The sequence below is a fragment of the Hypanus sabinus genome, chromosome 3 (genome assembly GCF_030144855.1).
Source record: "Hypanus sabinus isolate sHypSab1 chromosome 3, sHypSab1.hap1, whole genome shotgun sequence".
In the NCBI taxonomy this organism is placed as follows: domain Eukaryota; kingdom Metazoa; phylum Chordata; class Chondrichthyes; order Myliobatiformes; family Dasyatidae; genus Hypanus; species Hypanus sabinus.
The window spans coordinates 95253709-95542066 of record NC_082708.1 but is presented as its reverse complement, the minus strand read 5'-3'; the positions used below and the strand labels follow the sequence as shown (position 1 = coordinate 95542066).

General features: G+C 42.2%; 2 protein-coding genes and 1 pseudogene across 7 annotated transcripts in view; 2 read left to right on the top strand and 1 right to left on the bottom strand.

The window, feature by feature from the left end:
• Positions 1-20069, bottom strand: part of slc2a9l2 (solute carrier family 2 member 9, like 2) — a 408559-nt gene extending 388490 nt beyond the window's left edge. Inside the window, exons 1-2 of the mRNA XM_059964824.1 lie at positions 19807-20069; positions 14609-14700 (exon numbers count right to left, since the gene is read on the bottom strand). Coding sequence (XP_059820807.1) covers positions 14609-14680 — 72 coding nt within the window. The 5' untranslated portion in view covers positions 14681-14700; positions 19807-20069. The remainder of the gene's footprint in view (positions 1-14608; positions 14701-19806) is intronic.
• Positions 20070-22200: 2131 nt separating this feature from the next.
• Positions 22201-43310, top strand: LOC132390920 (uncharacterized protein K02A2.6-like; annotated as a pseudogene).
• A 40547-nt stretch (positions 43311-83857) lies between these two features.
• On the top strand, positions 83858-266454 carry LOC132391522 (protein transport protein Sec24B-like). Of its 6 annotated transcripts, none has more exons than XM_059964821.1 (25): positions 83858-84013; positions 90150-90238; positions 107317-108045; positions 112606-112776; positions 145710-145805; positions 157637-157723; positions 165310-165488; positions 166402-166532; positions 169305-169407; positions 171172-171298; positions 174157-174266; positions 176090-176202; positions 176589-176707; positions 184651-184706; positions 199333-199539; positions 217703-217826; positions 223690-223848; positions 228833-229006; positions 242395-242505; positions 243838-244013; positions 244915-245052; positions 253439-253543; positions 257269-257361; positions 259906-260012; positions 264121-266454. In XM_059964821.1, exons 3-25 carry the CDS (start codon positions 107340-107342, stop codon positions 264233-264235), a joined length of 3507 nt encoding a protein of 1168 aa, XP_059820804.1. In that variant the 5' UTR covers positions 83858-84013; positions 90150-90238; positions 107317-107339; the 3' UTR covers positions 264236-266454. The 6 variants fall into 6 exon arrangements, with proteins under 6 accessions (XP_059820804.1, XP_059820803.1, XP_059820800.1 ...); XM_059964820.1 differs by having other exon boundaries at positions 166348-166532; positions 259909-260012; XM_059964817.1 differs by having other exon boundaries at positions 166348-166532; positions 264121-266453.
• Positions 266455-288358: the final 21904 nt, after the last annotated feature.

The window sequence follows — 288358 nt, the reverse complement described above, 5'->3', positions numbered from 1 at the left end:
CCTGTACCCGAGGTGACACCGCGCACACCGAGCCCTACACAGACTCCTCACGACACTCCTATACTGGGCATTTCGCACACGCATATACCAGGCGCCTCGCACATGCATGAGGGATCACTGACACCTAGCGGGCTGACACCTCATGTCAGGCCGGAACCAGCACAACCACCATCTCCGGTGCAATCACAGCCGGTGCTACGTAGATCACAGCGACAGATTCAACCACCTGATAGACTTAACCTGTAAATATACTTGTCAGAAACTTCGCCCCATGGGGACTCTCTTTTAAAACAAAGGGAGGGTGAATGTGGTGAACTACATATACCTGTCTGGACACCCCCCCCCCCCCCCCCGCTGACTGCTCCTGTGGCTCCTCCCACAGACTCCAGTATAAAGGCGATTGGGGCCTGAGCCCTGCCTCTTAGTCTCCAGGATGTAGCATGGTGGTCAATTGCTGCTTGTTCTTTCTTCCAGTCAATAAAAGCCGATATCTCGCCTCACATCTCAGAGAGTTATTGATGGTGCATCAAGGTGCAAGGACTGCAGACCTACCTAGCCATCGCAGTATTCACATTGTTTGGGTACTGGCACACCAGCTGCTCAGTTCCCTCCCAAATCATTACTCAAACTGCACTTTTTAAGAGTTCCTTCTTGATGGAATAAGCAAGCAGGTATTATTGATTTCTGAATCATACAGGGAAACAGACCATTTGGCCCAAATCATCTATGCTAACGAGGCAATCCTGAGCTGGTCCCATTTGCCCACATATTTCACTAAACCTTTCCTATCCATGTATTTGTCCAAATCTCCCTTAGATGCTGTAATTCTAATCACTTCAAGGAGCATTTTGCATCCGTCACTGGTGTAATTGTTTGTAACTCCAGGAACTAATTGAGAGAAAACAAACAGGAGCTGGGGTTACCTGTCTATGTAGTTCACCACCCCCTCTTTTTCACTGAGGCACTCACATGAGAGAGGGAGAGAGAGAATGTGAACAGGCTTTTCTGACTGAGGTTGGGTGGAAATACAACTAAAGGTCATAGGTTAAGGGTGAAAGGTGAAAAGTTTAAGGGGAACATGAGGGGAAAGTTCTTCACAGGTTATTGACTGCAAGCTTGATTTCAACACTTAAAACAAATTTGGATAGGCATATGGATGGTAGGAATATGGAGGGCTATGGGACTAGGCAGTTTATCTGGTTCTGGCAAGGACTAGATGGGCCAAAAGGCCTGTTTCTGTGCTGTATTTCTCTATGACTCTATAGTACAACTACTACGTAGATATCCACAGCATAGTAAATTTTATCTTGTTCCATTCATACCGAAAGATTTAACCGCTGAGGAGGACTTTTTACTCGAGTGGGATAATGTCTTTCCTGACAAGGTAGGGGCAGTCTGCCTGGCAGATGAGACTTGTGGCTGTGAAAATCCTCTGTGGTGGTAGTAGGAGTTGACACTGAAACTGCAGGAAATAGTTCCGACAGCTCAGGACAATTGTTTTTTTCTTTAACAAATGGCTCTGCTCTCCTCAACTGATCAATGTATCATCTCTAGATGACAGCAGATGCAATCTGCACTGTGTAGGAGAGTGGTCCAGTTCTAACCTTAATCTTTCCAAGTATCCACTTTTTATCATCTATGCAGCCCCTCGCTAGGACTGCTTGTTCAGGAGTGAAATAGCACACCTCCTTGTTTGAGAAATCCTCAATTTGACTCCCCTGTTGATCCTGTAAACTCTTTCTGAGATTGGATTTGAAGAAATCCAGGTGTGAGTGCAAGGGACGAGCCCGGAACAGCATGGCTGGTCAGTTGTAGGTTGTGGAGTGTGGGGCATTGCGATATGCAAGGAGGAAATTGGCAAGTTCCTGATTCAGTGTCGGTGTGGTGTGTTCTGCTGACATTTCTCAGTGTGTTCTTCAGACTCCGGACAAACTTTCCACCAAGACATTTGGAGCTGGGTGGTACAGTGCAGATGTAAAATGTCTTATCCCATTCATTTTCAGGAATGAGTGAAACTGTTCCACCACAAACTGTGGCCTATTGTCACTGATCAAGTGTCTGGAACACCAGTCCCTGAGAAGGGGCTTCTCAACACATTAATAGTGAGCGACAGAGGTTGTAGTGGAGGCTATTGGGAACATTTCTGGCCACTTTCTAGCTGCATCCGCTACAACCAAGCAACTTGTGCCCATGACTAGATGGGCAAAATCCAAATGAATCCTCTGCCAGTGCAATGCAGACCATCGCCAGGGATGAAAAGGTGTGGCCTGGCATTTTCTGGATATGTTGGCATCCCCAACAGGGCATAGCAAGCTACTCAATCTACTGGTCTATCACCGGCCACCAGACAAATCTTTGAACCAATGCTTTCATTGTGACCACACCTAGATGACCAACCTGTAGCTCTTAGCTTGGATGGTACAACAGTTCTCAAACACCACATAAGACAACCCTTGTCAAGGACAAGTTCATTCTGGCACTTCTAAAACTGGGGTAATTAGAATCTCTGCTGCACTATTGAGCCATTTTATGTAGCCACGTAGTCCTGAGGAAGTGTAGAGACTTTCTTTTGTTTTGCCTTTCGATCATCTCTGTCGTAATAGGGATACTTTCAATTTACATTAGGGAGAATACATCAAGATGAATGTCCTCTTTTGTAAATTTTTCAGGTGTTTCCTCTTCTAAGGAGAAACAGGGCAATTTATGATTCATTGTCCTCTTGCATTCCATCTTGTAATTGTGCCCCTCTGGCTTGCACATAGTAGACTTGTGTACTTTGTAGCTGCCTCTACTACAACCAAGCAATTTGTGCCCCTGAAGGGACTTTTTCAAGCTGGAGGTTTGGGATTAGTGGTGTTCCACAGGTACTGGGACATCTGCAGTTTGTGATGTATATAGATGACCTGGATGAAAATGTAGATGGGTGGGTTAGTAAATTTGTGCATGATAGCAAGACTGGTGGAGTTGCAGATAGAGTAGAAGACTGGCAAAGTATACAGCATGATATAAAAAAATTGTAGATAGAGGCTGAGAAGTGGCAGATGGAGCTTAACCCAGATAAATGTGAGGTGTAGCACCTTGGTAGGGAAAATGCAAGGAGACAGCACTCTGTTAAGGACAAGATCCTGAACAGTGTTGCTGAGCAGAGAGATCTTGGGGTGCAAGTTCATAGCTCCTTGAAAGTGGTGTAACCACCATGGCTCCTAATAAACCAGGCTTATTAGCTAACAGTCTAACAGCTGAGTGACCGAGCATAATGTGGGTCACGGTGAGAAGGCCACCTTTAATAATCAACACAGGGCCCATTACTGTTAAACCAGTCTAAATGTGCAGATAAACATCGGAGCCCATTTCAGGAGTATTGGCTGTATCAATTTACTTACACTGCTGGACCCACATCACCAGCCACAGTTCAAACTTCCCTCGAAGAATGTTACAAATAAACTGGCTAACTCAAAAGTATTAGCATTTCCTCCTTAAAACCATTCGTCTGCATAAAGTACTCCTTACAATGGGGTATCTCCTCTGGGTGGGATTCTGCATCATCCCTTGTGCTCCATCCACACCCCTTACCAACAGAGATCCCAGACCCAGACCACTGTCCCTCAGAAATCTAATCCTACCTATCTCTCTTGAATGTCCCACTGGACAGAATGTTACCAAGGCAAACTCGATTGACTGTCACAACATTCCTCAGCTGAGCAAAAGCTCCCTATCTCAGCAGAAGCCATAGCACTAGTCTATGAAGCTCAACTAACATAACACAGAAAGATGATTTATTAACCTGTTTAAGAATTTTATTCCATCTATCATCAGAAATCTGACAATTTAGGTCATCCTCCCAAGCTTTTTTTATTTGATCTAAAAAGTCTTGTCTAGATTCAATCAACAAGTTATAGATACCAGTAATAGAACCATTAACAAAGGGTTTTAAATTTAAAAGATCGTCCAGTAAATTTTTATCAGGACCTATAGGAAAAGTAGTTAATTGGAAACGTAAGAAATCTCTAATTTGAAGGTATCTGTAAAAATGTGTTTTTGGGAGTGCAAATTTAGTTGACAATTGGTCAAATGAAGCAAGAGATCCTGAGATAAACAGGTCCCAAAAACACTTAATACCTAGTTCATCCCAATCTTTAAAGACTTTATCAGTCATGGAAGGGATAAAAAAAAAATTAAGGAGAATGGGAGATGATAATGAAAAATTCACTAAACCAAAAGATTTCCTAAATTGAGACCAAATCCTTTAAAGTTTGTTTAACAATTATGTTATCTTTATTTTATTTGCTGAAAAAGAAGAATATGATCCAAGAAGAGAGACAATAGAGGAATTTTTTACAGAATTAACTGTAAAAGAGCATCTTTCTGTGCTCGTCATTCTCTCCTACAATTTAAAGTGGTTCATAGAGCTTACATTTCTAAACACAAGTTGTCCAGTTTTTATCCAAATGTTTCTCCACTTTGTAATAAATGCAACTCTGCTGATGCCTCTTTAATTCATATGTTTTGGTTTTGCCCTAAAATTGAAAAGTTTTGGTGGGAAATATTCCATACCTTCTCACAACTTTTTAGGGTCCAACTTGACCCAAATCCCCTTACTGCCTTGTTTGGTATTATTGCAGATGAAGATATAACTTTAAATACTTCTAACCTACAGGTTTTAGTTTTTACCTCTCTTTTAGCAAGGAGAACAATCTTGCTTAAATGGAAGGAGTCTACCCCTCCTACACATCTTCAATGGCTACGTGATATGTCTTATTTAAATTTAGAAAAGATCCGCTGCTCAGTCTTAAATTCAAAACAATCTTTTTATGGTATCTGGGGACCTTTCCTAAATTACTTTTCCAATTTATAAAGTTTAACAGTGCACAGACTTTTATGTATATTTTTATCTTCTCTTCTTAAGCGAATAGGTTTTCTTTTCTAATTATCCATTATCATCCATCAGCTTTTTTTCTTTGGTAGTTGGTAGGGGGTTGACTTTTTTTTATGTAAAAAAAATTTTAATGATCTATGATCTATCTTTAAATTTTTGATTATAGATTGGTATACCTTTATGCAATAACATTCTGATCAATTTTATCACAATATATGAATGTACACAAGTTATGTTGAGATGTATCTATGAGTTGCACTCTGTAAATCTTGTTAAGAAAATTATTTTTAAAAAGAACATAACACACCGCTTTTTGCAGAAAAGATGCTAAAATAAAATACTCAACAGTTGAAATACTGTAAAACATATTCTTAACTAGATTTACTAGAATGTTACCTGGGTTTCAGCACCTAAGTTACAGAGAAAGCTTGAACAAGTTAGGTCTTTATTCTTTGGAGCATAGAAGGTTGAGGGGGGACTTGATAGAGGTATTTAAAATTATAAGGGGGATAGATAGAGTTGATGTGGATAGGCTTTTTCCATTGAAAGTAGAGGAGATTCAGCAGTAGTTATGGGTGATTTCAACATGCAGGTGAACTGGGAGAATCAGGTTGGTGCTGGACCCCAGGATAGGGAGTTTGTAGAGTGCCTACGGGATGAATTCTTGGAACAGCTTGTACAAGAGCCGACCAGGGACAAGGCTGTTCTGGATTTAGTGTTCTGTAATGAACAGGATTTGATAAGCGATCTCGCAGTAAAGGAGCCATTAGGAGGTAGTGACCATAATATGATAAGTTTTTATCTGCAATTTGAGGGGGGTAAGGGCAGATCGGAGGTGTCAGTGTTGCAGTTGAACAAAGGAGACTATGAAGCCATGAGGGAGGAGCTGGCCAAAGTTAAATGGACTGATATCCTAGCAGAAAAGACAGTGGAACAGCAATGGCAGGTATTCTTGGGAATAATGCACAAGGTGCAAAATCAGTTCATCCCTCAGAGAAGGAAGGATTCAAAGGGGGGAAAGGGGCCACAGTGGTTGACAAAGGAAGTCAGAGATTGCATAGCATTAAAAAAAAAGTATTACAGAGCTAAGGTGAGTGGGAAGACAGATAATTGGGAAAATTTTAAGGAACAACAGAACTTAACTAAAAAGGCAATACGGGGAGAAAAAATGAGGTATGAACGCAAGCTAGCCAGGAATATAAAGGAGGGTAGCAAAAGCTTTTTTTTTTTTTTTTGGTATGTGAAGAGAAAGAAGATAGTTAAGAACAATGTTGGGCCCTTGAAGAATGAATTGGGTGAAATTGTTATGGGAAACAGAGAAATGGCAGAAGAATTTAATAAGTACTTTAGATCTGTCTTCACTAGGGAAGACACAAGCAATCTCCCAGATGTATTGATGGGCCAAGGACATAGGGTAACAGAGGAACTGAAACAGATTGACATTAGGAAGGAAACAGTGATGAGTAGACTAATGGGACTGAAGGCTAACAAGTCCCCAGGTCCAGATGGTCTGCATCCTAGGGTACTAAAGGAGGTGGCCCTGGAAATTGCGGATGCATTGGTAATCATTTTCCAATGTTCCTTATATTCAGGATCAGTTCCTGAGGATTGGAGAATGGCTAATGTTATCCCACTTTTTAAGAAAGAAGGGAGGAGAAAACAGAGAACTATTGCCCTGTTAGCCTAACATCAGTAGTGGGGAAGATGCTAGAGTCCATTATTAAAGATGAAATTGTGGCATATCAAGATAACAGTGACAGGATTGGGCCAAGCCAGCATGGATTTACCAAGGGCAAATCATGCTTGACTAATTTATTGGAGTTTTTCGAGGATGTAACCAGGAAGTTAGACAAGGGAGATCCAGTGGATGTAGTGTACCTCGATTTTCAGAAGGCATTTGATAAGGTCCCACATAGGAGATTGCTGGGTAAAATCAGAGCTCATGGCATTGGGGGAAGATATTGATATGGATAGAAAACTGATTGGCAGATAGAAAGCAAAGGGTAGCGGTGAATGGGTGTTTCTCGGAATGGCAGGTGGTGACTAATGGGGTGCCACAGGGCTCGGTATTGGGACCACAGCTGTTTATGATTTACATCAACAATTTAGATGAAGGCATTGAGAATAACATCAGCAAGTTTGCTGATGATTCTAAGCTGGGTGGCAGTGTGACATATGATGAGGATGTTAGGAGAATTCAGGGTGACTTGGATAGGCTGGGTGAGTGGGCAGATACATGGCAGATGACGTTTAATGTGAATAAGTGTGAGGTTATCCACTTTGGGAGCAAGAACAGGAAGGCAGATTATTCTCTGAATGGTGTAGAGTTAGGTAAGGGAGAAATACAAAGAGATCTAGGAGTCCTTGTTCATCAGTCACTGAAGGTGAATGAGCAAGTGCTGCAGGCAGTGAAGAAGGCTAATGGAATGTTGGCCTTTATTACAAAGGGAATTGAGTACAAGAGCAAGAAAATCCTTTTGCATTTGTACAGGGCCCTGGTGAGTATTGTGTACAGTTTTGGTCTCCAGGGTTAAGGAAGGACATCCTAGCTGTAGAGGAAGTGCAGCGTAGATTCACAAGGTTAATTCCTGGGATGTCCGGACTGTCTTATGCAGAGAGGTTAGAGAGACTGGGCTTGTACACGCTGGAATTAAGGAGGTTGAGAGGGGATCTGATTGCAACATAAGATTATTAAGGGAGTGGACAAGATAAAGGCAGGAAGTATGTTCCAGATGCTCAGAGAGTCCAGAGGGCATGGTTTAAGAATAAGGGGTAGGTCATTTAGGACGTAGTTAAGGAAAAACTTCTTCTCCCAGAGAGTTGTGGAGACGTGGAATGCACTGCCTCAGAAGGCAGTGGAGGCCAATTCTCTGGATGCTTTCAAGAAAGAGCTAGATAGGTATCTTATGGATAGGGGAATCAAGGGGTATGGGGACAAGGCAGGAACCAGGTATTGATAGTAGATGATCAGCAATGATCTCAGAATGGCGGTGCAGGTGTGAAGGGCCGAATGGTCTACTTCTGCACTATTTGTCTATTGTCAATTGACTGTGTGGGTTTCCTTCAGGTGCTCCTGTTTCCTACCACATCCCAAAGACAAGCATGTTGGTAAATTGAATCCCACCCTCTCTGTGTGGAGATGAATGGTAGAATCAGGATGGAGCTGAAGAGAATAGAGGGGGAATAAAATTGGGATTAATATAAATGGGAGCTTGATGTTTGCTCTGAGATCAGAGGGCCTAAATCCTTGCTGTATGCCTATAAAGACCAGTGGAGACTGTTTATTAACTGTCATGCACAGATTCTGAGTGAATGGACATTGGATTGTGCTGATTTTTTATCAGACCTATAAAGAGTGACAATTAGATGAATTTTCTATTTGGCTCCCAACCCAATCTCCTACTCATCTCCCAAACTGAGCCAGAGATGCCATTCCATTCCAGAGGTCTCACGCAGTCTGATGTCACTTACGATTCAGCCAACAAGGTGCACTGAAACATCTCAGTGGACCATGAATCATACTCCAACACAAATGCCAGCATATCCTTCACTGCTGTGGTCTGGGAACAAAAGGGCCAGGGACTGGTGAACATCAGAAGATCACACAAGTCCACCAGTCTCACCACATTTTAAGCTTGAAAGAGAAATGATATGCATCCTGCGGAACAGGCGTTTAAATGAACCATTTCAATAAAGGACATCACGACAACAAGTGTGTGAAAAACTTAAGGGAATATTTTTTTAAAGTATTAGAAAACAATTAAAATTATTAAACTGATTACTCAAATAATATAAACAAAACTGTGAAAAAGTAACAGATATAATTTTTTGAAGAGGTTACTAGGAAAGTTGACGAGGGTACAGCAGTGGATGCTATCTATATGGACTTCAGTAAGGCCTTTGACAAGGTTCTGCATGGAAGGTTCAATCGTTAGATGTTAATATTGAAGTAGTAATATGGATTATTACTTCTGGCTGGATGGGAGCTGCCAGAGAGTAGTGGTGGATAACTGTTTGTCAGGTTGGAGGCTGGTGACCAGTGGTGTGCCTCAGGGATCTGTACTGGGTCCAATGTTGTTTGTCATATACATTAATGATCTGGATGATGGGATGGTAAATTGGATTAGTAAGTATGCAGATGATACTAAGATAGGTGGCGTTGTGGATAATGAAGTAGGTTTTCAAAGCTTGCAGAGAGATTTAGGCCAGTTAGAAGAATGGGCTGAATGAGGGCAGATAGAGTTTAATGCTGATAAGTGTGAGGTGCTACATTTTGGTAGGGATAATCCAAATAGGACATACATGGTAAATGGCAGGGCATTGAAGAATGCAGTAGAACAGAGTGATCTAGGAATAATGGTGTATAGTTTCCTGAAGGTGGAATCTCATGTGGAAAGGGGGGTGAAGAAAGCTTTTGGTATGCTGTCCTTTATAAATCAGAGCATTGAGTATAAGAGTTGGGATGTAATGTTAAAATTGTACAAGGCATTGGTAAGGCCGAATTTGGAGTATTGTGTACAGTTCTGGTCACCAAATTATAGGAAAGATGTCAACAAAATAGAGAGAGTACAGAGAAGATTTACTAGAAAGTTACCTGGCTTTCAGCACCTAAGTTACAAAGAAACGTTGAACAAGTTAGGTCTTTATTCTTTGGAGAGTAGAAGGTTGAGTGTGGACTTGATAGAGGTATTTAAAATTATGAAGGGGATAGATAGAGTTGATGAGGATAGGCTTTTTCCATTGAGAGTAGGGGAGGTTCAAACAAGAGGACATAAGTTTAGAGTTAGGGGGCAAAAGTTTAGGGGTAACATGAGGGGGAATTTCTTTACTCAGAGAATGGTAGCTGTGTGGAATGAGCTTCCAGTAGAAGTGGTCGAGGCAGGTTCGATATTGTCATTTAAAGTAAAATTGGATAGGTATATGGACAGGAAAGGAATGGAGGGTTATGGGCTGAGTGCAGGTTGGTGGGACTAGGTGAGAGTAAGTGTTCGGCACAGACTAGAAGGGCCGAGATGGCCTATTTCCTTTCTGTAATTGTTATATGGTTATAAAAAGAACAAAAGAATAAAGGATAAAGCCCTCGAGCTGTCCATCACTGAAGCAGGCCCTTTCGTCAACTCTGTTTGCCAATAGTGAAGCCATCCCTTTATTGAGGTGGCTCGTTAATCCCCTGTTCTGCAGGATGGATATCATTTCTCTTTCAGGCTTGAAGTGTGGAGAGACTGGTGGACTTACTTGTGAGATCTTCTGATGTTCACCAGTCCCTGGCTCTTTTGCAGTAATCCATTTATAGACAATAGGTGCAGAAGTAGACCATTCGGCCCCTCGAGTCTGCACCGCCATTCTGAGATCATGGCTGATCATTCACTATCAATACCCAGTCCCTGCCTTGTCCCCATATCCCTTGATTCCCCTATCCATCAGATATCTATCTAGCTCCTTCTTGAAAGCATCCAGAGAATTGGCCTCCACCGTCTTCTGAGGCAGTGCATTCCACACCTCCACAACTCTCTGGGAGAAGAAGCTCTTCCTCAACTCTGTTTTAAATAACTGACCTCTTATTCTCAATCCATGCCCTCTGGTACTGGACTCTCCCAACATCTGGAACATATTTCCTGCCTCAATCCTATCAAATCCTTTAATTATCTTAAACGTTTCAATCAGATCCCCTCTCAATCTCCTCAATTCCAGCGTGTACAATCCCAATCTCTCCAATCTCTCTGCGTAAGACAGCCCTGCCATCCCAGGAATCAACCTAGTGAATCTACGCTGCACTTCCTCAATTGCCAGAATGTCCTTCCTTAAACCTGGAGACCAAAACTGTACACAATATTCCAGATGTGGTCTCACCAGGGCCCTGTACAAATGCAAAAGGACATCCTTGCTCTTGTACTCAATTCCCCTTGTAACAAAGGCCAACATTCCATTTGGTTGTATTGGGCCTCTATCCTGTCTTATCAAGGAGCTGTCCAAATGCCATTTAGATTGTGTAATCCTATCTGTCACTGCCACTTCTTCTGGCACCTTGTTCCATATGACCACCACCCTCTATGTGGAAAAAAATTGTCCCTCAGATCTCTTCAAAATCTCTTTCCTCTCACTTTCAAAGTATGTCTTCTAGTTCTGGGATCTCCTTGGAAAAAGACAGCCCTTTCCATGCCCTCCATAATTTAAAAACCTCTACAAAGTCACTGCTCAGCTTCCTACATTCTAGTGAGAATAAAGCCAACCTATCCCATCTTTCCTTAGAAGTAAAACCCTCTAATCCAGACAAAATCCTGGTCCATCTCTTTTGCACTGTCTTTAATACTGCCACATCCTTCCCATAACATGGCAACCAGAACTGTATACAATACTCCATTGTGGCCTGACCCGATGTAGTGAGAAAAGCTAATGAAAACAACTGGAGGGTCATTGAAGGGTCAGAGGTGGACAGAGTGAGCAATTTCAAGTTCCTGGGCATCCACATTTCAGAGGATCTATCCTGAGCCCAACATATTGGTGCAATCACGATAAAGGCAAGCCTGTGGCTATACTTCATTAGGAATTTGAGGAGATTTGTCATGTCACCAAAGACGAGCAAATTCCTTCAGATACATCATGGAGAGCACTCTATTGCATCACTCTCTGGTAAGGAGGCACCAATGTTCAGGACCATAAAAGGCTTCAGATGTTTGTAGACTCACCCTGCTCCATCACAGACACACTGAGGAAAATGTGGTGCCCCAAAAAGGTGGCATCTGTCATGAAGGGCCCTCACCATCCAGTACATGCCAACTTCTCATTACTACCATCAGGGAAGAGGCACAGGAGCCTGAAGACCCACATGCAATGTTCCTCTGCCATCAGATTTCTGAACAGTCCATGAATTAATGAACTATCTCATTATTCCTTATTTGTATTGTTTTTAATGCAACTAAGAGAAATTTCTTATCCCTGCATTGTAATGCTGTAACAAAACAAATTTCATGACCATTTGTGAATTATTGTTACTGATGGTGATTTTGATTAAAGTAACAAAAAAGGAAAATTAAAGGATGAGAAAGGTATCAGAAGAAGAGACATTAAGTCAATTAAATTACGAAAAAGGAAAATAGTTCATAACCTTAGATTCAAATAGAGTGCGTCAAGGGCAAGAAAAAAAACATGGAGTGACAGTTGAGGTAATATCACTTTAATTCTGAAGAAAATTAATATTAAAGGAACTAATACCTGAAGATGTAAAAAAAACCTCCCTATTTCTCTCCTCAATTTCCTAGCTCAAATTTTGTTGTTATAGTTCTTTGTACTCACTAGTGCACAGAGTAGTAAAATGTTTCTCTCAATAACTCTTGTTTCCAATCAAACTTCTAAAGAACCAACTCATCTTTATAATCCAGCCCTCAGAACTAAAGAAATTCTGGTGGATCTATGTACCATATCTTCTGAGGCAAACATCTTTTCTAAGTCAAGTGCTTTGAGTTGTATAATTTTACTTTAACCACGAATCTGCATGGGTAAAACAAAGAAAATTCACCCTGAATATTTTCACTTTCCAATTAAAGACTGGCATGTTAATAGTGCTTTTGATTTCATAATCTGTACACATTGTGGTGAACTACATATACCTGTCTGGACACGCCCCCCCCACTCCCACTGACTGCTCCTGTGGCTCCTCCCACAGACCTCGGTATAAAGGTGATTGGACCCTGAGCCCCGCCCTCAGTCTCCAGGATGTAGTATGATGGTCAATTGCTGCTTGTTCTTTCTTCCAGTCAATTAAAGCTGATATCTCGCCTCACGTCTCAGAGAGTTATTGATGGTGCATCACACATAAACCCTAAATTTTCTTTGGTTCCCCACTATTCCTGTCCTTTCTCCATTTAACACAGATCTGTTCTTTTCATTCAGAATAAATTACTTTAAATGGGGTTGATGTCATTTGGTAAAGATGTGAATGTATGCTTTATTCATTAGACTGTAATTTTCTATTCTCATCTACATTGATTACTTATTCTGCTCATCATTGTCAGCACATCTGGATTTTTGACTTTTTATTGTTTCATGTATTCACTTAATAAATACAGTGAATAGTTGAAGTCCAAATGAAGATTTTGTGGGACACTATCTGCAATTTTCCTGGAAAAAATGTTGTTTCTTATTACTGCCGATGGAAATTCTGTTTTGGGGTGCATTGATTTTGTTCACCTCATGGCAAATCATTTGTTGCACCGGTAACCCACAGTGATCTGATCACGTCCATCGGCACACCGTGATCAATAAATACTTTGCAGAAATAACTGAGCAGTGATTCAGAGAGTAATTCATCACGACTACAGTGATAAGTCATTTTTCACAGAAACTGGGGCAAGGTACACTGTTTACAATGTGCATCAACCAATTGGACTTTGGAGCTGGAAGTACAAGGCATCAGGATAATTAGGGCGAGTCAGCATGTTTCGTTAAGGAAGAAATGGAAAAGCAATACACACAAAATTCTGGAGAAACTCAGCAGGCATCAATGGAAAAGAATTTGATCAACATTTTAGGCCATGACCCTTCATTAGGATTAAGTAAAAGTTAGTTAGGTGAAGTCTAAATATAGTACATAACCAAAGGAATATAGGGATTTTAAAAAAGCTAAGTTAAGGACTATTGTTTTCTTGGACAGATAAAACTGTTGTTAAATGTAAAGAACTTTTTAAAATATCTATAGGTCAGTTCTCCATTAGAAGGTTGGATTAAGGGCAAAACACTTAGATGATGAATGCTTTCATCTATAAAAAACAGAAAAAGGTTCGACTAAGTGTCAAATATTATCTTTTGCCTCTCTCCTGGCTAGACATTTAATCCTCCTTAGATGGAGAGATGTTGCCCCGCCCACGCATGCTCAATGGCTTAACGATATTATGGCCTGCTTAGACCTTGAAAAAATTAATTATTCAGTTCTTAATTCGGACTTAAAGTTCCATAAGGTCTGGGGACCTTTTATTGAGTACTTTCATAACCTTCCCCTTAACTAAGGTTTTTTTTCGGTCCCTTGCTTTCAGCTCTTTTTTTTTGGTAGTAGGCATTAATATCTTCTGTTGCTAAGTGTATTTACAGTTTTGGGGGTTTGATTGTCCTGATTTATATTCTCTATATTGTGTTGTGGTTGGTCTGGAGTTTTTTTTTGTTGTGGGGCTTGGGGAGGATACTAATTTTACATGTCTTCAATTTGGGTGCTTTCTCAATTAGCTTTCTTTGTATCATATTATTATTGTATATTTTTGCACTGTATCAATGTTCTTCATTTTGATCTGGGTTTTTTTATCTGTAGTTACGTAGAAAATGTATTAAAAAACTAATTAAAAAAACAGAAAAAGAGGACATAATGGGTCATTAAGACTATGACATGCTCGATATAGAACAAGTATTCAAGTTCAAGTTTGAATTTATTGCTGTCACTGCCGGAGTATAAATGCCCTGAAAATTGGATTTCTGCTGCAGCAGTGCTATACATTGCAAACACAAGTTAACATTACCATAGATTAACATCAGAGGGAGATAATAGTTACAAAAGCAGAAATCATAAATAAATGTACTTCATTCATCAGTTATCAGTGACTCAGCTGAATTATTGCCCCCAAATCAAAAAATGTTGGTGGATAAATCCACAATTCAGACATAAGCAAAAACCATGGGCTTACATTTCAAAGCAGTACAAAGATAGTTCACCAAGTGATAAAGTTCAGAGGTAAGCATTGAACAAACCTGTTTGGTTTGACGATTATCCACTGTCCTTACTTCAATGCAATTATTTATATTTCCCTCACTCGTCTGCATTGTATTGAACTGTTGTATTTCTAGAAAGGGAAAATGTTGTGCAAATAGATATCAAATATTAAACAGAATAAATATCTGCATGTTTATGCATTTTTTTACAAGCAATCTCAAGTTTCACAGAATATTTTATTGTTTGCAGCTTTTTTCAAGACTAATACAAAAATATAGTTTTCCCACATTAAATATCCACATAACACATAAACATCCTGAACATGTAAAATCCAAAGTCCATTGTATCTGTTATGTCAAACCATGCACTCCAGGGCAATGCCACGCTTGCACTTTAATAGCTCACATCATCCAGGGTAATAATGAATGCTAATACTAGAATCAATCATTCAAGCTTGGTAGATGAATATTAAGCCTCTACAAATGCTCCATCACAACACTGGAATATATCCTATATTGCTGCTAGGAAAGACTTAGCAATTCAGTAGTAGATAGGCAGGAGGAAGTAACTGGGAGTCCTCAAAATTGACTCATGATCCCATAGCATCAGATTAAATGCAAGGAAACCTACTTCCATGTAACACCTGCTGAATACCAGCGAATATGACCAAGAATGTCTCGCTAACATCAAAAATAGGCTAAAGAATGTAACTGCTAGATTTGTTTCACAAAAATATATGAACCAACAACACACACAAATGCAGATCAGGCATCTATGGAAAGGAAGAACCATTCGATATTTCATGACAAGACCCTTCATTAGCACTCATCTTGAGAGACAAACTAACCCGACTTTATTCTCATTAATCCATTGTGGGCTTGTGCAGAATTTGTAGAACTGACCACTTTACAGTCCTCATGGTCACCCACCCTGGTCGTGTGTCTCTACCAGTGTGATAAACGGGATAGATTTAGAACAGAAGTGGCATCTCAAAACTAAGCCGCTTTGAACCACCAGCAGCAGAAAAACATTCCACCAAAATCTGTAACATGATGACTCACTCTTGCTTTGCTATCTAGCCAGGAGGTCAACCTTGAGATCCCAAGTGCCAACTTGGTGAGGCTGGACTACAAGCATGCTAAATCAAATATCTAAAAGAGAATGACTAAACCAGAACTGATCTCTTAATATCTTTCCTTTTGATTAATCCTGACGAAGGGTCTCACCGGAAACATTGACAGTGCTTTGCCCTGTAGATGCTGCCTGGCCTGCTGTGTTCCACCAGCATTTTGTGTGTGTTGTTACCAGAACTGATGTTCTGATTGCTCTGCAATCTTGCCATATCCAGCTGTTACCGCTGGTAGACAATTAAACTGCAGAAGTCGGGTTTCAGCCAATTCAATTCTCTTGATAAAACAGTTAAAATGACCAGACTTATAAACTGATAACGATGTGGGGGAGTCTTCACCAAATGATAGCAGTGGTTGAAGAAAGTGGCTCAACATTATCCTCAAGGGCAGTCAGGATTGAGCAATAGATGCTTGTTTCAGCAATACAGTACTCACATCTTGTAAAATGAACAAATTAAAATTAAAATGCATGCAGGAAGTCCAAATGGAAAACAGAAAATTCTAAATATACCAAACAGCTCAGATTCTATGTGTAGAGTGAGGAGCAAACACATTTCAGATGGATGATCTTTTGTCAGAGTGACTGTTCTAAGTTAGTATTATTCTGCAAATCCAGAGAGAACTGGAGAAAGAAAACCTCTTGCTTTTGAACATAGTTCAGCCAGAAGGCATGTACTCAATGCACTAAGTGATAAAAATCTCCTCTTGAGTACACTCATGCTTGTTAACAGAGAAGGGAGATTATCAGACTAGCCACTTTTATAATAGTACAATTGGAACACACAAGAACTGTAGCCCTTTAGCCAAGTCTCCTTGTGTAAACCTGGAAATTAAATATCTCAATTTTCTTTTGTTTCAACTGGAAATGAAGGGAACAAAATGCCAGTCACAGAATTTCCTCATGACCGTCAATGAACAGAGCATTCTCTGTATATAACTCAAAGGACCAAATATCCAGAGCAGTATTTAGATATTTTTACAGAATTGTATTTTCTGGTTTGTCCCTCTATTGTCAGAGAACTGACAATGAATGGTGCAAAACTGCTCTATTTATCACAGTAAGACATTGGAGCAGACGTAGGCTATTTGGCCCATCGAGTTTGCTCCACCATGGCCGATAGATCATGGCCGATCTATTAACCCTCTAACCCCATTTCTCCTGCCTTCTCCACATAAACCTTGATGCCTTTACTAATCAACAACCTATCAACCTCCATTTTAAATATGCCCATTGATTTGGCCTCCACAGATGTCTGTGGCAATCAAATCCACGTATTCATCACCCTCTGACTAAAGCCATTCCTCCTCATCTCTGTTCTAAAGTGACATCCTTCAATTTTAGGCTGTCCCCTCTGATTCTTTGCCACTCATCGTAAATTATTGCCAAGCCTCCTTCCAATAAAGCAAGCGAAATCGATATTCCTATCAAATAAAATTTACAATTTTGAATATCATTATCTAATTTCCCCTTGATCGCCTCTGCTGGAAGGAAACTTTTTGTTTGTTTTTTTGACTGGAAGCTTACATGTCCATTCAAGATCCTTAAAGGACATAGTGTATAGGTAGCATGTATAGGGCATAGGAGGAACATGTGTGCTCAGACTTCATGGAACATAGAATTATACAACACAGAAGGATGTCACTTGGCCCAACCATCTCTCTACTGACCCAGCCACTTCTCTGCTGCTTGGCAAATTTTCAACTTCATATTTTTCTAAATTCTTCTTGAAGGCCATAGTGAAAATTGATTTCAGCGCATTTACAAATAAAACACCCTAGATAGCAACCACATGCTGTTCTTTTTCCTGTTTTTAAAATACATCTGTAACTTCTAGTTCTCAAACTCTCCACCAAAAGCAGCATTGTCCCTCTATCAATTTTGTATACATGACTATTTCATATACAGTATTTCTATCAATTTCTCCTCAGCAAACTCCAATCTTACCCTACTTCTCTGTACTATCCTTTTAACTGTAGTCATTTATCCCAGGATTCATTCTCATAAATCGGCTTTGGACCCTCTCTAACACAGTCCAGAAAAGACTTAAAGAATGCTGTTAGATAATATGGTAATCAGAATTGAATGTAATATTCCAATTTACACCAGACCTGTGTTTCATAAAGGATAAGCACAACCTACTTGCCTTGATATTTTATACCTCTATCGATAAAGCCCAAAATTACATCTGTTTTAATAATTGCTCTCTCAACCAGTCCTGCCACTTTCAATAATTTGTCCCTCACCTCCTGTATCCCTTTTACAATAGTATTCTTTATCCTGGATTTCCATCCCTCATTCATCCTAACAAATGCATTAACTCCCATTTCTTTTCATCAAATTTCATCTGTCATTCATCTTCCCACTCCACCAGTCTCTTTATATCCAGTTCCAATTCATCATTATCCTCTTTCTAGTTCATAATACGGCTAGGATGTACCTCATCCACAAGTTAAGAAACATCAGCTTTCACCACCAAACCAAGTTATTAATATTGATCAAAATATGCAATGGCTCCACCCTGGGGATCTCTTACCTGCCAGTTTATATCCAGCCTCTTTTATGCTCTGTGCTTCAAATTTGGTGAAAAGCCTGTTATCAAAGGCCTTCTGGAAATCATATACACCACATCAATAAAACTAGCTGCTGGAAGAAGTCAGCAGATCAAACAGCATCTGTAGAGGGAAATGGACAGTCAACATTATGAGGTAAGACCTTCATCTGGACTAAATGAAGGGTCAACTGTCCATTTCTTTCTACAAATGCTGCCTGAATTACTGATTTTGTCAAAGCTCAAAATGAATCATCAGATTTACTGATGACACAACAGTGGTTGGCTTTATCAACAACGAGGGAACGACATATAAAGAGGAGGTAGAATGGTGCATACACAACAACTTGAGTCTCAACATAGGCAAGACTAAAGAGATGATTATGGACTTCAGCAATATCCACTCCTCACGCACATAACAGCTCCTCTGTGGAGCGAGTGAGGAGCACCAAGCTTCTAGGAGTGCACATAACAGATGATTTCAGCTGGTCCCTCTAGTCAAGGAAGCACAGCAGCGCCTCCACTTTCTGAAGAGGCGGAGGCAAGCTAATTGCCCCCGACCCCATGCTAACCAATTTTTTCAGGAGCTCCATTGAGAGTGTCCTGACCAGCTAAATCACCATCTGGTATGAGAATTGCAAGGCATCTGAACACAGTACCCTGCAAAGGAAGGTGAGGTCAAAATATGAGGTCATGTAAATCAGTGATAATAAATCTGTAAACACGAGGAAATCTGCAGATGCTGGAAATTCAAACAACACACACAAAATGCTGGTGGAACACAGCAGGCCAGGTAGCATCTATCAGGAGAAGCACGGTCGACATTTCGGGCTGAGACCCTTCTGTTCTGGTTCTTAAATAACAAAGATGACTGATTGGCAAAATTGTTCCGTTCCAAAACCAATTGTCCAATTGTTACAACTCTGAATTTAGTAGATCCTTTTTTAATTAAGGGCAATCATCACCCACCACTCCTAATCGAGCTATGATTCAGCTACATTAACATTGGTATTTAAATTCCTATGCGGGATTGGCAGAAAATGAGCAAGAAGCAAAACATATGGGCGGTCTATTTTCAATAACCCAACCCTTAACATGAAGCTTTGGGAAGTGGCAGAGGTAGGTTTTGAGAGGGGTGTAGATCTCTGCTGCAATCTGTCGATGGGAAAACTCAATTGTCCTATAGTTCAAACAACTTTTTGTTGGCCTATGAAAGTACGATTAGAATTTTTTAAAATCATTGACTCTGAAGAGCTGTGGGACTTGTTCCCTTCTCTTGACAACAGTGACTTGCAGAATATTACAATGGCTAAGAACTTTTAGATGATACAGTATTATTTGCAAGGATGTGGATTCAATATTTTATTTATAAAATCTTAAGCATGTCAATAATGCCATGAGATGAATTTAATAATCTAGCATTAATGAGAAAAACTGGTAAACTATGTTGTAAATCATTTATAAAACATTTTGAAATAGGTAATCAACTTAACATTTACGATTAAATTCTTGCTGTCAGAGCACCACCACCAACTTCTAAGCTTAATAACCACTTACCAAAACCGTTGATTTAGACCCTACGAAAATCAATCCCCAGGTATACTGTTAACAGCTCAGTGTGTGAAATATCTTTGCACATGAGCAGTCAACTGAGAGCAGTACATTTTTAAAAAGTCACGATTCCACATGTAACAAAAGGATGTTTTTCTGCTTTGAAACAAGAAACTCTATAGTTTGTTTCAGCATTTGTTTTCTAAATTGCTTTCAAATGAAACACTGGAATTCCATGATGTGGAGCAAGAAATGACTACGTTCCAACACACATGGCATTGTTTTATTCCCAATGAAACTTCAACCCCATACAAAGGACAAAGTCTCTAATTTTTGTTATTGCATTAACTAGTTACTGATAGCAGTTTCAGCAATTTTGCATTACTCATCAGGTAAGATTTTGGACCACAATCACACTCAATTTAATGTCCACAGTTGAACCCCCAGAAAACTTTAGGGCAATAGTTTTGTTTATATCTTTTAAAGTGGTGTATACTCAATCACAACTAGAACAAAAAGACTCTGTAGAAAGCTCCACTGTAAATAGCATCATGGATAGGACAGAACTGGGCTTTTTAGCCTAAGTCTTATCCATTTACATGAACTCAACATCCAAAGTAGTTCTGCAGACCAGGACTTCATTCTGTGCAATGTAGGAGATTGAGCAGCAATCTAATAGAGGCATGTAACATCATGGAAAGGATGGACAAAGAAAGCAAATATTTTTCTCGGGCAGGGTGTATTAAAGATAAGATAGGTTTAAAATCCTATTTAAAAAGGGACATCGGGCAGCTTCTTCACACAAAAGGTTGGTGTGTATTTGAAATGTGCTGCCAGAAATAATGGCCGAGGCAGGCACAGCAGCAACATTTGGACAGTAGTGGTTTAGTGTTTAGGGCCAAACACAGGAAGATGGGTGACTTGGGCCAAAGGGTCGTTTTTCAATGCTGAATGACTTTATGAACTAACCCTACCCTTTCAGATTCCATTACTCACCTAAAAATGACAGACAATTAACAGTAGGCAATTAACCTATTAATCTGCACATTGTTGGGATATGAGATTTGTTATAATGTGAGTATTATTAAAAGGAAGTTAATACTAATCGGGAAGCTGTTGGTAGCAGGAGGCGAGATCCAGGGTTGGCAGGGTCTTCACTTCACTCTTTTTACTCCCAGTATGCATTGTATATAGTTCCTCCACCCAGGCCGCACGAGGTACCTGGAAGCCTCTGTATTGTAAATATCATTTGCTGTCCCAGGTAAAGATGTTCTTTTGGCCATCAAATTGTCGAGTGGTATTTTGTAAAGTAGAAGTTACCGCATATTTTTGGTGACAAAGTGAACTGGTTTTGTGGACGTGTCGGCCCATTTCGAACAGGAGCTGTGAGAGGAAGAGGAGCCTCCCCACTCAGATGGCTACGTTCGGGTCTATCGGTGAATTCACGGAGCGAACCGAGGAGTGGCTGGGGTATGAGGAAAGGTTGGGATACTTTTTCTGTGCTAATGGCATTACTGAGGAGGCTAAGAGGTGCTCTATTCTCCTGAGTGTGTGTGGGGCAAAGACTTACAAGTTGATAAGGAATTTAACCACACTGCGGAAACCGGGAGAAATTCAATATGACGAACTGGTCCAGCTCGTGGGGAACCACCACAATCCGAAGCCTTCGGTGATAGTCCAACGGTTCAAGTTTCACAGCCGCGTCCGGAAGCCAGGTCAGTCTGTGGGCGATTTTGTGGCTGAGCTTCAGCAGCTGTCGGAGCATTGAGATTTCAGAGCCGTGTTGGATGACATGCTGCGTGATAGATTAGTATGCAGCATTAATAATGACGCCGTACAACTCCGTTTGTTGGGGGAAACCCCACCATTGACTTTCAAGAAAGCCCTAGAGATTGCCCAAGGCATGGAGATGGCTGCTAATAATACCAAGGATATACAGAAAGGACCTGGGTGGTCGCAGTCGGCGGCAGTGCTTCAGGTCAGGAGGGAGACTGGTAAACAGGCAAAGTGGGTGGAATGTTTTCAGTGTGGAGGGGCGTACTCTGCAAATGTTTGTAAATTCAAAGATACTGTCTGCCATGCTTGTTGCAAAAAGGGACATTTAGCTAAAATGTGCAGGAGCATAAAGGGCAAGGTTAAGCCTGGGCGGGGTAAAGCTCAGCAGACTCAGGCAGCCACACACCACCTAGGAGAAGCAGATGAGGAGGTAACGTGGGCCTACAACATGTTTGGAATGGAAACAGATGAGGAACCACCTGAACAATATTATGCCACAGTTACTGTCAGGAGAAAGGACATTAAGTTTGAGATTGATTCAGGGGTTACTGCATCGGTCATTAGAGAGGAGACCTACAGCAGGACATGGGGGGGGGGGTGGTGTCCAACCTGCCTCCCATCAGACCATCTAAGCTCAAACTCAGGACCTATACGGGGCAGCCCATACCTCATTTAGGAGTGTTAAATGTGGATATTTTAGCTGGGGGTCAGAAGGCTGAAGCCAGGCTGGTGATAGCTAAGGGCAGTGGGCCCAGTCTTACGGGCCGCAATTGGCTTTGCAAAATTCGGCTCAACTGGCATGAAATTAAGTATGCACACACGACGGATGACATTCTGCAGCGGTACAGTGACGTTTTCAGGGACGAGCTGGGCACACTGAAGGGTGTGACTATGAAACTCCATGTCGACCCTGAGGCCACACCACGTTTTTTTAAGCCCAGGTCGGTGCCCTATGCCATGAATGGCAAAGTCAATGAGGAGCTGGTACGTTTACAGAGGCTGGGCATCATTGAGCCCGTACAGTTTTCAAGGTGGACGGCTCCTATTGTTCCAGTTTTGAAGGTAGATAAAACGGTGAGGATATGTGGAGACTACAAGCTTACGGTGAATCAGGTCTCTAAGCTGGAGGAGTTCCCATTGCCACGGGTGGATGACCTGTTTGCGACCCTGTCAGGGGGTAAGCTGTTCACAAAGCTGGACATGAGTCACACCTACCAACAGCTGCTGCTTGACGAGGATTCAAAGGAGTACGTCACCATCAATACGCACAAGGGTTTATTCAAATACAATCACCTGGTGTTTGGAGTGGCGTCTAACCCCGCCATTTTCCAAACGACAATGGACTCTTTGCTGCAGGGGATTCCGCACACAGCAGTGTATCTTGATGATATTTTGATCACGGGAGCCATGGAGGGGGAGCATCTGGTTAATTTAGAACAGGTGCTGAAGAGACTCTCAGATGCAGGGCTGTGATTGAAACACAGAAAAGTTTTGTTCCTGGCTCCAAGTGTGACCTACCTGGGACAGAAGATTACAGCTGAGGGGCTTTGCCCCGTGGAGGACAAAGCGAGAGCTATCAAGGAGGCCCCAAGCCCCAAGAGCGTCACTGAACTCAGATCGTTTTTGGGCATGGTGAATTATTATGGCAAGTTTCTTCTGGAACTCTCAAAGATTTTGGCCCGACTCTGTAAGCTGCTTCACAATGACACTAAGTGGCAGTGGGGTGAAGAGCAGGAGGAAGCTTTCAAGGAAGTGAAAGAACTCCTGCACTCAGTGAAGCTGCTCGTTCACTATGACCCAGACAAGGAGATCACCCTTTCATGCGACGCTTCGCCTTATGGAGTCGGGGCAGTTCTCTCACACGTAATGGAGGACCGTTCAGAGAAGCCGATTGGTTTTGCTTCACATACCCTGACGGCGGCTGAGAAGGGATATTCACAGCTGGACAAAGAAGGTCTGTCTGTTGTTTTTCCGGTCAAACGCTTTTATCAGTACCTCTATGGACGTGCATTCACAATTCATACGGACCATAAACCACTGATGGACCTGCTCAGTGAGACTAGCTGCATCCCACTGCTAGCCTCAGCCAGGATACAGCGTTGGGCTCTCACATTGTCAGCCTACCAGTATACTATGGTGTACAGAGTGGGTGAGAATAATGCAAACGCCGATGCGCTGAGTCGACTCCCTTTACCTGAGCCGCCTGTTACTACATACGTGCCTCCAGAGACTGTGTTTTCATTGGACAGGCTGTCAGAGACACCAGTAAAGGTGACCCAGATCAAGCAATGGACAGAGAGGGACCCAGTCCTGTCTCAAGTCAAAACTTTCCTTTTAGAAGGTTGGCCCAGAGTTGTGGAAGGAGAGGAACTGAGGCCTTATGCCAAACGCAAGACTGAACTGAGTCTGCAGAATGGCTGAATTTTCTGGGGGGGGGGGTGAGGGTCATGGTGCCTCCCCCTGGCCATTCACAGATTGTGGAGGATATTCATGAGACTCACCCAGGGGTGTCTTGAATGAAAAGCCTTGCAAGATCCTACGTCTGGTGGCCAAGAATGGATCAGGATCTGCAGAACATGGTAAAATCATGCACGCAATGTCAGACCAATCAGAACATGCCACCACCAGCTCCTTTGCACCCTAAGAGTGGCCAGTCTACCCCTGGTCTGGGCCGCATTTGGACTTTGCTGGCCCCTTTATGGGGCAGATGTTTCTTGTAATGGTAGAAGTGCATTCCAAATGGATTGAAGCTCACGTCATGAGCAACATCACAGCCCCCTCAACCATAGACAAACTCAGGCAAGTGTTTGCAGTCCACGGGTTGCCTGACTCTCTGGTCACTGATAATGGCCGGACATTCACCAGTGAGCTGTTTGGTGAGTTCATGCGGCAGAATAGCATTTGTCACATTCGGACGGCCCCTTTCCACCCAGCCTCAAATGGTTTGGCTGAGCGGGCTGTTCAGACAGTGAAGGAAGGCCTGAAGCGGATGACAGGGGACTGTCTTAGTACCCGGCTTTCACGTTTGCTGTTTAAATACCGCCTCACTCCACAGACTACGACTGCACGCACTCCAGCACTCCAGTAGGCCCAAGTCAAGATTGGACCTGCTGCACCCAGACATCAAGGCAAAAGTGGAGAGAAAGCAGGAAAAGCAGAAGGAGGGACATGATCAACATGTGCGAGGCAGACAGTTAGAACCAGATGACAATGTCTATGTGAGAAACAATCAGCAATGGCTACCTGGTGTTATTCTTAAGCTGAGTGGTCCAGTCTCCTATGTTGTTAAGTTGACCGACGGACGTGTTTTCCACAGACATCAGGACCATGTGCGCCTGCGTCATGATTCTGGCTCAGGGGTAGACAGTTCCATGGAGTTTCCAATGGTGAGACAGACTACTGGGGAAGCACGTCCACCAGTGACTTTGCCAGAGGGAGAGATGCTGGCATAGGGGGCAGAGTCCCCTGAAGAGAATGGACATTCTCACGCGGACACACAGACCTCTCTCGTGTCCCCAACACGAGATCCACCCAAAACATCCTCACCAGTGGTGCCTGCTGGGTCACCGGGGGTAGTGCGTAGATCGCAGCACCCTCGCAAACCTCCTGACAGACTGAATCTTTGATTGGATAGTTTCTTTTGTTGTTAGATTGAATGTTGAATTTACCACTTTTTTTTTTGTATTGGTGTTTTTGTATTGGTAACCTGTTGCTAATGATACCATTGTTTTTGTTTCCCAGTTCTTCTATATTGGGGGAATATTGGATTTTAAAGGGGGAGAAGTGTTGTAATGTATTATGAAAAGTAAGTTAATACTAATTGGGAAGCTGTTGGTAGCAAGAGGCGGGATCCGGGGTTGGCGGGGTCTTTACTTCCGCTCTTTTTACTCCCAGTATGCATTGTATATAGTTCCTCCACCCAGGCCGCACGAGGTACCTGGAAGCCTCTGTATTGTAAATATCATTTGCCGTCACAGATAAAGATGTTCTTTTGGCCATAAAATTGTTGAGTAGTCTTTTGTAAAATAGAAGTTACAAGATTAAGCCCATGCATTCACAGGGAAAACATGCAAACTCCACAGAAGCAGCACCTGAGGTTAGGATTGTACGAGATTACTGGAGGTGTGAGACAACAGTCCAACTGATTGTGTTTCTGTGCTTATGGTTAAGTACTCAACTTTCCTTAACTGACATTAATTTAGTTTGAACTTTGAGCTCTGTGAAACATGACCAAGGCCTTCCATTATCGACAGTCTGTGTCAAGGAGTCAAAGTCTCGTTGATACATTTTGAAACAGTCCCTTCAGCCCACTGACGTTGCACCACCCATCAAGCAACCATTGTATTGATAACTAACCAATCAATGTTAGTTGCCATATATTGGCCCCATACTGTCCAAGCCAATTCTCACAAGGCAATCCCATCCATCTTATTTGTGTTCCTATTTCTATTATTTTCCCTCATATTTTCCATCAATTCAATTCCTCTTTCATTCATTTTGTCATTTGCCTAAACTAAGGGAGAGTTGTCAACAGCCAGTTGACCTAGCAGCCCTTCTTTGGGATGCAGGAGGAAACCCAATTACCCAGGAGAGAACCATGGAGAGGAAACTCAAATTCTGCACAGACAGCACCAGAGGTCAGGACTGAAACTGAGTCAAGATCAGTGGGAGCCTCCACGCTGCACACCACATCAATGACATGACTCTAACACTAGCCCTTCACAATTATTAATGGCCCCAGAATTAACAACTGCCAGATTCCCTGCAGTAATTGACCCCTGGCTATAACCTACTCCTCACGATCGCGTCCACTCACTGTAACTGATTCCTTGCTGAAACTGATCTCTTGTTATAACTGACTATTCTCTATAAATGATGCTTTCTTTGAACCAACTGATGACTATAACTGTATGAATCTATTGCCCACCAACAACCCCACAATCAAACTTGTACTTTTGATCAATGACTTCCAGTTATTACTAACACCCTTGTCGCCATGATTTCAGCCCTCATGATCAACAACCCCTTAATATCACAAATATTCACCATTTCCTAACTCTAATCGGCTAAGATTAATTGTTTATTATCAAAGTATATGTACAATTATGCAACCTTGAGATTAATCTCCTTGAAGGCAGTCACAAAACAAAGAAACCCAAAAGAGCCCACAAAAGAGAGAAAACCAAATATCCAATGTGCAGAAAAAACAAATCCTGGAAACAACAAAAGCAAGCAAACAGCATTTAGAGCAAAAGTCAGTCCACAGACACAAATCCAGAGCAGGCCACAGCCTCAGCTCAGCACAGAACAAACATCGCAGAGACCAGGGCAGCCAGAGCAGGCTACCAAATCAACCTCAGCTCAGCGCAGAGCCCAGAGCAGGCCACAGCCTCAACTCCACGCAGAGCCCAGAGCAGGCCACAGCCTCAGCTCAGCGCAGAGCCCAGAGCAGGCCACAGCCTCAGCTCAGCACAGAGCCCAGAGCAGGCCACAGCCTCAGCTCAGCACAGAGCCCAGTAAACATCGCAGAGCCCAGAGCAGGCCACAGCCTCAGCTCAGCACAGAGCCCAGTAAACATCGCAGAGCCCAGAGCAGGCCACAGCCTCAGCTCAGCGCAGAGCCCAGAGCAGGCCACAGCCTCAGCTCAGCGCAGAGCCCAGAGCAGGCCACAGCCTCAGCTCAGCGCAGAGCCCAGAGCAGGCCACAGCCTCAGCTCAGCGCAGAGCCCAGAGCCCAGAGCAGGCCACAGCCTCAGCTCCACACAGAGCCCAGTAAACATCGCAGAGCCCAGAGCAGGCCACAGCCTCAGCTCCACGCAGAGCCCAGAGCAGGCCACAGCCTCAGCTCAGTGCAGAGCCCAGAGCAGGCCACAGCCTCAGCTCCACGCAGAGCCCAGAGCAGGTCACAGCCTCAGCTCAGCGCAGAGCCCAGAGCAGGCCACAGCCTCAGCTCCACGCAGAGCCCAGAGCAGGTCACAGCCTCAGCTCAGCGCAGAGCCCAGAGCAGGCCACAGCCTCAGCTCAGCACAGAGCCCAGAGCAGGCCACAGCCTCAGCTCAGCACAGAGCCCAGAGCAGGCCACAGCCTCAGCTCCACGCAGAGCCCAGAGCAGGCCACAGCCTCAGCTCCACGCAGAGCCCAGAGCAGGCCACAGCCTCAGCTCCACGCAGAGCCCAGAGCAGGCCACAGCCTCAGCTCCACGCAGAGCCCAGAGCAGGCCACAGCCTCAGCTCCACGCAGAGCCCAGAGCAGGCCACAGCCTCAGCTCCACGCAGAGCCCAGAGCAGGCCACAGCCTCAGCTCCACGCAGAGCCCAGAGCAGGCCACAGCCTCAGCTCCACGCAGAGCCCAGAGCAGGCCACAGCCTCAGCTCCACGCAGAGCCCAGAGCAGGCCACAGCCTCAGCTCCACGCAGAGCCCAGAGCAGGCCACAGCCTCAGCTCCACACAGAGCCCAGAGCAGGCCACAGCCTCAGCTCCACGCAGAGCCCAGAGCAGGCCACAGCCTCAGCTCCACGCAGAGCCCAGAGCAGGCCACAGCCTCAGCTCCACGCAGAGCCCAGTAAATATCACAGAGCCCAGAGCAGGCCACAGCCTCAGCTCCACGCAGAGCCCAGTAAACATCGTAGAGCCCAGAGCAGGCCACAGCCTCAGCTCCACGCAGAGCCCAGTAAACATCGCAGAGCCCAGAGCAGGCCACAGCCTCAGCTCCGCGCAGAGCCCAGAGCAGGTCACAGCCTCAGCTCCGCGCAGAGCCCAGAGCAGTCTACAGCCTCAGCTCCGCGCAGAGCTGAGTAGAACATCGCAGAGCTCAGAGCAGCCAAAGTAGGCCACAGCCTCAGCTTTAGTTCGTCACGGAGCCGAGTAAATGTTGTGGAGTCCTCAGAGCAAGATACAGCTCCGGAATCAGTTCAGCACAGAGTAGAGTAACGTTGTGGAACAGTGAGCAGAGCCCCTCCTCATCAATTCATCAAATTGTCGAAACACCTACCATTGTTTGCATTGATCGCCTACCATACCTTCCATTAATTGTTTTATCCAAGCTGATTTCATTCTCCCTACATCAATGACCCTTCCAAGACTATTCCAGATTTTTCCATGATTGCCAGTCTGCCTTCCTGCTATCGATGATGTCAACACCTCCAGTTTGGTCATTCACAAACCCCAGATTGCTCTCTTATCACCTTTCTCACCCACCTCTCATCTGTGGCATCTATGGATCTTAGAAAGGCATTTGACATGGTCGCTTGTTCCGAAAGTCAGGAGGAATGGAATTCAGGGAAACTTGACTGTATGAATACAGAATCAGCTAGCCCTCAGGAGGAAGAGGGTGGTAATAAATCAAGCACATTCTGCCTGGTGGTTAGTGACTTTAGTGTTCCATGGGGATCTGTTCTGAGACCCCTACTTATTGTAATTTTTATAAATGTCTTCGATGAGGAAGAGGAAGGATGGGTTAGTAAATTTGCAGATGACAGGAAGGTTTGTAGATAGCATAGAGGATTGAAGTAGGTTGCAGTGGGACATTGACAGGATGCAGAGATGGGCCGAGAAGTGGCAGATGAATTTCCACCAGGAAAAGTGTGAAGTGATTCATTTGAAAGGTCAAATTTGAAGGCAGAGGACAGGGTTACTGACAGAATTCCCAGCAGTGTGAAAGAACAGAGTAATCTTGGGATCCATGCCCATAGATATCTCAAAGTTGGCACACAAGTTGAAAGGGTTGTTAATAAGGTGTATGGTGTGTGGGTCTTCATTAGTCAGGGATTGAATTCAAGAGCCACAAGGTAATGTTGCAGCTCTATAAAACGCTGGTTAACCCACACTTGGAGTATTGTGTTCAGTTCTGATCATCTCACTATAGAAAGGAGGTGGAAACTTTGGAGAAGGTGCAGAGGAAATTTACCAGGATGCTGCCTGGACGAGAGAACATGTCTTATGCTGAATCATTCATTATTTATTGTTTTGTTCACTTTATGCAGTCCTAAGTAGGTCTGTAGTCCAGTGTAGTTTTGTTTTTTCTGTGTTGTTTTTACATCATTCAGTGTAGTTTTTTGTACTGTTTCATGTAGTACCATGGTCCTGAAAAAAACGGTGTCTCGTTTTTACTGTGTACTGCACCAGCAGTTACAGTCGAAATGACAATAAAAAGTGACTTGACTTGAAAATCCACACAAACAAAAATTGACAAACAAATGAGCAACAGAAGACATTCTATACAAATATTAAATAAATAAATAAACAAACACACAAACAAACTAAAAAATACTGAGAACATGAGTTGTGGAGTCCTTGAAAGTGAGCCCTTGGGTTGGGAAATCAGTTCAGAGTTGAGGTGAGTGGTTATCCACATTGGTTTGGGAGCCCAGTAGTTGAAGGGTAATAATTGCTCCTGAACCTGCCTTCCTTGCCTCCTATTGCCCTGATCTTGTCAAGTCTTCTGCTAACCTCTTCAAAACATAATCATCAATAAAGCTGCAGGTGTAATGCCCTGGTTAAGATTTCCCCTCTTATGCTGTAGTTATTTCATTTTACTAACTCCTGCAAAGCAGTATGTCTAGCTGGTAGAATGTTTTGGTTTCAGCTAAAGATGAAGGGCTATGATATTCAATAAAGACAGAGAAATTGGGAGGTTTAGAGAGAGTTGGACTGGGAGAGATTTGTGATGGATACTGGTGGGGTTTGTGGGTTTTTTTTGACGAGCTGTGGAGAGGACAGGATGAGAATGCCATAGGAAGGAGAATCCATTTGCACAAAGGAATGGCTCCAAGAGGGGAGGGAGGGGGAGGGAGGGGGAGAATTTTTAAGATAGATGTCAAACAATGTTTGGAATATCGTGTGTGCCTTCACTCAGACTGTGGGTCCAGTATGTGAGTGAAAAAACAACATCAAGATGAGCTCCACATTTATCTGCACATTTGGACTAGGTTAACTGTAATGGGCCTTTTTTCCTTTTATTTTCCTTACTAACTAGTCCACAAGGTGAAATTTGTAAATATACTTTCTTTTATAATTTTATGCCTTATATGACCTGCTACTTCTTGCTGACCAACAATTATATATGGGCTGTGTTCACATAGCATTCAACCAAATTGAGGTTTCTTTGATCAGAACATCACGATGTTCCTGTTTGGTTGAACCCCCCAAATCATACCAACCCTAGACATACAGTGCCTATAAACATATTCAACCCCCTCCCCTTGGAAATTTTTATGTTTTATTGTTTTACAATATTGTATCACAGTGAATTTAATTTGTTTTTTTTTTGACATTGATCAACAGAAAAGACTCATTCATATCAAAATGAAAACAAATTTCTACAAATTCATCTAAATTTAATAGAATTATTAAACACAAAATAATTGATAGCATAATTACTCACCCCTTCAAGTCAGTATTTGGTAGATGCACATTTGGCAGCAATTACAGTTTTGAGTCTGTGTGGATAGGTCTCTATCAGCTTTGCACATCTGGACACTGCAATTTTCCCCCATTTTTTTTTACAAAACTGCTCAAGCTCTGTAAGATTGTAAGATGGGTATTGTGAGTGAACAGCCCTTTTCATGTCCAGCCACAAATTCTCAATTAGATTGTGGTGTGGACTCTGACTTGGCCACTCCAGGACGTTAACTTTGTTGTTTTTAAGTCTTTGTGCTTGAGATCATTGTCTTACTGGAAAACAAATCTTCTCCCACGTCACAGTTCTCTTGCAGACTGCATCTTTTTTTCCTCCAGGATTTCTCTGTATTGTGCTGCATTCATCTTAGCTTCTACCTTCACAAGCCTTCTAGGGCCTGCTGCAGTGAAGCATCCTCACAGTGTGATGCAGCCACCACTGTGCTTCATGGTAGGGATAGCGTGTTTTTGATGATGTGTGGTGTTTAGCTTACACCAAATATAGCGTTTAGCCTGATGGCCAAAAAGCTCAGTTTTGGTTTAATAAGACCATTGAGCCATCTTGCAGCTGACTTCATGTCTCCCACATGCCTTCTAGCAAACTCTAGCCAAGATTTCATGTGAGGTTTTTTCAACAGTAGCTTTCTCTTTGCCACTCTTCCATAAAGCTGCAACTGGTGAAGCACCTAGACAACAGTTGTTGTATGTGCAGTCTCTCCCATCTCAGCCACTGACTCCTCCACAGTTGTCACAAGTCTCTTGGTGGCCTCCCTCACTTGTCCCCTTCTTGCACAATTACTCGGTTTTAAAGGATGGCCTGGATGGGCAGATTTACAGCAGTGCCATATTCTTTACATTCCTTGATGATTGATTTCACATTAGTCCAAAGGATAGTCACTGAATTGAAAATTTTCTTGTATCCATCTCCTGACTTGTGCTTTTCAACAATCTTTTTGTGGAGTTGCTTGGCGTGTTCTTTTGTCTCCATGGTGTAGTTTTTACCAGGATCCTGACTCACCAGCAGTGGGACCTTCCAGACACAGGTGTATTTTTACTCCAATCAACTGAAACACCTTGACTGCACACAGGTGATCTCCATTTAAATAATTATGTGACTTCTAAAACCAATTGGCTGCACCAGTGACGATTTGAAGAGTCATATTAAAGGATGGGGGGGGGGGGGGAATGAATACTTGTGCAGTCAATTATTTGTGTTTTATATTTGTAATTAATTTAGATCACTTTGTAGAAATCTGTTTTCACTTTGACATGTGTCTTTTTCTGTTGATCAGTGTCAAAAAAAAAGCCAAATTAAATCCACTGTGATTCAATGTTGTAAAACAATAAAACATGAAAATTTCCAAAATGGGTGAATACATTTTATGGGCGCTGTATATTGTTTATGGAAGGTGGTCTTCTCACTGCTGAGTCCCATGGCTGTCAGCAGAGCCAAGTTTGCCAATGAGCTCAGTGAGAGGCTACACAGCATTGGCCAGTCTCCAGTCTCCCGGTACTCACCCTTTGCTCATATAAAATTGTCTGTCAAGACTCCAGTAATTTCTTCCCATCAATATCCTAGGATAAACTTGGTCAGGCCCAGGGGTTTATCAGTCTCTATGACAGCCAACACTTCCTCTTTTATAATGTGGTGTTACGTACCCCGTAACTGGGTCACTTACCAGCAAAGATAGAGAGGTCCGTTGAAGTCTGATGGTACTATTTTTAACAGTATTTATTGATTAAAAAACACAAAAATAATATCAATGCAAACACACAGATAATATACGTCGTCAATACTAAATCTAAAAGCGCGGGTATAATAATAATCAATAAGGAATAGCTCTATCGTTGTCTAGGGGATAATGTATTGTCCGATGGAAATGTAAAAGTCACTTTAGTTCATTCAAGCTGCAGCTCTTTGGTTGGAAAGAAAGACGGGTTAAAACTTGCCCATTCATTATGATGTCAATCCTTCGAGAGTCGTTGGAAGTTAATTTCCCCGTTGTTAGCTAAAAACCATTCTTCCGTGGTAAAGGCACACCGATTCCGGGGCAAATGGAAAAGGATGCACGTGGCCTTCCCACCGGCTTTCGCTAATACGGGATCGCTAGCGTATCTTCTGGTGCGTCTGAGGGGCTGTTCCCCAGACCCTCTTTTATCCTGCCTCACAGGGTCTCAGATGTCAATCAGGTTGGGATGATGCAATCCCTCCACCAACCTCCCCCTCGGTTCATTGCCAGGGGGCTTCGATGCATCGTACAGGATTCAATACACAAGTCCGTCTCCAAGAGACAATAGCCGGTATCAGTGGCTCCGCCTTTCAGAGGCCAGGACACATTCCAACTCTTTGTGGATTCTGCATGTCTTTCTCTCATTTCCTGGGTCTCCTGAACTGACTTAATAGTGATCTTGCGATTCTCACAAAGGAGGGGGTTACCCTGCACCCTTCGGCCCCTCAGAGCTGTGGTACATTCGTAACAGTGGATATATATGGTTCAGGACACTGAAGTGGATCGAGGTCTTTTTCGACAGAAGATGGAGAGAGAAGTTCGAGAGAACCGGCTGTAGGGATCGATCTGGTGGAAATACGCAATTCAATGGAGCTCAAAAGTGAGAATTATACCAGGGATTGATAAATATGAGCTGGTGCTGTGAGTACATCAGGCGCAACGGCTTTTATAAGATTTGAGCTCCAACCTGTGCACACTTGACTGTTTAATTATAATGGGCCCTTTTGTTTTTTCTGTCTTTTCTTTGATAATTGTTTGGTTAAGCTAACTTATATAAATACTTTCTTTATAATTGCATGCAATGTATGGTCTGTAATTTCTTGTCACCGGGCGATTGTGTGGAAACGGTAAGTTACACAGCATTCACATAACTCGGGACTCGGGTGAGTGAGACATCCCAACCTGACGGGTTTGGTGGGACCCAAGTCATATTTACCCTCGACACACGGAGTCTGCGAAAGGATAGCTTTCTCATCGCTGAGTTTGGTGGCTGTTAGCGATGGGCTAATGAGCTGTATCTCTAGAGACGTCCTATGAAGAGGGGCCTTTTCTCTGTTAACTGTTTGTTAAAGTTGAAATATTTATAAATATACATCATAAGATCATGCTGGTAAGTGCCGTTATTTCCTGGCAAGTTATAACGTTTGCATGGAGCAGTATTTATACTACTATCATTCCAATTTGTCCAGAGGTATGTTGTTTATTGGAGATGGTCCTCTCACCATTACCCATGCATTGCTGAGTCCGGATTTTGCTAATGAGCCTAGTTTGTTAGGGGCCATGGTGAGATGATTATATTTATATGCACAATGTATTCTTTTGCATATTGGTTGTTGCCAGCCTTTATGTCTAGTTTTCCATAAATTCTGTTGTGTTTTTTTATTTTCCTGTAAACTTCTGTTAGAAATTGAACCTCAGGGTAGTAGTTGGGAACATATAGGTACACAGGTTGATGATCATTTTACTTTGTCTTTGAAAAAGCAATTCCTCTTTCTCTCTTCCCATCACCTCCAATATGCCTCTAGCAGTCGGACCCCAGAAAACTGAGCTGCAGGGCCTGCCCTCCACTCGACTATGTTTATGTAATAGCTACAGTATCCAGTCCCATGTACCTGTCCATGCCCTGACTTGTTAATACGTGACACCTTGGAGCAGATTAGGATTGAATCTGCTTCACATTTCCATCATGCCTGATGCATTATCCTTCTCAAGCTGATTCTCCTGCATTCTTCCCGTAATCCGAGTCCTCAACTAATCAAAAACCTATCAAATTCCGCTTTAAATATACTTAATAACTTGGCTTCCACAGCCGCCTGTGGCAATGAATTACATAGATTCACTATTCTCTAGCTAAAGAAATTCCTCTCATCTCTGTCCTAAATGAACATCCCTCTATTCTGAAGCCCTCAGGTGCTAGGCTCCCCCACTTTGGGAATACCCTTTCCATATTCACTCTCTTTATGCCTTTCAATATTCAATAGATTTCAATGAGATACCCCCCATTCTCCTAAACTCTAGTGAGTACTTGCCTATTGTCATCAAACACTCTGTATACGTTAACCTTTTCGTCCCCAGAACCATTCTCGTGAATTCCTCTGGACCCTTTAATCTTTTCTTAGATAAGGGGCCCAAACCTGCTCACAATACTCCAAGTGTGTGGTGAACTACATATACCTGTCTGGACAGGCCCCCCCCCCCCCCCCGCTGACTGCTCCTGTGGCTCCTCTCACAAACCCCAGTATAAAGGCGATTGGAGGCACAGCTCCTCCCTCAGTCTCCAGGATGATGTATGGTGGGCTCTTGCCGCTGACGCTGCTTTCTTCAAGCTAATGAAAGCCTACCTTGACTCACGTCTCCGAGAGTTATTGATGGTGCATCAATTTTATTAGCTGGAAATTTTAAAACATGGAAAGTATTTTACATCTGGAAAAATTGGACATTGATCCTCAAGCTCCAGAAGCAGCCATTGCCTTTGAACTCTGGCTTGCATGCTTCCAATTGTACCTGGAAGAGATTCCCGTGACTGAGCCTGCTATCATGCACAAAATCCTCCTCTCCAGAGTCAGTCCGAAGGTATACTCCCCTATCAGGGACCTGTCGACCTACCAAGGGGCACTGGACACCCTCAAAAGACAGTACCTGCGGCCGGTGAACATCGTCTACGCAAGACATTGCTTAGCGACGCGACGGCAACGGGCCGGAGAGTCGAGTGCTGAGTTTGTCCAGGCCCTACAGACACTTGTGCGGGCCTGCGACTGCAGGGGACTGATGGCGGAACAGCATGCGGAGCTCCTGGTATGAGACGCCTTCGTTACAGGGATCAGGTCAGTGTACGTGCGTCAGTGGCTGCTGGAAAATGCCAATCTAACCTTACGCTCGGCGATCGAGCTGGCCGACATGCTGGAGGCTGCTCTGCACAACGCTGACGCTGTCCAGCCGCGTGATCTCCCGCCAGTTCCGTGATCGCTGCAGACCCCACATATCGGCCTGGAAGGCTCAATGAGCCCCCTGATGCCCTATCCCAGGGAGCGTGTTCCAGTGCGCAGCTCGACCAGCTATACGCCCTCCATGCAGATCTTTGCCACCCGGGGGTCACCCGATTTTACCATTTCGTGAAAGCCCGGAACCTGCCTTACTCCCTTGAGGACATCAGGACGATGACCAGGGACTGCCAAGTCTGCGCTGAGTGCAAACCGCACTTCTACCATCCTGAAAAGGCGCAACTTATCAAGGCCACCCGCCCCTTTGAGCGACTGAGTGTTGACTTTAAGGGCCCCCTTCCCTCCACCGACCACAATGTCTACTTTCTCAACATTATCGACGAGTACTCGCGGTTCCCCTTTGCCATCCCCTGCCCCGACACCACTGCCACGTCTGTCATAAAAGCCCTGCGCCAGCTCTTCACTCTGTTCGGATATCCCTGCTATAACCACAGTGATAGAGCGTCCTCCTTTATGAGTGACGAGCTGCGCCAGTACCTGCTGGCTAGGGGCATTGCTACTAGTAGGACCACGAACTATAATCCCCGGGGAAATGGACAGGTGGAGAGGGAGAATGCCACAGTGTGGAAGGTCACACTTTTAGCCCAAGTCAAAAGGGTTGCCGGTCTCTCGATGGCAGGAGGTCCTCCCGGAGGCACTCCACTCTATCCGTTCCCTGTTATGAACGTCCACCAATGCCACCCCTCATGAGCGCCTCTTTTCTTTTCCCAGGAAGTCTGCCACTGGGACCACCCTACCAGCTTGGCTGATGTCCCCAGGGCCAGTGCTGCTCCGGAAACATGTGAGGAGCAATAAATACTCCCCGCTGGTCGAGAGGGTTCACCTACTTCATGCGAACCCCCAGTATGCCTATGTGGTCTTACCTGATGGGCGGGAGGACACGGTCTCCGTCTGCGACCTGGCGCCTGCAGGAGCAGCAGACCCTCTACCCTGAACACTCCACGGTAACTATGAACCCCGTACCCACTGAGGTGTATACCCACCTGACACCACACACACCAAGCCCTACACAGACTCCTCTTGACACTCCCATACCGGGCGCCTCGCACACGCATGAGGGATCACTGACGCCTAATGGGCTGACACCTCATGTCAGGCCGGAACCAGCACAACCACCATCACCGGTGCAATCACAGCCGGTGCTACATAGATCGCAGCGAAAGATTCGACCACCTGATAGACTTAACCTGTAAATATACTTGTGAGAATCTTCGCCCCATGGGGACTCTCTTTTAAAACAAAGGGGGGGGGTGAATGTGGTGAACTACATATACCTGTCTGGACAGGCCCCCCCCCCCTGCCCCCGCTGACTGCTCCTGTGGCTCCTCCCACAGACCGGTATAAAGGCGATTGGAGGCACAGCTCCTCCCTCAGTCTCCAGGATGATGTGTGGTGGGCTCTTGCTGCTGACGGTGCTTTCTTCCAGCTAATGAAAGCCTACCTTGACTCAAGTCTCCGAGAGTTATTGATGGTGCATCAATGTGCAATCTGACAAATGCCTTCAAAAGCCTCAGCATTACATCCTGGCTCTTGTATTCTAGCCCTCATGGAAAGAATGCTAAAATTGCATTTGCTTTCCTCACCACCAACTCAACCTGCAAATGAACCTTTGGGAAATCCTGCACAAGGGCTTCAAAGTCCCTATGCAACTCTGATTTCTGAATTTCCTCCCCCTTACAAAATAGTCTATGCCTTTATTCCTTCTACCAAAGTGTATAACCATACACTTCCCTACACTATATTCCGACTGCCACTTCTTTGCACATTTTCCTAATTTGTCTAAGTCCTTCTGCAGACTGCCTGCTTCCTCTCTTCGTATTATCCACAAACTCGGCCACAAAGCCATCGATTCCGTCATCCAAATCATTGACCCATAACGTAAAAAGAGGCAGTCCCAGAACTAACCCCTGTGGAACACCACTAGTCACTGTCAGCCAGCCAGAAAAGGCTCCTTTATTTCCACTCTGTGCTTCCTGCCAATTAGCCGATACCCTATCCATGCTAGTACCTTTCCTGTAATACCATGGGCTCTTAACTTGTTAAGCAGCCTCAAGTGTGGCACTTTGTCAAAGGCCTTCTGAGAATCCAAGTCCATCTGCCCTACCTGTTAAGTTCCTCACATGAAAGTAAGTGCAGTTAGGTCCATGAAGTTTTCCATGCACTCTCTCTCTCTCTCTGCTGCCTGTTACAAAGCTATGAATCTTCAAGCAGGAAATGAAAGTCAGAACATATTTCAATAGATCAACAACAAGCAGCTTACACAGTCCACACAGCAACTGAAACTCTTGCAAAATATATGGAAAATTACTGTATGATTTACTCCTACTTTTTCAATTATAAACAAGCACTGTGCAAACAGGAAAAAGGGTGGAATGTTATCTTCGTGTTTATGTGAAACACAACTTGGAACTGGTTCATCCTGAAAGATAAATTTCACTGACTTTAAATAAAAGACTGAATCGATAGCAGGTGATTTCTCAGCAGTGGTGAGTCTGTGATCCCTGTAATGAATACCTCTTCCATTCTGCTCTCCAAAGTAAGTTCAAAGGATTCTATAGTTACAAAAAACACCAAGCTACTGAACTGTAGATATGAAATTAGAAGATGTGAGAGTCAAGTTTGTTTACACAAAGGCTGGTGAGTGTCTGAATGCTCTGCCAGGGTTAGTGGTGCAGGCAGAAATGACAAGAGGCTAATAAACAGATGCTGGATTTCCTCATCACCGACCCTAGTCAGTTCAGATTGGCACAATACCAACTCCACAATTTCCAACAGCACAGCTGCATCACCAGGCTGTGTACTTAGCTCCATGCTCTACTCACTTTATACTTCAGACTCTGAGACTATGCACAGCTCCAATGCCATAGTTAAGTTTGCTGATGACTCCACTGCCACTGGTCGAATCAAAGGTGGTAATGAATCAGCATAAAGGAGGGAGATAGAAAATCTGCTTGAGTGGTGCCACAACAACCTCTCACTCAATGTCAGCAAGACCAAGGAGTTGGTTATTGACTTCAGGAGGAGGAAACCAGAGGTCCATGAGCCAGTCCTCATCAAGGGATCAGAGGTGGAGAGAGTCAGCAACTTTAAATTCCTTGGTATTATCATTTCAGAGGATCTGTCCTGGGTCCAGTACAAAGAAGGCAAGGCATATAACCATTTAACAATTACAGCACGGAAACAGGCCAACTTGGCCCTTCTAGTCTGTGCTGAACACTTACTCTCACCTAGTCCCACTGACCCGCACTCAGCTCATAACCCTCCATTCATTTCCTGTCCATATACCTATCCAATTTTTTTTTTAAATGGCAATATCGAACCTGCCTCTACCACATCTACTGGAAGCTCATTCCACACAGCTACCACTCGCTGAGTAAAGAAGTTCCCCCTCGTGTTACCCCTAAACTTTTGCCCCCTAACTCTCAACTCATGTCCTCTTGTTTGAATCTCCCCTACTCTCAATGGAAAAAGCCTATCCTCATCAACTCTATCTATCCCCCTCATAATTTTAAATACCTTTATCAAGTCCCCCCTCAACCTTCTACGCTCCAAATAATGAAGACCTAACTTGCTCAACCTTTCTCTGTAACTTAGGTGCTGAAACCCAGGTAACATTCTGGTAAATCTCCTCTGTACTCTCCCTGTTGACATCTTTCCTATGATTTGGTGACCAGAACTGTACACAATACTCCAAATTTGGCCTCACCAGTGCCTTGTACAATTTTAACATTACATCCCAACTCCTATACTCAATGCTCTGATTTATAAAGGCCAGCATACCAAAAGCTTTCTTCACCACCCTATCCACATGAGATTCCACCTTCAGGGAACTATGCACCATTATTCCTAGATCACTCTGTTCTACTGCATTCCTCAATGCCCTACCATCTCCATGTATGTCCTAGTTTGATTAGTCCTACCAAAATGTAACACCTCACACTTATCAGCATTAAACTTCATCTGCCATCGTTCAGCCCACTCTTCTAACTGGCCTAAATCTCTCTGCAAGCTTTGAAAATCTACTTCATTATCCACTACGCCAACTACCTTAGTATCATCTGCATACTTACTAATCCAATTTACCACCCCATCATCCAGAACATTAATGATATATGACAAACAACATTGGACCCAATACAGATCCCTGAGGCACACCACTAGTCACTGGCCTCCAACCTGACAAACAGTTATTCACCACTACTTTCTGGCATCTCCCATCCAGCCACTGTTGAATCCATTTTACTACTTCAATATTAATATCTAACGATTGAACCTTCCTAACTAACCTTCTGTGCGGAAACTTGTCAAAGGCTTTACTGAAGTCCATATAGACAACATCCACTGTTTTACCCTCATCAACTTTCCTAGTAACCTCTTCAAAAAATTCAATAAGATTTGTCAAACATGACCTTCCACGGACAAATCCATGTTGACTGTTCCTAATCAGACCCTGTCTATCCAGATAATTATACATGCCATCTCTCAGAATACTTTTCATTAATTTACCCACCACTGACATCAAACTTACAGACTGATAATTGCTAGGTTTACTCTTAGAACCCTTTTTAAACAATGGAACCAGATGATGAATATGCCAATCCACTGGCACCATCCCCATTTCTAATGACATTTGAAATATTTCTGTCAGAGCCCCTGCTATTTCTACACTAACTTCCCTCAAGGTCCTGGGGAATATCCAGTCAGGACTCAGAGACTTATCCACTTTTATATTCTTCAAAAGCACCAGTACTTCCTCTTCTTTAATCATCATAGCTTCCATAACTACCCTACTTATTTCCCTTACCTTACACAATTCAATATCCTTCTCCTTAGTGAATACCAAAGAAAAGAAATTGTTCAAAATCTCCCCCATCTCCTTTGGCTCCACACATTGCTGTCCACTCTGCTTCTCTAATGGACCAATTTTATCCCTTTTCTATTATCCTTTTTCTATTAATATAACTGTAGAAACCCTTTGGATTTATTTTCACCTTACTTGCTAAAGCAGCCTCGTATCTTAGCTTTTCTAATTTCTTTCTTAATATTCTTTTTACATTCTTTATATTCCTCGAGCACCCCATTTATTCCATGCTGCCTGTATTTATTGTAGATATCTCTCTTTTTCCTAACCAAGTTTCCAATATCCCTTGAAAACCATGGCTTTCTCAAACTTTTAACCTTTCCTTTCAACCTAACAGGAACATAAAGATTCTGTACCCTCAAAATTTTACCTTTAAATGACCTCCATTTCTCTATTACATCCTTCCCATAAAACAAATTGTACCAATCCACTCCTTCTAATTCCTTTCGCATCTCCTCAAAGTTAGCCTTTCTCCAATCAAAAATCTCAACCCTGGGTCCAGGCCTATCCTTCTCCATAATTATATTGAAACTAATGGCATTGTGATCACTGGACCCGAAGTGCTCCCCAACACGTACTTCCGTCACCTGACCAATCTCATTCCCTAACAGGAGATCCAACACTGCCCCTTCTCTAGTTGGTACCTCTATGTATTGCTGCAAACAATTACCCTGCACATATTTTACAAACTCCAAACCATCCAGCCCTTTTACAGAGTGGGCTTCCCAGTCTATGTGTGGAAAATTAAAATCTCTCACAATCACAACCTTGTGCTTACTACAAATAATTGCTATCACCTTACAAATTTGCTCCTCCAATTCTCGCTCCCCATTAGGTGGTCTATAATACACCCCTATAATACAATGCCTCTACTTTCTTTAAAGTTTGTGCAGATTCTACATGTCATCTGAAAATCTGACAAACTTCTAATAGATACACAGTGGAGAGTACACTGACTGGTTGCATCACAGCCTGGCATGGGAACACCAATGCCCTTGAACAGAAAAACCTACAAAATTTGGTGCAATCATCCCTGTCCATCACAGGTCAAGCCCTCTCCACCATTGAGCACATCTACATGGAGCACCTACACAGCATCCATCATCAAAGACCCTCCACCATCCAGGCACGCTCTCTTCTTACCAAAAGTAGTTACAGGAGCCTTGTGTTCCACACCACCAGGTTCAGGAAAAGTTATTTCCCCTCAGCCACTAGGCTCTTGAACTGGAGGAGATAAATTCATTCACCCCAACACTGAACTGATAACACTTTTATGGACTCACTGTTAAGGATTCTTCATCCCATGTTCTCAGTATTTATTTATTGATTGTACTTGCACAGCTTGTTTCCTTTTGCATGTTGTTTGTTTGTCTCTCTTTGGCGTGTGCGGTTTTGAATGCCCGTAAGAAAATGAATCTCAGGGTAGTATACGTTGACATATGTGTAGAGTGATAATAAGCTTACTTTGAACATGAATATGCAACAGAATGCAGGCACTTGGACCACGTGCAAGTGGAAAGGATGAATTTAATTAGGCATCAATAGCCAGTGTTGTTCAGGACAATACTGTGTGCAGTACTGTTCTATGTCAATCAGACAGCTTGTTAAGAAGTTAGTGCTCAGCAAGACATTAAAAAATTGTTTAGACGTTGTGTAACTGGGCATAAGATTTTCAATGGAACTCATTCATTAAAAAGACTAAATTTATATCATCTGAACTGACTTAAACTACATGGGCCAGAAAGCATATATCCGTACAGCTTGTGAAGGTGCACTGGGTTACTCTTAACAATTTTAGGATTTCAGTATTTAACTATACATGTATGTAAGAAAATCCTGAGGTTACTGTTCATTGCGAAGTAATAATTATAGAATCGCAGAATTATACAAATGAGATAAAGGCCATTTAGCCCAACTTGTCTGTACTGATCAGTGTGTAGGTATGGAATTTCATTAATCCCATTCTTACTCCGTCTAATCAATTCAAATGTTCATCTAAAAAATTCTTAAATATTGTCAGTGACCCAAGTTCAACCACACTCTCAGGCAGAGCACTCCAGGTACTGACTTCCACTGTGAGAAGAAACCACTCTAAACTCTTCCCTCCTCACTAAAAACTATGTCCTCATATTTTATCTGCCTCTGCTGTGGGAGGAAGTTTACTGCAGTCTGACCCCTTTATAATCCTTCTCATTTTATGCACCTCCATTATGTCCCCTCTTAACCTCTTCCCATCCAGAGCTGATCCATCCCAAGGAACGTACTGGCTAATTCTTTCTGCGCCCTTTCCTTCGCTAGCTTATTCTTCCTACACCATGGTGACCGGAATTGCAACGACACTGCTGCTGAAGCCCAACCGAGGTTCTATTGAGTTGGAATACTCCCTTCATACCTCTGCATTCATTGCCCCAATGAATGCCAGTATTCCAAAAAACCTCCCGAATCGTGTTAACTGCAAGGATCCATGAACTTGTATTCCAATATCCTTCTGTTCCTTGAAGTTCCCCAGGATCTGACCACTCATGATGCACGTGCTGACAGAGAGGAGCATTCTCTATACTATACATTCTCTATACAGGAGAAGTAAGAAGAGTTCAAGGCCAACATGTTCCTCTAAATATAAAATCTAGGGGTACCTAGTATAGAGAACTCTGGATGTTAAGGAGCAGTGAGGTTTGGAAAGGCAGTGGCTAATCAGAGACAAGGGTAGATAGATCCTGACTGACCAATTTGATTGAATTGTTTCAAAAAGTAATGAAGTATATTACTGAGGGTAGTTCTCTATACTAGGTACCCCTAGATTTTATATTTAGAGGAACATGTTGGCCTTGAACTCTTCTTACTTCTCCTGAGAATGCTTCCCACTCTCCAGGTATCCACATACCTGCAAGCAGATATTCCCAATCTACCTTTGACAGTTCCTCCCAATACAAGGCCTTTATTACTGATCCACCCATATCCTTCTCCAGATTAACTTTAAAATAAATGGAGTTATGATCCCTCAATTTATGGTATCTCCAAATTTAACTTCTCTCCATTTGACTCGCTGAATTCGCAAAGTTCAAGCCCATTAGTGTTCCTTCACCCATTGGTCTCTGTACATACTGGTCAAAGAGCTTTCTTTGATACAGTTCAAATATTTTATCCCTTTTGAGCCTTAAATGTTAAGGTAATCATAGTTAAATTTTGGGAAATTGAAATCCCTCAGTATGATAACCCTATTTTTATCCCCCCGATGTCTGCCTATATTCTGTTCCTCTATCTCCTATTGACTGTTGGGAGATCCATGATAAATCCCTTTTTGTTCCTCATCCTTACCCATATGGCCTTATTTGAGGTGACTTCTAAATAATAAAGTATTTAGAATATGTGACAAACAGTTCATTCCCTTTCCCCTTCTTGTCTCACTTGGAAATATCATTCCCCAGAATATTGAGTTGCCACTTCTGTCTACTTTTTAAACCCTAAGGTCCACTTATGATAGAATTTCATACTATGATCACTCTCTTAGTCTTGTTCCACTACCACCTGCACCCTGCTCCCTCCACCCCTCAGTACAGCAACATGTGCCATCTCTAGGAGGCCAGGGGAGATAGTGGTGAAGAATATACATAGTTTCTGCTACTGCAAAGTCTGAATTTTGTGTTTTTCAATGAGTTAATTTTGAATTAAAATACACGTATGACATCTACTCAATTAAAGTAGCTATTCTAACATACTATCTTTACGCCAGGAATTCAAGTGATTTTGAGGACTGGGCCCCTCCACTGCAGTTTCCTCTTAATGGAACACGAGAACTGGCCAGAAGCAGAGGGGCAGAACCTGTAAGAGTGCCTGCACCTGCTGGCATTGGTAGAGGTTCAATGGCACTTCTGTTTGTTAAATATTTTTTCAATAAATTCTGGATTGTTTGGTATAATTCAAAAAATTTGGCTGAGTTCTTCCTTCCATGGATTATCTTAATGCCCAGAGAAAGAGTGTTGGCATCAGAGCCACCTCCTCATTTTTATCCAAGCTTTCAGTTGCCCCATTTAATATTTCTTTTCCTTGTATGGTTCATGTTCTCCATGCCTTTAGACAAAGTATCTGGCATTGTTTTATTGTACTAATAGAAATATATATTGCTAACTTTTATTATGAAAATGGATATCTCATGCAATAAAACAGAAAATGCTGAAAATGCTTATCAAATCAAGCCACATCTGTGGAAGGAGAACGAGATTAAGCAACGCAAGGCATGTTGCGGAGAGAAATATTCAAAAGGGCAAAGAGAACACAGTCAAATATAAAGTTATGATTATATAGATTTGAATTATAGATGAACTGGTGTGGATAAGGTTGATGAGTGAATAATGCTTCATTCTTTTTAAGATATATGCTGGTCAATAATCTGACAACGAACCACAGGAGACTGGCAAAGGAGACCGTGAAATTAATTAGTGCTTGTGTCACAAGGGGACATGGAATGGACCCAAGTGCAGGATGCAGGCACTGAAGTACTAGGGGCAGGACAGGAATAACTAGAGGATAGAACAAGATGGGGAGACCATGGCGTGCAAGGGGGACGTGGCGTGCAGGGGTAACGCTGGGGTTCAGGCGGGCGAGGCGGGATCCCGGAGTTCACAGCAAGGCAGGATCTTGGGACAAGGGGTGCTAGGAGGAGAGCCCCCTGGGTGGCCCGCATACTCCTGGGCAGGGCCGTCTCCCAGGCAGGGACATGGGGGCCTGAGCAAGGCGCGGAACACCTGGGCAGGTGCGGGGCACAATCCTTCAGGAGCAAGGGGTAGGAAGGGACAGAGACCTCAGGGCAGGCCGCATAATCCTTGGCAGGGCCGTCTCCCAGGCGTGAACACAGAGGCCTGGGCAAGACGTGGGAAACCTGGGCAGGTGTGGGATACCTCCTGTTGGAAGCGGGGGTAGGAAAAGGGGCAGAGTCCCCCGCCAGGCAACGGCAATCTGGCCTGACTTACCCGACGGAGGCAAGGGGTAGGAAGGGGACTAGGTCTGGGGTGACAAGCAGGGCAACCATGATACACAGGTAAAACGGGAGAGGCAGGCAGACAGTGCGATAACGTGAGCAAGGTGGAACAGCACGACCAGCGCGTACAAGAGAAGCAGGGGGACAAGACAACCAGGGCAGATCAATAGCAGGACGAACCCCCGACTCGGCTCAGTCCCAGGACCACTTATAAACACCTGCCAGCTGAATAGGCAACAGGTGTGCCTCAAGCCAAGAGGATCCTAATTGGCTTAAGGGTGACGGGAGGGACGGCTGTGGGCTCCGGACCAGACCATGACAGCTTGAAGTAACAATGGCATGCCTGGTGGTTTCATTGAGAAATAGCACATAGAAGGAGTGTAAGATATGGAAAAGTAGTGTATCTTTTAGACCTAGCTAGAGAACAGAAACTGGTGTAATACTTTTCACATGGTAAAGATGGGCCAAAGCACTTTAGTTTTAAAGCACCCTCAATATTGTCTAGTGTGCAAACATAGCAGTTATCTAGATATAACAGGGTCCCTCAATATATAAAAGGTATGCAGGATAATCTAATTTAATACTGTTGATTGAGAGATAACTGTTGATGAAACAATCAAACAAAGTTCCTCCTCTATTTCGCCCCCCCCCCGCCCCAATCCCATTTGTTCTTTGAATGGTGCCTTGGAATTATGCTCTCCTGAACAACACCACTTAATATTCCCCGAAATCTAGCAGCTCTGAGATTGAGTAGGACTCCTCCATAGTACTTTGGCTAAATGGGATGTTTAGTCAGACTAGAGCCTTCAAAGCAGCTTTGAATGTGCAACTTTTTGACTTTAAAGAAAAGTTAAAAATTTATAGAGTCATAGAAGAATTATAAAGCAAAGTCAAGAATATAAAAATCAAGAAAGTCTTGAAGCATCTTTGAGGAAAAAAATCAATAAGACTAAACTGGCCAAATTTAGAATATTTAATTATTATTTAAAAATGCTTGAGGAGCACAGCAGATATTCTTATTCTGCTCATTTTAACCACCCTCAAACTTTTACAAGCACTCTTGGAAAAGGACAACTTTGAGGATCAGGTATGACTTAGCCCTAATGATGATTCATTTTAATATCTTGAACCCAAGCACGACAGTCGATGTTATTAGGCTGCTTAGTAATATGCAGAAAATATGATAAGCAAAATTAAAACTATTTTTTTACAGGTTAACAGCCACAGATCATAGAATAAAGGCAATTGGCAAACAAAGCAAGAGGATAAACCTTTTTCCGAGCTGAGACTTGAAGCCTTATGACTTTTAATAAATGTGGACTGTGCCTTCACCAGGGAATTATGATTGATGAAGTGATATTTTCCCATGATTTAGCAGGTAATAAGAGTTATGCTGGTGGACTCCCAGAATGTTCTGAAACTGTTTTGTCAGGACTTCCTCAACAAATGTATGCAGATGAGGAATTCTTATACTCCAGGAAGCAGACAATATTCTGCTAATTTACACACGTACCTCCTTTCTTAAAGATTATAACAATGTTGGTTCCTCACAAGTTCTTTGGAATCTCAGTATAGTAGATTTGAAGAAAGAGGTTGTGAAGATTCTGTACCTCTGTGCATATTGACCTTGCCTGGAGGTCTTTCTAGCCAAGCAGCCTCATTGTCCTTTGTTTTGTATGAAGGCTGCCAGGAAAAGACTTTCTTTCAGAGCACCAAGAGATAGATTTGATAACGGTGGCTGTCACAATTGAATCATCAGTCAAGAATTTCCCAAGATCCCAATTTAATTTGGTTTACTTGGCATCACACATCTTTAAGGGCCATCAACCCAACCGTGGCTTGATGAGATGCTGGACCTTAGAAGGGTAGCCTGGGAAAAAATTATCTAGTTCTATTGAGGAAAAATAGCTAAATTAATGCAAATCAAAAGAAGGTCTGAAACCACAAAATTAGCCAGTGAGAAACAAATGCTAATATTTGAAGAATAACTCTTAAACAGGACTGAGACGATTCTGAGAAAGAGCCACATTTGAAAAGTAAACCATTGTCAAAGAAATAGCCTTTATTTATAGGGTACAAGTTTCTTCAGAAAACCTGGATTTATTGACAGACAGACATACTTTATTGATACCGAGGGAAAGCGGGTCTCGTTACAGTCGCATCTGTACTTAATTGCCCCAGCTGAGGCAAGGATGAGTTGGTGGTCCATAAGGAAAGTGAAACCATTAAAAGTAAAAGGGGTCCTTGAGACATTCTTGACCTATGCGTCAACTGTGATTCATGCCATTACCCATCTATCTCTTCGTGTTCTGAAAACAAATGTATCATTTGCACTAGATGTCTTCAAGAAGGAGATATTGAACTGTTGAGAAATATATTTCTATCATTATTTTCAGTCTTAATCACCTTTCAATTTCCCTCAGCTGATGACACCAAGATACAAGAGTATTCTGGCAATATTTTCTGATATTGATTCATTTCTATGAATGTCTGTGTCAAAGGAGAGTGCCCTAACATTAATGGAGATTAACATGCAACTAAAAGTACTTTCTGTAATTGATGGAGATTTAATTCAAAACCCGAGTGCCCATAGAAGACAGAGACAAATGGTAGAGGTGTTATTCTGATAGGAGCCCCATTACCAGTACTGTTCTGTAAGGATTAGTGCTAGGATTTCTGTCATTTGTGATATAAATAAATGATTTGGACAAAAGTACAAGTGGGTTGCTTAGTAGGTTTGCAGATGACACATAAATTGGCAGAGTTGTGGATAGTGAGGAAATTTGTCAAAGAATTCAGCCGAAATAGGTGAGTTGGAAATGTGGGCAAGGAGGTCGCAAATGGAGTTTAATACAGACAAGTGTGAGATGTCCAATAGCAAAGAGCAGAAAATCTGCAGACGCTGGAAATCTGAGCAACACACAAACTGCTGGAGGAACTCATCAGGCCAGGCATTATCTCTGGAAAAAAATAAACATTCAGTGTTTCGGGCTGAGACACTTCAACAGTGTGAGTTGCTGCATTTTGAAAGATCAAAGGAAAGAGGAAAGTTTAAAGGAAATGGAGAAAATTGGAGCATTCATGTGTAGAAGAATCTAGGGGTGCTGGTCCATAGCTCCCTGAAAGTAGCAGCTTGGGCAGGAGGGCCGGTGAAGAAAGCATTTGGGAAATCTGCCTCCATCGATTCAGGTGCTAAGTGTGGAAGCTGGGAAGCCATGTTGCAGAAGTATAAAACTGGTTAGGCCACATTTAGATTCATATATTCAATCCTTGTCACTGCATTACAGGATGCATACAAGGAGCAGAATTAGTCCAGTCACCCATTGAGTCTGCTGTGCCATTCCATCATGGCTGATTTATTATCCCTCTCAATCCCATTCTCCTGCTTTTTCACTGTAACCTTTGACACCCTACCCAAACAAGAACCTATGAACCTCTGCTTTAAAAATACTCCATGACTTGGCCTTTACAGACATCTGTAGCAATGAATTCCACAGATTCACTACCCTCTGACAGGTCCTCATTTCTGTTCTAAATGGACAATTCTTCATTCTAAGGCTGTGCCTTCTGGCCCTAAACACACCCACTATAGGAAACATCCTCCCAACATTCTCTCTTTCTAGGCTTTTCAATGTTCGATAGATTTCAATGAAATTCCCCTTCATTCTTTCAAACTCCGGTGAGTACAGGCTCAGTGCCATCAAACTCTACCCTTACATTAAGCCTTTCAATCCCAGAATTATTCTCCAATGCCAGAAAGTCCATGATCTACAGCTGCAGCTTAAACTATGGTTCTCCATAGGCAATGCATTCTTGTTCTTGGACACACCTTGCAGACCGGGATTTTAATATCTCAAGGTACAGCCTGGAACACGAGTGCCTTCAGTCTGCAACCCCTTGGACACCTCTGTTCTTCACCAATATCGAAGCATTGCAGAAGATTGAAACCTGGAGACTGCAGGTGGCCTGCTGACAAAAGGCCCCTGCACTTGAGCAATCTCTCTCCATCTCTCCCTTGATGTGAGTGAGCATCTGTTGGTCCTCAAGCTGGGAAACTCAGACAAGCGACAAGGCACACTGTACCATCGAAACAGCAAGTTGCAGGTCGAGTTGGGGGTAAGGAAGGCAAATACATTCATTTCAAGAGGATTAGAATACAAGAGCAAAGGTGTAATGTGGAGGCTTTATAAGGCATTTGCCAGTCTGCAAGGAGTATTCTGAGCTATTTTGGGACCCTTACCTAAGAAAAGATTTAATATCAATTTAATATTAAATCAGTTCAATTTAATATCAGAGAATGTATACAGTATACAACCTGAAGTACTTACTCTTCACAGACTTCAATGAAACAGAAAATAAAGCATAAAGAATGAATGAGAGAAAACATTAGAACCCCAAAGCCCCCTCCCCATCTGCTCCAGCTAAAGCATCACCCCCCCACCACCCACCATGTAAGCAATAGCAAATCCCCAAAGAGACCATAGCTTCTCCAGAAGATAACCCAGTAATCTAGAAATCTGAACCCCTGCCCCTGCACCAGTTCCTCAGCCACACACTTATCTGCCCAATCATCCTATCCTTTCCCTCACTGGTGCATGATACAGGTGGCAATTCGGAGATTCCTATCCCGGATGTCCTCCTTGTCAGCTTTCCACCCTACTCCATACATTTTCTCTTAAGGACCTCCTTCCTTTTCCTATCTATGTTGTTAGTACCAAAATGCACCACAGCTTTTGGACGCTCATCCTCCCCCTTAGAATGCTCTGGACCTGCCTGGCAATATCCCTGACCCTGGGAGGCAACAAACTATTCCTTACATCTACAGAATCTGCTGCCTGCTCCTCTAATTAGGGAATCCGCTATCACTGCTGTGCTCCTTTTCTTCCCTCCCCCTTCCCTTTTGAGCCACAGTGCCAGAGACCCAATTGCTGGAGCTTCCCCCAGTAGGTTGTTCCCCTCTCTCAACAAACATTACCCAAAGTGGTATATTTATTGTTGAAGGGAATAGGCACAGACTACCTGTTCCCTTTCCCTCTACTGACAATCACCTAGGTACCTGCCTCCTGCACTTTAGGTTGACTACCTCCCTCTAGCTATCTATGTCCTCCTCATTCTCCTGTATGACCCATCAACTGCAGCTCCAATTCCTTAACACGGTCTCTAAGGAACTGCATCTCGATGCACCATGTAGATGTAGTTATCAGGGAGATTGGAGATCTGCCAGAGTTCCCATATCTCTCACAAACATACCTCTAACCCTGGATCCAGTCACAGTGCATGAGCTATGTGCTAATAGGCAAAGAAAGAGAAAGAAAACTTACTTAGAAGAAATTTCCTTAGAATCTCCGCCTGTGCTTGTCCAAGCCTGTTCTCAGCAAAGCCTATTGAGCTGAAGCCTACCTCTCTAACAGTGGCCACTGCACTTACACCTCCCTTCTTTAACTGGCTAAAATAAAACTCACTTCCAATGAGACTTGCTCTATTCAAATGGCCCCCGCCTTGCAATGATGTCTCTCTCTTTCACTCGTTGCTTCAAATTTAGAGAGTGCAGAAGAGGTTCACCAAGATATTGCCTGGATTAGAGAGTCTAAGTGATAAGGAGTGTTTGGATTGTTTTCTCTGGAGTGTCCAAGGCTGAGGGGTGAACTGATAGAAGTACATAAAATAATGAGAAACATTGATGGAGTATACAATCTGAGTCCTTTTCTCAGAGTGGAAATGTCAAATACTAAAGGGCCTGAGTTTAAGATGCAATCTCACATTGAGCAGCAGGCCATTTTCCAGCATTCAGTCGACTGCCATAGTACTTCAAATGCCCAAGCAAATACTTCTGAAAATTAAGGAGGGTATCTATCTCCATTACATCTCAGGCAATGCTCTCCGCATTTCAACTACAATATGGATGAAAACAAATTTCTCAAGACTCTTGTGAATCAGTTATCCCTTGACATCTGGTTGTAGACATTTCTGTCTTCTTATCTGAGCCATGCACCTTATAATTTAGTAAACCTCACAGTTCTCCACTCAAAGAAAACAAACTCAGATATCTAGTCTCTCGTCATAGCTGAAATGCTCTATCCTGGTCATCAGACTGAGAAATCATCTTTGCAATTTACAAAGTGTAACCATATGGTATTCAAAACTTCACATGGTCCTCCAGCTGTGGTCAAACCAAAGTTTCACATAGTTCTATCATAATAACCCCAGTGCCTATAAAAAGTATTCACCCCCCTTGGAAGTCAGTATCCTGGTAAAAACTACACCATGAAGATAAAAGAACACTCCAAGCAACTCCATGGAAATGTTATTGAAAATCACTTCAAATTTCCAAGTCAATAACTATCCCTTGGAGTACAGTTCAGTCAATCATCAAGAAATGGAAAGACCATAAGTCAATAGGAGCAGAATTAGGCCATAAGGCCCATTGAGTCTGCTGCACCATTTAATTGTAGCTTGTAGCGGTGTGCTACAAACAGCGCTAAAATTACGACACGGAGTCGGTAACTGCAGTCGAAGGAAAAACTTTATTCGAAAACTTCAGCCTCACTTTTAAGCCTCTGTCAACCGGCCCCCCATGGCGAAGAGGCTCCAAAGCTCTGTGCTCGCAAACCCCCGTAGGCTATCTAATTGTGAGTCGGTTCGCATACGCTAGGAAATGAGCCGCCACATAACCCCCCCCCAGAACCGGCGATACACCCCCCAATGTCCACAGCCTGGGCCAGAACCTGCTTGGGAGGTCGGCCTCTGCGCCGAGGCGCCGGAAACTCGGCCGGTTGCGCCAGGTCCACATGGGCCGGCTTGAGGCGGTCCACCGTGAAAACCTCCTCCTTCCCCCCAACGTCCAGCACGAACGTGGACCCGTTGTTCCGGAGCACCGTAAACGGCCCCTCGTATGGCCGCTGCAGCGGTGGCCGATGCCCGCCCCTTCGTACAAACACAAACTTACAGTTCCGTAGGTCTTTGGGTACGCAGGTCGGGTGCCGCCCATGCTGTGAAGTGGGTATGGGGGCCAGGTTACCGAGCTTCTCGCGAAGTCTGCCCAGGACTGCAGCGGGTTCTTCCTCTTGCCCCCTCGGGGCTGGTAGGAACTCCCCGGGGACGGCCAGGGGCGCGCCGTATACCAACTCGGCCGACGAGGCGTGCAGGTCGTCCTTGGGCGCTGTGCGGATGCCGAGAAGGACCCAGGGAAGCTCGTCCGCCCAGTTGGCTCCTCGCAGGCGGGCCATGAGGGCCGACTTCAGGTGACGGTGGAAACGCTCCACTAGCCCGTTCGACTGTGGGTGGTAGGCAGTGGTGTGGTGCAGCTGAGTCCCCAAAAGGCTGGCCATAGCTGACCACAGGCTGGAGGTGAACTGGGCGCCTCTGTCGGAGGTAATGTGGGCTGGTACACCAAAGCGGGATATCCAGGTGGCGATCAGGGCTCGGGCGCAAGATTCGGAGGTGGTGTCGGTGAGCGGGACCGCCTCTGGCCATCTTGTGAACCGGTCCACGATAGTCAGGAGGTAACGCGCTCCGCGCGACACTGGCAGGGGGCCCACGATATCCACATGAATGTGGTCGAAACGCCGGTGGGCGGGATGGAACTGCTGCGGTGGGGCTTTGGTGTGCCGCTGAACCTTGGCCGTCTGGCAGTGCATGCACGTCCTGGCCCATTCACTGACCTGTTTGCGGAGTCCGTGCCAAACGAACCTGCTGGAAACCATCCGGACAGTTGTCCGGATGGAGGGATGCGCCAAGTTATGAATGGAGTCGAAAACACGTCGCCGCCAGGCTGCGGGGACGACCGGACGGGGCTGGTTGGTGGCGACGTCACAGAGTAGGGTCCTCTCACCTGGGCCCACGGGGAAGTCCTGGAGCTGCAAACCAGAGACTGCAGTCCTGTAACTCGGAATCTCCTCATCTACCTGCTGTGCCTCTGCCAGTGCCTCAAAGTCTACCCCTTGGGAAAGGGCATGAACGGTAGGGCGAGAGAGCGCATCCGCCACGACATTGTCCTTACCCGAGACGTGCCGGACATCCGTTGTGTATTCAGAGATGTAGGACAGGTGGCGTTGCTGGCGGGATGACCAGGGGTCGGATGCTTTCGTAAACGCAAAGGTAAGCGGTTTGTGGTCCGTGAACGCGGTGAAGGGCCGACCTTCTAGGAAGTACCTGAAATGCCGGATTGCCAGGTAGAGCGCCAACAGTTCCCGGTCAAAAGCACTGTACTTGAGCTCAGGTGGCCGCAGGTGTTTGCTGAAAAACGCCAGGGGTTGCCAGCGACCTGCGATGAGCTGCTCCAGCACCCCACCGACTGCCGTGTTTGATGCGTCCACTGTGAGGGCGGTAGGGGTGTCCATTCTGGGATGTACTAGCATTGCGGCGTCAGCCAAAGCTTCCTTCGTTTGAACGAAAGCGGCGGCGGACTCCTCGTCCCAGGTAATGTCCTTGCTCGGACCCGACATCAGGGCGAACAGGGGGCGCATGATCCGGGCAGCTGAAGGGAGGAAGCGGCGGTAGAAATTGACCATACCTACGAATTCCTGAAGGCCTTTGACCGTGGTGGGTCGGGGGAAGTGGCGGACCGCATCTACCTTAGCGGGCAGAGGGGTTGCCCCGTCTTTAGTAATCCTGTGGCCCAGGAAGTCAATGGTATCAAGTCCGAACTGGCATTTGGCAGGGTTGATTGTAAGACCGTACTCACTCAGTCGGGCGCAGAGTTGACGGAGGTGGGACAGATGCTCCTGACGACTGCCGCTGGCTATGAGGATGTCATCCAAATAGATGAACGCGAAGTCCAGGTCCCGTCCCACCGCGTCCATTAACCGCTGGAACGTCTGTGCGGCATTCTTCAGGCCGAACGGCATGCGGAGGAACTCGAAGAGGCCAAACGGGGTGATGAGAGCCGTCTTGGGGAAGTCGTCAGGATGCATCGGGATTTGATGGTACCCTCGGACAAGGTCGACCTTGGAGAAGATCCGGGCGCCGTGCAGGTTTGCCGCAAAGTCCTGAATGTGCGGCACAGGGTAGCGGTCCGGTGTGGTAGCCTCGTTCAGCCTGCGGTAGTCGCCGCACGGTCTCCAGCCCCCCGTCGCTTTGGGCACCATGTGCAGGGGGGAAGCCCAGGGGCTGTCGGACCGCCGGATGATCCCCAATTCCTCCATTCTCTGGAACTCCTCCTTCGCCAGTCGGAGCTTGTCCGGGGGAAGCCGCCGAGCACGGGCATGGAGGGGTTGTCCCTGTGTCGGGATGTGGTGCTGTACGCCGTGCCTGGGCATGGCTGCTGTGAACTGCGGTGCCAGAACCGATGGGAACTCCGCCAGGACCCTGGTGAAGTCGTTGTCGGACAGCGTGATGGAGCCGAGGTGAGGGGCTGGCAACTGGGCCGCGCCCAGGGAGAACGTCTGAAAGGTCTCGGCGTGTACCAGTCTCTTCCTGCGAGCTGTGAGCTCGCAAAAAATCCGCACCCAGAAGCGGTTGGGCTACGGCGGCCAGTGTGAAGTCCCACGTGAACCGGCTGGGGCCGAACTGTAGCTGCACCTGACGGGTGCCATAGGTCCTTACTGTGCTGCCATTCACGGCCCTCAGGGGGGGACCCGGTGCCCTGCTGCGAGTGTCGTAACTTGTCGGAGGTAAAACGCTGACCTCAGCCCCAGTATCGACCAAAAAGCGGCGTCCCGACCTGCTATCCCACACATACAGGAGGCTATCCCGATGGCCAGCCGCCGTAGCCATCAGCGGCGGCTGGCCCTGGCGTTTCCCGGGAACTTGCAGGGCGGGCGGCAACGGCGGGCTTCTGCGCCCCACCGCTGGTGGTAGAAGCACCAGTGGTCATTGGGCCGGGGGTTAGTGGGCTCTGCGGCCGGGCCTGGACTGGTTTGCTGCCGGGAGCGTGGCTGGGTGATCTGTGCGATGGACGCCCCGCTCACCTTTTTGGCGTTCCACAGCAAGTCCGCCCGGGCTGCCACCTTCCGGGGGTCACTGAAATCCGCGTCGGACAGCAGCAGGCGTATGTCCTCGGGCAGCTGCTCCAGGAATGCCTGCTCAAACATGAGGCCTGTGTGTCCCTCGGCCAGAGACAACATCTCGTTCATTAAAGCCGATGGAGGTCTGTCGCCCAAGCCATCCAGGTGCAGTAAACGGGCAGCCCGCTCGCGCCGTGAGAGTCCGAAAATCCTGAGGAGCAGGGCTTTGAATTCCGTGTACTTGCCGTCTGCCGGGGGCGACTGTACGAACTCCGCGACCTGGGCAGCTGTGTCCTGGTCGAGGGAGCCCACCACGTAGTAGTAGCGGGTGTCTTCTGAGGTGATCCGGCGAACGTGGAATTGGGCTTCGGCTTGCTGGAACCATAGGTCCGGGCGCTGTGTCCAGAAACCCGGCAGTTTCAACGAAACCGCAGGAACAGAGGCGGCGTCGGTCATTTCTGGTCCAAAAATCGTTTGGACCGTCGGGGTCACCAATTGTAGCGGTGTGCTACAAACAGCGCTAAAATTACGACACGGAGTCGGTAACTGCAGTCGAAGGAAAAACTTTATTCGAAAACTTCAGCCTCACTTTTAAGCCTCTGTCAACCGGCCCCCCATGGCGAAGAGGCTCCAAAGCTCTGTGCTCGCAAACCCCCGTAGGCTATCTAATTGTGAGTCGGTTCGCATACGCTAGGAAATGAGCCGCCACAAGCTGATCCTTTTTCTCCCTTCCTCAGCTCCACTCCCCCGCCTCTCCCCATAACCTTTGATGCCGTGGCCAATCAAGAACCTAATAAGCTCTGCCTTAAGTACACCCAACGACCTGGCTTCCACAGATGGCTGTGGTAATAAATTCCACAAATTTACCACCCTCTGGCTAAAGAAATTTCTCTGCATCTCTTTCTTTTTCCCTTAAGGAAACAATACTGTCTTTGTCCTATCTTGTCCTCTGTCAACAAGCACTTTATAACCTCATCTTTAATAATTGACTTTAACATCTTCCCAACCATTGAGGTTAGGCTATAATTTCCTTTCTGCTGCCTTCCTCCTTTCTTAAAGAGTGGAGTGACACTTACAATTTTCCAGTCCTCTGGCACCACGCCAAAGTTCAATGATTTTTGAAAGATCTACAATCTCTACCACTACCTTTTTCAGAACTCTAGAATGCAGTTCATCTGGTCTGGGTGACTTATGTACCCTTAGGTCAGGGGTCGGCAACGTTTACCACTGAAAGAGCCAATATGGACCCATTTCCCACAGAAAAGAAAACACTGGGAGCCACAAAATGAAATAACACTGCATACAACGGGTTTTTTTTGCCCTTATGCTATGTATAAACAAACTATAATGTGTTGCATTTATGAAATTGATGAACTCCTGCAGAGAAAACGAAATTACATTTCTGCATGCAACGAAAACATTTTGAACTCCGAAAAAAAGACGTTGGGTTGAAGGTTACTCCGTAGGTAGCCTACCTTGGATCGAAGAATTAAAAGAAAGCGCGCACTGGCGCGCATTGGCAGTTGTGATGTATATTAATAGCGATAAAAAACACGTTGTAGCGGTGTGCTACACGCAGCGCTAAAATAAAGACTGCAGTCAAAGGTAACTTTATTCGAACTAAACAGCCTTGCTTTAAAGCCTCCCTCAACCCGTCCCCGTGGGCGCGGATGCTCCAAAAGACACGTACTCACAAACCCCCGTAGGCTATCTCCCTTAGTCGGAACGGTAGCTAATTGTGAGCCGGTTCGGATGTGCCAGGAAAAGGTGTCTCCGCAAAGTTTTCATATTGTACAAGATCACCATAATCTTCAAATTTCGAATTACATTTCAAAAGCTAACAAACCACGGGGAGCCGCATCACAGAGATCAAAGAGCCGCATGTGGCTCTGGAGCCGCAGGTTGCCGACCTCTGCCTTAGGTCTTTCAGCTTTTTGAACTCCTTCTTCCTTGTAATAGTAACTACACTCACTTCTCTTCCCTCACACCCTTCAATACTTGGCACACAGCTAGTGTCTTCCACAGTGAAGACTGATGCAAAATACCCATTTAGTTCATCTGCCATTTCTTTATCCCTGTTATTATTTCTCTGGCCTCATTTTCTAGCAGTCCTATATCCACTCTCATCAACTCTTTTATTTTTTTTACATACTTGAAAAAGCTGTTACTATCCACTTTGATACCGTTTGCTAGCTTGCTTTCATATTTCATCGTTTCTCCTTAATGATTCTTTTAGTTACACTCTGTCAGTTGTTAAAAGCTTCCCAATCCTCTGTCTTCTCACTAATTTTTGCTGTGTTGTATGCCCTCTCTTTGGCTTTTACAATAGCTTCAACTTCTCTTGTCAGCCGTGGTTGAACTATTTTGCCATTTGAGTATTTCTTTGTTTTTGGAATGCATCCATCCTGCACCTTCCTCATTTTTACCAGAAACTCACACAATTGCTGCTCTGCTGTCATCCCTGCCATCATTTCCTTCCAATTTACTTTGGCCAGCTCATTTCTCATACCATTGCAACTTCCCTTATTCCACTGAAATACTATTTTACTGTCAGACTTCACTTTCTCTTTTACTTTAACTTCAAAGAAGAATGGGGAAAAATTACAGCTGATAGAGACCTATCCACACAGACTCAAGGCTGTAATTGTTGTCAAAGGTGCATCTACTAAATACTGACTTGAAGGTTGAGTAATTATGCAATCTGTTATTTTGTGTTTAATAATTGTAATAAATTTAGACCAATTTGTAGAAACTTGTTTTCACTTTGACATGAAAGAGTCTTTTCTGTTGATCAGCATCAAAAAAGCCAAATTAAATCCACTGTGATTCTATGTAGCAAAACAATAAAAAATGAAAACTTCTAAGGGGGGGGGGGTGAATACTTCTTATAGGCACTGTATATACCAAAGTTACAGTGAGCGGAGTTTTGTTCAAAGGAGAATTGTGAGGCAGCTTTTATACACAGGGTGCCTGGAATGTGCCGTCAGGATGGTGATAGAGAAATTCAAGAAGATCTGAGCTGTGTGCAGTAAATGGAATGATACCGATAGCCAGAAGAGAATAGTGTAGGTGAGCATTAATTACTAATTTAGCTCACACAGTGACAGGGCCGAATGGTTTGTTCCTGTGCTCTACTGATCTATGTCCTTTATTTTCTATCCAATATCTCTTTAACACCTTTTCACCATTATAGGAATATTTTGGCCTTGAACTCTCACTCTTTCAGTTCTGAATAACTCACTTCTCCATGCAGATTTACCTGCAAACTATCTGTTCACAGTCTACTTTTTCAGCTCCTGTCTTTCTAGTTTTGAAATTAACCTTTCCACAACTCAGGTCCTTAATTTTCAGTCTATCGTTGTCCTCTGTGACAACTTTAATACTTACAGAGTGAGAATTAACAATTTAAGATAAAAGTGTTACCATCCATTAAAACATTATTAATGTATAGAACACTCAAGAGTCAATCAGGTGTAAATATTCTCAGATTTAAAAAATACAATACTTACTGTCATGAAACCATTCTACTGTGATTCCTCCCTCATTGAAAGTAAAAGATGACAGCAATTCTGTTGCATTTAAATGACAAACTCTGGATCTGCAGATTAAATTAAAATTCCAAACGCTGAAGTGAAGAATAGTCATGGGATAATCACAAGAATTTCATTAACAATAATTCAGAACTCTAGAGTTCTCTTATGCACAGTACCATGAATCGAAGACATTTTTTACATCTTTAGCAGGCGGGGAGAAGTTTTCAAAGATTGACTTGTCACAAGCCTATCTGCTAATGGAGATATAGGAGGTAATCAGGAAATTCCTCACAATCAACACTCAAGGGACTGTTCCAGCACTTTGGCATCACAGAAATTTGGCAAAGAGCAATGCACTTTTAATATTTAAATTAAAAAAGTACAGTACAGAAACAAAAATAATAAAAGTGAGGTAGAGTCCATGGGTTCAATGTCCACTTAGGAATCAGATGGCAGAGGGGAAAAAGCTGTTCCTGAATCACTGAGTGTGTGCCTTTAGGCTTCTGTACCTCTTACCTGATGGTAACTACCAACAATGATTGTGTAACCCAGGTTAAGTAAACCCAAAGTTGTAATGTTAGAAAGTAATTGTCTCGTTATAGCTGCTGCGTGTTTTAGCCGTAACTTCAATAAACCCTGAGGGTTTCAGGTTAGTTGGATAAAGATACTCACAACTAATTCCACTCTTAACAGTTCATGTCTTCAGCTTCTAATCGTTGCTGCGTTTCTCGCCTTGTCCGTCCTGTGTCCAGACTGCCCCGCCCTTGCATGGAGTTTTTTTTCAAATTTTCCTACGGTAAATCTCATTTTCATCCCTCCGCAGGTAGAACTTTCTAACAGTGCACACATTTGAGGGAAAATTGATTGCAAGTATCATCTGAAAATTGCTTAAAACGTAAGTTCTTAAGCTGCTTTATTCCCTACATTGTTTTCCAATATCCAACCGAATATGGTACTCTTAGAGAAATATTGGACCATAAGTTTCTTCAAGTTGCAATGTGAAAAGTTCCAAATTTCTGGTGAGATCAATTACTACCAGCATGTATCTTTTCCCTCTCACTGTCTTTATCATGCAGATTCTTCGAATGAAAATAAATTCAACTGTATTAAATCCTCTGTGTCATTACACGTTTCATTCCCACGCTGGTTCTTCATCTTAGGTGGCTCGCCATCTTGTTTCTTGGTTCACTGAAATGAATAGAGGTCTGTACGGGCAGAACAGAATAGGAAACAAGGACAGTCCAACATATCGTTTAAACGCTGGTAGGTAGACAATAGACTAGGCATAGAATTAGAGTGAATAATATTATCCAGTAAATGAACTGTGAATCTCTGAAATACCTTAAAAAGAGAGAACAACATGACAGGTAAAGGAACAGCAGTAGAGATTCTGAGCAAAAAAATCCCGGTAGTAATTGATCGATTTAGCGGATGGGTGGAGACGGTACCTTCAAGAGATCAAGGGGCAAAGACAGTGGTAAAATTTCTGACAAATGAAGTGATCCCAAGGTTTGGAATACCTACAGAAGTTAGCTCAGACAATGGTTCAGCTTTTATCCAGAAAGTGGTCAAACTGGTACTACAGGCGCTGAGGAAAAAGCAAAGATTTGGATGTGTATACCACCCTCAGTCACAGGGCATGGTAGAGAGAATTAATGGAACCCTGAAAGCCAAACTAAACAAAATTTGTGCAGACACTAAACTTAATTGGGTCGATGCTTTACCGTTAGCATTGATGAGTTACCGCATGCAAACTAATCGAATGACATGCCTGACACCACATGAGATGCTCACTGGGAAGCTATCATACCTGTGATAGGGGTAAGCAAAAATGTTGAATGGATAAATTATATATACTACAATCAACAGAGATTCATCAACTACATCGATGATGCACTGGAGGCCTTAGGGCAACAGCTGGATGCAACTAGCAGGATGATGTGGCAAAACAGACAGGTACTGGATTGGCTTTTGGCAGAAAAAGGGGGTGTGTGTGTAATGTTTGGAGAACAATGCTGCACTTTCATACCGAACAATACTAGCCCAGAAGGGTCTTTCACCAGAGCAATGAATAAATTAAAAGAATCTGCGGATGGAGATCAAACAGAATGCAGGATTTGAACATCAGTTCTTTGATTGGTTGGAAAGTAGACTCGGAGGATGGGGAGCATGGCTGACTAAAATGGCAATAACTGTCAGTATTATATTGTTGAGCTGTGCGCTTGTGCTGTGCTGTTTTCTTCCTTGTCTCAAATCTCTTGTAGTGCGTGTTGCAACCAAACAATTTCTGATGCTCGTGGCAATTACTGAAGCAAGCTTAGTGGAGAAAGAAACACTGAAAATGTATCGTTACAGCCTACAACACCTGCAGGATGAACAAGAGCAAAACGACAGTGTGGGAGTAGATTATAAGGGCTTCTGAGTCTTTTTCCCTGTCTCAGGTACAGAGGGTCAGGTTTTTGGCTCAGCGGCCCAGGGTAACAGGGAGAGAATACTTTGAGATCTTGGTGCAGAAAATTATAGTTTAACCCAAGATTTGGGAATAAGTGCTTGAGTTTATTGGGGCTTTTGTGCACAGACTCTTAGTCTTTTCTCTGTGTGAGACCCTCTGGGTCTCAAAGGGGGGATATATTGGAGTATAAAAGTTGAAATTGTTTGCTGTGTAACCAAAACTATGTAGTCAGCTTTGAAACTTGCTATTTGCTATGCATGTGCCCAATTTGGTAGGAGAATGAAATATTAAGAATGTAGAAGACAATGGTGTGTTAATGAAAGGTAGCTAAGAGATGTAAATTATGTAGTCTGAGTTTGCTATTTGCTATGCATGTATCCAATTGAATGTAGAAGACAATGGTGTGTTAATGAGAGGTAGCTAAGAGATGTAGATTAGAACATGATTAAGTCAATGGGTAGAAACAATAGTGGCGGATGTACTTGTGATACGCAACTATAGACAGATTGGATATGCTAATGCAACTAAACCAGGAGATTGCTATAAAAAATGCTATGTACAAGGATCGGTGGGCAATCAGCGACTAGCTCAATGACTGTCTCAGCTTTGATTTGCAAATTAAAGTTTAACCCTTCTTGAAGAATCTTCTGCATCTCCTGGTCACTTGTGGGGCACGAGAAACCACGACACCGTCTCCCAGAGTTATTGATGGTGCATCAGCGTGTTAAAAGTATTTCACAATTGTCCACAATCACATTTCATTTCCCTGTTTCTGATGTGGACAGTGTTGACAATGTGGAGCTCGTGATAATTTGTCTGCAGATTTCAGAACTGACAGTTATTCTGTTTTTATTGAAGAAGTTATTAATTCTCTATGTCAAATTCCAAAGTAGTAAAAGGCATAAAGCACAAAAGAACCGCTAGTTCATTTAAAGTGACATTGTTTAATGAAACAGTAGAAACTGCTACGCTGAAAACTTATGAGGTCCTGAACCTGCAGCTACAGTAAATATTTATGTACAATACAGAAACTGGTGTTACCTGTATATATTGTTGCAATGCAAAAATTGTTGGAGAATTTGCAAGCGAGAAGAAGTAGAGTGATATTTGGAAACCTGACTTTTTAAAAAGCATCATTTAGCAAGCAAATCACATATGGATTGCAAAAGCTCTGGCTCTTTCATTACCTGCTACAGCTGTTTTGAGAGAGTGCAGAGTGATGAGATCAAAGTTCTTATTGGCAGTGTTTTGCAAGCTGTTAGAATGAATACCTCTATATACAAAATTCAATGTGCACATATTGTTGTCACTGGGCAAAAGAAAATTCACAGCACAAGACTTTTGCACACACTGCTCATTACAAATTAGAGAGAACATTGCTTGCAATAAAATCCTTGATTTACTCTCCTGAATCACCAGATTGATACTTCGATCAAAATGTATTAGTTAAGATGTGGAAGTGGGGAACATGGCATTTGTTTAGTTTATTATATTTTTGCTTTAGTAATTCATTTGTTATCATTTTCTAGTTAAAGTTAAGATTGTTTAAAGTAAATGTGTTGTCTGTGATATATCGTGGCATGCGATGACGTCACACCCGGTTTCGCCGTGTCTTGTGGGGAAAATACCGGTTTGGAGAAACGGGAAGGAGGGGGCTTGTGTGTGCAGGATCAGCGCGAGAAAAGTTTTCTTTCTACGCACTAGAAACATTAGAGAAGCAACGCCGTAAGTTCATGAGATAATCGATATGTTGAATTAAAAATGTTAACGCTGATTCTGTTAAAAGTAATGACGGTTGATAAAGTTTATGTTTTTTGTTATTTAAAGAGTTGCGGATAGTTTGTGTTGAAGTGTATTTAAAGCCAGTCGATGGATGGCGTAGGTAGATTCTGACTGTATGTTGCACTTTAATGTAATACAGTTGTTGTAGTTTTACTTTTGCAAGTATTTATGATGTAAATGTGATGTCAAGAAGGAAACAAATACTGTATATATTTTGTATTGTTTTATCAACAGTTTTCACCATACGTTAATGTGGAAGAGTGAACAGTAAATGGTTAACCTTACTGGGACCGCCTCATTAATTGGTTTAAGCTTGGTGTTTAGTTCAGAGTTCTTTTACACCTGTGCGAGAACACTACAACCACCTACTGAGCTGGAGTGCGCAAAGGATTCAGGAGAGTAGTTCCTACAGCTTCCACCTCCACCCCCAGGAATAAATAATACTAATAACTAGGACAATAAAAATAATAAATAAATACACCAAAGCTATTGTCTTAAATTGTGTTCAACAACTCAACAAATTTCAAGGATTTAAATATTTATTTATACTTCTCTTGCACTTCTTGCCCACACCTCAAACTATCTAAAGTAACAATATTTTCTCCCAAGGTCCACATTCTCTTCCACTCATATTCCATTAACACATGGTCTCTGGAAGTTGACACTGTCTATATTCACCTGAAGTACATTTACCAAATCTAGCAATGTGGCAATTTAATCAGTATGCTCAAGTCTAAGCCAAGTAATTGCAACTTCTACCTTCCACTCCTCCAAAGTGAAGTGGCCATTTTCTGAATTCCTTATAAATGTCTGTCTTCAACTGTGTGTACCACAGTACCTGCCAGGTTGAGTGAACGTGGTCCTTTGCTCCCCCTTACTTAGTGGAATATCAACAGCACTGACCTTCACAGATTGTTTAACCAGCCTTTCAGCTATTTAATTTCCTTCCACCCCTACTGAACTGTAATCCAGAAAAAGCAGACATGCACTCTTAAACACTACAGACATAATAACGTTCAATGGGTCAATTTAATATCAGAGAATGTATACAGTATACAACCCGAAATCCTTACTCTTCATAGAAATCCCCAAAACAGAGAAAGATCCCCAAAGAATGAATGGCGGAAAAACATTAGAACCCCAAAGCCCTTCCATGCACAAGCAGCAGTAAAAGATACACAAGAACAAGAGATGATCTGGAAGAAGTTGCTTAAGTCCACAAAATCTTTTGGCATCATCTTTAGCTCCTGCCACTGCCAATGTTCATCTAATTTCTAAAACATCTGAATGACTAATAGGCGTACCCAACTGAAGACTACACAATATAGAGAAGGAATCAGAACAGGCAACACATCCTCTTCCCACTGATTGCCACTATTTCAATAGTATAAACTGAAAGTTATTAGATACCCTTTATCTCACTGACACCTGAAATTCCGGGATACAGACTGATGCACCAGTGTGAAATTCTGGGATACGGACTGATGCACCAGTGTGAAATTCCGGGATACGGACTGATGCAACAGTGTGAATTTCCGGGATACCGACTGATGCACCAGTGTGAAATTCCGGGATACGGACTGATGCAACAGTGTGGATTTCCGGGATACCGACTGATGCACCAGTGTGAAATTCCGGGATACGGACTGATGCAACAGTGTGAATTTCCGGGATACCGACTGATGCAACAGTGTTAAGAGACACTGGGCCTTCAGAGCCTTCTGTAACTACTAGAACCATTCCATAACATTGATGCAGAGACACTGCTACCTCTTCAGATACATACTGGACACATTCTGACAGGCTCCACTGAAGAGTCAAATCTACCCCAAGTAAATGAATTCTCCAGGGAAGAATATGGATGAAGCCACACAAGATGCATAGGTCATATTAAACAGATCCATGTTCTCTATCTGATCATGTCCTTCCTACCCAGAACTGCAAATCTTGCGGTCTTGGTGTTCCCAACAATCTTTCAATATATTCTTAGTTTGATGATCAACCTCATGATCACTGAGACGTACCCAATAATTCATAGCCATCTGCAATCTTCGCAAATACAATTGGTACATAACCCATTTCCACTTGCAGAGCAGAAACAGAAGACCTAACAGCACCACATTACAGATGGAAAGCCTGGGCTTGAATAACATCCAGCAATTTCAACAGTGAAGGTGTAGCAGACCCACATTCAACACAACCATAATCTGAGACTGCTCTAATTGCACATTACAAAGTGTTCATAGATACCCAGTTAGCCACCCAGTCATACCCCAGTAAAACACCAAGGCACTTTAAGGACAGCCTTACATCTCCCAAGTATTTATTGACATGTTGCTTCTATGAAAGTTTCACATGTATTCACATACCAGGAACCTAATCGCTAACATCTGTTCCAACCTCTGTCTATACAGCCTCATGTCAATAACAGGCCTATTGGTCCATTTACTAAAACAAATAACCCAAGTTCTTAATAGTCATTCTCCTAGACACAAGCTTCTTTTTATTGGCTGCTGGTAATTACTTAAGTAGCCAGTCACCAGTAACCACTGGCCAGTAGCCTGTTAACAATTAGCTGACTTATCTCTTTTAAAATCTTGTAATGTGAAACTCACAAGAAAATATATTGTTTAGAATCTGATATTTGAAAGGTCCAAATGAAAAAAGAGTCAATAGTAACAGTTTTTTTTGATGTAGAGAAAGCTTATGATATGCTAAGGACAGAAGGATTGTTGTAAAAGATGGGACAAATATTCAATGGGATTCAAGACTTTTTATGTGATAGAAAGAAGTAATTTAGGATGGGAACAACATTCCCTGAAGGAGTATGAGGTAGAGAATAGGACTCCACAGTGTAGCCCATTCCTTTTTAATATTGTGATTAATGATTTTTTTGAAAATGTTAGCTCAGATTTGGACGTTTCCAAATTGTTATATGCTGATGATGTCGCCATGCGGAAGACTGGCAGAAAAATGCAGGCCAAAAATGATTAATGAAGTAGAGGAAGAGGACATCAGTTGGATTTTAAATTTTCTGTTGCAAAGGCTCATTGTTTGTTTTTCTAAAAGGAACATTGCACCCACAGTTGATCTCAAGTTATGTGGTAAATCTCAAACAAGAGACAGTGGTAAAGTTTTTAGGTATGTGGATAGAGACAAGACTAATATGGAAGGTGAATATGAATGAAATTTTAGAGAACTGTTAAAAAAAAGAGCCCTTATACTAAGCCCTCAGGTGCTCTGTTGGGTGTGATTGGGGTGCGAGTAGGAAAGCACTTAAACAAATGTATATTGCTCTAATCAGATCTGACTTTGGTTGTGGTTGTGTTGCTTAGGGGTCAGGCTCACGAGTGATGTTAAACCCCCTCCCCCCAGATAAAGTTCAAGTTTAGACATTGAAATTATATTGTGGTGCTATTAAATCTTCTCCAATTTTGATGTTGCTTGTAGAAATGAGTGAAGTAACTTTACATCTACGGAGGTTGTAATTAGCAATGGTTTATTGGGTGAAATTAACGTTGGTTATCCAATGCTGACAACGTAGGGTATTGGGAGAACTGTCTTTGTAAGGTCATCAGGTTTGGCTGGATGGGAAATGAATGGGCACAAAATCTCCAGTTGTTTAATGTGGATCGAGGTACCAATGTACCCCTTTCTGTTACTCCTCCATGGCTTTTCTCTTTGCCTGCGTCTTCAGGAAAAGATCAAGATGAGGGATAGTATATCAGAGGCCAGGAAGTTCAGCAATACATGCAAGACAGATATTATGGATTCTTACATATCTACACAGATCCAGTGACAGTTCATGCAGCTGTTTCTCAAAGTTCAAAGTAAAATGTATTATCAGAGTAGATACATGGCACCACATACAACCCTGAGGTTCCTTTTTTGTGGGTATACCTGGCAAATCTATAGAACACAAACTGTAAACAGGACCAATGGACAACAAACTGTGCAAATGCAAATATAAATAAATAATGAGAGCATGAAGTAACATGATAAAGAATCCCTAAAGTGAAACCCCCAATTAAGAGAACACCAGAAATAGAAATAGAATGAGTGTAGCTTTTGTTCAAGAGCCTGACGATTAAGAGTAGTAACTGTTCTTGAACTTGGTGGCGTGAGTCCTGAGGCTCTTGTATCTTGTACAGCAGCAAGAAAAGAGCATGGTCTGGATGGTGAGGATCTTTGATGATGGGTGCTGCTTTTCTACAATAATGTTCCATGTAGATGTACTCAGCGGTTGGGAGGGGTTTACTCATGATGTACTGGGCCAAATCCACTAACTTTTGTAGGATTTTCCACTCAGAAGTATTGGTGTTGCCACACCAGGCCATAATGTAGCCAGTCAGCACACTTTCCTCCTCACATCTATAGACGTTTGCCAAAGTTTTCGATGACATGCCGAATCTCCACAGACTCCTGCTAATTCTGTTAATTGTTCCAAAGTTTCAGGTGACTATTAAGAAAAGATTATCAGACTAAGTGTCTGTATTCATGTCTGAGATGGTTGCTATCACTTTATCTTTGGAATGGGTCGAAGAAGCACACCCTGATTATGTAATTCATTCTCAGTCTTGACATCTATTAAAACAAGTATTTCAAATTGTAGGCTAGACATTCTTCTTGAGTTTGGACGACATCTGTTGAGGCTGCAGTGTGTAGGCCTGTGTATACATTTCATATGAGTTCTTGCCCGTGTTGAGGTTGGGCGCACTTGTCAAGAAACAGTGCAGCATATATTGTTTGGATGCAGTTCCCATCAGGTGCAAAGGAAACATCTCATTGCTAATTTGAAATCTTTGGGACAGGCACGGTTTAATATGGAACGCTTGAGAGGATAACACTGCCATCAGAATGTATATAAGTATGTTATAAGACTTCTTGTTATTATTTGAGCTTTATTTTGCGGGGAGGGGGTAGAATTTAGTGGGTGTACTTGATGCATTATCAATAACTCTCGGAGACATGAGGCGAGATATAGGCTTTTATTGGCTGGAAGAAAGAACAAGCAGAAAATGATCACCACACTACATCCTGGAGACTGAGGCTGGGGCTGTGTCTCCAATCGCCTTTATACCGGGGTCCGTGGGAGGAGCCACAGGAACAGTCAGCAGTCAGACAGGTATATGTAGTTCACCACATTTACCCCCCTTTTGTTTTAAAAGAGAGTCCCCATGGGGCGAAGTTTCTTACAAGTATATTTACAGGTTAAGTCTATCAGGTGGTTGAATCTGTCGCTGCGATCTATGTAGCACCGGCTGTGATTGCACAGGTGCCGGTGGTGATTGCACCAGAGACGGGGGTTGTGCTGGTTCCAGCCTGACTGGAGATGTCAGCCCACTAGGCGTCAGTGATCCCTTATGCGTGTGCGAGGCGCCCGGTATGGGAGTGTCGTGAGGAGTCTGTGTCAGGCTTGGTGTGTGCGGTGCCACCTCGGGTACAGGGTTCATAGTTACCGTGGAGTGTTTGGGGTAGTGGTCTGCTGCTCCTGCGGGCGCCAGGTCGCAGACAGAGATCATGTCCTCCCGCCCATCAGGGAAGACCACGTAGGCATACTGGGGGTTCGCATGTAGTAGGTGAACCCTCTTGACCTGCGGGGAGTATTTATTACTCCGCGCATGTTTCCGGAGCAGCATTGGCCCTGGGGACGTCAGCCAAGTCGGTAGGTTGGTCCCAGTGGCAGACTTCCTGGGAAAAGAAAATAGGCGCTCGTGAGGGGTGGCATTGGTGGATGTACATAACGGAGCGGATAGAGTGGAGTGCCTCAGGGAGGACCTCCTGCCATCGAGAGACCGGCAACCCTTTGACTTAAGGGCTAAAAGTGTGGCCTCCCACACTGTGGCATTCTCCCTCTCCACCTGTCCATTTCCTCAGGGATTATAGCTTGTGGTCCTACTAGTAGCAATGCCCCTAGCCAGCAGGTACTGGCGCAGCTCGTCACTCATAAAGGAGGACCCTCTATCATTGTGGATATAGCAGGGATATCCGAACAGAGTGAAGAGCTGGCACAGGGCTTTTATGACGGACGTGGTAGTGGTGTCGGGGCAGGGGATGGCAAAGGGGAACCGTGAGTACTCGTTGATAATGTTGAGAAAGTAGACATTGCGGTTGGTGGAGGGAAGGGGGCCCTTAAAGTCAACACTCAGTCACTCAAAGGGGCGGGTGGCCTTGATAAGTTGCGCCTTTTCAGGACGGTAGAAGTGCGGTTTGCACTCAGCGCAGACTTGGCAGTCCCTGGTCATCGTCCTGATGTCCTCAAGGGAGTACGGCAGGTCCCGGGCTTTCACGAAATGGTAAAATCGGGTGACCCCAGGGTGGCAAAGATGTGCATGGAGGGCGTATAGCTGGTCTAACTGTGAGCTGGCGCACGCTCCCCGGGATAGGGCATCAGGGGGCTCATTGAGCCTTCCAGGCCGGTACAGGATATCATAGTTGTAGGTGGAGAGTTCTATTCTCCACCGCAAAATTTTATCATTTTTGATTTTGCCCCGCTGTTGGTTGCTGAACGTGAATGCAACTGAGCGCTGGTCGGTCAGCAAGGTGAACCTTTTGCCAGCAAGATAGTGCCTCCAGTGCCTAATAGCTTCCACTATGGCCTGGGCTTCTTTCTCCACCGCGGAGTGCCGAATTTCAGGGCCTTGAAGGGTACAAGAAAAGAATGCTACTGGCCTGCCTTCCTGACTGAGGGTAGCAGCCAGCGCGAAATCGGAGGAGTCACTCTCTACTTGGAAGGGAATGGTCTCGTCCACCGCATGCATCGTTGCTTTGGCAAAGTGCCCTTTAATGTGGCTGAAGGCCGCGCAGGCCTTGGCAGAGAGGGGAAATGTGGTGGACTTGACCGGGGGCGGGCCTTGTCTGCGTAATGGGGGACCCATTGGTGGGAAGACACCGTGGTGGGAAGAGGGAGTTCTAACAGGGGGCGCATACGGTCGGGATCAGGGCCAGTGACCCCGTTCTCCACGACATACCCAAGGATAGCGAGTCGGGTGGTTCCAAACACACACTTGTCCCTGTTATAAGTAAGGTTCAGGGCTTTGACTACTTGGAAAAATCGTTGGAGGTTGGTGTTGTGATCCTGCCAGTCATGACCACAGATGGTGATGTTATCCAGGTAGGGAAATGAAGCCTTCAGTTGGCATTGGTCCACCATCCGGTCCATTTCCCTCTGGAAGACAGAGACACCATTTGTGACACCAAAGGGGACGCGCAGGAAGTGATAGAGCCTGCCGCCCGCCTCGAAGGTGGTGTAGGGGCGGTCCTCTGGGCGGATGGGGAGCTGGTGATAATCGGATTTCACATCTATGGTTGAGTACAACTTGTTCTGAGCTATCTGGTTGACAATATCCACGATGCAGGGTAGGGGGTACGTGTCAAGCTGCGTGAACCTATTGATGGTCTGGCTATAGTCCACGACCATCCTATTTTTCTGCCCTGTCCGAACAACAACCACCTGGGCCCTCCAAGGACTTGTGCTTGGCTCAATTTTCCCCTCCCTGAGCGGCTGCTGCACCTCCGACTGAATGAAGGCCCTGTCCCCCATGCTGTACCTCCTGCTTTCAGTTCCCACAGGTTTACAGTCGGGGGTCAGGTTGGCGAACAGCGGTGGGGGAGGGATGTTGAGGGTGGAAAGACTGCAAGTGGTGTCAGTAGTGCAGCTGTTGGCATGGTGCTGGGTGGGATGTGTGGGTCGGTGTGTGTGTGTGTGTGTGTGTGTGTGGTCAGTAGCGGGGTATATGACGAAATCCCACAAAACTGAGGATTCCTGACAGTGAGTGGTGGGAGGGGCCCGTCATATGCCCTAGTCACACTTTTGAGGTGGCTCTGGAAGTCCAGCCCCAATAGCACAGGTGCGCACAGTTGAGGCATGACCAGTAGCACAAAGTCCCGATATTCTGTGCCCTGCACCACCAATGTTGCTACACAACCCACCCGGATGTCTGTGGAATGTGACCCAGAAGCCATGGTGACCCTCTGGCTTACCGGCCGTGTCATGAGTCCACAGCATTGCACCGTGTCCGGGTTAATAAAACTCTCAGTGCTGCCCCTGTCAAACAGGCAGCTCGTCCTGTGCCCCTCCACCAGGATGTCCATCATTGACCTTGCAAGCTGGTATGGGGCTCTTTGGTCGAGGGTTACAGAGGCCAGAGTTGAACCGCCGTCTTGGTGCCCGGTAAGCACTGGTGGGTCGGGGGCGGGGCGAGTTGGCGCCAACAAAGATGGCCGCCCCCATGTCTCGCATGAGGCGTGCAGGCAAGATGGCGGCCCCCATGCCTCCCACGAGGCGGGCAGGCAAGATGGCGGCCCCCATGCCTCACATGCAGCGCTGCCCAATCCCGCTCATGGTTCAGACTTACAGACCTTGGTGAAATGGCCCTTCTTTCCGCAGCTGGAGCAGGTAGCTTCTCGGACCAGGCAGCGTTTTCGGGGGTGCTTTTCGAGTCCACAGAATTAACACCGCGCGGACTTGTGACTGGCAGCAGCTGTGGTCGGTTTCGGGGAGTTCGTGGACTCGCGACTGGCAGTGGCGGTGGTGGATTCGCTCGCGGGTGGCGGGGTCTGCAGTGTCCACGGAACCGGCGGGGGATCGCGTGGCTGGACAGCGTCAGCGTTGTGCAGAGCAGCCTCCAGCGTGTCGGCCGTCTCGATCGCCGAGCGTAAGGTTAGATCGGCATTTTCCAGCAGCCGCTGGCGCACGTACACTGACCTGATCCCCGTAACAAAGGCGTCTCGTACTAGCAGCTCTGCATGTTGTCCCGCCGTCAGTCCCTTGCAGTCGCAGGCCCGTATGAGTGTCTGTAGGGCTCGGAGAATCTCCCTGCTCAACTCGCCGGTTCGCTGCCGTCGCTAAGCGATGGTTAACGTAGACGGTGTTCACTGGCCGCAGGTACTGTCTTTTGAGGGCGTCCAGTGCCCCTTGGTAGGTCGGCAGGTCTCTGATAAGGGAGAATACTTTCGGACTTACTCTGGAAAGGAGGATTTTGTACATTGAGGCAGGCTCAGTCACTGGAATCGCTTCCAAGTATGATTGGAAGCATGCAAGCCAGAGTTCAAAGGCAAGAGCTGCTTCTGGAGCTTGGGGGTCGAAGTCTAATTTTTCCGGACGTAAAATACTCTCCATGTTTTAAAACTTCCAGCCAATAAAATTGATGCACCATCAATAATTCTCGGAGATGTGAGGCGAGATATAGGCTTTTATTGGCTGGAAGAAAGAACAAGCAGCAAATGACCACCACACTGCATCCTGGAGACTGAGGCCGGGGCTGTATCTCCAATCGCCTTTATACCGGGGTCCATGGGAGGAGCCACAGGAGCAGTCAGCAGTCAGACAGGTATATGTAGTTCACCACAGTACTTCCAGCCTCTTTGATCCACACTCCAACTCTGTAGATGATGGTAATTCACTTTATGTTGGTCTTCCAACTGCCAAGAAGAAAAACTCAGAAGGAACTTTGTTTCTCTTTTGATTGAATATCATGGTTATTCATTTGAATTAGCAACTATTTCCATTGTATTTGTGAAAGCATGGTTTAGCACACACAACAATCAGGTGTTACTCACCCTATTTTCCCTACAGCCATTTTCCATACTCACACTTCATGCTTTTTCTTTAATAAGATCCGTCATCTTGCTTTCCCAAAAGTAGGATGTTAGTTATTTATTGTGACTGTGAAGATCACTCCATCTTCCTTGCCTCAGGATGGTTCAACACTGCTACTGCAGATCTTTGGCTCAACTCACGTTTACTGTATTAGAGAGGTCACACTAACTCAGGGGTGGGCAAACTTTTTGACTTGTGGGCCACAAAGGGTTCTAAAATTTGACAGGGGGGCCGGACCAGGAGCAGATGGACGGAGTGTTTTGGTAATACACCTCATAAGAGAAAATAAAATATCATGGGATATGTAGAAAACATGTGCTTTAATTTCAATTGAAAATGAACAAATGCATTACAACAAAATATCTGTCTTTGAAGTCCCATGGTATTTAGCTATTTATTGAAATGACTTTTAAAACACTGAAAATTAAATGAATAAAATACAGCTTTTTTTAATAGTAACAGTTATTATTTTAAAGCACTGAAAATTCTGTTATCCTTCAAGATATTGTCATCATCACTCTCCTCCTGACTGTCTTTATTTCAAAAACGGTAGGAGATGCAGGTCTACTTGTCCTGCTCCTTCTTATTCAATTGTCCCCTGTGCCAAAACTCAACAACGACCAGCACAAAGACAGAACAGTGACAGCGCGCTAGTATGCGGAGCGCGTTATTTGATCTGGAGCGCATTTTTTATTTTGAGAACGTACGTGCACCTGCGCACTACTCATGTCCATCACTTAACAGAAATGACATGTAACATGTAAGGCTTATTGAAAAAAATATTTTCAAATGCATTTTTTACATATCACAACGAAGAAACTTATTTTTAATTTCAGTGGGAACAGTGTTGTTGGTCTCCCTTTTTAGCCAGCGCATCAAAGTCTGGATTTAGTTTTGTTGTGGCGATTCTCAGGATGGATCTGAGGTGTTGGTCAGTTAACTTGGATCTGTGGCTGGCTTTGTTGATGTTCATGACGCTGAACGCCTGTTCACACAAATAGGTTGAGCCGAACAAAGAGTAAAGCGCAAATGTGGAGTAATATGCTGCACCTCAACAAAGGTCAATGTATATAGAGTGCGTCATCTATTGGGAAAACGCCAGAATTGCGGGGGAAAAACGTTAACAAGGTTTATTAATATAATTTAATCAAGTTCTGCGGGCCGGATTAAAAAGCTTAACGGGCTGCATATGGCCCGCGGGCCGTAGTTTGCCCATGCCTGCACTAACTCCATACTCAAAGAGAGAACTCGTTTACTTTTTCCTCAGCCCACATGCAAAGTGTATGTGCACAGGGATTTACATTCATTGCAGACTCCTTAAACATGCAAACATTTCTAGATGGAAGTAAGCTCTGTATCGGGGGCAGGGGCATTGATACGGTCAGTCAGAAAATAAAGTTCCTTGAGATCACATGAGGCAAAGGTAAAAAAAATGTAACTTTAAAAGAAATCATAAGAACCAGAGTGTTTTACATGAAAATGGACGAAGTAGAAGAAAATCATTGCTTTGCCTGGAAAATGTATTTGGGTTGCTGGACAAAGGGAACCGAAGAGATAAGAGACAGCTGCAGAATCCCCTGTGATTGCACAGTAACATAATACAAGATGTGGAAAGACACTAACAGAGATGGAAAAGTGAACCAAAATATCCTGGAGGGAATCAAGGTTCAAATTTCAACATAAACTTATTATCCATGTACGTATAGACTACCATAAACTACCTTGAGATTCGTTTTCTTGCAGGCATTTACAGGAGAAAAGAAATACAATAGAATTTTATGAAAAGCTATGTAGAAACAGACAGAGACTGACAAACACCAATGGCAAAAGAAGACAAACTCCCAATAAAAATAATACTGAGAGCATAAATTGTAAAGAGTCCTTGAAATTGAGCCTGTAGGTTGTGGAATCAGTTCATTGTGGTGAATCCACTGCCAGTTCAGGAGCCTGATGGTAATAATTGTTTCTGAACCTGGTGTGTGGGACCCAAAGTTTCTGTACCTCCTAGAATTTAGAATTTATTTAAATCTTATATCCATCCCATAATTTGAGGGATTAAAAATCTTTATGTTATGACTCTGTTGCAATGTACAAACATGTGGATTTAAAAGTCTAATGGCTTGCAGAAAGAAGCTGTCCTGTATCCGGTTGGTCCTGGCTTTAATGCTGCAGTACCCTTTGCCAGATAGAAGCAGCTGAAACAGATAATATTTGGGGTGATTAATGTCCCCAATGACCTTCCAGGCCTTCTTTCTGCACCTGCTGCTATAAATGTCCTCAATGGAGGGAAGTTCACATCCACAGATGAGTTGGGCTGTCCATAGCAATCTCTTCAGTGCTGAGCGATCAAGTTTGGTGCAGTTCCCATACCAGGTGGTGATACAGCCAGTCAGTATGCTCTTAATGGTGCCCCTGTAGAATATCTTGAGGATTTGGGGGCCCACGCTAGGCTTCTTCAGTCACCTGAGGTGGAAAAGACTACTTTTTTGTCACAAAGCCATTGTGTACAGTCCAGGTGAGATCATCAATGATGAATATACCAAGGAACTTGGAACTACTTACACTCTCAACTGCAGAGCATTGATGACAGCTGCAAGAAGAGAGGGTGGTCTGAATGGTGGGTGTCCTTGATGATAGATGTTATTTTCTTGCGACAGTGCTCCATGTAAAAGTATTCAGTGGAGGGGAGGGCTTTGCCTGTGATGAACATGGGCTGTATCCAGCACTTTTCGTTCCTTGGCATTGGTCATGAAGCAACCTATCAGGATACTCTCTGCTGTGCAGTTATAGAAGTTTATCAGTTTGACATGCTGGATCTATTCAGACATCTAAGAAATCTGTGTCTTCTCTGTAATTACACTCAATCTTAGGCAGATTCTCTGATATGTCAATGTCAAGGAATTTAAAGCTACTGACCCTCTCCTCAAACGAAGACTGACTTGTGGATCTCTTTCTTCCTCCTGTGGGTGAGCAGCTCTTTGGTTTTGCCGATGCTGAGTGAGAGATTGTGAGAGACCTATGAAAGTACATAAAAAGTATAGCACAGCTAGTCCATGCCGAACCATTTAAACTGGAGAGTCCCATCGACCTACACACAGACCATCCAGGTACCTATCCAAAGTTCTCAAATGTTGAAATTGAGCTCACATGCACCACTTATGCTGGCAGCTGGAGAGTGGTTGTTTCCCCTGTTCCCCTGAAGCATTTCACCTCTCACTCTTAACCCGTGATCTCTAGTTGTACTCTTTCAACCTTATTTACATCTTTCCTGTAGGTTGGTGACCAAAACTGTACACAATACTCCAAATTATGCCTCACCAATGTCTTATACAACTTCAACATAACATCCCATCTCCTGTACTCATAACTTTGATTTATGAAGGCCAATGTACCAAAGGCTTTTTTTAATGACTCTCACAACAACACACACAAAATGCTGGTGGAACACAGCAGACCAGGCAGCATCTGACCCTTCGTCAGGACTAACTGAAAGGAAAGATAGTAAGAGATTTGAAAGTAGTGGGGGGAGGGGGAAATGCAAAATGATAGGAGACGGGAGAGGGTAGGATGAAGGTAAGAGCTGGAAAGGTGATTGGTGAAAGTGATACCGAGCTGGAGAAGGGAAAGGATCATGGGACAGGAGGCCTCGGGAGAAGGATGGGGGGGGGGGGGGGAAGCACCAGAGGGAGATGGAGGACAGGCAAACAACTAAATATGTCAGGGATGGAGTAAGAAGGGGAGGAGGGGCATTAACGGAAGTTAGAGTAGTCAATGAAAAAATTGCACAAAGCCCACAAAGCCAATGTCTAATCCAATTTACTACCTCATTTTTGAATGCCAAGTGACTGAACCTTCTTGACCAACCTCCCATGTGGGACCTTGTCAAATGCCTTGCTAAAGTCCATGTAGACAACATCCACTGCCTTGTCTTCATCAACTTTCCTGGTAACTTCCTTGAAAAACTCTATTAGATTGGCTAAATACAACCTATCATGCACAAAATCTTGTTGACTAGCCCTAATCAGTCCATATCTATCTAAATATGTTTATATCCTTTCCCTTAGAATACCTTCTGATAACTTTCCCACTACTGATATAATTTCCTGGTTTAATTTTAGAGCCTTTCTTAAAGAATGGAACAATGTTAGCTATCCTCCAATCCTCCAGAACTTCACCTATAAATGATAATGTAAGTTTCTCTGTCAGGGCCCCCGCAGTTTCTTCACTTGCCTCCCACAGGGTCTGATGGAAACCTTAGCGGCCCTGGGGATTTATGCACCATAATTTACCTCAAGACTGCAAACACTTCCTCCTCTGTAATACGTATAGGATCCATTGCCTCACTGATGTTTTGCCTCATTTCTAAAGACCTACGTCCATCTCCCAAGTAAATACAGATGCAAAATATCCATTTAAGACCTCCCCCACCTATTTAGCTCCACACATAGATTACCATTCTGGTCTCCCAGGGGACCAATTTTGTCCCTTAAGATCTTTTTGCTCTTAACATATTTGTAGAATCCATTAGGATTCTCCTTTACCTTGTCTGCTGGGGAAATATTATACCGTTTTTAGCCCTCCTGATTTCTTTAAGTGTTCTCTTGCATTTCTTATACCCCATAAGTGCCTTATTTGTTCCTACCTGCCTTTACCTGCTATGCATCTCCTTTTTTCTCTTAACCAGGACTTCAATATCTCTTGAAAATAAGATTCCCTACACCTGTTATCTTTACCTTTTATTCTGACAGGCACATACAAGTTTGTACTCTCAAAATGTTACTTTTGAAGGCCTCCCATTTACTAAGTACACCTTTGCGGTAAAGCAGCCTGTTCCAATCCACACTTGCTAGATCCTTTCAAATACCAACAAAATTGGTCTTTCTCCAATTTAGAACCTCAACCCATCGACCAGACCTATTTTACATACACTCTTGTTGGGACTTCTACGATCTGATTAAGGAAACTTTCTTGAACACATTTGATAAACTGTATCCCATCTCGTCCTTTTACAGTATGGGAGTCCCAGTCTATATGTGGAAGTTAAAATCACCTACTATAACATCATGTTTCGCACAACAGTCTGCTATCTCTTTACGGATTTATTCGTCTGTAATATCGCCCCATTAGTGTGGCACATCTTTCTTGTTCCTCAATTCCACCCAAGAAGATTCACTAGGGGAGTTCTCTAGTCTGTCTTGACTGAGCACTGCCATGATATTTTCCCCGGCTAGCAATGCCACCCCTGCCCCTTTAATCCCTCCCACTCTGTCCCGGAATATTGAGCTGCCAATTCCAGACAAGTCTCACTAATTAGATTAGATTAGATTCAACTTTATTGTCATTGTGCTGAGTACAGATACAAAACCAATGAGATACAACTAGCATCTAACCAGAAATGCAAAGAATAGTATTATTTACAAAATAACCATGGATAAAAAGTAAGTGCTACAGCACACAAATATATAAGTACTGAGACAGTACAATACAGGTGCAATACTGCTTAGCGCTGTGATGTGAGGTTCAGCAGGGTCACAGTCTCAGGAAAGAAGCTCTTCCGGTGCCTGCTGGTGCGGGAGCAGAGGCTCCTGTAGCGCCTACCGGATGGGAAGAGAGTAAAAAGTCCATGGTTAGGGTGAGATGCATCCTTGATAATGCTTTTCGCCCTGCCCAGGCAGCGTTTATGGTAAATGTTCTCAATGGTGGGCAATTGGGTGCCGATGATTCACTGGGCAGTTTTCACCACCCACTGGAGTGATTTGCGGTCCGATATGGGACAATTGCCATACCACACTGAGATGCAGTTGGTGAGTATGGTGTCAACGGTATAGCGGTAAAAGTACATTAGTATCCTGGGACAGACGTGAGCTTTCTTGATGCTCTGCAGGAAATAAAGGCGCTGTTGTGCCTTTTTGATCAGGATGGAGGAGTTCACGGACCAGGTGAGATTCTCGCAAATGTGGACACCAAGGAATCTGAAGCTTGATACACGCTCCACTACAGCTCCATTGATGTAGATGGGGACGTGAGTGTGGCTCCTAGCATGCCTGAAATCCACAATGATCTCCTTGGTCTTCTGGGTTAAGGGCCAGGTGGTTGTCGGCACACCATGTGCCCAGGTGCTGGACGTCATCCCTGTAGGCTGTCTTGTCATCCCCTCTGATCAGGGCAATCACCGTGGTGTCATCTGCGAACTTGATTATGGAGTTAGAACCATGTACAGGAATGTAGTCATAGGTGAAAAGGGAGTACAGAAGAGGGCTCAGCACACAGCCTTGAGGTACGCTGGTGTTCAGGGTGAGCGTGGAGGAGGTGAGGTTGTCTGACTTAACAGATTGGGGTCTGTTAGTCAGAAAGTTCATGGTCCAATTGCAGAGGGATGAGCTGATACCAAGCTGGCGAATGTTTGACGATCAGCTTGGAGGGGGTCACAGTATTGACTTATATACCAACTCTGTCCTTCAGCACATCAACAAGTGTGTAGGTAGAGTGACATCACAAAAACAAATCAAAGTTTTCCCCAATCAGAAACCATGGATGAACAGAGAGGTTCGCCTCCTGTTCAAAGCCAGAAATTCAGCCTTCAGGTCAGGAGACCTGGAGGTTTACAGCTCAGCCAGGGCCAACCTGAGGAGGGGAATCTCTCAGGCTAAACACACATACAAACAGAGAATTGAGGAGCATTTCAACTCCTCGGACCCCTGGCGTATGTAGCATGGCATACAGGTCATTACAGACTTCAAACCACCTAATGGTGTCCCCTTTCAGCTCTGCTTCCCTCCCTGATGAGCTCAATTACTTCTACACTTGCTTTGAACGAGAGAACAAGGAGGTCACCCTCAAAGCGGATCTCCAACCTGGTGAATTGCCTCTCTCACTTTCCACCTCCAATGTTTGCGCCACCCTGAGCACGGTGAATGTATGGAAGGCAGCTGGTCTGGTTGGAATACCTGACTGTGTGCTCAGAGTCTGTGCGGGGCAGTTGGCCTACAATTCCATGTATTGATCCATGCCCTGAACTCATCTGCCTTTCCTACAATACAATTGTTAATGGAGCACTCAACCAGATTTTCATTCTCTCTCCTAGATACTGACACGTCACTACCTTTGATACCGCCAATTGTGATGTCATCAGCAAATTTAAATACAATATTGAAGCTGTGCTTAGCCTCACATTCATAAGTGTAAAGTGAGTAATGCAGAGGGCTAAGTAGACAGCCCTGTGGTGCACCTGTACTAATGCTGAGTGTGGAGGAAATGTTGTTGTCAATCCAAACTGGGCTCTGACAATGTGCAAGTCATTAATCCAGATGTACAGGAAGATGCCCAGGAGCTTAGTGATGAGTTTTGACGAGATGATAGTACTGATTGCTGAGAAGGGGAATGAACCTTCAGAATGCCAGTAAGGTCTTAGAGGGGAAGACCTGATTGTTGATGGAATCATTGGAACCAAATGTTGAATCTGGTGATTTGGAAGGTGAGGACAAAGGGAACTTGATCTTTATTCTGGTTGGAAAGAGAGGGTGAGGTTGGGGAAATAGAACAAACAGGTTTGAAGGCCCTGTCAACCATGGTGAAAGGGAAACAACTCTTTCGAGAGGAATGGATTGATTTGTTAGGTGGCATCAGTAGAGTTAAAATGGAGAAACTGGGAGAATCGAATGAAGTCCTCACACAATACAATTATGAGGAAGCAGCGACAAGATAGAGATTCACTTCTTCCAATATTTTCACATATGATCTTCCCTACTTTGACAAAATCAAATGCAGATTGGGTAACTATATTTGGAGAACACCTTAGTATCATGACTGGAGGAGTAAACTGAGTTTGCACTTGTTAGTCACTTTAGACTTCAGACCAATCTCAGTCTGCACTCTCTTCGTATTGTGTTCCAGGGAAGCTTAATGTAGATTTGGGAAATAGCACCATCTTCTGACAAGGCCTTGATTTCAACATTATCAAGTGATACACTACCTAACACTTCAGATCTTATCTATTTTATCTGATTTACATTTGTCCCAGGCACAAACTTGATTCTCACTACCACCCTTTTTCAGCTAGCTCCCTCTCTGATTTTAAGGTTCAACCTCACCTGCTCTCTACCATTTCACAGACCACTTGATCACTAACCTTTGACCACTGCTTATTATTTATCTTTTTTATGTTTATCAATCTGAAACAATAATTATGTTTTTTTTCTGTCCACGGGTGCTACCATAATTGCTGAGCATTTCTAACTCTTTGTGTTTTTTCATTCAGGTTTCCAGACCTGCTGTTCATCTGCATCAGTGAAACCAACAAACTCACAGGTGGGAGAGGATGCACTAAAGGGGCAGATTGGCTCGTGGGTTAGTAAATTTGATCCTTCCAGTTTTTTACTTTGAGCTTCAGGCTACTCTCAGTGCATCATTTCAAATGTTCCTTCTCAGTTTTGAATGGCCGTAGGCCAGGAACTCCCATGATGTTACATTTCTCAAGAAGGCTTTGGAAATATCTGTGATCATTTTCAACAAACAGATTGAATATGTTCCCATTTATGCAGAATGAACAATCTGCTAGAGGAATTCAACAGTATGGGCAGCATCTGTGAAAGGAAAAGAATAGTTGACGTTTCAGGCTGAAATCCTAATTAGGACAGCACACCATTTATGCTAGTAATTTGGTCCACTTTAGCAGGAATATAAGAAGCATTCTAAGCGGATGATGAAGTAACTGGAGCTGATAAGAGAAGTCAAAGACAGTATAAAAGCAAAAGAGATGGCATACAATATTGCAAACACAGTACTAGTGGGAAATTAGAGGATTGGGAAGTCTTTAAAAAAACAGCAGAAGACAACTAAACGAATAATGAGAGGAAAGTCAAAATATGAAAATAAGTTAGCTGATAATCTAACAGAGGATACCAAAAGTTTTTACAGTTCTGAATAGAGTAAAAGGGAGGCAAGAGTAGTCATTGGGCCTCTAGAACATGCCAGTGGAGAAGCAGTAATGGGGAACAAGGAAATGAATAAGGAAATCTTCATCGTGGAAGACACCAGCAAGATGCCAGAAATTCATGGGGGGACAGCTGTGCAGAAGTGAATGTAGTTGCTATAACTAGGGAGAAGGCATTTAAAAAGCCAAAAGGTCTGAGGGAGGATACCTTGCCTGGACTGGACAAACTACACTCCAGAGTTCAGAAAGAGGGAGCTGAGGAGATTGTGAAGGCATTAATTGTGATCTTTCAAGAATCGCTAGAGTTGGGATGATTCCAGAGCACTGAAAAATCACAAAATTCACTTCACTCTTTAAGAAGGAAGATAGGCAAAGATAGTAAATTATTGACCAGTTAGTCTGACTTCAGTGGTTGGTAATATTTTAGGTGAGGTTTTGGGGTATTAGGAAGCACATGATAAGATAGACCAAAGTCCGTATGGTTTTCTTAAGGGGAGATCTTATCTGACAGATCTGTTGCGTTTCCTTGAGGAAATAACAGACAGGATAGACAAAGGTGACTCAGAGGATGTTGTTTGCTTGGATTTTCCAAGCCTTTGACAAGGTGCTGTATATGAGGCTCATAAACAAGATAGAAGCCTGTGGTATTACAAGAAGGTTATAGCAAAATAGGAGATTGGCTGACTAGCAGAAGACAAAGACTAAAGGAGGTCTTTTCTGGTCAGCTGCTGGTGACTTTGGAGTTGGGTCTGCTACTTTTCAGATGAAATGTTAATGATCTGGATAATGGAATTGATGGTTTTGTGGCCAAGTTTGTAGATGTCAGAAAGATAGGTGGAAAGATAGGCAGATAGTGCTGAGGTAGCAGGGATTCTGAAGAAGGACTTAGATAGGTTGGAAGAATGGTTAAAAAAAAGTGGCAGATGGAACACAGCATAGTGAAGTGTGTGGTCATACACTTTGGTAGAAGCAATAAAAGCTTTTAGACTATATTCTGAATGGAGAGAGAATATGAAAATTTAAGTTGCAAAGGGACTTGGGAGTCTAGTGCAGGATTTCCTAGAATTTAACATGCAGGTAAGGAAGTCAGTACTAAGGAAGACAAACTCAATGTTAGCATTTGTTATGAGAGGACAAATGGATGTAATGCTGGACTTTATAAGGTCAGACCAGAACTTGAATATTGTGAGCAGTTTTGAGCCCCACTTCTGAGAAAAGATGTGCTAGTGTTGGAGAGAGTCCAGAAGAGATTTGTGAGAATGAAAAGGTTGATGCATAAGGAACATTTAATGGCTCTGGGTCTGTACTCACTGGAGTTCAGAAAGTTGAAGGGTGTTGTCATTGAAACCTATCAAATATTGAAAGACCTGGATGGGGTGGATACATCCAGTAGTGGGAGAATTTTGGATGAGAGACCACAGCCTCAGACTAAAAGGACATCCCTTTAGAACAGAAATGAAGAATTTCTTTAGGCAGAGTGTGATGAATCTGTCAAATGCAATCCTACAGACATCTCTGGAGTCCAAGTCATTGGGTGTACAGTATTTAAGACAGAAATTGATAGATACTTTTTATTAGTAAGGATATTAAAGGTTATGGAGAGAAGGTAGGAGAATGGTGTTGAGGAGGAATAATAAATCAGCCATGGTGGAATGGCAGAGCAGACTTGATGGGCCGAATTCATTCCTATGCCTTTTGGAATCTTGTTGGAGGTGAGGTGTGGCTTTCTTTTCCAAGTAACGTTTATTCATTGGCATATAAATCTACTTCATCCTCGTAAGGCAGTGAAAAGACGTTTCCTAACACACGACCGAGAGTAAATCCATCACCGTTGTAACTTCAGGCTGCCCGGTGGGAGCTCGGGCCGCTGTGTGGTGCTATGGAGCAGCCGGGTTGCGTTCGGGACATGGGGGCGGCTGCAGGAGAGTAACCGGGACATCAGAGGAAAGGTATCCCCTCGGATATTGCGGCTGGGACTGCTGAGAAAGGCATGGGGAGGGTTGCTCATCTTTCCCCGCGAGGGTGGCCCGTTAGTCTTCCGATGGGTGCACCTCCGGAGCAGCTGCTGCTCCGGAGGAATCGGGGGCGTTTCCAGGCCTCGAGCTGCAGCACTTAGTGGGTTTGTTTTAAAACAAATATTTCCTTTCTGTCCCGACCAGTAGCCCACCTCACCCACCACTACACACAAAAAAGAAAGATCATTTAATTTTGTTTTTGGTACACTTGTTTGTTGAATTTTAAACTTTGTACAGGCTGTAGGCCGCTCGCCTTGGTTGTGTCCAAGCCAGCCAGGCTCCACTGTGGCTTGGCAATTTCTCAAATTTAACCTGGGGAGAGTGTTGGGCCTAAGCCTCTATCGAGGAGAGCGAAGTATAAGATAAAATGTACATCTTTTTCTAAAAATAATGTGCGGAATTGATTTACTGTGTGTCTTAAGATTAATTTGAACATATCAAGCGGTTCAGATTTCGTAAATTTAAAGAACAACTGAACAAAAAAATTTTGATTATGGACCGAATTATTGGACGGTGCAAATTCTTCATACCATAAAAATTCTGAATTCAGAATGCTCCGGGTTCAAACCTGAATCACACACTAATTTATTGGGGCAACTACACGGAGCCTCCTTAAATCGGTAAAGTTAAACATTGCTGACGTATTGGAATTTATCGTAAAGACACTAACCAAAAATACTGAACTATGAAATTAAAATATATAGCATTTTTTTTTAGCTTTCTCTCCTGCTATTTTTGTATGGTTTAACTCTTATTGTGCTTCTGCTTGCTTTGATCGTTACTCGTCTTGATCTGATTATGGTTTACTTAACTGAGTTAAAACTTTTTTTCGTTTTATCTAACATTCTATAATCTGTCTATTTTTCTTTAGAATTCTTAAATTGATTTTGTGTATTCAAACATAAGAATTACAGGATTGCATTTGGTATTATCACATATGAAGTACTTTCACCCATGAATGTTAATGAAAAGGATGAAAATAAATAGTTGGAGAAATCAAAATGTAAATGTTGACAAATTTCTTGATATCCTGCATCCAAGGGTTTGAAAAGTGGTTCTGTAGAGTTATTGTTTGAATTATTCAGCGTTTGGAAAATTCTTAACAGTCCTTAGAAGTTTAGAAATATAATTATGTTCTTCAAGAAGTTGCTGTATCTATTACAGGAATACAATAAAATAAGATTAGGCATGGTTCCCAAACCCTGCCTTGCCTTTGAATACAATCATAGCAGATCTATACCTACGTTGTCTATGCATGTTCCACTTACCCCTGAATTGCTTGATCTTTCCGGAATTTATATGCACCTTAAATATTTTTGATGCTTTAGTCCCCAACATTCTCTGGAACTGAGAATTCCAGATATTTTCCACTTCCTCTGAGAAGAGATTTCTACATACCTCAGTTCTAAGTGACTGGACCCTTGTAGATATGTCCCTTTGTTTGAGGTTCTCTTAGGAGTGAAAATATTTCAATATCTACCCTGTGAGCAACCCCAAATTTTGTATATTTCAATAAGGTCACGGTGACCTTACTTCTAAATACAAGAAATACAAACGCTATTTACATTTATTAATAGAGTAGTGTTATCATCTTTGCAATTAGCCTGCTGAGTGCTCTTTGGACTTCCTCCAGTCCACTGTATTACCTTTGTAAATAAGGGGACTTGAATTGTAGCCTCACCAATACCCTGTAGATATTTTTGTATTTAAAAATACAGTATGGAACTGGCCCTTCGAGCTGCGCTGCTCAGCAACCCCTTATTCAACCCTAACCTAATCACGGGACAATTTACAATGATCGATAAACCTACTAACCTGTATGTCTTTGGACTGTGAGACCTGGAGAAATCCCACGCATTCCATGGGGAGGGCGGACAAACTCCAGATAGAGGTTGCAGGGATTGAGCTCTAAACTGCGACGCCCCGAGCTGTAATAGCATTGCGCTAACTGATACACTACCATGGTGTTGTCCCTATTCTTACCAACCATTTGTACCTACCAATTCCTTTGCAGTAAATGCCAAAACATTGACATATTGTATTTGGTGTTCTTGATGCATCTGCTTCAGCACGACCAAGAGCAGACAAGGTGACCACTTTGCTTAGCACCTGTGCTTTGTCTGCAAATGGACAATATTGAGCTCCTGGTGACAAGCTGTTTGAACTTTCCTCCCCATTCCCATGCTGATCGGTCTGTCTTCAGCTTCTTTCACTGCCAGGATGAGGCCTGACACAAACTAGAGGAACAGCATATTCTGCCTAGGCATTTTTCCCTCTAAGCGCGATAGCGCGGCCGCACAGTAACTGAAGTGCTCTTGTGCACGTAGCCTTTGTTACCGCACTGCTGGAATTTTCTTTTATGTGATGTTAATATAAAGAGCTGTGCAGTTATTAGGCGGTGTTAAACATAAATAATAACGGCAATAATTCCTGCTTATGTCAATGGCTGGTCTGCGCAGCTTCTATAGCTATATATATATATATATATATATATAGCTATAGAACGTTGATAGGTGGTAAAGGTGTGTGAGCGGCATACTTATTTCATCAGTCAGGGCACTGAGTATAAGAGTCAGGAAATCACTGCAGCTGTTTAAAACTTTGATGAAGCTAAGTTGCATTACATCGTCCCATTTTGCAAGGACATCGATGCTCTAGGGAGGTTCACCAGGATACTACCTGGATTAGAATATTAGCTATAAGAAGAGATTGGACAAACTTTGGTTATTTTTCTCTTGAGCTTTGCAGGTTCAGGGGAGACCTAATAGAAGTTTGTGTTGCAGAGGTAGTTGGGGTCTTTTTCCCAGGGATGTGCTGATAAGTTCAGAGGAGGAGAATGTAAAGATGTTTAAAAGGGTGTGTCTTTTTACACAGAATCTGGTGGGTGCCTGGATTGCACTGCCATGGATGGTGGTGGAAGCAAAGGCTTTTGTAGTCAGGAAAGAATAGATCCACTCATGGTTATAGGAGTTTATTTATGCATGCAGCCAAAGGAAGTGGACAGGATCCTAAATGAGTACTTCACATTTGTATCCACTGTGCAGAAGGAAATAGGTAATGGTCAGATTGGGGAGGAATATGTTGATATTCTGCAGCTCCTTATTTGTTATTAAGGAGCTGTTGAAGGGTGTCTTTGAAAAACATTAAGATGGATAACTCCCCAAGGCCTGATGGAAACTATCCCAGGATACTGATGGAGGCAATGGTAGATCACTAGGGCTTTGAATGAGATCCTTGTATCCATTTTATCAACAAGCAAGATCTCAGAGGACTGGACAATGCTTAGAAACAAGAGAAAAATCTGCAGATGCTAGAAATCCAGCCAACACAAACAAAATGCTGGAGGAACTCAGCAGGCCAAGCAGCATCTATGGAAAAGAGTACAGTTGACGTTCCGGGTGGAGACCCTCCTGCAGGGCTGGAGAAAAAAGCTAGGAAGTAGATTTAAAAGGTCTGGGGTGGGAGAGCAAAACACAAGGTGATAGGTGAAACCGGAAGGAGGGAAGAGCTGGGAAGAAAAAGTGAGATCTCCTAGTGGCCATCCATTTTAATTCTGCTTTCCATTCCCATTCCGATATGTCTATCCATGGCCTCCTCTACTGTCATGATGAGACCACACCCAAGTTGGGGGAACAATACTTTGTATTCCATTTGGGTAGCCTCCAACCTGATGGCATGAACATCAATTTCTTAAACTTCTGGTAATGCCCCCACCCCCTTTTTCCTCTCTCACCTTATCTCCTTGCCCATCCATTGCCTCCCTCTGGTGGTCCTCCCCACTTTTCTTTCTTCCATGCCCACAGCAATCAAATTCCCAGCTCTTTACTTCATCCTTCCCCCTCCAGGTTTCACCTATCGCCTTGTGTTTCTCTCTCCCATCCCTTCACCTATTAAATCTACTCCCTAGCTTTTTTTTTCCTCAGTCCTGCCGAAAGGTTTTGGCCTGAAATGTCCACTGTACTCTTTTCCATAGATGCTGCTTGGCTTGCTGAATCCTCCAGCATTTTGTGTGTGTTGGAGAATGCTTCGTGTTATTCCTGTCATTAAGACAGGTATCGGATATAATCAAGAAAATTAAGCCTGTGAGCCTTGCAACAATGATGGAAAATTATTGAAAAATATTCTCAGACACAGGACTTACTCGCTTTTGGAAAAGCTTAGACTTACTAAAGGTAGTCAGCATTGGTTTTATGCAGCATAGGTAATTTCTTTTGAATTTGCTTGAGTTTTATGAGGAGATAATGAAAACATTTGATAAGGATAGGACAGTTGATGTCCACATGGACTTAATAAAGCATTTGACAAGGTCCTCATGGTAGGCACACACATTGATTTGGATGAAAATTTACTTAGTTTAATTAGCAAAGTTTGGAGATAGCATGAAAATTGCTGCAGTTTTAGATAGTAAATAAGGTTGTTAAAAGTTATAGCAGGATATAGACCAGCTGGGAATATGAACAGAGAAATGGCACTTGGAGTTTAATATGAGCAAATGTGAGGTGTTGCATTTTGGGAGTTCAAATGCAGTGGAGATTTTACAGTAAATGGCAGAAACGTTAGGAACATTAATGCATCGAAAGGTCTAGTAATGCAACTCTATAGCTCCCTGAAGTTGGCAACAGGATGAATAGGCTATTAAAGAAGGCATGTGGTTTACTTGCTTTATTGGTCAGGGGTTCATTATAAAAATTGGAAATGGTATTCAGCTGTATAAAATTTAGTGTTCAAAGTACATTTATTATCAAAATATGTATACTTTATAGAACCTTGAGATTCGTCTGCTTACAGGCAGAAACCCATTGAAACAAAAGAAGGCTGACAAATACCCAATGTGCAGAGTCATAGATCAAGTAGATTCTTGGAGTCTTCTTCCCAAGATAAAAGTAACAAATAGAAGAGAGCAAAACAAAATCTGCAGATGCTGGAAATGCAAGTAGCATGCATAAAAATGCTGGAGGAACTCAGCAGGCCAGGTAGCATCTATGGAAAAGAGTATAGTTGACATTTCAGTCCTGTTGAAGCATCTCAGCCTGATACATCGACTATACACTTTTTCATAGATCCTGCCTGGCCTGCTGAACACTAGAGAGCATGAGTTTAAGTTGAGATGAAGAAAGTTTTTTTGCATGGTGTGTTGTAGTTGTCTAAAATGTGCTGGAGCCAGATACAACAGCACTGTTTAAGAGCCATTTATATTGACACGTGAATGTATCCCATATAGGGATGTAGACCATCTGCAGGCAGATATTAATAGTTAGATTGGCATCATGTTCAGCACAGACATGGTGGGCCAAGGGGTATGTACTCATTTCTGCTTTGTGCTGTACTAAATGAATAATTTTCACGTGCCAGGCTGTTAACTGTTGACCCACTGTGGTTTCAGGATTTAATGATCTATGTTAATGAGATGGATGAAAGGACTCTGTACTGTGTTTCTTTTCATCATGAGGAGTTGGAGGTGATTGATAAGACTGTGAGAGGATATAATTTAAGATGAGTGTAAATGGATGGCTTATGGTCAACATGGACTTAGTGGGCCAAAAAGCTCGCTTCCATTGGAGAATAGAGCGAGGTGATCATATGTTCAGTCCATAGAGATGAGGTAATTTCTTTAGACAGAAGGTGGAATTCATTGCCGCACATTGGGGAAGCCAAGTCATTGGGTTTATTTAAAGTGAAGGTTATGGGCAATAGGTTGAGAGATAATAAATCAGCCATGATGGAATGACGGAGCAGAGTTGATGGGCCAAATTGCCTAATTCTGCTCCAATGTCTTATGGTCATCATCTCATTTAGGTCAGCAGAATGCTCACCAGAATTTTATTCAGGCTCTTTGATTAGAGAATAGAAAGCCCGCCTCCTGGGTTGCTGTATGAAAATTTGTGCTGGAAGTTCAATAAGGACAGGTGAGGCTGTGGGATGGCTGCATTATCCCATGTTCCTTCATATCTTGTAATAAAAGAAACCTTTTGCCTCTGTATCATCACAGTAACTAAACCACAGTTATCCTGTGAAGAGAAACTCGTGACTTTATCACAATTTTAATCTGGCTTGACGTCTTTTTGTTCAGGTGACTTCAATACGCCTCAGACTCAGAGTTTGCTCGTGTCACAGCTGAATGCAGAAATACATGACTACTTGAAGGATTCTTAATTGAAAGTGAGTTTGTAAGTAGCTGGGTTCAAGTCTAATTATGTCAGTATTTTACAGTTATAAAATATTTTACATCTGTTACGAATAGCCCATTGTTTGAAAAGCATAAAGGATTGCTTTTATGTCACTTTGGATTTTGCAAAAGTTAGCTGTGCATTCTTTAAGAAATTACTTTTTTAATTTGATCAATAAGTAGTTGAGCCACACAGGTCAGGTACAGTTCCCAACTTTTGATTCCAGCGAGAAGAACAATGAAATTGTAAATAAAAACTGCAAATGCTGGGGGTTTGAAACAAAACAAAAAAAAAACTAGGGAAAATCAGCATCAGAAAAAAGAGAAGCAGTCACATCTTGACTGCAATCCTTCATCAGAACTGGTAGAAAGAGAAGAAGTTGGTTTTCAGTCGGTGAGGGAGACTGGGAGCAAAGGAATGTCTGTGATAAGGCCAATTGCTTAGTGAAGACAGTTACCTGCCCATTAGTTGTTTGGTCTATTTGGTTTGTTGTTAATGGCAAGGTTAGGACATGCCCAGCTGACCAGATGTACGAAGAGAAGTAAAAAAAAATAATCTGAGCCAAATAGAAAATAGAGAATACTACAAAAACACAGCAGGCAAATGCAATGCAGGAATTCATTTTGAGAGGACTAGGATATAAAAACAAAGATGTACTGCTGAGGGTTTTTTTTAGAACGTATTGGTCAAATTGCACTTGAAATATTGTGAACAGTTTTAGGCCCCACGTTTGAGGAAAGATGTACCCTTCCTGGAGAGGTTCACAGAGATGTGCCCAGGAGCTTAACATTTGAGGAGCATTCGGTGGCTGTGAGATTATTCAGAAGGATGAGGGGAGATCTTATTGAAACTTATAAGACCATAGGACATGGGAGCAGAATTAGGCTATTTGGCCCATCAGGTCTTCCCATGCCATTCCATTCAATCCTGGCTGATCCTTTTTCCTCGACCTCAGCCCTACTTCCTGGCCTTCTCCTCGTAACCTTTGATGCCATGTCCAATCAACAACCTATCAAGCCCTGCCTTAAATACGCATAGTGACCTGGCCTCCACAGCTCTCTGTGGTAATAAATTCCACATTCACCACCCTCTGGCTAAAGAAATTTCTCCGCATCTGTTTTATTTAGGCTCCCCTCTATCCTGAGGCTGTGCCCTCTTGTCCTAGACTCTCCCACTATGGGAAACATCCCTTTCCACATCCACTCTGTCTAGGCCTTTAAACATTTGAAAGATTTCAATGCGATTCCCCCCCTCACCCTTTAAATTCCAGCGAGTACAGACCCAGAGCTATCAAACATTCCTGGTATGATAACCTTTTCATTCCCGGAATCACCCTTGTGAACCTCCACTAAACCCTCTCCAATGCTAGCACATCTTTACTTAGATGAGGAGCCCAAAACTGTTCACAGTAGTCAAGGTTATAAGCTAGTGCCTTATAAAGCCTCAGCATCACATCCCTGCTCTTGTATTCTAGACCTCTTGAAATGAATGCCAACATGGCATTTACCATCCTTACCAGTGACTCTACATGCAAGTTAACCTTCAGGGTGTTCTGCACAAGAACTTTGCATCTCAGAGTTTTGGATTTTCTCCCCATTTAGAAAATATTCTGCACATTTATTTCGACTACCAAAGTGCATGACCATGCATTTTCCAACATTGTATTTAATTTGCCACTCTCTTGCCCATTCTACTAATCTAAGTCCTTCTGCAGCCTGCCTGTTTCCCCAACACTACCTATCCCTCCACCAATCTTCAGATCATCTGCAAACTTGGCAGCAAAGCCATCTATTCCACCATCTAAATCATTGATATGCAGCATAAAAAGAAGTGGTCCCAACACCGACCCTTATGGAACACTACTGGATATTTAAAGGTCTGGTTGCTATAAGAATATAAAAACTAGGAGCAGGAGTATGCCATCTGGTTTGTCGAGCCTGTTCCGCCATTCAAGAAAATCATGCCTGATCTGGCATGACTCATCTCCACCTACTTGCCTTTTCCCCATAGCCCTTAATATGCAAAACTCTATCCAGCTTTGTCTTAAATATATTTACGGAGGTAGCCTGCACTGCTTCATTGGGCAGAGAATGCCACAAATTCACCACTCTTTTGGAAAAGCAGTTTCTCCTCTAAATCTACTGCCCTGAAGCTTGAGGCTGTGTCTTTGAGTTCTAGTCTCGCCTACCAGTGGAAACAACTTTCCTGCCTCTACCTTATCTATCCTTTCATAATTTTATGTTTCTGTAAGATCTCCTCTCAGTGAGTACAGTCCCAGACAACTTGATCTCTCCTCATAGTCTAATCCCCTTATCTCTGGAATCAACCTAGAGAACCTCCTCTGCACTACCTCCAAAGCCAGTACATCCTTCCTCAAGTAAGGAAACCAGAATTGCATGCAGTACTCCAGGTGTGGCCCTGTACGGTTGCAGCATATCCTCCCTGCTCTTAAATTCAATCCCTCTAGCAATGAAGGCCAATATTCAATTTACCTTCTTGATAGCCTGCTGCATCTGCAAATCAGCCTTTTGTGATTCATACACAGGCACTCCCAAGTCGCTCTGCACAGCAGCATGTTGCAATTTTTTACCATTTAAATAATAATCTGCTCTTTCAATTTTTCCCTTCCAAAGTGGATGACCTCACATTTGCCAACATTGTACTCCATCTGCCAGACCCTCTCCCACTCACTTAACCTATTGATATCTCTCTGCAGATTCTCTGTCTTCTACACAATTTGTTTTTCCACTCAATTTGGTATCAGCAGCAAACCTAGTCTGCCTTTCAGATAGTTAATGTATATAGTGGGCCCAGCACTGACCCCTGCAGCACTCCACTCACCACTGATTGTCAACCAGAGTAACACCCATGTGTCCCAACTCTCTGCTTTTTATTAGTTAGCCAATCTTTTTATCATGCTAGTATATCACCCCCAACTCTATGCATCCTTATCTTATGGATGTCTTTTATGCGGCACCTTGTTGAATGCCTTCTGCTTCAGACCCCATTTGGAGTACTGCACTCAGTTCTGGTCGCTTCACTACAGGAAGGATGTAGAAATCATAGAAAGGGTGCAGAGGTGATTTACAAGGATGTTGCCTGGATTGGGGAGCATGCCTTATGAGAATAGGTTGAGTGAACTTGGCCTTTTCTCCTTGGAGTAACGGAGGATGAGAGGTGACCTGCTAAAGGTGTACAAGATGATGAGAGGCATTGATCATGTGGATAGTCAGAGGCTTTTTCCCAGGGCTGTAATGGCTAGCATGAAAGGGCACAGTTTTAAGGTGCTTGGAAGTAGGTACAGAGGAGATGTCAGGAGTAAGTTTTTTTACACAGAGTGGTGAGTGTGTGGAATGGGCTGCCGGCGAGAGTGGTGGAGGTGGATACGATAGGGTCTTTTAAGAGACTCCTGGATAGGTACATGGAGCATAGAAAAATAGTGGGCTTTGGGTAACCCTACATAATTTCTAAGGTGAGGACATGTTCGGCACAGCTTTGTGGGCCAAAGGGTCTGTACCATGCTGAAGGTTTTCTGTGTTTCTACCGTGTTGTGTATTTTGTACTGGGCTTACTGGGATATGCTAAGTACACAGCTGTGCACAGAGAAAACCAAGACTGCAGCATTTGCAGTCTCTCTTGTGTCTATTATACTGAATAACTCCAAGACTTTTTTTGGCTTACTCCTGATTCTAATTTTAATACTCTAAATATTCTCATATTTGAATCCTAACAAAATGTGAAATGATGCATTTTGGGAAGTTATATTGGGACAGGACATGTAGAATTAATGACAAAGCATGAAGGAATGAAAGTGGCAACACAACTAGAGAGGGTGGTGAAGATGACACTTCCATTCATAGATCGTTGCATGGAATATGAAAGTTCAGACATGTTGTAACTTCACACAAAGCTGTAAGCTGTACTTGGGAGTGTTATGTTTTATGATGGTCGCCACTTGATAGGGCATTTGAGCCAAGGACTGACATGACCAAGTTATATGAAGTTAAGAGAGGAGTAGATAGGATTTTTAGTAAGAATAGTTTTTCACATGATAGGACTAGTGAAAATGAGAGCATCCATTTAAAGTGAGAGAAAGGAGTTCTAAAGGGGATCTGAGGGGTAAGATTTTTTTATACAAAGTAGTTGATATCTGGAAAGTGCTGCAAGAAGAGCTGCTGAAATCATACAGTTATTTTGTTAGAGCCATTTAGACAGGTACTTAAATAGGCAACGCATTGAAGATTGCTAATCTGGTGTGGGTAAATGGGATTAGTGTATTTGGACAAAAGGGCCTCATCTCTGACTCTGAGTGAGGTATCACCTTGGTAAATAACCAGTGCCAACAAAGAAGAACTTACCTCTGAGAAAAGCAATAGTAGAGCATTTAGTTATATGCATGATAAGTTACAGTGTGGCTATAATTCTGCCTTTAGGTTTTGCGTGCCTGTCTTTCTCTATCAACAAGCTGCAGTATGAGGGTTCTTTCATATGTCAGTACTCATCACAGAAAATGTCACTGCAGTGGACAGACCGGAGGGCTCCTCGGGTGGGACTGAGGAATGAAAAAGGGATGACCATGGTAATGGGATTATATTATAAACCTCTCAGTAGTCAGTGGGGTTTAGGGGAGCAGATTTGTAGTGAGATACAAGACTGTTGCAAAAAAAAAAGATTGCAATAGTAAGTGATTTATACTTCCCATATATTGATTGGAGCTCCCATGCATTCAATGTTTTAGAAACAGGTTCATCCCCTCTGAAAGCAGTTTTCTGATTGGATAATGAATCCATGAACACTGCCTCACAATTTTTATAAATAAGTAAATATAGTAATTAATAGTTTTTAAAATTGTGTATTGCAATGTACTGCTGCTGCAAAACAACAATTTCACAACATATGCCAATGATATTAAACCTGATTCTGTTTCTGTGAAGTGATAGGATAGAGTTTGACAAATGTGTTCTGTAAAGTTTTCTTTAAATATAGAGGTCCAAATTAGAGAGAGTACAAAACTGGATCTCCTGTTAGGCAACAAGTCTGAACAAGTAACAGAAGTTATGTTGGGGAACATTTTGGATCTAGTGATCAGAACTCCTAAATAATTTTGGAGAAGGCTAGATCTGGTCCACGGGTTGATATTCTAAATTGCCAGTCCAATTTTGACTGTCAAGTGTGGACTGAGAATGGGTTGTTTTCTGGCAAATGGATGCTTGGTAAGTAAGAGGTCTTCAAAAGTGGAACTTTGAGAGTACAGAGTTTGTATGTTTCTGTTAGAATAAAAGTTCACAGCTAACAGGTAGAGGAAACCTTGGTTTTTGAGGGTTATTAGGGCCCTGGTCAGGAAGAAGGAGGAGGTTTATGGCAGGTATAGGCAGCAAGGAGCAAAAGTGGTGCTTGAGAATAACAAGAAATGCAAGATACAGTTAAAAGGGAAATCAAGAGGTCTAAAAGTGGACAAGGAGGAGAATCCCAAGGCTTCTACAGATATAGCAAATGTTAAATTGGTCCATTTGCAGTTCAGCCTGTTCATCAGTGTATGGAGCTGAAAGATAGGGGAGATCTTAAATGGAAATTTTTGCAACTGTATCATACAGGAAATTGTCACAGTCTGTAGAACTGAGGAAAAACAGTACGGAGGTAATTGACTGGAGGATAGCTAATGTTGTTCCATTGCAAACAAGAGAAAGTCTGCAGATGCTGGAAATCCGAAAACACACAAAAGATGCTGGAGGAACTCAGCAGGCCAGACAGCATCTATGGAAAGGCATATAGTCGATGTTTTGGACTGAAGAAAAAAAAGATGAGGATTCAGAATAAGAAGGTGGGGAGAGGGCAGAAAGAAACACAAGGTGAAGGGTGAAACTGGGAGGGGGGAGGGGTGAAGTAAAGAGTTGGGAAATTGATTGGTGAAAGAGATACAGGGCTGGAGGAAGGGGAATCTGATAGAGGACAGAAGACCATGGAAGAAAGAAAAGGGGGAAGGAGCACCAGAGGAAGGTGATGGGCAGGTAACCAGTTAAGGAAATGGGAATGGAGAATGGTGAAGGGGGTTGGGGGGGGGTGTGTTTAATTATCGGGTTCGAGAAATCTGTGTTCATGCCATCATGTTGGAGGCTACCCAGACGGAATATAAGGTGCAGCTCTTGCAACCTGAGTGTGGACTCTTTGCAACAAGTAGAGGAGATCATGGATGGACATATGGGAATGGGTAGTGGAATTAAAATGGGTGACCGTTGGGAGATCCTGCTTTTTCTGGTGGAAAAGCAGTCTCCCAACTATGTTGGGTCTCACTAATATATAGGAGGCCGCACTGGGAGCACTGGACACAGTAGATGGCATCAACAGACTCACAGGTAAAGTGTTGCCTCACCTGGAAGAACTGTTGGAGGACCTAAATGGTAGTGAAGGAGGTGGTGTAGGGGCAGGTGTAGCATGTGTTCCACTTTAAAGGATAAATGCCACGTGGGAGATCAGGAGGGGTGAATGGACAAGGGAGTCATGTAAAGAAACATAGAAACAAAGAAAACCTACAGCACAATACTGGCCTTTCAGCCCACAAAGTTGTGCCAAACATGTCTCTACTTTAGAAATTACTAGGGTTACCCATAGCCCTCTATTTTACTAAGCTTCATATACTGTGTAGGGAGTGATCCCTGCAGAAAACAAAAAGTGTGGGGGGGGGGAAGTGGGGGGGAGAGAAAGATAAGCTTGGTGCTGGGATCCCATTGGAGATGGCAGAAGTTACTGAGAATTATGTGCTGTACATGGAGGTCAAGAGGAACCCTATCCCTGGTGGGAATCTCCTTTCTTTGAAGAAGGGGGACATCTCCTTCCTTCTGGAATGAAATGCCTTATCGTGAGAGCAGATGCGACAGAGACAGAGGAATTGAGGAAGTTATTTTCACAAGTAACAGGGTGGGAAGAGGTATCATCCAGGTAGCTGTGAGCATCAATGGGTTTATAATAGACATAAGTAAATCAGCTGTCTCCAAAGATAGAGACAGAGAGGTCGAGAAAGGGGACAGAGGTGTCAGAAATGGACAAGGTAAATTTGAGGGCAGGGTGGAAATTGGAGGCAAAGTTGATGAAATCAACTCTACATGGGTGTAGGGGGCAGCAGTCGCAGTGTTCAATGTAGCATTGGAAAAGTAGGGGAGTGACACCAATGTAGGCTTGGAATATAGACTGTTCCATTTGGCCAACAAAAAGGCAGTCACAGCTAGGAACCATGCAATTGCCTGTGGCTACACTTCTTGTTTGAAGGAAGTGAGAGGAGTCAAAGGAGAAATTATTGAGAGTGAGAACAAGTTTTGCCAGATGATGGTGGAGGGAATGTGGTTGGGTCTGGTGTCCAGCAAGGAAGAGCTTTGAGGCCTTCCTGGTGGGTGATGGAGTTGTATAGGGACTGGACATCCATAGTGAAAATAAGGTGCTTGGGCCATGAGCTTGAAATCATCGAAAAGATCAAGAGCAGGTGAAGTGTCACAGATGTAGGTAGGAAGGGACTGAATCAGGGGGATAAAACTAGATTGATGGATGCAGATATGTATTCAGTGGGATAAGAACAAGTAGAAACAATGGGTCTACCTGGACAGACAGGTTTGGATCTTGAGTAGTAGGTAGAAACGGAAGGTGTGGGATGCAGGAACTATGAGATAGGTGGCAGTATTTGGGAAATCCCCAGAGCTAATAAGGTCAGTGGTGGTGTGGGAGACAATAGCCTTGGTGCTTCTTAGTGGGATCCTGTTCGAGGGTAAATAAGAGGAGGTGTCTGATAGTTGTCGCTGGCCATTCACAAGGTGGAGGTCAGTACACCAGACTACTACAGTATCCCCTTTATCTACAGGTTTGGTGGTGAGGATACGATTAGTGCATAGAGAATGGAGAGCAGTGTGTTTGAAAGGAGAGAGGAGTGGTGAAGTCAAGACAGTTGATGTCCCGTCGTCAATTGGAATGAAAAGATACAGAGCGGATGAGTGTCCAGGAAGAGGAGGAGGGTTGAAGGTGGGTGAAAGGATCATCAGTGCAGGGCGGAGAGCCTTTGCTAAAGAAGTAGGCATGGAGAAGGACTTGGTGAAAGAGCTCAGCATCATGGTGGGTGATGACCTCACTGAGGTATGGACACAGGGATGAAGGTGAAACCCTTACTGAAGACAGAATGTTCTACCTCAGGGCGGGGAATGTAGGAGGGTATGGTGAACACCCGGCACAGGTGAGAGCTGGGATCAGAGGTGGGGAAGGGGGTTGGTAGTTTGAGGAGAGAGGAGAGTTGGGTGTTCAGTGAAGGTGGAGTGTTGTTCCATTGTTTCTGAAAGGCTCTGGGAAGTTACAGGCCAGTGACATTGGTTTTGGGTAAGTTGTTGGGAGGTATACTAAGTCAGGGTCAAAGAACACTGCAGCCTTTGGCTCATCTAGTCTATGGTGAACTATTAATTTGCCTAGTTGTGTCAAATTTTTCTTAAATGTTGAAATCAAATCCCCATCCACCACTTGTGCTGGCAGCTTGTTCTACACTCTCACCACCCTATGAGTGAAAAAGCTTCCCTTCATATTCCCCTTAAACATTTCACCTTTCACCCTTAACCCATGACCTCTAGTTCAAGTCTCACCCAACCTCAGTGGAAAAAAGCCTGCTTGCATTTCCGTATCTATAACCCTCATAATTTTGTATATTACTGTCAAATCTGCCATCTTTCTCCTACGTTCTAGGGAATTAAGTCCTAACCCATTCTACCTTTTCGTATAACTGGTTTCTCAGGTCTTGGCATTGTCCTTGTAATTTCTGCACTCTTTCAATCTTATTGACATCTTTCCTGTAGGTGGGAGTCCATATTACTCCAAATTTGGCTTCACCAATGTCATATACAATTTCAACATAACCTCCCAACTCCCGTACAGAAATCAAAGTATTGAGAAGACCAGTGTGCCATTTATGTTTTCAGATCTCTCTGTTCTTCTGCACTTCCCAGTGATATAATTCCTTGAAAGTGGCATCAAAGATAGTTAGGATCTTAAAGAGAGCTTTTGGCACATTGGGCCATGAATCAGAGGAGTGAGTATCCAACCTTTCCATGCAACTAAGGTCCTCAACTCACAGTAACACTCTTGTAAATTCCTTTCTGTACTCTATCAATCTTATTAATATCTTTCCTGCACCCCGTCAATCTTATTGATATCTATCGTGTAAGTGGGTGACCAGAACTGTATGCAGCGTTCCAAAGTAAGCCTCACCATTGTCTTGTACAGGGAAAGTAGCCCATGATATCCCCTTTAAATTCCTCCCCTCTGTTCTTCAACCTATGCTCTCTTGCTTTTAACGGTACCCCATGGGAAATAGATTATGTGCTTTCATCTTGTTTATGCTATACTTGATATTGTATATCTTTACTAGATCACTGCTCAGTCTCCTATGTGCCAGGGGACAAAGTCTTAATCTACACAACCTCGCTTTGTAACCCAGGCTCACAAGTCCAGGCAATTTTGTGGTAACATTTTTCTGTACTCTTTCTAGTTTAATAACCTCTATCGATAACATCTCTTCTATAAGAGGGTGAACAAAACTCTACATAATACTTCAAGTATTATAAGCATGACTACCTTATAAAGCTGCAGCATATATTGCCGAATCCTATGCTCAGTGCTGTGACAGATGAAGGCCAGTGTGCATATGCATATGCGTTCTTCACCACTTGTGAAGCTTTAAGTAAACTATATACTTGTACTCCCAGGCCCGTCTGTTCATGACACTCCCCAGGACCCTACCATTCACTGTATTATTCCTATCTTAGATTTGATCTCCAAGAGGCAACACCTCACATTTATCTGGATTGAAAGCCATATGCCAGTTCTCAGCCCACATCTCTAGTTGGTCAAGATCCCTCTGTAATTTTTCATAACCTACTATGTTGTCTTCAATATCAGCTATTTCAGTATCACCCGCAAACTTGCTAACCAACCTTTGTGGATTCACTTCCAAGTCGTTTCTATCAATTACATCAACCACAGAACATTACAGCAATTCAACCCACAATGCTTTGCTGACCGAAGGTAATCAAACCCTTCCCTCTCACATAGCCTTTTACTTTTCTTTGATCTGTGCGTAAGAGTCTCCTAATGCTTCTACCAGCACCCCTGGCAGTGCGTTCCATGCACCTATCACCCTTTGTGTAAATAAAACTTATCTCTGATAATCTCCTCTATACTTTCCTCCAATCACCTTAAAATGATCCTCCTTTATAATGGTCCTTCCTGCCTGGGTGGGGGGTTGTGGTGTAAGACTCTGATTTACACCCCTGATTATCCTGTACATCTCTATAGTCTCCTCTCAATCTCCTTTGCTTTCAAAAAGTCCTAACTCCTAACTCACTCAGCCTATCATAAGAAATGCACTCTAATCCAGCCAGCATTCTGGTAAATATCTGCAACCGCTCATATCCTTCTTGGATCTGTAGCCACCAGAAGATGTATCAATAGACAAGTCTTCATGAGAACATCATACTCAACTTGAGTGATCCCTCCGATAATGACGTGACTGGAACTGAACCCAATATTCCAGGATTTTGTTGAGCTGCGTTAATACCTCGCTGCTGTGAACTACGAAGAAGTTAGCACTGACCCCTGTGGCACACCGCTCGGCGCAAGCCCGCAATCCAAGAAACAACCCTCGACCAGCATTCTCTGCTTCCTTCAACTGAGCCAATTGTGAATCCAGTCATCTTTTTCCCCTGGGTCCCATCTGGCCATTTTCCTGGCTGTCATGCTGTTCAGCTTGGTGTTTTTGACTTCTGCACTGCATTCTTAGTATATATGTTAGCCAGAAGGGATATTTGCATGAAATAAGTTAAAATGGGTATGTGAATAGTTGAGCATTCAGGTATGAATATTGTTCTGTTACTGTAGCCTGCAGATTCCTGGATGTACGAGTGCAGCTATCTTTCACCTGTATAATTGGATTGAAAATACAGAAGGTGTTTAAATGTGAGAATAATGGAGGCATAGTAATATAGCAGGATATTTAGTGTTTCAGATTTTTAAAATTCTGATTATTGTTGGATCTGACTGTTTAATTCTTAGATTATACTGTTTAATTGATATTTTCTTTGCTGTTTAGCAATTATCTGCTTGTATTTTATTTAATAATTTGTAAACAAGTAACTGCCTAATATGCTTCCTAGTGATACTAGTATGTCTATGCAAGTTCATTGTGTTCCCCTATTAGTATTATTCTGGAAAGCTCAGGAAGCTTCTCTTTATTCTGCATTATTTGAATAAGTGCTTTTTCATTGGTTAATGCTTATCTACAAATTTGAATGGAATTTTCCTTATCTCTGTAGTATAAAAATAGCTGGGTATTCGTATGTTAGTATCTCAGTTTCTCGTCTCTTTCTTTGCCTCGTAGACCTCCATCACTGTTCCAGTTTCTCTTTGTTCTATCAACGCTTATTAAAACAATCATGAATCATCAAGTTAGGTGCTTCTTTCCTGACCGGAAATAACCTTAGATTTAAACATCAGAATCCAACATCATGTACAAGACTCTTGGGTTATTATGACGATTATTACTGTATTTTCCCAGGTAACAGTCTCAAAACTGAACTTGTAAAATTCCCTTAGGCTGGGAAAGCAATAATTTCCCTGAATAAAGCTTTCAACAGGTATTATAGATTGCAAATTATTGCTGTACTTTGTACGACACCTTCGATTTGTGTGTTTGGCATTGGCTCTTGCGGACGATGGAACGTTTTTATAACCATATAACAATCACAGCACGGAAACAGGCCATCTCGGCCCTCCTAGTCCGTGCCAAACTCTTAAAGAAACTGAAGCCATAGCATGCTCAGGCAGAGGCATTGAGCATTCATATTTTCATATCCAGTTGAACTAGGATGTCTCCTTATCATTATTGGAAAATTGAATCTGGAGTAACAGTTGACAACACTTCTGAGAAGAAAATCCTTTGTCATGAAATTTTGAAATACAGGTCGTCCCCAAGTTACGACCATCTGACTTATGGACAACTTGTACTTACGAACCGAGGAAGGAGAACGCCGTCTGCCATTTTAAGTCAGATCGTGATGCCATCCACCATTTTAAGTCATTGCCGTTGACACTGTGTTGAGTGTGTAACTTTGTATTATGCTTAAATTTTTCTTAGCATGATTCACCCTGACCCTGCCCCCCCACCTTCCTTCCGGTTGGCTGGTGGCGCAGTGAGATTAGCGCTGGGCTTGAGAACGGAGTTTCCCGAGTTCGATCAAGTGACAGATCGCTCCCATGCCAGGTTGATGTCGATCCAGTGACTCCCGTACCATCCGTGACGGGTTGATATCAAGCTCGCAACTCAACCTTGAGAAAAAAAACACTGTGCCACCTCCAGTTTAAATTCCCACATGGAATATTGTGGAGGATCAAACACCTAAACGCAGCACAGCTCCCACTTGTCCCATTTAACCTGTGGTGGACTTTAGGACCTGGGGAATTCAGTGCGGTGGTTCTTAGCACCCGGCGGAGCTCAGCAAAAAGGATAAAGTGAGAACAATGTGAAAGGCCCTGCCCCGATGAAAGCTACAATTATTACTAAGCCATGCAGTGGCATACTTATTGGAATACATATGTTTCTTAAGTGTACAGGCAGTGCACGGGTTATGCCCGGGTTACATACGAGTTCAGTTCCTGAGTCCGTATTTAAGTCGGATTTGTAAGTAAGTCAGAGCAGGTACATCCGGTATTATTTAGCGTCAGTCAAACGTTTGTCTTAGTATATATTTTACCTTTCTGTGCATATAAAACACTTAAGAAATGTACGTATTCCAATAATTAAACCACTGTGTTGCTTAGTAATAATTGAAGCTCTCATTAGGGCAGGGCTTTTCACATGTTCCATTGTTCTCACTTTATCCGTTATCCTTTAAAATTGTTCCGATCGTTGACCGATTGTAGCCTAAAGCTTTTCCAATGACCGATGGCGTTTCACCTCTTTGCAAACACTTTATTATTTCCACTTTATTTTCAATTGCAATCGTTTCCCGTCAACGGAACAGAAACACTACAGGCGGCAGGTCCCGAACTCCGCCGGCTGTCGAGGTCCACTGGGTCCTAACGACCACTGCATTGATACAGGTAAAATGGGACATGTGGGGGCTGTGCTGGGTTTGGATATTTGATCATCCACAATATTCCGCGTGGGAATTTAAACTGGAGGTGGCAATGTTTTTTTTCTCGAGGTTGAGTTGCGAGCTCAATATCAACCCGACACAGATGGTACGGGAGTCATTAGATCGACATCACCCGGCACAGGAGTGGTCTGTCACTGGATCGAACTCGGAAACCTCTGTTCTCCAGCCCGGCGCTGATCTCACTGTCACCAGCTGACCGAAACGGGGGGGGGGGGGGGGGGGGGAGGGTCAGGGTGAATCTTACTAAGAAAATTTTAAGCCAAATACAAAGTTAAACACTCAACACAGTGTCAACATCAACAGCTTAAAATGGCGGACGGCGTTGGGTTCCGACTTAAAATGGCGGATGATGTTCTCCTTCCTCGGTTCGTAAGTACGAGTTGTCCATAAGTTGGACATTCGTAAGTCAGGGACTACCTGTACAATACTATATATTACTAGAACTATTGCTAAGAATCATGTTTTTTTTAAATATAAAAAGACAAATTCTTTTTATTGAATTGACATCGGAATTGATGGCTTTGTGGCAAAGTTTGCAGATGATATAAAGATAGGTGTAGGGGTAGGTAGTGCTGAGGAAGCAATGCAATTACAGCATGACTTAGACAAATTGGAAGAATAGGCAAAAAGTGGCAGATAGAATACAGTGTTGGGCAATGTATGATGATGCATTTTAGTAAAAGGAACAATAGTGCAGATTGTTACCTAAATGGGGAGAAAACTTAAGCATCAGAGGTGCAAAAGAACTTGGGAATTCTTGTGCAAGACTCCCAGAAGGTTAATTTACAGATTGAGTCTATGGCAAATGCAATGTTAGCATTCATTTCAATGGGAATAGAATATAAAAACGAGATAATGCTGATAATAAGACACAAGTGAGGCTGCACTTGGAGTATTGTCAACAGTTTTCAGCCTCATATCTCAAATTCCAGAGGAGGTTCACGAGGATGATTCCAGGAATGAAGGGGTTAACATATGAGGAGCATTTGGCAGCTTTGGGCCTGAACACTGGAATTTAGAAGAATGTGGGGTATCTCATTGAAACCTACTGAATGTTGAAAGGACTAGATAGGGTGGATATGGAGAAGATGTTTCCTATTGTTGGGGTATTCAGAACTAGAAGACACAGCCTCAAAATTGTGGTCGACCTTTTAGAACAGGAGGAATTATTTTAGCCAGAGAGTAGTGAATTTGTGGAATGCTCTACCACAGACTGCGGTGGAGGCTAAGTACATCGGTATACTTAAGGTGGAAGTTGATAATTTCCTGATCGGTCAGGGCATTGAAGGATATGGTGAGAAGGCAAGTAATGGTGTTGAGTGAGTTCTGGGATCATTCATGATGGAATGGAGCAAACTTGATGGGCTGATTGGCCTAATTCTGTTCCTATGTCTTATGGTCTTAAGGACAGCTCTGATGAAATAAAAACATAAGTTTAACTTTTCACAGAAGTGCTAATGCCTAATTTTAGCTCTATCTGCTTAATGTTGGGAATTGATTCCTCTCTGCTCCAACAGTACCAAGATATCACGAGCACAAAAAAAAATCAGATGCTGGAAATCCAAAACAACACACACAACCTGTTGGAGGAACTCAGCAGGCGATGTTTTGGGCCAAGGCCCTTCATCTGGACCTCATGAAGGCTTTTGGCCTGAAACATCGACTGTTCACTGTTTCCCATAGATGCTGCCTGGCCTGTTGAGTGCCAGGATACTTTATGGCAATTTTTTATCCTGTCTTTAAATTTCATAACGCAAACTCGAGGAAATCTGCAGATGCTGGAAATTCAAGCAACACACACAATATGCTTGTGGAACGCAGCAGGCCAGGCAGCATCTATAGGAAGAAGCACATTCGAGGTTTTGGGCCCAGACCCTTCACATTAATTAACTTCCGTTAATGCCCCTCCTCCCCCTTCTTACCCCATCCCTTATTTATTTATTTATTTATTTATCTATTTATTTATTTATCTATTTATTTATTTATCTATTTATTTATTTATTTATTCCTCCTCCCTCCTTTTTTCCTCTCTCTGCCCCTCTCACAATCACTCTTTGCCTGTTCTCCATCTCCCTCTGGTGCTCCCCTCCCCCTTTCTTTCTCCCTAGGCCTCCCATCCCATGATCCTTTCCCTTCTCCAGCTCTATATCCCTTTTGCCAATCATCTTTCCAGCTCTTAGCTTCACCCCACACCCTCCTGTCTTCTCCTATCATTTTGCATTTCTCCCTCCCCCTCCCATTTTCAAATCTCTTACTATCTTATCTTTCAGTTAGTCCTGATGAAGGGTCTCAACCCAAAACGTTGACAGCGCTTCTTCCTATAGCTGCTGCCTGGCCTGCTGCGTTCCATCAGCACTTTGTGTGTGTTGTTTATATTTCATAAACACTTTCTCCAGTGCTGTTGTATTTAGAATTATTTTTTTTTAAATAATTTTATTCCTAAAGTGCCTTATAACAGTAAAAATATAGTGGTAGTTTTCACAACTTCTGTCACCTAAAGTGCTTGAGAGCCAGTGAAACTTTGTGAAATGCAGCCAAGGCTTTGTTCATAGTGCCTTTCTCTACTCTCTGTACACAACTGTGTAGCCAGATACTGTTCTAACTCACTACAAATTTGCATGTGATGCAGGAACAGTAAGTTCCTGAAGGAGATAGAGAGCCTTGTAACGTGTTATAAGAACAGCCTTTCAATGGCTGTAAAACAAAGAGCTGCAGGGAGCGAGAAGAGCACATAGAGGGGTTCTCTTTCAAACAGAGATGCAGAGAAATTTCTTTAGCAAAAGGGCGGTGAATTTGTGGAATTCGTTGACATGTGCAGCTGTGGAGGCCAGGTTGTTGGGTGTATTTAAGACAGAGATTGATAGGTTAATCTTGATTGGACATGACATCAAAGATTACGGGGAGAAGGCTGGGTACTGGGGTTGAGGAGATAGAAAAGAAAGATTAGCCATGATTGATTGGCAGAGCAGACTTGATGGGCCAGATGACCTAATTCTGCTCCTATGTCTTATGGTCACATGCCCCTGTTTACGTCAGTGATGCTGAGGTGGAGATGGCTGAATCTTCATGTTCCAATCTTCTTGTCTTGGTCCAACCTGGTGGGTGTCATGGCTAAGAAAGCACACTGTGCTCTTGATTTTGTCTACTTATCTCAGGTAATCTCTCATCTTCTTTTACTCTAGGGGAAAAATTCCGGTTTATCCTAACCCAAACCCTTCAGTCCCAGTAACATCCTCATTAATCTTTTATGCACTTTCTCCATTTTAATGATAAGCTTCCTATAGCAAGCTGACCAGAACTGTATATGGCCTTACTAATGTTTTCTACAGCTACAACATTTCATTATATCTCAACTGCTGTACTCAAGATTCTGCCAAACACCTTCTTCACCATTTGTTTTACCTATGTCAGCACTTTAGAGGAACTATGTACCTGCACACTGAGGTCTCTGTTCTGTGTCTCTGTTCTGCAACACTACCCAGGCCTATCCTTTACTCTGTTAGTCTTGCTCTGATTTGTCTTGCTGAAATGTGCTATCTTGTAATTTTAAATATTCATTTGAATGAAACTCTGCATGCCATTTCTCATCTCGCTGGCCCACTGATCAAGATCCCATTGTAATCTTAGATAAACTTTTTCCTGCTCTGTGTGAGATTGGTGCCAAAGCATATTGGGCTCTTGGGCAGATGTTAACTGAGGGAAGATGTGGAAAAATGTTAACCGAGGACTGTAAGAACTATGATTTAAAATTTTCTTTACTGCATGTGCAATGGTATTGCAACAAAACCACAAACATGCTATACTCGCTTGCATATATATATCATGCCTTTTGTTTCTAACATTGGAAATAATTTGATGAGATATAACAAGATATTTACTATTCTTATTTTCTCAGGCCCCACACAGAACTTCTTGTCTATGCAGCATCCTCTGACTTCTGGAGATGGAGCATCTCTGCAGAACAGCAGTACTGCTCCAAAATGTCATCAGCCAGTACCCAATAAAGAACCATTTAGATCAACTGTTCAACAGTATGACTTCAATTATCAGAACAGCTACCAGCCGTCTGCTCACAAGATCATCCGACCTCTCTGTCCTACATCTTTGGGTGATACTCAAGGATCTGGCCAGATGTACACCACTCTTTCCATGGATTCTTCATTATTTATACCACGTGTTCCTAACATGACTACTGCCAGGCAGGCATTTATAAGCACTCCTCAGCAAGCAAGTTACATTGCAAGTGGTGAACCTTACCCAACTCAAGTTCCTTACTTTGTCCCTTCTCACAGTACTACTCAGGTTTTTCCATCCCATTCTGCTACTATTCACCAAACTTACCCTAGTTTCTGTTATCAAGCTGTGTCTGATTTCAACACCCAGTATGATGTTTCCTTAACCTCACAGGCCACCAGTCAGCCTTCATTTATTGCCTCATCCAGTCAAATAAAAGCACTGCCAAAAACGGGGCAGGTGCATACCCAGGTATCATTTCAATCTTGCCATGCTGGAAATACTAGTGCTTCTTTGCAACCTCAACTTGGAGCATCACTGGCAATGCCAACTGGTCCTACTGTCAAACCTGTTGTCTTTTCTTCCTGTGCAAGTAGCCAAACAAGTGCAGGTAGGGGATATTTTGAGTTATTTTTTGGAAGGAATGAATGTTCGTTTTTATTGTAAAGACAAATTTATCTACTTTATGCTTTTGAAACAGTTGCATTTTTTAAAAAACCTGTGGCTTTACTGTGAAGGAAATTGATATAATGTTTTATTTTAAACTTGATTAGCACAAGAGGAGAGTTTGGTGATTTTTGAGTCTGAAGATTTTCTAGAGCTGCTGTGGTTAATGTGACAAAGCCATAAATTGACTTAAAAGTAAATGACTTGATTGTAGTTATTTTAAAAGGGTAAACACGAGGAAATCTGCAGATGCTGGAAATTCAAGCAACACACACAAAATGCTGGTGGAATGCAGCAGGCCAGGCAGCATCAATAGGAAGAAGCACTGTCAACGTTTCGGGCTGAGACCCTTCGTCAGGACTAAGGCTACGTCCACACTAGACCGGATAATTTTGAAAATGCCGGTTTCACGTAAAAACAATAGGCATCCACACGAGGCATTTTTAATAATATCTCTGTCCACATTAAAATGGATATTTCGGCGAATCTCCTCCTACTGTGCACGCACAGGACACATCCACCGAAAACAAGCAACACATTTGGTGTCGAATCGCACCGTGAAAGACTTGTTGCGCGTTTGTTCAGTTACAGACTAGATAAACTTAAACGACGGACAGCTGTTGGCTCTCACGCAGGAGGACTTAAAACTAAAAAGAGACAAATACTGGAGCGTACGGAGGCAACCGACAGGGAGTTCATGGACAGTATGACTGGGTTGTCGACGAACATTGAAAAACTGACAAACTCTGTTGCATTAATAAAGCCCCTTGTTAAATGTATAAAACATGTCTGCATCAGAATTATCTCACATTTCCATACAATGTTACATTAGGCTGTTACACATCTATTGTCAGAGAAGTACTTGCATAAATAGGTAAACCACCTTCATACCAGCAAGGACAGAAAACAGGGCAAAGTGAGTATACGTATCTATTCAGTAAGTTATGGGTCAAAGTATTTGGTGAGTACATTTCTAACTCTTATGGCTTCAGTCTGGTTGCTGTCTGTTCTGAAATTGTTAGGTTGCGTTCAAGAAAACACTGAAATGGTGTGCTGCCATCACCATCACCATCTGCCATCACCGGCATGTCATGACAGCGTTTTTAGATTTCTCTGGTTACCTCGTCCACACTGCTCTGGCCAATCTGGCGTTTTCAAAATTACACACTCTGGAGGGTGTTTCTGAAAATCTCTGTTTTCAAGGGATGAAAACACCGTTTTAGTGTGGATGGAGCGTAAAAACGAAGAAAAAAAGCTTCGGTTATGGATTTATCTGGTGTAGTGTAGATGTAGCCTAACTGAAAGAAAAGATAGTAAGAGGTTTGAAAGTAGGAGGGAGAAATCTGAAATGATAGGAGAAAATAGGAGGGGGAGGGATGAAGCTAAGAGCAGGAAAGGTGAATGGCTAAAGGGATACAGAGCTGGAGAAGGGAAAGGATCGTGGAACAGGAGACCTAGGGAGAAAGAAAGGGGGAGGGGAGTGCCAGAAGGAGATGGAGAACAGGCAAAGAGTGATGGGCAGAGAGAAAAAAAAGGAGGGGGGGAATAAATAAGTCAGGGATAGGGTAAAAAGGGGAGGAGGGGCATTAACAGAAGTTAGAGAAATCAATGTTCATGCCATCAGGTTGGAGGCTACCCAGACGGAATATAAGGTGTTGTTCCTCCAACCTGAGTGTGGCTTCATCTTGACAGTAGAGGAGGCCATGGATAGATATATCAGAATGACTGTACTGTCAAGATGAAGCCACGCTCAGGTTGGAGGAACAACACCTTATATTCGGTCTGGGTAGCCTCCAATCTGATGGCATGAACATTGACTTCTCTAACTTTCGTTAATGCCCCTCCTCCCCTTCTTACCCCATCCCTGATTTATTTATTACCCCCTCCATTTTTTTTCTCTCTGCCCATCCTGTCTTCTATCATTTCGGATTCCTTCCCCCCACTTTCAAATCTCTTACTGTGTTTTCTTTAGGTTAGTCTTCACGAAGGGTCTCGGCCCAAAACGTCGACAGTACTTCTGCCTATAGATGTTGCCTGGCCTGCTGCGTTCCACCAATATTTTATATGTAAATAATTATATGTATAGCTGGACTTTTTGAATTAAAGTGAAACAACAATAATCTTGCTCCCTTGGGACTTTGATAGTGTTGGACTAGTAGATTTGTAAGACTTGGATTTAACACTTTTTGATATGCAGCACAACTTTGTTACACTTTATATGTTACTCAGTAATGAAATTATTTTTTCAGAAAGCATTGAGTTTAAAGAGAGTGTCAAACTGAGTGCAGGTGAATTAAAAGTAAACCCAGGGAGCCACAACTTGTCAAGCCATTCTGGAGGCTGCCTGCTTCTAAGAGCCTCTCCATGATTTATGCTGATTGTGCATCTGTCCTGCACTCCAAATCCTAGCTCTAGTTGCACATCCAGGCCACAGTTCAGAACCTGGTCTCAGTTGTACACTTTTGTTGTGGATTCCCTGACTTACATTTTGCTCTAATGTGTTGAACCAGAGTTATTAAATCATCTAAACTTCTAACGATTGGATACCATTTCTAGTGTAGATTAATTAAAGAACATCAGTGGGACAATGTATTCTTTGTTTTTACTAATCTCGGTTCCTTCATAGTGTTACTCAACAAGGCAATAGTTTTTGCACTATTTGTTCTGGAATCGTTGAAGCATGAACTCCTCATATTAAAAAAGACATTTGTTTCAGCTTTGCTTTAGAAAGCATTCTATTGGAACAATTAAAACCAATTATATTGGTACCTTGCTTAGCATTCCTAAGTCTAACAGCACAAATGGAATCAACTTTAAAGGGATAATTGCAGCAGAATGTGTAGATGTATGCATTACTGTCCTATTTTATTATTTTCCCAGTTCTGATGAAGATTCTTCAACCTGAAATGTAACTCCTTTTTGCATAGATACTGCCTACCTGTTGGTTCCAAAAGTATTGTTTTTGTTTTGGTTACGTGAGATTTTCATTACAGCATTGTTGAACTCTTTAAAAACTGCTTGCAAGAACTTAATTTACAAATGTAAAATGAGTTGATTAATAAACTGTCTGTGACTGATTTCATTGCATGTAAAAGTTAGCATGTAAAAATTAAGGACCCCCATCACCCAGGACATGCCCCTATTGTAATTTACAGTTTTTATTACGTATTGCAGTGTAGTGCTGTTGCAAAATAGTAAATTTCTTGACATATGCCATCGATACTAAACCTGATTCTGATTCTATTAGAATGATGGCAAATATTCTCATTGCCTCCTAGGTCTTTTGAATTTGCCAGTTTCTTTTTGCTTCTATAATTTTAACTTTTTTTCATCTGTTCCAGGAGAGTGCATGGGTTGCAATGGTTGTTTGCTTTGTACATTTTTTGAGAAGAGAGCAGAGCATATCAATCCTCATGTTTATTTGTAACTTATCAGCGGTTTCTATCTTTTCCTGTTTAGCTACATATTAGATACTTAATAGTAAAGTGATTGCCTGAAGCAATGTGTGAGTTTAAATGAGTCTTCAAGGTAAAATTATATTGCTGACTAGATGATGACGATGCAAGGCTACAGCAATTTTCACTACTCCCTGCAAATCTATCTTTGCCTCAACCCAGTATTAAAATGTTAGCAGGTCGACTATAAGTTGTAAACCATATGGTTGAATGATTGGTTTTTCTGTTACAAATCAGATCATTGTCTTATCCACTTAGGTCAGCATTCTGTTTGAATCTTAGGTTGTACAGTATTTAATGGAGTGGAATGTTCAGTGACAAATGTGGCTATCAGTTTTCACGATTGCAATGAATGAAACCTGCCAGAACTTATACATGTAAATGCAAAATACATAAACTGCTGACTTCAATTCCCTGTTGGTCTCTGAATTGCAAGGTGTGCAGTGCTGACTTTTTCAGCCTAGACTTTGGAAGAGTCAGTGAAATTATATGTGGTGATAAAGTGCTCTTTTAAAAGTAAAGATGCAATACTCATTAATGAAGAGATTAATTATGCTCATTTTAAACTTACCTTGAATTTGTTACTTCAGCATTCACCCATGTGTGCTCTAATCTATATTTCACTCTGCAAAATGTTTAAAAAGTTACTTAAAAATTGTATTTGTGCTTGCTGTCAAGGAATTCTTCACTGTGATTGGCTGCAAACATCTATTGCAACCTGTGTGCTCTTTTAGACTAGATGACCACAAAAAAACAGACGTTAAAAAAATTTCAAAGCTAAGAATGGAAGCAAAAAGGGTACTGGAAAATTGAAAGGACTAGATACAATGAAGGATAGTGTCCTTCATTGTAAATCACAGCTGCTGCATTTCATATAATGGGATGACTGACAAAAACTGATGTCAGAAGAGATCACTTGAGCTCATTCAATTTTTAGGCAGCTGTCTTCAAGATTAATTGGCAAGCACTTCTGCTTCACCACTGCAGAATGCAGGTTATGAGACATTGTTATTATGCTTGTTTACAAATAAACTCTGTTTTGAACTTAGGCTCTCCCTTTTTAACGCCTCATCATATGAACCAAAGTTATCCACCCAGCAGACCAAATGTAGTAAAAACTCCAGTTGCTATGGCACCTCTTCCACGATGGCCACCATCTTCAGCTGATCAACCTATTTCAGCTTTTGCATCATCAACATCTGCTTCAGAGACACAGGATGGTAAATATTGCTGCATTTGTTACTTGTATTTATCTCCTTTCTCTGCTTTGCCCCACAAACACATTATAGTTATTCAATTTATGCTTTTCTGAAGACATAATTAAGTTGACTTGTATCTCAAGATGGTCAATAGGTTAAGAGTGACACAGAAGACTGACTATGTAGTACAAGAAAGTGAACAGATTAAGAATTTGGGTTCTAACTTTTAAAAAACTTGGACTTTTTAAAATAAAAAGGTATTTTCATTACTGTTTGATTTTTGTTTTACCTTGATATTTTTCCACCTTCAGTATTTCTTATTTAGTAATTTTGTTTTTAAGTGAAACTGGAACATTTGGTTTCAAGACCATAAATACTTTTATGTTCAGCAGATGAAGACCATTTTTGAAGGAATGAATATTATCAAAATATAATGTCCCTATAATGCAGTGTCCCTCCCTCCCCATCGTGTTGCTGGATTCATAACCCCACATTCATAAAGACTACACATTTGCTGTTTTTTCTCCAAGTGAAATTTCTTGCACCAGATCAGCCAGTAGTTTTTTATAAACACGTCAGGGAAATGTAAGTGGGAGGAGTAACAGAATAATTTTCCAACAACACCCAGTGATGGTTTATTAATTTATCTCTTAGTTGAAATCAGGAAGCAGGTGTGAGCGATGAAGAGAGGTATGTGTGTACTGTGGGGAAAAAAGTAGATTGGGGGGGCATTCTGGGATGTTCAAGAACCCACCTGAAGAGACTGTTTTGAGTCAACACTGATAATCCTGTAGTTCCAAACCTCACCACTTGTATCACGTTGGGGGTCTGAAAAGATATTTCTTTGGAAACTCGAAAAAGGACAAGCAAGCTGTGTTGAAAATGTTTTGTGGAAGTGCTCTGCTGGATAAGCTCTGCCAGTTTGTATGTTAAAGAAAGCATTAAGTTCCTCTGAATTAAGTTGTTTCGACATTGAACCAATTTGAGAATAAATCTAAAATTGAGCTATTTTTGTTTTGAATTGCAATAGTATTTTGTTTGCTAGTTCATCTTTTCTTGAGTCACATTATCCTGTAATGTCAGTGTTACAGATTTCTGTAAAAAAAAAGTGTTACAGTTGTTACAGATTTGTTATAAAAAAAATTGTAAACTGTACAAGGTGTGACATGTTCTATGTTGAGAATTTGTAACATCTAATCACTGGGAACTATACTTACTGGACCTTGGGTAGTGTGAAGTAGGGAGATTATGTAAATTCAGAGCTTTTCAGGGTTAATAGACAGCATTCTCTTTCAAAGAAATCTTTTGCTCTGAAATTTAAGGGAATGAATTTTTATTTGCTTTGGGAATTATTCTAAAATGCACTGAAGCAGAAAAGTGAAAAGGTAAATATCCTCTGGGAGCTCATTGCTCGGGAATAGTAGTTAGCCATCTCTTGATAGTTCTGTGTGCGAATTCTGAGATTGCATCAGAATTGTGCTTTCAACTACAGACATCACTGCAATAAGGTAAGTCTTCTAAAATTTTTATATTTGCATTTGTATTGTAAATCATTGAGTCAAGGATTAACAAATGCAAACACTTTTTAAGACAGTAACATGATTTTTGAATGTTTACAAGCAATACTACTTTGATAGTTATTAACAGTTACAGAAAGAAATTCAGCAAATAGTTTTGTATTAATACTCTGTTTACCTTTTTAAAAAATCTTTGGATCAAAATTTCAAGTTATGATTGTTAAATATGTGCTGTCAGTGTGAGGCTTTTTGATTATTTTAGTTCTTTGGGATGAATGTATATAAATTGGAATAAGTGTTGTTGAGTAAAATGTGGAAATTCCCCTTTTCACAAATCTGTTGGACATTCTTTATGTTCATTTGCACTGGAGATTGTGCTTGCAAAATGTTTTTTTCTTCACCCCACCATTGATATTGAAACTATTAATGATTTGGTTTAAGCCAAACTGGTACTGCCAAAGGAAGGCCAAGTTCTTCAAGTGGTCAGCCAAAGCAACTATCATATGCATTTGGTTATGCTGTTCATACACACTGAATTTGAAGGTTAACTTTTAATTGTAGTACCAATATTTCAGATTCATTTTTGGGATCTCAGTGCAGGCAAAGCCAGTATTAATTGCTCATCCCAAATTGATCTTCATACGGTAGTTGTAAACTACTGCTTTGCACTGCTCAAGGTTATTGTCATTCAAACAAGTACAGTGCATGCATACCACCGAGCAAAACGATGCTCCTCTGGACCAAGGTGCCCAACGCAGTTTTTATAACTCACACACAGCACATAAAGTAATATTACCACAAATAAATTAACAAATTCTAAAATGCATTTACGGCACAAGTTAAAAAGTAAACTGTATACTGTTTCTGGTGCCTCACATGTGATGAGACCTTGGTGGTAGTAGGGAGTTCGGTATCTAATGATCTGGGGGAATGAAGCTGTTTCCCACCCTAACAGTCCTTATTCTAATGCTGCAATACCTCCTTCCTGATGGTGCGGTGCGAGGTGGGGGTGTGGTTCAAAGAGGTTGTTGGATGGTTGGGAAGGATCGTGAACATTGCTCAGGGCATTGCGAACGTACTGCTGATAAATATCACTGATGGGTGTAAGAGCGACCCCAATGATAATCTCTGCAGTCCTCACAATCCTTTGAAGGGTCTTGCAGTCAAGTGTCTTGTAATTTCCAGACTAGATAGTGATGCAGCTGCTCAGGCCACTCTCATTGGTGCTCCTTTAAAAATTGGTTAGAATGTTGACCAATAGGGGGAGAGCCTTGCTTGCTTCACTCTCCTCAGGAAGAGGAGACATTGCAATGCTTTTTTGACTAAAGAGTGGTATTGAGGAATGAGGTGAGATGGTTAATTATGTGCATCCCAGAAATTTGGTGCTCCTAACTCTGTCCATGGAGGAGCTGTTTATGAGTAGTGAGGAGTTGTCAGCCTGCACTTTCCTAATACCGACAGTCATCTCTTTAGTCTTCTCCATGTTGAAACTCAAGTTGTTGTGCTTGCACCAATCTACCAGCTTCTCTACCTCTCTGAGCTGTATCATTGTCATTGTTGATGAAGCCAACTACTGTTGTGTCATCTGAGAACTTGATGATTTAGTATGAATGGGATGTGCAGTCATGTGATAGCAGCAGGCTGAGCACACAGTCCTGGGGGGCTCTTAACATGGACTGACTGAGCTTTCTATCAAGAAGTCCAAGAGTCATTTACACAGAGAAATGTTAAGATCCAAAAGTTTCCCCTCCAGTTTCTGAGGGATGACTGTTAAACGCTCAGATTTTTGTATTTTCTCTCCATTTAGAAAACAGTCAACCCTTTCATTTCTTCTACCAATGTGTATGACCATACACTTCCCAACACTGTATTCCATCTGCCACTTCTTTGCCACTTATGTCCAAGTTCTTCTGTAGCCTCCCTATTGCCTCAAAACTACCTGCTCCTCCACCTATCTTCATATCATCTGAAAGCTGCAACAAAGCCATCAATTCCATCATCCAAATCATTGACATACAATGTTAAAAAAAATCAGTCCCAATACAGACCTCTGTGGAACACCACTAGTCACCAGCAGCCAACCAGAAAAGCTCTCTTTATTCCCATTCCTTGCATCCTGCCAGTCAGCCACCGCTTTATCCATGATAGAATCTCTCCTGTACTACCATGGGCTTGTAGCTTGTTAAGCAGCCTCATGTGTGGCACCTTGTCAAAGGCCTTCTGAAAATTCAAGTACGCAACATCAACCGATTCTCCTTTATCTATCCTGCCTTTTACTTCTCAAAGAATTCCAATAAGTTTGTTAGGCAAGATTTTCTCTTGAAGAAAAACTGCCTTTTTTTTTAATCATGTCCCTGCAAGTACCCCGAAACCACATCCTTAACAATCGACTTCAACATCTTCCCAACCACTGAGATCAGACTAACTGGCCTCTCTCCCTTCTTGAAGAGTGAAGTGATGTTCGCAATTTTCCAGTCAGTGGGAACCTTTTGAGAATCTAGTGGTTCTTGAAAGATTGTTACTAATGCTTCCCCAGTCTCTTCAACCAACTCTTTCAGAACCCTGAGGTGTACACCATCTGGTCCAGGTAACTTTTCTACCTTTACACACAAACTGCTGGAGGAACTCAGCAGGCCAGGCAGCACCTATGGAAAAGAGTACTGTCAACATTTTGGGCTGAGACCCTTCAACAGGAGTGGACCTGTCCTATTTTGCTTGGATTTCCAGCATCTGCAGACTTTCTCTTGTTTCTAACTTAACTATATTCAGGCTTTTCCGTTTCCCAAGGAAATCCTCTCAAGTAACTAACTTCATGCACATCATGACTCCATCCACCTGGAGCTTCCACCATACTGCTAGTGTCTTCCACTGTGAAGACTGAAGCAAAATACTTTTTCAGTTTGTCTGCCATTTTCTTGTCCGCTATTACTTTCTCTTCAGCATTGTTTTCCAGAAGTCCAATATCCACTCTTGCCTCTCTTTTACAATTTATGTATTTGAAGAAACTTTTTGTATCCTCTTTAATATTATTGGCTAGCTTAGTATTCCATCTTTACCTTAATGACTTTTTTGGTTGCCTTCTGCTGGTATTTAAAAGCTTCTCAATCTTTACTGTGGAACTGACTGAGAGGTAGCTCTTTTTATGTACTGCTTCTTGCTTCTTGGGTCGCTCTTCAAATCAGAAAAATTCCGTGGAAACTCTGCCTTCAAAATCTTAATTGCCGTTTTGCTTAAATAGCAGCTCTTTTTACGCACCCCTGGTGTGTGTTGTCCCACTCCAAGTTAGAGTGATGTGTGGTCTTGGAGGGAACCCTGCAGATGGTGGAGTTTTCCATGTATTGCAGACTTCATTTTGTTGTAGGAAATGTTATTTTGTTCTTGTAAGCAGAAACTCCGTAAGAAGTACAGAATGAGTAGCGTACTGCTGCTGGAGGGCATTTCAGTTCTTGAATGCTGGAACTGATGTATTGCAATCACATTTTAGATGGTCTGTATTTGTATGCCCTGTCTTTGATTCATGTTTGGTTGTAGCACTACTTCACTATGGGCAATCACTATTAAATTGCCTCAGCAACCATTTTACAAAATGTAGGTTGAAAACATCTCTTATTTAGCTATAGCTTTTGACTTTCAAAGCTAGTCAAGAGCAGAATTTGAGTATTAGCAACCCACATTTTTTTAAACCTCAGCCCATATCTGAAACAACAATCTTTGCTGACTCATGGCAAATAATGAAACATTATTTGCAGATGTACTAGAAACCTGGAAGAGTTGATAAAGGTTCCAAGGTTAATTTATTGTCAAAGTGTACAATTCTGAAATTCTTCTTTTCCAGATAACCATGAAACTAAGAAAGAAAAGAACAGTAGCATGATCATCAACCCCCAGGTTCCTCCTCCTTGCACAAAAAAATGACCAAAAATGGAACAAGCACATCTACTCCCAAATCCCCCTCCTCTACACACAAAAAAATGTGAAAGATTGGTCAAAAACAGGCAGAATATAAAAAAATTGTAAGACAGGAAAAGAAAAGTCCATAGTCCAAGTGCTTATCCAAAATACAGAAAAACTGGGTAATGTTCTCCCTCTCTATAGCAGGGTGATAAAAAAAGGTGGTCTCCCCTCTCCGTCAGTAGAGCGATTTCCCCCGATGATTTAAAAAGGCAGCTGGCTGGCGTTTTAATCTCCCTCTTCACTTTAATTGGCAAACAAGGGGAGCTTTTCTTGTCAAAATGGAGTCGAACATTGGCTTGCAGCCTTCTCGCCATGAGGTTCCCGCATGCTGCTTCTGCCACCTGGAATCTCCTCAGAGACTGCAGAGGGCTGTATCACGCAAACGATCTCTAAACTGCAAATCACAGGCTCTAACAGTTCCAGAATCACATTTAAGATGAAAAACAAAAGTAAAAGAAGTGAAATATATGGTTTCATGATTTATCCGTAAGGTGTCAACTCAAGAAGTGTTGTATGCAGGCGCCATCTTGACTGAAATAACATCACTTGTTAGTACTGGCAGTCCCCGGGTTACAAACGAGTTCCGTTCCTGAGCCCGTGTTTAAGTCGGATTTGTACATAAGTTGGAACAGGTACGTCTGGTATTATTTATTTGGTTAGTCAAAAGTTTGTCTTAGTATATAGTATACATTTTAATATATGTATTTCAATAATTAAACCACTGCGTAGCTTAGTAATAATTGTAGCTTTCATTGGGGCAGAGCCTTTTGCGTGTTCCATTATTTTTACTTTACTCTTTAAAATTGTTCCGATCGTTGACTGACTGTAGGCTAACGCCTTTCCAATGACTGATGGCGTTTCACCTCTTTCCGTTCCCTTTATAATTTCCACCTTATTTTCAACCGTGATTATTTTCCTTTTCTTTGATGCATCACCAACACTTGCATCAGATTTACGCTTTGATGACATGGTTACAAGGGTAAATAAGAGAAAAATTTAGGCCAAATACAAAGTTACACACTCAGCACAGTGAGTGCTGAGTGATCAAACTTAAAATGGCGGGATGGCCTTCCACAAGGCGACGAACCGCTGAAGCCATGCAATGTTTTCATGAGCGTCACAACGTAGTGTGTGCATTCGTTGCTATGAACCATTGTATTTAACTCGGATTTTCAATATAATAGGCTTTGTGGCAGGCCGTTCGTAAGTACAAGTTGTTCATAAGCCTGACGTTCATAACTTGGGGACTGCCTGTAACTAATACCTGAAGTCCTGCTGTCACAGAATGAGAATGTCAGATTCCTGTATATTACAAACTTCAGATCTTGAGGAAAAGAAATAGCAGACTTTGTTCTGTGCCAAAGTAGGAAACATCACCATTATAATGGAAGTGCTTAAAATAAGAAGGCAATAGATTTCTGGAATGACTATAGCTGCAGTCTCATATCTCCAGTCATGTGAGTTCAGTTCTGGCCTTTTGTTCTGTCTGTGTAGAGTCTGTATGTTCTCTTCCAAGTGCTCTGATTTCTTCCCATATCTCAACCATCGGTTGGTCAGTTAAATAACCACTTTAGATTGTTGGGTGTCAGTGAGTGGTAGAATTTGGTTGGCGTTGATGAGAATGTGAGAAGGATAAAATAGGTCAATGTAACATTACTGTAAAAATCGATCTTTTATGGTTGGCACAGATGTGGTTGTCCTATGTGCCTATTTCTCTGTAGAGACTGCAGATGCTGCATGCTAGAGCAGTAAAAACCCTGGAAGAACTCAGCAGGTTAAGCAACATCTTGTGGACTGTTTCTCTCCTGTCATTCTATATGACTCTGACTCCAATTTCCAGGAACAACTAAAAAGTTGGCCTCAACTTTGTTTTCTTGACTGTTTTGCATAAACTCTTGATTCTCTTGTTAGTCAGAGACTAAATCAGGCAAGAAGTGTTGCATTTAAAGCTGTCTGAGCTGGAGAATTACAAAATAATCTGAATATTCAGAGGTGTTCTTCCTGATGCACTCTAATGTGGGTAACTTGTTATCCTGAAGCTTAATTTCCTGGTTACATCTTTACAGGAGGTTGTGGAGCATTGGAAATGATGCTGAAGCAGTACATCAAAATGTTGCCCGCATTAGGACGTATTAGCTAGAAGGAGAGATTGGACAATCTTGGATTGAGAGTCGCAGATTGAGGGAAGACTGACTAAAATATATATCTAATTATTAGAGGCATAGACGGTGAATATTCAGTCTTTTTCCCAGGATGGAAATGTTGAATGCAAGAGGACATAGATTTAATTTGAGAAGGAGAACTTTAAAGATTTACAAATCATTTTTTTTTACTCAGGAAGTGGTAGATATCTAAGCAACACACAAAATGCTGGAGAAACTCAGCTGGCTAGGCAGCATCCATGGAAAAAAGTGCAGTCAAAGTTTTGGGTTGAAACCCTTCAGCAGGACTGGAGAAGTGTTTGCCACACTGGGAGCACTGAACACAACTACTTCGCCTGTGAGTCTGTTGGGGTCATTTACTGTGTTCAGTGCTCCTGGTGTGGCCTCCTGAACATCAGTGAGACCCGACATAGATTGGGAGACTGCTTCACCAAGAGTCTACACTCTGTCTGCCAGAAGAAGTGGGATCTCCCAGTGGCCATCCATTTTAATTCCGCTTCCCATTCCCATTCCGATATATTCCTCCACCGTCATGAACGAGACCACACGTCAGTTGGAGGAACACCACCTTTCCATTTGGGTAGCCTCCAATGTGATGGCATGAGCATCGATTTCTCAAACTTCCGGTAATGCCCCCCAACACTCCTCCCCCACCTTCTGCATTTCCCATCCCCTTTTCCCTCTCTCACCTCAGCTCACCAACCAGCTTCCCAGCTCCTTACTTCATCCCTCCCTCTCCAGGTTTCACCTGTGCTAAAGGTAATGCAGTCATTATGGGAGATTTCAACATGCAGGTGGACTGGGAGAATCAGGTAGGTGCTGGACCCCAGGAGAGGGAGTTTGTGGAGTGTCTAAGGGATGTATTTTTGGAACAGCTTGTGCTTGAGCCAACCAGGAACGAGGCTATTTTGGACTTGGTGATGTGTAATGAACAGGAATTGATAAGTGATCTTGAAGTAAAGGAGCCATTAGGAAGTAGTGATCATAACATGATAAGTTTTTATCTACAATTTGAGAGGGATAGGGGCAGATCAGAGGTGTCAGTGTTGCAATTAAATAAAGGAGACTACGGAGCCATGAGGGAAGAGCTGGCCAAAGTTAAATGGGCGGATGCCCTGGCAGGAAAGACAGTGGATCAGCAGTGGCAGATATTCTTGGGCATAATACAAAAGATGCAAATGCAGTTCATTCCAATGAGAAGGAAGGATTCAAAGAGGGGGAAGGGGCCACAGTGGTTGACAAAGGAAGTCAGAGATTGTATAGCATTAAAGAAAAAGAAGTATGACAGGGCTAAGATGAGTGGGAATACAGATGATTGGGAAAGTTTTAAGGAACAGCAGATCTTAACTAAAAAAGCAATACGGAGAGAAAAAATCAGGTATGAGCTCAGTCTAGCCAGGAATATAAAAGGGGATAGCAAAAGCTTTTTTAGCTATGTGAACAGAAAGAAGATAGTTAAGAACAATGTTGGCCCCTTGAAGAATGAATTGGGAGAAATTGTTATGGGAAACAGGGAAATGGCAACAGAATTTAATGCATACTTTAGATCTGTCTTCACCAGGGAGGACACAAGCAATCTCCCAGATGTATGGATGGGCTAGGGTCATAAGATATCAGAGGAATTGAGACAGATTGACATTAGGAAAGAAACTGTGATGAGTAGACTGGTAGGACTGAAGGCTAATAAATCCCCGGGTCCAGATGGTCTGCATCCGAGGGTTCTAAAAGAGGTGGGTCAGGAAATTGCGGATGCATTGGTAATCATTTTCCAATGTTCCTTAGATTCAGGATCAGTTCCTGAAGATTGGAGAGTGGCTAATGTTTTCCCACTTTTCAAGAAGGGAGGGAAGGAGAAAACGTCAGTCGTGGGGAAGATGCTTGAGTCCATTATTAAGGACGAAATAGTGGCACATCTAGATGGCAGAAATAGGATTAGGCCGAGCCAGCATGGATTTACCAAGGGCAAATCATGCTTGACTAATCTGTCGGAGTTTTTTGAGGGTGTAACAAGGATGTTAGACGAGGGTAAGCCAGTAGATGTTGTGTACCTAGATTTTCAGAAGGCATTCGATAAGGTGCCACATAGGAGATTGGTGAGTAAAATCAGAGCTCATGGCATTGGGGGCAGGGTTTCAACATGGATAGAAAACTGGTTGGCAGTTAGAAAGCAAAGGGTAGCAGTGAATGGGTGTTTCTCAGACTGGCTGGAGATGACTAGTGGGGTACCACAGGGCTCTGTATTGGGACCACAGCTCTTTACGATTTATGTCAATGATTTAGATGAGGGCATTGAAAACTATATCAGCAAGTTTGCTGACGATACTAAACTGGGTGGCAGTGTGACATGCGAAGAGGACGTTAGGAGAATACAGGGAGACTTGGATAGGCTGAGTGAGTGGGCAGATACTTGGCAGATGTCATTCAATGTGAATAAATGTGAAGTTATCCACTTTGGAAGCTGGAACAAGAGGGCAGAGTATTGTCTGAACGGTGTCGAGTTAGGTAAGGGAGAAATGCAAAGAGACCTAGGAGTCCTAGTTCACCAGTCAATGAAGGTGAATGAGCAAGTGCAACAGGCAGTGAAGAGGGCAAATGGAATGTTGGCCTTTGTTACAAGGGGAATTGAATACAAGAGCAAGGATGTTCTTTTGCATTTGTACAGGGCCCTGGAGTATTGTGTGCAGTTTTGGTCTCCAGGTTTAAGGAAGGACATTCTGGCAATTGAGGAAGTGCAGCGTAGATTCACTAGGTTGATTCCTGGGATGGCAGGGCTGTCTTACGCAGAGAGATTGGAGAGATTGGGCTTGTACACGCTGGAATTGAGGAGATTGAGAGGGGATCTGATTGAAACGTTTAAGATAATTAAAGGATTTGATAGGATTGAGGCAGGAAATATGTTCCAGATGTTGGGAGAGTCCAGTACCAGAGGGCATGGATTGAGAATAAGAGGTCAGTTATTTAAAACAGAGTTGAGGAAGAGCTTCTTCTCCCAGAGAGTTGTGGAGGTGTGGAATGCACTGCCTCAGAAGAAGGTGGAGGCCAATTCTCTGGATGCTTTCAAGAAGGAGCTGGATAGATATCTGATGGATAGGGGAATCAAGGGATATGGGGACAAAGCAGGGACTGGGTATTGATAGTGAATGATCAGCCATGATCTCAGAATGACGGTACAGACTCGAGGGACCGAATGGTCTACTTCTGCACCTATTGTCTATTGTCTATTGTTGTTTGGTGGTTCTCTCTCCGCTCCCAACATCTTTTAAAAATCTACCTCTCAGCTTGTTTTCTCCAGTCCTGCCAAACAAACATTGACTATATTTCTTTCCAAAGATGCCGCTTGGCCTGCTGAGTTCCTTCAGTATTTTGGGTGTGTTGCTCAGATTTCCAGCATCTGCAGATTTTCTCTTGCTTGTGGTGGGTGTGTAGAATGCTCTGCCAGGAGAGGTGGCTGAAGCTCGTACAAACGCAACATTTTAGAGAATTTACACAGGCATATGAACAGGTAGGAAATTGAGGGATTTTGACCATTTTGCAGGCAGGTGTGCAGTTTAAGTCAACATTATGCTTGCCATAGACATCGTGGGCCAAAAGGGAATGCTGTACTGTCTTACTTCATGTAGTTATGGCAAAGGCCAATCAAGTGGTGTGTGGAGATTAAGAAGATGAGAGAATTGTCGTCCCCATCCAGTCTCACTTTTACTCCATAAGTGAGTGAGTCTGTTCAGCATTCCCAGCTTTGTTCATCTCAACAGCTCTTAAATGTTGTGGCTTAAGACAGTGGGAGACCTATGCTGATGAGAGAAGAGATGTGGAAGTGCCTGCTCCCACCCATAAGTTCCCTCTAGCAAATCCATCCCACTAACTCCCAACCATTTGTCCATATTACAAGGTGCCCGTAAGTCTGGCATTTGTAAACTGGAGAAAACGTGTAATCCAACAATTCATTTTGCTATTATTTTCTGTAGCTACGTTCTCTTTTTTTGCATATGAGAGCAGTTTGGTCTCCTCATAAATATGCGTTAGTTTATTTTGTGCCATTGAATAATTTGTTTTACTGTTCTTCCAACTAAAATTCATAACCTCTCAATTATCCACATTACAACTAAAATGCATCTCTCTTTTGTACTCATTTTATCTATATTTCTTTGCAGCCACTTCTGTGTCCTGTTCACAATCTCCTGCTTATCTTTGTGTTGCCAATAAACATGGGTGAGACGAGCTTGACTTTTTCTGTCATGATGGAAATTGAGAATAGTTAAAGCAGCAGTATTCATTCCTGTGACACTCTAGTTGTAACTTCAGCTTGTAAATTTGAAAATGACCCTTTTATCCCATTCTGTTTTCTGTTTATTGCTTATCTTTGGGGTTTGCTAATGTATAACCATCCCCACCATGTGCTCTTCTGAAGTAGCTTTATATGTGGCATCTTGCTGTATATGTTTGGAAATCCAAGTTATATTAGGCAGCCTTTGTGATTGAGCTTATTTATTTCGACTCCTGTATTATGGGATCTAAGGTGGCTTTAAGAATCTTCCACAGGTAGAACAGATAGTACTGCGGGGTTGGGGTGGGGGGGGGGAGAGTTTAGGACTTTGTTTTGGAAGATTGTGCATGCCTTCTGTTTCTGCAATGTCTCTGAGTGCTTCCGTGGAATAAATTAGAGGTACTCAGAGACTTCCTGGATGCCTTGTCTCCATTTTGAGCAGTTGTTGACTTAAGAATTCCCATGAATTTCACAGGAAAGGCCTTTTTTTTCTCCTGAGGAAACCTCCTGCTTGGTGGCAGCATGTAAAGTGTTTGATTTGGGAGTCTAGTGTCAGATCTACAAACAAAGTGACCAACCCAGTGAGTATGATCAGAGCCTCAATGCTGTGGGTGTTGGTCTTGGAGAGGACACTGACATTTGCAATGGATATGGGGGATTTTTGAGAAATGGCATTGATGGTACTTCCTTACTGCTTCAGGGGATTCACTATTAGTTGTCCATGCCATTGGAGCATATGGGAGGGTATAATGTTTGGAACAATTTTTGGTCAATAGACACAATATTGAATTTAGTATTCTGATTTTTGCATGTTCTTCTGTTGGTCTTCTCTAAGGCTGTACTGTCACATTGAGTTCTGTGGTGAACTTCATCATTAATAGCTGCCTTTGCTGAAAGGTGACTCATGAAAGCGCTTCATGTTTTTCGTGGTTTCGTGGTTTTTCGTGGATTTTTGTTTTCAGAGGATGCAGGCACTGGCTATTAGAGGATCTGTGTGGTCTGAGGGGTGTTAATGGAAAGCTATAATCCCATTAATGTTGCAGTGAAGTAGTTGTAGCTGACTTGGAGTTCACTCAGAATATGCATAGGTGTGCCGTAAATTGATGACTGAAGTTGGTGTGAATCTTGATTGTGGAGTTGAGATACCAAATGTCAGACAGTTCCTAGTCATTCTGCAATGGAAAAGTCATATGGATAGAATCTCGAGGGGTGGACAGGGAAGGGTTTATACTATAGGCTCCCCATTCGTCAGCAGGAAATAGAAGAGCATATATGAAGGGAAATTGTACAGAGAGAAAGGAATAATATGATTGTAATACTATGTCATTTTATCTTTACTAATATTAACTGGGATTCCCTTAATGCTAAGGTATCAAATGGGGCAAAATTTGAGTGTCCAGGAAAAGCTGAAGAAATATGTAGATGGACTTAACCTAGAAGGAGCTGAACCCAGCTTCTTCTTAGGAAATGAGGCCGTGCAAGTGGTTGATATGTCAATGGGGAAATCGAACTATTAAAATAATGCTATTAATTTCAAAATTGTCATGGAAAAGGTAGGATTTGTTTTCGTTGAAGTCTGAATTGGGGGAGGCATAATGTTACTGGTAGTGATATTGTCGATCAGAATTCTCCAAAGTTGAGAGGCTGTTGCAGGCAAAGGGGCATCTGGCAAATCTGATAAAAGAAGTTCAGGGCCAGCATGTTCCTGTTTCAGTTAAGGGCAAGGCTGGCAGGATTAGGTGGCCTTGGTAGAAAAGAAAAATGGAGAAACTGATGAGACATATATTGGTCATAGGCAGCTGGAATCAAATAGTCCCTTGAAGAGTTTAAGGGATATAGGAGTGTACTTAGGAAGGAAATTATGAGGGTAAAATGTTGTTATCCCTGACAGATAAGATAAAGGAGAATCCCAAAACATTTCCCAAGTATAGTAAAAGCAAGAGGGTAGCGAGAGAGAGAGAGAGAGAGAGAGAGAGAGAGAGAGAGAGAGAGAGAGAGAGAGAGAAGATCACCTTAAAGATCTCTGTGGAAATCTACTGTGGAGCCACAGGAAGTGCGAGAGGTCCAAAGTGAGTATGGTTGCAAGAAAAAAGTTTGTGAACCCTTTGCAATTACCGGTTTTTCTGTATTAATTACTCATAAAATGTGACCTGATCTTCAACTAAGTCACAGTAAGAGAGCTTTACCTTCTTTAAGTGAGCAGGACGTCCAGTCCAGAACTCACCCGCCCACAACAAATATGCTGTTTCAACAGAAAACCAAGTTTAAGATGACCTGGAGACACCCCTGATCCAAACACTGGCACTTCCTGGACTACATCCTGGTGCGTCATAAGGATATGTTGCATGTTCTACACACCAGGGTCATGCTGAGCACAGACTATTATACGGATCACAGACTGTCAGGGCGAAAGTCAGACTGGCTATCAAGTTTGGAGAATTCTGATCTACAACATCTTTGGCTATCCAGGTGGATAAGCTCTTTGGCCTCCGAGATGTATTCTAGATAGAGATGAATTAACTTTAATTCTTACACCCTTCACATACGTGAGCAGTAAAAATCTTTACCTTACATCTCCATCTAAATGTGCAACGTGCAATTTATAGTAATTTGTAATAACAGGATAGTGAATATAATATAGAAATACAGTTGCGTCAGCATGAATTAATCAGTCCGATGGCCTGGTAGAAGCTGTTCCGGAGTCTGTTGATTCTGGTTTTTATGCTGTGGTACTGTTTCCCGGATGGTAGCAGCTGGAACAGTTTGTGGTTGGGGTGGCTTGAGTCCCCAGTGATTTTTCAGGCCCTTTTTACGCACCTGTCTCTGTAAATGTCCTGAATGGTGGGAAGTTCACATCCACAGATGCACTGGGCTGTCCGCACCACTCTCTGCAGAGTCTTGCGATTGAGGGAAGTACATTTTCCATACCAGACAGTGATGCAGCCAGTCAAGATGCTCTCAACTGTGCCCCTGTAGAAAGTCCTTAGGATTTGGAGATTCGTGTCAAACTATTTCAACAACCTGAGGTGAAAGAGGCACTGTTGTGCTTTTCTCACTACATAGCCGGTATGTACAGACCATGTGAGGTCCTCGGTGATGTGTATGCTGAGGAATATAAAGCTGTTCACCCTTTCAAACCCAGATCCATTGATGTCAATAGGGGTTAGCCTGTCTCCATTCCTCCTGTAGTCCACAACCAGCTGCTTTGTTTTTGCGACATTGAGGGAGAGGTTGTTTTCTTGACACCACTGCGTCAGGGTGATGACTTCTTCTCTGTCGGCTGCCTCGTTATTATTTGAGATTAGGCCAATCAATGTAGTGTTGTCAGAAAATTAATTTAATTAACATTTAATTATACAATTCAGTTGAGTATTCAGTTGAGCGTCAATGTATTTAGTTTTCTTTTAAGTAAATGTGAGTTGATTTTGTATTTGTTTAAAGTCAATGTGGTAATGTCAGCAAATTTAATTAGCAAATTGGAGATGTGGATGGCAACTCAGTCATGGGTATACAGAGAGTAAAGGAGGGGCTTAGGATATAGCCCTGTGGGGCACCTGTGTTGAGGGTCAGAGAGGGAGAGGTGAGGGAGCCCACTCTTACAATCTGCTGGCGATCTGACAGGAAGTCCAGGATCCAACTGCACAAGGCAGGGTCAAGGCCGAGGTCTCTGAGCTTCTTATTGAGCCTGGAGGGAATCATGGTGTTGAATGCTGAGCTGTAGTCCAAGAACAGCATTCTCACATAAGCATCCCTCTTCTCCAGATGTGTAAGGATGGTGTGTAGAGCTGTGGCTATTGTGTCATCTGTCAATCGGTTGTGTTGGTAGGCGAATTGTAGGGGGTTCATTGTGGGTGGTAGCATGCTGCAGATATAGTCCTTGACCAGCCTTTCACAGCATTTGCTTATTATTGAGGTGAGTGCAACAGATGCCAGTCATTCAGACATGTTACCTTGGTCTTTTTATGTACAGGAACAATGGTGATTACACTGGGAGAAGGAGAGATTAAAAATGTCTTCAAACAGTTCTGCCAAACCAGACAGATTATCCATGTCCAACTCTGGACCTTTTAACAGCCTTATCTGTTTTTCATCTTTACTTCATGCCTCTATAAATTTTGAAGTACCAATTCATAGGTCTGAAGAATGGCCTCCTTTACTTTTTCATAATTCTCAGATTCTTCCTCCTCCATGGACAACGCCGCATATGCCCGTTGTGCCTTCCCTTTTAACACACTTTGTAACAACGCCACCCACTTCTCTTTGGGCCACTTCTGATTCACTGCCACCTTTTCAAAATGCAGGAAATAACTATCAACATCTGTTTCCTTGAACGGAGGTACTAACCTCAATTCCTGACTAACATTAAACCGCTCCTCTCGATCTGACCTTTGAACTCTTCGCTCTTGCCTTAACTTCTCCATATCCAAGTCATGTTGCTTCTGTTTCTCTTTTTCAGCTGCTTCCAGCTGTTTTAACTGAATTTCATGCTCCCTTTGTTTCTCAGCTCTTTCCTGCTCTTTTTCTTTTTCGGCTCTTTCTCTCTCTTTTTCAGCTGCTTTAATTTAATTTCATGTTCCAACCGTAATTTCTCAAACTCTAACTGAGCCGTCCCACTGGCTGGTGCCTTTTCAGGGATATTTTCCAATACCTCAGCAGAAGACACATTCTTCACAATATAATACTGAGTTATCGCCCTCCGCACCTCCCGCTTTTTCATTGACAACCTCACCTCTGCGAGGTTTAGTCCTTTCGCAATATTTATCAAGCCCGACTTTGTGGCCGCCTCTAGAGTTGGGTTTTCTATAAATTCATCCACGTCCATCTTTGCTGGTTTCCCAGCGAGTTTCTAAAATCTGTCTCTCTCCAACCTAAGGCTGCAGCCTGAATGAACTGAGTGACTTTTATATTTCCATCGGACAATACATTATCCCCTAGACAACGATAGAGCTTATTTCTTATTGATTATTATTATACCCACACTTTTAGATTTAGTATTGATGATGTATAGTATCTGTATGTTTGCATTGATATTATTTTTGTGTATTTTTACCAATAAACACTGTTAAAAATAGTACCATCAGACTTCAACGGACCTCTCTATCTTTGCTGGTAAGTGACCCAGTTACGGGGTTCATAACAAAGTGGGATCTCGTCTTGGGATTTGATACCAAATTGGAGGGCCAGTGAATCGGGCTACCCGCGCAACCAGATCCAAGTTTGGACTTACAGGTAGTCCTGCCCTTAGCCAGGAGAAAATTTATAGAGGCATGAAGTAAAGATGAAAAACAGATCAGGCTGTTAAAAGGTCCAGAGTTGGACATAGATGATCTGTCTGGTTTGGCAGAACTGTTTGAAGAAGTTGAAAATTCTAAAGGTGTTCCCGATAATGAAATGAGGGCAGTCCTAGATGAAAAGGATGCCATTACCTTGAAGAAGTCTGCTGGGTTGGCAGATGAGGTTGTTTCAGCCCGCGGGATTGAGTTTACTCCAGAAGGGAGTTGCCCAGAGAGTAGCTGGGAGGATCAGGGGAATTTAGAATTTGAAAAGGGTACGAGTATTGAAAGCCTGGAAGAGGCAAATGTCCTGTTTGAGTGTGTTCAAGATGTGGATGCACGTGGTACTGAACCTAGTAATGGAGCTCAGAAAAAGTCTGAGGTATTTGATTCAGTTGAAAAGGAATGCAGTCCTTGTGGGTCAGATGGACTTGGTTCAGTGAAGAAAGGGTTAACCTTGGTAATAGTGGAAAGTGAGAATTCCCAGTTGTTTGTGTTCGAAGGTGTGTTAAAAGTTAGTGAGGAGATAAAAGGTGGTGAGGTGAATATTATTATTGAAGGAAAAGGGAAAAGTGTATTTCCAAAATTGAATGAAGAAAATTTAAAGTCTGGATTGATGTCAGAAGCAGCAACTAGGCTACAGAGACAATGGCTTGGTAACACGGTGCCTGCGGATCAATTACAGGTTGAGTTGGAATGTAAAGGTGCCCCACACGCTATTGCTTTTCAAGAGTGTGGTGTGAAAAAGCAGAATTCGAAATGCTGTTTGAACAAAGAGGGATCGCTTTCAGATCTTAAACTGAGAACTAATAGCATGAAGGGTCCTGAAGAGAAAACTAGCAACTTGCTTAAAATTAAAGAATTGTGTGGAAATTCGGAAAATGGTCTAAGTTTGGACCACATTGTTGATAAAATAACTCCTATGAAAGGAGCAGGCGACAGCCTAGTCCACACTGGTGCACAAGCTCACCACGTGGGAGTTAACTGGAAAAGGGGCGAGGGTTGACGGGCTGCCATTTTAAATAGCAGGATCCGGTTTGAAGGGATTTCGACAAAGCATGTGAATAATAAAGACAACCCCCATGGAAGATTGACTGTTCAGTTTGGAAGTAACAATAAAGATTAGTATTTGCATGAACTTTTGTAGTATACACGTAAGCTAAGATCACAACTCTTTAGTTTTTGTTTGCTGAAGGAAGGAAATTAAAAAATAGGTGGTTATTAAATTGAAGTCTGATGCTACAAGACTTTAGTACAGTACAAGATGTTAAGATATTAAAGGAAGTGACAATGTAATCGTTAACTGTTTAGATGGTGAATTGAATGTATAACTGTATTACTCTGTAGTGAAAAAAAACTTTTGTATTGTGTTAGATTCTAAAATCTTGTAAGACTCTTACTTCGTTTTTACCAATGGTAAAAACGCTTTGAAGGAAGGGGGTGTTACGAATGTGCCACAACTCTGAGGGGCCGAAGGGTACAAAGTAGCCCCCTCCTTTTCGAGAATCGCAAGATCGCTATTAATTCGGGTCTGGGACCCAGGAAATGAGAGAGAGACGTCCAGAATACACAGGCTTGAAATGTGTCCTGGTCTCAGCAAGGCAGAACCATTGATAACGGCTATTGTCTCTTGGAGACGGAATTGTGTATTGAGTACTGTACTATTCATTGAAGCCCTCAGGGAATGACCAGAGTGGGCTGGTTGAGGGATTGCATCATCCAAACCTGATTGACATCTGAGACCCCGTGAGTAAGGATAAAAGAAGGTCTGGGGAACAACCCCTTCAGACACACCAGGAGAAATGTATGAGACCGGTGGAGGCTTGTGTGTGTGTCCGTCCTTGCCCGGATGACAGGTCTTCCATGGAACGGCCTTGCTAAAGGACGAATACGGATCAAGATCGGATAAAGGAAAGCCGGCGAGTTTCTAAAATCTGTCTCTCTCCAACCCCAGAATCGGTGTGCCTTTACCACGGAAGAACGGTTTTTAGCTAACAATGGGGAAATTAACTCCCAACGACTCTCGAAGGATTGACATCATAAAAGGAATGGGCAAGTTTTAACCCGTCTTTCTCTCCAACCAAAGAGCTGCAGCTTGATTGAACTAAAGTGACTTTTATATTTCCATCGGACAATACATTATCCCCTAGACAGTGATAGAGCTTATTTCTCATTGATTATTATTATACCCGCACTTTTAGATTTAGTATTGACGACGTATAGTATCTGTATGTTTGCATTGATACTACTTTTGTGTATTTTTACCAATAAACACTGTTAAAAATAGTACTTCAACGACCTCTCTATCTTTGCTGGTAAGTGACCCAGTTACAGGGTTCATAACAATTTCTTGAGTTCCTGTTGGTTACCGGCAATGTAAGCTTTGTCTCACATGTTAAGTGCTGCCCGTACAGAACAAGCTAAGGGAGAAACTGAACAGCAAAGCCTCCCCAAGCACAGATTCCGACACAGAAAAGAAATGGGAGCACCTGCAGACTCCCAAGATACAGCTGTTGAAGTAGTTGGGTATTCCTTTAGAAGAAATGAGGATTGGTTTGATGAAAACAATGTTGAAATCCAGAATCTGCTCCAAAAGAAATATTCCTCCCATCAAGTGGAGCTGTCTACACCCAAAGACCAGGTGGCCAAGGCAGAGTACAGCACCCTCCAAGCTAAACTGAGGAAAATGCAAAATGATTGGTGGACTGTCCTAGCAGAACAAATGCAGCACCATGCAGACACCAACAACACTTGTGCCTTCTATGAATCGCTGCGCATAGTTAATGGTCCAACTCATCAGTTTCAAGCTTCCAATGGCTCCAGCCTGCTGACAGATAAGGAAGCAATTATGAGACAATGGACAGAGCACTATGAAAGCCTTTTTGGGGATAATTGTCAAGCACAAGAAACATCCATAGAAATAAGCACCCGGCATGAGGTCAGGCTTAAGCTTGATGACCTGCCAACTCTGGATGAGGTCAAATCTGTTATTGCCAAGCTGAAATGCCATGAAGTCCCAGGTATTGATCGGATCCCAGTGGAAGCGTACTAAATGGGTGGAGACATTCTCCTGAGTGAATTCACAAACCTGTTCCCACACTGTTGGTTCAATCCCAAATGACCTGTAATTGTCTCCCTGTACAAGAACAAAGGGGAGAAATCAGATTGCTTTAACTATAGAGGCATTACCCTGATGTCTACCATGGGGAAGATTTTCTTGGACAGAATCATCCCTACTATTGCCAAAGGCATCCTCATAGAGAGTCAGTGGGGATTCAGAGCAATAGAGGCACATCTGACATGATCAGCTATATAGGACCCTGGTCAGACCCCACTTGGAGTACTGTGCTCAGTTCTGGTCACCTCACTTCAGGAAGGATGTGGAAGCTATAGAAAGGGTGCAGAGGAGATTTGCAAGGATGTTGCCTGGATTGGGGAGCATGCCTTATGAGAATAGATTGAGTGAACTTGGCCTTTTCTCCTTGCAGTGACGGAGGATGAGAGGTGTATAAGATGATGAGAGGCGTTGATCACGTGGATAGTCAGAGGCTTTTCCCAGGTCTGAAATGGTTGCCACAAGAGGAGACAGGTTTAAGGTGCTGAGGAGTAGGTAAGAGGAGAGGTTAGGGGTAAGTTTTTTACTCAGAGTGGTGAGTGTGTGGAATGGGCTGCCGGCAATGGTGGTGGAGGTGGATACGATAGGGTCTTTTAAGAGATTATTGGGTAGGCACATGGAGCTTAGAAAACTAGAGGGCTATAGGTAAGCCTAGTAATTTCTGAGGTAGGGACATGTTTGGCACAACTTTGTGGGCCGAAGGGCCTATATTGTGCTGTAGTTTTTCTATGTTTCTATGCAACATGGGACTGTACACAGTGTTCATTGACCTGACCAAGGCCTTTGATAAAGTCAGCAACGATGCTTTCTGGAAGATTGTCAAAGCTTGGCTGACCCCCGAAATTTCTCGCCATCCTGCAGCAGCTCCGTGAAGGCCAAAGTGTTCAGGTTAAACGAAAAGTGACTTATCTGACCCATTCCCTGTCAGTACTTGCGTGAAACAAGGCTATACTTTGGCAGCAATGCTCTTTGCCATCTTTTTCAGCATGATGCTATGGGAAGTGAAAGAAACCACCTCAGAGACCATCAAGATTTAATTCCACACTGATGGAGGTATCTTCGACCTCCGCTGCCTTCTCACCCCGACAAAAAGCATTCTCGAGCTACTATTTGTGGACGACTGTGCTCTTCTCATGCACATAGAGGATGCACTACAGGCTGCAGTCGCTCAGTTTGTGAAGGCTGCAAGGGCTTTTGGTTAATGGTCATGAAGGAAACGATGATTCTCCATTAGAAGCCCCCTTGTGGCATTTACAACCCATCTCAGGCCATCCTCTCACCTCAGTAGAAAGTTCATCTACTTAGGCAGTATCATCTCCAACAATGCTATGGTAATAAGGAACATTGACAATCGATTTGCCAGAGCTAGTAGTGCCTTCAGGCGCCTCCAGAAATATGTGGAAGAACCACCAGCTGTGTGCGTCCACAGAAATCCAGGTGTACAGGGCACAACACTGCTATATGGCTCCGAAGCCTGGGTCTTGAACCACAAGCAAATCTGGTTGCTCGAGCGCTGCCTTTGCTCCATCATGAGTACCAGCTAGCAGGATCTTGTCTTCAACAGCAAGGTCTTGGAGAAGGCTCGACTCCAAGTGTTGAAGTCACTTTGCTGCTTATGCAGATCCACATGTCCAGGTTATCAAAAGCAGTACTGTACAGAGAGCTCTCTCAGGGCAAGAGCAATCATGGTGACTTGCAAGTTAAGCAGCAGCTCTCTCAGGCAAATATCGAGGTCAACAAGTGGCAGCTGCTGGCTTGTGACAGAAACTGCTGTAGAACGTTGATCTGCAGAGCAAGAATTTCCAGAGGAGCGACTGCTGAAGAGGAGACGCAGGAAGGGTCGTACTGCCCAAGTGCCCGCATCCCAGATGTTCCCGTGTCCCTACTGCTCCAGAGACTGCAGATCCAGAGTTGGCCTCTGCAGTCTCCAAAGATCGTGCTGTCACTCCTGAGGGCTCAGCCATCTCAATTAGTTTGGGCAGATTGTGTTTGTCTATTATTGTGATTTAGATGAAGATCAGACCACATTTTATGAGTAATTAATGCTGTAAGTCAGGCAACTGCAAAGTGTTCAAGAACTTTTTCTTGCAACCATATTCATTTTGGACCTCGCACATTTCATCTGTATATGTCAGGGAGAAGAAAATCTAAGATAGTTCAGCTGAGGGAACAGTGATATTCTGGAGCCTCTCAACATGACAAACAATATGTTGAAGCTTAGAACAGCACAGCACAGGAACAGACCCTTTTGTCCATGATGTTGTGCCAACCTTAATTAAGTTAGTAATTAAATGCTGAAGTAAATTAATCCATATCCAGTGTTGATAAAGTACAGAGTCTGAGTGTTGAAAGGACGAGATAGGTATTGCACATTGGAAGGAAAAACCAAGGTAGAACATACAAGGTAATGGTAGGGCACTGAGGAGTGCAGCAGAACAGAGGGATCTAGGAATACAGATACAGAATTCCTTAAAAGTGGCATCGCAGGTAGATAGGGTAGTAAAGAGAGTTTTTGGTACATTGGCTGTATAAATCAAAGCATTGAGTATAAGAGTTGGAATGTTATGGTGAGGCAGAATTTGGAGTATTGTGTGCAGTTTTGGTCACCAAATTACAGGAAGGATATTAATAAGGTTGAAAGAGTGCAGAGAAGGTTTACAAGGATGTTGCCGGGACTTGAGAAACTGAGTTGCAGAGAAAGGTTGAATAGGTTAGGACTTTATTTCCTGGAGCGTAGGAGAATGAGGGGTGATTTGATAAAGGTATATAAAATTATGATGGGTATAGATAGAGTGAATGCAAGCAGGCTTTTTCCACTGAGGCCAGAAGAGAAAGAAACCAGAGGACGTGGGTTCAGGGTGAAGGGGGAAAAGTTTAAAGGGAATATTAAGGGGGGGGGGCTTCTTCACGCAGAGAGTGGTGGGAGTGTGGAATGAGCTGTGGGATGAAGTGGTAAATGTGGGCTCACTTTTAACATTTAAGAAAAACTTGGACAGGTACATGGATGAGAGATGTATAGAGGGATATGGACTGGGTGGGTGCAGGTCAGTAGGACTAGACAGAAAAGTGGTTCGGCACAGCCAAGAAGGGCCAAAAGACCTGTTTCTGTGCTGGAATGTTCTATGGTTCTATAAGGTGGATGTGGGGAAGACGTTTCCTGTGGTGAGGGTATCCAGAACTAGGAGGCACAGCCTCAAAATTGAGGGGTGACCTTTTAGAACAAAGGTAAGGAGGACATTTTTTAGCCGAAGAGTAGTGAATCTGTGGAATACTCTGGCACAGACTATGGTGGAGGCCAAGTCGTGAGTATATTTAAAGTGGAAGTTGATAGATTCTTGGTTGGTCGGGGTAGCAAGAGATATGGTGAGAGGGCAGGTGTATGGGGTTGAGTGGGATCAGCCATGATGAAATGGCAAGTGGACTTGATGGTTTGAATGGCCTAATTCTGCTCCTGTCTTATGGTCTACCTCTGGCTATTCCCATCAATAATAAGTATACCATTTTGGATACTGTTGAGGGGGAACGAACTACCAGGAGGGAGCCACAGTGACTGGATCCCTGGGAATGTGGCTCAGAAGGGAAGGGGGTAGAAGGGGACTGCAGTAGTGATAAGGGATCCCATAGTTAGAGGAGTAGACACGGGAAAGACACCTGGATGGTATGATGCCTCCCAGGTGCCAGGGTCAGGAACGTCTCGGATTGGGTCTGCGACATTCAAAAGGGGGGACAGTGAGCAACCAGAAGTCTTACAACCATAAGACCATAGGACATGATACCTATTGGCACCAGTGATGCAGGTAGAAAAGTGATAAGGTCCTGAAGAGAGAATTTAGGGAGCTAGGTAGAAAGCTCCAGGGTAGCGATCTCTGAATTGCTTTTATACCATGCGTGAATAAGGCTAAGAATAGAATGATTTGGCAATGAATGTGTAGCTGAGAAATGGTGCAGGGTGACAGCATTTCAGATTTCTGGATCATTGAGATCACTTCTGGCGATGTTATCTGTACAAAAGGGATGGGTTACATCTGAACCTGAAGGGATCCAACATCCTTGCGGATATATTTTCTAGACCTTTTGGAGAGGGCTTAAACTACTTTAGCAAATGGATGGGAACTGGAGTGATAGGGCTATTGGTTTAGAAGCAGAGGCAGTGTGTACTGACACTGTCAGCCAGGGCAGGCAGATGACGGCAAAATTGCAGTCAGTGGGATTGGTTGCAGTGCAAAAGAGGGACAAAATCGAAAAGTGTGACAGGTATTATATTTAAATGTATGTAGTGTATGGAATAAAGTGGATGATCTTGTAGCACAGGTAGGGATTTGCAAATATGACGTTGTGGGAATCACTAAATTGTGGCTGAAAGAGAAGTATAGTAGTGAGCTTAACATTGTATCTAAAGAACAGGCAAGTATGCATAGGGAGTGCCATAGCTGTGTTGGTAAAAAAAAAGAAATCAAATCCTTAGAAAGAGGTGCCATATAATTGGAAGGTGTAGAATCCCTGTGAGTAGAGTTAAGAAACTTCAAGTGAAAAAAGACCCAGATGAGAATTATATACAGACCTCCAAACAGTAATCAGGATGTAGGCTACAAATTACAATGGGAGACAGAAAAGGTGTGTCAAAAGGGTAATGTTATGATAGCCATGGGGGTTTGCAAAATGCAGGTAGATTGGGAAAATCAGATTGGTGCTGGATCCAAAGAAAGAATGCCTACAAGATGGCTTTTAAGAGCATTTTGTGGTTGAGCCCACTAAGGGATAACACCCAATCCAGAATAGCTTGTGTGATGAACTGGATTTGATTAGGGAGCTTAAGGTAAAGGAACCTTTAGAATATGGTGCTTATAATTTGATAGAATTCACCCTGCAATTTGAGAAGGAGAAGGTGTATCCGTATTACAGTGGAGAAAGGGGAATTACAGAGGCATGAGAAAAGAGCTGGCCAAAGTTGATTGGAAAAGGACACTAGCAGGGATGACAGTGGAGCAGCAATGGATAGAAGTTCTGGGAGCAATTTGAAAGGCACAGGATCGATGCCTCCCAAAGAAGTGTAGTAGTATTCTAAAGGCAGGATAACACAACCATGGCTGACGAGAAGTCAAAGCCAACATAAAAGTAAAAGAGAGGGGATACAACAGAGCAAAAAGTTAGTGGGAAGTTACAGGATTGGGAAGCTTTTACAAACCAACAGAAGTCAACTAAAAAGCCATAAGTAGTGTAAAAGATGAAATATGAAGTTAAGCAACCAAAGGGCCTGCATTGTGCTGTAGGTTTTCTATGTTCTAAAGAGGATACCACAAGTTTTTTTTAAGGTATATAAAGAGTAAAAGAGAGGCAAGAGTAGATGACACTGGAGAGAAGGTAATGTCAGGCAAGGAAATGGTGGACAAACTAAGTATTCTGCATCAGTCTTCACTGTGGAAGACACCAGCAGTTTTTACTAAGGAGAAGGTGCTTGGGAAACTGAATAATCTGAAGGTATATAAGCCATCTGAATCAGATGTACTACATGCCAGGGTTCTGAAAGATACAGCTGAAAAGATTGTTGAGATGTTAGTAATGATCTTTCAAGAATCACTAGATTCTAGAATGGTTCGGGAGGACTGGAAACATGCTGATATCGCTCCACTCTTCAAGAAGGGAGGGTGGTAGAAGAAAGGAAGTTATAGCCTCAGTGGTTGGGAAGATGTTGGAGTCGATTGTTAAGGATGTGTTTTTAAGGTACATGATAAAATAGGCCAAAGTCAGCATGGAAAATGTCGCCTAACAAATCTGTTGGAATTGTTTGACGAAATAAAAAGCAGGATAGACAAAAGAGAATCAGTGTATATTGTGTACTTGGATTTTCAGAAGGCCTTTGACAAGGTGGCACACATGAGGCTGTTTAGAAAGAGGCTATGGTTTGATAGGAAAGGTACTAGCATGGACAAAGCATTGGCTGATGAGCAGGAGGCAAAGTGTGTGAATAAAGAGAGCCTTTGCTGAATAGGGTGCTGGTGACAAGTGGTGTTCCACAGGGATCAGTGTTGGGATCGCTTCTTTTTATGTTTTGTGTCAGTAATTTGGATGACAGAATTGATGGCTTTGAGGCTAAATTGACAGACAATACAAAAATAATTAGTGTTGAGAAAGCAGATGCTGTGGAAGGACTTGATAATAAGGAGAATGGGCAAATGGAATACAGTGTTGGGAATTTTATAGTCATGCACATTAGTAGCATAGACTTTTGTAATCTGGAAGAAAATTCAAAAATCTGAGGCGTGAAGGGACTTGGGAATCCTTGGGCAGGTTGAGTCGGTGGTGAGAAAGTTAAGTGGAATGTTAGCATTCATTTCAAGAAGACTAAAATTTAAAAGCAAGTATGTAATTCTGAGGCTTTATAAGGCACTGGTGAGGTCTCACCTGAAATATTATGAGCAGTTTTGGTCCCCTTATTTTAGAAAGGATCTGCTGACTTTGGAGAACATTCAGAGGAAGTTCATGAGAATGGTTCTGGGAATGAAAAACTCATTGTATGAGGAGTAATTGATGGCTCTGGGCTTTTACTTGAACTTAGAAGTATGATGAGATATTTAATTGAAACCTGAATTTTGAAAAGCCTAGATAGAGTGAATCTGGAGAGGGTGTTTCCTGTAGTGGGGGAGTTTTGGATGAGAAGGCATAACCTCAATAGAGGGACATCCATTTGAAGAATTTCTTCAGCCAGAGGGTGGTGAATTTGTTGCCACAAGGCAGTTGTGGAGGCTAGGTCATTGGGTGTAATTAAGGCTGAGGTTGTTAAGATCTTGATTAGTCAGGGTGAGAAAAGTTATGGAAAGAAGGCAAGAGAATAGTTTTGAGAGGGAAATGGATTAGCCAAGATGAAATGGTGGAGCAGATGGGCTGAATGGCCTAAAACTCACCTATGTTTTTATGGTCTTATGATATCCCTCCATTCTCTGCAGCCTCATCTGCCTGTCCAAGAACCTCTTAAACGTATTGTATTTGCCCCTGTTACCTCCCTGGCAATGTATTCCAGGTACCCACCACTGTCTGTATCTCCTTTGAATCTGCCCCTTCCTAGCTTAAATACATGCCTCTAGTTTAAGTCATTTTGATCCTGGGAAAGAGATTCTGACCATTTCCCATATCTGTTCCTCTGATAATTTTATACTTCTATCAGTCTCCCCTCAGCCTCTGCCACTCAGGAGAAAAATAGTCTCAATTTGTCCAGCCTCTCCTTGTGGCATGTGCTCCTTAATCCAGGCAGCATCCGAGTGAAACTCTTCTGCACCTCTCCAAAGCCTCCCATTCTTCCTATAATGGGATAATTACAATTAAATGCAGTACTCCAGGTGCAGCCAAACTAGACTTTTATAAAGCTACAACATAAATTCCTGTTTCTTGACCTCACTGCCTTGACTAATAAAGGGAAGCATGCATTTGCCGCCTTTCCACCCTGTCAACTTGTGCAGTCACCTTTAAGGAGCTGTGGACTTGGACCTGAAGATTCTTTTGTATATCAACACTTTTAAGGGTTCTGCCAATAACCGTACTGTCCCTTTGCATTTGATCTCCCAATGTGCATCACCTACACTTGGCTATGCCATTTCTTGGATGATATTTGTAAGTGATTTAGATGCTGCTGAATCCTTTAGCAATCTTTTACAATATGTACAACATTCACTAATGCACCAATCTATGTTTGCATGCATGTTATTTATAGATAGCACAAACAGCTTGGATCCCAAAATAGATCACCCTGGAACATCCGGACAACATCCACAGCTCTACCTTCATCAATGACCTTCTTCGCCTCCTTTGAAAGCACTACCATAGAGCATAGAACATAGAATAGTACAGCACATTACAGGCCCTTCAGCCCACAATGTTGTGCCGACCGTCAAACTCTGGCTCCCATATACCCCCCCCCACCTTAAATTCCTCCATACACCTGTCTAGTGGTCTCTTAAACTTCACTAGCGTATCTGCCTCCATTGACTCAGGCAGTGCATTCCATGCACCAACCACTCTCTGAGTGAAAAACCTTCCTCTAATATCCCCCTTGAACTTCCCTCCCCTTACCTTAAAGCCATGTCCTCTTGTACTGAGCAGTGGTGCCCTGGGGAAGAGGCGCTGGCTATCCACTCTGTCTATTCCTCTTAATATCTTGTATACCTCTATCATGTTTCCTCTCATCCTCCTTCTCTCCAAAGAGTAAAGCCCTAGCTCCCTTAATCTCTGATCATAATCCATACCCTCTAAACCAGGCAGCATCCTGGTAAATCTCCTTTGTACCCTTTCCAATGCTTCCACATCCTTACTATACTGAGGTGACCAGAACTGGACACAGTACTCCAAGTGTGGCCTAACTAGAGTTTTATAGAGCTGCATCATTACATCGCGTCTCTTAAACTCTATCCCTTGACTTATGAAAGCTAACACTTCATAAGCTTTCTTAACTACCCTATCTGCCTGTGAGGCAACTTTCAGGGATTTGTGTACATGTACCCCCAGATCCCTCTGCTCCTCCACACTACCAAGTATCCTGCCATTTACTTTGTACTCTGCCTTGGAGTTTGTCCTTCCAAAGTGTACCACCTCACACTTCTCCGGGTTGAACTCCATCTGCCACTTCTCAGCCCACTTCTGCATGCTATCAATGTCTCTCTGCAATCTTCGACAATCCTCTACACTATCTACAACACCTCCAACCTTTGTGTTGTCTGCAAACTTGCCAACCTTCTACTCCCACATCCAGGTCGTTAATAAAAATCACAAAAAGTAGAGGTCCCAGAACAGATCCTTGTGGGACACCACTAGTCATAACCCTCCAATCTGAATGTACTCCCTCCACCACGACCCTCTGCCTTCTGCAGGCAAGCCAATTCTGAATCCAACTGGCCAAACTTCCCTGGATCCCATGCCTTCTGACTTTCTGAATAAGCCTACCGTGTGGAACCTTGTCAAATGCCTTACTAAAATCCATGTAGATCACATCCACTGCACTACCCTCATCTATATGCCTGATCACCTCCTCAAAGACCTCCATCAGGCTTGTTAGGCACGATCTCCCCTTCACAAAGCCATGCTGACTGTCCCTGATCAGACCATGATTCTCTAAATGTCCATAGATCCTATCTCTAAGAATCTTTTCCAACAGCTTTCCCACCACAGATGTAAGGCTCACTGGCCTATAATTACCTGGACTATCCCTACTAACTTTTTTGAACAAGGGGACAACATTCGCCTCCCTCCAATCCTCAGGTACCATTCCCATGGACAACGAGGACATAAAGATCCTAGCCAGAGGTTCAGCAATCTCTTCCTTTGCCTTGTGGAGCAATCTGGGGAATATTCCGTCAGGCCCCGGGGACTTATCTGTCCTAATGTATTTTAACAACTCCAACACCTCCTCTCCCTTAATATCAACATGCTCCAGAACATCAACCTCACTCATATTGTCCTCACTGTCATCAAGTTCCCTCTCAGTGGTGAATACCGAAGAGAAGTATTCATTGAGGTCCTCGCTCACTTCCACAGCCCCCAGGCACATCTTACCACTTTTATCTCTAATCGGTCCTACCTTCATTCTTGTCATCCTTTTGTTCTTCACACAATTGAAGAATGCCTTGCGGTTTTCCTTTACCCTACTCGCCAAGGCCTTCTCATGCCCCCTTCTTGCTCTTCTCAGCCGCTTCTTAAGCTCCTTTCTTGCTACCCTCTATTCCTCAATAGACCCATCTGATCCTTGCTTCCTAAACCTCATGTATGCTGCCTTCTTCCACCTGACTAGATTTTCCACTTCACTTGTCACCCATGGTTCCTTCATCCTACCGGGACCATCCTTTATCTTCATCACCGGGACAAATTTATCCCTAACATCCTGCAAGAGATCCTTAAACATCGACCCCATGTCCATAGTACATTTCCCTGCAAAAACATCATCCCAATTCACACCCGCAAGTTCTAGCCTTATAGCCTCATAATTTGCCCTTCCCCTATTAAAAATTTTCCTGTCCTCTCTGATTCTGTCCTTTTCCATGATAATGTTAAAGGTCAGGTTATCATGTTAGTAAAACATGATGCCATGCTTACTGCCCTTAATTAGGCCATACTTACCCAGATGTGCATGAATTTTAACTCTTAAGAATCCTCTCCAATAGCTTCCTTACCACTGACATGAGACTCACTGGTCTTTGGTTTCCCAGATTATTCCGATTTGAAGACTGGAACAACATTAGCTACTGGTCAATCCTACAAAACCTTCCCTGAGGCTAGCAAAGACACAAAAGATCATGGGTCATGTCCCCAGCAATCTCATCTCTTGCCTCCCTCAATAAGCTGGGATAGATTCTATCAGGCTCTAGAGACTTGCCCACTTTAATGTTCTTCAAAATATCCAACACCACCCATTTCTTGATTTCAAAATATCCTAGCATCATCCATATTGATCTTGTCCTTCCCCTTTGTAAATACCTATACAAAGCAATTATTTTGTACCTTGTCCACATAATCTGACCACAAGCATAAACGCCTTTAGTCTTGAGTTGACCTACCCTCATTCTCATTATTCTCCTGTTTTAAGATATTTATAAAGTTCCTTGGGAATTTCTTTAATGCTTTAATCCTGGTCCTTTGCTATATTGTTCCATGTCTGTGTTAAAGTGCGATTTGTACAGAGAGAGAGAGAAACAATGTCACCACAGACATGGTGGACTGAAGGGCACGTTTCTGTGCTGTGTATGATAACCTTGACTTTCATTGTCAGTTTTTGTACTGGCTTTGAGTCTGTTACGAAGTTTTTAGTTACTATCAGGACCTCTAGAAAACATAGTATAGAACATTAATGAGTTGGCCACAAAGCCATCAATTCCAACATCCAAATCATTAATGTATAAGGTGAAAAGAAGCGGTTCCAACTCTGACCCCTGTAGAGCACCACATCACTAACAGCCAACTAGAAAAGGCTCCCAATATTTCCATTTGTTGTCTTCTGCTACTCATCTGTTCTTCTATCCATGCTGATATCTTTTCTGAAGCTTCATGGGCTCTTGTTAAGCAGCCTCTTCTTTGGCACCTTGCCATAGGCCGTCTCCCATTTACTCCCCTGTAACCTATTCTCTCGGAACCTGATTCTCCTGCCACCTTCTGATACTGGTGCTAAAGTATCAATTAGCTGGCTCTCTAACGCTCATTCTGTCATTAGCCTCACATTAGCTAATAGCTTTCACATTGGAACTCAACTTTCAGAAGCTGGTAAATCTGTTTAATTTTCCTTAGAGACATGATGGTGATTGCATCCAGGAATGCCTTGCATTTTTAATTAATTAGTTTAAATCTCCAGGTCACTTCATAAAACTAGTTTCAGTGCTTTCTGGTAGAGAAGCCAAAAGTCTCGAGCCTGGTATTAATTGTGGTTCACAGATATTGTGGCCACGGTGCAACATGTCAGGTTTGGGATGCTGACTGACTTTCTGGTGTCATTGATTACTTTTGGAAATCTTAAGTACAATACATCCACCAGTTGAGTTTTGTCCAACCGTTTGGATGCATCCTAAGTGAAGTACATTGTTTCCCTTTGATAAAACGGTGCTATTTCCAGATTTCCATAATAGGATTTTCTAAGAGTCCTCTGGGCATGTAATAATTGTATCTAATTTCAGCATCACTTGGCAGCAAACATGTTTCTTATTTTGTTTCTTTCCTCCCTCCTAAAAATAACAACACACCATTTGTGGTTTATCAGTCTACCTGCATCCTTGCAAATGTAGGGAATTTTGTTGTAACTATTATTCCTGATGATGACAACTGCTCATTTTGGGGGAAGAAAAGGCCCATGAATTTGTTCTTAACATGGTAAATTTTATTTACCATAAAAATGAAAATTAAAGCTGCCTCAGTAATTATATTGCATTTGTTACAATCTCTTGATTTAATTGTCCATCTTTCCATTTGTATAACCACTGTTGGGGGGGGGGAGGCTTCTCTAGGTTACTCGCTCTAATGATTTCTTTCCTTTGTTATTTCAAATATACACACAATCTGATTGTGCTTTAACTTTCTGAGTATTTTGTTATTATCCTCATTTTCCATTCTGTCTGTCCTTCCAAAATATTTCCCTGCCTTCTTCACTTTGCACCTATAATCAATCTCTTTCACAGCTATTTGATTCTACCCGTTTTTATTTATTTATACTCTCAATTCAGCAAGAGGTACTGTCTTGTTCTATGTGCTGTGCTCATACTGACGTCAAGACATTAGTTCTAACCTGTTGCCATTCTTTTATTTTTATGTGCTTTGTCCTTTGCTTGCTACTTATCAGTGCTTCACCTCCTAATCTATGTCTGTGCTTGGCTGTGGAGTATGAAAACTTCCTGTGGTTTTTAAAATACTTAGTACATCATGAAGACAGATAGATTTTAGACTTCAGGTTGAGAATTTGTGTTATGATAGGAAAATAATGTATCATCTTAAACTGGCATTTTCCAAAAAGGTTCATTATGAGCATGTGTCTGTAGAGTGCTTCTGTTAATTTTTAATCTGTTATGTGAGTTGCCTTTTCATTAACAATTAGGTTTGCATCCCACTAACTTGTTTATCTTTCTTAACTTATTGAATGATTTACGCTGTGATTCTTAATTCTTTGCTCTGCTTAATTTTCTTTGTTTTGTGCTTTCCACTTTACAGGCATGCACTGTGGATTTGTTTCTAATAATCAAGTTAATTCAGCACCAAGTCCCTTGTCATCAACTTCAGATGATGAGGATGATGATGATGAAGCAGGTGTGCTTTATGTTTTAACAGATGATGTGTTGCCGCTGATATGCATATGCTGAATTCATTTGCTCTAAATTGTGTAATATTGTTGGATTATAAAACCACAAGTTGTTTAGTTGAGTGTTTGAAAGGCTCTCAGTTGAATAATTAATGATGATTGGGTACAGTTTATCACTGAAGTAGTTTCCTGTTCAATGATTAAACCAAGTCTTAATGTTGAGTGTGCAGCATGAAGTGATATATTTCACTGCGGGTTTACTGTTTTTCTCGGTGATCCATGTGATATGACTGAGCATCATGGAATGGAAAGAAATTTGTATAAGGTTATTCTCATGAATGCAGAACATTGTATGTGAATAGTGGGGCAAATGTCTGAGGTTGAGTAATGGATGTAATAGTTGAAAGTATAGCAAGATGATCAACCAGGCTTGTTTGAAGAAACTCCTGCCCAATTACAATCAGCGTATAACCTGTGGCAACGGAGATATCAATATACTAGACCACTGTTATACTAAGATAAAAAAATGCCTACCGTTCCATGCCTCGACTGCATTTTGGAAAATCTGATCACTTGGCTATTCTTCTCCTGCCTGATCACAGGCAGAGGCTAAAGAGCAAGGCTGTAGAGATTAGGATAACAAAAAAGTGGTTGCAGAAGGCAGAGGAATGGCTACAGGATTGCTTCGAGTTGATGAGCTGCGCCGTGCTGGAGTCATCTGTGGATCTAAGTGTATACAACATGGTTGTCATGGACTTTATAAAAACAGTTGTGAATGAGTGTGTGATCCCACAAAATCATTCAGAGTCTTCCCCAACCAGAAGCCCTGGATGAATCATGAATGTGGTAACCTGCATCTGTGACTATTGTCCAGTAGATATTGCATCCACAGTGGTGAAATGTTTTGAGAGTTTGGTGATGCAACATAATCAACTCCTGCCTGAGAAGTGACTTGGATCTGCTCCAATTTGCATTGCAGCACAACAGGTTCACAGCAGATGCCATCTCATTGGCTCTTCACTGAGCCCTGGAACATCTACTGCAAAGGTGTATTAATCAGAATGCTCTTTATCAGCCACAGCTCTGCATTCAACACCATTATTCCCTCAAAACTAATCAATAGGCTTTAAGACCTTGGCCTCAATGCCTCCATGTGCAATTCATCCTCAATTTCCTCACTTACAAAATCCAGTCTGTTCATATTGGCAACAACATCGCCACTACAATCTCCATCAGCACAGTGGCACCACAAGGCTGTGTGCTTAGCCCCCTGCTCTACTCACTTTACACTTATGACTGTGTGCTAAACTCATCTCCAATGCCACTTTGAAGTTTGCTGACAACACCACTGTCGTTGGCTGAATCAAAGGTGGTGACAAATCTGCATATAGGAGGGAGATTGAAAATCTGGCTGAGGGGTTTCCATAACAACAGCCTCTCTGTGTCAGCAAGTCCAAGGAACTGATTATTGACTTCAGAAGAGAGAAAACAGAGGTTCATGAACTAGTCCTCACTGGAGGATCAGAGATGGAGAGAGTCAGCAACTTTAAATTCCTTGCTGTTATTATTTTGGAGGATTTCTCCTGGACCCAGCCCATAAATACAATTACAAAGAAAGCACGGCAATGCCTCTACTTCCGTAGGAGTTTGCGAAGATTCAGCATGATATCTAACATTTTGACAAACTTTTATATATGTGTGCTGGAGAGTATATTGACTGGCTACACCACAGCCTGGTATGGAAACACCAATGCGCCTGAATGGAAAAACCTGTAAAAAGTAGTGGATACGTCCCAGTCCATCACATGTATTGAGCACATCTACATGAGCATTGTTGCAGGAAAGCAATATCCAGGGGCTCGTCCTTTCCAGGTCATGCTGTCTTCTCACTACTGCCATCAGGAAGAAGGTACAGGAGCCTCGAGACTCACACCACCATGTTGAGGAACAGTTATTACCCCTCAACCATCAGGTTCTTGAACCAAAGGAGTTAACTTCGCTCAACTTCACTTGCCCTACCACTGAAATGTTCCCACAATCTATGAACTCCAGGGCTCTTCATCTCATGTGCTCGATATTTATTGCTTGCTTATCTATCTATCTACCTTTTTTTTATTTGTTGTCTTTTGTACATTGGTTGAATGTGCAATTGGTGCAGTCTTTCACTGATTCTGTTATGGTTATTTTTCTATTATGGATTTTTGAGTATGCCTGCAAGAAAATAAATCTCAGGGTTGTATACAGCAACATATTTGTACTTTGATAGTAAATTTACTTTGTACTTTGATAGTAAATTTACTTCGAACTTTGAAGATTGAGCAAAGCTAGCTGAGACTTATGAAAGGAAAATCATGCTTAACAATCTTTTTTTAGCATGAGGGAGAACAAGTGACCATAGGCAATTTGAATTCACAGACAGTATTTGAACAGATCCCACCTAAAACATTAATGATAAAAATAAAGCATGAGTGATTGGTGATTAAGGATTTGTTGACGGATAGGAAACGGAGTAGGAATAAACAGGTGACTCAACCAGCACTATTCAGAATGATTTGGTTGAAGGAAACAAAGTGTAACATTTCCAGGTTTGGGGTGATGCAGGCCTAAGATGGGAGCTGTGAGGAGGATGCAGAGGCTCAGTTGTAATTTAGACAACAGGATGAAACTGTCCAGAAACTTTACTTTTTGGAACCAAAATATAATTATCCAAATAGGTTCAGATTTGGAAAATGGAAGGCTTGGTATCCTTATACACTAGTTGCCTAAAGAATCTACATCAACTTTTGGGAGAGAAAAAAATTATATTAGCCTTCATTGCAAGTTGATTTGAGTACAGATGTCTTGCTGTGCTGTACAGGGCCTTAGTGAGATCCCATCTGGATTTTTATTACAGTTTTGATTTCCATATCTGATGAAGGATATTGTTGCCAAGTGGGAGTGCAGCAAATGTTTACTTGACTGGAATGAAAAGAAATAGATTTGATTGTATGGGGTTCCTGCCCCTTCCCACCACCCCCCAATTCATCAGAGTTTAGAGGAACAACGGAGGCTTGGCTTTCACTTCTTAGCAGGACGAGTCAGTCTGGATGCAGGATGAATGCTCGTGATAGCTAGGGAGACCAGAACACAGTGTTGCAGACTCAGAGTTTGGAGTATGCCATTAGATGTGAGATGGACGTCGAAAATCACAGCACAGGCCTTTCTGCCTGCAATGCTGTGCCAACCTTTTAACTTACTCTAAGATAAATCTAACCTTTCCCTCCTGCATTGCCCTGTGGCGACCCATTTCCTGGCGCATCTGAACCGACTCATAATTAGATAGCCTACGGGGGTTTGCGAGCACAGAGCTTTGGAGCCTCTGCGTCATGGGGGGCCGGTTGAGGGAGGCTTAAAAGTGAGGCTGAAGTTTTCGAATAAAGTTTTTTTTCCTTCGACTGCAGTTACCGACTCCGTGTCGTAATTTTAGCGCTGCGTGTAGCACACCGCTACAATTGGTGACCCCGACGGTCCAAACGATTTTTGGACCAGAAATGACCGACGCCGCCTCTATTCATGCGGTTTCGTTGAAACTGCCGGGTTTCTGGACACAGCGACCGAACCTATGGTTCCAGCAAGCCGAAGCCCAATTCCACGTTCGCCAGATCACCTCAGAAGACACCCACTACTACTACGTGGTGAGCTGCCTCGACCAGGACACAGCGGCCCAGGTTGCGGAGTTCGTACAGTCGCCCCCGGCAGACGGCAAGTACACGGAATTCAAAGCCCTGCTCCTCAGGACTTTCGGACTCTCACGGCGCGAGCGGGCTGCCCGTTTACTGCACCTGGATGGCTTGGGCGACAGACCTCCTTCGGCTTTAATGAATGAGATGTTGTCTCTGGCCGACGGACACACATGCCTCATGTTTGAGCAGGCATTCCTGGAGCAGCTGCCCGAGGACATACGCCTGCTGCTATCCGACGTGGATTTCAGTGAAACCCCGGCCCAATGAACACTGGTGCTTCTACCACCAGCGGTGGGGCGCAGAAGCCCGCCGTTGTCGCCCGCCCTGCAAGTTCCCGGGAAACGCCAGGGCCAGCCGCCGCTGATGGCTATGGCGGCTGGCCATCGGGATAGCCTCCTGTATGTGTGGGATAGAAGGTCGGGACGCCGGTTTTTGGTCGATACTGGGGCTGAGATCAGCGTTTTACCTCCGACGAGTTACGACACCCGCAGCAGGGCACCGGGTCTCCCCCTGAGGGCCGTGAATGGCAGCACAGTAAGGACCTATGGCACCCGTCAGGTGCAGCTACAGTTCGGCTCCAGCCAGTTCACGTGGGACTTCACACTGGCCGCCGTAGCCCAACCGCTTCTGGGTGCGGATTTTTTGCGGGCTCTCAGCCTACTGGTCGACCTGCCCAGGAAGAGACTGGTACACGCCGAGACCTTTCAGACGTTCTCCCTGGGTGCAGCCCAGTTGCCAGCCCCTCACCTCGGCTCCATCACGCTGTCCGACAATGACTTCACCAGGGTCCTGGCGGAGTTCCCATCGGTTCTGGCACCGCAGTTCACAGCGGCCATGCCCAGGCACGGCGTACAGCACCACATCCCGACCCAGGGACCACCCCTCCACGCCCGCGCTCGGCGGCTTCCCCCGGACAAGCTCCGACTGGCGAAGGAGTAGTTCCAGAGGATGGAGGAATTGGGGATCATCCGGCGGTCCGACAGCCCATGGGCCTCCCCCCTGCACATGGTGCCCAAAGCGACGGGAGGCTGGAGACCGTGCGGCGACTACCGCAGGCTGAACGAGGCTACCACACCGGACCGCTACCCTGTGCCGCACATTCAGGACTTTGCAGCAAACCTGCACGGCGCACGGATCTTCTCCAAGGTAGATCTCGTCCGAGGGTACCATCAAATCCCGATGCATCCTGACGACGTCCCCAAAACGGCTCTCATCACCCCTTTCAGCCTTTTCGAGTTCCTCCGCATGCCGTTCGGCCTGAAGAATGCCGCACCGACGTTCCAGCGGTTAATGGACGCGGTGGGACGGGACCTGGACTTCGCGTTCATCTATTTGGATGACATCCTCATAGCCAGCGGCAGTCGTCAGGAGCATCTGTCCCACCTCCGTCAACTCTGCGCCCGACTGAGTGAGTACGGTCTTACAATCAACCCCGCCAAATGCCAGTTCGGACTCGATACCATTGACTTCCTGGGCCACAGGATTACTAAAGACGGGGCAACCCCTCTGCCCGCTAAGGTAGATGCGGTCCGCCTCTTTCCCCGACCCACCACGATCAAAGGCCTTCAGGAATTCGTAGGTATGGTCAATTTCTACCGCCGCTTCCTCCCTTCAGCTGCCCGGATCATGCGCCCCCTGTTCGCCCTGATGTCGGGTCCGAGCAAGGACATTACCTGGCACGAGGAGTCCGCCGCCGCTTTCGTTCAAACGAAGGAAGCTTTGGCGGACGCCGCAATGCTAGTACATCCCAGAATGGACACCCCTACCGCCCTCACAGTGGACGCATCAAACACAGCAGTCGGTGGGGTGCTGGAGCAACTCATCGCAGGTCGCTGGCAACCCCTGGCGTTTTTCAGCAAACACCTGCGACCACCCGAGCTTAAGTACAGTGCTTTCGACCGGGAACTGTTGGCGCTCTACCTGGCAATCCGGCATTTCAGGTACTTCCTAGAAGGTCGGCCCTTCACCGCGTTCACGGACCACAAACCGCTTACCTTTGCGTTTACGAAAGCGTCCGACCCCTGGTCGTCCCGCCAGCAACGCCACCTGTCCTACATCTCTGAATACACGACGGATGTCCGGCACGTCTCAGGTAAGAACAATGTCGTGGCGGATGCGCTCTCTCGCCCTACCGTTCATGCCCTTTCCCAAGGGGTAGACTTTGAGGCACTGGCAGAGGCGCAGCAGGCGGATGAGGAGATTCCGAGTTACAGAACCGCAGTCTCCGGTTTGCAGCTCCAGGACCTCCCCGTGGGCCCAGGTGAGAGGACCCTACTCTGTGACGTCGCCACCGACCAGCCCCGTCCAGTCGTCCCGACAGCATGGCGGCGCCACGTTTTCGACTCCATTCATAACTTGGCGCATCCCTCCATCCGGACAACTGTCCGGATGGTTTCCAGCAGGTTCGTTTGGCACGGACCCCGCAAACAGGTCAGTGAATGGGCCAGAACGTGCATGCACTGCCAGACGGCCAAGGTGCAGCGGCACACCAAAGCCCCACCGCAGCAGTTCCATCCCGCCCACCGGCGTTTCGACCACATTCATGTGGATATCGTGGGCCCCCTGCCAGTGTCGCGCGGAGCGCGGCACCTCCTGACTATCGTGGACCGGTTCACAAGATGGCCAGAGGCGGTCCCGCTCACCGACACCACCTCCGAATCTTGCGCCCGAGCCCTGATCGCCACCTGGATATCTCGCTTTGGCGTACCGGCCCACATTACCTCCGACAGAGGCGCCCAGTTCACCTCCAGCCTGTGGTCAGCTATGGCCAGCCTTTTGGGGACTCAGCTGCACCACACAACTGCCTACCACCCACAGTCGAACGGGCTAGTGGAGCGTTTCCACCGTCACCTGAAGTCGGCCCTCATGGCCTGCCTGCGAGGAGCCAACTGGGCGGACGAGCTTCCCTGGGTCCTACTCGGCATCCTCACAGCGCCCAAGGACGACCTGCACGCATCGTCGGCCGAGTTGGTATACGGCGCGCCCCTGTTCGTCCCCGGGGAGTTCCTACCAGCCCCAAGGGGGCAAGAGGAAGAACCCGCAGCAGTCCTGGGCAGACTACGCGAGAAGCTCGGTAACCTGGCCCCCATACCCACTTCACAGCATGGGCGGCACCCGACCTGCGTACCCAAAGACCTACAGAACTGTAAGTTTGTGTTTGTACGAAGGGGCGGGCATCGGCCGCCGCTGCAGCGGCCATACGAGGGGCCGTTTATGGTGCTCCGGAACAACGGGTCCACGTTCGTGCTGGACGTTGGGGGGAAAGAGGAGGTTTTCACGGTGGACCGCCTCAAACCGGCCCATGTGGACCTGGCGCAACCGGCCGAGTTTCCGGCGCCTCGGCGCAGAGGCCGACCTCCCAAGCAGGTTCTGGCCCAGACTGTGGACATTGGGGGGTGTATCGCCGGTTCTGGGGGGGGGTTATGTGGCGACCCATTTCCTGGCGCATCCAAACTGACTCATAATTAGATAGCCTACGGGGGTTTGCGAGCACAGAGCTTTGGAGCCTCTGCGCCATGGGGGGCCGGTTGAGGGAGGCTTAAAAGTGAGGCTGAAGTTTTCGAATAAAGTTTTTTCCTTCGACTGCAGTTACCGACTCCGTGTCGTAATCTTAGCGCTGCGTGTAGCACACCGCTACAGCCCTCCATTTTGCTTTTCTCCATGTGCCTATCCAAGAGTTTCCCAAACATCCCACCATCCCCAACGAGACTCCATGTACCCGCTACTCTCTAAGTTTACACCCAAACAGACTTTTCCCTAAGATAAGAGAGTCTAAAACTGAAAGAATAGGTTTAAGGTAAGAGGGGAACAGTTTAAAGGGAATTAGAAAACATTTTCCATAGAGGATGGATTTGTGGAATATATGGGGAAAGCTGCTCCAGGAGAAATTCCTTTACTCCTTTACCAGAGAACGCAAATGATGTAGAAAAGCCCATTGCAGAATGCAGTTCAGGCAAAGAAATTAAAATACTTTCAAGACTGAGGTACTTCATGCTGAGGGGAAACAGAGATAAAGCAGGAACAGAGTATTGAAGCAATTATCTGTTATTGTATTGAATGATGAGTGGGGTCAGATAATGTACCCCTGCTCCAATTTAGTGTTTTATATTTCTCTTTAAAAGGAGGGAATGTAATAGATATCAGCATTGGTAGGAGTTTGATGAAGTTCCACATGTGAGGCTAGCCAGCAAATTTAGATGATAGGGGGCATTGACTGAAGCAAAAAAAAGTTCAGACCAGTGGTGGCAAACACTGCCTTTTGGAGATTATTGTTCTTTTGTAATGGGAACAACTTGGTCCTGAATTTTAATATTTGTAGATGATTTAAGACAGTAAAAATAAATATGAAAGTCAATTTGCATGGAATTTACAAGCTTCATGCATATAAAAAGAAAAAGCTTAGAGAAACTTTGGAAGGTTGAACTTGAAGGTGGAGTACAAGATTAATAGCAGGATTCTTGGCAGTGTGGAGGGAAGGAGGGATCTTGGGGAACACGTCCAGAATTCCTTAAAGTTGCTGTGCAAGTTAATAGGTTTAGCTAAGAAGGTGTATGATGTGTTGGCTTTCATTAATCCGAGGATTGAGTTCAAGAGCCACAAGGTAATATTGCAGCTCTATGAAACTTTGGGTAGACCACACTTGGAATATTGTGTTTGGTTCTCGTCACTTCATTACAGGAAAGATGTGGAAGGTTTGGAGAGGGTGCAGGAGAGATTTGCCAGAATGTTGCATGGATTAGAAGAGCATGTCTTATGAGTGAGCTAGGCCTTTTTTCTTTGGGGCGAAGGAGGATGAGGAGTGACTAGATAGAGGTGTATAAGATGATAAGAGGTGTAGATAGAGTGGACAGCCCCTTTTCCCCCCACATGGCGGATAATATGAGAGTTCATTTCATTTCATTTTAAATCTTTTTTATTAATTTTATTGAAGATTAACCAAAAAAAGATACATTAAGTCAATGTCATTATGTACAATAAAGAATTAAATTAGCAAAATATTAAGGTAATTTTAAGCTATTGGAGCACTGTCAGGTAGGTTTTCTACACATGGAACACACTGCCAGGGAATTGTGGTAGAGGAGCTTTAGAGACATTTGACAGTCTCTTCGATAGGCACATGGATGATAAAAAAAAAAGGTCATTTGGCAAGGAAAGATTAGATTGATCTAGGAGTACATCATGGGCTGAAGTGTCTGTACTACTCTGTTCTAGAATCACCATCAAGAAGGGGAGAATTTATAATGAGAATCAGTTGGCAGAGCAATCTGATGCTATGTCTGTGTGAAACATGGTGTAAATAATTGTGCACCAAATGTAAAGGAATTAAGAATCAAATGGAAAGGAAGAATTGTAGAAAATCAGGAACTACTAGAAACAGCAGATCAGGCAGAATCTGTGAAAAACTATTCTGATGAACATAGACATAGAATGGTACAGCGCAGTACAGGCCCTTCGGTCCACAATGTTGTGCCGACCCTTAAACCCTGCCTCCCATATTACCCCTCACCTTAAATTCTTCCATATACCTGTCTAGTAGTCTCTTAAATTTCACTAGTGTATCTGCCTCCACCACTGATTCAGGCAGTGCATTCTACGCACCCACCACTCTCTGCATAAAAAAAACCTTCCTCTAATATCCCCCTTGAACTTCCCACCCCTTACCTTAAAGCCATGTCCTCTTGTATTGAGCCCTGGGGAAGAGGCACTGGCTGTCCATTTTATCTATTTCAACCAGAAAGATAAACTATGCTTCCCTTTCCATAGATGCTGCGTGACCTGCTGAGTGTTGCTAGCATTTTCTGTTTATATATCAGATTTCCAAAGCTTATATTTATAAAAATTTTCATTGCAGGAGATGAGGTCAGTAAAAATATAATGTGGGAGAAATTAATGGAGTAGAGAGCTTTTGCATCTTCAGGATATGATAGTCTGCATGAAAGGGATAACAGAGAAATGGCTGTCATCTTCCAAATTTTATAGGTTATGGAATTTTTCTTGCAGGTTGGAGTTTGGTGAATGTAACTAAAGGAATGACGAGGGAGAGAGAGAAAAAAAGTCAAAGAACTTTAGACTGTTTGGCCTGTTAGACTGTTCATTGAGCACTCTCGCTCCATCCACCAAAAGCAGAAATTCCCGGTGGCCAAACTTTAATTCCAATTCCTGTTCCAAGATGTCGGTCCATGACCTCCTCTTGTGCCAAAATTGAGGTCACCTCAGGGTGGAGGAGCAATACCCTATATTCCATCTGGGTAGCCTCCAACCTGATGGCATGAATTGATTTATCTTTCTGGTAGAAAAATTTCCGTTTCCCTCCCATCTTCTATTCCCCACTCTGGCCTCTTATCTCTTCTCGCCTGCCTATCAGCTCTCCCTCACTCTCCTTCCTCCTCCCCTTTCTCCTATGGTTCACTCTCCTCTCCTATCAGATTCTTTCCTCTTCAGGCCTTTACCTTTCCCACCCACCTGGCTTCACCTATCACCTATTAGTTATCTTTCTTCCCATCCCCCACATTTTTATTCTAGCATCTTCTTTCCTTTCCAGTCCTGAAGAAGGGTCTCAGCCCGAAACATCAACTGCTTATTCATTTCCATAGATGCTGTCTGACCTGCATTTTGTGAGTGTTGATCATTATAGGGAAATCACTAGAATCTATAATAAAGGTTGGGAAAGCTAGGCACAGATGATTTCAACAGGATTTGCAAAATCCACATTGTCTATGAAAGGAAAATTGTGTTTGATAAACTTATGGATTTGAAGATGAAAGTGGTAGGTTATAATAAGGGACAACCGGTAGATGCCTGGATGTTCAGAAGGTCCCTAATGAAGTCCCATTTTAGAGGCTAGTGTCAGAATTGAAGTACATGGATTACTGGCGATATACCAACATAGTTCGAAAATTGACAAAAATAAAATGAAAGTAGAAATGAAAATATTACCTTTTCAGATTCCAGAAATGACTAAGTAAATTACCATAAGGATAGGTGTGTGACTTCATCTATTCACAGTGGTTTTGATGTGGGAACAGAATGTAATATTTCTAATGACATGTAACTGAGATTGTGACTTGAAGAGGAAACAAAGAGACTTCAAGGTGATTTAGACTTGAGTGATTGGGGAAATAAGTGACAGCAAGGCAGATACAGTATGATGAAGTTATCCATTTTGGTAGTAAAAAACAGATGCCGAGTATTTAAATGTTGATAGATTAGAAAATGGTGTACAGAAGAATTTACATGATAACAGTCACAAACAAATTTGCAGAAGCTTAAGGAGTATGTTAGTCTTTAGTGCAGGAGCAAGGACATCTTCTGTTACACTTTACAGAGCCTTGGTGGGGACATGCTTGAAGGTATGGCATGCAACTGTGGTCTCCTTTCTTGCTGCATATTTTACCAGCTGGTTGCTGGGCTAACAGGACTCTCACGTAAGGATGGATTGGGTCCACTAGGTACATAGTCTTTCAAGTTTAGAACAATGAGAGCAGATTTCATTGAAATGTACAAATTCTGAGGGGTTGAATGATGGTTTTCCCTGTCACAGGACCTTTGGATCCAGGCTCATGATGTGGGATAAGATAGAGAGGGCTAAGGTGAGGAGAAATTTCTTCACTTGAGGGGGAGATTTTGTGATACAGAAAGCTGTGGAAGTTGGGTTGTTGAATGTTTTAAAGAAGATAGATACACAAGTTCTCAAAGGGTTTTAAAAGACTCTTGGAATATGATATTGAGATGGGCGATCAGCTATGATCATCCCAAATGGCAGAGCAGGCTTGGAGGGTCAAATAGCATCCTCCTGTTCCTAGGTTTCTACATTTATAATCACAAACAAATTATTCTATGTTATTTATCTTGCACTTCCTTGAAGTGTTAGGTACAGGGTACTACAGGAAAAGTGTACTATAAAGTTTGTCTGTTTTTATGAGGCTATACATTTGAGGCTATGCATTTATAAACCTGTGGATGTACATTTGTTATATTTGTTCTGATGAGCAGATGTTATTTTATGAAAACAAACATGTTAGGGAATGTTTTACATACTTTATAAAACTATTTTAGTCCCACATATGCTGAGATCTTTTGCTGTGGATAAGTGTAATGTTTTGATATTTTTTTTCTAGGTGTGGACTCTTCTACTTCATCATCAACATCCACCAACACGTCACTTACCAACAACTATGATAGTTTGGAAGGTGGAAGCAGTCAAGGTGATGTTTTGCTCTGATTTGCAGAAGATATCAATTGGAAACAGTTGTGCAGCTTTCCAAGCCTAAATCAGAACATTTCTTTTAAAGTATTTGTTGCTTACAGTTTAGTTACTATTTCAAACAAAAACCAAGAAACCTTTGAAGTATTTTAAAAAAATTGGAAAATTATCATTAATAGCTCATTGTATTCTCCCTGATGATTAAATGATTAATATAGAATGCAGCTTCAGCCTCAAGAGTAATCCTTGATACTTAGTGTAAAGTAATGCAGTTCTATTTATCTATGAGCTGTTTAGATTGAGGTGGAAAAATTTAGCAATTTTCAGTACATAAAACATAGACAAACTATAAATATGAAATGAAACTCTGAACCATTAAGCTGTACTTTGATTTCTAGAGATCAGAGGGCAGAAAGTTGTTCTCAGTTGTTTATGCACTGCCCAGTATTGACACTCCCCAATGCACTGCACTGCCCCTCATGGTGCATGTCCTGCCCTGACTAAGCTTCCCAAAGTATATCACTATACACCTGTCCAAGTTCCTTCTGCCAATCCCTTGCCCATTGTCTCATTTGATTTAAATTATGCTGTCTCATTTGACTTAAATTATGCTGTAACCTATCTTCTTCACTGAACACTATGGCACCAGTTTTGGTGTTATCTAAAAACTTAATAATTATGCTACTACATTCTCAAACAAATAATTTATATATATATCTAAGAGCATAAGTCAGAGGAGCAGAATTAGGCCATTCAGCCAACCGTGTCTGCTCCGCCATTCCCTCATGGCTGATTTATTATCCCTCTCAACCCAATTCTCCAGCCTACTCCCCAAAACCTTTGACACCCTTACTAATGACGAACTTGTAAACCTCCACTTTAAATATAGTCAATGACATGGCCTCCTAAGTGTCTGCAATGTTGAATTCCACAGATTCATCACCCTCTGGCTGAAGAAATTCTTCCTCATCTCTGTTCTGATATTTAAGGAACATTTTTATATTTTGATGATGGGATCCTAGATTCCCCCACTATAGGAAGCATCCTCTCCATGTTCCATTCTGTCTAGGCCTTCCAATAAAGAAACATAGAAAACCTACAGCACAATACAGGCCCTTTGGCCTACAAAGCTGTGCCAAACACATCCTTACCTTAGAAATTACCCAGGGTTACACATAGCCCTCTATTTTTCTGAGCTCCATGTACCTTTTCAGGAGTCTCTTAAAAGATCCTATCGTATCCACCTTCACCACCATGCCGGCAGACCATTTCACACCCTCACCACTCTGTGTAAAAGAAAAACTTACGACTGACATCTCCTCTGAACCTACTTCTAAGCACCTTAAAGCTGTGCCCTCTTGTACTAGCCAGTTCAGCCCTGGGAAAAAGCCTCTGACTATCCACACGATCAATGCCTCTCATCTTGTACACCTCTATCAGGTCACCTCTTATCCTCCGTCGCTCCAGGGGAAAAGGCCGAGTTCACTCTACATATTCTCATAAGACATGCTCCCCGATCCAGGCAACATCCTTGTAAATCTCCTGTGCGCCCTTTCTATGGTTTCCACGTCCTTCCTTTAGTGAGGTGACCAGAAACTGAGCACAGTACTCCAAGTGGGGTCTGACCAGGGTCCTATATACAGTTGAAGTCAGAAGTTTACTTACACCTTAGCCAAATACATTTAAACTCAGTTTTCACAATTCCTGACGTTTAACCCTAGAAAACATTCCCTGTCTTAGGTCAGTTAGGATCACTATTTTAAGAATGTGAAATGTCAGAATAATAGTAGAGAGAATGATTTATTTCAGCTTTTATTTCTTCACTTTCCTGGTGGGTCAGAAGTTTGTCAGTATTTTGTCAATACTTTGTCAGTACTTTACCAACACTTTGTCAGTATTTGGAAGCTTTGCCTTTAGATTGTTTAACTCCGGTCAAATGTCTTGGGTAGCCTTCCACAAGCTTCTCACAGTAAGTTTCTGGAATTTTGTTTCATTCCTCCAGACAGAAGTGGTATAACTGAGTCAGGTTTGTACGCCTCCTTGCTCACACATGCTTTTTCAGTTCTGCCCACAAATTTTCTATTGGATTGAGTTCAGAAAATGATGTCAAGTCTGGTTCATCCTTGGGAGCAATTTCCAAAGGAAATTTCCATCTGTACAAACAATAGTACACAAGTATAAACTCCATGGGACCACGCAGCTGTCATACTGCTCAGGAAGGAGACACATTCTTTCTCCTAGAAATAAACGTAATTTGGCGCGAAAAGTGCAAATCTATCCCAGAACAACAGCAAAGGACCTTGTGAAGATGCTGGAGGAAACGGGTAGACAAATGTCTATACCCACAGTAAAACGAGTCCTATATCAACATAACTTGAAAGGCTACTCAGCAGGGAAGCTGCTCCAAAACTGCCATAAATAAGCCAGACTATAGTTTGCAAGTGCAAATGGGGACAAAGATCTTACTTTTTGGAGAACTGTCGTCTGGTCTAATGAAACAAAAATTGAACTGTTTGACTATAATGACCACCGTTATGTTTGGAGGAAAAAGGGTGAGGCTTGCAAGCCAAAGAACACCATCCCAGCCATGAAGCATGGGGGTGGCAGCATCATGTTGTGGGGGTGCTTTGCTGCAGGAGGGACTGGTGCACTTCACAAAATAGATGGCATCATGCGGAAGGAAAATAATGTGGATATATTGAAGCAACATTTCAAGACATCAGCCAGGAAGTTAAAGCTTGGTCACAAATGGGTCTTCCAAATGGACAATGACCCCAAGCATACCTCCAAAGTTGTGGCAAAATTGCTTAAGTCAAGGTATTGGAGTGGCCATCATAAAGCCCTGACCTCAATCTGATAGTAAGTTTGTGGGCAGAACTGAAAAAGTGTGTGCGAGCGAGGAGGCGTACAAACCTGACTCAGTTACACCACTTCTGTCTGGAGGAATGGAACAAATTCCAGGAACTTACTGTGAGAAGCTTGTGGAAGGCTACCCAAGACGTTTAACCCAAGTTAAACAATTTAAAGGCAATGCTACCAAATACGAACAAAGTGTATGTAAACTTCTGATCCACTGGGAAAGTGATGAAAGAAATAAAAGCTGAAATAAATCATTCTCTCTAATATTATTCTGACATTTCTCATTCTTAAAATCAAGTAGTGAGCCTAACTGACCTAAGACAGCGAATATTTTCTTGGATTAAATGTCAGGAAATGTGAAAAACTGAGTTTAAATGTATTTGGCTAAGGTGTATGTAAACTTCTGACTTCAACTGCAGCTGCAACATTACCCCTCGGCTCTTAAGCTCAATCCCACGATTGATAAAGGCCAATGCACTGTATGCCTTCTTAACCACCGAGTCAACCTGCGCAGCTGCTTTGAGCATCCTATGCACTCTGACCCCAAGATCCCTCTGATTCTCCACACTGCCAATAGTCTTACCATTAATGCTATATTCTGACATCATATTTGACCTACCAAAATGAACCACTTCACACTTATCTGGGTTGAACTCCATTTGCCACTTCTCAGCCCAGTTTAGCATCCTATTGATGCCCCACTGTAACCTCTGATAGCCCTCCACACTATCCACAACACCCCCAACCTTCGTGTCATCAGCAAATTTACTAACCCAATATTAAATAAGTTTGGATAAAATTCCTCCTTATTCTTTGAAACTCCCGTGCATTCAGACACAGAGCCATTGAACAGTTCTTATACATTAACCCTTTCATTCCTGGAACCATTCTCGTGAACCTCACCTTGTCCATTTCTGATGCAAGCACATCTGTTTTTAGATAAGGGGCCCAAAACTGCTCTCAATATTCCAAGTGTAGTCTGACCAATGCCTTGTAAAGCCTCAGCTTGACATCCTTGCTTTTATATTCTACTCTTTTTGAAATGAATGCTAACATTAGATTTGCTGGCTTTACCACTGACTCAACCTGAAAGTTGATCTTTATGAATGCTGCACAAGGACTCCCAACATGCTTTGCATTTCTGCACCTTTATTCCTTCGACCAAAATGCATGACCATACTCCACTCTGCCATTTCTTTGCCCATTCTCCCAATCTGCCCAAGTCCTTCTGCAGGCACGTGCTTTCTCAACACTTCCTGTCTATCCACCTTGATTGCGTTGTCTGCAAACTTTACCATGAAGCCATCAATTCTGTCATGCAAATCATTGGCATATAACATGAAAAGATGGTAAACAAGAGAGCAACCAGCAGGAGTTTTTGTGTCACACTCCTGGCTATGGGCCTTCAATCTGAGAAATAACCCCTCCACGGTCACACTCTCCTTCCTGTCACTAAGCCAACCCTTCCACACAGTTGGCTTATTCATACTTGATTCCATGTGTTGTAACATTCTAGAGGGATGTCCTACTTTGTGGGACTTTGTCAAAGGTTTTGCTAAAACCCATGTAGACAATGTTCCTGCTGTTATCAATCTTTTTTAAAAATACAATTAAGTTGTGGGTCATTATTTCTCATTCATAAAGCCATGTTGACTGTCCTGAATCAGTCCTGCTGATGGGACATCAACTGTCTCGACTTCAACACTCCTCTCTCCAATTTCAACCTCACCCCTTCCAGACACTCAGCTCTCCAATCCCTCCACACTGATCCCAACCTCACCATCAAACCCACAGATAAGGGGGTGCTGTAGTAGTCTGTGGACTGACCTCTACCTTGCAACAACCCTCATACACCTCCTCTTAACTATCCCTCGAACAGGACCCCGCTAAGGAGCAAAAGGCCATTGTCTCCCACATCATCACTGACCTTATTAGTTCTAGGGATCTCCCATCAACTGCCACCAACCTCATAGTTCCTGCACCCCGCACCTCCCATTTCTGCCTCTTACCCAAGATCCATAAACCCACTTATCCAGGTAGGCCCATTGTTTCAGTTTGTTCCTGCCCCACTGAACTTATATCAGAATACCTTGACTCTGTTTTATCCCCCCAGTTCAGTCTCTTCCTACCGACATTCATGACACTTCACACACTCTAGATCTTTTCAATGATTTCAGGTTCCCTGGACCCTATCATCTTATTTTCACTGTGGATTTCCAGTCCCTGTACACCTCCAACCCCCAGCAGGAAGGCCTCAAAGCTCTTCATTTCTTTCTGGACACCAGACCCAACTGGTTCCCCACCACCACCACTCTCCTCTGCCAAGCAGAACTTGTCCTTACGCTTAATAATTTCTCCTTTGGTTTCTCCCACTTTCTTTAAACAAAGGGGTGTAGCCATGGGCACTCACATGGGTCCCAGCTAAGCCTGCCTATTGGCTATGTGGAACAGTCTATGTTCCAAGTCTACACTGCTGACTGTCCCACACTTTTCCTATGCTACATCGACAACTGCTTTGGTGCTGCTTCCTGCACTCATGCGCAGCTCGTTGACTTTATCAACTTTGCCTCCAACTTCCACCCTGCCCTCAAATTTACCTGGTCTATTTCTAACACCTCCCTCTCCTTTCTTGATGTCACTGCTTCTGTTTCTGGAGACAGCTTATTTACTGATGTTTTTTTTTTATAAACTCATGGACTCTCACAGCTACCTGGACCACACCTCTTTCCGCTCTGTTACTTGTTAAAAATGCCATCTCGTCCTTTCAATTCCTTCGTCTCCACTACATCTGCTCTCAGGGTGAGACTTTTCATTCCAGAACAAAGGAGGTGTCCTCCTTTTTCAAAGAAAGGGGCTTCCTTTCCTCCATCATCAATGCTGCCATCAACCATATCACTTCCATTTCGCACACATCTGCTCTTACCTCATCCTCCCACCACCCTATTAGGGATAGGGTTCTTCTTATCCTCACCTACCACCAGCAGCCTCCACGTCCAGCACATAATTCTCCGGAGCTACTGCCATCTCCTACATGATCTCACCACCCTAGCACGCCTTTTCCTCTCTCCCCCCCCCCCCCCCCCCCACCAACTTTCTGCTTTCCACAGGGATCACTCCTTGAATGTCTCCCTTGTCCATTCATCCGTTCCCACTGATCTCCTTCCTGGCACTTATCCTTGCAAGCAGAACAAGTGCTAAACTTGCCCCTACCCCTCCTCACTACCATTCAGGGCCCCAAACAGACCTTCCAGGTGAGATGACATTTCACCTGTGAGTCTGTTGGGGTCATGTACTGTGTCCAATGCTACTGGTGTGGCCTTCCGTTGAGACCCAACGTAGATTGGGATAATGCTTTGCTGAGCACCTACTCTCCGTCTGCCAGAAGAAGTGGGATCTCCCAGTGGCCACCCATTTTAATTCCACTTCTCATTCCCATACCGATATGTATATGTGGCCTCCTCTACTGTCATAATGAGGCTACAGTCAGGTTGGAGGAACAACAACTTATATTCTGTCTGGATACCCTCCATCCTGATGGCATGAACATCAATTCCTCACATTTCTGGTAATGCCCCCCCCCCTTCACCATTACCCATCCCCTTTCACTCTCTCATCTTTCCTCCTTGCCTGCCCATCACCTCCCGCTGGTGCTCCTCCCCCTTTTCTTTCTTCCATGGCCTTCTGTCCTCTCCTATCAGACTCCCCCCTTCTCCAGCACTGTATCTCGTTCACCAATCAACTTGCCAGCTCTTTACTTCACCCTCCCTCCACCTTTTAAATCTACTCCTCTTTTTTTCCTCCAGTCCTGCCTAAGGGTCTGGGTCCAAAAAGTCGACTGTACTTTTTTCCATAAATGCTGACTGGCCTCCTGAGTTCCTCCAGCATTTTGTTTGTGTTGCTTGAATTTCCAACATCTGCATATTTTTTCTTGTTTCTGAATCAGTCTGTGCCTTTTTCAAATGGAAATAAGCCATGTCTCTCAGGATTTCTTCCAATAATTTTTCCACCACAGATGTAAGGCTCACCAACCTGTATTTCTTTTTTTTTTTAGCATAAGCAAAGCAGAACAAATTCTTTTCCTAAAATACTTTAAATTTGAATTTATATTATTCTGCCACACCTCCAGGTGCTTGCCTGATTGAAGAAGGTACCACTTTTGTCTGTACAGCACAGGAGGTATAGGAAAAGAAACGCTTTCAGATTTTGTTGAATTATTTATTCAGCGTTTTCTTATTGTACTTGTGCTCCTCTTCATCTACATCAGTGCTTCAACCACATGGATTTAAATTAATTTTATTCAGTATCATTCTATTTTGTAAGTGTATGTAAATCATTCATTACTGAGCTACTACTACAGAACATTTGACCACAGATTAATTGCGGATTATGAATGGTACCTAATGAAAGCCAAGTAAGGAAACTTCACACTGTCATGTTATACATACTGTCCCATTCTTTTGTATGCCAGTTATTCATAGTAAATATTCCTAAAATGTTAGACACTAGCTCCATGTACATTAAATACACGTTAGCAAAGCTCTTTGTACTTGCTTATTGCTATTTGCAAATTGGCCAGCAGGTTTAATTATTGCACAGCTGTGACTGTACTTCAGATGTACTTAAATGGTGTTTGAAGTGCTTTGCAGTGCACTCAAATTGTGAAAACTGCTGTGGAAATGCCAGGTCACTGTTTAAACATTTCTAACTTGCATATTCAAATCTTTGTAGACTTGTCATCTTTAGCCGCTAAAGCATCTTCTGCATCTGATCCAAGTTCACTGATGACAACTAAACATAATGCATATCCAACTCTTCAACAACCTCACCTGAAGGTAGCTTCTCCATTGTGTTCTGGGGGGCAGCCCACCAGTCCGGGATATTCTCCTGCAGTTCAACAGATTACACAGGTGGGTCCACTATTAATCACAGATTTGACCTGCATCGGGAGATGGTCTTAATAAAGTTTGTTATTAACTTCATCCACTTTTCATTTCTGTTTACCCTTCCCAAAAATAATCTTGAGAATACAACAGTTCAAGAAGCCAATTGACCATCACCTTAAGAATGGGTAGCTTAATACTGCTCATCCTAATAAGCCCAGGTCCCTTAATTGATAAAAAGAATCACTATAGTGGAGCTTGAGATAGTTTGCATTGTTGGTATTTTCTCTTTTAAATACATCTCTAGCATCTTATCTGGCCGGAGTGTAGCTTTATTCATGGAGGTGCATCAGAGTTGGGACGTAACAGGTTGATCTCCTCTTTTGCTTTAACATGGAAATGCAATTTAATAGTAGCCTGATTTTTGGTGTAAGTTAATTTGGTTGTTGGTAAAAGGTTTGAAAGCCTGCACTTTTTAGTTCCAGAACACTGACACTAGCCTTGAGAGGAGATATCTGGCATAGTTAGTCATGAAATTAAGATAACATCTAACACTTCAGTTACTTATACCGTGTCTGTAAACTGAAGCAGTTTTAAAAATTTCTTCAGAAATCAAAATTACTACCAGATGTAAATTTATGCATTTCATTTGCTCTGCACTATATCATTCAGTTTTAATAGCAGAATCCTTTTTCCAAAGTGGCAGTCGTAATGTCTTTGAACGTTGGATATTTCACAAGGTTTTTCCAATTAAGAATTTTAGTTAAATTCATTACTGTTAAAGCATTTGGTGTGTAATGACATGTTTAATAAAGGTTTTTGCTTGAATTTGGATAAAATAATACATGTATAAGCAGAGAAGGTCCTTTACTTTTTGCAATTGCAGCCATTTTCAAATGTTAATCAATTGTCATCGAGCATGGAGCGGCTGTCTTTTCAGAATAAGCAACAGACCGAGTCTCTGAAACAAATCAACCTTCTTCAAGAGCGTAATATTCTTCCAACTGTTCCAGTCCAGTGCCCTCAATCCAGTTTAAGTCCAGAACTAAGGAAGCTTAATTGCAGTCCAGAGTAAGTTTATTTCCTGCATATTTGTATATACTGAACTGCGAAATATGTCTGCACAGGTTTTTATACCTGATCAGTGCCATAGTATTTGTAACTAACTTGCTGTATTTCTTTAACACTGTACTTATTCTATTTAGCTCCATTCTAAAGTTGCAGTTTTAATATCAAGTGGATTAGTTAATCATTCATAGCTATCAGATTCTTAACCATAGGCAGTTAATTGTGTTCATTGATTTGCAATTTATTGGACACTTTTTGATGGTGTCACTATTAGAAAGAAATTTAAGAGTTGTGATTATGTTAACAAAGCTTTTTAATTTCGGCAGTTTATATTTGTGCACTGCCTCTGATTTTCCTTGCCCTTTTCGAAATTGATAAAATCAAATAAAGTATGAAACTAATGAACAGATACTTGAGTTATGATACTTACCCTAATCCTGAAGGCATGGGGTTCTCAAAATCATTGGTGACAGTTTTGAAACTGGGTTAAATGTGCAGTTAAAAATGTATGATTCCAAGTGTAATTGCAAGAACTTTAGAATTAATTAACAGCTTTGTTTGAGGTGATTGCTTTTGGTATTACATTTTTTTCAACTCTACAGAAGACATTTTTACAAAACTAGATGATCCAAGCATATAAATTTAAAGATGTAATATTTGAAGTGAAAGGGAAAAGAAGCTTAATTATTCTTGAAACCTTCATATTCAAACAAGATTTTACGACAGTCATATAATAAATCCATAAGCTATAGGAGCAGAATTAGGCCATTTGGCCCATTGAGTTTGCTCCACCATTTCTCCTACCTTTCCCCCATATCCCTTCCTGTCCTGACCAATCAGGAATCTATCAACCTCTGCCTTAAATAAACATAATGCCTTGCCCTCCACAGCTGCCTGTGGCAAAGAATTCCACAGATTTACTACTTTATGCATTAAGAAATTCCTCCTCATCTCCATTCTAATGGGACGGCCCTCTATTCTGAGGCTTTGTCCTCTGGTCTTAGATTCTCCCATCACAGGAAACATCCTCTGCACATCCACTCTATCAAAGCCTTTCAGTATTTGATAGGTTTCAATGAGGTCACCCCTCATTCTTCTGAATTCCAGTGAATACAGGCCCAGAGCCATCAAACATTCTTCATATGACTAGCCTGGAATCATTTTCGTGAACCTCCTTTGAACTTTCTCCAGTTTCAGCACTTTTCTAAGTTAAGGTGCCAAAATCTGCTCACAATACTCTGTGAGGCCTTGCCAGTGTTTTATAAAGTCTCAAAATTACATCCTTGCTTCTGTATTCCAGTCCTCTGGAAATGAATGCTGGCATTTGCCTTCCTCACCACAGACTCAGCCTGCAAATTAACCTTTAGGGAATCCTGCACAAGGACTCCCAAGTCCCTTTGCGCCTCATATTTTTGCATTTTCTCTCCATTTAGAGAATAATCATTTCATTTCTTCTGGTAACGTGCATAACCTTACACTTCTGAAAACTGTATTCTAGCTGCCAATTTGCCTATTCTCCTAATCTGTCTATGGCCTTCTGTAGCCTCTCTGTTTCCTCAAAACTACCTGCCCTTCCCCTTATCTTCATATCAGCTGCAAAATTTGCAACAAAGCCATCAATTCCATCATCAAATCATTAGCATATAATCTAAAAAGAATCGGTCCCATCACAGAAAAGGCCCCCTTTATTCCCACTCTTTGCCTCCTGCCAATCAGCTAGTACTTTGTCCATGCTACAATCTTTCCTGTAATACCACGGGCTCGTAACTTGTTAAGCAGCCTCATGTGTGGCACCTTGTCAAAAGCCTTCTGAAAATCCAAATAGACAAAAAATCCTTTGTCTATCCTGGTTGTTATTTCTTCAAAGAATTCTAACAAATTTTTCAGGCAAGATTTTCCCTTGAGGAGGTCATGCTGACTATGGCTTATCTTACCATGTGCCTCTGAAGTACACTGAAACATCATCCTTAATAATCGACTTCAACTGGCCTATAGTTTTCTTTTTTATACCCCTCTTCCTTCTTAAAGATAGGAGTGGCATTTGCAATTTCCCCGTTTTCTTGAAAGATCATTACTAATGCCTCCACAATCTCTTTTACACAAGTAAAATTATCTTTTTCACAAAATGTACACGCATCCATACTGTTCAGATTATTCACAATATTAACTTCTGACTTTGTCAAATTTTCCTGTTGCACTCATTCATTTTAACATGGATCTTAGAAATCCTAGACCTGTTGTGCAAAGGTCCTCCTTTCTACTTTAAAATTAGCCTTTAACTCCAGAATAAATACACATCAACAAGACGAGTTATCTATTTATACCCATTGGCTTTTATTTAAAATGGGAGATACAAATTTCAAGTGAGGTCCTGTTATAAACTAAAGTTTACCTCACTGAAAACTATACATTCTTGAAAAGATGGAGGGTATTGCTGTAGTTTAAAAATATCTGTGCTAAATTATTGAGAAGTATACTGCTCTAATAACCAAAAAGACAAAATTTTATATTGTATGGATTTGCACAAATGCTGACACAACATGTTCACTAAATTGTGTGCAATTCACTGAATTAAATCTAGTCTCTCTGAACATGGATGGAATAAGTATACCAGAGCATTTTGTCCATTTATTTAGTGATACATTGCGGAGTAGACCCTTCAAATTATGCTAAGTAATGGGCACCACGGTAGCAACCCCCGACAACCCCTATCAACCCTAATCAAATCAAGGGACAATTTACAGTGACTAATTAACCTACCTTTCTTTATCTCAGCCTATTCCGGTGCACCCTGCTGAATGTTCCTCAGACTCAGGCTTTGCTGAACAAAGCAAAACTTCCCCTTGGGTTATTGCTTCATCCTTTCAGAGACCTTACGGTAATTAGTTTCTTTTGGTATCTATAATGATGCTCTTCACCCTGTGTAATTTCTCAAGATGCAGTTGATGGTACTCACTATCTTCAATGCAAAACGGCTGATAAAAGTTAGTCAACTTAGCTTATAAAGAAATGAGAAAATAGAATGGAAAAATGTCTTTGTGCCAAGTGCCTGATTCTGTATCATTATGTGCATGGGAAATTAAACTGTACTACCCTAGATGGTATTTAGATTTTACTTTCATAATACTGCAGTGGGAGATGTTTGGCAGCAAGTAGATTGGGAATTTACTCTGGCACAATGCAATACCCTATATTATGATCCTTCCATTGTTAGTGGGTCCAAATCTTGACCCAAAGGTATCGTGGTTGTATCTCAAGGATGAGAATGGTTAAGGGTCGTGGTTCACTATCATCATGTCAAGGGTATGGTCATTGATTGTGAGTAGATCCAAAAAACTGATTTAGCCAAGTTAGGCATGAGGGCGGTAAGTATGGAATTCCTGGCTCACAGATTTGAATGAAATCTCTGATTGTTCCTTACATTCCTATCAAGGAGCTTCCTTTCAGTTTTCCACCACAGATGAATAAACTATTCTAAAGCTAGTTCTGAATCCAAATGGCCAGTTCACAATGGATTCATGTATCTTAATCTTCTGGATAAGCCCTTCATGAGGTATATTGTGAAATCCATGTAGGTAACTTCCCCAGCTCTACCATCATCAGTCGGCCTCATCACTCAGTCAAAAAAATTCAGTTGAGTTAGTCAGACATGACTTGCCTCGCACAATGCAATGCCTCACTGTTGAGTCACCTTTCACTATCGCTCTGTCTGACTTTACCCTTCCCTGTTGAACCTCAGAGCTGGCCTCAGTGCCACTGGACTGTATATATGTACAGTCAGATGATATACTTGAACCAAACTTGAAGTTTGGCTAGATGGTAGTGTAATCATCATCAGCAGTTCTACAGAGAAGCACTGGATGCTAGTTATGTAACTTTTCAGCTCGCAGGTCTACACAAGATGGTGCAGTATTATGGAAGTCAAATGGTGGCTTGCCTTCTTTTTTGTTATTTGGCATGGCATTTAGTTAATCATGCTGAGTTGAGGGTCCAATACAGTTAGCAGTCAGCTTTATATGAGCTGCAGGAAATGTTCTACAAGCCAGCCAACAGCTGAGCAAAGAAAAATGAGTTAACTTTTTAGGTTTTTTTACTTTTCATCCTTCAGAAGCCACTAAAGGGGTAAGTAGCCACTGTTGCAAGTAATTGCAATTTTTGAAGATGCAGCTGCAGAAATTATGACTGTTTTGCATGTGGGTTTAACTAGGCAGTTAGTCTTACTAAGGAAATTTTAGAAACTAAAAACCAATTTCAAAAGGAAGACTGAAAGTGTGGTAAACTCAATGTTCTGTTTGGACTTGAGTCCAAAATGAACTTTCTGGGCGCTGGCCTGAAGTGTTAACTCACTACGCAGATGCTGCTTGTTCTGAATATTTTGAGCATTCAAATGAAGCGAGTTGCTTTTTAAAATTAATATTCAATGTTTATTTTGAAGTAAAGGTTATTAGAACCACAGGCAACCTGCAGCAGGAGCATTATGTAAGATCTGGATGGAGAAAGTAACCATGGTCCAGCAGGCCTTTGCTTGATGTGTGTATAATTTCATCTTTTCTGATCCTATTTTAGATATTAACTTGCATGTATTGAGAAAATTGGGAATTTTGCTCAGTAATAATAATAATTGGTTTTGTTGATGATTCAGCATTTACCTGTGATTACGTCCAGCACCATTGTCAGATGTCGAACTTGCAGAACATATATTAACCCGTTTGTATCCTTCCTTGATCAAAGAAGATGGAAATGTAATCTGTGTTATCGAGTTAATGATGGTAAGCTAACAGATATTAGTGAACTTTGGAATTATTTTAATATATGAAAAATCAGAATGTTAAAAATAATCTATTAGGTTTATTATCACTGAAATACATCATGAAATTGGCCTTGCTGAAGGAATTTTAGTTGCTCAAAGTTGTATATTTTTGAAAGGAAATGTATGGTGATTTCAATGTGTTCATTGTGCTAGGGATAAAGGCATCAAAAATAATTTAAATGTAACTAAACAACATGGTATAGCTTTACTTCAGAGACTGGCACCACTTAATTTGGATTGCAATCAAATTATAACAGAAAAACTGAATAAATCGACATGTCAAACATTAAACTCATTAGATAGGGTCAGTAGGTGAGGGAAATAGTTATTTATGAAAATGAACAAAATTTAATTCAAGAGGGACAGTTAGTAAGTTTGCAGATGACACTAAAATAGGTTGTGTAGTAGATAGTGAAAATGGCTATCAGGATTTACAGAAGAGTAAGGATTTACAGCTGAGTAAGCAGACTGAGGATTGGTAAATTGAGTTTAATTCAGGTAACTGAGGTGTTTCAGTTTAGGAAGACAATTCAAGGTAGGACATTCACAGTGAATTGTAGAGCCTTGGTGAGAGCTGCACAACAGAAGGATCTAAAAGTACAGGTGCATAGTTCACTGAAGGTGTGTCACAGATAAACAGGGTGATAAAGAAGGCTTTTGGCATGCTGGTCTTTATCAGTTGGGGTACAGGTGGCCCCCATTTTTTCAGGCTGCATTTGGAATATTGTGTTCAGCATTGGCAGCTTTGTAAGGATGTCATTTAGCTAGAAGGATTGCAGATGTTACTAGGACTAGAGGGAGAGGTTAAACTAACTGGTACTTTTTTGTTTGGTATTTGATAGAATGAGGAGTGATCTTAGAGGCATATGATATCCTGAGAGGCAAGATAGAGGGTTGAATTCGCAAAATCTTTTTCCGGGTTAGAGATTTAAGAACTGGAGTGCCTTGGTGTAAGATGAGAGGAGAAAGATTTATAATGGGAACCAGCTTTCACCTAAGAGGTAGTGCTGCAAAAGGAAATAGTTGAAACGGGTACGTTAATAACTTGTAAAAGATACTTGGACAGGTATGTGGATAGGAGAAGTTTAGAGGGATATGAGACAAATGTGGGAAAATGGGACTGGCTTAGAGGTGCATCTTGCTTTGGTATGGACCATTAGGATGAAAGGCCTGCTAATGTGCAAGTGTGAAGAATCAAAGATTACCAGATCCTTGAAGAATTGAACAATTGGTACTCAGTCAAGAAATTTTAATTTGTGAATTGAATTGAATTGACTTTATTTCTTACATCTTTCACATACATAAGGAGTAAAAATCTTCATGTTATGTCTCCGTGTAAATGTGCAATCATAGTAATTTATAATAAATAGAACAGTCAATGTAACATAGAAATACACTCAAATCAACGTGAGTTAATCAGTTTGATGGCCTGGTGGAAGAAACTGTCCTGGAGCCTGTTGGTCCTGGCTTTTATTTATGCTGCGATACTGTTTCCCGATGGTAGCAGTTGGAATAGATTGTGGTTGGGGTGACTCAGGCCCCCAATGATCCTTTGGGCCCTTTTTTCACACCTGTCTTTGTAGACGTCCTGAATCAAGGGGAAATTCACAATGTGCTGGGCTGTCCACACCACACTCTGCAGTACCCTGCAATTAAGGGAGGTACAATTCCTATACCAGGCAGTGATGCAGCCAGTCAGGATGCTCTCAATTGTGTCCCTGTAGAAAGTTCTTAGGATTTGGGGGCCCATACCAAATTTCCTCAACTGTCTTAGGTGAAAGAGGGCCCACACAGCTGGTGTGTACAGACCACGTGAGGTCCTCAGTGATGTGGATGCTAAGGAAATTAAAGCTGTTTGCCCTTTCAACCCCAGATCCATTGACGTCAATAGGATTTAGCCCATCTCCATTCCTCCTGTAATCCACAACCAACTCCTTTGTTTTTGTGACATTGAGGGAGAGGTTGTTTTCTTGACACCACTGTGTTAAGATGACTTCTTCCCTGTAGGCCACCTCATTATTGTTTGAGATAAGGCCAATCAAAGTAGTGTCATTGGAGAATTTAATTAGCAGATTGGAGCTGTGGGTGCTGACACAATCATGGGTATACAGGGAGTAAAGGAGGGGACTTAGTGCCTAACCCTGAGGGGCTCTTGTGTTGAGAGTCAGAGGGGTGGATGTGAGGGAGCCCACTCTTACCATCTGCTGGTGATCTGACAGGAAGTCCAGGATTCAGCTGCACAAGGCAGGGTCAAGTCCAAGGTTATATTTAAAGAATCTTTAAAAAATTATAGGTTGAAAGATCTTAAAATGTGATGAATGTCCTGAAGGAAAACAGGCAGAAATCATATTTTGGAACTGTGTTAAACATTATTTCAAAATAAGTGGGGAAATTAAGATTTGATAAATAGCTACTTTGTGAAAAATGCCATAATTCATTATAGGAGTGATAATTTTACAGAAAGATGTTTCTGTAAAATTGAGCGACTGAAATCAGGATGGAAGGTTATTTGGATGCTGTTGCTTACTATTATATGAAAGGGATGGGGAAAGCAATTTCCGCATTTTTTTGCCTTAATCTTTTCAGAGCTTGTTGTGTTAAATTATGCATTTATTACATCCCTGCAGGAGGTCCTTGGTTTTGCTTTAGAATGTGTAATGACTGCTGCTCTTCAGGGTTGTTTTGACATGATTTCCAGATTTAATTTTCCATGTTGCACTTTTTGCTAAGGAGATCATTAGTATGAATTGAAACTACTTGCATAAATTAGAATATTATTCTACTTTTACAAATAAAACTTTTCACATTAAATTACAGTACCTGAAGAATTTATGTATAACCCTTTGACCCACTCATATGGTGAACCACATAAACGACCAGAGGTTCAAACTGCAACTGTGGAATTTATTGCTTCTTCAGATTATATGGTAAAATGTTGTATTCTGCATAAACATTCTAGATATTTGAGTTATTCCATGTTTGTATATTGGTAAATATTTGTTGCTTGTGTAGAGTACACAAAGCAACAAATATTTGTTGGAATCTAATTGAAAGATTGCAAATTGACTGGTATGATTGAAAAATAAAATATATAAAGCTGTATTCTGAAGATGGAAGCTTTTTCTGTTATATAAAGAGTAAAATGGAGGTAAGAGTTGGAGCTCCAGAGTTGAACTGGAAAATGATGTTGGTGAGGTAGTAATGGGGGACAAAGAAATCGCAGATGAACTCCATGGGTACTTTGCATCATTCTTCACTATGGAAGAAACTAGCAGTGTGCCAGAGGTCTGCAAGTGTCAGGAGCAGGAGTGTGTGCCAAAGGAAAAAGTGCTAGGGAAAACTGAAAGGTCTTAAGGTGGATAAGTCACCTGGACCAGATGGAGCACATCCCAGAGTCCTGAGAGAGTTTGCGGAAGAGATAACGGATGCATTGGTCATGATCTTTCAAAAATCACTCGATTCTGGGATGGTCCTGGAAAATTGCAAATGTCACTCCATTCTTTAAAAAGGGAATGAGGCAAAGGAAAGGAAATTATAGACCACTTAGCCTAATCTCAATGGTGGTGAAAGTGTTGGAGTCCATTATTAAGGATGAGGTTTTGGGGTACTTGAAGACTAATGATAAAATAAGTTCAAAATCGGTGTGGTTTCTGTAAAGGGATATCTTGCCTGACAAATCTGTTAGAATTCTTCAAGGAAATAACAAGCAGGGTGGGCAAAGGAGAGGTAGTGGATGTTATTTACTTGGATTTTCATAAGGCATTAGATAAGAGCCTTTTCTGGTTGGCTGCCAGTGACTTGTGTGTTCCTCAGGGGTCGGTATTGTGACTGCTACTTTTCACATTCTCAATATTTAGATAATGGAATTGATGGCTTTGTGGCAAAGTTTGCAGATGATGCAAAGATGGGTGGAGGGATAGTTAGTGCTAAGGAGGTAATACAATTGCAGAAGGACTTATCTAAATAGGGAGAAAATTCAAACTTCAGAGGTGCAAAGGGACTTGGGAGTCCTGGTGCAAGACTCCCAGAAGGTTAATTTGCAGGTTGAGTCTGTGGTAAAGAAGGCAAATAATTATTGGCATTCACTTTTAGTGGAAAAGAGTATAAACACAAGAAGATAATGCTGAGGCTTTATAAAACACTAGTCAGCTCGTATTGTCAACAGTTTTGGGCCCCATATCTCAGAAAGAATGTGTTGTCACTGGAGAGTCCAGAGGAAGTTCGCGAGGATGATAATGGGAATGAAGGGGTTAACATACGAGGAGTGTTTTGCAGCTTTAGGCCTGTACTCACTGGAATTTTGAAGAATATGTGGGGATCTCATTGAAGCCTACTGAATGTTGAAAGGACTAGATAAGGTCAATGTGCAATGGATATTTCCTCTGGTGGGGGTGTCCAGAACTAGAGGGCACAGCCTCCTAATTGAGGGGCGACCCTTTAGAACAGAGGTAAGGAGGATTTTTTTTTTTTAGCCGGAAAGTAGTGAATCTCAGAATGCACTGCCACAGACAGCTGTAATAGCCAAGACCGTGGGTATATTTAAAGTGAAAATTGAGTTTCTTGATTGGTCAGGGCATCAAAGATTATTGCGAGAAGGCAGGTGTATGGGGTTGAGTGGGATTCTGGATAAACCATGATGGATTGACTGAGTAGATCCAATTGGTGTCATGGCCTAATTCTGCTCCTCTATGTTATGGTCCTATAACTGTTTTCAACACCCCTTTAAATAGCCAAAATATTTCCTTTGCAGCTGCGACCTCCTCAACCTGCTGTCTATCTCTTTGTCTTTGATGTTTCCCATAATGCTGTGGAATCAGGATATCTGAACATTTGTTGTCAGTCATTGTTAGAAAACTTTGACAAGTAAGTGTCCATTAAAAAAAAATTGCCTGCATTTAAGAGTATATTATTTAAGGCTTTGGATATTTAATATTTTTTCCAGAGAATTTGAAATCATTATGAGATATTAAATTATGTGATGTCAATGTGTGTTTTTTAGTTATGTTTGAAGTGCTTTAACTATAATATAGATATAATCACAATCTAAAGCTTCATGGAATATATTATAGTCTGATTTAAAATGATCTTAAGACTTCTTAATTGCATGCCCCTATGGAGATTTCGTACTATAATTCAATATTTTTTATTTTACTTGTTTGTTATTTACTATCATTGCAGAAATTTATACTTTTTAGATCATCACTAACTTTTTGTGTGTGTGTATATAAATATTCATAAATATATCTTAGGTTACCTGGAGACTCAAGAACCAGAATAGGATTTATTACATTTGACAGCACTGTTCACTTCTTCAACTTGCAGGAAGGGTTGGCACAGCCTCAAATGTTGATTGTGTCCGAAATTGAAGGTACAATGTGAAAATATCTTATATTTTTACTTTTGTAGGTTTTTTTGTTATGTGATAGTTAGATGTTTATAAGAATAAGAATAGAATCATTTTTATTGATTTAATTATAGGATTTTAATTTAAAGCATTTTTCCTACATAAATACAAGTTTTAGTTACATTTTGTAGAATAATATCAACTATTTTGGAGAAGTTAACAAAGAAAATTCTACCAAAACTAAAATCTCTTCTTTATTATGAATACCAACTGCATTTCCTCAAACAGCAATTTTTTGCCAGCATGGTAAATTAGTCAAAGTAATCTGACCAAGCTTAGTATATTGTACATCTTTGAGAATGATGTGTCTGACCCCCTGAAAACACAACAGTACTCTTGCTTTCCCTGGTTAAAAAAGGAATGGAGTTTATGAAATATTCAAGAAATACAAGGGATAATAACTTTTAACATTTTATTGGTGAAAGTTAATTGTTGTGGTCCAGTCACCATTGCTGTAAGTGACTAAACAGTTGCAAAAGTCTTGGAAGCTGTGACGCTGATCTATACAGTCTCTATAGAAATGTTATACTGATCCGGTGTCTCACTTTCTATTCTTTCTCATCATTGTCAACTGGGAAACGGAAGGAAATCTGTGTAAATCTGAGAGTCTTAGCTTTCTCAGTACTTTTTCAAATTTGCTATGCCTGGGGAATGCTTGTGTATGTCGGTTTGTAGTAAAATGAAGATAAATCTGTAGTATTCTAACTACAACAGTAATAGATACCATATAACATATAACAATCACAGCCACGGAAACAGGCCATCTCGGCCCTCCTAGTCCGTGCCGAACTCTTAATCTCACCTAGTCCCACCTACCCAAACTCAGCCCATAACTCTCCACTCCCTTCCTGTCCATATACCTATCCAATTTTACCTTGAATGACACAACTGAACTGGCCTCTACTACTTCTACAGGAAGCTCATTCCACACAGCTATCACTCTCTGAGTAAAGAAATACCCCCTCGTGTTTCCCTTAAACTTCTTCCCCCTAACTCTCAAATCATGTCCTCTCGTTTGAATCTCCCCTACTCTCAATGGAAACAGCCTATTCACGTCAACTCTATCTATCCCTCTCAAAATTTTAAATACCTTGATCAAATCCCCCCTCAACCTTCTACGCTCTGATGAATAGAGACCTAACTTGTTCAACCTTTCTCTGTAACTTAAGTGCTGAAACCCAGGTAACATCCTAGTAAATCGTCTCTGCACTCTCTCTAATTTATTGATATCTTTCCTATAATTCGGTGACCAGAACTGCACACAATATTCTAAATATGGCCTTACCAATGCCTTGTACAATTTTAACATTACATTCCAACTTCTGTACTCAATGCTTTGATTTATAAAGGCCAGCGTTCCAAAAGCCTTCTTCACCACCCTATCTACATGAGACTCCACCTTCAGGGAACTATGCACTGTTATTCCTAGATCTCTCTGTTCCACTGCATTCCTCAATGCCCTACCAAGCACCACCTCCCTACATCACTTTTTTCTCTGGTAATTTAAGAACATGAGGCACAGCTTCAGAATGAAGGGATACACCTTTAAAACTGAGATGAGGAATTTCTTCAGAGGGTGATGAATTTATAGAATTTATTGCCACAGAGGGCTGTGGAATCCAGCTTATTGGATGTATTCAAGGTTGAAATTGATAGGTGGTTGATTAATGAGGGGGTTAAGGATTATGGTGAAAAGGCAGGGCAGTGGGGTTGAAAATTGAGTAATGGGGAGAAGACAGTGCAGTTGGTATTTAAGTAGATCCTTGGTATATAAGTAGATCCATTGTGTAGTTTAGAAAGGGGTAGGAGTTTAACTTCTGGTAACAAGAGAAAACTGCAAAGAGTGATGAAGGTGTTATATCTGAATGCATGCAGTATATGGAGTAGATAAATCTTGTAGTACAGTTAGAGACTGGCAGATACGACATTGTGGGCATCACTAGAGATGTGGCTGAAAGGTTATTGTTGGGAGCTTAACATCTAAGGATACACCTTGTATCAAAAAGACAGATGGGTAGGTAGAGGGGGTGGGATGGCACTGTTGATAAAAATGAAATCAAATTCTTCGAAGGAGGTGACAAAGGATCAGAAGATGTAGAGTGGAAGACAGAAGAGGCAATAATACAATAGTCGTTGGGGATTTCAGTATGCAAGTAGTTTTGGAAAATCAAGTTGGTGCTAGATCCCTAGAGAAGGAATTTGTAGAATGCCTGTGAGCTGGCTCTTAATGTAGATTGTGGTTGTGCCCTTGAGGAAAAAGGCAATTTTGGATTGAGTGTTGTGTAATGAACTAGATTTGATTAGTGAGTTTCAGGTAAAGGAATCCTTAAGAGGCAGTGAACATAATATGAAAGAACTCACTTAGCAGTTTAAGAGGGAGAAGCTAAAATCAGATGCGTCAGTATTACAGTAGGGTAATGAGAATTCTAGAAGTATGAGAGAAGAACTGGCCAAAGTTGATTAGTATGGGACACCAGCAGGGATAATGGCAGAGCAGCAATGGCTGGAGTTTTGGGAAACAATTTGGAAGGTGAATGATAAATACATCCCAAAGAGAAATCTTCTAATGGGAGGATGAGGCAACCATGGCTAACAAGGGAAATCAAAAACAGCATAAAAGTAAAAGAGAAGGAATATAATGTAGCCATATTAGAGACCACCCAACAGAGAAGGATTACGAGGAGCAAATGTGTTGAAGGACACAGTCTATTGCAAGAAAAACAAGATAGTAACACACAAAGTGCTAGAGAACTTTGATTTCTCAAACTTCCGGTAATTGCCCCCCTCCCCCGGCTCACCATTCCCCATTCCCATTTCCCCCTCTCATCTTCTCATCTGCCTTTCACTTTCTCTGGTGCTTGTCTCCCCACCCCCCCCACTTTCTTCCACAGCTTTCTGCCCTCTCCTATCAGTTTCCCCCTTCTCCAGCCCTTTACCTCTTTCACCAATCAACATCCCAGCTCTTTACTTCACCCTTCCCCCTCCCCCTTCCATTTTCACCTATCACCTACTACCTTGAACAACTTCCTCCCCTCCACCCTCCTTTTTACTCGACTTCCCATATTTTTTCTCGAGTTTTGATGAAGGATCTCAGGCCAAAATATCAACTGTTTACTGTTTTCCATAGATGCTGCCTGGCCTATTGAGTCCCTCCAGCATTTTGTATGTGTTGTTTGGATTTCCAGCATCTGCAGTTTTTCTCTTGGTTGTGATAGCAGGTGATTTTAACTTACCACATATTGACTGGGATTCCCATACTGTAAAATGGCTAGATGGGATAGGGTTGTCAAATGTGTTTAGGAAAGTTTCCTTAATTAATACATAGAGGCCCCAAATAGAGAGTGCAATTTTATATCACCTATTAGTGAATGAGGCAGAGCAGGTGACAGAAGTTTGTGTAAGGGAACACTTTGTATCTAGTGGTCATAATACCATAAGTTTCAGGATAATTATGGAGAAGGATAGGTTTGGTTCTCAGGCTGAGATTCTAAATTGGAGAAAAGCCAATTGTGATGGTATCAGAAAAGGTCTGGCAAGTGTTGATTGGGACATGTTCTTTTCTGGCAAAGGTGTACTTGGCAAGAGTGAGGCCTTGAAAAGTGAAATTTTGAGAGTACAGAGTATGTATGCTCCTGTCAGAATAAAAGGTAAGGACATCATGTTTAGGGAACCTTAGTTTTCAAGAGATATTGAGGTTCTGGTTAAGAGCAAGAAGGAGGTGAATAACATGGCAGGAAGGAGCAAATGAGATACTTGAGTATAAGAAAGGCAAGAAAATACTTAAGAAGAGAATCAGGAGGGCTAAAGGGCATGAGGCTAATCTAGCAAGGTTTCTACAGATATAGTAAGAGTAAAAGGATAGCAAAGGACAAAATTGGTCCTCTGGAAGAACAGTGATCATCTAATCATGGAGCCAGAAGAGATAGGGGAGATCTTAAACAGATTTGTTTGCATCTGTACTTTCTCGGGAGATGGACACAGAGCCCGTAGGAGTGAGGCAAAGCAGCAATGAGGTCGTGGACTATATTCATGTTACTGAGGAGGAGGTGTTTGCTGTCTTGAGGGAAATTAAGAAGGATAAATCCCCATGGCCTGAAAAGGTGTTTCTTTAGAGGGTCCTTGGCTGAGATATTTAAAAAGTCCTTCATCATGGGTAAGGTGCCAGAGGATTGGAGGATAGCTAATTTTGTTCAGCTGTTTAAGAATGGCTCTAAGAATAAGCTGGAAAATTATTGGCTGGTAAGCCTGTTATCAGTAGTGGGTAAGATGTTGGAAGGTATTCTGAAGTATGGAACATCTCAAGTAATTGGGTAGGCAGGGATATAGCCTATTAATTGGGGATACTTAACATGGCTTTGCATTTAGGTCGTGTCTAACCAATTGTTCCGAGTTTTTTGAGGGAGTTACCAGGAAAGTTGATGAAGGCAAGGCAGTGGATGTTGTCTCTGTGGACTTTAGCAAGTCTGTTGACAGTCTCGCATGAGAGATTGGTCGAGAAGGTTTAGCCACTTGACATTCAAGATGAGTTAGTAAATTGGATTAGACATTGGCTTCGTAGGAGAAACCAGAGAGTGGTAATAGATGGTTACCTCTCTGACTGAAGGCTTGTGACTGGTGGTGTGGCTCAGGGCTGGGTCCATTGTTGTTTGTCATCTATATCAATGATCTTGATGATGATGATGTCATAAATCTCCTCAGCAAATTTGTGGATGCCCCCAATACTAGGGGCATATTGGATAGCAAGGAAGGCTATTAAAGCTTGCGGTGGGATCTGGACCAGGTGGAAAAGTGGGCTGAAAATGGCAGATGGAATTTAATTCAGACAAGTGTAAGATGCTGCACATTTAGAAAACAAATCATTTTTAAAAATTGTATAGGTATATGGACAGGAAAGGAATGGAGGGTTATAGGCTGAGTGCAGGTAGGTGGGACTAGGTGAGAGTAAGTGTTCGGCACGGACTAGAAGGGCCGAGATGGCCTGTTTCCGTGCTGTAATTGTTATATGGTTAAACCAAGGTAGGACTTACACAGTGAGTGATAGAGCATTGAGGAGTGCAAGAGAACAGAGAGATCTGGGAATATGGACCCATAATTTCTTGAAAGTGGCATCACAGCTGGATAGGGTCATAAAGAAAGCTTTTGGCACATTTGCCTTCATAAATCAGAGTTTTGAGTACAGGAGTTGGGCTGTTATGCTGAAGTTATACAAGGCTTAATTTGGAGTATTGTGTGCAGTTTTGGTCAACCACCTGCAGGAAAAATGTAAATAAGGCTGAAAGAATATAGAGAAAATTTACAAAGCTCTTGCCAGGACTTGATGACCTGAGTTAAAGGGGAGGGTTGATGAGGTTAGGCATTTTTTTCCCTAGAGAATAGGAGAATGAGGGGAGATTTGATACAGGTATATAAAATTACGAGGGGTACAGGTTGCGTAAATGCAAACAGATCTTTTCCACTGAGGTTGGGTGAGATGAGAATGAGAGGTTATTGGTTAAAGGTGAAAGATGAAATGTTTAAGAGGAATACAAGGGGGATCACCTTCACTCAGGGTGGTGAGAGTGTGGAATGAGTTGCCAGCGTAAGTGGTGGATACAGTTTTGATTTCAACATTTATGAGAGATTTGGATGGGAAGGGTTTGGAGGGCTTTGGTCTGGATGCAGGTCGATGGGACAAGACAGTTTAATAGTTCGGCATGGTCCAGATGGGCCAACTGGCCAGTTTTTGGCCATAGTGTCCTATGACTCAAAAGTGAGTGAGAAATTAGATAGGGAAGCTTTTAAAAACCAATAGAATGCAACTAAAAAAGCAATAAGGAGAATAGAGATAAAATGTGAATGTAAGCTAGCCAATAATACAAAAGAGGAAACCAAAAGGATTTTCAGATAGATAATGAGTAAAAGAGAAGCATGAGTGGATATCAGACCACTGGAAAATGATACTTGAGACAGAGAATGGACGGATGAATGTAGTTAAAATTTTGTATCAGTGTTCAGTGCAATACACTAGTAGTATGCCAGAAATTCAAGAGTGTTGGGGCAGAGGTGAGTGTAGTTGCTAATACTAAGGAGATGGTGTTTGAGAATCTGAAAGGACTGAAGGTAGACAAGTCGCCTGGGCCAGATGGACTACATCCCAGGGTTCTGAAGGAGGTAGGTGAAGTGATTGTGGAGGTTTTAGTAATGATCTTTCAAGAATCACTAGATTCTGGAATGTTTCTGAAGGACTAAAAAATTGCAAATGCCTCTCCACTCTTTAAGAAGGCAAAGGCAATAAACAAGAAATTATCAGCCAGTTGGCCTGATCTCAGTGTTTGGGAAGGTGTTGATGTCTATTTTTTAAGGATTTTTTAAGGTTTCAGGATACCTGCAGCGACATGATAAAATAGGCCAAAATCAGTGTGTTTCCTTAGGGGGAAATCTTGCTTGACAAATCTGCTGAAATTCTTTGAGGAAATAAGAAGCAGGATAGACAAATGAGAGTCAATGGATATTGTTTACTTGAAGGGCCTTTCAGAAGGGCCTTGACAAGGTACCGTGCATGAGGCTGCTGAATAAGGTAAGGGTCCGTGGTATTACAGGAAAGTTAATGGCGTGGATAGAAGATAGTTGGTTGACAGAGGCAAAGGTTGGGAATAAAGGGGCCCTTTTTTGGTTGGCTGCCATTGACCAGTGGTCTTTTACAGCAGTTGGTTGTGGGACCACTTCTTTTCATGTTATGTGATAATGGATAGGATGACGGAATTGATTGCTTCAGAGACTGTACAAAGATTGGAGGGGAGGCAGGTATTGTGAAGAAGCAAGGAGTCTGCAGAAGGACCTAGACTGATTAACAGAATGGGGAAAGAAGTGGTTGATGGAATATAGTGCAAGGAAATGTATGGTCATGCATTTCATTAGAAAAAATAAAAGCGTAGACTATTTTCTAAATGCAAGAAAATTCAGAAAACGTGTACAAAGGGACTTGCAGAGGTTAAATTGCTGGTTCGATGGTCTTCAGGAAGACAAATGTAATGTTAGCATTCATTTTGAGAAGACTAGAATATAAAGGCAAGGCTGTCATGCTGAGTCTTTATAAGTGTATTGAGAATGATCTGGGGAATATCATGATTAATGTCTGAGGACCTCTGGGCAAATATTTGTTGAAGTTTAGATTAATGAGAGGGCATCTCATTGAACGATTAAATATTGAAAGCCCATTTAGAGTAGATATGGAGAGGATATTCCATATAGTGTCAGGAAAGAACTAGATTCTTTTAGAACAGAGATGAGTATTTTTTTTGCCATGATGTGGTGGATTTATGGAATTCATTGCCACTGACAGCTGTGAAGGTCAAGTCAAGTGGAGGTGGATGTTTTTAATTGGTCAGGGTGTCAAAGGTTAGGGGAAGAAGACGGGAGAATGGGGGTGAGATGGATGGCAAATCAGCCATGATGGAATTGCGCAACACACTCGATGTGCCAAATGTTCTCATTCTGCTTCTGTTTTAAGATCTTAATTCAAAATGACAGTCTGAATGACATCATTCTGCCCCTATCCAAAGATATAATCCAACTTGGACTTGGACCTTGAATGAAACTTCCTGTTTGCATTTCAGACTGTAGAGTTGCACCATCATAACATTGTCTACTCATCCATCTGCTGTGACATTCATGTGTTTCTTCGAATTACCAGATAACTATTCATTTGTAATCTGATCAGTTTACATCCATTACTCAATTCTCTGCTAACAGAGGTGTATTTCAATCTTTCATTATTTTGAACATAATCTGAAATTCACATGACAAACTTAGGCATGGATTGTAACTCAGGAAGAAACATGTCTGTAGTATTTGTTTTCTGCAAGATTTTACCTGAATATTAATTACAACCTAAATTCTGTAATTTTTATATACATATTTTCACACAGATATCTTCATACCTACTCCTGATAGCTTGTTGGTAAATCTTCATGAAAACGGAGAGGTAGGTAATCATTCCATTTCAAATTTTATCTTGAATTTCAGTTCCTGTAATCTCACAGTGTTAATAATTTAAAACTTTTATAAAATATTGCTTAAGGGGATTGTAAGGGGAATTTATAATTGAAACAAAAACTGTAAATGCTTGAAACCTGAAACAGCCAGAAATGTTCTCGGCATTATATGGAAATTCTGATGAAGGGTTCTTGACCTAATATCTTTGTCCTCACCTCCTGCCTCCTCCCAATTACCTTAGTTAGTACATTTGCCATGTTATCCCTACAGAGATAAATGAGAAAGCTGGTGTTTTGGGGTTTTTCTAGTCTGCCTAAAAGCTCATGGTGAAGTTTGAAAAATGTTTTGTATTTTGTAATTAAAGCTATAGTCTTTCCTCCAGGTATCTTCCTAACATCTGAGATACATTAGGATTTATCATTAGTGGATTAAAGAGGTTAATGAAGCATTGTTGCCTTATACCTACTTATATAAACTCCAGTGAGAATCAGAACCAGGTTTATAATCACCAATATGTCATGAAATTTGCTTACTTAGCAGCAGCAGTACAACGCAATATTTGAAAATATAAAAAGAAAAATAAATAAGTAAATCAATTACAGGCATTAAGTGTATATATAATAGATTAAATATAGTACAAAAGCAGAAGTGATATTTAAAAATAGGTGAGGTAGTATTCATGGGTTCAGTGTCCATTTAGGAATCGGATGTTCCTGAATCACTGACTGTGTGCCTTCAGGCTTCTGTACCTCCTTTCTGACAGTAACAATGAAAAGAGGGCATGTCCTTGGTGATGGGGGTCCTTAATAATGGACATTGCCTTTCTGAGGCATCGTTCCTTGAAGATGTCTTGGATACTATGGAAGCTAGTACCCAAGATGGAGCTGACTAATTGTACAACTTTCTGAAGCTTCTTTCAGTCCTGAACAGTAGTCCTCTTAACCACCCACCCCCATAACTGACACTGATGCAGCTTGTCAGAATGCTCTCCACAGTACGTGTCCAGAGTTTTCGAGTGTTTTAGGTGACAAACAAATTCTCTTCAAACTCCTGATGAAATATAGCCGCTGTCTTGCCTTCTTTATAGCTGCATCACTATATTAAGACCACTTTAGGTCCTCAGAGATCTAGACATCTAGGAACTTGAAATTGCTCACTTTCTTCACCTCTGATCCCTTTGTGAGGATTGATTCATGTTCCCTTGTCTTACCCTTCCTGAAGTCCACAATCAGCTCTTTCATCTTACTGACATTGAGTGCAAAGTTGTTGCTGCAACACCACTCAACTAGCTGGCATATTTTGCTCCTGTACATCCTCTCATCTTCATCTGAGATTCTACCAACAATAGTTGTATCATCAGCAAACTTATTGATGGCATTTGAGCTAAACCTTGCCACACAGTGATGGGTATAGAAGGAGTAGAGCAGCGGGCTAAGTCACACCCCTGAAGTGAACCAGTGTTCATCGTCAGCGAAGAGGAGATATCAGCAATCTGCATAGATTGTGATCTTCCAGTCAGGAAGTAAAGGATCCCATTGCAGAGGGAGGTACAGTGGCCCAGGTTCTGTAGTTTATCAATCAGGACTGTGGGAATGATGGTGTTAAAAGTCTGAGTTACAGTCAATGAACATTATTCTGACATGGATGATCTAAGGCTGTGTGAAGAACCAGTGACATTGCATCAGCTGTAGACCTATTATGGCAATAGGCAAATTACAATGGGTCCAGGTCCTTGCTGAGATAATTTTCCATCAGTTGGCATTGTATCTCTGTTCTCACCTTCTTTCTTTTCCTGAGCTTCCGGTTGCCTGCCACTTAATTCACCATCGCACACTTGATCTGTCCTTTCTGTCTGCGCCCTCTTGCACTGTTACGATGGGATGTAATGCAAATTTGAGGAACAGAACCTCATCTTTTCAGCTGAAAATGTTGAAACCTTCTGAATTCATTAACTTTTTCAGTTGGAAGTCGTTCTTCATGCTAGTCTGTATCAGAATTGGTCAATTTTACCTGTTGTCATTTTGACTTTTTTTTAAATTTCAGTTTGTGTTGTCTAACTGCTGGCATTTCCCACAACCAAGCCACACATTAAACGGTGAAAAATAGAATCTAATTCTGTCTGCTGGTCTTAATGCTTCGTTCATTCGTTTGTCATGTGCCATGTCATGTGATGTGGGCAATCATGCTCTTTCAATAACCATGATTGTTCTTGGCAAATTTTTCTAAAAAAGTGGTCTGAGTAGCGTCTTACAAGGTTGGTGACCCTTGTCATTATCACTACTCTTCAGAGTTTGTCTTCAGAGGCTTCACATGACCCTAATCAAGGGGGAAGGGGCTAAGCAGGTGCTACACCTTGTTCCAAGGTCACCTACAGACTAGCGGAGGGAAGGATTGTCTTACACTTCCTTTGCTAGAGATAGATCTCCACCTGGCCATCCTACTCTTACTGCTATATCAACTTATTTGGTCTTGATTTGACAGAAATACAGTGGATTCCAGGTAATTGAGCCTTTGGTTAAACGGGAAAGCCAGTTATTTGGGACAGCTCTTAAAGAACAAAAGCTAATCGAGAAAATAGCCAAAACTCCCTTTCCTTATTTGTGACTTGATGCTGCTTCATTGGAGCAGAAGATTGTTACGTAATGGTTTCTAACTAGCTCCAGATGTGTGCATTTGAGTGACTGTTAGATACTACACTGCTTAGAGCAGTTTTTAAGTTGTGTCAGTTGTTTTCGATTGGTTTCAACAGCAGTGATTTTTGTCACTGACATTTGATGAAAAAGAAGCCATAAGACACCCAAACGCTCATCGTTTTCATCAACTTTGCCTCAAGCTTCTGCCCCTCCCTTAAATACAATTGGTTAATTTCTGAGACCTCCCCCTTCTCGATCTCTCTGACTCCATCTTTAGAGGCAAACTGTCGACTGACATCTTTTAAGTACCTACCAATTCCCACTGCTATCTTGACTATACCTCTTCCCAGCCTGTCTCCTGTAAAACGACTATTCCCTTTTCTGTGACAATGAATTCCACATATTCACTACCCTCTGGCTAAAGAAATTCTTCCTCATCTGTGTTCTAAAATAACATCTTTCTATTCTGAGGCTGTGTCCTCTGCTGCTAGATTCTCCAACCACAGGAGACATCCTGTCCATATCCATTGTACAGTTCCTTGAAAAAGTATTCGGTCTCTAATCCTTCGCTTACATAAGTGAGTAGTACAACCAGGATTTTGATCAATTTAACTGAGAACTTTTATTTGTGAATCACATGCTCCTTTTTTCTCAATTGAGTGCAAAAAGAATTTTTTTTTAATGCATGAAAAACTTAAAATTCAAAAATAGCACTTCAAAAGTATTCATCCCCCTTTGCTCAGTACTTAGTTGAACTGCCTCTTGCAGCTATAACAGCCATTAGTATCACAGCTTGTAAACGTCATCTGTAGCCAGCTAAGAGTCTTTCAATTGTTGTTTGGGGGATTTTCGCCCATTCTTCCTTGCAAAATGCTTCTAGTTCTGTGAGATCTAGGGCTGCCTTGCATGCACTGATCTCTTGAGGTCTATCCACAGATTTTCGATGATGTTTAGGTTGGGGGACTGTGAGGGCCATGGCAAAACCTTCAGCTTGCGCCTCTTGAGGTAGTCTATTGTGGATTTTGAGGTGTGTTTAGGATCATTATCCTTCTGTAGAAGCCACCCTCTTTTCATCTTCAGCTTTGTTACAGACTGTGTGATGTTTGCTTCCAGAATTTGCTGGTATTTAATTGAATTCATTCTTCCCTCTACCAGTGAAATGATCCTGTGCCACTGACTGCAAACAAGCCCAAAGCATGATCGATCCACTCCTGTGTTTAACATTTGCAGAGGTGTTCTTTTCATGAAATTCTGCACCCGTTTTTCTCCAAACATACCTTTGCTCATTGCGGCCAAAAAAATTCTATTTTAACTTCATCAGTCCACAGGACTTGTTTCCAAAATGCATCAGGATTGTATAGATGTTCCTTTGCAAACTTCTGATGCTGAATTTTGTGGTGAGAAATTCATGAATTTTTTGGAGTCTGGCCCTGTGGCTCAGAAGGGTAAGAAAAGGAAGAGGAAGATAGTAGTGATTGGGGAATCTATAGTTAGGGGGTCAGAAAGGTGATTCTGTGGAAAGAAACTCAGATGGTAATTTGCCAGGGTCAGGGATGTTTCAGATCGCGTCCAAGATATCTGCAGTGGGAGGGAAAACAACCAGAGGTTGTGGTACATATTGGTACCAATGACATGGGTATGAAAAGGGAAGAGGTCCTGAAAGAAGACTGCAGGGAGTTAGAAGGAAGTTGAGAAGCAGGACCACAAAGGTAGTAATCTCGGGATCAGTGCCTGTGCCATGCGACAGTGAGACTAGGAATAGGATGAGGTGGAGGATAAATGTATGGCTGAGGGATTGGAGCAGGGGGTAGGGATTCAGATTTCTGGATCATTGGGACCTCTTTTGGGGCAGGTGTGACCTGTACAAAAAGGATGGGTTGCACTTGAATCCCAGGGGAACCAATATCCTGGAGGGGATTTTCGATAAGGCTACTGGGGAGGATTGTTGGAGGGTGGGAACTGAACTTGTGAGGTTAGCTCACAAATAGAGAAAGCTTGTAGACAGTGCGAGAGGGAGGATAGGCAGGTGATAGAGAAGGGATGTGCTCAGACTGGAGGTTTGAGATGTGTCTATTTTAACGCAAGGAGTGTTGTGAACAAAGTGGATGAGCTTAGAGTGTGGATCAGTACTTGGAGCTATGATGTGGTAGCCATTACAGAGACTTGGATGGCTCAGGGACAGGAATGGTTACTTCAAGTGCCGGGTTTTAGATGTTTCAGAAAGGACAGAGGGAGGCAAAAGAGGTGGGAGCGTAGCACTGTTGATCAGAGATAGTGTCACAGCTGCAGAAAAGATGGATGCCATGGAGGGATTGTCTACGGTGTCTCTTTGGGTGGAGGTTAGGAACAGGAAGGGGTCAATAACTCACCGGGTGTTTTTTATAGGCTGCCCAATAGTAACAGTGAAATCGAGGAGCAGATAGGGGAACAGATCCTGGAAAGGTGTAATAATAACAGAGTTGTTGTGATGGGAGATTTTAATTTCCCAAATATTGATTGTCATCTCCCTAGGCCAATGGGTTTAGATGGGGTGGAGTTTGTTAGGTGTGTTCATGAAGGTTTCCTACATGTGTGTAGATAAGCCGACAAGAGGAGAGGCTGTACTTGATTTGGTATTGGGAAATGAACCTGGTCAGGTGTCAGATCTCTGTGGGAGAGCATTTTGGAGATAGTGATCATAATTCTATCTCCTTTACAATAGCATTGGAGAGAGATAGGAACAGACAAGTTAGAAAAGTGTTTAATTGGAGTAAGGGGAATTATGAGGTCATCAGGCAGGAAATTGGAAGCTTAAATTGGAAACAGATATTCTCGGGGAAAAGTATGGAAGAAATGTGGCAAATGTTCAGGGGATATTTGTGTGGAGTTCTGCATAGGTACGTTGCAATGAGACAGGGAAGTTATGGTTGGGTACAGGAACCGTGTTGTACAAAGGCTGTAATAAACCTTGTCAGGAAGAAAAGAAAAGCTTACAAAAGGTTCAGTGAGCTGGGTAATGTTAGAGATCTAGAGGATTATAAGGTTAATAAGAAGGAGCTTAAGAGGGAAATTAGGAGAGCCAGAAGGGGCCATGAGAAGGCCATGGCAGACCGAATTAAGGAAAACCCTGAGGCATTCTACAAGTATATGAAGAGCAAGAGGATAGGACGTGAAAGAATAGGACCTATCAGGTGTGGCAGTGGGAAAGTGTGTATGGAACAAGAGGAAATAGCAGAGGTACTTAATGAATACTTTACTTCAATATTCACCATGGAAAAGGATCTTGGTGATTGCAGTGATGACCTGCAGCAGACTGAAAAGCTTGAGCATGTAGATATTAAGAAAGAGGATGTGCTGGAGCTTTTAGAAAAATCAAGTTGGGTAAGTCGCTGGGACTGGATGAGATGTACCCCAGGTTACTGTTGGAGGCGAGGGAGGAGATTGCTGAGCCTCTGGTGGTGATCTTTGCATCATCAATGGGGATGGGAGAGGTTCCGGAGGATTGGAAGGTTGCAGATGTTGTTTGTTTATTCAAGAAAGGGTGTAGAGATAACCCAGGAAATTATAGACCAGTGAATCTTACCTCAGTGGTTGGTAAGTTGATGGAGAAGATCCTGAGAGGCAGAATTTATGTACATTTGGAGATTGCTGAGCCTCTGGCTAGGATCTTTATGTCCTCGTTGTCCATGGGAATGGTACCAGAGGATTGGAGGGAGGCAAATGTTGTCCCCTTGTTCAAAAAAGTTAGTAGGGATAGTCAGGGTAATTATAGACCAGTGAGCCTTAACATCTGTGGTGGGAAAGCTGTTGGAAAAGATTCTTAGAGATAGAATCTATGGGCATTTAGAGAATCATGATCTGATCAGGGACAGTCAGCATGGATTTGTGAAGGGCAGATTGTGCCTAACAAGCCTGATAGAGTTTTTTGAGGAGGTGTCCAGGCATATAGACAAGGGTAGTGCAGTGGATGTGATCTACATGGCTTTTAGTAAGGCATTTGACAAGGTACCACACAGTAGGCTTATTCAGAAAGTCAGAAGGCATGGGATCCAGGGAGGTTTGGCCAGGTTGATTCAGAATTGGCTTGCCTGCAGAAGGCAGAGGGTCATGGTGGAGGGAGTACATTCAGATTGGAGGGTTATGACTAGTGGTGTCCCACAAGGATCCGTTCTGAGACCTCTACTTCTCGTGATTTTATTAATGACCTGGATGTGGGGGTCGAAGGTGGGTTGGCAAGTTTGCAGACGACACAAAAGTTGGTGGTGGTGTGGATAGTGTGGAGGATTGTTGAAGATTGCAGGGAGACATTGATAGGATGCAGAAGTGGGCTGAGAAGTGGCAGATGGAGTTCAACCCGGAGAAGTGTGAGGTGGTACACTTTGGAAGGACAAACTCCAAGGCAGAGTACAAAGTAAATGGCAGGATACTTGGTAGTGTGGAGGAGCAGAGGGATCTGGGGGTACATGTCCACAGATCCCTGAAAGTTGCCTCACAGGTAGATAGGGTAGTTAAGAAAGCTTATGGAGTGTTAGCTTTTATAAGTCGAGGGATAGAGTTTAAGAGTCGCGGGGTAATGATGCAGCTCTATAAAACTCTGGTTAGGCCACACTTGGAGTACTGTGTCCAGTTCTGGTCGCTTTACCATAGGAAAGATGTGGAAGCATTGGAAAGGGTACAGAGGAGATTTACCAGGATGCTGCCTGGTTTAGAGAGCATGCATTGTAATCAGAGATTAAGGGAGCTAGTGCTTTACTCTTTGGAGAGAAGGAGGATGAGAAGAGACATGATAGAGGTATACAAGATATTAAGAAGAATAGATAGAGTGGACAGTCAGCTCCTCTTCCCCAGAGCACCACTGCTCAATACAAGAGGACATGGCTTTAAGGTAAGGGGTGGAAAGTACAAGGGGGTTATTAGAGGAAGGTTTTTTACTCAGGGAGTGATTGGTGCATGGAATGCACTGCCTGAGTCAGTGGTGGAGGCAGATACACTAGTGAAATTTAAGAGACTACTAGACAGGTGTATGGATGAATTTCAGTTGGGTTATATGGGAGGCAGGGTTTAAGGGCCAGCACAATATTGTGGGCTGAAGGGCCATATTGTTCTATGAAAAACTACAGTGTCATAATTCTACATGCTGATGCATGCCCTTCGCTTATTGAGCTTTCCTACAATACTACTTGCTTTGAAATATACACAACTCATAACTTTAGCCCCACTATGCTCAACTTTAAGGAGTTTGTATGTCTCAGAAATGCAGTGTCCATTATTAAGGGCCTCCAGCATGCTCTTTTCTTACTGTTATCATCAGGTAGGAGGTACAGAAGCCCGAAGGCAGATACTCAGCGATTCAGGAACAGCTTCCTCACCCCGCCATCCAATTCCTAAATAGACATTGAATCTTTGGACATTACCTCACTTTTTTAAATATACAGTATTTCTGTTTTTGCATGCCTTTTAAATTTATTCAATATATGTAATTGCTTTACTTGTCTATTGATTATTATTATTTTTATCTTATCAATTATTATTATTATTATTTTCTCTGCTATATTATGTATTGCATTGAACTGCTGCTGCTAAGTTAACAAATTTCACGTCACATGCCGGTGATAATAAACCTGATTCTGATTGTTCTATGAGTCTGTGGTGGCCAGTGCTATCATGTTTGCTGTTGTGTGCTGGGGCAGCAGGCTGAGGGTAGCAGACACCAGCAGAATCAACAAACTCATTTGTAAGGCCAGTGATGTTGTGGGGGTGGAACTGGACTCTCTGACGGTGGTGTCTGAAAAGAGGATGCTGTCCAAGTTGCATGCCATCTTGGACAATGACTCCCATCCACTCCATAATGTACTGGTTAGGCACAGGAGTACATTCAGCCAGAGACTCATTCCACCGAGATGTAACACTGAGCATCATAGTAAGTCATTCCTACCTCTGGCCATCAAACTTTACAACTCCTCCCTTGGAGTGTCAGACAACCTGAGCCAATAAGCTGGTCGTGGACTTATTTTTTCCACTTGGCATGATTAACTTACTATTACTTAATGATTTATGGTTTTATATTGCTATATTTCTTCACTATTCTTGGTGGTGCGGCTGTAATGAAACCCAATTTCCCTCCGGATCAATAAAGTATGTCTGTCTGTTCTGATTTTCAATTCCTGACATTATGTAGGCTTAACAACATGAAGACATCTGAACTTGAGGTGGTTAATGGTAATAGTTGAGTGATATTGTAAATATACTGTTTGATTCTGCATTCTTTGTTGTTTACATAGTTCATTACAGGTTATATGTAAAAGTATGTGAATGGCATATATCATTACGCCACCAGACAGCTCACTAAAGTAAAACTCAGCTCCTGGTTCCCATGTTTCTGGAATTACAAAATAGAACAGGGATGTCTGCTTTAGAGCAAAAGTGTTACTGGATGTCTTTCCTGCTGCTGCCTACAAGGAGTTTGTATGTTCTCCCCATGATCGACTGGGTGCTCCGGTTTCCTCCCACTATCCAAGGACGTATCATTTAGTAGGTTAATTGGTCATTGTAAATTGTCTCATGACCGGGCTAGGTTTAAATGTGGGGATTGCTGGGCTGCATGGCTTGAGGGGGCAGAAAGGCCTATTCCACACTGTATCACAATAAGTAAATAATATGAAGACAGATAAATCCCCAGGAGCTGATCAGGTATATCCAAGAACACAGTATGAAGCTAGAGAAGAAATTGGGGAAAGCCTGGCTGAGATGCATGCATAAAAGGCCAGGCAGCAGCTATGGAAAAGAGTAATCGGTCGACTCTTCATCAGGTCAAGGCCTGGAACATTGACTGTTGACTCTTTTCCATAGATGCTGCCTGACTTGCTGAGTTCCGCCAGCATTTTGTGTGTGCTGCTTTGGGTTTCTAGCATCCGCAGATTTTCTTGTGTTTGAGAGATAAGTGCTGGAAGACAGGAGGCTAGCAAAATGTTCTGCCTTTATTTAAGAAGGACTGCAGGGAAAATCCTGGGAACTGTAGACCAGTAGCCTAACAACTGTGGTAGGTAATACTCGAGGGAATTCTCAGGGATAAGATGTCTTAGCATTTGGAATGACAGGAATTGATTAGAGAGAGTCAGCAAGGCTTTGAGTGTGGGTGATGTGTCTCGTAAATTTGATTATTTTGAAGAATAACTAGGTTGATAATGGCAGGTCAGTAGACGTTGTCTATATGAAATTCAGTAAGGTTCAGCATGGTAGGCTCCTAAGGAAAGCTAGATCACATGGGAGAATGAGCTAATTCAAAGTTCATATTTATTATTAAAGTATTTATATGTCAGCATATACAATCTTGGGATTCACTTTCTTGCAGGGATTCAGTGGAACAGAGAAATACAATAGAATCAATGAAAAACTACACAAAGATTGGCAAATAAGCAATGTAAAAGGAAGACATACTGTGCAAATAAAAAATAGATATGTAAATAAATAATACTGAGGATATGAGTTGTAGAGTTCCTGAAAGTGATTCCAATTGACAGTGGTGTGTCGATACTAGGTTTTGGATAAAAATGATTTGGATAAAAAGACATCCGTTTGCTGATGACACTAAACTAGGTAGTATCACTAACAACAATGATGGTTATCAGCATTTACACAGGGTACTTGATCGGCTGGGTAAGTGTACCAAGGAGGGACAAATAGAATTTATTTCAAGTAACTATAAGGTATTGAATTTTGGGAAGGCAGATCAGGGTATGAACAGTGTCGGCCCTGGGGAGCTTTGTAGAACAGAGGGATCTAGATATGCAGTTTCAAGGTTTCCTGAAGGTGATGCCACAGATAGACAGGTTAGCAAAGAAGGGTCTTAGCAGTTGGCCTTCTTCATTCAGGGTTTTGAATGTAGAAGATAGATATTATGTTGCAGATGTATGAGACATTGGTGAGGCTGCTTTTACAATATTGTGGTTGCTTTGCAGATAGCAAAGGTGTTATTTAGGTGATGTTGATGGAACTTGAGGGTCTGGGTTATAGAGAGAGGTTGAGGTGGTTGGAACTGATTGAGGGGTGATCTTACAGATGTGTATATGAGCAGCATAGAAAGAGCTAGTGACGGGCTCCTTACCCAAGGGCATTGAATCAAGAACTGAAGGGCAGAGATTGAATAGAAAATAAGAGCAAGCCTTTTCACCCAGATAATGATGCATATATGGAATTAGTTGCCAGAAAGAATGGTTGAGGCAGATTCGTGAACAGTATTTAAAAGGTACTGAAGCAGGTACATGGATAGAAATGTTGCAAAAGCAGACAAACCTCTCGTCCTCATGAGTGTAGTTAATATGTTTGGCAGCAGCATGGCTGCAGGAGCTGCCAGGAGGATGTTCAATGATGTCCAGCCACCTCAGGTACTCCACTCCAGATTTGCTGTCTGGTTTTACTCCCATAACCTTCATCTCTCCCAAGGCTGCCCACAAGGCAATGGGGTTGTTGACCCATAGCTGGGGATCTGGTTTACAACCACCAAGGCGTGTCCACACACTGGTGGGCCTGCGTGTCATGTGTGTTCCAAATGTAGCCTCACCGTTAACTTATAAAATTGCAACTGATGAATTGCATTTGGTAAAACATGAAGGAAGTTATAGAGCATATTTAAATTTGTGTCTGCTGGAATGTGAGGGAGAAATATTCAACTGAGACAGGAGTTAGTAATTCTTTCTGTATCAAGGCAATGTGAGTGTCATACTAATCAGCAGTGAATGTAAGTTTGCATTCATAGGAGAGTTGATGAGAGACAATTTATTTATATATATCTCTCTTGTTGGCTGCTTGAGTATTGAGGAACCACTTCATTCCTTCTGGTTCACATTATAGGTATACATTATGAGAATACCATTCTCAACTACCTCTGCTTTCAAGATTCCTACCCAAGGAATGTATTTGAATACAGTTTAGAAAATAGAAATACTGTTAAAAATGTGTGCAAACTTTATGAACTTTAAGTTTGGATTTTAAATTTTTATCCCTTTAAATTTCCACATGGCCCTGCATCTCAGTTGCTAGTTTTGTAGCATTAACATCTCTGAAAACCAGTCTGTCTCGTATGCATGCAGCCCAGGAGTGGCTGTCAGGATGCCTCTATTGACTCAAGTTGCCACTCCTGTTTGTTGCTGTCTGCAGCATTCTGCTATTAGTTTAAAGTGTTCTGTTTTGCTTAAAAAACATAATTATGTCAATTATACAATAAAATCAATGCCATTTTATTAAATAATTTGATTTATGCATGACACTCATATTGCTTTCTGAATTATTACTATTCATATGCAGCTTGCTCAAAAGTGCATATTCAAAATGAGGGGTAACATTAGTTGACGGCTTGTAATTCTCCAAGCATAGATGTGAGTATCTGTAGTATTTATTACAGTGCAAGAAAATGCTGCTGGGGGGAGTGATTTAGGCAGGTATAATAACAGCATTCTAAAATCAATCTCAGAATCAGGTTTACTATCATCGGCATATATCATTAAATTTGTTGTTTTAGAACAGCAGTACATTGCAATAAATGATGAAAACTATAAATTACAATAAGAAGTATGTATAAAAAAGAGAAATGAAATTAAATAAGTAGTCTAAAAAGAGAGGGAAAAACTACTGAGGTAATGTTCATGGGTTCTTTCAGAAATCTGATGGCAGAGGGGAAGAGCTGTACCCAAAATGTTGAGTATGAGTCTTCATGCTTCTGTACCACAACCTTGATGGTACCAATGAGAGGAGAGCATGTCCTGGGTGATGGGACACTCAGATAGGTCAATATGGACAAATGGGACAAGATGTTGTCCATAACTGATTGTTAGTGTTATCACCTAAAATGGAATTTGAATATAAAATCTTTGACATTTTTTTAAAAATGTGCATGAATTGATCTTTTAGTTTGCATTTCTTGGCACCTTTGAAATTGCATACAAACATTGGGTTGTTAGGTCCACGTCTCTAAAAAGCTAACAATCTAGCAATATATACAGCAACTTTGGTATTATGGGGTGGTATGGTGGTGTAGTGATTAGTGCAATCCTTTACATCGCTGGCAGTAAGATTATTTCTCACCACAGTCTGGAGGATTTTGTACATTCTCCCTTTGACTGTGTGGGTTTCTACCAGGTGTTCTGGTTTCCTCCCACATTCCTTGCTAATAAATGTTTGGGTTAGTGAGTTGTGGGCATTTTCTGTTGGTGCTGCAAGTGTGGCAACACTTGTGTCCTTGATGTTTTGATGCAAATGATGCATTTCACTGTATGTATATGTGACAAACTGACCCTAAACGTCGACAGCGCTTCTCCCTATCAATGCTGCCTAGCCTGCTGTGTTCTACCAGCACTTTGTGTGTGTTGTTGTTTGAATTTCCAGCATCTGCAGATTTCCTCGTGTTAATCCTTCATCTGTTTAGAGGCTGAAAATTATTCTGTGTGTCCTCCCATTTCCAGACAAAGGTATTGAACGTGTATCGTCAGTAACTGAAATCGGTGTTCTTGCTTTGCACAGTTCAGTTATTGTCTCATAAACTAAGTGGCCTATCAAGGGAGTCCTTAAATCATTTCTATCAATCTTGAGTCTGTAGGAAAGAAAATATGCCCATTACTTATAAACAAAACCTGGTTCACACAAATGCCCTGTGGGGATTTTGGGTGCGTAAACACCTTTATACGTACTTTTTAAAATGTTGTTTCAGACATTTTCCTCACTGATGCAAGTCCTGGGGTAAAACCTGTCAAAGCACTGAAAGGAGGAGCTAACAGTTTTAGGTTTTAAAATGTAGGGAAAAAAGATCATCTAGTAAAGGAGTAAAAAAACAAGCATGAAGAAAATCAGCTTTTATTTCCCATGTGTGTAATTACCTCAGGAGGCAGCTGCATTACTGGATACATAAATACGTTGCCCTATTTTGCATCTTGTTGTGAGCATCATTTTGTGTACCCAAAACCTTTTGCTTGTCTTCTAGCACCTCTCAAATAACATAACAAGCAAAGTGATTCTGATGCATTTAGGTGTGTAAAGCAGTGTGAGCATATTTTGTTCATGACAGAGCTTATAAGATAATTACCTTAAGAGCAGAACTTGCAGCTCCCCACGTGTATGGTGGCTTTTAGGCAAAAATCTCAAGGTATTAGTAATCCTCTGTTGTGTTTTGCCCACTGTAGACAATTTGCAACATGTGTGAATAGACCAAGTAACAAAGATGGATTTTTAACCAAGCAAATCTGGGAATCCTTAATTGCGATGTACACAGTCAAAACCAGGAAGTGCCTAACTTAGAATCAAAAACCTGTAGTTATTTGAAATAGAAACAAAATATTGTACACATTCAACAGATCAGAAGACATCTGTGGTGAGAGCAACTTAACGTTCCCTTCCATCAGAATGGAAGATGCATGTAATTTAGTTCATTGTAAGTCATGTGCATTGCGCAAAACAAGGGAAAAGAAGCTGAGATCAAATGACAAAAAAATAATTTTAAACATCTCCAGCTATTTCTATGTTTCTATTAAAGTCTGGAGCAATGGGACTCTTGAATTTTCTGTGTTACAGGATTTTCTTGACAAATTAATATTTATGAAATCAATTGCTTTATCCCCACTTGAATGAATTTGCCCTAGCTTCTTTTGACATGTTTATTGAGTAACAAGAAATTCCATATAGGGAATTTAGTGAGCCAAGTCTCTGTGGAGAAGCAATGCAAGCCAAGCAGAAACTTCAAGATTTAACATAAGTGCATTGATGTCCAGTTTACCTCTTTACCTCATCATTATTGTCAGTGTGAAATGTGATATTTGCATTTCAATGAAAATCTCCTTTTCTGGAAAGCATACAGAGTTGTTGGTGTAATGACAAGCAACTTGTTTAGGCAATTGTCATTCATATTTACTTCTGTGTTACTGAGGGAAATAATTTTAGATTTTTGTGAAAGATTTGTGTTAATAGGTTTGCTTATTCTGAGAAGTCTGAAATGTACTTTTCGTTTTTCTTTTGCAGCTTGTTAAAGATTTACTGAAAGCGCTACCCACGATATTCACTAGCACAAGAGAGACCCATAGTGCACTGGGGCCAGCTCTGCAGGCTGCATTTAAACTTATGTCTCCTACAGGAGGGCGCATATCTGTGTTCCAGACACAGTTACCGTCTATCGGTGTGGGTCGACTGTTTTCAAGAGAAGATCCTAACCAGCGATCCACCATAAAGGTAATTAAACTTGCAGCCAAAGAGAAACAAATCTTGTATCAAACATAATGTAAAGGTGATATTTTTATTTTCCGTAGTTTTAGTCACCTGAAGACAAGAAGCCTTGGCAGCTCTGTGTCATTTCAATATTTTTTGAGATCTTTAGGCACCAAAAGTAAACGGAGAACATTTGATAAGTTAAGATGCTGCCTCATAAATGGTTCCATGATCATTAAAGTTGATAAGAGTAAGAGTGGGAGACCTAGAGCTGATTTGAGGTAGATCCATGCTGCTTGACACAGGGAGGTGGAGCATACTCATAAGAGGTATTTAGATAAGCACCTGAAAACACCATGGCATAGAAAGCTATGGACCAAGTGCTGAAAAGTGGGCCGTGTAAATAGGTAGCTGAAGACTGGCATGCACACATTGAGTTTAATTGCTGTATGACTGCCTTTAGAACATAGAACACTATACCACAGTAAAGGCCCTTTGTCCCACAATGTTAGGCTGACCTTTTAACTTTCTCTAAAGTTCAAAATAAATTTATTATCAAAGTGCATATATGTCATCATATATGACCATAAGACGTAGGAGCAGAATCAGGCCAATCAGCCCATCAAGTCTGCTCAGCCATTCCATCATGGGTGATCCTGGATCCCAGTCAACCCCATACACATAGAATACGTATACATTGCTGGAAGAACTCAGCAGGTCAGGCAGCATCTGTGAGAAAAGAGTAGCCAACGTTTCGGGCCGAGACCCTTCATCAGGAATGGGAGGAAGAGAGAGCCGAAGCCCAGTAATAGAGATAGGTCAGGCCTTCCCCTTCCCCTATCTCTATTACTGGGCTTCGGCCCTCTCTTCCTCCCCCCATTCCTGTTGAAGGGTCTTGGCCCGAAACGTTGGCTATTCTTTTCTCACGGATGCTGCCTGACCTGCTGAGTTCTTCTGACATTGTGTACGTATTCTTTGATCCATAGCATCTGCAGTTGTATTTTTGTGTTTTAACCCCATATACATGCCTTCTCACCATATCCTTTGATGTCCTAACCAATCAGAAAACAATCAACTTCTGCCTTAATATACACATGGACTTGGCTTCCACTGCAGTCTGTGGCAAAACATTCTACAGATTCACTACTCTCTGGGTAAAAAGAATTCCTCCTTACCTCTGTTCTAAAAGGTCGCTCCTCGATTTTGAGGCTGTGCCCTCTGGTTCTGGACACTCCCACCATAGTAAACATCCTTTCCACATTTAGCCTATCTAGTCCTTTCAACATTTGGTAGGTTTCAGTAAGATCCCCTTCCCTGCATTCTTCTAAATTCCAGTGAGTATAGGCTCAAAGTTGCCAAACGTTCCTCATATGTTAACCCCTTCATTCCCAGACTCATCCTTGTGAACCTCCTCCAGACTACCTCCAATGACAACACACCCTTTCAAGATATGGGGCCCAAAAAGGTTACGTTGGCAACGTTGCTTCATATTCTATTGCTGGGACTCCTTAATTTCATAAGACAGAATTCTCCTAGACTGTTCAAAGGTTCAAAGGCCTAATTTAATGTCAGAGAAATGTATACAATATTCATCCTAAAATGCTTTTTCTTCGCAAACATCCACGAAAACAGAGAAGTGCCCCAAAGAATGAATGACAGTTAATCGTAAGAACCCCAAAGTTTCTCCCCCCCCACTCCCCACTCACACACGTAAATGGCAGCAAGCAATGATCCCCCCCCCCCAGGAAAAAAAGCACACTCGGTACTGAGCACAAGCGTGAGCTAGGCAATAGCAAAGATACAGACCTTGCAGTTACACCAAAGACTATCGCATTTCATCTGCCATTCAACAAACCACAGGTTCTCTCTCTCCCTAATAAGGGAGAGGGAGGTATCCCCCATTTTCACAGCGAGCAGGGGATATTACAACAACCCACTGGTTTATGATGTTACAAAGTCTGTTTTGTGGCTTTTGACAAGTTCTGTGCTGGAAGATCACAAAGATCTCGGGTCTTCAGACCCACAGCAAAAGATTTTCCGGCCTCCTGCCGTGGCACTGACCCTCGATCCACCTGCCTCCAGAGCCCCGAGATCTTAGGCTTTCAAATACGAGTTGGACTCTCAGGCCGAACAACAATGGCCAGTCCTGAAACCCCAAGAATGGATCTTGTTCCCGCAAAGAACAGAAGTCTGCGTGTAACTCCAGGTCAGGGTCTTCAAAAGAACCCTGAAAGGGAAAAATAAAGATACTAAAGATGGAAATAGAGCTGTTTCCAAAGATTTAAGCAAAGGAGTGGATGTTTATCACCATCTTAACCCCGTCTCCAACTTCGGGGTTAAGTTTGCCGTGTATGTTGCATGTTACATTGTACATTATTACGTTTTGGGGAGGCGTTTTTTTTCTGATATATATACACGATGTCACCATTGGCTTGCGGGAAAATAAAGCGTATATTAGAAGTAATTACACTCGTGTCGATTTTTGCCAACACTCCTACACTATTCCTCTTGAAATAAATGCCAACATTGCATTTTCCTTCTTTACCATAGACTCAGACTGTAAATTAACCTTCTGGGAGTCCTGCATGAGGGCTCCTATGTCCTTCTGCACCTCTGATGTTTGAACCTTCTCCCCATTTAGATAATGGTCCATGCTATTGTTCCTTTTACCAAAATGCATTATCATACATTTTCCCAACACTAATTCCATCTGCCTTTTTTTGCTGATTCTTCCACTTTATCTAAGTCCTGCTGCAATTGCAATGCTTCCTCAGCATTACCTACCCCTACGCCTATCTTCATATCATCCGCAAACTTTGCCACAATTCCATTATCCAAATCATTAACACAGTGTGAAAAGTAGCAGTCCCAATACTGACCCTTAAGGAACACCACTAGTCGCAGACAACCAACCAAGGAAGGCCCCTTTTATTCCCACTCACTGCCTCTTGCCTGTCAGTCATTCCTCTATCCATGCCAGTACCTTTCCTGGATTTGATCTTGTTAAGCAGTCTTGTGTGTGGCACCCTACCAAACAGCTGGAAATTGAAGTAAATGACATCCACTGCCTCTCCTCCGTCCACCCTGCTTGTTACTTCCTCAAAGAACTCCAACAGATTTGTCAGACAAGATTTCCCTCTACAGAAACAATGCTGACTTTGACTTATTTTATCATTAATCTCCAAGTATCTAATCCTTAAAGATGAACTCTAACACTTTCCTGAGGTTAGGCTAACTGGCCTATAATTTCCTTTCTTTTGCCTTCCTCCCTTCTTAAAGAGTCCTCCAGGACCATGCCAGAATCAAGTGATTCTTCTTGAAAGATCATGACCAATGCATCCATTATCTCTTCAGCAACCTCTCTCAGGACTCTGGCGTGTAGTCCATCTGGTTCAGGTGACTTATCCACCTTAAGACCTTACAGTTGCCTAGCAAATTTTTCTTTGTAATAGCAATGGCACTCACTCCTGCTCCCTGACACTCATGGACCTCTGGCACACTACTAGTATCTCCCGCAGTGAAGACTGATGCAATGTACCCATTACATTTATCTGCTATTTCTTTGTCCCTCATTACTACCTCACTAACATCATTTTCCAGTGGTCCAATATCAACTCTCACCTCCCTTTTACTCTTTATATAACTGAAAAACTTTTGGTATCCTGCTTTATATTATTGGCTAGTCTTCCCCCCCCCCCCCCATATTTAATCTTTTCCCTTATAGCTTCTTTAATTGTGTTTGGTTGGATTTTAAAAAAAAGGTCCCAATCATCCAACTTCCCACTCACTTTTGCTACCTTACATGCCCTTTCCTTGGCTTTTGTGCAGTCCTTAACTTCTTTTGCCTACCCCTGCCACTTAAGAACTTTTTCCTCTGTGGGACAAATATATATTGCGCCTTGTGAAATCTTCCCAGAAACTTCTGCCATCTCTGCTCTGCGGTCATCCCTGTCAATATCCTCCTCTAATCCACCTGTGCAGGTTCCTCCCTTATGTCTCTGTAATTCCCTTTTTTTCATTGCAATACTGATACATGTGACTTGTGCTTCTCCCTCTCAAATTGCAGTATGAATTCAAATATATGATCACTGCCTCCTAAAGGTTCCTTTACATTGAGCTCCCTAATAAGATCTGGGTTGTTATACAACACCCAATCTAAGATAGGCTTTACCCTTATTATATGCCTTTTCCTGCTCCCTTTGCAATCTCAGCCCCACATCTTGGCTAATATTTGGAGGCCTTTATATAATTTCCATAATGTTTTTTTTACCCTTACAGTTTCTTAATTCTACCCACAAAGATTCAACATTCTCTGACTCTGTCATCTCTTTCCAAAGATGTAATTCCATCTCTTACCAACAGAGCCACACCACCACCTATGTCTTCTTGCCTGTCCTTTCGATGCAAAGTATATCCTTTGATGTTAAGCTCGCAACTATGGCCGCCTTTTTCGGTCATGACTCAGCGATGTGACAACGTCATACCAACCAATTACTAATTGCGCCACAAGTTCATCCACCTTATTCCAAATGCTACATGCATTTAAATGCAGCACGCTCAGTCCTGCATTCTTCACCCTTTTGAATTTTGCCTCTGTGGTACAATTTAACTCTTTGCATTTGTACCCAGTCATTTGCTTGTCCGTCCTTATGTTCATGTTGCACTCATCATGCACTTGTAAACCTGCTGACTCATCCTCAGCTCTATCATCCTGGTTCCCATTCCCCTGACATGTTAGTTTAAACCCCTCTCAACAGCTCTAGTAAACCTGTCGGCAACCCTGAGATTCATCTTCAGGCGACAATTCACAGTAAGCACAAGAAATATGATAGAGTCGATGAAGAACCAACAGGACGAGCAAATGATCAATGTGCAAATACAAAAAGAAATTAAAAATGGAAAAAATAATAAATAAATTAGCAAAAAATATCAAGAATGTCAAATGAAAAGTTTTTTAAAGTGAGTCCGTAGGTTGTGATATCAGTTCAGTGATGGGATGAGTGAAGTTAGCCCCTCTGGTCCAAGAGCTGGATGGATAATGACTGTTGCTGAACCTGGTGGTGAGGATCTTGAGGGTCCTGTACACTACTTCCTGATGGCAGCAGAGAGAATGGCCTGGATGGTGGGAATCTTTGCTGATGGAAGCTGCCTTACAGTGGATGTGCTCAGTTATGGGCAGGGCTTTATCTGTGATGAACTGGGCTGTGTATCCACTTTTGTATGCTTTTCTGTTCAACAGCATTGGTGTTTTCATAGCTGGCCATAATCCAAGCAGACAACATATTCTCCACTGTACATCTATAGAAGTAAGATAAATCTAACCCTTCCCTCCTCTGTAGTCATCTTTTCTATCATCTATGTACTTTTCTGAGAGTTTTTTTAAGTGCCCCTAATGTATTTGCCTCTGGCAGGGTTTCCATGCACTCACCTCTCTCTGACGTCCCCTATACTTTACTCCAATCATCTTAAAATTATGCCTCTTTGTATTAGCTACTTCTGCCCTGGAAAAAAGTCTTTGGCTATCCACTCTAGCAACACACAGAAAATGTTGGTGGAACGCAGCAGGCCAGGCAGCATCTATAGGGAGAAGCACTGTCGACGTTTCAGGCCGAGACCCTTCATCAGGACTGACAATTTTGAGGGATCTACGGATGTGAACTCCCAAGATTGCTCTGTTTCTGCAGAATCATGCCATTAACCCTGTATTCTGCCTTCAAATTTGATCTTCCAAAGTGAATCATTTCACACTTCTCTGGGTTGCACTCCATCGGCTACTTCAAAGCCATCTGTTGTGCATCCTGTCAATGTTCTGTTGTAACCTATGACAACCTTTTACACTGTCCATAACTCCACTAACTTTTGCATCATCTGCAGTTTTACAAATCCAACCTTCCACTTCCTCGTGAAAGTCCTTTAATAAGATTAAGCAACACAGGCTAAGATTCTGGGCTATCTGCTCCATTGTTTTATTGACAAACAGTGTGGAACAGGCCCTTTCAGCCCTTCGAGTCACGCCTCCCAGTTTCATCTGAGCCAATTCACAATCACCAACTGGTACGTCTTTAGACTGTGGGAAGAAACCGGAGCACCCAGAGGAAACCCATGGGGAAAAGCGCTTACAGGCAGCGGCAGGAATCGAACCCAAGTCACTGCATCTGTAAAGCGTTGAGCTAACCGCTATGCTACCATGCCGCCCCAGAAGCATACATGCAATTCTGAAGATTTATTCACTTCTAAAGATATTAGCTAATTTTTATATATCCACTCTCTACTTATCACTTCCAGTTAAAGTTCCTCCTTGGATTAGAGATTCATTTCATCTCTTGCTTCTGTGAATACAGATGAAAAACATTCTCTTGGAAATACACCTCGTTTGCCTACGCACACAGGCTCTTACTGCAGTCTTTTATAAGGAAATATTTCCTCCTTTGTTTTCCCCCTTCTATTCATACTACATATAAATATATTAAAAGTTCACCTTTGTAGATGTTACCTGCCAATATTTTTTTTGCTTTTCTAACTTTGACTTTCATTTAATTCCTGCATTTTATACAGTCCTCTAGGGAGTCTACATTGTTACATTCTCTCTTTGTCTTTAGATTCTTTTACGCCCTCTCCTGCCTGTGATATCCAAGAGAGGATATATTTGGAATTCCCCTTTCTTCTTTAGTTTGCCATGTACTGATTAAGAAAAACAATTTCAAGATTTCTTCACCTTTTCTACTTTTTCAAGCAGTTGAAATTTGTTTCCAACAAACTGATCCCAATGACCCATAAATCTAAAGCTCTCCTTTTATCTCTTCAATTGCTATCCTTTCTCCAATTATCTTTTAGGTCTGTCGCTGAAAATAACATGGAGGTAACAGCGGTTTCTCCTCAGCCCTTGTATTCTTCTCCGTAATTCCCATCCTTTGTTGCTATTGCTATCCTTCCCTCCCTAATCTGGCTCCATCGTTAAACCCCTTCTCGACTGGATACACCAATCACTTGCTAGCTTCTGCCGTGCCTCTATACAAACTCCCCTTTACATTCTTCATAAGACCGTAAGAGAAAAGAGCAGAATTAGGCCATTTGACCCATCGACTCTTCTTCTCCGTTTCGTTGTGGCTGATTGAATTTTCCTCTCAGTCCCAGTGTCCTGCATTCTGTATCCCTTCATGCCCAGACCGATCACGAACCAATCAACTTCTCCCTTAAATATACATACTTGGCTTTCGCAGCTACCTGTGGCAAAGAATTTCACAGATTCACCAATTTCTGGCTAAAGAAATTTCTCCACACCTTCATTCTAAAAGGATACTCCTGTACTCTGAGGCTGTGTGCTCTGGTCCTGGACTCTCCCACCATGGAATACATCCTCTCCACAACCTAACCCTAACCCTACAGTGCCCTATCCGCCATAGCACCTCATAGCTCACCACACCAAACTCCGCAACCCTGCCTCTCCCATCCCACATATACATCTGTCACTCCTACCCTCAAACCTAATTCTAAAGTCCAAGGGGAGACACACACCCACTAACTTGAGGCACACCCCGATTAACCTTGGCCACACCCCCACAAACCCACAGTCACTACACTACCCCATCTACCAGAGCCCTACATGCTCACCACACACAAAACTCCACAACCTAATCTCTCCCAACCCAACATATACATCCATCAGCCCTACCTTCAAACCTAATTCTAAGGTCCAAGGGGGCACACACCCCTACTAACCCCAAGCACACACCGATTAACCTTGGCCTCACCTACACAAACTCGATGACTTGTGTAAGGAGGGGCATGATCCAATAAAGGCAAGGGTTGCACCTGGTTAATGAAGGCATGGGCCAGATCAAAGTGGCAGGGTTGCGTGACACTGAATCTCAAGTGACAAGATCAAGAAGCACAAGAGGGCTGAATCGCCCACTGCCCGAATAATCACAACCTGGAGACCTCATCCTTAATAATCGACTCCAGCATTTTCCCACCCACAGACTAACTATAGTTTCCTTTCTTCTATCTCTCTCTCTTCTTGAAGAGTGGAATGACATTTAAAAATTTCCATTTTTCTGGAACGTTCTAGAATCTAGTGATTCTTGAAAATCTTTACTAATCTTTCAGCCACCTCTTTTGGAACCCTGGGGTGTACACCATTTGGTCCAGGTGATTTATCCACCTTCAGACCTTTCAGTTTCCCAAGGACCTTCTCTCTAGTTATGGTAACTTCACACACTTCATGACCCCTGACACCTGGAACTTCCTCCATATTGCTAGTGTCTTCCACAGTGAAAACTGACGCAAAACAATTATTTGGTTCATTCACCATTTTCTTGTCCAGCATTAATATCTCTCCAGTGTCATTTTCCAGTGGTCCAATATTCACTCCCGCCTCTCTTTTACACTTTATGAAACTTTTGGAAAGCATCAAGTTGGATGGGTCTCCAGGACCAGATGCAATGTACCTGAGGCTGCTGTGGGAGGCAAGGGAGGAGATTGCTGAGCCTCTGGCAGTAATCTTTACATCATCGTTGAGGACGGGAGAGATTCCGGAGGATTGGAGGGTTGCAGAGGGTTCCCTTATTCAGGAAAGTGAGTAAGGATGGCCCGGGAAATTGTAGACCAGTGAGTCTCACTTCAGTGGTTGGTAGGTTGATGGAGAGGATCCTGAGAGGCAGGATTTATGAACATTTGCAGAAGCATAATACAATTAGGATTAGTCAGTGTGGCTTTGTCAAAGGCAGGTCATGCCGTTACATGCCTGATTGAGTTTTTTGAGGATGTGACTAAATACATTGATGGTGGAGTAGTGGATATGGTGTGTATGAATTTCGGCAAGGCATTTGATAAGGTATCCCATGCATGGCTTATTGAGAAAGTAAAGAGGCGTGGGATCCAAGGGGACGTTGCTTTGTGGATCCAGGACTGGCTTGCCCACAGAAGGTAAAGTGTGGTTGTAGATGAGTCATATTCTGCATGGAGATTGGTGACTGGTTGTGTGCCTTGGGGATCTGTTCTGGGACCCCTACTCTTCGTGGTTTTTATGAATGAATTGGATGGGGAGCTGGTGGGATGGGTTAGTGAATTTGCTGATGGTTGGGGGTGTTGTGGATACTATGGAGGGCTGTCGGAGGTTGCGGTGGGATGTTGATGGAATGCGGAGCTGGGCTGAAGAGTGGCAGATGGAGTTTGGTCTGGATAGGTTTGAGGTGGTTCATTTTGGTAGGTCAAATATGACGACAGAATATAGTACTAATGTTAAGACTCATGGCAGTGTGGAGGATCGGGGGAGCCTGGAGTCTGAGTCCATGGGACACTCAAAGCTGCTGCGCAGGTTGACGGTGTGGTTAAGAAGGCATATGGTGTATTGGTATTTATCAACTGTGTTCAAGAGCTGAGAGGTAATGTAGGACCCTGGTCAGACCCTACTTGGAGTACTGTGCTCAGTTCTGGTCTCCTCACCACAGGAAGGATGTGGAAGCCATAGAAAGGGTGCAGAGGAGATTTACAGGGATGTTGCCTGGATTGGGGAACATGCCTTATGAGAATAGGTTGAATGAACATTTCTCCTTGGAGCGAAGGAGGGAGAGGTGACCTGATAGATGATGAGAGGCAGTGATCTTGTGGATAATCAGAGGCTTTTTCCCAGGGCTGAAATGGCTAACAGGAGAGGGCACAGTTTTAAAGTACTTTGAAGCAGGTACAGAGGAGGTGTCAGGGGTAAGTTTTTTACTCAGAGAGCGGTGAGTGTGTGGAATGGGCTGCCGGCAACGGTGGTGGAGGCAGATACAATAGGGTCTTTTAAGAGACTCCTAGATAGGTGCATGGAGCTTAGAAAAATAGAGGACTATGGGTAACCCTAGGTAATTTCTAAAGTCAGTCCGTGTTCAATACAGCATTGTGGGCTGAAGGGCCTGTATTGTGCTGTAGGTTTTCTATGTTTCTATGTATCTGAAGAATCTTTTGGTATCCTCCTTAATAATATCAGTAGCTTGCTTTCACATTCCATCATTACCTTCTTAATGAGTTTTTTTTAGTTACGTTGTATTGGTTTTTAAAAGCTTCCCAATCCTCTAACTTCCCAGTAATTTTAGCTCTATTATGTGCCCTCTCTGGTTTTTATGTTGGCTTTGAATTCCCTTGTTAGGCAGGGTTGTGTCATCTTGTTCGGAATACTATTTGTCTTTGGGATAAATGTATATCTTGTGCCTTTTGAATTTCTTCCAGAAATTCAAGCCATTGCTGCTGTGCTGTCATTCCTGCCAGTGTTCTTTTTAAATCATTTCTTGCCAAATCCTCTGTCTTTCCTCTGTAATTCCCTTTACTGTAATGTTGATACATGTGACTTTAGCTGCTGCTTCTCAAACTTTTGGGTGAATTTGATCACATTATGATCACTTGCCCCTCAGTGTTCTTTTACCTTAAGCTCTCTAATCAATTCTGGTTTATTGCAGAATCCTGGATAGTTGAGCTCCCGAGCTCAACCACGAAGTGCTCTAAAAAGCCATCTCACAGGCATTCTCGAAAACCAACCTAGTTTTCCTGATCTACCTGCATATTGAAGTCCCCCATGATTATTGTACCATTGCCTTTTTGGCATTCATTTTCTATCTCGAGCTGTAATTTGTTGACCACATTCCTACTACTTTTTGGGGGTCTGTATACAACTCCCATCAGGGTCTTTTTACCCTTGCAGTCCACAATGATTCAACACCTTCTGACTCTATGTCACCTCTTTGTAATGATTTGATTCAATTTGTTACCAACAGAGCAACGCCGCTCCCTCTACCTTCTAGCATGTCTTTTTGATACAATGTGTATCCTTGGACATAAGTTCCCAGGTACAATCTTCTTTCAACCATGATTCAGTGATGCCTACAACATCATACCTGCCAATCTGCAACTGTGCTGCAAGTTCATCTACCTTATTCCGTATGCTGTGCACATTCAAATATAACACCTTCAGCCCTGTATTCACCCTTTTTGATTTTGTCCACATTTACTTTGCAATCCATCCTTTTGACTTCAATTTTGCCCTATCATCAACCTCTCCTTGCTAAGAGTCTCACTATACATTGCCTCTGTTTATAAACCAACTATCTCATCTTCACCACTATCATCCGGCTTTTCTATGATTCCTCTTGCATTGAAATATACGCAGCTCAGGACACTAGTTACTAACTTTATCTGAGGTCTTACCAACATCTGCCTCCACAATCTGTCCACGGAACCTCCTGTCTGTTCCCTTCATGCAGGTCTTGACCTGAAATTTTGGCTATCCCTTTGTTTCATGGATATTTCCTGATCATTTGAGTTCTTCCAGTGGCTTGTTTTTTGCTCTCAACTTCATGTTATCAATGTGCAATAATACCAGCTCTTTTTTGTCTTATTTCTATCATTGGCCTGAAGCTGTTCTTGACTTCTGGCTGCACCATTTGCTTCCTGAAGAATGTTCTTCATGGATATTTAGGACCATGGCAGCATGGAGGCAGCAGATCCTGGAGTCATGTCTGTCTTCACTGAAAGTCCTCCTCTTTTAACTGCTTTTACTGTAGCTCTCCTGCCCTTTCCATCTGCACCTTGTACAGCTGAGTCATACTTGGACTTGGCGCTTCCATTATTCTACAGAAGAACCGTTACTTCTCCAGTATTCAGAGATGAATCCCTATAAGAGAGATTGACTTGTCTGCCAAGCGGTCCTACCTCTGCAGGCATTTTTACTATGTGGTGAGCATGTGATTCACAAAGTAAGTGATCTTGCTGATACACGGCTGGCATTACATCCCACTTGCTTGCATCATACACCAGAGTGCTCTCTTCAGTTACCTGATGAGGTAACCGTCACCTTTGGCCAGGGGCAGATGTCGTCAGGTGGTGCCCAACCTTCACAGAGTGTTTCAACCCTTAACCACTACACTCTCCAGTTGGCGGGCCAGCAGTGGTGGCAAGTCACTGCCCATCTGCTCCTGACTTCCAGCTCAACTCCACTCGCCTGCTCCATATCCAGCAAGAGGCTCTTTCTGCTTCCTCCCCCATCCTATGAGCTGCTTGGTTCTTGTTCTTTTCATCAAGGCCCAGCGCAGACAGCAATCTCTATGTCGACCTTGCTGGGAACCCTCTACAGCTGATCTCCGCGGGGAATGGCCATGTCTGCCGTCCTTTGTCCCTGCACTCCCAGACTAAGGACCAAGGACTGGTACTTCAGGGCCTTCCTTTCATGAATCTCCTCACATCCTTCCTCCCATGGTACTGTGAACTCCACCAGAATGATTCTCTTGTCTTCGGTGGACCAAAGTACGATGTCTGGTCAAAGTGTAGTTTGCACCACCTCCAGGAACTGTAGCTTCCTCTCCACATCGACCCTCATCTCCCATGATGCAGATTGGATTTAGGTCTCTTTGATATGACTGGCGTGCCCTCTCCTTGATGAAAATGACTGCCCTGTTTGCCTATCTGCCAGCTGGTCTCTTTTTATATGTCTTTGCACCAGTGTGTCAGCAAGGGACAGCAGGACCTTGTCGTGATGTCACTTTTTATGGTCCTTGTTTTAAAGCTGTTTTACATCTTTATAGTATGTCTGCCAGTGAACCCACTGACCACAAAGCTTGCATTTGGTGTCTCAACCTCCATGTGTACAGCGATGATGGGTGTAGGGAGAGTGTCATACACGGACAGCAGGAAGAAAGAAATGTGGAAGGGCTCCAGTCTCCAAAGCTCTGCCCAAGTGATCTTGCACTTGGGTAGATCCCATTACGTCCAGGCGCCCTGTGACCCCCAACTCCACTGCCTTCGATACCCACCTTTCCTTCTCACGGTTCCATACCTCTCCCTGGACCATGTCACGCCTGTCCCTTCCACCTGCATTCCCCCATCATGGAAGTGTGCAGAGCCGAGACCTTGCTGTCCTAGGCATGGATTGCCAATGATGTCTCTCAATTGCAGGTTTGGTCTTTGGCTGAGTTGGTGGCCCAGTTTCATTGTAAATCTTGCTTGATTTATTACCTTGTTATCAAAGCCCCTCAGCATTAACATAACTCGAAACTTTGCCACCTTGAACTCCTCCACTACCAATGACAATGGCAGCTGTAGCTGGCCAGATCTTATGTAACGTCCCAATGAAGAAAAACTTTGTGGGATTCCCAGCTACCTCTGCAGGTGCTGGTTGACTTTCCTCTCGATGCATTTTGCAGTGGTCAGGGGAACTTGTACACTGTGACAAGCCAGAGCAGCCTTGGTAGAAGATCATGTTGGTACAGCCATGTCTGAAATTCTTCAGCCACTCTTCAGTCTGCTTTACAGCGTTGGTGATGTTCGTGCTGTCCATCATTGGGTTGTCCTCTATGACTTCTCCCATAGTTGAAGACTGAACTTACTAGCAACCTTACCCTTTTTGATTACCATGCATCTGGACTTCCTGGCCTTGAAGGTCATCCTAGCCCAGGTAGTGACATTATCCAGAGTTTCCAATACCCATCTTGTTTGGACATGGGTTACAGTGGTTACTGTGATGTCATTCATTAATCCCTTTATTGCAGGTTGTCAGATGCCCAGCTCCAACACTGGGCCTTGGTTTATATCTGTTGCTGCTGATATGAGGTGGTTCAAACCAATGATAAACAATATGGGGGAAATGGTACAGCTAGTTGGAATCCCTGTTTGGAGGTCTTGGCACCTGGTTGTAAAGTGGGCTGAAGTGAAGTGTTGCTTGAATACCCCCAGGTAGCTGGTGATCTTGTCTCGTGTTACTGGTGAGATATGGTAGTGGTCCAGGACGACTTGGATGAGGATGTGTGAAATTGGCACTGACTTAGTCTAACCAGTTTACTGTTAGGTCGCCTTTCTTCTGCCTGGCCTCATGGATCAACTGGCTGATTATTGAGGTGTGTTCAAGGCTCCCGTAAAAACCTAGGATGCCACCTGTCTGGATGGATGTGTTGATATAATGGTTCTCCATTAAGCTTGAGGTCAGCCTTCTCGCAAACAGGAAGAAGAATGTGTTGCACTCCACGCTAAGGAGGGAGATTGTCCTAAACTGGGTGATTGTGGAGGAACTTCTTCCTTGGGAACCAGCTTGGTGGAATAGAGCCTTTGGTCCAAATCTTCCTCATTATCTTCCATGACCTCTGGAGGAGTTTGGGGTATTTCTTATATACCTTATAGGGTATACCACTTGGTCATGGGGCAGCAGATAACTTAGCTCTCCTGATGATATCCTGGACCTCCTGCTACGTGGGTTCTGCTGCATTCAGCTCAGTTGCTGGGATTCTTGGTTGGGGGACTTTTGGACTGAATTCTAGTCCCTGATTTCTATGGGGACCACTGTGTGATTTCTGCAGAAATTCTTCTACCTCCTGCTTTGGGCTGGTTAGGGTGCCAGACTTTTGCTGGCTAAGAAGAGCCCTGGTGAACATGAATGGGTTTTTAACAAACTGCACTCTCCTTCTGGCTTTCTTTCCCTTCACTTTCGCAGCTGCTCCACTCTCCTGATCTTGTGCAGCTGTTCCCTCAATTTGCTAGTTAGATGTTTTAGCACCACCTTTTTCATCAGGCAAACTGTTTTTGAGTTGTTTGTTCAGGATCTTTATCTCTTTTCTCAAATAGCAAATCGCCCTTTCCCTCCTGTTTGGTTGCTATCATGGTTTAAGATCCCCCTTCTTCTCCATCGGCCCGAATCAATCTTTAACTAAGTTGAACACAATAGTTGTGAGGGAGTCAGTTTTCCTGTAGACAGATCCTGTTAATGTAGCTTTCAAGATGAAATCCAGGTAGTCATCGGAACTGTTTCCAAAATCCATGCTCTGGTGATCCTCTCTTTCCTTGATGAATGGATTAGGGTGTCAAAGGGGACACTTGGCCCCTTCTTTTGCACTGGGACAGCTCAGATGTGGGGAGATCTTCAGCTGTGTGGGATGCTCCCTGGCTGGAGTTCTCCATCATCTCACCGGGTGTTGAGTCCATGCATTGCACTTGAGTCACCTTTGTTCCACAGCTGGACCTGCTTTGCTGTATTTTGAGGCCTTTGGTGCCTTTGCAGGTTTTGCTGCAATGACACTTTGCAATGAATGCCTCCCTGGTCAGTATTGTTTGCTTGAGCCTTCTCATTATCGTATTTCCAGTCCTGGCCATTGTCGTTATGCCTGTCCTATTGAGTTTTTCATTCCCCCCCCCTCCCCGAGGACTCTGGGGATATTGCATATTTAGTTCATCCATAGTTTGTATGGTGCCCTCTTGCGAGTGCTGCACACAAGGTTGCTAGACTTGTACGTCTGTGCCAGTCTTTCCTGGAGGTCAGCTGTCTTTCCAGCGTCACCAACCTTTCTCGGTTGCCTTCCAATCTTTCCTGGAAGTCACTGGCTAACCAGATGTCACTTCCTCTCGTGAGCCTTCTCCCCTCCTTCCTCCCATGCTACTGCAAGCTCCACCAGGATGATTTTCTCATCCAAGATAAATGATTGAGTTTAGATATGTGGAAGGACTTTTTCTCCTAGAATGTCACCATGCCAGAAATTCTCTAGAAAATCTGGAAGTTCTCACAGTTTTACTTAGCAGTTATTTGAATGTCACCATGGAGCCCCAGGTGAATTACTAACACAACACAAACTCTCTGAAAGGCATTATCTGCAAGAAATCCGAATTTTGAATAGTTTTTTAATCGCAGAAGTTACTGGTTGAAATTTTCTAACCATTCTGCTGTTTTGGTACTAGCCATGTTGGAAATAAATATACTGTAGATCATAGATACTTGGAATTACTGAAGAGAAATGTCTGTAAGTGTCAATAAGACACTTAAATCATTAAAATCACTGGCAACCTGTCTGCAGCTTTGCCTTCTGTATGGGGTTCTTGCAATAGGCTTTTGCACTACAATACCTAAGACCCGGATGTCAGCTAATTCAAGTATACCAAAAATAAGTAAGATTGTGGTAGTGCAAGGGCAGCAGGCAGTGATTCTGAATGATGGGGCAGGCTCAGCAAGATGGAGGTTAGACATGCAGACAGCGGGAAGATGAAGATTTTGGCAACAGGCGGAGTAGTAGTGTCAAGCAGTGACAAGGATGAAGGTACAGAGTCTTAATGATGATAAGTTGGTGGAGTTTCAAGATGATCCTGAGTTTGAAAGAGCATCAAGATTTTGAACAATCTGAGCCAGTTTCAAACAACTGCCAGGAGAGAGATGGTCAGCGATTATTTCCACTCGTAAAAGACATTTTGAACTGAGAACCTTTTTATTCACGCAGAGTTATTCCCACATGGAATAGACTGTTCAATTGAACTATAGAGCCGAGGTGATGGGAATTATCTATGGGACAATTAAAGACTTTGGTGGGGAAAATTTGGAGTAGGTGTAGGGGCAGAGATTAGTTACAACATGAGTGCAGGGATAGAGATTTAGAGCAAGAAGCATGCATGGTTGTTTGGATGAAAGTTTACAAATTATCATTCATATCAATGGTTATGTTGTATCAGGTGATTGGTGCTTGAGGAGCTACTTGCTTCAAAGTTGAATGGGTCAGAGTACTAATGTGTTCAGACTTTGAGCTTTAAATCAGGCACAGCAGTATTACCCAAGTTAAGTGCAGTTCACCACAGTCAGTGCTTTTATTCAGTAAACTAGGAAGAATTGAATGATCAGAACAATTTCTGAGACTTGGTGGGGGGTGATTGTCCAGCTGCAGAGCACGTGGCAGCCCTAAATAAATCATTCCAGATAGACAGATAAATATAGAAACCTTATTGTAAATTACAGTGTCATAGTAGCATTGCAAGTGCACAGACATACCAATATACAAATATTAGAAGGGAAGTAAAAAAGAATAAGAAATGTTTCCTCAAGCAGTCTAATAGGAGGGGGTTATCACTTTCCCAACTATAGGTTGACTCATTATAGAGCCTATTGGCTGGAGGTAAGGATAACCTCACTTAGTGCTCTTTGGAGCTGCACATTTGTCTTAGTGTATTACTAAAAGTGTTCCTCTGTTCAGCCAAGGTGGCATGCAGAGGGTGAAAAACATTGTCCAGAATTGCCAGGATTTTCCAGAGGGTCCTTTGTTCTACCACTGCCTTTAGTGTGTCCAGTTTGACTCCTGTAACAGAGCCAGTCTTTCTAATCAGTGTATTGAGCATTTTGGCACCACTTGTGTTGATCCAGTCTGTTGCCCCAGTACACCACCATATAGAAGATTGTACTGGTGACAACAGACTGGAAGAACATGTGAAGGAGAAGCCTGGATACTCCAAAGGATCTCAGTCTCTTCAGGAAGTAGAAATGATTCTGGCCCTTCTTGTACAGAGACACTGTGTTGATGCTCCATTCAAGTCTGTCATTCAGGTACAACCCCCAAGTACTTGTAGGTCTTCACCACATCCACGTCCTCACCATCAATAGTAACAGGGAGCAGTGCAGACTTAGTCTACCTAAAGTCCATCACCTTAGCCTTACTTTGTTGAGCTGCAGATGATTCAGCTTTCACCATTTGAACAGTCTTCCGCCAGGACCCTGTATTTAGTTTCTCATCCATCTTTATACACCCAGCTGTTGCTTAGTCATAGAGAATTTCTGCAGATGGCATGACTCAATGTTGTATCTGAAGTCTGAGGTATGCAAGGTAAACAGGAAGGGTATCAATATTGTCCTGTATGGAGCCCCAGCCATACAGCTATACACACAGCTCTGAAACCACACAAATTGGTCTGCCAGTCAGGTAGTCCGTAATCCAGGATACAATGGAAGTGCAAACCTGAATTGAATGGAGCTCTTCTCCCAGCAATGAGGGCACTATGGGATTGAAGGCACTTGAGAAATCAAAAAACATGATCGTCACAGTGCTGCCCTGCTTATCCAAATGGGAGTAGGTTCTTTTCACCAGGTAGATGACAGCATCACCGACCCCAGTGAGGTTCTGGTAGGCAAACTGCAGGGGGTCGAGGGCCGATCTGACCGGTGGTCAGGAGTTCATCTGACCAGGAGTTGGAGGTGAGCCAGGGCCAGCCTCTCTAAGATCGTCATGATGTGTGAGGTTAGGCCACTGGATGGTAGTCATTTAAGACTTTTAGTTGGCCCTTCTCAGTTAGTGGAACTATACATGGTGTTTTCCACACAGTCAACATGATCCTTGTTTTGCAATAATTCAAAGCTATTAAAGTTATTTTCATAAAGTATTTTCTGAGTGAAATATTTCTGAGATATTACTTATTTTCATTTAAGGGGATGCAGCACCTTGGTCCAGCCACAGACTTTTATAAAAAGTTTGCTTTGGATTGCTCAAGCCAGCAGGTGGCTGTGGATCTCTTTCTGCTGAGTGGACAATATTCTGACTTGGCTTCACTTGGTAAGGGAATTTTTATGCTATTAAATAATTTAATTAATATACTTGTCAAATCAGTAAAGAATTTGAATACTTTTAACTTTAAACAGCACACAAAGCTTTTACGGCACCTTATAAAAGTATTTAGCTCCTAACCCTTTTGTTAAAACCAGGATTTTGATCAATTTAACTGAGTATTTTTATTTGTAAATCACATGCTCCTTTTTTCTCCCCAGTAAAGCCTAAAAACAAGGAATTTTGTAAAGCATGAAAAACAAAAAAAAATCAAAGACTGTAATGTCAGCAGTTCAAAAATATTCATCCCCCTTTTCTCAGTACTTAGTTGAACCACCTCTCACAACTATTACAGCCAGGAATCTTTTTGGATAAGTGTCTGATGTCACTTAAAGCACACAAATTTCTACAAATGTATGGTGCAGAGCATTCTGACTGCCTGCATCAGTGAGGTCGGGGTACTGCACAGGATTGACGTAAACTGCAGAGAGCTGAAACATTAGTCATGGGTGCTGGCCTCCATAGTATCCAAGACATCTTCAAGGTGCAGTGCCTCAAAATGGCGGCATCCACACCCCACCTAGGATATGCCCTCTTCTCACAGTTACCATCAGGAAGGAGGTACAGAAACCTGAAGCCTCACATTCAACGATTCAGAAACAGTTTCTTTCCCTCTGTCATCCAATTTCTGAATTGGCATTGAAGCCATGAACACTACCTCAGTACTTTTTCATTTCTGCTTTTGCACGACTTAATTAATTTAACCATTTGATATGTGTGTGTGTGTATATATATAGATATAGTGTAAATCCATTTTTTCTTATATCATGCTGCTGCCACAAAATTAACACATTTCATGACATGCGCCTGTGATATTAAGCCTAATTCTGATAGTTTTGCACAATGTGATGGAGCAAGATTTGCCCATTCCTCCTTGCAAAATTGCTCATGCTGTCCTAGGTTATTCTTTTCCTGTCACCTTAAATAGCTACCCTCTAGTACTAGACGTTTCAATCCTGAGAAAAGGATACTGGCCGTCTGTAAGTGTCTCACAAAATTCTATCAACCTCCATCAATTCTTCCTTCAGCCTTTGCCACTCCAGAGAAAACAACCCCAGCTTGTCCAATCTTTCCTCGTAGCACATGCCTACTAAGCCAGGCAGCTTACTTGTAAACCTTTTCTGCATCCTCTCTAAAGCTTGCACTGGCGGAGGTGACCAGAATTGAACACAGTACCCCAAATTTGTCTGAACCAAAGTTTTATAAAGCTGAAACATAGCTTCCAGACTCTTGAATTCAGTGATTGAAGGAAAGCATCCCATATGCCTTCTTTACACTCTTATCAACCTGTGCTGCCACTTTTAGGGAGCTATGCACATGAACCCTGAGGTCCCTCTATTCATTAATGCAGTTAAGGATCATGCCATTAACTTCCCCTTTATGTTGGTTCAGCACTTCATGCTTGTAAGATGTGGGAGTCTTGCTGAGGAGGTCATACCCAGGCTTCAGACAGTAGATGAGTGACAGGAGAAGTAAGGGGAGTAAGCAGTCAGTGCTGAGTTCCCCTTTGACCTTTCCCTTCAGCAGCAAGTATACCCCTTTGGGGAGAATGACCTACCAGGGCACAGCAGCAACCAGGCAAGTGGCACACTGTCTAGCTTAGTGGCTCCACAGGGAAGGTAAAATCAAGCAGCGGTGGTGTGAGGAGACTTGATAGTTAAGAACAGGACAGGAAATCTGGTGGCTGCGAAAGAGAAGCCAGGGTGATGTGTTTCCTCCCAGGTGTTAGGGTTCATCATAGCTCAGAATGACTGCAGCAGATTCTCAAGAGGGGTGGTATGCAGCCAGAGGTCCTGGTGCACATTAGCACCAATGACATAGATAGGAAGGAGGAAGATGTTCTGTGCACTGAGTATAGGGGGTTAGGGAAAATGCTGAAGAGCAGGACCTCGAAGATAGTAATCTCCCTGTGCCACGTGCTTTTTAGGGCAGGAATGGTATGATAGTACAGATGAATGAGTGGATGAGGAAGTGGTGCGGGGCGGGGGCAGGCTTTCAGATTTCTGGATCATTGGGATCTCTTTTGGGGAAGATATGGCCTGTATTAAAAAGACAGGTTACACCTGGCCCTGAAGGAGACCAATATCCTTGCGGGCAGGTTTGCAAGAGTTTTTAGGGAGGGTTGAAACTAAATTGGCAAGGGGATAGGAACCAGAGTGATAGGGCTGCGGATGGGGCAGTTGGTATGCAAGTCGGAGCAATGTGTAGTGATTCTGTGAGGATGGACAGGCAGATGATTGGACAGAATTACAGTCAGCAGGATGAGGTGAAGTGTAGCATGGGGCCAAAATCAAACAGAGTGACAGATGCAACAGTGAAGGTGTTGTATTTGAATGCATGCAGTATACAGAATGAGGTAGATGATCTTGTAGCACAGTTAAAGATTGGCAGGTATGATATTGTGGGCATCACTGAAATGTGGCACATCATTGTGCACTTAACATGCAAGAATACACATTGTCTTGAAAGGACAGACAGGTAGGCAGGAGAGGGTGAGGTGGCTCTGTTAAAAAAAAAGAAATCAAATCAATAAAAAGAGGTTCTATAGGTTCAGTAGTGTGGCGACCCATTTCCTAGCGTATCCGAACCGACTCACAATTAGATAGCCTACAGGGGTTTGCGAGCACAGAGCTTTGGAGCCTCTGCGCCATGGGGGGCCGGTTGACAGAGGCTTAAAAGTGAGGCTGAAGTTTTCGAATAAAGTTTTTTCCTTCGACTGCAGTTACCGACTCCGTGTCGTAATTTTAGCGCTGCGTGTAGCACACCGCTACAGTAGTATTACATGGGCATGAAAGAGAAGCTGGTCAGAGTTGATTAGAATGGTATGACAGCAGATCAGCATTGGCTGGATTTTCTGGGGGCAATTCAAAAGGCACAGGATAGATATACCCCAAAAATGAAGAAGTATTTTAAAGGCAGCATGAGACAACTGTGGATCTCCAGGGAAATCAAAGCCAGCATAAAAGTTAAAGAGAGTGCATATAATAGTGTACAAATTTGTGGGAAGTTAGAAGATTGTGAAGCCTTTAAAAACCAACAGAAGGCAACTGAAAAAAATATAAGGAAAGGAATGGTGAAGTATGAAGGTAAGCTAGCCAAAAATATCAAAGGGGATACCAAAAGTTATTTTAGATATACAGTTACAAGAAAAAGCTTGAAACTTTGCAGTTACCTAACTTTCTGCATTAATTGCTCAAACAAAATCTGCCTAAACTAATACCACACAAATGATTGTATTTTTCATGTCTTTATTGAACACATTGTTTAATCATTCATAGTCCAGCCTAGTGAACCCTTATATTTAATAACTGGTGGAACCTCCTTTAGTAGCAAAAGTAACCTCCTCCAAACATTTCCTGTAGTTGCTGATCAGGCTTGCACAATGGTGATGCGAAATTTTAGACCATTCCTCCATATGAAACTGTTCCAGTTCATCAATATTTCTAGAATATCTTGCCTTCAGGTCACACCACAGCATCATTAATTGGGTTAAGGTCAGGATTCTGTCTTGGCCATTCCAAAACACAGGTTTTTTTTCTTTTTAAACCATTCAATTGTTGATTTACTCTTGCTTTTCAGATCATTGCCTTGCTGCATCATCCAGCTTCCATTAAGCTTCAGGTGACGGACTGCTACCCTGATATTCTGCTGTAAAATGGCTTGATACAATTTTGAATTAATTGTTCCCTCAACAATTACAAGTTCTCTGAGCCCTGGGATAGCATAGCAGCCCCAAACTATGATGCTCCTTCCACCATGCTTCCCAGTTGGGATAAGGTTTTGGTGTTGGTATGCAATACCTTTTTTCCTCCAAACATAGCAGTGTGCATTTCTGACAAAAAGATCAACTTTTGTCTCATCTGTCCACAGATCTTTGTTCCAGAAGTGTTGTGGAATATCCAGGAGATCCTTAGCAAACTTGAGATGTTCAGCAATGTCTTTTTTAGAGAGCAATGGTTTCCTTTGTGGTGTCCTTCCATGAATATCATTCTTTTTCAGAGTTTTTCTTACAGTGGACATATGAACAGAGACTTTAGCAAGTTCTAGAGATTTCTGCAGGTCTTTTGCTGTTACTCTTGGTTTCTTTTTCACCTCCTTCAGCTCAGCATTGTACATTGTGCTCTTGGTGTGGTCTTTGCAGGATGGCCACAACTAGGGAGAGCAACGGCGGTACTGAGTTTCCTCCATTTGTAAACAATTTCTCTTGCACTCAGGTCTTTAGAAATGCTTTTGTAGCCTTTTCCAGCTTCATGCATCTCTACAATTTTTGTTTAAAGGTCCTCTGAAAATTGTTTTGATTGAGGATGGTGCACATAAGCAGATCTCTCTTGAGAAGAGCAGGCTCTGTTAGTAACCTAACTTTGTGTGTTTTTCTTTATTAGGCAGTTCACCTCTACAACCCACACGTCCTATCTTTTCTCATTGATTAGAACACCTGACTCCAAATAGCATTTGCAGAAGGCATTACCCAGAGGTTCACATTACTTTTTTGAATCCAGACTGTAATTGTTAAAATGATATGCTCAGTATTAGTGAGAAGAAGTACAAATAATTGTGTTATTTGTTTAGGCAGTTTGTGTTTGTCTATTATTGTGACTGAGATGAAGAACAGACCACATTTTATGAGTAATTAATGCAGAAAACCAAGTAATTGCAGAGGGTTTACAAACTTTTTCTTGCAATTGTAACTGCAACTTCTTTCTATTGGTTAACCAATCCTTTATCCATGATATTACATCATCTGCTTCCTTGTCTTATGGATAAGTCTTTTATGTGGCACCTTACCAAATTCCTTCTTGAAATCCAAGTAAATAACGTCCATCTGTTTCCCTCTATCCACTGCGCTCTTTATATCCTCAAAGAACTCCAGTAAATTTGTCAAACAGGACCTGCCTTCGCTGAATCCATGCTGTGTCTGCTTGATGGATCCATTTCTTTCCAGATGCCCTACTATTTCTTTAATGATAGCTTCAAGCATTTTGCCAACTACAGATGTTAAACTAACTGGCCTATAGTTACCTGCCTTTTGCCTACATACTTTTAGAACAGTGGCGTGACATTCACCATCTTCCAATCCGCTGGGACCTACCCAGAGTCCATAGAATCTTGATAAATTATCTCCAAAGCTTCTACTATAGCCTCTGCCATTTCTATCAGTACCCTGGGATGCATTCCATCAGGACCAGGGGACTTGTCTATCTTTCAGTCCACAAGTTTACTCAGCACTATCTCTTTAGTGATAGCTATTGTATTGAGGTCCTCACCTCCCATCGCATTCATATCATCTTCCTTTTGCAGGTTAGACATGTCCTCCACCATGGAGATTCGCTGTAATTTTTTTATAACCTTCTTCACTGTCCACTATACTGCCTACAATTTACAGGTTTATTAACCATGCTTGCACATTCACATTCATTTGCAATGGAAACACAGTGCAATTGCTGTTCGCTGGTGGTGAGGAAAAGAAAGTGTAGGATGTGGGTGGGATGCTGAAGCCTGGGCAGAATTGAGTCATTTAAGTGGCAGAGTAGACATATGAGTCGAATGATCCATTACTGTTCTTTATGTGTACGGCTGAAAGGAAAGGCCAGCAGTATAATTGCTTTATAAAAACATGTTCTTATGAAATGGTACTGTACTATATTGATGTGTCAAATGGCTAGAGACCACATTATGTACAATTTGATATAATTAAAGTGTTTAGGATTAATTGTATATTAGCTTTTCACCTTTTTTTTCAAAATGACTGCAGTCTACCAGTGACTAATAATAAATTTGACACTAGTTTGTTATAAATATTGTGTTTTAACAGCTTGTATGTCCAAATATTCTGCTGGATCAGTGTTCTATTATCCATCATTCCATCACATTCACAATCCTGCCCAGGCTGAGAAGTTTCAGAAAGACCTCAAACGTTACCTCGTGAGAAAAATTGGCTTTGAAGCGGTTATGAGGATACGCTGCACAAAAGGTAATATCGTGTGTGTGTGTCTGAATATCCTTTCAATAAAACTATACAAATTATTTAAATGTGCATTATTATAAACATTCATTTTTCATTACATCTATCATGATTGCTGGGGCGAAGGGATCCTAAATGAATACTTCTCATCACTATTTACCAGGGAGAAGAATGTGGAGGTGGGAGAGTTAGGAGTGAAGTACGCAAATTTTCTGGAACATGTCTGTGTCAGAAAGAAGAAAGTGTTGGAGATATTGGCACACGTTAAGGTGGATAAATTCCCAGGTCTTGATGCTTGGAGATTACTGGAGCCCTAATCTAGATCTTTGCATCTTCATTAGCCACGGGCAAGATACCAGAAAGCTGGATTATAACAAATATTGTTTTTTCCCTTTTACAAAAAGGGCAATAATGATAAGCCAGGAAAGTACGGACAAGTCAGTCTTGCATTAATAGAAGGGAAATTATTGAAACAACTTCTGAGGAGGAGGATTTGTATTCCCTTGAAAGGTGGCAACTAATCCACAGGAGTTAATATGGTTTAGTGTGAGGAGAGAGCTTAATCAAAAATCTGATTGAGATGTTTTTGAAGAGGTAACTAAGAAATTCAGTGAAGGCAGATATAATTCACATTACTTTAGCAAGGCTTTTGACAGCCTGTATGGTTGACTGTATGCTTGCCTTCAAAGGATGAGACATTGCGTGTAACAGGAGTTTAAGACGTTTGGGTAGGTAGATAAACAGGAAAGATTTAGAGGACTATTATCCAAATGCAGGCAAGTGAGACCAGCTCAGGAAGACTATTGATCACCATTGATAAATTGGTCTATGTGTATGCTGTATCTATGTTATATAAAACATTGGTTATGCCATACTTGGAATATCATATTGTAGCATTTGAAAGAGTGCAGAAGAAGTTCACAAGGATGTTGCCTGGAATGGAGATTGGATAGGATCAAAGGTTCAAATTTAATGTCAGAGAAATGTATACAATATACATCCTGGAATGCTTTTTCTTTGAAAACATCCTCAAAAATAGAGAAGTGCCACAAAGAATGAATGACAGTTAAACGTGAGAACCCCAAAGTGTCCCCCCAAGGGTTTTAAAAAAAAGGAAGAGGAAGGCAATAGTGATAGGGGACTCTATGGTCAGGGAGTCAGACAAGCGATTCTGTGGATGCAGGAAAGAAACTCAGGTGGTAGTTTGTCTCCCAGGTCAGATCACGTCCAAGATGTTGTACAGTGGGAGGGAGAACAGCCAGAGGTCGTGGTACAGATTGGTACCAATGACATAGGTAGGAAAAGGGAAGAGGTCCTGAAAAAAGACTTCAGGGAGTTAGGAAGAAAGTTGAGAAGCAGGACTGCAAAGGTAGTAATTTCAGGATTACTGCCTGTGCCAGGCGACAGTGAGAATAGGAATAGGATGAGGTGTGGAGGATAAATGCGTGGCTGAGGGATTGGGGCGGGATTCAGATTTCTGGATCATTGGGACCTCTTTTGGGGCAGGTGTGATCTGTACAAAATGGACGGGTTGCACTTGAATCCAGGGGAACCAATATTCTGGTGGGGAGGTTTGCTAAGGCTACTGGGGAGAGTTTAAACTAGAATTGTTGGGGGGTGGGAGCCAAACTGAAGAGACTGGGGAAGAGGAGGTTGGCTCACAAATGGAGAAAGCTTGTAGACTGTGCGAGAGTGAGGATAGGCAGGTGATAGAGAAGGGATGTGCTCAGACCGAAGGCTTGAGATGTGTCTATTTTAACGCAAGGAGTGTTGGGAACAAAGTGGATGAGCTTAGAGCGTGGATCAGTACTTGGAGCTATAATGTGGTGGCCATTACAGAGACTTGGATGGCTCAGGGACAGGAAAGGTTACTTTAAGTGCCGGGTTTTACATGTTTCAGAAAGGACAGGGAGGGGGCAAAAGCGGTGGGATTGTGGCACTGTTGATCAGAGATAGTGCAGAAAAGGTGGACGTCATGGAGGGATTGTCTACGGTGTCTCTGTGGGTGGAGATTAGGAACAGGAAGAGGTCAATAACTTGGTGTTTTTTATACCGCCCAATAGTAACAGGGATATCGAGGAGCAGATAGGGAAACACCCTGGAAAGATGTAATAATAACAGAGTTGTCATGATGGGAGATTTTAATTTCCCAGATTCCAATTGACATCTCCCTAGAGCAAGGGGTTTAGATGGGGTGGAGTTTGTTAGGTGTGTTCAGGAAGGTTTCTTGACACAATATGTAGATAAGTCTATAAGAGAAGAGGCTGTACTTGATTTTGTATTGAGAAGTGAATCTGGTCAGATGTCAGATCTCTCAGTGGGAGAGCATTTTGGAGATAGTGATCATAATTCTATTTCCTTTACAATAGCATTGGAGAGAGATAGGAACAGACTGGTGTACAAAGACTAATAAATCTAGTCAAGAAGCAAAGAAAAGCATACAAAAGATTCAGAGAGCTATATAATGTTAGAGATCTAGAAGATTATAAGGCTAATAGGAAGGAGCTTAAGGAGGAAAGTAGGAGAGCCAGAAAGGGCCATGAGAAGGCCTTTGCGGGCAGGATTAAGGAAAACCCTAAGGCATTCTACAAGTATGTGAAGAGCAGGAGGATAAGATGTGTAAGAATAGGACCTATCAAGTGTGACAGTGGGAAAGTGTGCATGGAACCAGAGGAAATAACGGAAGTACTTAATGAATACTTTGCTTCAGTATTCACTATGGAAAAGGATCTTGGTGGTAGCAGTGCAGACTGAAAAGCTTGAGCAAGTAGATATTAAGAAACAGGATGTGCTGGAGCTTTTGGAAAGCATCAAGCTGGTTAAGTTGCCGGGACCAGATGAGATGTACCCCAAGCTACTGTGGGAAACGAGGGAGGAGATTGCTGAGCCTCTGGTGATGATCTTTGCATCATCAATGGGTCAGGAGAGGTTCCGGAGGATTGGAGGGTTGTGAATGTTGTTCCTTTATTCAAGAAAGGAGTAGAGATAGCCCAGGAAATTATAGACCAGTGAGTCTTACTTTAGTGGTTGGTAAGTTGATGGAAAAGATCCTGAGAGGCAAGATTTATGAACATTTGGAGAGGTATAATATGATTAGGGGTAGTCAGCATGGCTTTGTCAAGGGCAGGTCGTACCTTACGAGCCTGATTTAATTTTTTGAGGATGTGACTAAACACAGTGATGAAGGTAGAGCAAGAGATGTGTATATGAATTTCGAGAAGGCATTTGATAAGGTACCCTCTGCAAGGCTTATTGAGAAAGTAAGGAGGCATGGGATCCAAGGAGACCTTGCTTTGTGGATCCAGAACTGGCTTGCCCACAAAAGGCAAAGACTGGTTGTAGGCAGGTCATATTCTGCATGGAGGTCAGTGACCAGTGGTGTTGCTCAGGGATCTCTTCTGGGACCCTTCCCCTTCGTGATTTTTATAAATGACCTGTATAAGGAAGTGGAGGGATGGGTCAGTAAATTTGCTGATGACACAAAGGTTGGAAGTGTTGTGGATAGTGTGAAGGGCTGTCAGAGGTTATAGCGGGACATTGAAAAACTGGGCTGAGAAGTGGCAGGTGGGGTTCAACCCAGCTAAGTGTGAGGTGGTTCATTTTGGTAGTTCAAATATTATGGTAGAATATAATATTAATGGTAAGACTCTTGGCAGTGTAGATGATCAGAGGGATCTTGGAGTCCAAGTCAATAGGATACTCAAAGCTGCTGTAAAGGTTGACTCTGTGGTTAAGAAGGCATACGTTGCATTGGCCTTCATCAACCATGGGATTGAGTTCAAGAGCCAAGAGGTAATGTTACAGCTATGTAGGACCCACTTGGGGAACTGTGCTTAGTTCTGGTCACCTCACTACAAGAAGGATGTGGAAACCATAGAAAGGGTGCAGAGGAGATTTACAAGGATGGAGCCTGGATTGGGGAGCATACCTTATGAGAATAGGTTGAGTGAACTCAGCTTTTCTCCTTGGAGCGACGGAGGATGTAAGGTGGTCTGATAGAGGTGTATAAGATGATGAGAGGCATTGATCGTGTAGATAGTCAGAGGCTTTTTCCCAGGGCTGAAATGGCTAGCGCGAGAGGGCACAGTTTTAAAGTGCTTGGAAGTAGGTACAGAGGAGATGTCAGGGATAAGTTTTTTGCGCAGAGAGTGGTGAGTGCATGGAATGGGCTGCCAGCAATGGTGGTGGAGGGGGATACGATAGGGTCTTTTAAGAGTCTCCTTGATAGGTACATGGAGCTTAGAAAAATAGAGGGCTATGGGTAACCCTGGGTAATTTCTAATGTAAGTACATGTTCAGCACAGCATTTTGGGTCGAAGGGCCTGTATTGTGCTGTAGGTTTTCTATGTTTCTAGGAGGGTGACGACTGGAATGGAGAGCTGTAGTTGTTAGGAAACATTGGATAGGCTGGAATTGTTTTCCCTGCAGTAAATGAGACAGAGAGTAACCTGATGAAAATATCTGAGATTATCAAAGGCACAGTCAGGGTAGATAGTCACAATATTTTTCCCATGGTAGGGGTATCCAAAGCGGGTGGATAAGTTTAGGTTTGGAGGAAGGAGTTTCTAAGATGATGGCTAAGTATTTTACACAGAGTTGTTAATAGCTGTATTGTGTTGCCAATGGAGGTAGTAGAATCAGATGCAAATATTATGTTTAAGATGCATTTAAACAGATACTTAAATGGTTAAAGCACAAGAGGATACAGACCTAATGTAGGCAAATGGGATTAGTGTATCTGGGCAAAATTGTTGGATAGATATGGTGGGGCCAAAATCTGTTTCTGCATGCCAGAGTCTTGTAACTTCCTGAAAATGATAAGGGTAGGACTAGCAATGCAACATGGAATTGCTGGTGTTTACCAGTAAGATTTATCCATTTGTACTTGAAGCTTGAGATACAATATCAAGTGATTGATTTGTATAATATTGTGATTCACATACATGTGAATTCAGTTGATTACAGAGATCATGATAATTTGTTTCATTTACAGGTCTTTCAATTCACACTTTTCACGGAAACTTCTTTGTGCGTTCCACTGATCTGTTATCACTCGCTAATATAAATCCTGATTCAGGATTTGCAGTGCAGATGTCTATCGATGAAAGTCTGGCAGACTCATCTGTTGTATGTTTTCAGGCTGCTTTGCTTTACACTTCAAGCAAAGGTAAGTGTGTTTTATATAGATTTAGTACTTATCTCTGTGTAATGTACACATTGGTTAATGTAGTTTGAGCATATCTGAGCTTGAATTTTGTATCCACACATTAGTCTTTTGACTGTAATTTTTTTCATTGCTGATAAGATGCTGTAAATTCTACTTGGCCTGATGAACATTATTGGTACTACCTGCTTTTAAACATTGTTTTAAACATTATTTATCTTTACTTTCTAAACAATGAGAAGTAGTGAAAGAGTGAGGCTTGCATATTTTATTAAGGAATAGGTAACATGTTCTCAAAGTAACCTGCTTTTGAAGAATGATGTTTTGGATGTAATAAAGTTGCGACAGGTGAGTGTCTGACTTCAGCCTTTTATATTGCTAGAGAAAGGTTAAATGCAAATTGAAAGTACAGCAACTCATAGTCTGCTCAGGTAGCTTAACAATAAAATGATATTGGATTTTCCATTTTCAAGTAACACATGCCCCAGTTGTTCTGCCACGTATGCACACTTGTCCACCCAAGTTTATTCTCTCTATGTTCAATTTTCCCATTCCCTCCCCATACCCTACCTAGTCCCACCTGTTCTTCCCACCCGCCCACATCCCCATCTGGTTCAATGGATCCCATCATTTGCAGTCTTTGTATGATATAGGAGCAAACTAGGTTATTCAACCAATCAAAATTTCTCCACCATAATTTTTTCAACCCTATTCACCTGTCTTTTCCTCCATAACTCTTAATCCCCTTAACAGTCAAGAACCTATTAATCTCTTCCTTAAATATGCCCAATGACTTGGCCTCCGCAGCCTATTGTAGCCATGTATTCCACAGATTCATCACTCTCTGCCTGACGAATCTCCTCGCTGTCTCTGTTCTAAAGGAATGCCTCTTTATTCTGAGGCTGCGGTTTGGATCCTAGACTCTCTTAATGGAAACATCCTCTCCACGTCCACTCTCTGCAGGTCTTTCATTGTTTGGTAATTTTCAGTAAGATCCCCATCATAGTTCTAAACTCCATTGAGTACAGGCTCAAGTTATTAAAAATCCTCACATATTATGCCTTTCACTCACAGGAATCTCCTGTTGTGAATCTCTTCTGGACTATCTAGGTCAAGTATATCTTTCCTAAGATACAAGGTCCAAAATTTCTCTCTGCTTCCCAAATATAGTCTAGCCAACACCTTATAAAGCCTCAAAAATACGTCTGTAATCTTATGGGAAATCTGATCTAGGGATTCTCAAGTTCCTTTGCATCTCTAATTTATGAATTCTTTCCCTACATAGAAAATAGTCCACACCTTTATAATTACCACTGAAGTACGTAACTCCACATTTCCCAATGCTGTATTCCACCTGCCACTTCTTTGTCTAGTCTGTTAACCTTTCCAAATCCCTTTGCACACTCTGCATTCACAATGTTATCTATCCCTTCTTTTTGGAAACTCGAGCCACAATGGAAGTGGTTCCTTTATCCAGGAGAAATGCCCTGGTTAAGATTTCTACTGCTATGCTGTGAGGTATTTTTATTTTAACAATTTTCTGCAAAGCAGTGTGTCCTACTAGAATGAGTGTTTTGGCTTCAGCTAAAGATAAGGAGCCATGTTGTGTAACTTCAAAATGTTGTGTCAGCCATTCAGGGTTGTCTTGGTACCAGTTGTACCTTTCTAACCAGTGGGATGTCATGGAACGTTCGAGAGGGCTGAGGGGCATCAGATTTCTGAAGGACAGTAGTCTGATTTGGGGTCTCTTGGTGGGAGCTGCGGAGTGGGGCACAAGGGAAAATCCCTGCCAAATGCTGTTTGAAGGAGAGGTCCATTGTAAGAAGTGCTTTGTGCAGATGAATAGTTCACAGGAGGAAGTGCCAATCCTCCTGAGTTAGCCAGTTCATTCAAGATGGTCCTCGAGGGAAGTTAGAACTGTGATTGGTGTCTTTCATGCAGAACTTGGTGGGTTCAGCATGTGAGTAAAGCAATACACCCGACTATTCCAGAAATGAGCTCCAACAATTTTGTGCATGTTAGATGGTTTAACTTTTTTAAATGCTAGTATATGATGTGTCATTTCTTGGCGACCAATTATTGTGTACAGGGCACATAGCATTCACTGCAATCAGTGTTCCCTAATCAGAAAGTCACAATTTTCCTGTTTAGTGAAAGGCAAATCATACAGACTCTGGTGTTGCGTGAATGAAGTCACTGGAGAAATTTACTGGTAGATACAAAGCAGCTTCGTTATTCGACAAAACAAGGTACAGCAGGCATTATATGGAGACACTTTCAGTGGAAAGGTCTTGCTGGCTCAACATAGGGCTCAATATTTTATGTGCCAAACATCAAAGGACAATTCCATATTTACAATGTATGGACAATGCTTTCTTAGAAACTACATACAAAAGTCACCCCCTCCTGATTCTCATCCAGACTACAGACATCCAAATTAATTTTAATCAGCATTGCCTGGTCTGGAATTCACTGCTTTTAGGAACCAATTGTTCAGAGCTGCACTCCAAATTAAATCCACAGTGCATATTCTGATGTGAATACTGGTAGCCAATGTCAATTGCTAAATGTCTGTGTCCTAAACCCAAAAATCACTCTATCAGACCCTAGACGTGTATTGCTTATGAAAGGTGGCCTTCTCAACACTGTCACATAGCTGTTAGCAGAGCTGGCTAACAAGCCAAGTTTGTATACAAGCCTGGTGAGAGGTTACACAGGTCATTAACATCAAAGTGAAATGCCCCACTTCTGACTTCTGTGGGACTCCACTAGTCACTGGCAGCCATCTTGAAAAGAACCATATTCCACCTTCTGCTAGTCAACCAATCTCTTAACTTGCTTCTGACACCATTGCTGTCATCTTGTTTTGTAGCTTTATGTTAAAGGCTTTCTGAAAATCCAAGAAAATAACATCCACCAGCTCTCCTTTGTCGATCCTTGTTATTTCTTCAAAGAATTCCATTATATTCACCCAATAATAGTGGTCTGTTTCACTTCAGTGATGGGGAAAGTTCCAGAGATAATTATTGGGGGTAGAATTAGCAGTCACATTAACATGTGTGATCTGTTTAGAGAAAGCAAGAATGGATTTGTAAAGTTAAATTATAATCCAAATAAATAAATATCTATGTAACCTGATAGTTTCTTTTTAAGTGAAATCCTGTGATTTATTGAGGGAATTGTAATTGATGTGAGATGCATGGATTTTGAAAAGCATTTGTTAAGACGTCGTGCAATAGATTTATCATCTAAATCAAAGCCCATTGAATCGAAGGGGCTTTGACAATGCAGAGACAATAGACCAAGTAATAGGAAACAATGTAGTTTAAGGTGGTTTTGCAGACTGGGCTAAGTTTCAAAGTGTTCATTTGGTGTCAACCTTGGAGACATAATGAACTCTCAGGAAGGAAGTAATATTTTGCAAAGAATATAGATGTACTTGTGGCTGTAAGAATTGAAGTTTGATGAGCATGTGTGGTTCTGGTCAAAATGGGCCCAGGGTACAGCACTCCTTTGGTTGACGTCTTCTGGATAGATCATGAAACCATCTTTTTCACTTATTTTATGTCTTTTATGTGTGTTTCTCGTCTTGTATGTGATTGTGGAACTGCTGGAGCCTGTTTTGTTGTTTGGAGATCGTTTGGGTGATTCAGACTCCAGGAGGCAGAGGCAGCATGAGAGACCCTCATGGCGAGAAGGTTGCAGGATGGCACACGAGCCAATGTTTGACCCATTTTGCTGATTAAAGTGACGAGGGCAACTGAAGCATCAAGGGGAGTGCGGAAGTTCGGAGATCCTTTGGGTGTTCCAGCAATCTACAGTCTCCAAGAGGATTCCTGGAGGCAGAGACAGTGTGTGCGAACCTCATAGTGGACAATCTGCTCAGCTCCATTTAGTTGATTATAGCTTCCATTGTTGGCCAATTAAAGTGATGAGAGAGATTGAAGCTTTGAAGCAGGTGCAGAGGGTGAGCGCCAGCTGCTTGCCTTTTGATCAGTTGCTCTGTACTGGAGAGGGAAGAACCTGCAACTGCACCCAGAGAGTGCTGCCCAGATTTTTCTGCCTTTTGGATGTGGACTTGGACTACAGACTCTATTGCTCAGTCTTATAGTTTTTATATTCTGTGCTTTTTGCCCAATCTTTTTTTTTTGCAGGGATGTAGAATTTGGGGGCTGATGTTGGTGCTGCCTTTCTTTTCTTTGTTGGTTTTATGGCTACCCAGAGAATTGGAATTTCAGAGCTGTATACTGTGATAAAAATAAGCCTTTGAACCCTTGAACCTTCACTGCTTCATCCACAACTGGCATACAGTTCCAGGTGCTGCAAATTAAGGCAGATGTAAAAGCTTTAGAGGAGGTGAAAAGTGATTTACTGAAATGTTTTCAAAATTAAGAGACTTTATCTAAATGGATAGATTGGATAAGGTAAGGACTTTACTCTTTTTGAGCACAGAAAATTACAGAGAGATTTAAAATGCTGAAAGTTTAGATTAGATAGAAAATTTCCCTTTGCCAGAGGATATCAGATCAAGGTGAATGGCAAAATAACTAAAAATTATATGGAATTTTTTTTCCAGAAGCAATGAATAAGCATTAGAATGATCTGCTTGGGTTATTAATGGAGGTAGAATCGGTTATAGCAGGCAAAAGGGAGAATGGTTGTTGGCTGAAAAGAGAGAACTTGTAATGTTTTGGGGAACAGACTGGGGAGCTGAACTAGCTGAACTGCTCTTTTTAAAAGGCAGATGCAGTGGTCCTGTATAAATGGCAGAAGGAGCTGCCAATCTCACAGCTATCCTCCTGCCTTCCCTACCAACAATCTTCTGCCCCATCTCTAGAATATTCTGTTGCTCTCTCACTGAAACCACCTTAGAACCCACAAAACCACAGTGGAAGCAAGTCATTCCCAATCCTAAGGGTGAAGATGATCTGCTTAGGTATTTGATATATGTTGAATTTTGGCTGCTAATCTATTTGTTCATATACTTTATGTATGTTATTCTTGTTGGAGCTTGATAAAGTTTATGTCACTCTCCAAGAGATGGTGTCTGGGATATGCAGGTAATTTTGTTCTTTTTTCAGGCCACATTCTTGTAATACCAAGGCAACACACACAAAATGCTGGAGGATCTCAGCAGGTCAGGCAGCATCAATGGAAATGAACATTTCAGGCCCAGACCCTCCTTATTATACCAACCATTCCAACTCTTCCATACTGTATTACAATTTCTCTGTTTTCAGACAATTACCATTCTCCCTTTTATGTACTATAATTTACTGCCTCCATTAATAATTGTAGCAGAACATTCTGTCTCTTAATCCTTGCTTCTGAAACTTTCCTGCTGTATGTTTTGATTAGCAAGTACTCTAGTCTCTAAACTGCAGATTGTGACTTCAACGCAAAAAAATCTAGGTTGACCCACCAATGCGGTACTGAGAAACTGCTCCATTCTTGGAATTGGTATTGTTCAGCTGAGATGTTAGACTAAGGCCTTGTCTGCTTCCTCCTATGGTTGTAATAAATCCTGTTTCAGGATACTGAACAATATGTATTTCCATTACTAAAAGAACATTATCTAGTTATCACCATAGAACCATAGAACATTACAGCACAGTACAGGCCCTTCAGCCCTCCATGTTATACCGACCCATATAAGCCTTTAAAAAAAAAAGTATTAAACCCACACTACCCCATAACCCTCTATTTTTCTTTCATCCGTGTGCCTGTCCAAGAGGCTCTTATATACCCCTAATGTTCTAGCCTCCACCACCATCCCTGGCAAGTCATTCCAGGCACTCACAACCCTCTGTGTAAAAAAACTTGATGTCTCCCCTAAACTTCCCTCCCTTAATTTTGTACCTATGCCCTCTGGTGTTTGCTATTGGTGCCCTGGGAAACAGGTACTGACTATCTATGCCTCTCATAATCTTGTAGACCTCTATCAAGTCCCCTGTCATTCTTCTACACTCCAAAGAGAAAAGTCCCAGCTCTGCTAACCTTGCTTCATATGACTTGTTCTCCAAACCAGGCAACATCCTGGTAAATCTCTGCACCCTCTCCATAGCTTCCACGTCCTTCCTATAATGAGGTGACCAGAATTGAACACAATACTCTTAAGTGCGGTCTCACCAGAGATTTGTAGAGTTGCAACATGACCTCTCTACTCTTGAACTCAATCCCCGTTTATGAGCCTAGCATCCCATAGGCCTTCTTAACTACCCTATCAACCTGCACAGCAACCTTGAGGGATGTATGGATTTGAATCCCAAGATCCCTTTGTTCATCCACACTCTTAAGTAACTGACCATTAATCCTGTACTCAGTCTTCTGTTGTCCTTCCAAAATGCATCACCTCACACTTATCAGGATTGAACTCCATCTGCCATTTTTCTGCCCAACTCTGCAGCCTGTCTATATCCTCCGACAACCTGCAGCTCCATCCACAACTCCTCCAATCTTCGTGTCACCCACAAACTTACTCACCCATCCTTCTACTTCCAGATCATTTATAAAAATCACAGGTTCCCAGTTCCCAGGTTCCCAGGACAGATCCCTGTGGCACTCCACTAGTCACTGACCTCCAGGCAGAATACTTTCCTTCCACTAATACCCTCTGCTTTCTTCCTTTAAGCCAATTTTTTATCCAAGCAGCCAAGGTTCCACTTATCCCATGCCTCATGACTTTCTGGATGAGTCTCTCATTAGGGACCTTGTCAAATGCCTTGCTAAAGTCCATGTAGACCACATCCACTGCCCTACCCTCATCAATTTCTTTTGTTACCTCTTCAAAAAACTCGATCAGGCTCGTGAGGCACGATCTTCCCTTCACATAACCATGTTGATTATACTTCTCCAAATGCTCGTAGATCCTATCCTGAAGAATCCTTTCCAGTAGTTTGCAGACCACCGATGTAAGACTCACCGGTCTATAGTTCCCAGGATTCTCCCTATTACCTTTTTTAAACAAGGGAACTACATTTGCCATTCTCCGGTCCTCCAGCACTTCCCCTGCAGCCAAAGAGGATTCAAAGATCATAGCTAATGCTCCAGTGATCTCTTCTCTCAATTCCCACAACAACCTGGGGTGTATCATATCTGGCCCTGGGGATATATCAATCTTGATGTTTTTAAGAAGATCCAGCACTTCTTCTTCCATAATCTCCACATTGTCCAGCACACAGGCCTGCTGTATTTCGACCTCACCCTGATCAAGATCCTTTTCACTTGTGAATACTGAAGCAATATATTCATTTAGGACCTCCCCAACCTCCTCCACATCCAAGCACATGTTGCCCTCTTTATCCTTTAGCAGTCCCACCTTCGTTCTCTTCATCCTCCTGTTCTTCACATACACATAGAATGCCTTGGGGTTCTCCTTAATCCTACATGCCAAGGTCTTCTCATGCCCCCTTCAAACTCTCCTAAGTCCTTTCTTTAGCTCCTTCCTGGCCACCCTATATTTCTCATAAGCCCCTCCTACTTCCTGCTTCTTATATCTAACATATGCTTCTTTTTTCCTCTTGATGAGTTGCCTCACGTGTTTTGTCAGCCATGGTTCCCCTTTTTCCTTGCCTCAGTGGGACAAACCTATCCTGAACCCAGCTCGTGGTCCCTAAACTTCTCTCACATTACTTTTGTGCTTTCCCCTTTGAACATCTGTTTCCAATGTACTCTCGCTAGTACCTGCCTCATCTCTTCAAAGTTTGGCCTTCCCCAGTTAAACACTTCACCATTTTGTCTGATTTTATCCCTTTCTATAGCTATGCTGAAGCTAAGGGAGTTGTGGTCACTCTCACCAAAATGCTCCCCCACCAAGAGGTCTGTCACCTGACCAGGTTCATTACCCAGAACTAGATCCAGTATAGCCCCTCCTCTCATCGGCCGATCCACATACTGTGTCAGGAATCCTTCTTAAACACACCTGACAAATTCAGCCCCATCTATCCCCCTTGCACTCAGGAGGTGCCAGTCAATATGAGGGAAGTTGAAATCACCCATAACTACTACCCTGTATTTTGTGCACCATTCTAAAATCTGCCTACTTAGCTGCTCCTCGGTGTCCTGAGGACTATTTGGGGGCCTATAGACTACTCCCAGCACAGTGATTGATCCCTTCCTATTTCTGACTTTCACCCAGACCGACTCAGTGAACACTCCCTCTGCAGCGTCCTCCCTTTCTATAGCCATGATACAATAACTGACCAGCAATGCCACTCCCCCCACCCCTTCCTACCTCCCATCCTGTTCCTTTTAAAACACCTGAACCCCAGGACCTGCATCATCCAATCCTGCCCTTCCTCCATCCAAGTTTCAGTAACGGCCACAACACCGTAGTTCCACGTATTAATCCATGCTTTAAGTTCATCTTCCTTGTCCCTAATACTCCGAGCATCGAAATAGACACATTTCAACCGCTTTAACTGGCCACAGTTATGTTTCGTCTCCTGCCTGTCCTTCCTCATTAACTCAGAACTCTTAGCATCATGCCCTTGTTCTTCTACCTTAATCCTTGCACTCACGTTCTGATTCCCACCCCCCTGCCAAACTAGTTTAAACCCTCCCCAACAGCTCTATCAAACCTGCCCGCCAGGATATTGGTCCTCCTGGGGATTCAAGTGCAACCTGTCCTTTTTGTACAGGTCACACCCGCCCAAAAAGAGGTCCCAATGATCCAGAAATCTGGATCCCTGCCCCCTGCTCCATTTCCTCAGCCACGCATTTATCCTCCACCTCATTCTATTCCCATTCTCACTGTCGTGTGGCACATGCAGTAATCCCAAGATTACTACCTTTTCCTGCTTTTCAACTTCCTTCCTAACTTCTTGTAGTCTTCTTTCAGGACCTCTTCCCTTTTCCTACCTATGTCATTGGTAGCAATATGTACCATTACCTCTGGCTGTTCTCCCTCCCACCGCAGGATATCTTGGACACAATCAGAAACATCCCGGACTCTGGCATCTGGGAGGCAAACTACCATCTGAGTTTCTTTCCTGCATCCACAGAATCGCCTGTCTGACCCCCTGACTATAGAGTCCCCTATCATTACTGCCTTCCTCTTCCTTTCCCTACTGTGGAGTACTTACTGTCAAGGGGTACAGCCACAGAGTTACTCTTTCCTGACTCTTCCCCTTCCCTCTCCTGACTGTGACCCATATCTCTGTCCCCCGTGGCCCCAGAGTGACCACCTGCCTGTAACTCCTCTCTGTCATCTCCTCACTCTCGCTGACCAGACGAAGGTCATCGAACTGCATCTCCAGTTCCCTAACATGGTCCCTTAGGAGTTGCATCTCGATGCACCGGGTGCAGATGAGGCCGTTCGGGATGCCGGGAGAGTCCAGGACCTCACACATCTGACACCGACCACAGGAAACCGGCCTCACACACTTACTACCTCCCTTTGCAATCAACAACTGCCTCACCTCGTCCCATTATTGCCGATGCCCGTTGAGCCAAAGCCCTTTCACTCTGCTGCTTCTCACTCACTGTCTGCTCCCAGATCACATTGGTGTTTGTGAAAACTTGTGTAGTGAGCATGTCAACAGCCATGGCTAGTGAACATGACTGAAACGAAAAGGCTTGGAATCAGGTTTATTATCGCTGCCATGTTGTGAAATCTGTTGTTTTCAGCAATAGTACAGTGCAGGACATAAAAGTTCCTATAAGTTGAAATAAATAAACAGTGCAAACGATGAATAATGAGCAAGTGTTCGTTAGTTCACAGACTGTTCAGGAATCTGATGGCTCAGAGGAAGAAGCTGTTCCTGACACTTTTGAGCACAGGTCTTTAGAGTGATAGAAAAGTGCAGCACAGAAATTGCCCCTTCAGCCTATCTAGTCCATGTTGAGCCATTTAAACTGCCTACTCCCATCAACCTACACCAGGACCATAGCCCTCCATACATCCATCCGTATGCTTATCCAAACTTCTCTTAAATGTTGAAACCGAGCTTGCATGCACTATTACAAGGTGCCCCTCATGTTCCCCTTTAACTTTTCACCTTTCATCCTTAACCTATGACCTCTTGTAGTCCTACGAAAGCTCAGTGGAGAAAGCTCGCTGATTCACTGGTTCACTGATTTGAACCACTTAAACGATTTATTGGGCAAGACCACTCTTAAGCGGACGGGATGCAGCAGAACTGGTCTAAGATTCCTTTGATAACATTGCGACATGACTTCTTTAAAATGCCCTCTTTCTTGCATTACCTCAGGGCAATAATCTTAAACCAAACGAAACTTGAGATTCTGATATTCAGTAATTCCTTCACAACAAGCAATTTGAATTAAGCGCTCTTTCGTACTCACATAGTGAAACTGCAGACTAACATGACGTGGCTCTTTCGGTGGTTTAGATTTTAACAATATGGAGTATCGGGGTGACTTAAAAACCTCCAATCCAAAAACATCCATTAAGAATTTAGAGAAAAATTCAGTAAGGTCCCCGCTCTCGACGTCTTCATTGATGCAAATTCTGTCTGCGACTGTGACTCTCCAAATCGATAACCTTAGCTTTATTCTGCTCCAGTGTGCAAGTAGTCAAATTTAATTTCTTTTCAAATGAGTTCATTCTGGAATCCCTCTGTTTCCCAGCTTCAGTAAGCTCAGTAATTTGCCAACATATTGTGTTCTCTTCTTCGAGTGCTTTCAATTTGCCTTTATTCTCCTTCAGCATTATTTCCAATGCAACAAATCTTTTATCAAGTTTTTCATCCAGTTTTTCATCCAATACAGCGAATCTTTTATCCAGTAAGTCCAAAATAGCTTGTAAAGTAAGCTGAGGCTGTGTTGTTTGGTCTTCTTTCTTCCCGTTTCCATTATAGGTTTCTTTGCCTTTGGCTAATGCCTTTCTTGTCCTGGAAGTTATTTCTATCAATTAAACTTCAAATTTCAAACATATAAAGATGTTAATGACTCTTTGATACATATAATAAAGGGGAGATTAGGACATTGAAAAAGGATCAGAGCAGAGCCAAAAAATGCGAGCTGCACCACCAAGAGTCTCCAGGGTAGGGCCATCTTAGATTGGGTGTTGTATAATAACCCAGATCTTATTAGGGAGCCGAACGGAAAGGAACCCTTAGAAGTCAGTGATCATAATATGATTGAGTTCATACTGCAGTTTTACAGGGAGGAGCACAGGTCACATGTATCAGGACACAATGGAATAAAGGGAATTACAGAAGTATGAGAGAGGAGCTTGCCCAGGTAGCTTGGAGGAGGATACTGGCAGGGATGGTAGTAGAGCAGAGGTGGCTGAAGTTCCTAGGAATAGTTCACAAGGCTAAGGATAGGTATATCCCACAGAATAAATTGTTCTCAAATGGCAGGGCTATGCAACAGTGGACTAACAAGCGAAGTTAAGGATTGCATAAAAGCCAAGGAAAGGGTATATAATGCAGCAAAAGTGAGTGGGAAGTTGGCTGATTGGGAAGTTTTTAAAATCCAACAAAAGGCACCTAGGATACCACAAGTTTTTGCAGGTATATAAAGAGTAAAAGAGAGGCAAGAGTAGATGACACTGGAGAGGAGGTAATGCCAGGCAAGAAAATGGTGGACAAACAAAGTATTCTGCATCATTCTTCACTGTGGAAGACACCAGCAGTTGCTTTCACTAGGAAAAAGGCGCTTGTGAAACTGAATGGTCTGAAGGTAGATGAGTCATCTGGACCAAGTGGATTCCATGCCAGGGTTTTGAAAGATACAACTGAAGAGATTGTGGAGGCATTAGTAATGATCTTTCAAGAATGACTAGGTTCTGGAATGGTTCGGGAGGACTGGAAACTTGCAAATGTCACTCCACTCTTCAAGAAGGGAGAGAGGTAGAAGAAAGGAAATTATAGGCCAGTTAGCCTAGCCTCAGTGGTTGGGATGATGTAGGAGTCGATTATTAAGGATGTGGTGTCAGGGTACATGATAAAATAGGCCAAAGTCAACATGTTTTCCTTAAGGGATAATGTTGCCTGACAAATCTGTTGGAATTCTTTGAAGAAATAACAAGCAGGATAGACAGAGAGAATCAGTGTATGTTGTATACATGGATTTTCAGAAGGCCTTTGACACGGTACCACATGTGATGATGTTTAATCAGAATCTACAGTATTACTAGCATCAATAAAGCATTGGCTGATTGGCAGGAGAGAAAGAGCAGGAATAAAGGTAGCCTTTTTTGATTGGCTACCTTAACTAGTGGTCGGTGTTGGGATCACTTCTTTTTATGTTGTATATCAATTATTTGGATGAAGGAATCGATAGCTTTGTGGCCAAATTTGCAGACAAGACAAAGATAGGTAGTGTTGAGAAAGTAGGGCTGGTGCAGAAGAACTTGGATAGATAAAGAGAATGAGCAAAGAAGTAACAAATGGAATACAGGGTCAGGAATTGTATGGCCATTCACATTAGTAGCACAGTACAGGTGACCCAGGTTCAATTTTCATCTCTGCCTGTAAGGAATTTGTACATTCTCTCTGTGACCGCATGGGTTTCCTTCAAGTGCTCTGATTTCTTCCCGCAGACCAAACACGTAGCAATAGGTCATTGTAAATTGTCCTGTGATTAGGCTAGTGTAAATTGGGTTTGCTGGGCAGCGTGGTTTGAATGGCCAGAAGGGCATATATTTATTCCATGCTGTATCTCTTTCAAAAGACAGAATTGCTTACATGCTTTAATCCTTCAGTACTCTGTGGAATTGTCAGACTAGATTTAACTGTTTGTCAATAATGTAGAATTCAAATCCTTAACTTCCTGACTTAGCAGACTATATCAAGTGTACTGCAACAGATATAAGATAAGCCCATTAAATCTAAGATGATATCATTGCTTTACTTCCCTTTCTTGTGCAAATGATGGAACGGGACAAGTATCTAATGAAAATTGTTTAAAATAATTGAAATAGGATATATGAAGTGATGAAATAGAATAACTTCATGATTGTAGTTCATTTTTGTATCTGTCATGAAAGACAATGAATGTAAAAATGCTTCAAAATTACAGATCAACAAGTGGAAATCCTGAAGTGATACAAGTTTCAATGTTTGTGGGATCCATTTATGCTTTAACTGAATGCGAGTTGCCTGTTGGCTTATAATGAGTGTTTTAAAGAATAAAAAACCTTACTTTCAGTTTTTCTTAATTATATGATATATATGTACAATGTCTGAAATACATCTTATGGAAATGTTTGATGAACTTCAATAAAAAAAATATTTAGTTTCTGAATATTATTTATTGGAAAGATGCAGTAATAATTTCAGGGATCACTCTTATTTAATCAATACTCATTCAATAAATCTAGTTAATCAATATGAAGATCAGAATTGTGAAGTTCCTGTCTCAAACTAAGTGCAGAAGTGCAATTTTAAAATTTGGGTTGACTTGATTTTTGGTATTTACAGGTGAGCGTCGGATTCGAGTGCATACTTTGTGTTTACCTGTTGTGAGTTCTGTGGCTGAAGTTTACTCAGGAGCAGATGTACAGGCTATTACTTGTCTTCTAGCCACTATGGGTAGGTGAATTTTCAAAATCAATGTACAACAGTATGGTAAATTGAGGTTCTTTGAAAAATGTGAACGCAGTGTTTTGCGTAATTTTGTTAGGAATTGAACTACAGTTTGTAATGTCAGATTTGTTAAGCATAACGACAGAATCTGCTTTGCAACAATTTTGGAATGATGGAAAGACTTTCAAAGAATAAAAACACGCACAAGTTAGAAAATGTTATGTTGTTTCATGTTCATTCACACTCCAGTATGCATATATGCAGATACTGAGGTAAGATATATTAACTTGCATCTTTAGTTTATATCAGAATCTGGTAGCTCCAAAATATTTGAAAACAGAAAATTCAGCAAACATTCAGTAGGTTATACTGTATCTGAAGAAGAAACTGTTAATGTTTCAGGGCTTGGACCCTTCATCATTACAGGAAAAGTGGAGGAGGGATAGGTGGAACAATTGAATCTCTTATGATTTAAGTAACAGTTAAGATCAAATTAAATTTCTTTTCTGTACACTGTGGGCTGTGCCCAACATTCCAGATTTACAAAAAGAAAAGTCAATATGATGAGAGGAAGAGGTGATTACTTCTGATACAGACAGAAAGAAAGAGTTAGAGAACTTGATATCAAGCTGTGAAGGTAGTAATGCACTGGGATGTTGTATCTCAAGCTTGCATTGCCTCTTTTTTTGTAACCATGCAGGAGGCAACAGACAGAAATGGCATAGTGGTAATGGGATAATGAATTAAAATGACAGGCACCTCGAAGTTCAGTTTCACTCCGGTGTTTTGCAAAGTGATCACTCAATCTGCATTTGGTTTGTCCAGTGCTGAGGGGTCACTTTGTGACTACCGAACACAGTAAATGAGATCAAAAGTACAGCAAGTGAGTTTCTTTTTGCTTTAAAAAAAAGAACTTTGGCAGTTTCAAATATTACCTGTTCAAATTTCCATACATTTATCAAAGTATGTATACATTATACAACCTTGAGATTCGTCTTCTAACAGGCAGCCGCAAAACAAAGAGATCCAAAAGATCCCACGTATATAAAAAAGACTGTACAAAGGGAAGTTACAGACTATTATTTGTGATGATCACTTGTCAGAAAAAGTGTGATTTACGAAGTATTCAGTTGTTTTCCTTGTTTCGTTAAACAACAGCCAGAAATCATTGAGGTTTACCAGCACCTTCTTAAATCAGAGACTCTTGATTTTATTTTTGATGTCTTCTGTACTTGGTAACATCCCTGATGTTTATTTTCCACTAAAATTGAAAGTTTAGAGGATGTTGTCAATTATGTCACTTTAATACCTTAAATTCTAACTTATTTTGCTCCACAGCTGTTGATCGATCTGTTTCCTCCAGTCTGTCTGATGCCAGAGATGCCTTGATAAATGCTGTTGTAGATTCCTTATCTGCATATCGTTCCACAGTTTCTAATCTCCAGCAATCAGTTCTGGTGGCTCCAAACTCCCTCAGGCTGTTTGCCCTTTATATTCTAGCTCTGTTGAAACAGGTACATCACATAATTGCCTCTTACATAATAATTAATGTTGTATTTATATAGTAAGTTTTTATTCATAATGTGTTTTGAATTGTAATACTGTGTAAAGGAAAACTACTTGTTTGAAAACTAAAATAGAAACTGGTAGAGAAACTCAAGTCAGGTGGTATTTTGGAGAGATTGTGGAGAAGAGCTATGTTTCAGTTCATTGAACTTTAATCAGGAAAGCAAGAATGACAAAAGTGAGCATGTGCATTGCAGAAGAGGACAGGGAAACTATGAGGAACGCCTGGAAGGTTTGACTCTGAGAGAATTCAAATGACACATGCTGTTCGTGCACTATCATAGGTTGATGGGTAATTGTTTATGCTAGCCAAACATCTCTCTTTACTTGAATATCCTCCAGACTGATCAGTGTGATTACAAGCATTTATCTAACTGGATTACAGTTTATACTTTAAAATAGGGATTCGCATGGAGAAACAATTATAAATGATGCTTGTTTGTTGTAATTTTTTCTGAGAAACTCTTCTTAGGCAGACCTTCTGGATCCAAACTAATTTGCTTCTGCTGTTTTTTGGGGTTCTGAGATGGGAAATTACAAACTGTGCCACAGGTAGGGTCAGCAGGAGTGACAGGGGAGACTAATGACTGAGAATTGGGAAGGGCTGAGGTCTATGGGTTTGGGTAAGGAAGGGGAAACAGGAGAATAATTGAAAGTAATGGGAGGTACCTAACAGCAACAATTCTTAGACCCTCAGTTCCACATGCTGTGACAAAGCCTCGCAATGTCAATTTAGCTATCAACAGTAAATAGTGCACACACTGTTCATAATTTCTTTGAAGTCTGGAGATATAAAATTATTAATTTTCATATCAACTAATATATTCCATGTAATCTTTGATTTTGCAGCAAGCATTTAAAACTGACTCCAGCATTCGTTTGGATGAACGGGTGTTTGCAATGTGTGACATAAAGACTCAGCCATTAGTTCATCTGATGCTGATGATTCATCCACACTTGTACAGAATAGACAATCTGTCTGATGAGGTTAGTGAAATTGTATTAAAAAGTGATTGATATTTTTCCAAAAATCTTTGACACTCTAGCAGCTAGTGAACCAAAGAATGATGTTTTGATTTTAATTGTCCCTCCTGTCACTGCTAACACAAACATACTAGAGAGATGGAATACCCATCCAGTCATTCATTCTCATTATGGTCAAAGGAAACAGTAGTCTTGAGATGAAAACAGAATTGTGTGAATAGTACAGAACTAGTACTGCACAGAACCCTGTGTGTTCTTGCATGCATCCCCAAAGCACTCCTCTTAAGAAAATTGTTCATTAGAATCAAAATTACGAAAGAGAATATTTCTTTAAGTTACCCATAAAGGTGGGTAACTGCCCAGAGCCTGACAGTGTATCGTAGGAAGTTGTGGAAAGTAAGAGAAGAAATTGATAGGGCCCTGACAGAGTATTTTGTGTCTTTGTTAGCCACAGCAAGCTGGTGAATCTAACATCAGTGGTGGGAAAGTTACTAGGAGATAGGATCTATTTGCGTTTTGAAAGCCAATCACTGATTTGGGATAGTCAGCATGGCTTTGTGTGTGAGAAATCATGTCTCACAAATTTGATCAAGTCTTTTGAAGAGGTAACAAGAAAAAGTGATGAGGCATGGCAGAAGACATAGTCTACGTGTCAAAAGCCTTGATGAAGTTCAAGGTCCCACTTGGTAAATTGGTTCAGGGCAAGATTGTGTGGTATCCAGGGTTGAGCTAGCCAGTTGCATACAAAATTGGCTTAATTGAAGGGGTCTGAGGGTGATCTTCAAGGGTTGTCATTCAGATTGGAGACTTGTGACCAGTGGTGTGTTGCAGGAACCAATGCTTGTTCCTTTGCAGTATATCATATATATCCAGCCGGCTCCCTTGCACGCTCTCCATCCGTGCCTGGGTTGGGTGTCGAGCTAGCAACTCGACCTCATAAAATAGACCTGGGGGATGGGCTCTGCCAGGTTTCAGATGCCCAAGACACACCGTATGATGAGCAGTCACCAAAAAGATGGGTGCAAAAAGCTTGTCATGACGGCGCCCTGACGACCACACACACGCATGTCGATGATTTGGATTAGAATGTAATTGGCACAATTAGCAAGTGTGCAGATGCCACCAAAATTGTTTGGCGGACAATGAAGAAGGTTTTCTAAATTTATAGGATGATCCTGTTCCACTGGAAAAGTGGGCGGTAGAATGATGGAATTTAACTAAAACAAGGGACGGCTGTGCAAGCACATGGACGACAGCGAGTTAGACTGATGCAAAGAGTTTAAAAGGAGACAGATTTTTCTACAGCAGTTTGAACACAGGATGGCTGCGCAAGCACATGGACGACAGCGAGTTCGACCAGCGCGACGAGTTTAAAAGGAGAGAGATTTTTCTTCACCGGTTTGATCGAGGGATGACTGCGCAAGCTCATGAACATCAGCCAGTTAACCGGCACGAAGTTTAAAAGGATACAGCTTTACAGAGCGGGCAACAGAGCAGAGGGAGACAGAGTAGGAGGGCATTGGTTCAACGGGGCTTTGGTGATAACAGGTCGAGGCCAGGTAGGTTACCTGTGTAGACTAGAACAGGAAGTACATCTGTGAGACTGGTTTTCTTTACTGGGTGTCAGATGTGGGAAGTTCTGGGAGACTCCCAGCCTCCCAGAAGGCCACATCTGTGCCAGGCGTGTCGAGTTGTAGCTCCTTAGGGGCCAGGTTAAGTAACTGGAGCAGCAGCTTGATGACCTTCGTTTGGTCAGGGAAAGTGAGGTGATAGAGAGGAGCTATAGGCAAGTAGTCACACCGGGGGCCTCGGGAGACAGATAAGTGGGTGACAGTCAGGAGAGGGGAGGGCAAGAGGCAGATACTAGAGAATACCCCTGTGGCTGTCCCCCTTAACAATAAGTATTCCTGCTTTCTAGTCCTGCTTGTTGGGGGGAAAGGCCTAACTGGGGGAAGCAACAGTGGCTGCGCTGCTGGCAGAGAGTTTGGCCCTGTTGCTCAGAAGGGGAGGGAAACAAAGAAGATGGCAACATTGATAGGGGACTCTATAGTTAAGGGGTCAGATAGGCAATTCTGTGGAAGCAGGAAAGAAACATGGATGGTAGTTTGCCTCCCAGGTGCCAGAGTCCGGGATGTTTCTGATCGTGTCCACGATATCCTGAAGTGGGAAGGAGAACAGCTAAAGGTCGTGGTACATATTGGAACCAATAACATAGGTAGGAAAAGGGAGGAACTACAGGGAGTTAGGAAGGAAGTTGAGAAGCAGGACCTCAAAGGTTGTCATTTAAAATAAAATTGGATAGGTATATGGACAGGAAAGGAATGGAGGGTTATGGGCTGAGTGCAGGTCGGTGGGTCTAGGTGTGAGGGTAAGCGTCCGACACGGACTAGAAAGGCCGAGATGGCCTGTTTCCATGCTGTAATTGTTATATGGTAGCAATCTCGGGATTACAGCCTGTGCCACATGGCAGTGAGTATAGGAATAGAGTGAGGTGGAGGATAAATCTGTGGCTGAGGGATTGGAGTGGGGGGGGGCAGGGATTCGGATTTCTGGATCATTGGGACCTCTTCTGGGGCAGATGTGACCTGTAAAAAAAAAGGACAGGTTGCACTTGAATCCCAGGGGGACCAATGTCCTGGCAGGAAGGTTTGCTAAAGCTACTGAGAGTTTAAACTAGAATTGCTGCAAGGTGGGAACCAAACCGAAAAGACAGAGGAAGGGGCTGTTGGCTCACAAATAGAGAAAGCTTGGAGACAGTCCAAGGAGGAGGATAGGCAGGTGATAGAGGAGGATGCACTCAGACCGATGGTTTGAGATGAGTCTGTTTTAATGCAAGAAGCATCATGAACAAATCGGACGAACTTAGAGTGTGGATCAGTACTTGGAGCTATGATGTTGAGGCCATAACAGAGACATGGATGACTCAGGGGCAGGAATGATTACTTATAGAGTGCCAGGCTACAGATGTTCAGAATGGACAGGGAGGGAGGCAAAAGAGGTGGGGGTGTGGCACTACTGATCAGAGATAGTGTCACACCTGCAGAAAAGGAGGAAGTCATGGAGGGACTGTCCAGTGAATCTCTGTGGGTGGAAGTTAGGAACAGGAAAGGGTCAATAACTCTACCGGGTGTTTTTTAAATAGACCACCCAATAGTAACAAAGGCATCGAGGAGCAGATAGGGAGGCAGATTGTGGAAAAGTGTAATAATAACAGGGTTCTTTTGGGAGATTTTAATTTCCCAAATATCGATTGGCATCTCCCTAGAGCAAGGGGTTTAGATGGGGTGGAGCTTGTTAGGTGTGTTCAGGAAGGTTTCTTGACACAATATGTAGATAAGCCTACAAGAGGAGAGGCTGTCCTTGATCTGCTATTGGGAAATGAACCTGGTCAGGTGTCACGTCTCTCAGTGGGAGAGCATTTTGGAGATAGAATTGTAATCACTATCTCCATTACCAAAGCATTGGAGAAGGATAGGAACAGACAAGTTAGGAAAGCGTTTAATTGGAGTAAGGGGAAATATGAAGCTATCAGTCAGGAACTTGGAAGCATAAATTGGGAATAGATGTTCTCAGGGAAATGTACAGCAGAAATATAGCAAATATTCAGGGGATAGTTCTGTATGGGTATGTACCAATGAGATGGAAAGGATTATAGGGTACAGGAACCATGGTGTACAAAGGCTGCTGAAAACCTAGTCAAGAAGTAAAGAATGGCTTACAAAAGGTTCAAAAACTAGGTAATGATAGAGATCTAGAAGATTAGAAGGCTAGCAAGAAGAAGCTTAAGAATGAAATTAGGAGAGCCAGAAGGGGCCGTGAGAAGGCCTTGGTGAGCAGGATTAAGGAAAACCCTAAGGCATTCTACACGAATGTGAAGAGCAAGAGGATAAGACATGGGAGAATAGGACCAATCAAGTGTGACAGTGGAAAGGTTTGTATGGAAATGGAGAAGATTTGTTTCAGTATTCACTACTGTAAAGGATCTTGACAATTATAGGGATGACTTACAATGGATTGAAAGGCCTAAGCATATAGATATTAAGAAGTGGATGTGCTGGAGCTTTTAGAAAGCATCAAGTTGGATAAGTCTCCAGGACTGGATGAGACGTACTCCAGGCTACTGTGGGAAGCGAGGGAGGAGATTGCTGAGCCTCTGGCAATGATCTTTGCATCATCAATGGAAACGGGAGAGGTTCCGGAGGATTGGAGGGTTGCAGATGTTGTTACCTTACTCAAGAAAGGGAGTACAGATAGATAGCCCAGGAAATTATAGACCAGTGAGTCTTGCTTCAGTAGTTGGTAAGTTAATGGAGAATATCCTGAGAGGCAGGATTTATGAACATTTGGAGAGGCATAATATGATTAGGAATAGTCAGCATGGCTTTGTCAAAGGTAGATCATGCCTTACGAGCCTGACTGAATTTTTGAGGATGTGACTGAATATATTGATGAAGATAGAGCAGTAGATGTAGTGTACATGTATTACAGCAAGGCATTCGATGAGATACCCCCCTGCAAGGCTTATTGAGAAAATAAGGAGGCATGGGATCCAAGGGGACATTGCTTTGTGGATTCAGAATTGGTTTGCTTACAGAAAGCAAAGAGTGGTTGTAGACGGGTCATCTTCTGCATGGAGGTCCCCAGTGGTGTGCCTCAGGGATCTGTTCTGGGACCCCTTATCTTTGTGATTTTTATAAATGACCTGGATGAGGAAGTGGAGGGATAGTTTAGTAAATTTGTTGATGACACAAAGATTGGTGGTGGTGTGGATAGTGTGGAGGGCTGTGAGAGATTACAGTGGGACATCAATAGGATGCAAAACTGGGCTGAGAAGTGGCAGATGGAGTTCAACCCAGATAAGTATGAGGTGATTCATTTTGGTGTGTCAAATATAGCAATAATGGTAAGACTCTTGGCAGTGTGGAGGATCAGATGGATCTTGATGTCCGAGTCTATAGGACGCTCAAAGCTGCTACACTGGTTGACTCTGTGGTTAAGAAGGCACACAGTACATTGGTCTTCATCAACCATGGGATTGAGTTTAAGAGCCAAGAGGCAATGTTACAGCTATATAGGACCCTGGTCTGACCCCACTTGGAGTACTGTGCTCAGTTCTGGTCACCACTACAGGAAGGATGTGGAAACCATAGAAAGGGAACAGAGGAGATTTACAAGGATGTTGCCTGGATTGGGGAGCATATCTTATGAAAATAGGTTGAGTGAACTCGGCCTTTTCTCCTTGGAGCGGCGAAGGATGAGAGAGGTGTATAAGATGATGAGAGGTATTGATCGTGTGGATTGTCAGAGGGTTTTTCCCAGGGCTGAAATGGCTAACATGAGAGGGCACAGTTTTAAGGTGCTTGGAAGCAGGTACAGAGGAGATGTCAGGGGTAAGTTTTTATTACATAGAGAGTGGTGAGCACGTGGAATGGGCTGCCGGCAACAGTGGTGGTAGAGGATATGATAGGTCTTTTAGCAGACTCCTAGATAGGTACATGGAGCTTAGAAAAATAGAGGGCTATGGGTAACTCTAGGTAATTTCTAAAGTAAGTACATTTCGGCTCAGGATTGTGAGCCTGTAGGTTTTCTATGTCTCTCTGTAAGTGCAGAGCAGGTCTTTCTCTGCCCCAGCAACCCCACAACCCTGATTAACCCACAAATCACAGGACAATTTACAATCACCAGTTAACCTACCCAGTACGTTTTTGGACTGTGGGAGGAAACCAGAGCACACAGGGAAAGCCCATGAATTTCACAGGGAGGACATAGACTCCTTAGAGAGGCCACGGGAATTGAACACTAAACGCTGGAACAACCCAAGCTATATTAGCATTGTGCTAACTACAAACCCCATTTCCAGAAAAGTTGGGATATTTTCCAAAATGCAATAAAAACAAAAATCTGTGGTATGTTAATTCACGTGAACCTTTATTTAACTGGCAAAAGTACAAAGAAAAGATTTTCAGTAGCTTTACTGACCAACTTAATTGTATTTTGTAAATATACACAAATTTAGAATTTGATGGCTGCAACATACTCAACAAAAGTTGGGACACAGGCATGTTTACCATTGTGTTACATCACCTTTCCTTTTAATAACACTTTTTAATCGTTTTGGAACTGAGGATACTAATTGTAGATTTGCAATTGGAAATTTTGTCCATTCTTGCTTGACATAAGACTTCAGCTGCTCAACAGTCCGTGGTCTCCATTGTCTGATTCTCCTCTTCATGATGCGCCATGCATTTTCAATAGGAGATAGATCTGGACTGGCAGCAGGCCAGTCAAGCACACGCACTCTGTGTCTACAAAGCCACACTGTTGTAGCCCGTGCAAAATGTGGTCTGGCATTGTCCTGCTGAAATAAGCATGGACATCCCGGGAAGAGACATTGCCTTGATGCCAACATATATATCTCTAAAATCCTAATATACGCCTCAGAGTCAATGGTACCTTCACAAACATGCAACTCACCCATGCCGTGGGCACTGATGCACCCCCATACCATCACAGATGCTGGCTTTTGCACCTTTCGCTGATAACACTCAGGATGATCCTTTTAATCTTTGGCACAGAGAACTCGACGCCCGTTTTTTTTCTGAAAACTAGCTGAAATGTGGACTCATCTGACCACAGCACACGGTTCCACAATCTTTCGGTCCATCTGAGATGAGCTCGGGCCCAGAGAACTCATTGGCGTTTCTGCATAAAGTTGATGTATGGCTTCCTCCTTGCGTAATACAGTTTCAGGTTGCACTTCTGGATGCAGCTACAGACTGTGTTAAATGACAGTGGTTTTCCGAAGTACTCCCGAGCCCAGGTGGCTATAATTGTCACAGTAGCATGACAGTTTCTTAGGCAGTGGCGCCTGAGGGCTCGAAGATCATGCTCATTCAGCAGTGGTTTCCGACCTTGCCCTTTACGCACTGAGATATCTCTGAATTCTCTGAATCTTTTCACAATATTATGTACTGTAGATGTTGAAAGACCTAAATTCTCTGCATTCTTGCATTGGGAAATGTTCCTTTTGAACTGACTAACAATTCTCTCACAAATTTTGGCACAAAGGGGTGAGCCATGACCCATCCTTGCTTGCAAAGACTGAGCCTTTGATGGACGCTACTTTTATACCCAGTCATGATACCTCACCTGCTACCAATTAGCCTTCTTAATGTGGAGTCTTCCAAACCGGTGTTACTTGAATATTCTGTGCACTTTTCAATCTTATTTTAACTCTGTCCCAACTTTTGTTGAGTGTGTTACAGCCATCAAATTCTAAATTTGTGTATATTTACAAAATACAATTAAGTTGGTCAGTAAAACTATTGAAAATCTTTTCTTTGTACTTTTGTCAGTTAAATAAAGGTTCACGTGAATTAACATACCACAGATTTTTGTTTTTATTGCATTTTGGAAAATATCCCAACTTTTCTGGAAATGGGGTTTGTAATATGCCACTGTGAAGCCCAATGTATATTTGGTTGCGTGCCATAATATTTAAGAAACACCAATTCTTTCGAGTATGATCATGTGGAAGATTGAAGACCAGTGATAATGCTGTTCTACCAAAAAGAATTTACAGTGACCCAAAACTGAGGGACCACTGGCTCTTGCAGTTTTTCTTTAGCATCCTGTCATGTGATGAGCAGTAGAAGAATCTTAACACTTGTTAAAAATATCATTGTGCTGTAGTATAGATTAAGGGAATGTCTTTTAGAAGCATTTTAACTAATATTCTTAAATAACAGCAATTTAACATTTTCTATGACTCCTATTTTTAAAAAGAAGTCTTTGTCCTTTGCTTCCCATTACAAATTTTGTAGCGTTGCTTATTTTGTTTCACTAATGATTTTGATTGAAACTAGTTCATAATTCTGGGCTGGTGCAAAAATCATACATTTAATGTTCTTTCTTGCCAGTTTTAGTTCAGTTATGAATAATTTAGATGTGTAAAATTAATCTTTGTCTTCAATTTTTACATAAACTTAAAATATTTTCATACATTAATAGGTTGTCACTACATTTAATTTTATCTTTAAATCTTTGATATGTAGATATTATTATTTGTCCTGCCTTTGAAAGAGGAATTGACATGTCATGGATTCAACCATTATATAAAAAAATACTGTGAGACACAATTTGTACTGTATATCTTCTCCAACATTTTGCAAATTTGAAATGTCCAGATTTTGTATCAGCACCATGTGAGATTAAAAAAAGGATCTGTGGCATTTATGTGTGAACAACAACCTAGTAGGTTAGCACTTCCCACACATCGATCTGGAACCTCACGAGTCAGTTAAGAAATTTCAAAGCAGTGTAATTTTTTTTACCCTTTGTTTAATTTTCTTTTGTTCATTCAGAATTGATTTTTTTGTGCTCCTGGTAGGGTTCTATCACTGTTGGTGACAAACCCATTCCTCAGCCACCTATTATGCAACTTTCTGCAGAAAGGCTGATAAAAGAGGGTGCTTTCTTGATGGATTGTTGTTCTGTAAGTACTTAACTTTAAATCTGATATTCCTGAGAGTCATTCTTGGTTATTTGGCCTATTTTATTAGAGAGGTTATTTGGATGCTTTTTCTTAATCTTGGATTAATAAGACTTGAGAAGGCTGTTTCTTTTTATTGATGTATTCTGAACATTTTATTGTATTTGTTAATATATAAGAGTGGTTTTCTATTCCTTTTTACCTCTGGAAATCAAAAGCTTCCACATTCTTCTTATAATGTCACAACCAGATAGTTCAAATGCAATCTAATTGTATAGAACTGCAGCAATACCTTGCAATTCTTGAACTCAATCCCCAAACTAGTGAAGGCCTTATCTGAAACATTTTATGTGTTCTTAAAACCCTCAACTTGCATGGGAACTATGGATGTGAACCCCAAGATCCCTCTTAATGCACCAACGTAACACCATGGTCCTGAAAAACGTCTCATTTTTACTATGTACTGTACCAGCAGTTATGGTCGAAATGACAATAAAAGTGACTTGATTTAATGCTGCACACTGTTAAGAATCCTACCAGTAACCCTGTATTCTGCCTTCCCCAGTGAATCACTTCACACTTTTGCAGGTTGAACTCCATCAGCCACTTCTCAGCCTAGCTCTGCATCCTATCCTTGTCCTGTTGTAAACATCAACAACCTTCCACACTACCCACAACACCTCCAACCTTTGTGTCACCTGCAAACTTACTAATGCACCCTTCCCTCTGCCTTCTGGTGGCAAGACAGTTCTGAATCCACACCACCAAGTTTCTCTGGATCCCATGGTTCCTAACTTTCTGAATGAGTGTACCGTGGGGAAACTTGTCAAGTGCTTAATAAGATCCATGTACACCACTTGCTCTTCCTTCATCATTTTGTTCTGTCATTTCCTTAAAGAGGAAGAGGCTTGTGAGACATGACCTTCCTCTCACAAAGCGATGTTGACTAAACATAATCAGACTGTTTCTCCAAATGATCTTAAATCCTGTCTCTCAGAATCCTTTCCAATAATTTGCCCACCAGTGAAGTAAGACTCATTGGTCTATAATTCCCAGGATTTATCCCTATTATCTTTCTTGAAGAAAGGAATAACATTTGCCACCCTCTAGTCTTTTTTTGGCCAGTGAGGGCACAAAGATCATTGCCAAAGATGCAGCAACCTTTTCACTCGCTTCCTGTGGTAATCTGGGTTATGTCCTGTCCAGTGTATCTATCCTAATGTTGAGAGTTCCAGCAATCCTCTTTTCTCAACATTGATGTGTTCCGGTATATTAGCCTGTTCTATACTATCCTAACATTGGTTTCGGTCCCCCTCACTGGTGAATACTAGTAAAATATTCATTAAGGACCTCGACTATCTCCTCCAACTCCAGGCACGTGGCTGACAAGAAATGTGGAACAACTAGTCAAAAGGAAGAAAAAAGCATAGTTAATCCCTGATTGGCACTACTCTCACTCTGGCCATCTCACTGCTCTTTCTCTTTTATTTAATTATTTTTATCTTGCGATACAGTGCAGAAAAGGCCCTTCCAACCCAATGAGCCACAGCACCCAGCAACCCACCTACTAACCCTAGCCTAATCACAATACAATATACAATGACTGATTAACCTCCTAACTGTTAATTCTTTGTATTGTGGGAGGAAGCTGGAGCACCCAGAGGAAACCCACGCACTCACAGGAAGAAGGCACGAACTTTCTTGCAGAGGATGCCAGAATTGAACTTTGATCTCTCACATGCTGAGCTGTAATATTGTCCTGATGTCCAGTACACTGTTCATATACGTGTAGAATGCCTTGGGGGTTTTCCTTAATCCTACTTGCCAAAGCCTTCTGCTGCCCCCTTCTTGCTCTCCTAAGGCCATTCTTCAGTTCCTTCCTGGCTACCTCGTAACTCTCCGGAGCCCTATGTGGTCCTTCCTTCCTAAAGCTTAAGAGAGCATCTTTTTTCCTCTTGACTAGATGTTCAACATCTCTCGCCTGCACTTACATGCTTTCCCTGCCTCAAGGCGACAAACCTATCCAGAACGCCATGCAGGTGCTTCTTAAACAACCTCCACAGTTTTGTTGTGCATTTTCTAAGTATATCTATTCCCAATTTAGGCTCCCTAGTTCCTGCCTAATAGCATCATTATTCTCCCTCCCCCAATCAAATACTTTCCCATACCATTTGCTCCTATACCTGTCCAAGTCTGTGGTAAAGGCCAGGGAGTTGTTGTCACTGTCTCTGAAATGCTTGCTTACTGAGAAATCTTGTCACCTGACCAGATTAATTGCCAAACACCAGATCCAGCAAGGCCTATCCTTTTGTCGGCCTGTCTACATATTACGTCAGGAATCTTTCCTGGACACACCTAATTGATTCCACGCATCTAAACCTTTTGCACCAGGGAGGTGCTGGTCATTACTAAGGACATTTAAGTCATGACAATAACACTGTTATTTTTGCATCTTTCCAAAATCTGCCTCCTGATTTGTTCCTCAGTGTCTCTGCTGCCATTCGTCGGGTGTATGGGATAATCCCAATAGAGTGATCACTCCCTTCCTGTTGCTGACCTCAGTGCTTCACTGGGCGATCCCTCCACAGCATCCTCCCTTTCTGTAGCTGTGATTAGCAAGGCTACTCCTCCACCTCTTTTACCATCCTCCCTGTCCCTTTTGAAACATCTGAACCCTTGGATATCTAGCAGCCATTCCTGCCCTTGTGACAGCCAAGTCTCTGTAATGGCCACAATGTCACAGTTCCATGTACTGACCCATGCTCTGTTAGGGTTCCCAACCTTTTTTATGCCATGGATCCCTACCATTAACCAAGAGGTGTGTCGACCTCAGGAACTCCTACTCTAAGTCATCACCTTGTTCCTAATACTTCTCCTCATTAAAATAGACACATTTCAACCCATCCAGCTGACTGTAAATTCTGCCCTTTCCACTGCCTGTCCTTCCCCACAGTCTCTCTACACACTGCATTGACCTTTACACCAACTTCCCATCCTCTGACCTATCACTCTAATTCTCATCCCCCTACCAAACTAGCAAACCTGCCCACAAGAACACTGGTCCCTCTAACATCCATTTCTGTTGTCTAAGTGCTTGAAAGCCATGTGCAGAGCCAATGAGATTATGTCTGCTGCTGAGACAGTAGGCAAATTGCAGTGGGTCCAGGTCCTTATTTAGGCAGGCAGGAGTTAATTCTAGTCACAACCAACCTCTCAGAACACTTTTATCACAGTAGATGTGAGTGCTGCCGTTGAGGCAGCTCACCCTGCTCTTCATGGGTATTAATATGATTGTCACCCTTTTAAAGCAGGTGAGAAGCTCAACTGCAGAAGTACAATGTCTTGGAACTCTCCAGTCAGCTGATCAGTATCTTGCCTGTGCACTGTTGAGACCCATTTATTCCTTTCCACAACAGAATGTTGTCATTCGAATAATAGACTTATTAAAGCATTTAAGTCAACTTGTTCATCATTACCTAGTCTGCTAGTTACAAAAAAAGCAGCTTATTCAAACAGTGGGTCCTCTCTAATTGACCTATCTTGAGTCTGCCCATAAATTTTGACGAGGCATGTTACAACTTGAATAATTGCTTACAGTATTTTTCTTAAGTGCAAGAGCATTCTAAACTCATGAGGCCACAGTATTTATTTGCCCAAAAATGATATAAATTCATATTTCTTGTGCACACCTCCACCAATATTAGTTGATAACTTTTTAATCTTTTCAGGTTATGTACCTCTGGATTGGAAAAAATTGCAACAGCAGCTTTATAAATGAAGTGCTAGGATTTTCTAACTATGTTTCTGTTCCACAAACTATGGTAAGCTAATAGATGAAAAGAAACTTATGAAGTTGTTGTGTTTCTAAAATGTAATGTCTGATAGTCGTTAGTTCGTCGTTAGGTATTAATGCTGGAGTAATAAAATGGATTCAACAGTGGCTAGATGGGAGATGCCAGAGAGTAGTGGTGGATAATTGTTTATCGGGATGGAGGCCGGTGACTAGCGGGGTGCCTCAGGGATCTGTTTTGGGCCCAATGTTGTTTGTAATATACATAAATGATCTGGATGATGGGGTGGTAAATTGGATTAGTAAGTATGCAGTTGATACTAATGTAGGAGGTGTTGTGGATAATGAGGTGGGTTTTCAAAGCTTGCAGGGAGATTTATGCCGGTTAGAAGAATGGGCTGAACGTTGGCAGATGGAGTTTAATGCTGAGAAGTGTGAGGTTCTACATTTTGGCAGGAATAATCCAAATAGACCATACAGGGTAAATGGTAGGGCATTGAGGAATGCAGAGGAACAGAGAGATCTAGGAATAACAGTGCATAGTTCCCTGAAGGTGGAGTCTCATGTAGATAGGGTGGTGAAGAAGGCTTTTGGTACGCTGGCCTTTATAAATCAAAGCATTGAGTACAGAAGTTGGGATGTAATGTTAAAATTGTACAAGGCATTGGTAAGGCCAAATTTAGAATATTGTGTGCAGTTCTGGTCACCGAATTATAGGAAAGATATCAATAAATTAGAGAGAGTGCAGAGACGATTTACTAGGATGTTACCTGGGTTTCAGCACTTAAGTTACAGAGAAAGGTTGAACAAGTTAGGTCTCTATTCATTGGAGCGTAGAAGGTTGAGGGGGGATTTGATCGAGGTATTTAAAATTTTGAGAGGGATAGATAGAGTTGACGTGAATAGGCTGTTTCCATTGAGAGTAGGGGAGATTCAAACGAGAGGACATGATTTGAGAGTTAGGGGGCAGAAGTTTAAGGGAAACACGAGGGGGTATTTCTTTACTCAGAGAGTGATAGCTGTGTGGAATGAGCTTCCTGTAGAAGTAGTAGAGGCCAGTTCAGTTGTGTCATTTAAGGTAAATTTGGATAGGTATATGGACAGGAAAGGAGTGGAGGGTTATGGGCTGAGTGCGGGTAGGTGGGACTAGGTGAGATTAAGAGTTCGGCACGGACTAGGAGGGCCGAGATGGCCTGTTTCCGTGCTGTGATTGTTATATGGTTATATAGGATGAAAACAGTTATTGCTTGCAATGAATAAAACATTTTTATCAGCACCTTACATTACTTTCTTCTCTCACCCCCTGAGCCATTGAGCTTTTTACTTTGTAGCTGTTGTGCTGGGCATCTTGTGGTGTGAATGTCTAAAAGGCCAGAATGATCAGTCAGGGTTGAGCCATCTCCCTACACACTCCAGCGTGGAGTTGGCCCCTTCTGATCCTTTGAGCAACCCTTAACCCTAACCTAATCACAGGACTATTTATGCTGACCCTTTATCCTTCCCAGTACATCTGAGGACTGTGGGAGGAAACCAGAGCGTCCAGGGAAAACTCACACATTCTACAGGGAAGATGTGCAGAGACGGTGCCAGAATTACAGCTGAACTCCAAAGTCCTGAGCTGTAATAGCGTCACACTAACTGCTACACTACCGAGAAGTTCATACTTAACTGAACCCAAACAAGAGTTACGTGGAGAATGGGCTGCAGCTCTCATTTCAGGGCCCAACATGTTAACAGGCAATTTTGTGGCATAAAGGGTAAAACAGCAGTGTTTCAAAGTGTGTCAACTTTCATACTTTTGCTTTATTCAGAGCTGCTTATATATCTCCAAAAAATGCAGACCAATGGCACATGGTAAAAAAGTTCAGCCCAGCTGGCTGCTTTGTTTTCAGGTTTCACATGTGTTCAGTCACAGCGGACCCGTGAAACTTGATCACACCAGCAGTGCAAGAAAGAAATCTCTAAATATAAAGATTGACACGATCTGGGAGTTGGTAGGTTGTGAAGTACCAGAATGAAGGTCAGTTGGGCAAAAAACCATTTTGATGATACTTCATAGTATATGCTCCTGGGTATATGAAGTGTCAGGGACAGGAGAAATAAGTCTGAAGCACCAAGTGGCAACTGAAAGATGCAGAAGTGATCAAAAGCAGGAACAATGTGTCATATTCCTGAATTCTTTGGATGAATTTTGTTAGCATGTCACTATAAACATCTTTCATGATGTGTTTGATTCACTAATGACAACCATAACATTTGTTTGAGAAGATTTCAATTGTAACTTAATATTTACAGCTGTAAAAGAGCTGAGTATTCTCATTTCCTGGTTTAACATTTACATGATCAAATAGAAGAAAAAAATCATTGTGAAAATTTTGCAGGTCAAGTAGCATCCCTGAAGAGATTAAATTAATGTTTTGGGTCAAAGATACTTTGTTTGTGTTGTCTGATCATTGCTTTTTGAAACCTTGCTGTTTGCAAAGTGACAACATTTCAAAGGCACTTTGATGGAAAGTACTGCAGACTGATGTTTTTCTCTTGTTTCTCCAATTTCTACTTTGTTTCCTAATCGGAGAAGTTTGAACTACCGGAATTGGATACAGCATTATCTCAAAGAGTTAGAAGTTTTGTTTCCTGGCTTCGAGATAGCAGACCATTTCTATCAATTATTTACATTGTAAAGTGAGTATAAGACATTTTGTTGACTTGGTAGTAAAGGATATTTGAATATATAGTCATAGAGTCAACACTGCAGTATAGAAGCTGGCCCCTTGGCCCATCCTGTCCAATCTGGACCATCAATCTGCCTAGTCTCATTGATGTACACCCGGACCATAGCTGTCCATACCCCTCCCCTTCATGTACCTATCCAAACTTCTCGTAGACTTGAAATGGACCCCACATCCACCCCTTGAACTGGCAGCTTGTGCCCCACACTCTGAGTGAAGAAATATTTCACCTTTCATCTTTAACCCATGACCTTTAGTTCTAGTCTCACCCAGCTTCAGTAGAAAAAGCCTGCTTGCATTTACCCTATCTATACTCCTCATAATTTTGTGTACCTCTATTAAATCTTCCCTCAGGCTTCTACATTCTGGGAAAGGAAATCTGAACCTATTCAAACTTTCCCTATAACTCGGGTCCCCAAGTCCCGGTAACATTCTTGTAAATTTTCTCTGCACTCTTACAATCTTATTTACATCTTTGCTGTAGGTAGGTGACCAAAACTGCACACAACACAATGTCTTATACAATTTCAACATATCATCCCAATTCCTGTTCTCAATACATTGATTTTTGAAGGCCACTGTACCAAAAGCTTTGTTTACAACCCAACCTACCGCACCTGTGATGCCGCTTTCAAGGAATTATGGATCTATTCCCATAAACCCACTGTTCTACTGCACTCCTCAATGCCTTACTGCTCTCTGTATAAGGCCTATCATGGTTGGGCCTTCAAAATGCTACATCTCATATTTGTCTACATTAAATTCCATCTGCCATTTTTCAGCCAATTTTCCAGCTGGTGCAGATCCTGCTGCAAAGTTTCATTGTCCACTGCACTCCCAGTCTTGGTGCCATCAGCAAATTTGCTGATCCAGTTTAACAAGTTATCATCCAGATCATTGATAGAGATGACAAACAATGGATCCACCAGCGTACCACTAATCACAGGCCTCCAGTCAGAAAAGCAGTCATCTACTACTACTCTTGGTTTCTCCCAGGAAGACAATGTCTAATCTAATTTACTACTCATCTTGATTGCTTAGCGAATGAACCTTCTTGACAAACCTCCTAATCAGATCCTGTCAAAGGCCTTGCTAAGGTCCTTATAAACATCATCCATTGCCCTGCCTTCATCATCTTCCTGGTAACTTCCTTGAAAAAAATTGAAAAAGGTTGATTAGACACAACCTACCACACACAAAGCCATGATGACTTCAATCCATGTCTGTTGAAATATTTGTACATACGGTAATTTTCCCACCACTTATGTCAGGCTCACAGGCCTATAGTTTCCTGGCTTATTCTTAGAGCCTTTCTTAGGTAACAGAACAACATTAGCTGACCTCCAATCCTCTGGCACCTCACATGTCACTAAGGATATTTTAAATATCTCTGCTGGGGCCCCTGCAATTTCTGCACTTGCCTTTCACAGGGTCTAAGGGAACACCTTGTCAGGCCCTGGGGATTTATCCACCCTGATTTGCCTCAATAGGAAACACCAGCTCCTTTGTAAATTGTATAGGGTCTATGACAGGGGTGGGCAAGCTTTTTGACTTGTGGGCCACAAAGGGTTCTAAAATTTGACAGGGGGGCCGGACCAGGAGCAGATAGACGGAGTGTTTTGGTAATACACCTCATAAGAGAAAATAAAATATCATGGGATATGTAGAAAGCATGTGCTTTAATTTCAATTGAAAATGAACAAATGCATTACAACAAAATATCTGTCTTTGAAGTCCCATGGTATTTAGCTATTTATTGAAATGACTTTTAAAACACTGAAAATTAAATGAATAAAATACAGCTTTTTTTAATAGTAACAGTTATTATTTTAAAGCACTGAAAATTCTGTTATCCTTCAAGATGTTATCATCATCACTCTCCTCCTGACTGTCTTTATTTCAAAAACAGTAGGAGATGCAGGTCTACTTGTCCTGCTCCTTCTTATTCAATTGTCCCCTGTGCCAAAATTCAACAACGACCAGCACAAAGACAGAACAGTGACAGCGCGCCAGTATGCGGAGCGCGTTATTTGATCTGGAGCGCATTTTTTATTTTGAGAACGTATGTGCACCTGCGCACTACTCATGTCCATCACTTAACAGAAATGACATGTAACATGTAAGGCTTATTGAAACAAATATTTTCAAATGCATTTTTTACATAACACAACGAAGAAACTTATTTTTAATTTCAGTGGGAACAGTGTTGATGGTCTCCCTTTTTAGCCAGCGCATCAAAGTCTGGAGTTAGTTTTGTTGTGGCGATTCTCAGGATGGATCTGAGGTGTTGGTCAGTTAACTTGGATCTGTGGCTGGCTTTGTTGATGTTCATGACCGCTGAACGCCTGTTCACACAAATAGGTTGAGCCGAACAAAGAGTAAAGCGCAAATGTGGAGTAATACGCTGCACCTCAACAAAGGGCAATATGTAGCGGTGTGCTACATGCAGCACTAAAATTACGACACGGAGTCGGTAACTGCAGTCGAAGAAAAAAACTTTATTCGAAATCCCCAGCCTCACTTTTAAGCCTCCCTCAACCTGCCCCCCTGCGCAGAGGCTCCAAAGCTCTGTGCTCGCAAATCCCCGCAGGCTATCTCCCTTAGCCGGAACGCTGGCTAATTGTGAGCCGGTTCGGATGTGCCAGGAAGTGGGTTGCCACAAATGTATATAGAGTGCGTCATCTATTGGGAAAACGCCAGAATTGCGGGGAAAAACGTTAACAAGGTTTATTAATATAATTTCATCAAGTTCTGTGGGCCGGATTAAAAAGCTTAATGGGCCGCATATGGCCCGCGGGCCGTAGTTTGCCCATGCCTGGTCTATGACCTTGTTTCTGCTTTACCTCGTTTCTAAAGACACTGAGTCCATCTCACTAATGAATACAGATGCAAAAAATCCATTTTCTCTCTCCTCTTTCAGATGGCTTTAAAAACTTTAAAACAAATATTTACACTCAGGTTTTAATGAGTACTTTAGAATCACTGTGTCTTATCATTTCAGAATCTCATTGCTGTTTTGAGCTATGTTTGAGACATGACTGACCAACTCCTTCCATGGGAGACAATAGCCTCCTCCAGTTTTTTTTTAGCGAATATTATATGGGTAAAGCAATGATTCTTTAAATTTCGGTTTTTTGTTTCAGGAAGTTTTTTTAAAAAGCTGTGATTTTCAATAGTTGTAAACATGATAAATTGAATTTTTGAAAGTTACTCAATCAGAACTGTTGTATTTTTGCATGAGGTAAACATAAGAAATAGGAGCCAGGAGTAGGCCACTTGCATGTCCAATCTGCTCCACCATTCAGTAAGATCATGGCTGATCTGGTCATGGACTCATCTCCACCTACCTGCCTTTCCCCCATAACCTTTAATTCCCCTTCGATGTAAAAAAAACCTTCCGTACAGGCACTAATCTTTCTGGAAGTTTTACTCATCTTTCTTGATTTTAAAAAGTTCAAATCTTCAGCTCTGGAATAGATTTAAATAAGCAGCAATAGCTTGCACAAAGCCACTTCTACTGCCATTTGCTCCTGTCCTGCCCTTAAGGTCCAATAGCACATCAAAATCTTCTTCCCAGCAATTAAACTGGGAAATCTGCTTGCTGAGCACATGCCAAGTGAGTTATTATACAATTCAGTTGAGTTAACTTGAATGTATTTAATTGTCTTTTAAGTGAATGTGAGTTGATTTGTACTTGTTTTAAGTTTTTTTTATATTTTACCCATTTTAATAGCTCTCATGTTTTGAATATTTCTGACATCCATAAACATGAAATTGCAGTGACAGCTTTGTGAGCTTGGGGCAGGGTTTCATAGTTGTTAAAGTTATTCTGAGTACAGCTGGTCATATGCCAGAAGGTCATAGTGAAATGCTGAGAGTCAAACACCCTGCAGAAAAATCTGCAAAGGACTATGCAATGAGTCCAGAACCACACTGCAAAATAAAAACAGGGTGGTCCAAGGACAAACTTATGGAGTTAGCCATCTCCCCTTAGTGAATGATTAATTTTCAAATTATGTTTGTCAAGTTCAATACTCTGAATGTTTGTTAAATATTAACAGGGATGATGCTCCATTCAAAACAAGTTTCTTTCACAAGTTAGTGGAGGACAGAACAGAATCTGCATTATCATATTACGAGTTTCTTCTTCACATTCAGCAACAAATCTCCAAGTAACATTTACAGTTCATGAGTTGGAACTGATCAGTCATCAACTTGTTTCTTGGTGGGAGGCTGGTATGGTGTTGGTGATGGAAGAGTTGGGGCAGAATGAAGAGAAATGCATTTACCTTAGAGACTGGACTTGCTTTCAGCTACATTGACATGGATGTTTTCAAACAGTGTTTCAATCTTGATAAGAGTTTTACATTGACAGCAGGAATATGCAAAGCTGGTCAATAAAATTTACAGATGTGCAGAATAAATTCATGGTTACAACACTGAAATGCCTAATTCTATGCTACAATAAAGATTTTAAAAAAGCCACTTTCATTGCAGAATTATAATACTGACATTAAAGAATGGGTTTGAACGTTTTTTTTTTCTCGATGGGGCAGGAACATGGAGACCTTGTTACCTAATACAAAATTTGATTTATTTATTGCCATGTGTAAGGCTCATTTTATAGTTTTGTTAATTTTGATCCTATTAATTTTCCTGTATGTAATTTTATCAGTGTATATGTTGATTTTTCTTTTCATTAGTGTTGTCAGTGTGTTGTGCAGTCTGCATTAAAATCACTTGCAGGGCTACTGAATGTGGTTTCAAAATGCACATTATAAAAGTCAGTGTGTATATAGAAATTAATTATATAATGTATAAAAAGTAACTTCATTTTTTGGTTGAATTGCAATGGAAAGAATAAACTGTATGCAACAGTGTTGAATGTTTTGTTATCAAATTCCTCCTGTCCCATGCAGACCATTTAGGGCTCCAGGATCTGAAATGCAGGTCTTCTATGCTGTCTTTCAATTCAAACGAGAAGTGTGTTGTCAAATTTAATGAAAAACGTTTTTTAATATTTTGTTCTGTGTGGAATTTTAAGTGCTCTGTATGGTTTTAATTTTTAGCTTTATTTTATATTCAAGCTTGTATTGCTAGGGCTGACAAAATGGACAGATTGTTTTATTGTACAGTTAACACTCCACACTATGGTCAGCTGAAATCCCAAGAAACAAAGGAAAACTGAATGTGTGCAACAGCTCTGTAACTAAATACATGTATAGGATGTAATGGGAAGTTTAGAAAACCAACATATGAATAAATAATTTCCTGAACTTCAAACTGCAAGACGTGTTGTGTTCCACTGCTTAAATTAAGCAAAATATTAAATGCAGCATCTATCTGAAATATATTGTCTATTTTTGGATTAGAAAAATCTTAACAAGTGCATGAATAATTCCAATTGTTTTACATTTATGAATAACACATGCAAATATATTGGCTTCGCATGAGAAATATTTTTTAAAAAAATGTAGTATAAGACAACTCATCTGAAGCTGACTAATCAAACTATGTCAAGTCAAGTCTGTCCTTTGACAGATAAATGTTGGTGAGAAGCAACTGGAAAACAATGAAATTATTGAATGAGAATTTTGTATTTCATAGTTTTAAAGTTTTCAAAAGTCACTTCTCACCAATATTGAAGGGCATGGATATTTAGTCAATAGACATTAAAGTAGGTGTATTTGTAATGGGTCAAGAATTGACCAGGAATGGACTGTATTGTGAGCAGAAAGTACACCCATATAGTCAAATTAAATAACTATGAGTAATTATGGAAAAACATTTTAAACCCTGGCTTGTAATTGGTCAAAGTAAAATCTATAAATATTGACTAAATGTTTTTGTCTCTTATTTACAATCTATCCATTTTCCTGTCTCATACTTTATTGATATTTGTTTTGCACTTTTATTGATCAAGAATGATATTTAGCAAATTATGACAATAGACTGATGTTACGAGATAATTATTGATTAAATACTTTCAAAGACATTGGGGGTAGTGTAATTTGCTGTAAGTCAGTTTTCTGAGACAAGCCATTTACCCTAAGGCAGGGGTCAGCAACCTTTACCACTGAAAGAGCCATTTGGACCCGTTTCCCACAGAAAAGAAAACACTGGGAGCCAAAAAACCTGTTTGACATTTAAAATGATAAATGAAGTAACACTGCATACAACGTTTTTTTTTGCCTTTATGCTATGTATAAACAGATTATAATGTGTTGCATTTATGAAATTGATGAACTCCTGCAGTGAAAGCGAAATTACATTTCTGCATGCAACAAAAACCTGTTGAACCGAAAAAAAGACGTTGGGTTGAAGGTTACTTTTAAGTAAAATACTCGATGTCTATTTGAGTCCTCCTTGTATTTATGAAAAACGCCAGCTGTCAACCTGAAAAATAAAAGGACTATTTCACTGAACAATGAAAAAATATGAATATACGTAAAATAAAAGGCAATTAAAATATTTATCATTCTTGGTTAATGGCTGTGCGTCCTTTCCCCTGAGCTGTGTTCAGCGTGTTCAGGTGCGCTGTCATGTCTACCATGAAGTGTAGCTTTTCCAGCCACTCTGGCTGTTCCAGCTCAGGAAAGGTGAGCCCTTTGCTGCCCAGGAAAGTTTTCACTTCTTCCAGACACGCGACAAAGCGTTTCAGCACGTCCCCTCTGGACAGCCACCGGACTTTGCTGTGCAGCAGGAGATCAGAATATGCACTTTCCAGCTCGTCCAGTAACAAACGGAATTGACGGTGATTTAAACTTTTTGCCATTATTTTATTGACAATCTGAATGACAACATCCATTACTTCTGTGCATTCCGGAGGAAATTTTTGAGCGCACAGTGCCTCTTGGTGCAAGATGCAGTGAAAAGTCAGCAGCTTTCTGTCCAGCGACTTCTGCAGTAAAGCCACAAATCCCTTGTGCGCTCCTGTCATACTTGGTGCCCCATCAGTAGCTACTGACAACAGGTGGGTGGTCTTTATTCCTTTGGCTCTTAAACAATTCAAGACAGCCTCACAGATGTACTCCCCCCATGTTTGGCCTTTTAGAAGTATCAACTCAATCATTTCTTCCTGTGCCCCGGCAGAGTTTACATACCGGCAGAACAGCGCTATGTGTTCAATATCACCTTTGTCGTTAGACTCGTCACAGGCAATCGAGTAGGCCACAGCTGAATTGATGTCTTTAATTTGCTGTCTTCTGATGTCTTCTGCCATTTTTATGGTTCTTTCTTTGACAGTCTTTGCAGAGAGGGGCATATCCCTGATTTTCTGCACAATTTCACTCTTGTTTTTAAAGTCCGTGAACAGACGTTCTGAAATCTTAATGAAAGATTCTTTTATATATTCACCATCTGTAAACTGCTTCCTGTGCCTCACTAGTTCCTGAGCGGCAACAAAACTAGCATACGTAGTTGATTTTCCAGACTTCATCCACTTCTTGAAATGATTTTTGCTCAGATCAACCTTCTGCATCAATTCCGAAATGGCTTTTTTTCTCTCATTTCCAACCGGATATTTTTGAGCAAAGGCTGCGTGTTTATTCTGAAAATGTCTTGCGACATTTGACTTTTTGTTATTTGCTAGTTTCTCATTGCATATTAAGCATACCGGTAAACCAGTCTTGTCAGCAGTGAAAGCAAATGAATCTGCCCACGTATCATTAAACGTTCCGTTTTCTTCAGTCACTTTTCTTTTTTTAGAATTCTCCATAGTTAGCCTACCTTGGATCGAAAAATTAAAGAAATCGCGCACTGGCGGGTGTCAGGCATTGGCAGTGGTGACGTATATTAATAGCGACAAAAACACATTTTATTTAGATTGTACAAGATCACCATAATCTTCAAATTTAGAATTACATTTCAAAAACTAACAAACTAACATAAAATACATTTTAATTAAATGTTCATCATTTATTTTCCAAAGCCACAGGGAGCCGCAGCACAGAGATGAAAGAGCCGCATGTGGCTCCGGAGCCACGGGTTGCCGACCCCTGCCCTAAGATAATGTCATAAATATTGAGTGATTTAGCAGTGTTAGATGGTCAGTCAGTCGTGTATTATTTCGATTGTGGCACGTAGAGGCATTCAGACATTTGGATCTGTACTTCCACAGAGCAACCCAATAGTCCCATTGGCTGTTATTTACCCTTGCAATTTATTTATGTTCAGGCAACTGCTCTAATTTATTTTTCCACTGATGAACATCAAAAGATGTCAATTAACCTTTGGGAGAAAACAGGAGCTGTCAGGAAAGACGTGCTCTCAAAGAGAATGTGCAATTCCCCAGGATTAATTGTATGTGAGGTAGCATTCTGCTTTATCTTGTTTATTCTGCACCTGTGGTATTCTATTGACAGATTACCAGATAATCTTCCAGTGTCACTAGTGAAAAGAAAAGTATTTCTTTTTTGTAATTTATTTTTTTTATTCAAGTTCATCATCAAACATTTCCATAAGATGTATTTCAGACATTGCACATATATGTCACAAATGTCCACAGAGTATTTATCTGAGGCATACACTTACAGAAAAGAGTGGAAAGAAAAAACAAAAGGAAAAAACTGTGTACAAGTAGGGAGTGATCTTTTTTTACAACATGTTCATTGACTTGTGAGAATAAAATCAGGCCTGTGAGGCATTATGTAGTTAAACCATTTTTCCCAGTATGAATCAAATTGTTCCAGCTTATGATTAACAGATGCTGTTATCTTCTCCATTTTGTAAATGTCCATTGTAATTTCCATCCATGTATTTAAAGTTGGGCTCTCCTGTGATAACCATTTCCTGGTAAGAGTCTTTTTATCAGCCACCAACAGTATATTCATTAAATATTTAACTCTTTTCAACCATTCTTGAGGTATATATCTAAAATATATGATCTTACTCTCTAAGGCTATTTCACATTTAAAGATGTCTTGTAGGGCATTGTGTATCCCGCTCCAATAGTCTTTGCTAACAGGGCAGTCCCAAAAAATATGATAATGATTTGCATTTTGATTTCCACAATTTCTCCAGCAAACAGGGAGGTTACTATCATAATGGGATTTCTGAGGGGGTGTAATAAAATATCAAGTTTTTCCATCCAGAGAAATATTTCTATATAAAATGGAATATCCAGTAATCTCTTCATCCAAAGGGAGGCAGTGCTGCCAAATCAGCATTTACTCATTCCAATTAGCACTGGAATATTGGCCCATTTCCGTTCATCGGTGCTGCCTGGCTCCTTTGAGTTTTTTGTGTATAACCATATAACAATTACAGCATGGAAACAGGCCATCTCAGCCCTTCTAGTTCATGCCGAACGCTTACTCTCACCTAGTCCCACCTACCTGCACTCAGCCCATAACCCTCCATTCCTTTCCTATCCATATACCTATCCAATTTTTTTTAAATGACAAAAATCGAACCTGCCTCTATCACTTCTACTGGAAGCTCATTCCACACAGCTACCACTCTCTGAGTAAAGAAGATCCCCCTCGTGTTACTCCTAAACTTTTGCCCCTTAGCATTGGAACATTTACCTAGTTCAGTTCCTATTGTGATATTTGCTTCTTCTCCACTCTTCCTTTACCAACATTGGAAAGGTTGGTTATAACCCTTGAGTTAAGAAAATTATTATTGTTTTGAACATTTATTTTAACTCTTTTGGAATCTTCCTGTCTATTGTACTTAATTTTACATATCACAAAATAGAAATATAGCAAAATAGAATATAATCATTCATATTGCTTACAATGTACAGTGCCTTACAGTACAGTCCCCAATCCTTAGTTCACATAATTGAGTATTGCAACCAGCAAATTTTGATCAATTAAGCTGAAAATTTTTATTTGTGAATGACATGCTCATGTTTTCACAGTAGAGCCCCAAAAAGGGAAAATTGTAAAGCATGGAAGACTTAAAAACATGAAGTTCAAAATATTCATGCCCTTTTGCTCAGTACTTTGTTGAACCACCTCTCGCAGTTATTACAGCCAGTAGTTTTTTGGATAAGTCTCTATTAGTTGAACCACCTCTCGCAGTTATTACTGCCAGTAGTTTACTCTTGGGCTTCCAGCCAGGTATAGGCTCTCTAAGGTACACAAGGAGGGAATTCCACCCCCCCCCCCCCACCCACCGAGGCCTATCATCATCATATCTGACTTTCTACCTTGCTAAGCATTTAATGACAATGCTGCCTACCTATGTTTGGGGCTGTGAGCATCACATCATGCATTCCCCAAACTTTGTTAGAATGATAACCGACATCCAGCTGAATCCAGAGGACATAATGGTCAGTCTTGAAATGCTTCCTCAGATACGTCCATGACACCTCCTTAATGTTGAGGCACTCCAGCAGCTCCATGACCATCTGAACAGCATACATCAAAATGTTCAATGGAGGTGGAGAAGAATGGTTGCCTACTGTTCCTTGACATTCTAATACGACAGGAACTGGACAGTAGCCTCGGACATAGAGTCGATCAGAAGCCCACTCACATGGACTTTATGTCAACAATGTCAACAACATCACGCCTCCCAATATAGAGCGGTTCTTTCTACCTTGGACCCAGAGAGTCTCCCCAAGGAAATAAAACGATTATACATGACATTTAACAGAATGGCTACAAGGTGAAGGAAATCAATCTGGTCTTAAAAAGACCAATAGAAAAACCAGTTAAACTAACAACAAGGTGGAACCTGTCACTGCTGCCTGTCTTCCCCATACTTCCCTGGTTTCTGGAAGGACCGTCAAGCATTTACCGAATTCCCTGTGAATGCAAAGCGGCGTATATCAACCAGATGGGATGCACAATGGAAACCTACTGCAAGGAGCACGGGAGGTGTATCTTTTTGGGTTACCCAAAGAAATCGGTGGTAGCAGAACATTGCATTCGCAATGACCATAGGATTGACAAAACTACTGTGCCACACCAATGGCTTTTTGGACTGTCTGGTAAAAGAAGCCATTGAAATAAAATTAGAGAAAGCAAACTTTAACAAAGATGAAGGTTTTGCTCCAAGTAAGAACTGGAATCTGATTTGTAAAGAAGTTGGGAGAGTGGAAACCTGATTGGATAAGGTCCAAACAATCAGGAGAAACGGGCCACAGGAGTATAAATACCACTAGACTAAACATGCCTGGGCATCAATCCTGATGAAAATGGCAGTGTTTGTCATCACCATGTCGGTTATAATTGATACGTACATCCGACTGGAAGCCCAAGAAGAGTTTATTCGTCATATACGCCAGGAAAGCACTAGATCCTTTTTCCAGTCTCTAGTTTTGCAGAGCATGATGCAGCAGGGTTTGCTCATTCATCCTTGCAAAATTACTCAAGTTGTTCAAGGTGATTTGGGGAGCAGCGCTGGACAGCAATCTTGAGGTCTTACCGGAGATGTTTGTTCAGGTTAAGGTCAGGACTCTGCGCCAATCAAGAACATCAAGTTTCCTTATTTGAAACCACTCCATGGTTGCTGTGGCAGTGTACTTTGGGTCGTTGACCTGCTGAAAAACTAACTTCCTCTCCAGTTTAAGCTTTCTGGCGGAGGCTAGCAGGTTTTTATCCAGGATTTCTCAGCATTCATCTTCCCATCAATTCTGAAGAGGTTTTCAGTCCTGCTTAGCACTTGATGTCAAAAATTTCCACTTTAGTCTCTTCTGACCACAAAACATTCTTCCACATCTTTACAGTATCTTCTGTGAAGCTTTGCAAAGTGTTTATGGGTAAGGATATACTTTTTTAAAAAAAAATAGTACCTGTGGCATAAATCTAATACTGCATATCAGCCAGGTAAGGTAACACCATCCCTACTGGGAAGTATAGTGGAGGTAGCATCATGTTACGGGAATGCTTTTCATCAGCAAAGACTGGAAACTAGGCATTTCAACCTGAGAAAAAGGTCATCTATGCATAATCTTATAACTCTCTATCAGATCTCCCCTCATCCTATGCCACTCCAGAGAAAACAAGTTTGCCCAACATCTCTTTGTAGCACATACGTTCTAATCCAGGCAGTATTCTGGTGTACCCTTTTCTGCACCCTCCCAAAGTTCAACATCCTTCCATAAGACCATAAGATAAGGAGCAGAATTAGCCAATTCCCTTTCAGTCCTAATCTCCTGCCTTCTTCCCATATCCCTTCATGTCCTGACTAATCAAGAATCTGTCTTAAATATACCCAATGACCTGTGGCAACAAATTCCAGATTCACCACTCTGGCTAAAGAAATACCTCCTCATTTCCATTCTAGATGGACATCCCTATATTTTGAGGCTATATCCTCTGATCTTAGACTCTCTCTCTGAAACCTCTCCAATGGCAGCACATTCTTTCTTAGAAAAGGGTCCAAAACTGCTCATAATGCTCCAAATGAAGCCTCACCTGTGCTTTATAAAGCTTCAACATTACGTTCTTGATTTTATATTCTAGTCCTCTCAAAATGAATGCTAACATTGCATTTGTCTTCCTCACATCTGACTCAACCTGCAAATTAATCTTCAGGGAATCATAAATGATTCATAAATGAATCATAAATCACCTTCGATTTTTGAATTTCTTTCTATTTAGAAAATAGTCTATGCTTTTTATTTCTTCTACCACAGTGCAAGACCACACAAACTCCTGACACTATATTCCATCTGCCACTTCTTTGCCCATTCTATTAGTCTGGGCAAGTCCCTCTGTAGACTCTCTACTTCCTCAAAACTACCTGTCTCTTCACCTTTCTTCATATCATCCACACATTTGGCCCCAAAGCCATCAATTCTATCATTCAGATCATTGACATATAATGCAAAAAGAAGCAGTCCCAACACAGACCCCTGTGGAACACCACTAGTCACTGTCAGTCAATCAGAAAAGGCCTCCTTTATTCCCAGTTTTTGCCTCTGCCATTCAGCCACTCAATGCTCTATTCATGCTAGTATTTTCCTGTAATACCGTAGGCTTTTAACCTGTTAAGCAGCCTCATGTGTGGTATCTTATCAAGGACCTTCTGATAATAAAAGTACATGAGACTGACTCATTCTCCTTTGTCTGTCCTGCTTGATGTTTCTTAAAAGAATTACAACAGAAATGTCAGGCAAGATATTACCTGAAGGAAACCATACTGACTTTGGCCTATTTTATCATGTGCCTCCAAATATCTGAAACCACATTCTTAACTGTTGGTTCCTACTTCTTCTAACTAGTCTATAATCTCCTTTCTTCTGCCTCTCTCCCTTCTTTAAGGATGGAGTGACATTTGCCATTTTCTAGTCCTCCAGAACCATGTCAGAATCTACTGATTCTTGAAAGATCATTACAAATACCGACACAATGGGACAGTATGGTAGCCTAATGGTTAATGTGATGCTTTACAGTACAAACAACCCAGGTTTAATTCCTGCCACTGCCTATAAGGAGTTTGCAGGTTCTCCCTGTAATCATGCAGGTTTCCTCCCACAGTCCAAAAATTTCTGGTATGGTAGCTAATTGGTTATTGTAAATTGATCTGTGATTAGGCAATCTGGATCAAAGGGCTAAGAAGGGCCTACTCAGTACTGAATCTCAATAAATAAATGTATAAAGCAATCTTTCCAGCCACCTCTTTTAGAACCCTGGTCCAGGTGACTTACCTACCTTCACACCTTTCAGTTTTTCAAGCACCTTCTCCCTAGTAATGGCAACCTCACTTACTTCTGCTCCCTGGAACTCTTGAACTTCTGACATACTGCTGGTATCTTCACAATGAAGACAGATGCAAAATACTTAATCAGTTCATCGATATTTCCTTGTCCCCCATTGTTACCTCTCCAGAATTGTTTTCCAGTGGTCCAATATCTATTCTCACCCTTCTTTTGCACTTTATAGCTGAAGAATCTTCTTGTATCCTCTTTAATATTATTGGCTAGCTTGTGTTCGTATTCCATCTTTTCCTTCTTTATGACTTAATTGTTTTCTTTGGTTTTTGAAAGCTTTCAATTCCTCTAACTTCCCACTAATTTTTGTTCTATTATATCCTTTCTCCTTGGCTTTTATGTTGGCTTTGATCTTTTGTTAGTCATGGTTGCTTCCTACTTTTAGAATGCTGCTTTTTCTTTGGGATGTGTATATCTTCCAAATTGCTCCCAGAAACTCTGCTGTCATCTCTACTAATGTTCGCTTCCAGTCAATTTTGGCCAGCTCTTTTTGTATGTCTCTAATTCCCTTTACTCCCCTATTAGACTGATGCATCGGACTTTAGTTTCTCCTTCTCAAATTGCAGGGTGAACTCTATCATATTACAACCACTGGACCTTAAGGGTTCCTTTAACTTAAGCTCTCTAATCAATTCTGCTTATTTGCACAACAACCAAACCAGAATAGCTGATCCTCTGGTGGGCTTGAGCTGCTCTAAAATGCGTCTCATAGGCACTCTACAAATTCTCTCTTGGGACCCGACCCAGCACCAACCTGATTTTCCAAATCTACATGCACATTGGATTCCCCCATAACTATCTTAACATTGTCATTTTGATATGCCTATGCCTTTTCTAGCTCCCATTGTAATTTAAAGAGCAAATCTACCGCTAGGAAGTCTGTATATAACACCTGTCAACCAGAACTGTATGCAGATGCAGCCTAACTCAACTTTTATAAAACTGCAACATTACTAGTTGACGTTTGAACTCAATACTTCAACTAATACAGGCAAACATGATATATGTCATCTTAATCACCCCATCAACCTATGTAGCCACTTTCAGGGAGCTGTGAACTTGGACCCCAAGATCCCTCTGCTCAACAACACTGTTAAGGGTCTTGCAGTGTATATCTCAATACATTTGACCTACAAGATGCACATTTGGCCAGGTTAAACTCCGTCTGCTATCTCTCTGCCGTATCGGCACTACTCTATATCCTGCTGTATTCTTTGCCAGTCTTCTACATTATCCACAAAACCACTAATCTTCATATCATCTGCAAAATAACTAACCCACCCTTCTACATTTTCAACCAGGTTATTTATACCTATCACAAACAGCAGAGATCCAGTACAAACCCCTGCGGAAAACCACAAACCGCAGATCCCAGCTAGAATATGATCCTTCGATCATTACCCTCTGTTTTTCATGAGCAAGCCTGTTCTGAATCCAAACAGTCAATTCACCTTAATCTTAATCTTAATCTGCATCTTAATCTTCTGGATGAGCCTTCCATGAGGGACCTTATCAAATGACTTACAAAAATCCATGTAAACATCCACAGCTCTACCTACATCAAGACACATTGAAACTCCCCAGGACAGAACATTAAATGCATTCATTTCAAATAAACAGGTTTTCCTTTGTGTCAGAATTGTTTTTTCTCTTTCCTGCTGCTCTCCATTTTGCTATGACTATCTTTCTCTCTCCTCACCCCTCCCTGCAAGTTAATTTGCACCTGTTTTCCCTCTTTTCGAGTACTGTTAAAATGTAATCGGCCTGGAATGTTAAGTTGTTTTTGTGTTTCTATTTCCCAACCACACAGGAGGTCATTTGGTCCAGCAAGATTATGCCAGTTCATGAAGCAAGACCAACAAAGTTAATTTTTGTAGATGTCTATTAATAAGACTATCTCTCTCACCTCCCCCCCCCCCCCATATCCCGTATACACGAGGGGTAATTTATTGTTGCCAATCAATCTAACAGATGGAAAATATTTTTGGAGTCGGGTAGGAAGCTCGAGCACCCAAGGGAAACCTCTGCAAATACCACACAGAATCTAATCCATATCACTGGTTCCTCAAGACAATGGCGCCACCTGCAGTTCTACCTTCACAAGTACTGGGTCATCTGTTGAGGATTTCTGCACTTTTTCTTCTTGCTAATAAAACCTTAAACCTAATTGCTTAGTACATGTACTTCTTCAGTGGAGCTTGCAACATGACTTCCTGACTCTTAAGTTCAATGCACTGAACAATGAAGGTAATCATGCCATATGCTTTCTTTACCATCTTATCTATTTGTATTGCCACTTTCAGAGAGTTGGGAAGTTATGGACTTGGACCCAAGAACCCTCTGTACATCAGTGCTCCCAAGGGTTCTATTCATTTCCCAAAGTGCAAGATCTCACATTTGGCTGGATTAAGCTCCATCTGCCAGCTCTCCACCTATATCTGTAACTGTTCTATATCCTATGTATCCTTTTTTCCCACTATCTATAACTCTGGCAATTTTGTATCATCTACAAAATTAATAACCAGTCCAATTAAATTTTCATCCAATTCATTTATCACAAGTGAGGCCCCAGCACTGATCCCTACAGAACACCACTGGTCATGGACCTGTCAGAATAACATTGCTCCACCACTATGCTCTTATGGCCAAGCCAGCTTAAAATCCAGTCTCTCAAGTCACTGTAGATCCCATGCATCTTAATCTTTGAATCACCCTACCATAAGGGTCATTGTCAAAAGCTTCATTGAAATCCATGTAGACAGTAGCCACTAACTTACCCTCAGTCAGAATTTTTGTTGCTTCCCTGAAGAAACTCAAACAAGTTTTTAAGACCCCACAGAAAGCTTATGCAGACTATTCCAAATTAGACCATTCATTTCCAAATGTGAATAAATACTATTCCTAAGTATCCTCTCTAATACTTTCTCTACTGTTGATTGAGGCTCACAGGCCTGTAATTCCTGGATTATTTCTATTGCCCTTCTCAAATGAAGAACCAACACTGTCTACTCTTTAGTCTTTTAGGACCTCATCTGTAGTTAGAGAGCATGTAAAAATCTTTGTCAAGGCCCCATCATCTCCTTTCTTGCTCTGGATAAATTGCATCAGGCCATGAGGACTTAATTCACTTTAATGTTCTTCAGTAGACCAAAAGCATTTCCTCCTTGATCTCAACATGCCCTAGATTACCACACCCCATAATGATCTCATTATCCTCCATATCCATTTCAATAGTTCAATATTTACATTTAATATCAGAGAATGTAAACAATATACAACCTGAGGGTCTCAGCCCGAAACATCGACAGTGCTTCTCCTTATAGATGCTGCCTGGCCTGCTGTGTTCCACCAGCATTTTGTGTGTGTTACAACCTGAGATTCTTACTTTTTACAGACATCCACAAAAACAGAAAAGTACCCCAAAGAATGAGAGGCAGTTAAAACGTTAGAACCCCTAAGCCCCCCCCCCCACCAATCCCCTCTCCCATGCTCAAGTGCCAGTAAAGCAATGACCCTTCTTCTCTCCATTACATCAGCAAAAACATCAGCACCCTCCACCCACCAAGCATGGAACAGCAAAGCCTGTAAGAAAGACCATGATTTGCAGTACAAAATAAAACTAATCATTCACCGGGCAATTTGACATATCACGACCTCTTTCTCCCTAATAAAGGGACAGGGAGGTGTCCCCCTTTCATGGCAAGTGTGGAGACCAACAAACACAAACAGCTTTTTGCTGATTTATGGTGTTAAAGTCTGCTATGTCACTTTTATTCTGAGTTCTCCGACTCGAGAATTGGCAGCACACTCTCCCCCACCAACAAGAGAGAGAGAGAGAGTGTGCACAGTTTGCCAAGTACTTGACAGCTGATCTGCTGTTCCCAATCTTCCAGTTTCTCCTGTGACACTCCCATTGGCCACACCAGCATAGAATCAACTCATCCCCGGGGCCACAAGGTGTCAGATCCCGAAGGCACACAGGTCTTCCAAACCATGTCCTTGTAGCATCGAAAAATGGCTAGACAATGAGCCTTGGGAGTAGGTCCCATGTCACAAAGAACTGAAGTTTGAGTGTACCTCTTCAACAGAACCCCATCCTCTTTGAAAAGGAAAAAATGAGACATTCTTGGTGAACAGTAATATAAAAGGCTCATTTATATTTTGTCAAGGTCCTCAGGCTCCAGGCATAAATTTCTGCTTCCTAACTACCCTCATTTTTCACACATGTATAGGACTTTCATCCTAATTGCAAAGGACATTTTACCACTTCTCTGTCCTTCTCTGGCCTTCTCTGGCCAAAACTATTTTGAATCCAATCTATCAAGTCCCTTGATCTTACGCTATTTAATCTTGTAAACAAATTTATCATGTAAGACCTTGTCAAAAGCCTTATGTACATGTGGACAATTTCCTCTGCCCTACCCTCATCAATTATCTTCCTTTTTCCCTCAAACAGCTCAGCCAAGTTTGTTTTCAGCCCACCTACTTGAGTTTTTTTCCTGCTTGTTTTATATCCCTTAAAGACCATCTGATTTTGTCTTCCTAAACTTTGCATGTGCTTCCTTTTCCTTTTTGACTATGTAGTTTCTGTATCTTTCCATCCATGTCCTTCCTTCTTGCTGGAACATGTTGATCCTGAATTCTGATCAGCTAATCCTTAAACAATTTACAAATGTCAGATGAGGACTTGTCCAATAAAAGCTGCTTCCAATCAACTGTCCCTTGTTCTTGCCTAATGATGTTGTCATTTGCCTTCCTCCAATTTAGCACTTTCCCTTGAAGTTCAGATTGATCCTTATTCATAACTATTTAAAACTTAAGGAGTTCTGATTACTGTTCACAAAATATTGTCCCACTGAAACCTCAATCACCTGGCCAGGCTTATTTTCCAGTACCTGGTATATATGTATTATACTTCCTCTAGCTGAAGTAAGTACATACTGTTTTAAGAAATCTGCTTGAGCTAATAAATTCTGCCCTGCCTAGTCCTTTCTAATGAGGTTCTAGTCAGTATCGTGCAATTTAAAGTTACTTGCCATGATAAAAGGTCTTGGCCTGAAACATCAACTATTTATACCCCACCATAGATGCTGCCTATTTTTGCTGACTTCCTCCAGTATTTTTGTGCATGTTACCTGATATTTTTTCCCCCAGACTGGAAAAAGATATTTGCACAGGTTGAAACATTGAGTTTAACTGTTGGCAGATCATACTACAGATTTATGAAACTTTTGTTAGGCCACAGTTGGAGAATTGTGTGTAATTCTGGTTACCGGACTCCAGGAAAGATGTGGAGGCTTTGGATAAGTTCACCAGAGTGTTTCCTGGATTGGAGCATCTTAGCTATAAGCAGAGTTTGATCAAATTTTGATTCTGTTCTCTGGAGTGCTGAAGACTGAGGAGTGTACTGATACAAGTAAATAAAATTATGAAAGGCATAGTTTGGGTAGATAGTCAGAAACTTTTCCCAGGGTGGTACTGTCAGGTACTAGAGAACATAACTTTAAAGTGAGAGGGGGGAAGTTAAAGAAGATCTGTAAGGCAAGATTTTATGTACAGAGTGTAGGAGGTTTGTGGTACATGATGCTGGATGAGGTTGTGTAAATAAATATAATACCAATGTTTAGGAAGGTAAGTGAACTGCCAGTGAAAAGAGGGATACAGACCATGTGCAGGCAGATGGGATTAGCTTAGATTTTTGCATCATGGTGAATGAAGAGCCTGTTCCTGTGCTGCATTCTACCATGTTCTCAAGAGAATAATGGTGTTCCCAGAGTTGAGTGTTTGAGCCATTGTTTTTGATGACCTAGATGTAATGGCTCAAAGCTTGCAGTATGGTGAATTGTGAAATCTTGCAGCAGGATGGCAAATGGGCAAACATATGACAGATGCAGCTTACTGTGAAGAAACATGAGATCATACATTATGGTGGGAAGAATTAGACAGGCCACTCAGCCCAGGATGTTGTCCGATCTTGATGCCAATTTAACCCAAATGCCATAAACATCAGAGATTCTTCAGATGCCCAAAATGCTGGGGAACTCAACAGATCAGACAGCATTTCTGGTGAGGAATAAACAGCTAACATTTTGGGCTGAAACCCTTTGTCAGGACTGGAAAGGAAGAAGAAAGATGGGTGGGTGGGTCAGAAAGGAGAAATTGTGAAAGACTTTAAGTACTGAAGAAGAAAGGATTACTAGGAAACGAGAGTGGACCATGGAAGAAAGAGAAGGATGAGAGAGAAATGGGTGATGAGCAAGTGAGTAGAAGAGGAGTATTGATGATCTCCCTCCTTAGCTTTGCAAGCTAGGTAAAGTCTATACCTGCCCCTGCACCACCTCCCTCGCTACCATTCAGGGCCCTAAACAGTCCTTCCGGGGAAGGTGATACTTCACTTGTGAGACTGTTGGGGTCATCTATTGCAGCCTGAGCTACATTGTGAGATCTGAATCAGATTGGAGGACCACTTCATCAAGAAACTTTGTTCCATCTGCCACAAAAGACATGATTTCTTGGTAGATAGCCATTTCAATTTCTGACATATCAGTCCATGGCTTCTTCTGCATCACGATAATGATACTCTCAGGTTGTAAGCTCAACTCCTTATATTCCACCTGGGCAGCCTCCAATCTGATCTGATGGCTTGAACATCAATTTCTTCCAATTTCAAGTAATTTCTTCCCCAAACCCCTTCTCCCTTTTATCATTCCCCATCACCCCTTTCTAGTGTCTCTCCTCCTTCTCTTTCTTCCATGATCCACTCTCCTTTCCTAATAATCCTTTCTTCTTCAGTCCTTTACCTCTTTCATAATTCCTCCTTCCTGACCCACCCACCCATCTTTCTCCTTCTCACCAGCCTATCACCTCACTCTGGTGCCCTCCCTACTTTTCTCCCATCAGATTCTTCCTCCTTCAGCACTTTACCACTTCCACCTATCTCCTCCCACCTTCCCCCTCACCTGTGTCATCTATTGCCTCACCGCCCCCCCCCCAATCTTCTTATTCTAGCTTCTTCCCGCTTCCTTTCCAGTCCTAATGGAAGTCCCCTCAGCCTGAAATGTCTCTGTCATTGCTGTCTAACCTGAGTTCCTTTGGCATTTTTTGTGTTTTCTTCTCTGTGTCATTCATATCCCCCATTCCTTCATATTCATGTGCCTATGAAACTGCCTACTATGCACTACTATGCCTACTACTGCCTACTTGCATGACTGTCTCTGGAAATCTATTTGAGGCTTCTGCCACTCACTGCATAAGTGTACTTGTCCCTCAGGTCACCTTTAAACTTACCCCCTCTAACTCTAAGAACATATCCTATGGAATTTGACATTCATACCCTGGGGAAAAATTCTGCATCTATCTATGCCTTTCATAAATTAAAAAAATCTTGAAAAGGTCTTCCCTTGGCCTCTAAGGAGAAAAACCAAGTTTGTTCAAGCTTTCCTCATAGCTCTACACTTTAATCCAGGCTGCATCCTTGTAATCCTCTGCTGCATGACAACCAGAGCTGTGCAAAATACTCCAAGTGCAGACTGTCTGAAGTTTTATATAGCTGCAATATGACTTCCTTACTGTTATACTCAACACCCCAACCAATGAATGAAAGCGTGCCTCGCACTCTTTGCCTCACCTTGAGTATAAAGAAGGTGTAGCCACTTCGAGAGAACCCAAGATCCCATTGTACTTTGATGATAGTGAGAGGCCTACCACTAACTGATATTTTCTCTTTTCATTTAACTTCTGAAAGTGCAAAGCCTCACATTTGCCCAGATGAAACTCTCTCTGCCACTTCAAAGGGTCAAAGGTTCATTTTGTTATCAAAGAATACAACTCTGAAATTCTTCAGTTCTCTGGCTATCCATGAAACCATAGAACTGTAGAACATTACAACACAGAAACAGGCCTTTTGGCCGTTCTTGGTTGTGCCGAACCATTTTTCTGCCCAGTCCCACTGACCTGCACCTAGACCATATCCCTCCAAACCCCTCTCATCCATATATCTGTCCAAATTTTTCTTAAATGTTAAAAGTGAGCCCACCTTTACTTCATTTGGCAGCTCATTCCACACTCCCACTACTGTCTGTGTGAAGAAGCTCCCCTTAATGTTCTCTTTAAACTTTTCCCTTTTCACCCTTAACCCATGTTCTTTGTTTTTTTTTCTCCTCAGTGGAAAAAGCCTGCTTGCATTCACTCTATCTATACCCATTATAATTTTATATACCTCAATCGAGTCTCCCCTCATTCATCTATGCTCTGGGGAATAAAGTCCTAACCTATTCAACCTTTCTCTGTAACTCAGTTTCTCAAGTCCCGGTAATATCCTTGTGAACCTTCTCTGCACTCTTTCAACCTTATTAATATCCTTCCTGTAATTAGGTGTCCAAAAGAAAGGCAGCAGTATCATCAACCCCCAAATCCCACTTCCTCACCAAAAAATGAGCCTCTGCCCTGATCCATATTCGATTGTATTCTTTGATGAACCCTTGCACAATATGCAACTTGACTTCCTTATCTTGTTACGTACTCGTGGGTATCATGTACTTGTCACGTGACTGTGGTGTTGAGCTGCTGGAGATGAGGTAATGGTCTTGTGATGGTTGAGTGACGTCATTTTCCTGCCAGTGAGAGGTCATGTGATAGGTTTTTTTTAACAGGGTATAAAAGGAGGACCCCTCCCTGTGAGGTGGTTGACTTCACCGGTGACGCCACGGTGCTGCGTATTCTGACATTATGACGCAGTTTTGTTTAAAAATGGAGTTTTATTTTCTGCCTTAAGTTTTAAAAGGTTATTGCCAGCAGTTTCGCCATTAATACTGCCAGTTCAGCCTTGGAGAGTAAAATTCACTGACATTCGGAGACCCCAAAGAATCGGGGAAAGTCGACTTCAACGGGTAAAGCAGGCTCGACCTTGTTTAATCTTCATTCGGAAGAAATTCATTTGTCCTGATGACTCCTGTTCTGCCAGAAGAATAGAGGGTCGGGTAAAGTTTCGCCAAGGAAAGGTCAGTGCCTTTAAGCCGTTTAATTGTTCGCTTCGTAAATTCTCCAGGAAAAAAAAATCCCTCGACTGGAATCAACATTAACGCCACGAAAGAGAACTTAAGTTATAAAGGAAAAACTCTTGTTAACAGACTTGGTCAAACTTTGGACTTTTGCATTACTACTTCTAAGAACTCTTTTCCCATTATCGCTTTAAGAACTCTTCGAGCTGCCACAGAGCAGCTGACTTCTGGTTACGTTAGGTTTGGTTACTTTTGGGTTTTTTTTCAGTGTTTAATAAATGTTTTATTTGTTATAAAAAACCTGCCTCAGTTATATATTTGCTGTTGCGGAATCCATAACAATCTGCCCATCTACATTTTCACCCCGGTCATTGATACCTATCAGAAATAACAGAGGTCCCAACACCGATCCTTGCTAAACACCAGTGGCCACAGTCCTCCAACCAGAATACGAGCCTTCCATCTCTGTTTCCCCCTATTTCCTCCCTTGAAAAAACACACAATATTTACAATATTTGTGACCCTCTGGTCTTCTAAGATGATACATATTCCTAGTGAGGACACAAAGATCTTTGTCAAAGCACCAGCAATTTCCTTATGTTTTTCCCCCAATATTCTGAGATATATGCCATCAGGCTCTGGGGATTTATCCACCTTAATGCTTTTCAGAAGACCCAGCACAACATCCTCCTCAATCTCAAAATGTCCCAGGGCGTTTGCATACCGCACTCCCCTTTCATTATCCCCCAAATCCTTCTCTTCTGTAAGTATCAATACAAAGTACTCAGTACCTCAGCAACTTGCTCAGAATCCAAGAACAAATTCTGTCCTTTATCTTTCAGTGGACCTTCCTTCTCCCCTTATCCCCTTTTACTTTTTTTTGTAATTTATTTTTTTTATTGGAGCTCATCATCAAACAGAAATTTCCATAAGATGTATTTCAGACATTGTACATATATATTATATAATCATATATATCACAAATCACAAAGTATTTATCTGAGGTATATACTTATAGAAAAGAGTGGAAAGAAAAAACAAGCAAAAGGAAAAAAACTATGTACAAGTAGGGAGTGATCTTTTTTTTACAAAATATTCATTGGTTTGTGAGAATAAAATCAGGCCTATGAGGCATTATGTAGTTAAACCATTTTTCCCAGTATGAATCAAATTGTTCCAGCTTATGATTAACAGATGCTGTTATCTTCTCCATTTTGTAAATGTCCATTGTAATTTCTATCCATGCATTTAAAGTTGGGCTGTCCTGTGATAACCATTTCCTGGTAAGAGTCTTTTTACCAGCCACCAACAGTATATTCATTAAATATTTATCTCTTTTCAACCATTCTTGTGGTATATAGCCAAAATATATGGTCTTTCTAAGGGTATTTCACATTTAAAGATGTATTGTGGGGCATTGTGTATCCCCCTCCAATAGTTTTTGATAACAGGGCAGTCCCAAAAAATATGATAATGATTTGCATTTTGATTTCCACAATTTCTCCAGCAAACAGGGAGGTTATCACTATTGCTTCAATTTTATTTTTTTGTACATGATCCATAATGTGAAGTGTCCTTCGTGTATTGTCTTGTGTCTGACGTTGTCGTTACGTATCACTATGGGTAGAAACTCCTCTAATCGTTTGGCCATGATGGAGGTAAATAATCGTATAGCTGAGATTATCAGTTCCTTCTAACTGGGTGGCATTTGTGCCTTTTTTAGAGCCCAGTTCAGTGTGGGGAGTAAAACAGGAGTTAACTCATTTTTAAATTCTTTGTACCACTCTGCCGTATACCCATCTGATCCTAGTGACTTGCTTAATTTAAGCCTACTAATTGAGCTTTTAATTCAACTTCAGTTATGTCAGCAGTTATCGTTCTATTTTGTTCTTCGCTTAAAATGGGTAACTCCAGAGAATTCAAGAAGGTGTCAATTTGGGTTATGCTTCCCCCTGGAACTTTGGAATATAGAGTTTTGTAAAACACTTCAAAAGCTAGCTTCTTGAATATTCACTTAGCTTATTTTTTTATCATTTTTGTTCTTGGGTCCCTAATTCTATGAATTGTATTTTCTGCTATCTTTTTTTTCAGTTTCCACACCAGTATTTTCATAGATTTCGATCCACTTTCATAATGTCTCTGTTTCAGAAACATAAAATTTTTCCTGACTTCTTGCATACTATTAATTGCATTCCTAATTCTTTTAATTTCTCCTAATGTATACTGTGCCAAATTCAATTTGTGTTTATTCTCTAGTTCCTTCAGCCTGTTTTGTAATTCCTCTAATGTTTTATTTCTTATTTTTTTCTTATATGAAGATATTGCTATAATTTTCCCTCTTCAGACCCCCTTCAGAGTATCCCATAAAATGGGATGTAAAACCTCTCCATTATCGTTAAATTCTAAGTAGAGACCAATTTCCTTTTTAATTTGTTCCTTAAAGTACGGATCATTGAGTAGATTTGAATTTAGTTTCCAAATAGTATTCTTTGGGTGTAGGTCAAAATCAACAGATAAATATATAGGTGCATGGTCACTTACATCTATTGTCCCAATTCCACAGGTGTTTATTTTGTCTTTGTCTTTTCCAAATGTTATGAAATAATCTATTCTTGTATATACTTAATGGGGAGCAGAATAATGAGTGTAATCCCTTCTGTCAGGGAAAAGGTCCCTCTATATATCAATTAAACCAACATCCTCAAAAAGTGTATTAACTTTCTTATGTAAAGATTTTGTTCCATAGGTTTTTCTATTGGAAGAGTCTAAGTTTGGTTGTAATTGTAAATTTAAATCCCCCACATATCAGGAGACCTTCTGGTTCTGTTACCATAATATCCGTAATTTTCTGAAAGAAACCAATATCACTTCCCGGGGGTGCATATATATTCAATAGAGTAACTGAATTTCCATCTATATTCTCCCTTACCAGAATATATCTGCCCTCTTTATCTCCCATTTCGAGTACTTTTTCAAAATTTAGCTTACTTGAGATAAGAATAGCAACTCCTCTCCTATGTCCTGATTTATATGAGGAGAAAAACAAATTAGTGAAGCCCATTCTCTTTAGTTTTTTATGCTCATTATCACAAATGAGTTTCCTGTAAGTATACTACATGGGCTTGTTTTTTTTTTCATTTTGGATAAAATTCTCTTTCGTTTGATTGGATTTAATAGTCCACTGACATTAAAAGAAATGAATTTTAACTTGTCCTTAGCAATCTGTATTTATCTGTCAATGTATCATTGAAATTAGAATAAAACTTAATCAATCTACTCCCTGAACAAATAAGAACCAAGAAACGCAAATAATAACTCAAATGGCAATCAATGTGTGATTCCAAGGCTGAGGTCTCTAGTAGATGACCCTGCATTGAGCTAGAGGAAATATCTAGCTGTGGGGGATAACCCCTCCTACTTGTGAGTTGAGGGCCCCCATTGTAGTATTCATAAAAGTCAGTGAACAAATCCATTACACAGAAAAAATTTCCCTGTGTACTCCTCCTATGTGTGTGTGTGTGTATATATATATATTAGCCAAGCCTTATGGCTCTTCTGGAGGAGGTGAGGACTGTCTTGGGAAATTCACACTATTTCCCAAGCGGAGGGGGATAATTCCTCAGCCAGGCTTGCCCTCGGTTTGGTCATGCTGATGGGCAACCCTCTGGCCTTCATGGCTGTAGTAGCCTCTTCCACTGTCTGGTACAACCACGTCCCGTCTTCATAAAACACTCGAAGTTTAGCCAGGTACGGAGTTTGAAGTCTAATCTTTTTTGCTTTAGTACTAGCTTTACTTCAGAGTATTCTTTACATTACTGCAGGACCGCGGGGGGGGGGGGGGGAGGTAATCTTAGTCAAAATATATTACTTTATCGTCCACTCTCTTCTCACCCCAGACCCTTCGTAGAATCTCTGCCTTGGGGCTGTACTGAAGGAATTTAATTATTATTGAGTGTAGCTTATCTTGGGTAGACTTCGGGACTAGTGAGCAATGCGTCCTCTCGATTTCCAGCTCCATAGTGGAGGGAAGCAACTTTCCAACAAACTCCGTCATAGACAAGCCCTCCGCTTCTTCAGGAATGTTGTAGGTTCTGATATTTTTCCGCCGTGATCTTCCCTCCAGGTCAAGCAGTTTATATTTTTGGTGATTTAATATTTTTATTGTCTTACTCAGTATTCGTTCAACGTTTTGAACGCGATTTTCCACCTTCTCAATTTGAGTCTCTGCCACCGCTATATTTTGATTGACGTTGGCGAGCTCTGACTTAATATCATGTAGTTGCTGCTTTATTTCTTTTTGGAACTCCTTTATCTCTTTCAGGATTTTGATCATATTCGCCGCTTCGCCTGAACGAGGCCCAGCGTCCGCCTCGCTAGCACGCGGTCGGGTAGGAGAGCCGCTCACTGCACTCCTCTCGGACGCAGGCTCCACAGTGCCACTTTTTTTATTTCCATTCTTTTTCCCCATTCTTGCCCCTCTTTTCAGTTCAAATATTTTTCAAAAAATACTATAGTTGATGGGTTAATGGGGCTTAATATGCGTTTTTCCGGAGGAGCTGGTGACTTAAGCTGCCTTTCTCGGCAATGACGTCACCGGAACCCCCTATCCTCTTTTTCTTAACAAAAATATAAAATGCCTTGGGATTCACCTTGATCCTGCTCACCAAGGACAGGACATATACCTTCTTGCCTTCCTAATTGCCTGCTTTATCACTTTCAGACTATCTTTAGGCCAAGTCTGATATTAGTTTCCTAAGCCTTACATATAGTTCTTTTACCCTTCTGATTAAATTTAGTTCTTGGGACATCTGAGCTTACCTTACCTTGTATCCATCCCCTTACTCCTTAGCAGAACATGGACCATTGGAGAAGAGTCTTTAGTTTTTAATGTAAATTGCTAGCAGTAATCAGTTTTAAGTTAAAAAGACAGGTTTACCAACAAACATTGTCTATAATACTGACTTTCTGGCCCTACAACACTGCTTAAGAGGTGGAACGTAAGGCAATGGGTTATTTAAATTGTCGAATTTTAAACCAGACAACATTAAATAACACTGAGGTTATTTAGTTGAAGGAAGCTTGCAGACCAGGTTGATATTATCTCCTGGCATATCAATAGCTGATCTGTTAATAGATGGAACATTTATGTACTCAAGGATTCAGCTTCACAGCATTATTTGTGGATACCTGGGACCTCTTTCTCCAGAAGCTTTTAGATCACCTGTGTGAAAAGCTATCTGAAAGAATATGACAAATGTGTGAAGTCATCCAAGTGGCAAGGAAATAGTATAAATGTAGAGAGCTGGTCAGGCCTTTTAGGAATGGTTAAAACACATCAAGAAGAATGACAGAAACATGAGGCGAACTAGAATCCATTCTTCAATTTCTGCAATGGACAGCTGGTTTGTCTGCAGCTCGTGAGTGTGTTTGTTTAGCTGAGAGGAATTGTACCTCTGTTTTGGAAATCCTTTGTTTTAGAAATGGTATGAAATTTGGAAAAAAGAGAGAAATGTCCTGAGTTTTAAATGTGTTTTAAGAATGTTTTCAAAATTTAAAGCTGTTTCAGTGAAAATAAATTAACTCTGTTTAATCACAAACAAGAGAAAGTGTGCAGATGCAGTTGCTTGGCCT

What these genes read in the sequence shown, in the direction of transcription:
- LOC132391522 (XM_059964817.1), top strand. Translation starts at nt 107,340, where the DNA reads ATGCAGCATCCTCTGACTTCTGGAGATGGAGCATCTCTGCAGAACAGC. An exon ending in TGCTTCAGAGACACAGGATG is followed by an intron (nt 112,777 to 145,709) that starts GTAAATATTGCT and finishes TCCACTTTACAG; the next exon opens with GCATGCACTGTGGATTTGTT. An exon ending in GTGTTATCGAGTTAATGATG is followed by an intron (nt 171,299 to 174,156) that starts GTAAGCTAACAG and finishes ATTAAATTACAG; the next exon opens with TACCTGAAGAATTTATGTAT.